The sequence below is a fragment of the Globicephala melas genome, chromosome 13 (genome assembly GCF_963455315.2).
Source record: "Globicephala melas chromosome 13, mGloMel1.2, whole genome shotgun sequence".
Lineage (NCBI taxonomy): Eukaryota > Metazoa > Chordata > Mammalia > Artiodactyla > Delphinidae > Globicephala > Globicephala melas.
The window spans coordinates 55,038,486-55,326,843 of record NC_083326.1 but is presented as its reverse complement, the minus strand read 5'-3'; the positions used below and the strand labels follow the sequence as shown (position 1 = coordinate 55,326,843).

Below are 288,358 nucleotides of genomic sequence, written 5' to 3'. Positions count from 1 at the left end.
AAATTTAAAATTTCATTACTAATTTTTTGTGTTAGAGCACTGTGCTCAGAGAATGTGCTCTATATAATTTTTGCTCTTAAATTTTATATTTTCTTTGTTGTCTAATAATACATTCTGTTGACAATGGAAAAAATCATATTATCTATGTGAAAGGTATAACATTCGATACGCAGCTATTAAGATAACGTTGTTACTTTTATTATTCTAGCCTCCATAATCTAGCTTATTTGCTGCCTGTGTGATTTGTGAAAGGCTGAGAACAGTGTATTAAAATATCCTATGTTACCACTATTATATCTATTAATTTCATTTTTGGTTTTTATAGTTGGACATAATCTTATTCACAGCTTATAGGAAAATGAAGCATAACCTTTATTAATATAAGTGACAGTGGTTTCCTTTCAGGAGTAGAAATATGTTCAGAACTGGAGCAAAGGCAAAATTAAACTTTTAATTTTATAACATTCTGTATTATCTCTGCTTCCCAACCCTGTCCATGGATTATTTCTATTTTTTAAAGATAAAGAAATAAGCAAAGGCTTCCCTGGTGGTGCAGCGGTTAAGAATCCACCTGCCAATGCAGGGGACATGGCTTCAAGCCCTGGTCTGGGAAGATGCCACAGAGCAGCTAAGCCCGTGCACCCCAACTACTGAAGCCCATGCACCTAGAGCCCGTGCTCCACAACAACTGAAGCCACCACGATAAGAAGCCCGCGCACCACAACAAAGAGTAGCCCCCGCTCACCGCAACTAGAGAAAGCCCGCGCGCAGCAATGAAGACCCAATGCAGCCAACCAAAAAAATAAATAAATAAATAAGCAAAATATAAAGTAAAATAGCCATTTGTATCTCGATCTCTACTTCGTATGGTATTAGTATTATTATCCTTTCTTTATATATTTTGTTGTTGTTGTTGTTTAGTATTGCCTGATAAATATTTGGCTGGTATTTTCTTTTACTATTTATATCAGAAACTTTTTAGGATCATTCAATATTAGAAAATTAATTACTATAATGTTGTAGTGAAATTAATTAAACAAAGAGGCCATTAGACAGAGGGAGCTCTAATGCCGCAGAGCCCTGTGTAAGCAAACCAAAACACAGGCTTATAAATTCCTGTAGGTTACAGAATTGAAACCTAAGGGCAACCCATCACAAAGAGCCAGCTGGGCTTTAAGCTGCAGCCTATCAATAATTTCTTTTCTTTGCTCCCACACTTTCTCTATATGTCTTTCCCCCAGTTCCTGTCGGTGGAGCACTCCTAACCATTTCTTGTTTGGAGCGGTTTGATTTGAATTGATTTTTGCTCAAATAAACTCTTAAAATGTTTAATATGCCTCAGTTTATCATTTAACAATATTAGTAAGTCTGGTAAGTCTTTTAAAAGCAGTGTATGCTGGAAGGCATTGAATAAAATTCAACGTACCTAGCGTCAGAAAACTAGGGGAAAAAAGCCACTAGCAATTATTTTACCTTTACTCTTTTCTGCAGCTTCTTCTTCAGGGTGTCTCTAGAAATCGCATCAAGTTGGAGTCGGATATCGTGTCTGATTCAGTCTGAGGATCTTTGTCTTTTCAGAGGAAGTTTGACCTATTTATATTCTTTGTTGTAACAGATACAGTGACCTTTCTAGAGTTATTTTGTTTCATAACTTATTCTTAAATTCTACTAGTGATAACCTTTAGGCTATTTGAACAAATCTGCATTTCTCTAAATGATAAAACCAAAAGCTCTCCTCAATGCCCTGCGCCCATTCAAGCAAGGTAAGAGGCACAGCAGACTAATGACTTTCTTAGACTAAGTGTTCCTCGGTCTCGGTCTTTGCTACTATGCCAAATCCAGATGATTGTTAAATATTTTTACATTACATATCTTTCCTTCAATATCTCCATGCACAGAGGCGCAAAAGTCATTCTTAAAACATTAGCAAATAGAATCCAACAATGAACAAAAAGGATAATATATCATCACCACGATATGCAAGAATGGTCTAGCACTCAAAAGGCGAATCAACGTAATTCACCACATTAACAACAACCCAGAGAGGAGAAATATCATATGAATGTTTCAAAAGATGCAAAAAGAATGGCAAATGTCTGATCTTTATTATAGTCCCACTGACACCTGAAGCTCTGGTTTTTGTTTTAGTCTATTTTCTCTCTCTTCAGTTTGGCCATTTCTTGTGTTCTATCTTCAAGTTCACTGTCATCCTCATCCTGCTATTGAGCCCATCTGTGAGTTTTAAATTTTTGGTTATTGTATATTTCAGTGCTTCCAGCTAAAATAACAATACAGGAATGAAAAGACTGCAACTAGCAAGGACAAAAGGACCGGGAGAGGAGCCATCGACAGACAACAGAGATCCACAAATATTTATGTAAGCGACAGGGTAGGAGATCCCTGGAGAAGGAGAACCAGGCATGGCTTTCTTGACAGAAGAGAAGCCATTCTGGGCCTAAGCCATTTTGAGATCTAAGCCCAGCCACAAGGCTTGCCCTTGAACAGGTCTCAGTAATTAATGATCCTAAGGGAAGTAAGGAAACGCAGGAACAGAGAAAAAGCAGTCAAGAAACAACAGTTCAGCAATAAAGCAGAATCCTAGTTCCTCCTCAAGAGATATACAAGGGCTTCCCTGGTGGCGCAGTGGTTGAGAGGCCGCCTGCCGATTCAGGGGACACGGGTTCGTGCCCCGGTCCGGGAAGATCCCACATGCCGCGGAGCGGCTGTGCCCGTGAGCCATGGCCGCTGAGCCTGCGTGTCTGGAGCCTGTGCTCCGCAACGGGAGAGGCCACAACAGTGAGAGGCCCGCACAGCAAAAAAAAGAAAAAAAAAAAGAGATATACATAACAATTTGACACATATCTTTGAGTTGTTCTGCAGGATCTAGGGCCTCTCCCGGGTGGAGGATGGAAATGATGGTGTTGACCCTCCCGATTTCCATCAAATAAAGCTTGGACTCTCTTGACCTTGGTCCCAATTCTATGCTGAATTCTCCTCTGCTCAGGCCCCTTCACAAACATGCACGGAACCGCCCAAGCCCCTTCATGAATATGCATGTACTCTTAGCTTAAAAACCTCTCCAGCGTTGCTGGTCAGGGAGACACTGCTTTGGGGAATGTCCCGGGTGTTCTCCTTACTCAATGCAGGTCATGAATCCTTCCTTCTCCGGCTCTTTGGCTTGTGTCTTTGGCTTGACACCCACCAGGAAGCGAACCCTGTGTTCGGGTAACACTTACAACACGGGAAGCTCATGATGGAGTTTCACCGCCTTAGCTGAGAAGGGTTTGCTCCTAATCATGCCCGTGAGGGGTGAGATGATTCTCTCTGTAGAAACTGAGAGGGTCGTGGCTCCCAGGCATCAAGTAGGGTCTGTAGAAGGTGGGTATCTTCAAGCAGAGCCTGAGAAATGTGCTTGGAGGCAGACCGTTTGTTTGGGGAAGTGATCCCAGTAGCGGGAGGTACTGAAAAGAGTGAACTAGGGGGACAATTGCATTTTCAAACCATTCAGTGCTCTGGGGAGCTGGACTTCAGTCCTGCTGGGAAGTCTGGGAGCAGCCATGTACGTATAACTCAGCCCAGAACTGTCCACTGCAAGGCTAGAAGGATATTCATCAAGGAGCTCCCCCCACCCACTGCTCCGTGTGCTACCTCTGTCCGTCCAGGCAGCTCGTGTGTCTTAAGGGCCGTGCAGCCTCCTCCCACCGTCCCCTCACTCACTGATTGTTACAGGTATTTGAGGCACGTAGGAGCAACAAAAGTCATGATATACTCATAACCCTTCAGATTGCTCCCAGCCTTAAATTCCATGAGGCCAACTTCATCTTCCCATTCGACCTCCAACCACATGAAATGACGACCCCAGGTGGAATGTTTGCTCTTTACTGGTAAACAATTTCCTTAGAAAACCTAAAGTGTGGCACTTAGATGATTCCTTTTCCGTTGCCTTTTGCCAAAAGGATGATCTTCAGGCAGGAAGAATCTAACTGTATTAATTATCTACTTCATGTGGTCCAAAATAACTAGTGATTAAAGTACTAGGAAATGTTATGAGTCTGAATACAGACTCCTACAAGACTAGGTAATAACAAGCAAAGACATGAATAAATGAAAGGATGGTAAGGACCCTTTAGTGCAGTTTTGTTAATGCAATTTTCCCCAACTTTTTATTTTGAAAACTTTCAAGTCTACAGAAAAGTTAAAAGAATAGCCCAAAGAACTTCCATGTACCCATTCCCTTGATTCACACATCCCTAACATTGGGCACTTTTACTTTCTATCTTCCTCTCTCTGAATCATTTGCAAGTAACTTGCAGACATCATTACACTATATTCCTAACTACTTAGTCACTAACTCCTAAGCAAAAGGACCTTTTTTACATAACCACAATACCATGATCATATTCAGGAAATTTAACATTGGTATATTATCTAATATTCACTTATTATCAAAATATTAAAAATAAGAGCTATAGGGAGAGGGAAAAAAAAAGTTTCCTCTACCCATCTTAGGTTCTCCAGCTTGGCGGGACTGGCCTGTTATTAGACTGGCCAAAGGCAGATCAACAAGAGAAAAACAAACAGAGGTTTATTAACATGTGCACCAGACATGTACACATGGCAGCCACGAGTAATCCAAAGGCATGTTTAGAACTTGGGTTTGTATATCACCTTAGGCTAAACAAAGGAAAAGGGGCTTTGAGACTTTCGGCAGGGGAGGCAAGTTACGAGAAGGTGACCAAGAAAAGTATGGTAAATGTGGATTGTATAGTAAGGTTTATTATGCAGATTCAAGTAGGTGCCTTCTCTTTGGTTAACAACTGGAAGAGACTTCTTCCTGGTACTGGGAGAGCAAGACATCTTCACAAATGGAATTTCCATTTCTTTACGAAAGGAAAACTCACGCTCTATTTTTAGAGCTTTTCCTGCATCTTCCATTAGCTCAAAATAATCCATACGCCAAAATAGGTATCTTTTGGGGTGGCGTATTCTGGTACCCTTTACAGCCAATAATCAAATTTCCCCAAATGTCCCAAAATGCTGTTCATAGGTGTTTTTCTTGTTTTCTTTTTCTTTTTTTGGCCACACCTCCAGTATGCACGATCTTAGTTCCCGATCAGGGATCACACCCACGCCCCCCTGAAGTGGAAGCCCAGAGTCTTAACCACTAGACCACCAGGGAAGTCTTTTTTTTTTTTTTCAATCCAGGAGCCAATCTAGAATTGTGTATTGCATTTGTGTGTGTGTGTGTGTGTGTGTGTATTGCATTTAATTGTTATGTAGCTTTAGTCTCCTTTGATCTCAGTTTAGTCCCCGCCCCCCACTTTTAAGATACATGTAAGGAGTCCAGGCCTGTTGTTTTAAATGTATCAGAATAAAATTCATATTACTCACTTAGGTCTGAGCGTCCCTGTGTCCTTCTCAGTGCATTGTATCAGCAGGTGTGTAATGTAGTTGGTCTGAACATCAGGATGTCATGTTTGACCACCTGGCTAAGGTGGGTGTCAGAGGGCTCCACTTCCTCTTTGTAATTAATTAATAAACAATCTGGGGGTGGTCATACTTGGATATAGTGTAAATCTTGTTTCCCAGCAGTTTTCACCTGTGGTTTTAGCATCCATTGTTCATACCTGTTTGAATCAGTCATTAAATTGTTGAAGTAATGACGATTTTTAAATCAATCACTCCTTTTATTTCGGAGCTGGGATTCATCTGTAAATAAAAGCCTATCCCACTACCACTTTTTGTTGGAGGATCCTGGACTCCTAGATTCTGTTTCAATTCAATTTGCTTTAATCCGTGGCCATCCTGATGTTTTAGATGTTCAAACTATCCCACCTTGGCCAGTAGAAGCCTCTTTTAGGAGATGCTTATGCTTTTTGATTCGTTCCCCCTAAAACCAAGTTCCCCTGCCGAGTTTATGATTCACCTCTCTATCCAAAACTGTGGAGCCCTCCCAGGTACAAAAGCCCCTCCTCATTTCCTGTTTGTGGAAAAAAGCTTTAGTCTCTTAGGCCTTCCTCAATTCCAAAGATCAGACTCAACCTGTTACTAATTAGGGAAGTGAGGGAATGCAGAAACAAAGGAAAAGCATGCACAACAATCAAACACACATCTTTAAGGTGTGTTTAAAGAACTAAGACCCCCCCACCCACCCACCCAGGTGGAGGTTGGTGACTACAAGTTGAACTCAAGCACATAGACCCCAGACTGGTTGGAAGCAGAAGGTTGATGACTGAGATGCCTGACACATCACCCAGTTACCTCACCACCAACCAATCAGAAGCCCTTGCAGCCCTCACCCTAAATGTTGCCTTTAAAAACCTTTCCCTGAAAACCATCAGGAAGTTCGGGTCCATTGAGCATGAGCTGCCCGTACTCCTTGCTTGGTGTCCTGCAAACAAATGCTGCACTTTCCTTCAACACAACCCAGTGTCAATAAGTTGGCTTTGCAGGGCAGTGGGCAAGCCTGCCCAAGTTTGGTTTGGTAACACCCAAGCTTTTTTTTTTTTTTAACACTTTCTTACTTTCTGAAAGAGTAAGATGAAGATGATTCAGGCCCACCCTGTGCTTTCCCTGCCCCAAACCTGAAATTGGCCAGCGACCCCTGGTTCCTTTTACTGGGAAGAGTATTTAATTACTGTGTTTTCATATACAGCATTTTTATGTTTTTTTTTTTTTAAGTACCCCTGGATAGTTTGGAGAATTCTGATAATTTATCCCATGATTTACTTTTCCCATCCAATATCAATTACTTTATTGTTGCTAGTTATAGAAACAATTTCTGACAACTGGTATTTTAAAAGAGTATCATCATCCATGTTAAATTAATAAAATAGGGAGGCCAGGGGCTCAAGGTGGCTTTCATGCCTCAGAAGTCCAATAAGCAAACCAAAACCTAAGCTTGAAATACCTCAGGGTTAAGAAATCGAAACCTAAGGACAGCCAATCACAAACAGCCAACAAAGCTTTCCCAAAGAAGGCAACCGAAAGCTGTAGCCAACCAGTAACTTCCCCGCTTTGCTTCCCATCCTCTCTGTAAAAGTCTTGCCCCCCAGCTCCTGTCCATGGAGCGCTCCTAACACTTCCGGTTTGGGGCTGCCTGATTCACTGGATTTTTGCTCAAATAGCCTCTTCAAAATCTTAATATGCTTTTAGCAGCCATCTGTTGTCTTTAAAGTAGTCTGTATAACATAAAATACTGGTCCACAGGTTTTAAATAGATGATCAAAAGTGATGAGGTACAGAGGAAGTGTTAAAAAATAATTTGTATTCCGAATGAATCATCTTAGTTTATGATCTTAAAGTTTTCTTCTAAATCAACATTATATGATTTTTCAGTGAATAGCAGTGGCCGCTACTGGGATTGCTTACGTAACTGTTTACTTAATTGAATGATTCATTGACTGACACAGGAGAAAATTATTTCTGTTACAGTATGATGTCCCTCTAACATAGTGACTGAGCTGCACGCAATGCATGAGAAACCCTGAAGTGCTGAGTCATGATAGCAATTGTACAAACTCTTGTAATTATTTTATTCTGACTACTTAAACATTTAATCATAAATTTCAGAAAATGGCCCATGTACCCACTTTACATTTGTCTTTTTTAGGGGGTTGGGGAGGTATTGATTTCTTAATGCTGGAGAAATTAGGAAAAAATAAACCATTTGCAAGAGAAGATTCTACTTTAACGACACCACTGCTGGATACACAGGGAATCTTTTCACTACGAAAACTTTTTAAGCTTTTTAGAAAATTTGTTTCTGCTAGAGATGCTTATGAACCTATAATCCTGCTCTTTTATGGTCCACTTAAGCTTGGAAAGGTACGCTTTTGTTCTATTGTGGTAAAATAAACATGAAATTTACTATTTTAACCATATTTAGGTGTATAATTCAGTGGCATTAAGTGCATTCACATTGTTATGCAATGGAGAAGATCTGGCTGTAAACTGTGGCCTGTGCCTGTTCAGGTCTGTTTTGGATTGTGTCAATCACAAGGGGCAGACTGTTCAAATATTATGTTATTACAGTCTACATAGAGCAGAGACAAGAGTCGAGGTTCACAGCATCCCATCTTTTAGTGAGAACAAAACTATACATACGTACATATATATACACACACATATATATATGGAAATCTTAAATAGAAATAACTTTTTATTATAAAAACCCACATAAAAAATAAAGGCTTTTTGACAATGTCATGAAGAACCTAGGGGTAAGACAGGAATAAAGACACAGACCTACTAGAGAATGGACTTGAGGATATGGGGAGGGGGAAGGGTAAGCTGTGACAAAGTGAGGGAGTGGCATGGACATATATACACTACCAAATGTAAAATAGATAGCTAGTGGGAAGCAGCCGCATAGCACAGGGAGATCAGCTCAGTGGTTTGTGACCACCTAGAGGGGTGGGATAGGGAGGGTGGGAGGGAGGGATACACAAGAGGGAAGAGATATGGGAACATATGTATATGCATAACTGATTCACTTTGTTATAAAGCAGAAACTAACACACCATTGCAAAGCAATTATACTCCAATAAAGATGTTAAAAAAAAAAAAGGCTTTTTGAAACTAATATAATGGACATAATATATAATGGAAATAATATATTGGAATATATATTATACTAATATAATATAATAGAAACTAATATAATATAAATGGACAAATGATATAGACTATCTACAAAATATAATAATAATAACAGTAATATGAATAACAAAAGAGCAAAAACTTATCGTGCTTGATTATGTGTCAAGCACTGTTTCGGCAAAGAAGCACTTTATTTGTATTACTTAATCGTCAAAACAATCCTACGCGGTAGACACAGTATATCCAAGCAGCTGTGCAGTGTTAAGAACATTGCTTCCGGAACTAGAGTTTAGAACCTGGGCTTAAATCCTGATCTGTCATTTACTTGCTGTGTGGCCTTGGGAGAATAACTTAACGTTTCTGTGCCTTAGTTTCCCTATTAGAAAAATGGGGACTATGCCAATAATAGTACCTTATAGGATTGTTGTGAAGATTAAATAAATCACTATGTATAAAGCACTTGGAAACATGAACCAGATTTGTATGACCTGAAAACTCTTAACCACTCCACTATGTGCTGCTACTCATTCACTCCACAATTATTTACTGAGGACTTACTGCAGTGCTAGGCACCATGCTAGGTGCTACAGATGCAGAAGTGCTTAAGAAAGCCCATGGGCTTCCCTGGTGGCGCAGTGGTTGAGAGTCCACCTGCCGATGCAGGAGAGACGGGTTCGTGCCCCGGTCCGGGAGGATCCCGCATGCTGCGGAGCGGCTGGGCCCGTGAGTCATGGCCGCTGAGCCTGCGCGTCCGGAGCCTGTGCTCCGCAACGGGAGAGGCCACAGCAGTGAGAGGCCCGCATACCGCAATAAAAAAAAAGGTTCACAGATGAGGAAACCTACATGACTGATAAATGTATGAAAAGATGTTCAGCCTCAAGGTAACCAGAGAAACACACATTTAAAAACCGAAGATTCTATTTTACGCTGGTGGAATTGGCACAAATCTTGGTTCTGATGATACCAACTATTGGTGAGGAAGTGGAGCCACTAGAACTCTCACAGATTCTTGTTGGGAGTGTAAGACCAGAGTTTGGCAGAGGTGGGCAACGGTTGAGGGTGGGCAAAGCCTACGGCAGGCACAGTGATTCTTAGCTTAGTTTGGGCTGGCTCCCCTCAGCATAAGAGAGGAATGGTAGCAGGAACCGGTTTTGTGCTTCTGTTTTAAAATCAAATGGTGGGGACTCCCCTGGTTGTCCAGTGGTCAGGACTCTGTGCTTCCACTGCAGGGGACATGGGTTCAATCCCTGGTTGGGGAACTAAGATCCTGCATGCCTGCTGGCGTGGCCTAAATAAATAAATAAACCATTAAAAAATAAAATAAAATAAAATGGTAGGGAATGGTAACGAGAACAGAAAAAAAGACCTCTTTCTTCCACTGTCTATTTATAAATGTAGGCATGAACTCTCCTTGGCCCTGCTTGAGTCACATGCCTTCTCCAGGTATGTTACCAGCGGGATGGGGTTACTATTATCAGCTCAGTCAGGGTCCCTTTGACCAGAGAGAGAGAGGCATCATCTCTGACAGACTCAGGGAGAGGCAGACTCCCAGAGGGAAAGGGGGTTTTGGGAAAATCCAAATCACAGATGTCCACTGCAGGATACAACTGAGCATGCTGATTCGTGATCTTTTTTCCTTTACCCCCAATTATTAGTATTACACAAAATTTCTCAGGGTTGGGGGGGAATTTATCTTTAATTTTTTTTTATTGAGCTCATCGGGAAGGAAAAACTTTTCTTCTACGCTTTTAGGTTCAGTAAGCAGGGACTTGTGAGTTAAACCAACAAAAGGCAGATTAACAGGAGAAAAGGCAAACAATTTAATATTCACATGCACAGAAAAGCAGTGAAACTCAAGGAAGTGATTAGACTCAGAACTTATACACCCTTTTAAGAAGGGAAAGAGGGTTTGGGCTTCAAGGGGTGATAAATCATGGACAAGTAACTAGCAACGATATGGGGGAAATAATGGAAGATAAAGGTTATTTTCAGTAAGGTATGTTTATGCAGACTCATCTCAGTGCCAACTTCTCATCTACGGTGATAAGAGCCCCTCTTCTCTTTCTGGTGAAGCGGAGGAAGACACCTTCACAAAGGGAAATTTATGCCCTGCTTCTAGGTAGATAAGGGAAGGGCAAGAACTCTTCCTGCATCTGTTGATTCTCAACGTCTTTGATTCTCAAAGTCTTTAGCTAAAAAATCATCCTTATGCCAAAGTGGCATATTTTGATCCTCTTCAAAGTATAATTGACCGTAAAATTCACCATTTTCAGTATTTAGTTCTGTGAGTTTTGACAAAGGCATACCACCACCACAATTAAGATATAGAAAGTTGCGGCAGCCCTCCCCCCTCCAAATTCTACACTCCCTGTTGTAAGCAACCCCTGGCCCCCTCTCTCAGAATTCTGAACACAGAATTTCAGTTTGAGAGAATCAAACCCCTAAAGTAAACAGATCCTGTTTCCTAAATCATCATAAATAATCCTAGAAATAGTCACTAACATTTAAATTGGAAGCATGAATATAGTGCAGGTACTAGAAACGAACATAAAAACCTAATTGATCTAAGTCTAAACCAACTTCAGTTTAGTGGTGTGATGCGGTCTTGTGAAATCAGTACATCCTGCCTCATGGTCCCCCTTTATAATCACCTTTACTGGTGGGTGGTGTACCCTGACTGTAGTACCTCCCCCTCCTGGGGTCACCTCAGGGGCACTCAGTAAAGAGAGGCGGTTCCTTCAAAGACAGAGATGCAGGGCAGAAGGAAGTTACGGCTCCCAAGACAGTATCCAGGGAAACATTTAATGTAAGTAAACTCTTGTGAACTTAAACAGGGCCCTTCAGATCTCTGGGTCCAATTTTCTCCTCGGTAAAAGAATGATCAGAAGTCTATACTCACTTTAAGGAGTATTTATCTAACAAGCATAAATCTTCAAATCCAACAGCCTTTGTGAACTCAGCTCAGAGAAAACTCCATGCCTAGGTGTTTTATTCCAAAAAATGCCGCACCACTCCCTCATTAAAGAAGTTACAGTTAGAAGAATAAATATTCTGTTAATCATTTGGGGACCTCCGGATGTAATAAGGTGGTGCTCTAAAAAGGGACATTTTATGATAAATGTCTGGTGTACAATACAGCCCTGTGCTTGGGAGCGAGTCATCACTACGCGCCCACAGCAGGCAGGCTGAAACACAGGGGCGTAACCTCTGATCCCGAGAGGGTGCATCCTAGGCTCAAGGCCACCCCTCACATAGCACCTCTGCTTCACGATGCACCGTCTGAGATGCGGAACAGGCAGCACAGGGAGAGTCTTTCCAGGTGCAAATCGAGGGCTCGGGCAGCAACAGGAAAGCCCCGTAAAAGAGGAGTTCAGTTGCTGTGTCCCCAAGGAGGCTTTGAGGGATAAAGAAAATACCTGGATATGGACAGCTAGGCAGGCTCTTTGCTCTGGGCACACTGAGCCCTGGACAGCATGCCGTTGGCAGTGACTCTGCTATGTGGATTAAAACCCAGTTCAAAGTAGTTTGTCCAAAGACAGCTTCCTGGAATTTGGATGTCGAAGATGTCTCCAACTTCAGACAAATCTGGGCATCAGGACCCTGACGATGTCATCAGAGTGCCTTTTTTTCTTTTCCCCAAATGCCAACATCCTCAGATTCACTCTCTCCCAGTTTGGTGACCAGAACAGCATAGGAACCCAGTTCCAAGTAGCCTAAGTACCTTCAGCCAAATGAGCTGTCAACACAGAGGGTAGAAGGTGGTTGCCAAAACCAATAATAATCATTATTTATAATTACTGAAAAAAATTTTCAATAATAATATAATACATTGAGTTCTTACCACTGTTACTGAACCAGGTTCATCTTGCCCAACGCTCAGCAGCCAGAACGCTGAGATGTCGAGGTTTGCAGCAGAGACGATTTATTCCCGAAGCAGCCAAACGAGGAGTTGGAAGAACAAATCCCAGATCTGCCTCCCTGAAGGCGAGGGGCTGGGGTATTTATGAGAGAAAGAATAAAGCAGCAGGGCAGTCTCAGGCATGGGGAGCACGGGGAAACGTGACGGGTAAAACGTAAGGTAATTGTCGTTCTGCGCATGAGTAAGGCGTATACAGGCGGCTGGACGTTCAAAAGGTCACCGTGCAGACACGCGCGCAAGCCCAGTTGGAGGGTCGGTGGTCCTATCCAGTCTTAACCGGCTCAACGTGAACTAGACGCAGCTGACTCCAAGTTCCTGGAAAACAACTCCGGCAAACATTGTTTAGGCTACATGCCGCTTGGGCGGGAGTGGGGGGGGACCTTGAATAATGAAGACAGGTGAAGTGGATTTAGGCCAGGGTTTCACCAGTACCAGGTGCCGTCCTTTACAAAGATTCTCTCATTTAGTTCCCACAGCCCAACAGGTAGGTATCATTCCCATTTCACAGATGACAAACCTGTTCCACCCTACGTTCGGCATCTCTAAGCCTGTCAGATGCAATGGCTTTCTCACTTGTGTGGGGTTCTCAGCGCTCACTCTCCAGCCCCATTTCTATCCATCATGTATCTATTTTATAATATATCCTGGTCGTCAGCCCTTGATTCAGAGGGCACCGAGCAGCAGGCTCCTCCCAGGGGAGTTGCTCTTACACCAAACTTATGAGTTGCCGTAGGAAGTTTTGTTTCAGAGGCTGACTTTTTAACAACCTTGTCTTCAAGCTCTGTGCATAGAAAGAGGCTAGTGCTACAGATGAGTAACTCTGAGCCTGCTCCACGGAAGAGAGGGAGAGGGACGTGTCAATGAAAATGATAAATAAACTATCTATAATAGGACTAGAAAACAGTTTTATTTGAGCCAAACTAAGGGCTAGCCCGGAAGCTGTCTTCCCAGATAATGCTGAGAAGCAGCTCCAGAGAAGCAGGGTTTTCAGCAGTTTTATATCTTGCCAGAAGAAGGAACATTAAACAATTCAGGGTTACATTTCTTCAGTGTTTCAAAAAAAAAAAGAACAGACCGGCACATACACAGCCAGTCAGCATGGCCTTGGCACCTGAGAATGGAGTCTTATCATCAAAGGGATACCAGCATTTGTGTCCCAGGAAGAAGGGCATTTAATCTTTATTTTTAACATTGACATTCTTGACTTCTGATCAATGTGCCCTTTTCTTAAATAATTAAAGCAGATGTACAATGCACATATGATAGGACACAGGCTATTTTAGTTAGCATAAAATTCAAGTTAACTCATGCATAAGCCAGAATGACTTCCCTGTATCTCAATATGTGAAAATTTCTTTTATCAGACATCTCAGCAAGTGGCTGTCCTGCAGTCGGCTTAATAAAAGTGAGCCACTTAGGAGGGAAGGACCTCATTCTGTAGAAGAAATCAGGAAAGTGAGGTCCCTGAGGGTAGCAATTTGATCTGCTTATTCACTGCCATGTCCCAGCAGTGAACAGTGCCTGCACCTGGGAGAGATCAATCTATAAAACCAGCAAAGCAAGTTGCATTTGACTTGACTCTGGACCCGTGAGGACTGTTCCAGGTAGGATCAGCGTTTGCAAAGGCACAACAGTATTAAGACCCTCAGGTGTCTGATATAGTTCCCCTGCCCTTAGCCCCCTACACAAACATGGGGGAAAACCCTGCTTAAAATGCTATCTCCGGTGGGTAGAATGGACTACAGAACTGAGTTCTTCAGAAAGTTAGTAAAAATGCTCATTAGAGTAATTGTTCTGATTTAGTCCTTCATGATGTGCATCAAGTATTTCCTGCTCTCCACCTATCAGATGCACAGTAGGACTGCACTTCTTCACTCCCACTAAAGTTTAGGTGTGGCTACATAACCTACTTTGACTCCCCCAAATGTAAAAGGACATAATAGAAAATTTAAGAATCCCCACCCTGGATGTAAATAGGTGCAGCCACTATGAAAAACAGTAAGGAGGTTCCTTAAAAAACTAAAATTAGAGTTACCATATGATCCAGCAAACCCACTCCTGGGCATATCTGGAGAAAACCGTAATTCAAAAAGATACGTGCACCCCAATGTTCATAGCTGCGCTATTTACAATAGCCAAGGCATGGAAGCAACTTAAGTGTCCATCAACAGATGAATGGATAAACATGTGGTATGTGTGTGTATATGTATATCTATATAATGGAATATTACTCATATACAATGGAATATTACTCATCCATGAAAAAGAATGAAATAATACCATTTGCAGCAACATGGGTGGACCTAGAGATTATCATACTGAGTGAAGTAAGCCAGACAAAGACAAATACCATATGACATCACTTATATGTGGGATCTAAAAACAATGATACAAATGAACTCAACTTTTTTTTTTTTTTTGGCTGCACCAGGTCTTAGTTGTGGCACACGGGATCTTCGTTGCCGCATGCAGGATATTTAGTTGTGGCATACGGGCTCTTTAGTTGCAGCATGAGAGATCTAGTTCCTTGACCGGGGATCGAACCCGGGCTCCCTGCATTGGGAGCACGGAATCTTAACCACTGGACCACCAGGGAAGTCCCTCAACTTCTGTTAAAGAACAGAAACAGACTCACAGGCATGGAAAACAAACTTAGGGTTATCAAAGGGGAAAGGTGAGGGAAGAATAAATTAGGAGTTTGGGATTAACAGATGCACACTACTATGTATAAAATAGGTAAACAGCAAGGATCTACTGTATAGCACAGGGAACTATATTGAATATCTTGTAATAACCTATAATGGAAAAGAATCTGAAAAAGAATATATATGTATTATATATATATTTATATATATATATAAAACTGAATCACCTTGCTGTACACCTGAAACTAACACAACATTGTAAATCAACTATCCTTCAATTAAAAAAAAAATCTTAAAAAAAAAGAATCCCCACTCTGCTCAGTGGATGTGTAGCATAAGCAAGAAATTAGCCTTTGTGTTACACGCCACCATACATCTTCACACCCCATTGTTTCAGTTAATCCTCACAGAGGCCATATGACGGAGGTACTATTCCAATTTTCCCAACTGGGAAATCAAGGCTTGTTCATAGTTAACAGGCCTGTGGAGCTGTGTTCTCCACCACGATGGTGACCAGCCCCACGAGCACTTGAACAGTGGCAGGTCCAAACTGAGATGTGCTACAGGTGTAAAATACACGTCAGATTCAAAACCAATAAGAAAAAAAAGAATGTAAAATATATCAGTAATAGTTGATACTGATTATATGATGAATGATATTTTAGACATATCGGGTAAGATAAAATATATTATTAAAATTTATTTTACCTGTTTATTTTTACTTTTAAAAATAGAGCTATTAAAAATTTTAAATTACATAGGCAGCCTGTGTTAGTAACTTGCACTATATTTCTAGTGTGTTTCCATACAAATTAAAAATGATTTTGCTCTAGTTCTAAGAAAAATGTCATTGGTAATTTGATAGGGATTATACTTCTATTGGATCACAGATTACAGATGGAGGAAGCAGAGATGGGCTCGGCTGATTCTAAATTCAGTGCTCTTTCTAGGCTACATTCCTTCAGCTTCCAAGCTGTTTTATTTGGTGAAGGTGGTTTGAGTGACTGCTCATCTACATTTATTTATTCATGGATTCAAACAACAAATACTTATTGAACAGTTACTGTATGCAAAGCATGTGGGAGAATGGTATGATTCTGCTCTGCCCAGAACTCACAGTCCTGCTGAGGATAAAAGTCTTGTGCTTGAAAAACTGATAAATGGCCAAGTTGGAAGGTAAATGAGATGCTAAGATGAATGCTGTTCAGGAAGGGAAATATAAACTGGGTTGGAGCAATAAAAAAAAAAAAGCTTTAAAATGCAATTTTGCTCCTTGAACTTTCCTTAATAATCACAACCTGTGTAGACTAAGCAAGTCTGTACATTAACCCATTTCTATTCTTCTACTCGTTGATACTTTAAAAAAGAACTCAATCTGTGCACTTTGGATGCAAATACTTCCCACTAAGGGGGAAAAAATACCACTAAGGAATTCTTCATTTTGTCTCAGTTAGGCTGATTGAAATAACAAAACTGATGCCCTATCTCACAAGTGAAAATAACTGAACCATTCAAATTTTTTAATCTTAAATGATGAATTACTGCAGGGAATAGTAAATCTAAAATGTGAGTCAATGAACCATGGTCACATTCTCATTTCTTAACGATTCAATGCTCATGTCAAACCCTTTGGTTTTCATATTGTCTTTTAATTCAGTCTTGTATATAGTCAGCCATTTTCTTTATCTTTTATAGGCAAGTACCTACCCTCTGCCAGTGATCTTCACAGTGTGACCTATAGTCAATATTGTCAATTGTCGATATTGGAGATAATTTGCTCCAGCCCACATCTATGGAATCAGCATTTCCAGGCGTGTGACCTGAGAATCTGCATTTTTACAGGTGATTCTACTGTACACTGACATTGGAGACACACTGAAACTAGTCTAGGGTATAAACAACTTGATATCTTGCATTCTCCCTGACAAGATCAAAGTACAGGAGGGATGAGGGCTAAGAAATATTTTGAAAGGGCTCCAACAGTCAAGGGGAGTGGACAGGATTATTCATGGCCCTCTGGTGCCAAGAAATGTGGAACTTCTAAAGCTAAGGGCTAATGCATCTTGCATTAGTGACTTTACATGCAGGAAACTCCTCCACCCACCATGCTCAGGGGCACAAGGAGTCTTAGCATCTCTCTCTCTCTCTTTTTTTTAAGCCTTTATTGAATTTGTTACCATATTGCTTCTGTCTTATGTTTTGGTTTTTTTGGGCTGCAGGGCATGTGGGATCTTAGTTCCCCGACCAGGGATCAAACCTGTACCCCCTGCATTGGAAGGCGCAGTCTTAACCACTGGACCACCAGGGAAGTTCCTTGGCATCTCTTAAGTAAAATAAAGTTGTTGTGTTTTTTTCACATTACCCAGGGACTTCTGATTTCCTACTTTGTTATTGGAAAGTAAGCAAAATGACGCTACTCATTTCCTTCTTCAAGGCAGATGAACGTACCTGGTAATTTTTCTTAATTGCAGACATAAAATAGTAGTTTGAGGGGAGATGCTGAGCAAATGGTTGGGGGAAAAAGGCTCCAGTGAAAGACCATTCCTTCTTTGCAAGAACAAGTAGCCTGTAAGGGTGTTGATACTGCAATTCCTTGCAGTACAATCCAGTGTCCTTGTAGGATTCACACCCCTCTAACATTCCAGATGTAGTTTGGGTTCTCTTTCATCTGGGGCATTGGTTGGGTCTGGATACTTTTATCTTTAAACTTTTTTTAAAAAATTAATTTTAAACTCTCAAGATGTCGCAAAAATAGTGCAGTGAATTCCTGGGTACCTTTCACCCAGCTTCCCCCAAAGTAACATCTTAACATAGTGTATTATCAAAATCAGACAATTGAAATTCATACAATTGTTAACTATACCACAGACTTGGCCATTTTTGTGTGTTTTTGTGTGTTATTTAGGCAAGACTTGGCCATTTTTGTGTGTTTTTGTGTGTTATTTAGGCAAGATGGCCTAGGAGGCACCTCAGGACACATCTGACGGCACACTCTGGGCATGTACCCAGCACACACCACGAAACGCTAGCTTGGCTTCCAACTCCACGAACGTTCATAGGAGTAGCTTAGTGCCCTGTGAGAGGAAGCAATGTTTTCTTTTTCATAAGGACTAGGTCTGGCATCTCTGCATGGCAGTGATTTAGGTTCACGTTTTCTGAGGGGCTGCAAACAAGATCAAAGAACCAGCTGTTTATCGGTAGCTAGTTTTCTTACGCTGCGTTTAGCCTCATGCACTTAATAAATTCCTTACATTTCTATGGTGTTTTAAATTTACAAAACCTTTACACACACCTGGCCATATTTATTCCTTGCAATCAATCCAGGACTTTAGGGTCCATCATTTATATTTTATAGGTGAGGAAACTGAGTGCAGAGAGGTTAAAAGACTTGGACTCAGGCCTCTATCTGGTCACCATCTCAGAATAATAACTCTTATTTTTCAGGATGTGACGCTTCTGTCCCCATGCTCTCCTTTACTGAGACCAGTGCTCCCACTTTCCCAGCTGTCTGGTGCTCTTTCCAGAAAAGCAGGCCTCTTTCTCTGGAGGGCTAAGTCAGTTCACCACTCTGTCTTTCTGCTTTCTGCCTTCCAAAGTTTTGTTGCATCTTCCCTCCTGTTCTCTTTGTTCTGCTGGTTCAGGGCTTTCGTTTGTCCCTTGGCCATAATTTTGGTGGTGTTTCCGGAAGGAGAAGCAGTGAATGTGTGTATTCTGTCTTTAAACAGAAATCTCCCCATGTTTTCCTGCCTAACTGGAATATTTTCAAATTAAATTATATAATTTTCTTTCATGTTAATATTTCTAGATTTTTTTTTCCTCCTCACTTTATTCTCCCCAAACCATAATCATTTTTGTTTTGTTTTGTTTAGAGCAGAGAAAATAATTTAATTTTGGAAAGGGGAGAAGGAAATGGACAGAAACCCAACTTTAAGTGATATTTCATTTAATTCCCACAAAAACCCAGCAAGACAGGCACAAGCATCCTATCACATGGGAGAGGAAGGTCAGAGAGGTTATGCACCTGGCTCATCAGATCCTGGGGTAACTCTAAGCCCTGACTCTGACTCCCCTTGCTCTTTCTGTCACCCTGTGCCGAGAAAAGATAACTATTAGAAGCACAATGTCTTTGGTATCTGAGACAATATCCTTCTTCGGGCCACTTTTTAGATCCTTCCTTTCATCCACAGCTATGGCAGAACACATTCCCTTCTTCCCTCAACCGGAGGCCACTCCCACCTCAGGTATTTTACCGCCCTCACCACCCGCCACCCCCTAATACCAACCAGCTGTAGACCAGTCTCAGTCAAGACCATTTATGGTGGAAACACCTTTCAGTTTTGTTCCCCAACTGAGAAATGCGAGTGTTGATGTGTAGTCATTTCTAGTGATCAATACAGGTGAAAGTCTGCCCTGACTGGTCAGCCCACAAGGGAGCCTTTCATTCTGATTATCAACCTCAATGTGAGCTGGGTCAGTGAGTCCTGGAGCTGGGCTGTCCTCACGCGACGGTTGGGAGTGGAGTATGACAAAGGCTGGGCCTGAGAGACGCAGCCCAACAAACTGAGGTCTGAATAGGGAAGAATTGCTGCTAAAGGCAAAAGGGTCAATCCCCGCAGAGGGGTCACTTATACAGTGTGTACACTGTCGGCTCATTGGGAGTAGGCCTGGACGGCCAGATAAAATACAGGGCACAGTTAAATTTGAATTTCAGATAAACAACCAATCATTCTTTAATATGAGTATGTCCCATACAATATATGGGTCACACTTGTACTAAAAAGGGTTTTTGTTGTATAGGTATACCCCATGTGATATGTGAGATATACTTATACAAGATTTTTTTGTTGTCTGTCTGAAATTCAAATGTAATTGGATATCATGTATTTTTATTCGCTAAACCTAGGAAACTTTGGTAGGGGCAGATGTGAGCAGCCTCCAGAACTACTTATTACTACAAACTATATATACATACATATTTTTCTTGCGGTACGCGGGCCTCTCACTGCTGTGGCCTCTCCCGTTGCGGAGCACAGGCTCCGGACGCGCAGGCTCAGCAGCCATGGCTCACGGGCCCAGCAGCTCCGCGGCACGTGGGATCCTCCCGGACCGGGGCACGAACCCGTGTCCCCTGCCTCGGCAGGCGGACTCTCAACCACTGCGCCACCAGGGAAGCCCCTACTACAAACTGTCTTGAAGGCCTTCTTGAAACAAAATCTTACAAGGAGGCCAAATATACGAAAAAGCAATGAATCTCCTCAAGTTGAAGGAGGGAAAAAAGGGTGTCTCTCCTTTTAGCCTGCTCCCCATTCCCCCCTTCCTTGCAGTGAGCCCGAGACGCCACAGCCAAATGGGAAAGTTTACTGGAGAACATGCACAACTTCTTCCATTTGAGGGGAGAGGCACTGCAGGTAGCAGAGGAGCCCTCAGCCTCAGTGCCAGGTAGCAGGACTCCATCCCCCGGGGAGCTGGGGCTCAGGTGGGCTCGGTCCTGGTGGGGACCAATGTGTACAGTTTTGCAGACTGCCTCTGATATCTAGGGGATCTGATAGATGAACCATTGGAAGGGGTCTAGGTAAGACCAGCGTGGAAGCATGTTCATTGTGCAAGATGCATGGGGGGAAGGAAGTACATACCTTCCTAAACTGGCATCATTTAATGATGAACATCATGGTATGACCTAGTACATGACATTCATTACTTTGAATACTTACATTTTTAAAAGTATTGTTTGTAATATATGACAAAGACTCCGGATTAGTTCAAGGCTTAAAGGCGTAGGGGAAAAATAGAACTATATATGAAATTCCTGAGTATATTTATAATGATACAAATTACTGTATCATATCAATGGATCTTATAGTGCGCAGGGGAATCATTGCAGCTCTGGATAGTACATCTCGAGTTAAACTGGTATCTACTTAATGAGATTTTTGCAGTATAAAGGATATTTGTGACAGTGAATAAAAGTTTGCACTGACAGAACCAGGAAAGACAAAAAAGAAAAATGATCAATGTAAATGAAAAAAAGTGCAGTGTGTATGATAAAACAGCACAAATGATAACACTTTTGTCTTCTCTCTCAAGCAGAACGATCTTCAAACCAAGAAGACGCAAAGGGAGAGGACGCAAAGGGAGCATCTAGCTGCTTACAATGAGGGCAGGACTGTTGGTTTAGATAAATGACACCCCGGGGCCCTGAAAGAACTTGCAGATGTGATCGCAGGACTGGCTGAATGGGAGGGGTCAGGGGAACGGAGAGACGGCAAAGACTGGAGATGGTCAAATGAGTTCCAGATTTTCCAGCACAACAGGAAAGGTGACTTAGGGGTCCGCACACTGGTTAAGTTTAATGCAGAGCCTCAGCAGAGCCCCAGAATGGATGATTAAAGGGGCTTTGTGCGTGTTTATTGAAGAAAGTGGTGAAGGCAAGGCCCTCTCCTGCATTCCCTGAAACCTGAGCTCACCCCTAACAACCTTGTTTCCATTCTGTAGCACTTGACTAGAGGAATAAGAAGAAATCATAGAAGTACTATTTTAGCAGAACATTTGCCAGAAGTCTCTCATGACACCCTTGTGGACCACAGAGAAATGTGGACTGTGATTCCAGGGTGCTCCATATTCCAGCATTCATCATATGAAACCTCAGTGAAAGGGCACAAGGGAAGGAAAATGACCGTAACAGAAATACTTAATGAACCTTTTAAAACGAATCACTTTTTAAAGTAAGATAGTCGCACTCAGATATTCCTCTCCACTTGTGGAAGTGTGCTAGGCCTCCCATAACAAAACACCACGGACTGGGTGGCTAAACAACAGAAATGTATTTTCTCACAGCTTTGGAGCCTGGGAGTACAAGGTCAAGGTGTCAACAGAGCTGGTTTCTTCTGAGGCTCTTTCCTTGCCTGGAGGGTGGCTGTCTTCTCCCTGTGTCTTCACATGATCTTTTCTCCGTGTATCTGTGTCCTAATTTTCTCTTCTTATAAGGACACCAGTCATATTGGATTAGACCCCACCCTAATGACCTCTTTTTAACTTCCCAGAAGGGTCTTTTTAAAGCCTCTATCTCCAGATTGATATATACACACTACCGTATATAAAATAGATAACTAATAATAACCTGCTGTATAGCACAGGGAACTCTACTAAATGCTCTGTAATGGCCTACATGGGAAAAAAATCTTAAAAAAAAAAAAGTGGATATATGTATATGTATAACTGATTCACTTTGCTGTACATCTGAAACTAACACAACATTGTAAATCAACTATACTCCAATAAGAATTTTTTTAAAAGCAAGTAAATATTAAAAAAAAAAAAATGCCCCTAGCTCCAAAGATAGTCATAATCTGAGGTACAAGTGTTTAGGACTTCAACATATGAAGTCTGGGGTACAAAATTCAGCTCACGAAATCACTTTATACCAGCATCTGTCTCAGCCCAAGGCATCAATTTCTTTGTCTGTTGATGGCTGGCTGATTTTCTTGTACAATATAAGAATAAAAATACGTACTACGGTATTGAATGCTTACTATGTGCCAGACACTGTTTTATGTGCTTTATCTATATGAACTCAATACTCATTAAAACTCTATAAGGCAAATATTATTATGAATCCATTTTACAGATGAGGAAATTGAGGCTCCAGGTCAAGTGAGTGAAAGAGCAGGATTTCAACCAGGATGAGCTGGATCCAGAACCCGTGTTAATAGCTATCTTATTTGCAGGAATTCAAGTCAATTGCAAACTGAAATTATAAATCTTGCAAAGAAGTAGGATTTCACAGAATTGCTTGAATGAAACCCAAAATAAAAAACAGGAGGATCTGGAAGAGTCAGACTAGTTGAGGAAGAAAAAAACTCATGTAGACATCAAAGGACCACAGAAGTGAATTATTTTAATATAAAAGGGAAAGTAGGAACCTTCGGAAAATTATTAAAGCCTTCTAATATTTTTTCAGAAATAAGTCTTTATGATTTTCATCTGAATGTCAAAAGTAAAACGAAGGCTGTCACATCTTGCTATCATACAGTTTTGTCAGAAAATCCACCCCCTCCTAAAAAATAACAGAATTGATCCGTTCTTTTTTCATTCTCAGAATTAATGCATGATTGCAGTCATAACTGAAAATTTGTTAACTGTGAAGTAAAATAAATTCATTTGCAAAATTTTTGGTTTTATTTTTTAAGATCAATTCCAAGAAAACATTATTTTCAAGATTTAATGTTTTTTTGTTTTTTTTCTGTTTTAGATGATTTTGCTTTAAGTGGTTGTTTTCAGCATTAATTATGCTCAGCTAATGACCCTCTACACTATTTCAGCTGATTTAACAACAGGACCCAAAGAGTATTCATTGATTACATCAACCTGGAAATCGGGAATTTCCTGATGGTCCAGTGGCTAGCACTCTGTTCTTCTACTGCATGGGGCATGGGTTCCATCCCTGGTGGGAGAACTAAGATCCCGCAAGCCGCGCGACCAAAAAGAACCCCCAAAACAACAACAACAACAATAAAAACGGGAGATAAATTTCTGGTGATGTACCTTGGGGTTCTTGTTTTATATTTGAATGTTAAATTTGGTGAAGAGCTATCAGACATGCTTATTTCATAAACTGGTGTCAAAAATCTGGGAGGGATAGCTTATATGATGAATAACAGAGCAAGGTTCACAAAGACTGCAGGGGCTAGAACATGACTTAAAACCATAAGAAGAATTTTAACTAGAAAAATTGCATTTAGGTTAAGAAGTACCTATTTCATGAATACAGGAGAGAAGAGAACTGGCCAGATTGCAGAAGCAAAAGCGTGATTTAGATGTTTGATAACATTCCTAGATTAAGCTAAGTAACCTTAGTCTCTCATGTTCTAGCTAGACTCATCTGGGGTCTATTTAAAAACAAAAAACTAGTGTAAACTTGAGGGTGAACAGGATGTCAAAATATTTAAAAAGCAATGTCTTATAGGAAATGGTAAAGAAACTAAGAATGTTATCTCCTTAAACAGTGATACAAAGAGAATATATAGGAGCCATTTTCAGATATTTGGAATGTGAAGGAGGTAGCTTGTTGTGGATTGTTCCCAGGAACCCAAGGGTAAAAGTAATAATGAGGTTTATTTTGGTTAAACATATTAGAAGAGCCCTGTAACAATCAGAGGAGTTCAGTAAGTGCTCACGAAATAGTGATCTTTTTCTCCCTGGAAGTGTTTAAGCAGCTGATTCTAACACTACCTGTCAGACAAGTTCTTGGAGGAGTTTCTGCATTAGACAGGAAACTAGTTTATTCTAATCTAAGAAACTAAGATGAACTTAGCTACTATATTTTAAAAATTTGTATCTTTTAGAATGTGTTCAGTTGCAAATTAAATACTGAACTATCAACAACTTTAATTAAAGGTATTCAGTTATTCCACATAACGTGAACCTGGAAGTAGGAAGTTGCAGGCTTGGTTCAACAGCTAAGTGATGCCTTTGAGGACCCAGGCTCTTTCCATGATTTGTTCCATCATCATGTTGGCTTTTCTCCCCAGGTTAGAGAAAACCTCATGGGCTCAAGATGCCTGCTGAAGTGCCAGGTATCATGGCCTCCCGTTATCAGGGTCAAAGGCAGAATGCACAGCAAAGCCCGAGGGGTGAGGGAGTCTTGTTTATGATTCTGTTTTTTTCACTCCAGAAAAAAATCTTATGAAGAAGAGACTCTACCCCTGGCAGAATTCTTCTCAGATCTCATTGGCCAGAGCTGGATTCCATGGACATTCCAAGCTGCAGTGGAGGCTAGAAAGCTATCTCAGCAGTTTCAGCCTTTCTTGGGAGTCATGCTTTGTCAGGAAGAAAGAGAAGGAGAGCAATGGCTGTTAAGTTGGCAAGTAGTCACAGTACTCAAGTTCTACTCTCATAGAAGTAGCATCTTGACTTTTTAATTCGTACATTTCAGAGGTAAATTTTTCACAGTAAAAAGTAGGAAAACTTTATCTCTAAAATTTGACTCACATTTTATTGTGAAAAATTTCAAAACTAGAGAAAAGGAGAAAGACTTGCACAATGAACACCCATATACCCACCACCTGGAGCTCTACTGTTGACATTTTACTATATTTGCTTTGTCACATATTTATCCATCCATCAGTCCATCTTATGTTTTGACTAATTTCAAAGTAAGTTGCAAGCATCAGTAACTTCATCTCTAAACACTTCAGCATGTATATCATTAAGTAGAGTTCAAAATATTTTTATGTTTTTTTGTTAAACCCTCAATGAATACCCTCAAATCAGGAATAAGACAAGGATGCTGCCTTTGCCATTTCTACTTAACATAATATTTGAAGTCCTAGACAGAGCAATTAGATAAGAAATAGAAATAAAAGTCATTCCAATTGGAAATGAAGTACAGTTATCTCTGTTCACAGATGATATGACCTTATATGTAGAAATCCCTAAAGATTCCACAAAAATATTGTTAGAACTGATAAATAAATTCAGTAAAGTTGCAGGATATGAAATCAACACACAAAAATCTGTTGCATTTCTATACGCTAATAATAGACAAGCTAAAAAAGAAATTAAGGAAACAATTCCATTTATCATAACATCAAAAACAATAAAATACTCAGGAATAAACTCAACCAAAGAGGCAAAAGACTTAGAAAACTAAAAACTACAAATTATTGCTGAAACAAATTCAAGAAAAAAACAGAAAAATGGAAAAACACCTTGTGTTCATGGATTGGAAGATTAATATTGTTAAGATGATAATAGTACCCAAAGCAATTTATAGATTCAATGCCATTCCTATCAAAATCAATAATATTTTTTGAAAAAACTAGAAAAGTTCATCCTAAAATTGATACGGAGTTGCAAGGGATCCTGAATAAACAAAACAATCTTGAAAAGAAGATCAAAGTTAGAGGAATCCCACTTTCTGATTTCAAAACTTACTGCAAAGTACAATAATCAGGACAGTGTGGTAATGGCATATAGATCAATGGAATAAAATAGAGAGCCCAGACAGAAACCCTCAAATATATGGTCAAATGATTTTCAACAAGGGTGCCAAAACCATTCAGTGGAGAAAGGATAGTTTCTCAACAAATGGTTCTGGGCACACTGATATCCACATGCAAAAGAATGAAGTTGGACCCTTATCTGACACCATATACAAAAAAAAAAAAAAAAGTCAAATGGATCAAAGATCTAAATTTAAGAGCTAAAAGTATAACATTCTGAGGAAAAAAATAGGATTAAATCTTCATGAAACTGGATTTGACAATGATTTCTTGGATATGACACCAAAAGTTCAAGCAACAAAAGAAAAAACATAAATTGGACTTCATCAAAATTAAAAACTCTGTGTATCAAAGGACACTATCAAGAAAGTAAAAAGGCAACCCATAGAATAAGATAAAGTACTTGCAAATCATATTTCTGATAAAAGATTTATATCTAGATTACATACAGGATACCTAAACTCAACAACAACAAAAAACTGAGCAAAGAACATGAAGAGAGCTCCAAAAAAGACATATAAATGGCCAGTAAGCACATGAAAAGATGCTCAACATCACTAATCATTAGGGAAATGCAAATAAAACCCATAAGATACGACTTCACGCCTATTAGAATGGCTATTATAAAAACAAACAGGGGCTTCCCTGGTGGCGCAGTGGTTGAGAGGCTGCCTGCCGATGCAGGGGACACAGGTTCGTGCCCCAGTCCGGGAAGATCCCACATGCCGCGGAGCGGCTGGGCCCGTGAGCCATGCCCGCTGAGCCTACGCGTCCGGAGCCTGTGCTCCGCAACGGGAGAGGCCACAACAGCGAGAGGTCCGCGTACCGCAAAAAAAAAAAAAAAAAAAACCAACAAAAAAACCCAGGGCAAACAGAAAATAACAAGTGTTAGCAATGTGGAGAAATTGGAACCCTTGTGCATTGCTGGTGGGAATGTAAAATGGTAGTTGCTGTAAGAAAAAGGTTCCTCAAAAAATTAAACAGAATTACCGTATGATCCAGTAATTCTCCTTCTAGATATATACCCAAAAGGTTGAAAGCAGGAACTTGAACAGCTATTTGTACACCAATGTTCACAGCAGCACTGAATAAATACATATACAAAATGTGGTATTTACATACAATGAAATATTATTCAGCCTTAAAAAGAAATGAATTTCTGACACATGCCACAACATGGATGAACCTTGAAAACATTATGTTATGTGAAATAAGCCATACTCGAAAGGACAAATATTGTATGATTCCACGTACATGAGGGACATAGAACAGTCAAGTCCATAAAGCATAGTGGATTAGGGGTTACCAGGGACTAGGGGGAGAGGGTGATGGGGAGTTATTATTAATTGGTATAGAGTTTCAATTTGGAATGATGAAAAAGTTCTGGAGATGGGGAGTAGTGCTGGTTGCACAAAAACATGCGTGTACTTAATGCCACTGAACCAGATGCTTAAACATGATTAAAATAGTAAATTTTATATTATGTGTTTTTTACCACAATTAACAGATTTCAATGAGGTGAACAAATCTTAAGTGCACCACTGAATGTTTGGCAAATACATGAACCTGAATTACGGAATACAGATTCAGAATATATGTCATCTCCTGCTCCTTCCCAGTCAGTTCTTGCCTCTAACCACCACAGAAAGCTGTTTCTAATTTTTTTCCACCAAACATTAGTTTTGCCTGTTCTAGAATTTCATATAAAAGCAACCATACAGCATGAACTCTTGTGCAAGGCTTCTTTCTCTGTGCATGATTTCTTTGAGTTGCATCCATATCGTATCAGTAATTCATTGCTTTTTACTGCTTAGTAGAAATGCATTGAATGAATATACTAGAGTTTAGCGAGTTCCATCATGATGGACACTGGGCTGTTTCCAGTTTGGGGCTATTATGAATAAAGCTGCTGTAAACATTCTTGTACAAGGCTTTCTGTGCACATATGTTTTCAACTCTTTTGGGCAAGTACCTAGGAGTGGAATTTCTGGGTCATAGGGTAGATGTAGGCTGTTTATAAAGAAACTGCCAGACCTTTTCCCGAAAGTGACTGAGGTAAGTGTATTTTTTAAATTTTATCAATGTTTTCTTCAGCTGTGTAAGGTGAGGTCTCTTAATGGTCACCACCAGCCAGCCAGCACCTGTTGCAGCCTGGTAAGTTTTAGCTCTTTTGCCAGGGAAAGAAGCCACTGGTCCCACAGAAAGTGAAGCTTGGATGCAGCCCCTCAGAGGAGGGTTTCTGGTCACAAAGGTCATTGTCCAGGTGACTCAGGGGTCCTCCAGGCTCATTTCATGCACCTCTGCCCCCTGTCCTCATCTTCCTTCTCTTTTGGTCTGAATTGCCTTTAGGGCACTTTCCCATTCAAAGACATATTCTAAAGGATCGAGGGAACCCTTTTCATTCTGAATGAGAGAGCAGATGCAGCTCTGGGCATCATGATGTTCCAAGGGATGACACAGGAAAAGGACATTTTAATTTTTAACTTCAAATCTTAAAGAAAGTGAAATGTAGTCTAAAACTCTAGTCTATGTAACTGACATTGTCTCACCCACTGGAGCACAGGGCAGTAGGTCATTTCAAGGGATGGAGATAACAGTGAATCTGTTTCTTTCTTTTTTTTTTTTTTTTGCGATACGCGGGCCTCTCACTGTTGTGGCCTCTCCTGTTGCGGAGCACAGGCTCCGGACGCGCAGGCTCAGCGGCCATGGCTCACGGGCCCAGCCGCTCCGCGGCATGTGGGATCTTCCCAGGCCGGGGCACGAACCCGTGTCCCTTGCATCGGCAGACGGACTCTCAAACACTGCGCCACCAGGGAAGCCCCTGTTTCTTTTTCAATGAGGCTGTTAACCAGCTGTGAGACCACTCCCTTATCGAAGTTATTCAGTGAGTCAAAAGGGTCTTTGTGAGTGTAGACGCTTAGAACATCTCTGGAGGAGGGACCACAGTAAGATAAAACCCTGGGGAGGGCATTGCCACAGAGGATTTTCCCAGGCTTCTGCTACTTGCTGTGACTGATTTTGTTGTTGGCTAAAACAACCTTACAGAAGTGCGTCAGTTAAGATTAGGCCCAGAAAGAGCTCAAAATATCAATAGCTGAAATAAGGCAGAAGTTTATTTCTCTCTTACACAGGAGTCCACAGGCCTGCAGCCCAGGGCTATGACAGCTCCATGACGGCATTCCAAGGCTCATAACAACAGATGAAGGAAGGCCAAGAATGTCCTTCTCCCCACCCCAGAGCTCCAGAGGAAACCTGAGCTTACCCTCACTTTTTAAAGATTTTTTTTTTTTATCTCAAGCCAGATGTTCAACACGGGTAGAGTTAACAAAGAATACATGCTTTTGCCCCATAAGGAGACTTCTTAGCGGTACTGGATATTGTATCTCACTGGCCTGAACTTGATTACATGGCCACGCAGGGGAGTCTGAGAAATAAACCTCCCAAATTGGCATTCTATATTAAACTAAAAGGGGAAAGTGAACGTGGGGAGGTAATTCTCGATCTCTGCCACAGCAGCACTGGGGCAGACACATTAGCCTTCATGCGTGCACTGTCCAATATGGCAGCCACCAACCACAGAGGGCTTTGGGGCATTGAACGGTGGCAAGTCCAAATCGGGATGTGCTGTAAGTGTGAAATATACACGGGATTTCAAAAACTTCATAAGAAAAAAAGGCTGTAAAAGGGAATTCCCTGGTGATCCAGTGGTTAGACTCTGTGCTTCCACTGCAGAGGGCACGGGTTCAATCCCGGGTGGGGGAACTAAGATCCCGCAAGCCCCTTGCAGCCAAAAAATAACAAATAAAATAAAAGGGTGAACTAAAACAAAAAACAAAAAAAGAATGTAAAATACCTCTGTTTTCATATTTATTACATATTGAAATGATGCCATTTTGAATATACTGGGTTAAATTATGTTATTAAAACTAATTTCACCTGTTTCGTTTTACTTTTTTTTTAAATGCAGCTACTAGAAAATTTTAAATTATACACGTGCCTCACATTATATTTCTATTCCATAGTGCGGCTCTAGAAAATCAGGTAAGGGTCTTCTGACAGGCTCCAGGCTTGGGAAGTGAGGTGTGAAGTTTAGCCAGGGCAGAAGGAGAGAAAGAGAAACAGAAAGTTCAGAAGGGAAAGCAGGGGAGGAAAGAGGGAGAGAAGGAGGGAGGGAGAGGCAAAGGGGGAAAGGGCTGATTTTCCCCAGGGTGAGCCAAGGAAGAATCTGGAGACACCCCGCGTGATACAGAAGTGTTGAAAAGTGGCTGCATGAAGTGAACCAAAAGGACACCATTTTTCTGATGTTTCTGGCCTGAGAGGCAAAGGGCTGAGCTCTGGGCACTGCACAGAGGAAATCCGGGACCCAGGCTCTGGCACTCGAGGACCTTTTGGAGTGGTCTCAGTAACTCTTGTGTACCCTTTAACTAGAGGCAGTGGCCCTAGGAGACTCTGGCAGCAGGCAGAGCAGGGAGCCTCTGCAGTAGCCTGGCCCCTTGTCACAGACGCCTGAGTGCCTCTGCTGGAAGATACCGGTGCCCGCACTGGGAGGGCCCCTCAGCACACTGGGTGAGGGCTAGGACTGCCGCAGTGGTCTCGGGACCCGGGGATGGTCAGACAGAAACCTGGCTCCACAGGAAGACCTGGCGACAGATGAAGGAAGGCAAAGAATGCGCTTCTCCGCCCGGAGTGCCCGGGGAAAGAGCTGAGCTTACTCTCTTTAACGATATTTTTATCCCAAGCCAGATGTTAAGCACGGTAGAGTTGGAATAGAATATAGGAGAGTTGCCAATTATTTGCTGAATTCAAGCTGGGTAGAGAGCTACCCTAGATCTGCTTTGGGAACTAATTTATCTTGGTTAGTTATCCATATTGATTCATAAGGAAAATAGAGAAAGAAGTTCTTCCCCGGCGTTTTGAGCCCTGCTATATAGCTAGAGTGATCCCAAAGTCTCTCTGCTCCTTTATAATAGTTTCCACCATCCATAGGTCTTATTGTCATGAGGACAAGTGGAATACAGCATATTGTTAAGTATGTCAGGTTACTGGAAGAAAGGGATGCTTTAAGACCCAAACTTTTTTATAATACATAATCATCATCATAATATTTTTATTATTATTAATGCCACTGTAATCCAGTTTCTCTAACTTGAAGTCTTTCATTTGCCATTTAGTAACTTTTAAAAGTCCTATTAAGGGAGTTCCCTGGTGGTCTAGTGGTTAGAATTCTGTGTGTTCACCACTGTAGCCCAGGTTCAATCCCTGGTCAGGGAACTGAGCAGGGCACAGCCAAAATAAATAAATAAATAAAGTAAAAGTGCTATTAAAAATATAATTTTCAGATGAAAACTCTAATTGGAAAAGATACATGCACCCTAATGTTCACAGCAGCACCATTTACAACAGCCAAGACATGGAAGCAACCTAAGTGTCCAGGGGCAGCAGAATGGATAAAGAAGATGTGTTACATTATACAGTGGAATATTATTCATCCATAAAAAAGAATGAAATTTTGCCATCTGCAGCAACATGGATGGACTTAGAGATTATCATACTAAGTGAAGTAAGTCAGACAGAGAAAGACAAATACCATATGATATCACTTATATGTGGAATCTTAAAAAATGATACAAATGAAATTATTTACAAAACAGAAACAGACTCACAGACGTAGAAAACAAACTTATGGCTACCAAAGGGAAAAGGGGTGGGAGGGATACATTAGGAGTTTGGGATTAGCAGATACAAACTGCTATATATAATATAGATAAACAACAAGGTCCTACTGTATAGCACAGGGAACTATAGCCAATATTTTGTAATAACCTATAATGGAAGAGAATCTGAAAAAGATATATATATCTGAATCACTTTGCTGTATACCTGAAACTAACACAATGTTGTAAACCAACTATACCTCAATAAATATATACTTTTCTAAGATTTGGAATTTTGAAACAAAAGTTTTTAAGTTTAGATTCTCTAGAAGTTCGAATATGCAACTCAGCTGTATTTGGCTATGCCTGGCCATTTAAAAAAAATATTTATTTATTTGATTGCACTGGGTCTTAGTTGCGCCACACGGGATCTTCATTACTGTGTACAGGGATCTTAGTTGTGGCATGAGGGATCTAGTTCCCTGACCAGGGATTGAACCCAGGGCCCTCTGCATTGGGAGCGCAGAGTCTTAACCACTGGACTGCCAGGGAAGTCCCTGCCTGGCCACATTTAAATAGGCCTTATGGGGCTTCCCTGGTGGTGCAGTGGTTAAGAATCTGCCTGCCAATGCAGGGGACATGGGTTCGAGCCCTGGTCCGGGAAGATCCCACATGCCGCGGAGCAACAAAGCCCGTGTGCCACAACTACTGAGCCTGCGCTCTAGAGCCCGCCAGCCACAACTACTGAGCCCACGTGCCACAACTACTGAAGCCCGTGTGCCTAGAGCCCTGCTCCACAACAAGAGAAGCTACCGCAATGAGAAGCCCACGCACCACAACGAAGAGTAGCCCCCGCTCGTCCCAACTAGAGAAAGCCTGCGCGCAGCAATGAAGACTCATAGTTGAAAATAAACAGGAGTTATAGGATTTCTACCAATTTCAGTCATCTACTAATGGACCTTCTTGATATTTAGAGTTAAATAATCAAGATATAAAATATAAATGTGGGTAAGAGAATTATCGCTTGTCCAATGACAGTCATCGGTTGGAGATCTAAGTACTTTTTCGATGGAAGCTTGGGGCCCACTGTGATTACTGATAGTGATCAAGTAAGCACAGCAATTGTGTGCAGATCTTTTCACACCTGGGAAATGGCCCCCAAAGGAGTAATTTCAGAATCCTCCAAACCTGCTTAGACAGTTAGGGGTGGAAAGTTTATGATTATCGTTTCTTACTCCTTTCGCACTTAGAATGTGACTGCTTGTTTGAGGACTCAAAAGGGTTAATTTTCTTTTAAAAGGAGGCTGGGGTGCAAGGATCTGGAGGCGACTGCCTTTTAACAACTGCTCCTCAGGCAAGTTGAGCTAGTGCAGGAGAATGAATGCCACTATTATTTAACATGGATTTTTTTTTTAAAGCCTAAGGTTCAGTCCTTTTCATTTTATATGGTGGTTATTCAGTAGTAAAGCTGGAGCTATTCTGTCCCTTAGCTGAAACTAGCTAAGTAGCCATGTTAATTCCCTTTTCTGAGTTACGAAATTCCTGCACGTAACAAAAGCCCATTGAGGAACTGTCACATCAAAGAGTTCTAGAACAGGAAGCGACCTCGAAGATCTTCATTCCAGCTTTGCTCCAGCTTTGCGTGTCAAACGTGAAGAATCTGACGTTGGGAAAAACACCTGCCGCTGGGAACTAACCAGAGGCAGAGCGAGACTGACTCGCATTTCTCTCAGCTCTCTTCAGTGACAGACGTGTGTAATTTTTATTTTTAACAAAAACAGCAGGCACTTATATTATGGATATAATGGCTAAAATATCTGGTTATTTTAATTAAATAAACGTGCACTTTTAAATATTAAGCTATAGTTTGTTGCCGACCTGCAAGTCGCACAAACATACGCAAATCCTCCCATCTCTACTTCTTTTCTTCAAGTCTCCTCCACGAAGTGAGCGCCTGCCACCAAGTGAAAGAAATTCAGCTCTTCCAGGATCTGAGTTTAGAAGGGAAGGACAGAAGCCGTGGGAATCAGGGGAGCTGACCGGAAGGTAGGGCCCCTAGAACCCCTGTTCTCTTCATTCCCAGACCTGCCGTTTTTTGCACAACTTTTGTTTTTTCCCCCCCTACTGCGAAAGAACACTAATAAAGTCCACTCTACGCCCCTGTATCCTGATTTGATTTCTATCAGATATGTTTAAATTCCCTACACCATTTCAACTACAATTTTCCTCTTCAGTGAAAGAAGTTTAGCTCTGCTGGGGTATACCGAGGCAGGAAGGCTAACGCCTTGAGGAGAAATTACACCATGCACGCTTCTTTTAGTGCTGGGAGTAGAGTTACCAGAAAAAACAGAGAACGCCCAGTGAAATGTAAATGGATAAACAATAAGGGTGTACTTGTAAAAAAAACATTATTCATTGTTTATCCTACATGCAAATGTCCCTGGACGTCCTGTGTTGCTATTGGCTGACCCCGGCAGCCCCCATTGGGCGGTACCCAGCTGAGCTCCTCTCCCTGGAGCCCGGCTCAGCTTCCGGCAGCAGAGTTATTGCCAGGCTTGGTTTAGGAGTTGGTTTGAAGTTATTTGGATTCGATGACCTTCTCTCTTTTTCCTTTGTGCAGGAATTCACTTACCAAGACAACTAGAGGAAGTGGTAATCAGATACTGCTTTCTAGAAACTCTGTTTAATAAGCTAAGCAGTGGCAATCTCTTTTTCTCCACCTCCCTTCCGCCTTGGGGATGAGATCATTGGGATAAATCATTCTACCTCCTTATTTTAAAATTCTGTTTTCACGCCTTTTAGTGGAATATCATTCTTTAGCGTGGTATTTAGTCAAAAGTCCCATTATTTAGTTATATTAAGCACTTACTTTCTGTTTTCCTTATGGGACTTGGGAGCAGGAGGTAAAGGGCAGTCTCTCTCTCTCATGTAGCAGCTGGGATTCGGTACATTTCTGTAGAGAGACGTGGGGCCCTTCCAGCTGTCTCCCTGGTATTCCCAGCTGGGCACCCAGTGAGGCTGGGTAGTAACAAGCCGGTGGGTCCAGCATCTGACTGCTCTGCCACCTGCTACATGTGTGTCCAAATGCAGTGAGTGACTTAACCTCTCCGTGACTCATGTTCACATCTATAAAATGAGGTTGATGTTGTTACTATGAGGATCACACAGTCAATACAGGCCAAGCCCTCAGAACAGCGCTCCGTAAATATCTGTTAAACAAATCAGTAGATCAGCCTTCCATCCTGGGTAGTTTCCTCTTGTCTTGTGAAGCATTCTGTTACGTGGTTGTAATTGTTCCACCTAACCTACAAGATTTCTAAAGGGATGACTTAATAACCCTCAAGGAGTGCAGGTTTTAGAGAAAGTGGTCATTCTGTATGGGAAAATATAAGTTGTTATCATCAGGGAAGAATGCTTTAAAAAATCTGGGAATTTCTCTAAGTCACAAGAAGGATGGAGGGGAGATGGAAGTACCCTTTGTGTTCCTTGGTAACACAGGGAAACAGGCAACTCCAAAGTATGGAGACCCCAAGCTATTCTGGGCGAGTGGTCCAGGGCGGCTACTCCCAGGCAGGAGTATCCTTCTTCTCCTGCAGAGCTGATTACACCTTCCTTTCTTGCCTCCATGATATTATCACCAAATTGGCAAAGAGAGGATTTGACAACAAGTAAATCTGAAAAGGCAACGACCACAGCACTAATATAAAAGACTGGCGTGTTGTTAAGTGCCAGTAAGTGTGGACAGATGGGAGCAGCAACTTCTCTATCAGGATAAGTGCAACGCAGATAACGGCAAAAAGTAGCAAGAACACAGAAGCACTAAACTAAGAAAGGAGCTTCACACTAATCCTTGGTGTGAAAGCCTGCTTGGAACAACATGAGGCATCACTCTCAGGCCCTTAGAAGGGTGGTCGAGTCTGAGCATGAATAGATTTTAAAAGCTCTAGGGGTGGGAGTTTCCTGGTGGCCTAGTGGTTATGATGCCAGGCTTTCGTTGCTGTGGTCTGGGTTGAATCCCTGGTCGGGGAACTGAGATCCCACATGCCGCACAACCAAAAACAAGCTCTAGAGGTTAAGAGTAGCTTAGTTGGTATATTCTACACCCCACACTTACTTTACTTAATCCTAGCAAAAACCCTACTGCGTAGGTAGTATCTGTTTCTTAACTATAGGAAACTGAGGTCCAAGGACACTGATAGCTGGCTCAAGGTCACAGCCAGCGAGGGTGGGTCCTCTCTGTGAGCCCAGGTCTGTGCCCAGAAAGACCAGATTCTTTCTGTTATACTAAGTTGTTTCCATCTCCTAAGGCTTCTAGATGCTCAAAGAGAGTTCGAAGATCTCTGCCCTACCTTGGGGTTCTCCCTTAAAAATTTGTTTTTTAAATTGCATAAAATACGTATAAAATTTTTACCATTTTAATCATTTTTTAGCTATATCTCTCTGCATTATTTTTTTTGCATTATTTTTTTAAATTGAAGTATAGTTGATTTACAATGTTGTGTTAGTTTCAGGTGTATAGCAAAGTGATTCAGTTATACAGATCATTTTAACCATATTTAAGGACAATTCAGTGGCATTAAGTATTGGGGTGGCCAAAAAGCTCGTTCGGGTTTTCCCTTACACGCATACAGAAAACCTCGAACGAACTTTTCGGCCAACCCAGTACATTCACAGTGCTCTGCAACCATCATCATTATTCATTTCAGAACGTTTAAAAATCATCCCAAGCAGAAGAGTCTTTCTCCTTAATAGGAATTTTATGGCCACAAATAATGAACCATGTGGTCTGGTGAGAGAGTGTTTTTGTTTTCCTTTATTTTGCTGTTTTGTTTATAAAAATCCAATGAAGAAACAAAATGAAACAAAAACAAATCACACTTTAGTGATCTTTAGAATTATAGGGTTAGATATAATTTAGAATTATTACTCAATAAAAAAGTAAGATAAATTAGATTTGTGCTTTACACAGTTCTCAAACTAATTTCACCCCAAACCTGGCAGCTATCTGTTGGCATTTCTTCAGGCTGTTTGACCTGAGTGTGGCAGGATGTCTCCCAGGCAGAATACAGCCTCACGGCCCCTCTCAGTTCCACTCAAAACTTCCCTCCCCTGGGAGCCTCCACTAACCAAGAGAAATGCGAATTATCGCAGGCAACACACACCAAAGGAGTCCCGTCCCAAGAGATTCCTTGTGAGATGGCAACATGAGATTCATGGGTTCCCCACTCTGTAACCCAGTTTTGGTCCAGACAGGGGCTGAAGGAAGAAGATTGGGGTGCTGTGTACATGAGGCTCAGGGCCAGAGGGTAAACAGACGTCTCACTTCACTTTGGCAAAACGGGCCCCCGTCGTGGGTGCAGAGGAAACATTAGGCACTCAGGACTGATGGTGAAGAAAGCCACTTACTGCTTGGGCCCCATCTAGACAATTCTCCCCACATCAAGAAGACTATACAAACGTCCATCCTGTTATACTTTGGGGCAAAGCTCAGAGGTGGCTGAGAGAGACCTCAGAGAGAGGCCAAGGGCTGCAGGGCAGGAAACAGAGAGCCGGTTCCCAGGCAGTAGGAAGGAAGGCAGGCTTCCGACAAAAGCTTCACCAGAGTAGTTTATGAACCACTTAAAACCTACACTTTGAGCAGCTGTGAACAGAGATGGACAATTAGGGACATAAGGAAACAATTTTTCAACGGTCGACAGTAGGACATTGTGACATAATAGAAAAAAAATATATTGGTCTATGCCCCCAGTCCCTGGCACAGAGCTCCTAAAACCCTGATAATTTCCTACATGATAAGAGCACTAGAACATCTTTTGTCCTAATGTTTGGTCTTTGACTGGGTTCCTGACACACAGCTCCTAAATCCCTTGGAATTTCCTGGGTGATAGAAGCATCGTGTGTTCTAATGAGGCAACTCTTTGTTTTTTTAATTGCAGTATAGTTGATTTACAATATTGTGCCAATATGAAGGCAACTCTTGACGGGCTCCTGTATACTGTCAAGATGGGGGCTGGTCACCAGAAAGACCAAGTCAAGATTAGAAGCTTGGAACTTTCAGCCCCACCTCCCATCCTCCTGGAAGGGGAAAGGGGCAGGAGATTGAGTTCATGATAGGTCATGCCTGTGTGATGAAGCCTCCATAAAAATCCCCAAAGTATGGGGTTGGGAGAGTTTCCAGGTCAGTGAATGCATCTTACATGCCTGGAGGGTGACACACATCCAAGGGGATAGAAGCTCCTGGGCTCAGAACCCTTCCAGAGCTCGCCCTGTATACCTCTCCATCTGGCTGTTCATTTGTATCTTTCGAAATGTCCTTTATCATAGATCAGCAGTAGTAAGTAAACTGTTTTCCTGGGTTCTGTGAGCTACTGTAGCAAGTTACTGAGCCGGAGGAGAGGGTCATGGGAACCTCTGATTTGTAGCCAAGCTGGACAGAAGTTGTGGGGACCTGGAGACCTACTCCTTGCAATTAGCACCTGAGATGGGGGCAGTCTTGTGGGACTGAGCCCTTAACCTGTGGGACCTGGACTAACTCCACTGAGATTCAGAAGTTAAGTGAGGGCGTTGCTGGTGGCGCAGTGGTTAAGAATCCACCTGCCAATTCAGGGGACACGGGTTCGAGCCCTGGTCTGTGAAGATCCCACATGCTGCGGAGCAATTAAGCCCGTGCGCCTCAACTACTGAGCCTGCACTCTAGAGCCCGCGAGCCACAACTACTGAAGCCCAAGTGCCTAGAGTTGGTGCTCCGAAACAAAAAGAAGCCACTGCGATGAGAAGCCCCCGTTCGCCGCAACTAGAGAAAGCCCGCGTGCAGCAACGAAGACCCAATGCAGCCAGAAATAAAATAAATAAATTAAAAATAAAAAAAAGAAGTGAAGTGAACGGTAGGATACCCAGCTGGTGCCAAGAAAATCAGTCGGTGTGGGAAAAAACCCACGCATCTGGAGTCAGATGTATTGTGTGTGAGAGGAGAGGAAAACACAGTGCATTTTTCGTAGACAGACACAAAGAAGTAGCTGAACAGAACCTTGAGACAGAAGAAAAATTAAAAGGACAGAGGATACTTTGTTCTACTCTGTCATATAACAAAGAAGACTCTCCTGGATTAACTTTAGTGAACAGAAATTGGAAGTCGGCACAAGAACTCACTCTGGGGAATTCCCTGGCGGTCCAGCGGTTAGAGGAGTCCGTGCTCTCACTGCAGAGGGCCCGGTTTCAATCCCTGGTTGGGGAACTAAGATCCCACAAGCTGTATGGCACGGCCAAAAACGAAACAAAACAAAAAACCAAAAAACTAACTCTGTGTTCTTTACGGTGTCTTGCGTGTTTATATTAACTCTCCGGTAGGCTGTGGGTCGCGCTCACTCCTGGTGAACTCCTTCTGTTGCTTTATCAAGTGTTGATGTAAAGTCCATGCAGATATTCGATCTACGTAAGTCTTTGGATCAAATGGCTCCCTCTAACTACAAGAGCCAAGGGAACGGTTTCCAGAGTGGGAGGTGTAAGCAGCTCGGCTTACATTCTGCTGAATCAGCAGATTTCTGTCTTTCCACGTGGACCATAGGAAGTGCGTGGTTGGAAGGATGGGTAGGCTTAGGAGCAGGTCTCCAGCACGTTGGGACAAATTCGAGAGCATGCCAGGCATCGTAAAGGTTGGGAACCCTCGAGAAAAAGACCAACATGTTCAAGTGTTACTGTGAAACCGTACAAAGAGAGCTGACCCACTGGCAGGAAGGCTGGAGCTTAAAGCCTCATTCTTCCATTTACTGATTAGGGGACCTTGGGTGCAGTAAGCCTTCAGACCCACATGGTAATGCCGCCCCTCCTAACTTCCTCAAGAAACAAGTGAGCCTGCGCACGTTTGGAACCCGTAAAGCCCTATCGCACCGCCATGCAGTCTTAAATAGCATATGTGAAACCGTGCAACTCGGACTGGGACTTGAACCCCAGGAGATCACACACCTGGTCTCAGGACTTAATGAAGCTCAGGTCCTTGATATCTCATTGCAGAAAGAATTCAGCGAGAGACAAAGTGATAGGTAAGGAGTGGATTTATTTAGAGAGAAACACACTCCACCGATGGAGTGTGGGTCATCTTGGAAGGAAGAGGCCCCAAAATACGACATGGTTAGTTTTTATGGGCTGGATAATTTCATAGGCTAATGAGTGGGAAGATTCTTCCAATTATTTGGGGGAAGGGGCGGGGATTTCCAGGAACTGGGCCACTGCCCACTTTTTGACCTTTTATGGTTAGCCTCAGAACTGTCATGGCGCTGGTGGGTATGTCATTTAGCTAATGGACTACAGTGAGCGTATAATGAGGCTCAAGGTCTACTGGAAGTCAACTCTTCCGCCATCTTGGACCTAGTTGGTTTTAACCAGTTTTTGTCACGTGCCATGGCTATGTCATTCTTTTAAAGGTTGTGCCCTGTCCCCTTCCTTCCTGTTTCACATGCACACGGGGCTATATTGTTTAGGGCTAGCTTGCCCCGGGGGTTGGATTTATTATAGACCCCAAGGGCAAGGACTCGTGATCCGAGACATGAGACTTATGTGTGTTATGTACGAATAAGCTGAAAGCGATCCCATAATTGTTCCCCCCACCAAAGACAAGCGCTCTGAGAGAATTTTGTAAAGCAAACTTTAAGCCTGTCATCTCTATAAAACTCTTATTTGGGTAAACAGAGAGGTTTACAAAGGATTTCACAATAAAGTCAGCGCCAGTATCCAGAAAGATCTTTGTTGCCTGTGTAAACTGCTCTAAGTAATAGGCTGCCCTCACAGCATCACAGAACTGGCTGCCCTCTGGGCAGTCTAGGGTCCTTTCTTTGCAGAATATGACATTGTCAGGGCATCCAGAAGTGAACAGTTTCTGAGCTTCCGACTCACACTAATTGAAGTCACAAGAGAGAGGTGTCTATAATAGAATACCAATTAAGATCAAATGATTAATTAAAACAGGATATCAATTAACTGATAGAAATATCAGTGGGGCAGATACTCCTGTCTGCTGATTGGCACATTCATTCCCTAAAGGCAAATCCCTGAAGAAACCTCGTTAAAATGCTCAGCTTCCCGGCTGAACTCAGGTCAGGATGAAGGAGGGTAGGAAGAGACTTGTGTCATTGAGCTCTGCCAGCCTGGGGCTTCCACCTTCAGCTGGGGGTGACCCCATCACACCTACCACTGGGGGCCCACTCCCTGCCCCCTGCCCTCCCCCCCTCCCTGGGAGGTTGCTAAATGAGTACAGTAGGTCAGCGCCAGAATGTTTTTCAAAAGGAAACAGAAGATTAAAATGCCAGAACACATTTATCTAGCAAGATTTGTTTCACAAAACTTTTGTTTTAGATACTAGCTAGCTAGCTGGCTAGATAGTAGATAGATAGAGATAGAATGTGATTACTGGTTCCTATGTGAAAATAATATGTTTCTTGCAGTGATTACTTTCTAAAACAAATGTATAAATGTCGCTTCTGTCACAACGCTGATAACTTTTATTTAATAAACATTGATTGAGTGCTTACTCTGTACCAACAACTCTTCTCGTAGGGATTACAGTGAGAGGAAGGAATCTGGGAGAGATTAACACAGGTAATAAGCAAAGAACAATACCCTTTTTCTGGTCCCAGTACATCTGATGACACAGTCACACTTCACACAGATATAGCTTTAGATGGGCTCATCTGGTCCCACTGCCCTGGGATGATGCCAAGCCTTGGAGCTGGCCTGTTGCTGACATGTGGTCTCTTAGATGTATCCTTTGCCCTGACGCCTGCTTTCAGCCACTGCCTGTCCAGTTTTCCCCTACTGTCTCTTTCAGCTCCTCATGGTGTATGTTACCCAAACACATTCTTCAAATAGCCCTGGGGGATTTTTATTCTCTAGTGAAGTATCTAAAGGCAGCTAGGCAAAATATCACATAAGTGTACAGTCCAAGGGCCTGAATGAAGGAGACTACTGAATATGATAGCTGGGAGAGATCCTGGAAGTTATCGTTTTGAACTCCCTTCTTTTTAGGTGAAGAAACTGAGATCTAAGAAAGCTGTGACTTGTTCAAGGTCAAAGTCATTCAGTAACAGATCTGGCACTAAAAATCTGGGTCTTCAGATGGTCTGTCCAGTACTCTGTCACTCTGCCACGCAGCCTGTCTGTTATGGACAGAATGCTTGTCCCCCTTCCCCACCAAGTTCATACTTGGAGGCCCTAATGCCTAATGTGATGGCATTTGGAGGTGGGGCCTTTGGGAGATTATTAGAGTTAGATGATGTCATGAAGGTGGGGCCCTCATGATGGGATTAGTGGCCTTATAAGAAGAAAAACTGATCTTTCTTTCTCCATATGCATGCACTGAAGAAAGGCCATGTGAGGATGCAGCAAGAAGGCGGTTGCCTGCAAGCCTGGAAGAAAGCTCTCACCAGGAACTGAATAAGCCAGCACTTTAACCCTGACTTCCAGCCTCCAAAACTATGAGAAATTAAACTTCTGTTGTTTAAATACACCCGTCTATGGTATTTTGTTATGGCAGCCTGAGCAGACTAAGACACTGCCCAAAATAAAATCTGACTGAAGAGAATGCTTCTTTTCTGGTTGTTACACACCATCATTTTGTTATTACATGGTTCCAGGAGATAACAGACGTGGGGAAATTAATGAAGACATTTTCATGATGAAACACTGAAGGAGTTCTATTATTCGTTTGGAGAACACTTTTTAAAAAAAATAAAGTTATTTATTTATTTTTTATTTTTTGGTTGCATTGGGTCGTTGTTGTTGCGCGTGGCTTTCTCTAATTGCGAAGAGCGGAGGCTACTCTTCGTTGCGGTGCGTGGGCTCCTCATTGTGGTGTCTTCTCTTGTTGCGGAGCTTGGGCTCTAGGCGTGTGGGTTTCAGTAGCTGTGGCTCATGGGCTCTAGAGCACAGGCTCAGTAGTTGTGGCGCACGGGCTTAGTTGCTCTGCAGCATGTGGGATCTTCCTGGACCAGGGATCAAACCTGTGTCCCCTGCATTGGCAGGTGGATTCTTAACCACTATGCCACCAGGGAAGCCCCATTTGGAGAACATTTTTAAAGCATCGTTTCATGCATAGTCTTAATCAAGTCTCCAATCTAATCCAATCTCCTTCTTTCTTTCTTTCCTTATTTCATTCATTCATTCAACCAACAATGAGCCCTATTCTGAACCAGGCAGCATTCTAAGTGCTGGTGATATATCAGTGATTATTAGACACTAAGCCCCTGCCCTCATGGAGCTTCATTACAACAGGGGTGGGGGTATGGGTGATAGGCACCAAGATGCCCCCCTCAGATCCCCTACCCCCCAAATTCTGTCTCAGGGTCTGCCTCCAGGAAACCCAACTTGTCACAAGGACTATTTTATATAAGACTGTCAGTGAAGCGTTTTCGAAAACTAAGGTGATGTTTGAGTATCTGAGTAAAGACCTGGAGAATGTCAGGGAGAAAGTTCCAGAGATTCAGGGCAGAGGGAATGAAACAGAGCAGGACCCTGCAGCGCCCTCCCCACCCTGTTTCTTGTTTGTAGGAAAAGGCTTTAGTCTCCTAGGCCTTCCCTGAGTTTCAAAGAGCAGATTCAAGCAGTTACTAATTAGGGAAGTTAGGGAATGCAGAAACAAAGGAAAAGCAGTCAAGAAACAATGGTTCAATGATAAAACGGAGTCGTAGTTCTGCCTCAAGGGATAACTATCTGATACATATCTTTGAGTTGTTCTGCAGGAACTAAGGCCCCCACCCATGTAGAGGATGGTGACTACGTGCTGACATCCCGGACTGGTCATAACCAGAAGGCTGATGGTTGAGATTCCTGCAGCACTACCCTGTTACCTCACTACTAACCAATCAGAAGAAGGTCATGCACCCTGCAGCCCTTATCCCAAATGTTGTCTTTAAAAACTCTTCCCTGAAAACCATCAGGCAGTTTGGGTCTTTTGAGCACACGCCACCTGTTCTCCTTGCTTGGCCCTGCAGTAACCCTTTCTCTGCTCTAAACTCTGACGTTTAGGTTTGTTTGGCCTCACTGTGGGTCAGGCACATGGACTTGGGTTCAAAAACACGAAGGCAAAGGCCCTGAGGCAGGGGTGTGTCTAGCAGGTTTCAGGAACAGCAAAGGGGCCAAAAGAGTAAATGGAGCAAATGGAAGAGAAGGGAGGCAGGAAATTAGATGAGGGAATTATACTGTCCTGTTGTGTAGGCATATTTCACAAACAAGGAGCTGGGTTGATTACTGTGGAGAAAAGACTCTGGTTAGAAGTTGTGAGGTAAGAGATCTACAAAGGGAAAGGACACAGATCAAATGAATAAGAAAAAAACCAAATCTAAACACATTGCCCCACATTTTGTTGAAGGAATCTCCCAGTCCAGGGCATTTAATAAAGGGTATTTCTATGGAAACAGAAAGAAAAACAAAAGATTAATGGTGGGAGCAGAGGCTATAATCCCAGTGTTTGAGTCCAAGGTGTGGCCAGTCAAGATTTCTAAACATTGTGAAACCATGTAACTCACATTGGGACTTGAACCCACGGTCTTTTTTTTTTTTTTTTTTTGCGGTTTGCGGGCCTCTCACTGTTGTGGCCTCTCCCATTGCGGACCACAGGCTTCGGACGCGCAGGCTCAGCGGCCATGGCTCACGGGCCCAGCTGCTCCGCGGCATGTGGGATCTTCCTGGACCGGGGCACGAACCTGTGTCCCCTGCATCGGCAGGCGGACTCTCAACCACTGCACCACCAGGGAAGCCCGAACCCACGGTCTTTTAACTGAGATCACACCTGGTCTCAGGACTTAATGAAGCTCAGATTCTTGATGTCTCATTGCAGAAAGAATTCAGTGAGAGACAAAGTGACAGTAAGAAGTGGATTTATTTAGAGAGAAACACACTCCACAGACAGAGTGTGGGCCAGCTCAGAAGGCAAGAGTGGCCCCAGGGTATGGGGTGGTCAGTTTTTATAGGGGTGGGTAATTTCATAGGCTAATGAGTGAGAGGAATATTCCAGCTGTTTTGGGGAAGGGGTGGGGATTTCCAGGAATTGGGCCACCACCCACTTCTTGACCTTTTATGGTCAGCCTTGGAACTGTCATGGTAACTGTAGATGTGTCGTATAGCATGTGCTAATGTATTACAGTGAGCATATAATGAGGCTCAAGGTCTACTGGAAGTCGAATCTTCCGCCATCTTGGACTTAGTTGGTTCTAACCAGTTGATGTCATTCTTTTAAAGGTTGTGCCCTGCCCCTTTCCTGCTGTTTCAGTTGGACTCAGAACACCTTTAGATGGTGGGGTCAGGATGGCAGTGACAACCTGGCAGATTTCTTCGTTTGCAGTTTGGATGTTTTTTTGGTGATGGCATGGACATCAGTCATAATCACTTCCCAGAGCAGAAGTTGGAAGACACAGCCCAGACTGTTGTGATGATGATTTCTTGAGGTTTATATCAAGTCATCAAGCTTCAGCACACAGGGTTTCAGAAAGAGGGCAACTTCAAGGCAACCTAGTGCACCCATAAGGACCTGGGTGGTCGAGGTTTAGTTTCTGGTGACACCAAGTCAGAAGGGTGGGAGAAAATTGGAAATTTAACTTGGTGTGTTGTAGCCTGATATGGAAGGAAACTCAAAGAACTGAGAATTTGGTAAGGAATGACAAAACGTGCACAATGGCAGGATTCAGTCCAGTTCACAGGTAGGTAATTAAGCCTCAAAGGCAATGAACAGGACTAGAATTTGATCAGTCACAAGGATGGGTTCCAGATTTTCAATGACAAATGAAATTTATCTCTGTATTCACCCCGCTACACACTTTTGGTCAAAGATAATCAAAGTAAGATTATTTTTGTTTGCAAAATAAGTCATCTCATTAAATTTGGTCTTATTATTTACATAAGTGCAGCAAGAATGGTAATTGACCACATAGGCCCGTGAAAGGGAATGCTGCCTGCCATTCCAGTGAACAATGACCGCCGTCCACCATCAAGGCATCAGCCACCGCAGCCATCCCTCCCCTGTCCCCCACCATGGTGTGCCCTGAGGGGAATTCAGGATGGAGAAAAACAGGATACTGGCCCTAGATAGTTAAGATGCACATCAAAGGAGTAATTTCAGTAAGCCCATACTCTTGAATCTTCTCATAGGTAGAAAAGCACTAAAATCATTAACTTGAGATATCTGCTTTTTGTGATTAGCAGTCATCTTTTGATGTTCAACTACATGGTTTCTTTGTTTTTGTCTCTCAGCAAAAGCTCCTATATATCCTGGCTCCTCCCTCACCTCTTTGGAACAGATCCTTAGAGCTATCTGAGAGGCTGTCTCCCGGGCTGTTGTCCTTGTTCAGTAAGGTCCCCAAGGAAAACATAACTCACAACTTTTGGGTTGTGTGTTCTTCTTCAGTTGACAGGCCTTTTAAAGTTTGCTTTGCTGGAACTTTTCATGAGGAATCTCAGATTGGGCTTTTAAGTGCCTCTCAATGGCAGGAAGCTAAGAACTTGCCACAACACTTCACCTGCAGTACCTATAGATCTGGGTGAATTCTTTTTTTTTCAAGTTTCCCAGAGTATCCTAAGGTTCCTGCACCAGCCAGGAAGTGACCTTCCTCACTCACCTGGAAGCCTGGGAACTCCATAAACCAGGCTGGTGTTTCCAAGAGAGATTTGTAAGCACTGACTCCATAAACTCATCTTAGTTCCTTAAAAATGTCTTTCATGTCTGATTCTACGTACATCATTCTTAAATATGACATTCCAGTCAAAGCCTCGACTATATAACTGATGTTTCCAATTATGTCCTGTTATAGGGAGAAAGATTCTTATTACACTCGTGTAAGTAATTATATTTCTATGAAAATAAGAATACTCAATTACAGTTTCTGAATTCTGGAGGGAATCAGGCAGAGAGAAAGATAAATGTTACATTTCTGTTTACAAAAGTATAATCTGGGCTTCCCTGGTGGCGCAGTGGTTGAGAGTCTGCCTGCCGATGCAGAGGACACGGGTTCGTGCCCCGGTCCGGGAGGATCCCACATGCCGCGGAGCGGCTGGGCCTGTGAGCCATGGCCGCTGAGCCTGCGCGTCCGGAGCCTCTGCTCCGCAACGGGAGAGGCCACAACTGTGAGAGGCCCGCGTACCGCAAAAAACAAAAGTATAATCTGTTAAATTGTCATGCGTTATAGATAACTTAAGAGAAAGGAGTTCCTTGAATCCAGGGTACACAACATTAAACAAACAGCAGTGTTACAAACAAAAGCCATGATTCTCCTTCATCAGTTCATTTAGTTCCAGGTAATTATTTCTTGTTCTGCTTGACCTTGGTTGGTGGTTTTATGAACTCATCAGCTTCTCCACTACAGTTCTGGCAATCTTTACTCAGTTCCAGGGTATTATCTCAAAGTTATTTAAGCAATGTTATCAGGAGCCTGTACCCCAGAGCATCTTATGTACTCCTCTTCATAGATCTCCAAGACAGGCCCTGTCGGGGAGCAGAATTTGCCACCCCAAAATATGTCTCTTTGGCCTATTAAGCTGGTTATTTTCTCAGAAACAGCAGGTGTGGGGAAAACTCTGAAAACCAAGTAGGAGTTACCCTTTTGCAAGAAACATTGACATTTGTAAGGGAAATCTCCCTTTGTAAGGGTGTCTCCCTCATTGTACCAAGAAGAGGAAGATGACCAAATCTCTAGAAACTTACCAATGGAAAAGGCAAAGACCTAAATCTGCATCACCACCTTACCCTTGTTTATGGTGCTTTTCCCGGTAGCCTCCCTTAACTGACGCTCCATCCTCAACATCCTCTTCTGTCTTTAGCTGAGGATGGTACTTAAGGGGAGGGTTTCAGCCATTTGGCTGAGTCACTCAGTTTTTCTGGGTCTCTCCCATGTACAAATGTTATTAAACTTTTGTTTGATTTTCTCCCGTTAATCTATCTCACATCAATTTAAGTCTCGGCCAGCCAGAAGAACCTAGAAGCATAGATGAAAATTTCCTCTGTTGTTGAAGAAAAGCGCCTTGGCTGATAGCTGATTGGAAGAGCTTTCAGGAAGCATGAGAGTAAAACAATGATTGTTTGCAAATGACAAAAAACTTAAAATGGCCATGGGTAAAGATCTGATGAGACTTCACTATAAAAATAATGCATTTTCACAAGGAAATTTCGTTGTGTTTGTGACATACATCATTAAAAAAAATAACCGGAATTATGGCTTATAACATTATACTGTGGTGGTTGTCTGCTACCAGTGAAGGCAGTAACAGGACGCGTCATGGACACTGACAAATTTCTAGGAATTTCATACAATTCCTGAAATATTTATATTAATAACATTTACCCATACAAATATAACCTAGGGAAGGTTAAGCATCTCTCCATATTTGACAAAGCTTTTCATACAATTCAACATATCAAATAAACCTAATTATTTTTAACATTTCTCTTTTTACAAGGTGAAAGAGCAAACCCTTTGGAATTTTCCAGGGGAGCCTCTGGGAAATCTCAAAGTCAGTTTAAGAACAAGATTTCATTTAGGATTTGATTTTTCAAAAGGCAAAAATATTTAAGGTTGTCTGAAATGTCAAAAGGTTTGAACACTTGATTAAATATGTTCAGAGATCACTGTGAAACAATACTTAGTTATGTATTTAACCAAATTGACAATCAAAAGCTTCAAAAGTCAGTGTAGGAGGTAAGGCAACTACAAGACAAACAGCTGTTTTGAAAGTGAAAAGACTTCCTTTTCTCAAATAATCAAGGGCATGATAAAGACAACAGAGGAAATTATTCTAAGACACAGAATCTTTGTTTCCTAGGCAGATTACTTAAAAGGTTAAAACAAAAAACTCTTATAATCTCCTATTAAGAGCAGACCAGTAGTCCATAAAAACATGGTCATTTTAACAGAAAGAGAAAATTAAACTCTAGTTTTACATTTAGGTATATTAACACTAAAACTCATTGTTTTTGCAGTGCACGGGCCTCTCACTGCTGTGGCCTCTCCCGTTGCGGAGCACAGGCTCCAGACGCGCAGGCTCAGCGGCCCAGCCACTCCGCTGCATGTGGGATCTTCCCGGACCGGGGCATGAACCCGTGTCCCCTGCATTGGCAGGCGGACTCTTAACCACTGCACCACCAGGGAAGCCCTAAAACTCATTTTTGAAAACCTTGTATGTAAACCCATCCATCCTTAGACAGCTTTGACCATGCAACATAAAATTCCTTTTCCACAAACACTACAACTTTTCGTATCTATTCAAGTTTTGCCCTACTCGTTCTCCGTCTGGCACAGCCAGTCATTTTAAGACAAAATCGCTCTCCTTTTTTTTTCTTAACAAAAACACATCCTGTACTCCTTGCATACTTTTCATACGAAATTGTTTCCCTTCACTCTTATTATTTCTAGTAGTTTCATTTACATATATTGATTACAATTAAGTTTTGTCATTAGTAACTTTTACAGAAAACTAAGTAGAAAATTCTGAACTTAATTCAGAAAGCCAACATTCTGTAGCAGAATAGCAAAGTTTAGGAATATACCATCTCACAATTTTTATATGCTTCCTCATAATACAATTCTTCACTGTGGCAAAAAGAAAATGTTTATTAATAGACCCGAATACCGTTTGTCTCTGCAAAAATAAGAAGCCAAAAGTATACAAACTTTAACTTATGTTTAATAATGAATATTTCAGGAATTTCTTGCATAGAAACGGTCTAGATTTTTAATGAATATCTATTGCTTAACTTAGTCTAACTCTAAGGTTGCAAGTCACCAGAAAGATTTTGGAAATTATTTTAAGGCAGACATATTACAAAACATAATTATTGCTGAAAAGTCCATTTATAAACTGTTATCCCAATTATACGCATTTAATATCTGTGTTCTTAACCATCATGCTTGGAGTATTTACAAAAATTTCGTAAGACCTTAAACAAAGTCAGCCATCATCTCAAGTTATTTTCCTGTTAACTAATCTTACTACACATGCATGCTAGGCAAGTATTCAGAAGAAAAAGAAAATCACAAAAGCAAAAAACCCCAAAAATGTAAATACGTTTTTTTTTCATTTTTATTGCACCTTTACTTGTACTTTATTCTTTAAGTTGAATTTATGTTTTTTTATAATTTTCAAATTCTAGCAGATATAGTATAAATTTACTTGTCAAGAAAACCCAAGTAGAATAAAATGAACGATTAATGCTGATAACTCAGAAAACATACCTTTTTTTTTTTTTTTTTGCGGTAAGCGGGTCTCTCACTGCTGTGGCCTCTCCCGTTGCGGAGCACGGGCTCCAGACGCGCAGGCTCAGCGGGCATGGCTCACGGGCCCAGCCGCTCCGCGGCATGCGGGATCCTCCCGGACCGGGGCACGAACCCGTGTCCTCTGCATCGGCAGGCGGACTCTCAACTACTGCGCCACCAGGGAAGCCCAACATACCTATTTTTAATAAACCAACGATACCAAAACAGTCTTATTTACCAGAGATTCACCGAAATTATTTGAACTTGAAAAACATATGGGTTAGTTCCAACACTTCTGGGACCATTAGGAATATTTGAACTTATATAACTGCTTATTACCTCCCTATAAGTTAATTAGAATTAAGCTCCTTTAAGGGATTTTACAAATGAATTTGGCAATGCCATCCACAGATAGGCAAATATCACCTAGACATAAATATACACATAAACATACAGGCAGATGCAAATAGAGATCTTATGTCTTTTATTCTAAAATTTTACCATGAGTCAGGCATAAACACAGTAACACAAAGTTCATTTGTTTTTACATAAAGTTTACATCTTATCTTTGCTTCACTTTATATTTTATCCAAATTGTGTTTCTGGCTAATGGGACAAGTTGAGGTTATCTGTTCAATATGAGGGTTAAAACTTCCCACCAATACTTATGGGAGAGACTTTTAAGATTTTCTTTTGCCCTGACATATAATCTTATGGAGGCTGTGGACTAAGTTTTATTTTAGGCAAGGGACTAAGGAGCTATCTGGATAAAGTCTCCAGTCTGTTTCCAATCAGCCTTTATACCTTCAGGTGGTTCCTTCTGGGGATCCCCGAGTCCATCAAGAGCCCCTAATGGGGGCAGGGGGCCTAAAGCTCGAGTGACCATCGGGAGACGAGAGGCTGGAGAGGAAGGGAAAGGTCTGGCAGTGATGGGCAGGGGAATGGAGGAGGTAGGAGTCTGAAGGGGGACATAGCAAAGGAGCTTGAAGGGAACCTTGAAAGTGGTGAAAAGATGGAGGAGGAACGGAGATAATAGGAACGGAGAGGTCTTAGAGGAGCCAATTTGGGGAGGTGTAAGTTTCCCAAAGGGGCCATCGAAGTTCCAAACTATCCTTTGCAAAATCATACCAATAAGAAGCCAATAAGTTAGGGCCGTACTGGTGAAGCATGTGGTCAGCAGAAGGGGTGAGGGTTTCAGTCGACTGAGAAGTGACAGTGACAGGCAAGTAGTGAGAACAGAAGGGTCTCCAAAAAAGTTAGGAAGAACTTCCAGTCCAAGAAGTACATTCCAAACAAATAAGCCTGGGAGCCTAACTCAACTTCAAAGAGTATACTTATTCCAATAAGCTTTTTTTAATGGCTTAAGTGTGGGTGCAAGAGGCACCCCCAAAGAGGGTGCAGAAGATGCAGCCTCCATATCCAAAGAGAGCCAAGGAGAAAGAAATCAAAGACCCCCACTGCTTCAGGCAGTAAGAGTGCTCTCTAGGTATTCATGTCTCCAATCTCCTATAAAAGGGACACACCTCTGATCACAGACCTACTCATCCATGGTACTGGGCAGGTGATACCAAGACGGGAATCTTAGCACTACACAGGCAGTGGGAAAAGAGACGACAAGGGTCTTTACAGGCTGTGATCCTTTAGGATTCAGACTTAGACAAACCTCCTGAGAGCAGGCAACAACTGGTAGAGAGTGTTGCTTGTGTATCTCAAGTCTCAGCCCCTAAACTGATGACTGGTTGCCTCTAAGGACAGACCCAACAATCTGCACACACACCCTTCCCCCCGCCCCCGGCAGGTAGATGCTCTCTGGATCCAAGCCAGGCTCTCAGGATGTAAAGTTAAGTCAGAAGGAGAACCCCACCCAGTTCACTGGTGATCCACATCACAGTTTGTCTAAGTGGACACCAGTCTGGTAAAAACTATAAATTCACTTTTCTGTGAGGCCAGCTCAAACAACAGGCTTCTAGGACCTATGCTTGTGTTCCACCCTCTGATTCTTCTCCTTATGAGAAACAAAAACACAAAAGACAGAGATAGGTGGACAGGACACAATGGCTATTTATAACAAAAGTCACAATACCCAAAGATCTAGTTCTAATCAAAAAGTTTTCTCCTGTAGAAAACTCTAATTCAAAAAGATACATGCACCCCAATGTTCACAGCAACACTATTTACAATAGCCAAGATATGGAAGCAACTTAAATGTCCACCTACAGATGAATGGATAAAGATGTGGTACACTGGCACAAACACAGAAATATAGATCAATGGAACAGGATAGAAAGCCCAGAGATAAAGCCATGCACATACGGTCACCTTATCTTTGATAAATGAGGTGGGAATATACAGTGGAGAAAAGACAGCCTCTTCAATAAGTGGTGCTGGGAAAACTGGACAGCTACATGTAAAAGAATGAAATTAGAACACTTCCTAACACCACACACAAAAATAAACTCAAAATGGATTAAAGACCTAAATGTAAGGCCAGACACTATAAAACTCTTAGAGGAAAACACAGGAAGAACCCTCTTTGACATAAATCACAGCAAGATCCTTTTTGACCCACCTCCTAGAGAAATGGAAATAAAAACAAAAATAAACAAATGGGACCTAATGAAACTTAAAAGCTTTTGCACAGCAAAGGAAACCATAAACAAGACAAAAAGACAACCCTCAGAATGGGAGAAACTATTTGCAAACGAATCGACAAAGGATTAATCTCCAAAATATATAAATAGCTCATGCAGCTCAATATTAAAAAAACAAACAACCCAATCAAAAAATGGGCAGAAGACCTAAATAGACATTTCTCCAAAGAAGATATACAGATGGCCAAGAAGCACATGAAAAGCTGATCAACATCACTAATCATTAGAGAAATGCAAATCAAAACTACCATAAGGTATCACCTCACACCAGTTAGAACAGGCATCATCAGAAAATCTACAAACAACAAATGCTGGAGAGGGTGTGGAGAAAAGGGAACCCTCTTGCACTGTTGGTGGGAATGTAAACTAATACAGCAACTATGGAGAACAGTATGGAGGTTCCTTAAAAAACTAAAAAGACAATTACCATATGATCCAGCAATCCCACTACTGGGCATATACCCAGAGAAAACCACAATTCAAAAAGACACATGTGGGCTTCCCTGGTGGTGCTGTGGTTGAGAATCTGCCTGCCAATGCAGGGGACATGGGTTCGAGCCCTGGTGTGGGAAGATCTCACATGCCACGGAGCAACTAGGCCCGTGAGCCACAACTACTGAGCCTGTGCGTCTGGAGCCTGTGCTCCGCTACAAGAGAGGCCACAATAGTGAGAGGCCCGTGCACCATGATGAAGAGTGGCCCCCGCTTGCCGCAACTAGAGAAAGCCCTCGCACAGAAATGAAGACCCAATACAGCCAAAAATAAATAAATAAATAAATTAATTAATTAAAAAAAAAAAAGACACATTCACCCCAATGTTCATTGCAGCACTATTTACAATAGCCAGGTCATGGAAGCAACCTAAATGCCCATTGACAGACGAATGGATAAAGAAGATGTGGTACATATATACAATGGAATATTACTCAGCCATAAAATGGAACGAAATTGGGTCATTTGTTGAGACGTGGATGGATCTAGACACTGTCATACAGAGTGAAATAAGTCAGAAAGAGAAAAGCAAATATCATATATTAACACATATATGTGGAACCTAGAAAAATGGTACGGATGAACCGGTTTGCAGGGCAAAAATTGAGACACAGATGTAGAGAACAAATGTATGGAGACTAAAGGGGGAAAGCTGTGGGGGGGTGAGGGTGGTGGTGTGATGAATTGGGCGACTGGGATTGACATGTACACACTGATGTGTATAAAACTGATGACTAATAAGAACCTGCTGTATAAAAAAATAAATAAAATAAAATTCAAAAAAGAAATTATATAGTGGGACTTCCCTGATGGCTTAGTGGTTAAGAATCCACCTGCCAATTCAGGGGACACGGGCTCGATCCCTGGTCCGGGAAGATCCCACATGCTGCAGAGCAACTGAGCCCGTGCACCACAGCTACTGAGCCTGCGCTCTAGAGCCTGCGAGCCACAACTATTGAGCCTGAGAGTTGCAACTACTGAAGCCCGTGTGCCTAGTGCCCACGCTCCACAACAAGAGAAGCGACTGCAATGATAAGCCCGCACTCCGTGACTAAGAGTAGCCCCCGCTCGCTGCAACTAGAGAAAGCCCACACGCAGCAATGAAGACCCAATGCAGCCAAAAATTAAACAAAATAAATAAATTAAAAAAAGAGAATTATATAGTGTTCAATAAGGTTTTATTTATTTTTTTAACTTTTTTATTATGGAAAATTTCAAACATACACAAAAGTGGAAGGAGTAGTGTAATAAATCCCTACAAATCCATCAGTTAGCTTCAAGAAGTATCAACACATGGCCAGTCTCATCTCATCTGTCATTCTCTTGTCCCATCTCCATTTTTTTTTTAAACAGTAAGTCCTTGTTGTTTATTTTAAATATAGCAATGTGTATATGTCAATCCCAAACTTCCTAACTATCCCTCCCCCCACAGGTAAGAAAGGTTTTATTTTTTAAGTCAGACAATTATTTAATGAAATCAGATATATATTAAATTTATAGGTGCAGTATAAAAAGTCCTAAAATATTTGATTATGCTTATAAATAGGACCATTTTAATTAATGATCTCTTTAAAATAATTGCCAAATTTGTTAGATTTATAAGAATATGATGTGTAAGCTAAACTTAAAAGCATAAGGAACCATTAAAGTGTACTTTAAGATACTGAATATTAATATTAAAATTTAATCTTTTCCTGCATACAAAACTACCACTGAGGACAACCCAAAACTCACATTTCACATAGGTTGTTGTGAAAATCAAAAGCAATAACCACCATGAAAGAATTCTGAAAATTCAAACATGCACTGCAAACAAAAAGAGTGATGGAGACAGCAGTTGGCTCTCCAACACCCATTCTATTCCTCCATTTGACCATGGCTATGCCACCCCCTTGGAAATGATCAATGAGCAAAAAGCCTGTTGTCGTCACTACATGTGATGCCAGGGATTTCTGTGGCCATCTGGTGAGAGGACCCAACCCCCGGATTAAGCCCACCCAATGTGGAGGGAAGAGCAGAGAAAGAGAAGGAAGCAGAAGCACCACCTGCAGATCAGGCCCAGTGTAAACCTATCGCAGATTTCTTTTTATGAAAAAAAAACCACATTTCTTCATTGTTTAAATGGATCTGGATGGTAGTTTTCTATTATTTGCAGCCGGAAGCATCTCATGGACATAGGGGTTATTAAAATCTGTAGGGCAGTGCTTCCAACATTTCAACAATTAAGAATCAGAGCTGATTGGATTCCACTTACTAGCCTTGGGACCTTGCTTGACCTTGCTTGACCCCTGAGCTTCACTCTTCTACAGGGTTGTTGCAAATAGGAAGTAAAACAGGTTAGATTTTATTGTCGATTTCTTTAACTATAAGATGAGGATATTATTGGTATCTAGCTAATCATCAGGGAAATGCAAATCAGAACCACAGTGCCCCATCACCTCACACCTGTTAGAGTGGCTATTTATCAAAAAGAAAAACAACAGACAGTGTTGACGAGGATATGGAGAAATTGGAACACTTGCACGCAGGTGGTGAGACTACAAAATGGTCCAAAAGCTGTGGAAAACAGTATGAAAGTTCCTCAGAAAAATACCAACTAGGACTACTATAGGATCCAGCAATTCCACTTCCTGGTATATATCCCAAAAAAACCGAAGTCAGAATTAGCATTCCCATGTTCACTGCAGCACTAATCACAATAGCTAAGATGTGGAAAAAACCTAAATGTCCATCAACAGATGAATGGATAAAGAAGATGTGGTTTATATACACAATGGAACATTATTCAGTCTTAAAAAAATAAAGAAGAAAAAAATCCTGTCATTTGAGACAACATGGATAAACCTGGGGGCCATTATACTAAGTAAAATAAATCAGACACAGAAAAACAAATACTGCATGATCTCACTCATATGCAGAATCTTAAAAAATAAAGCTCAAAGAAGCAGAGAGTAGAATGGTGGTTGTCAGGGGCTGGGGAGAGGGCGAAATGGGGAGATGTTGGTCAAAGGGTACAAAGTTTCAGTCAAGCAGTATAAACACATTCTGGAGATCTAACATACAGCATCATGACCACAGTTAATAATACTGTATTGAATACTTGAAATTTACTAACAGAATAGATCTCATCACACACACACACACACACACACGAGGTAACTATAGGAGATGATGTATTAGCTAGATCATTTCACCATGTTTACATATATCAGAGCATCACATTGTACACTGTAAATATATACAATTTTTATCTGTCAATTATACCTCAGTAAAGCTGGGGAAAAAACAAGATCTTAGAACAGTGGCTGGTACATAGCCATTCTCTTACTGTTATTTCCAGAATACCAAAATGGACTGCAAAGACCCTAAGACGGTATGTTCCAGCAGTTGGGCTTAAAGGTGCCTTTTTAAAGCCTTCGCCATTCCCTCCCCCACCCCCTCTCACTTATCTCCACGGACAGATCTGCTGTGGGGAATCTGGAGAATATATGGATCTTTGCAATACCAGCAATCTTGGAACTATTCCCCCAAGGGATTCTGCAGGTTTAAACGAGAGAAGATGGAGTTCTCTAAGTAGCTTGTATTTGTCCTTCATTACTCCTGGCAACACTTATTGACTGAACCCTACATTTACAAACTCACCGTCCAGCAGAAGCAGAGACGCGTCCAGGGAAGAGTTCGTTAACTAACTCCAGGTGCATTGATGGAATTCGGCTGAGTGCATAACGGGGCACCGAGGACAAAGGGTTTTTCTTCCTGGGGAAGTAGGGAAGTGACTCAGAGGTGAGGTGATGCCGGGACCGCTGTGGAATGTGGTGCAGGAGCTTCAGAGGTGGATGTGAAGTCGGGGAGTGGCAGCGGACGGGTTGGGGCAGAGGAGGCGGGGTTGGAGCAGAGGAGGCGGGATTGAAGTCTTTCAACGCTGGCTGCACATGAGAGTCACCTGGGGAAGTGCTAACACTAGCTGGTGCTTGGAGTTAAAGTAGACTCCATGAGGGTGGGTCCAGTCATTAGGTTTACTTTGTTTTTTCACGTGATTCTCACTTGTAGCCAGGCTTAAGGAACAACGGTCTAAGCCAGGATTTTAAATAGGAGTGGGCATGATGTGAGGCTGGGGAGGATTTAAGGGGAGACAGGTTTGGGGTGGTAAGACTGGCAGAAGTCCCATCACAGACAATGGTAAAGCATGTGCAGGGAGCTTCCTTCCTGATTTAAAAAAAGGAAGCACCACTGGTCAAGCTGACGCTGCTTTCCTGGAGATGGGAAGGTCAGCAACTCCAGGAGACACTTCATTTATCGAAGGAGTAAATAATCCAGAAGCCGAGTCTTTATAAATTAGATTAGAATCTTTAGTAGTTTTTCCATTCTTCCAAATTCCCAATCAAAAGTCTGGCCACAGGCTTCCCTGGTGGCGCAGTGGTTGGGAGTCCGCCTGCCGATGCAGGGGACACGGGTTCGTGCCCCGGTCCGGGAGGATCCCACATGCCGCGGAGCGGCTGAGCCCGTGAGCCATGGCCGCTGAGCCTGCGCGTCCGGAGTCTGTGCTCCGCAACGGGAGAGGCCGCGTCAGTCAGAGGCCCGCGTACCGCAAAAAAAAAAAAAAAAAGTCTGGCCAGCTTTTCTGTGATAGTGATCACTGAACAGTATACAGAATTTTGTTTATTCTACTTTCTCAACAACCCCTAACCCTGGATGAAGCTCTAGCTACTCCTGATTTCAGCAGTTCAGATTTCAAAGGTCTCTGAGTAAGTAATATTCTCCTATTGTTAACATTCCCCAAATCTTCCTCAGGAGAAATCAGCACTTCTGGCACCTTGATTTTGGACTTCCAGCCTCCAGACTTGTGAGAAAATAAATTCGTGTCGTTTAAGCTGAGGCAGGAGATAGACGGGCCCCAAGTTGAGGAGATGGAGTTCGTCCCCTGTGGACAGAAACTCCATAACAGCAGGATAATTGGGGAGACCGGGCCCTGCCCAGATAAAAGATAACACACCACATATTTCTTGTTCTCAAAGTCAAGGAGACCTTCCCGACTATAAAGCTCCTTGGAGGCCAAAAGCAGAGTGATGTCAATCTACCCATAGGCCTCTTTGCTGGAATCCATCTTGGCTAAGAGATGCGCGTGCACACATGGGAGGTTCTTGAGATCTACCAAATACGGACTCAGAACCAAGCAAATCAAAATGATGATTGGTCAAAGGAAACACGGAAGAAATGCCCCATATAAGTGATTTAAACTACCACGGGGGCACAGCTCTCTCTCTGAGTCCGCCCATGTGTCTACCCACGCGTACTCTTTTTCCTCCTAATAAACACTTTACTTGTTTCATGACTTCCCGTCTTTGTGGGAATTCTTTTTTCTGCAAAGCCGTGGGGTCAGGACCTTGTCACTGACCACTGGTGTAGTGGCTAGGATTCAGCGCTCTCACCGCCGCAACCCGACCTCAATCACTGGCGGGGAACCAAAACCCTGCTTCAAGCCGCTGCAGGCTGAGGCCACCCGAGATCAAAGCCACAGAAAAACAAAAAAACAAAAAAATTCCCCAAATCTCCTAGGTCTAGTGTGTAATGTGTGAAAGGAGTTGGGCTTTCCAAGTGCTTGGCAGACCTCCTGTCTAATTAATATTTTAGTACTTTCAGTAGCCCTTCAAAATTGGCAGTTCTCTCTCTAAAGATTCATTCAAGTGCATGTGATAATTCGAAATTAAAATGCTGCCAGACTTGGCGTTTGTAACTTCGATAGTACAATACCAACAAATGGATTTTGTCAGCCACGAATGGATAAACACAGCTGTTTTCTTTGCTCATGAGAAGGATAGGAAACAAAAATTATAGGGTAGCCTATGGGCATATGATTTGAATTATTATACAGACTCTACTTAAAATCTAAATAAATCAATTATACTTTATTGAGTTAAATAAAATACATTACACTCTGTGGTATAAAGATCAAAGGTTTTAAAGTAGGTGGTCCTAATAACTTCCTGGAATAGTCAATATTGTTCTATAAAAGAAGTACCCAAAGCTATTTATTTTAAGTCTTTTATTGGGTAAAGAGAAAAACCCACAGAGCTCTGTAATTCACAAACTCTTAAGGCATTCTCTATTTTGTTTTGTATTTACTACTACTCAATTCATACAAAAAGAAGAGTATCTTCAAAATTTAGTCTGTAAACCTAGTGGGAAAATCTCTCCTGATTAAGTAGCAGATAGATAAATTTGTGCACAGTAATTAGAAATAGTCCCTGGAAGCAGTAAGTCCAAAAGAGGAGTGAAATGTATACTAAACACACATTCTTTTCAGTTCTGTCTTCATATACTGCACTATTTTCTAATTTCATCTTAGTAGGAAATCAACTTATTCAGTAAGATATTAGCAACTAATACCTATTCATTTTTTAAAAAACATCTTTATTGGAGTATAATTGCTTTACAATGGTGTGTTAGTTTCTGCTTTATAACAAAGTGAGTCAGCTATACATATACATACATCCCCATATCTCCTCCATCTTGCGTCTCTCTCCCACCCTCCCTATCCCACCCCTCTAGGTGGTCACAAAGAATGGAGCTGATCTCCCTGTGCTATGCGGCTGCTTCCCACTAGCTATCTATTTTACATTTGAATACCTATTCATTTTTATGTTTATGTTTCCTAATTTTTTTGTTTTGTTTTGTTTTTTTGGCCACACTGCATGGCATGCAGGATCTTAGTTCCCTAACCAGGGATTGAACCTGTGTCCCCTGCAGTTGAAGTGCAGAGTCTTAACCACTGGACCACCAGGGAAGTCCCTTTAATGTGTTTATTTGACTTTTATCTGTATAAGATGAGGGTGGTCTTTCATTTATTCTTTTGTTCATTTATGTATTCTTCCATTTATCCATTGAAGGTTTTCTTGCTTTCCAGGACTATGAGACAGATGATCAAGTTATATTCCTGTCTTGGATCACATCACAATTTATCAGGGAAGACAGACATGTAAATAAATAATGATAGGGAAGTATGGTAAGGACTATCGAAAAGATAGGTTCAAAGAACTACTAAATTACTGGGAAAGAGTTGGCATTTAAAAACCAGTGTCCCTGGGTTCTTCTAGAGGAGGTGATGTTAGGACTAGTCTTTGAAGGAGTAGGTCCTACTTCTTGGGCAGGTCCTATACTCTTATGGCGATATGCTGAAATGTCTTCCAAATCTCTATCCTCAGACCGGATCTCTTCCCTGGGCTTCAGGCTTGTCACTATAAATAAATGCCTACTGGATGCCTACATCTAGATGTTCCACAGGCATCTCAAAGTCCAGAACTAAACTTATTTCTCCGACACAAACCTACTTTTTCTCCACACTGTCTGTCTCGGTCAGGGTATCGTTATTCATCCAGCTCCAAACTGTTGGGTTATCTTTGTGTTCTGGTTATCTATTGCTGTGTAACAAACCTCCCCAAAACTTAGTGGCATAACAATTTGTTACTATCTTCTGCAGTTCTGTGGGTTAACTGGGTTCAGGCGGGTACTACTTGTGGGTTGTGTTAGGTGAAGTCAGATATTGACTGGGACTGCAGTCATCTGGTGGCTCTATTGGACTAGACACCCAAGATACCTCCTGCGTGTGGCTGCAGGTGGTGTGGCTATTAGCCGTGAGTGCAGCTGGGTGGCTTGGACTTCTCCAGTATGAGAGCTGGGTTCTCATTCCAAGAGACCCAGGCAAGCCTTCCTCTGACCTAGCCTTGGAAGTCAGGTAGTGTCATTCCTATCTCATTCCATCAGTTTTAACGGACCATCCCAGAATTCATGTGGGACGACACTACCGGGGGTGTGATTCGTTAGGCGCCGTCTTTAGAGACTGGTTACCACATCTTGGCTTTTCCTCCGCCTCCATTTACTTTCAGTCTTCTCTAATTGTTGTTCTCCATCCCAATTATTAATGTCCTAGTCTGCTGCTTCTTTTTTTTTTTTCGGTACGCGGGCCTCTCACTGCTGTGGCCCCTCCCGTTGCGGAGCACAGGCTCCGGACGCGCAGGCTCAGCGGCCATGGCTCACGGGGCCCAGCCGCTCTGCCGCATGCGGGATCCTCCCGGACCGGGGCACGAACTCGTGTCCCCTGCATCGGCAGGCAGACTCTCAACCACTGCACCACCAGGGAAGCCCCTAGTCCTGCTTCTTGTCATCTCATACTTAGAGTATTGCAGTAGCAACCTTCCACCTCAACTCCTCTCCCTAATTTCTATCTTTGCTCCTCTTCTATTCATACAAGTTATCCTTCCCAAAGAAGACGAGCAATCTTTTTTTTTTTTTTTTTGTGGTACGCGAGCCTCTTACTGTTGTGGCCTCTCCCGTTGCGGAGCACAGGCTCCGGACGCGCAGGCCCAGTGGCCATGGCTCACTGGCCCAGCCGCTCCACGGCATGTGGGATCTTCCCGGACCGAGGCAAGAACCCGTGTCCCCTGCATCGGCAGGCACACTCCCAACCACTGCGCCACCAGGGAAGCCTACGAGCAATCTTTTTTAAAAAGAAACTTTACATTGGACTTCCCTGGTGGCACAGTGGTTAAGAATCCATCTGCCAATGCAGGGGATACGGGTTTGATCCCTGGTCCAGGAAGATCCCACATGCCGTGGAGCAACTAAGCTCGTGCGCCACAACTACTGAGCCTGCGCTCTAGAGCCTGCGAGCCACAACTACTGAGCCCACGTGCCACAACTACCGAAGCCTGCACACCTAGAGCCCATGCTGCGCAACAAAGAGAAGCCGCCTCAATGAGAAGCCCGCGCACCACAACAAATAGTAGCCTCCGCTCACAGCAGCTAGAGAAAGCCCGCACGCAGCAGCGAAGATCTAACGCGGCCCAAAGTAAATAAATTTTAAAAAAAACAAAGCAACTTTACACTGAAAAAGTGCAATATGTATATAGAAAAGTGCATAAAATATAAATGTACAGCTTAAGACATTAGTGTAAAGCACACTTTATATAATTACAAGAAATAAAATACATAAAATACTGCAAACACCCCCAGAAACCCCCTCATATCTCTTGTCCTCCCACCAGAAGTAACTACTTTCTTGACTTTTATGGAAACCATTTCCTTGCTTTGTTTTATACTCTATTATACATTATTATACTATATTATTTAGGGATAAATACCATCTAAGTATTTATCCCTAAATAATATAGTTTACATTTGCCTGCTTTAAAATTTTATATATATGGAATCACACCATGTATAGTCTTTTGTGTCTGGCTTGTCCACCCTAAATTAGATAATTCTAATCGATTCATTCATCTCATGCCTGTATCTGTAGTTATTCATTCATTGCTGTATAGTATTCCATGGTATGAATATGCCACATTTTATTTCTTTAACAATTCAACTGTTGATAGAAATTGGGTAACCTGAGTCCCTCTGCTTTATTCTTATTTTTCAAAATCGTTTCAGCAATTCTAGTTCCTTCGCCTTTCCATATAGATTTTAGGCCAATCTTGTCTATATGTACAAAAATCATACTGAGATTTTGATAAGGATTGTGTTACACCTGTATATCAATTTGAGAAGAACTAGGGCGTGTACTATGGTGAGTGTTCCAATCCATGAACACAGTATGTGTTCTAGAGTGTTTGACTGAACCAGAATGGTTGTTTTCTAAAAGTGTTCTGTCTTCTGAGGCGACTCCTTACCTGGTCCTTTGACTGGAAAGAACAGGCTTTTGTTGTTGTTGCTGTTTTTGTCTGTGTCTGTTCGTACTTCTGCCTTGGTAGCTTCTTCAGCTCCAAGTCTTGGCTATGTGACGGAAAAAGCAAACCAGGGAACTCACCACCTGTTGTTCCTTGTGTCTCGAGGTCCCTAAGTGGTCCACCTTCTCCTCTCCACTTCTGAATTTTCTTATATGTTTCATATATAATGTCCAGGGTTTTGGATTCTACTTATTGAGAGAATAAGTAAAAGTACCTCTGCTCCATATTCCCCAAAGTGATTATTTCTCTCCCATATGTTAGCATGTATTCCAAGTGTTCTCTAAATATATCGATAGTAATATGAATTCCATTTTACAGATCTAATAATACTGGTAGGCGTCTGTTGATGCAAATAATCAGTAAACAATAGGAAAAGAAAAGAGCTTTATTCGCGCCAGACTGAGGACTATAGTGTGGGAAACACAGATTAAGAAGCACTTGAATCGTGTTCCTCCAGACTGCAAAATGAGAGAGGATATGTAGGCAAAACCCACAAAGTTACATAAGCTGTTTGTCAAGCATTAGGATTGGAGCTGGCAAGAAGTTAAGGGCACTCGTTAAGCAAGGATTAGTTGGGATCCAAAATGGTTGCATAGTTACAAGGGGAGACCTTGAGACCATAAGTTTGCAGCTGGCAGCAGCTAGCAGATATTGTTTTGAAAACGGCTGGTGGTGTCCTTGAGTTTGATACAGTTCAGAAAATTCAAGTTCCCAGTGATGCAGGAATGTGTCTGAAACTACACCCACGATGGCTACTTAGCTCCATTTTGGATGCCTGAACCATAGTTACTCCATTTTGATTTTTAAAAGCATTCTTTTCTTTAATGGTTAAAGCAGATGTACAATGTGTGCTTGACAGGCCATAACACAGGCTGTTCTAGTGAACAGAAAGTTCAAGCCAAGTCTGGTATAAGCCAGAATGACTTCCCCATACCTCAATCTGTGAAAATTTCTTCCATCATGTCCTAAGAGAACCTTCTAAATCGACACCTGTGACCTTGTATAACTGGAGAAAAAAGTTAGGCTGGACCAACACAAATTTGAAAATAATCCTACTCTCCCACCCTTGACCCCTGGCTGACCTTGCACTCTTCAGTTGCACCCTCGCCATTTCCCTTTCCTTCCTTCCTTCTCTGTCTCTTCTCTTTTCCTTTATCTCTTCTTTCCCAGGTTTCACTGTGGTTGTTTTAGAAACCATGCCTGTGGCATATATACTCTCAGATACTTTTTAGACGGCTTAAATGACACACAGCATTTATCGGTGAACTCTGGAGTTTTGTTCATGGCAGATAGATGCTTATTTTTGTAGCTCAAAGGAAAGTTGTAAAAACTTCTAGAGATTATTAGAATTTTCTTACGGGAGTAGTGCAAGTTAGTTGTGTGTGATAACTTTCAAAGCACTGAAGGTTGTCAAGTCTGAAACTGTATTTCAGTTGTACCCCAATGTAATGCCTTTGAATTCATCCCTGATCATTGCTGAGTGTCATTTTTCCTTTCTGTAAACAGACATATTCCTACCAACTGTGTTCACGGAAGTCTGGGAAGCTAGATGCAAAATAACATAGGTGATAGTCAACACATGTTTTTGCCTGAAGCAATATCAAGATAAAGTATGGCACTCTGCCCTTTTTGAAGGAGTAGCAAGTGGCTGTTAGGATGAACTCTACTAGATCAGAGAGAAAATCTACAATGAGATTTGAACCTGAGAAATCTGTTAAACAGATCAGTGCATGATCTGTTTTTCCTTTTAACCTGGGTTTTCTGGGAGCTGCCCTGTCACTCACTGTTCAAGTCTCAGGACACAATGTAGCGAGTGAAGTATCCGTTGTGTCTTCAACTGTATCAGTTAAATCGCAGAAGATGGCCGCATTAGGGCAAATTTTCTGAAATTAAATGAGGGCCTGAAACCCAATGCAAATGGAAGGTGGGTCTTGATGGTCCTTAGCAGCATAAGTAAATCTGGTTAATTGTTAAACTTCCAAAGTTATCATAGAATTAAATCAACAGGCTGATAAATGCAAAACATCAAACAAAGATGAAAGGAACCTCTCTGTTGAGCTAAATACAAGGAAATACATAAAGATCGATAATCTTACATCATTTAATTCTGACCTTCAAATCTACCTCTCACCATATTTTTATGTACAACTGACAAAAAATGTGAAAGATTGGTAATGCCCAGTGTTGGTAAGGGTAGGAGGAAATAGGCACTTGAACACAGCCTTGGTTGAAAGATAAATTGGTAAACCTTTAGGAAGAGTAATTTCAGAGTCTACCAAAATTTCAAATGCACTTATCATTTGATCTGGTAATTCTACTACTGGATATTTACCTAAGGTATATATTATATTTGCAAAAGTCTGCTTCTTTATATGCATAGAGAGATGTTCATTACAGCATTAATTGCAATGACATATTCTGGCAATAACCCAGAAACCTATTAGTAGGAAACTGATTAAATAAATTATGATGAACAATGAAATAACGGTGCAGCTGTTAAAAAGAATGAGGTAAGTTTGTATGTTTCATGTGAAAGATCTCCAAGATATGTTATTAAGCAGAAAAAAAGGGCAAAATATAAACAGTAGTCAGTAGGCCATTTGTGTACACATTTTAAAGTCTATATACATATACATTGACCCTTGCATAAAAATTTCTTGGAGGATAGGTAATTATACTAAGGATATTTGGTCAATATAGGGTAGGGGACTAGAAGTTGGTGGAGAGGGAGATTTCATTTTATATCTTTCTGTGCTGTTTGAAGTTTTTGTTTTTTTACCATGTACATCTTTATATTTTTTACTCACCTTTTCCTTAGTTAACTGTCCAATACAGCAAATCAGAGTGTTTATAAAATTCAAAATTGTATAGTCTCTTAATTTTAGAGTTGTGACCCCTTTTCGTAAGTAAGAAAATGGAGGGCCAGAAATCGAGAGTCCAGGCGACTTAGGCAAAGTGGCTGAGCAAGCTGGTGACCCGGCCAGGAGAAGTCTAGTTCCCAGGACCCCGGTCAAGTGACTGACCATTGCACTTTGCTACTTTGATGTTGTCTCTGGGGAATTGCTCCAAAAGCACCTGAAAATTCAATCAATTTAGGTCTCTGTTAAATAACCACTTCCTGAAAAACATCATACTTCACATATGTTGAATAATGGCCTCATAGCTATTAAAAGTTTTTACTGGGCTTCCCTGGTGGCGCAGTGGTTGAGAGTCTGCCTGCTGATGCAAGGGACGCGGGTTCGTGCCCCGGTCCGGGAGGATCCCGCATGCCGTGGAGCAGCTGGAACCCGTGAGCCATGACCGCTGAGCCTGCGCGTCCGGAGCCTGTGCTCTGCGACGGGAGAAGCCACAACAGTGAGGGGTCCGCGTACCGCAAAAAAAAAAAAAAAAAAAAAAAATCCTCTTATTATCTTCCTTCCTCACTGTGTTTTCTTAAAAATTATTGTGTGAAAGACCTTTCATTTAATACCTCTCTTCTAAACGGGGAATTTTTCTCAGCTTCTCTTTTTATAGTTTATTAGTGCTTGAACTTTTGGCATGCTCTAGAGATCAGAGAAAACTACACGGAAGGAGGAAAAGCATTACAGAGGGCCATTTTTTTTTTTTTTTTTTTTAAGTCTTAAGGTCTATGTTCCCTACCTGCTGTATTTCTCACTGCTTTTACTTGGAATCAATGCCTACCTTTACGTAGTCACCAAAATGGATGTATAGCCTATAACATCTAAGAATACACATATTGAAACATTATTTTTTCTTATTTAACACTAAAGAATAAATGCAGTAAGATTGCAGAGTTGAGTATAAAGACTTTAGGGAGAAAAGCAGACCTTGAAATGGATTTTTTTTTAAAGTTTGGGGGCAATTACTGTGGAGTCCCAAAGCACCAACTTAAAGGATGTTGAAAATGAACCGTCTTCCAAAGGGAGTGCCTGGTATGGTGTGCTAGTGGATTGGGGGTAGGGAAGTTCCAAATCGGGTACAGCCGGGTCCAGAATTCTGATGTTGTTTCCAGCTGGCCATTGGCTGACCTCGTGTGATTCCACCTACCTAGAGCAGATCTCTTCTCGCGGTGTGGGGATGTGAGCATGGAGAAAATTCCAACTTGCTAAAGGAAGCTAAGGGGGCTGGAGATGGCAATGGAGACAGCTGTGCCTCTTGCAGACAGTGACCCTATCCCCAGCCTCTTAGGGTCAGAGAGCTGGGACTTGAATAAAAAAGCTTAAGAAGCACTTGGATACAAACTGCCTGCAGTGTTGTAGTGAATGATAAAGATCGAATTCACCATTGATCTGGTGTAAAACTATAACATCAAAAGACCAAATGGTTGAAGCAAAAATGACACTTGATATTTATTTAAAATCTATAATTTCCCCGCTGCACTACACCCTTTAAACTACTCTTTACAAATATTTTTTGACACTGCTTAAAAACAAATACAAACATTCCAGAGTGGTCAAAGAAAATCAGAATGCTCACAATTAGAGATGAAACCTCAGGTTGACACAAAATGATGTTTTGCTCTAGAAATGAGAATTAGGAGTGATAGGCAAATGCTGAAAAGCCATGTCTTTTTTTTTTTAATTTTTTATACAGCAGGTTCTTATTAGTTATCCATTTTATACATATTAGTGTATATATGTCAATCCCAAAGGCCACGTCTTTTCATAGTGAGCCCGCAAGGTGCAGGAGCTGGCTTGCAGCAGGGAGCAGAGTTGCCCTCCTGCTTCTGCTCTCACAGAGGTACGAAGTCTCCCCAGATCAAGGTTGACCATTGCAAGGCTCGAACTAATCACAACTCTGCTTGCTATTCAATCTCCTGTAAATTGAGATTCCTGAGTTTGAGACAAAACAAAGACTTCAACTCCTCTCTCATGACCGGGGTGGGCATTCAAATGAAAACCAGAATGACCAATACATTCCCTGAGAATTTACATTTTCTGGATAAAGGGTGAAAAAAGAAAAGGAAAAGCTCTGCCTACCTCTACACATCCAAAATATGGATATAAAGTGACAGCCCTACCCAACCACCCCAAAAAAAAGCAAAGCTACTGAACAATGTTAGTGAAAAATCAAATTGCTGTGGTCACCAACCACGTTTTGGTACATCTGTGTGACCAACCCAAAGCGTAGTAGAGGTAAGAGAAGCAGAGAGACAAAACAGGAAGGTGCAATTTTGTGCATCTCCTCAGGACTGTGGGCAAGAAAGTGAGTAAGCAATATTTGACCGCTGTTTGGGCGCTGAGGCCAGTATTATAATTTGGGGGGCAGAATGTGTGTCCCACTAAAAAGAGGAGGGCAGGGCTTCCCTGGCAGTCCAGTGGTTAAGACCCTGTGCTTCCAGTGCACGGGGCGCAGATTCTATCCCTAGTCAGGGAACTAAGATCCCACATTCAGCCGGGAGCGGACAAAAAAAAAGCAGGGGTGGGCGGGGGAGCAAAGGAAGGACATTTTCATGCTAAAGTGGAGTCTAATTTTGAAATAAATATCTCTACTTCTATGTAGTGCTTACCTGTGTTTAAGCAAGGGTTATTATTAGTTAGGGCTCAATAAATGTTAGTTATAATTATTATATTTACTAGTATTAGCACTCTAATCCAACCTTTGAAATGAGCCAGATTATCATTACAGGCCAGTCTGATTTTTTTTTTAGGAGATGGCTGTCTAGGGAGGAAAATACAAAAGATGAGTACAATGCGATAAAATCCGTCGGAAAAATAGTTTCTGAAGCGTCCCTGAAGGGCTATTTTAAAGTGTCATAAATGTCTTTATTTATTGAGTAAAAATACTTACGGATCACCATAACTGACAGAGCTAGGAGCTGAGAAACAGCCCACAGCACAAGAGAAGAGGATGTTATTACGTTTGGTAAAACTTTAATTTTATAAATGATCCAGTAATTAGTTTCCTAAGAAAAATTTAATTGTGTATCTTCAGACAAGTAACAGTCATGAGATGTCAGCCTGGATGACCAGAGCTTCCAGGAGGGGGACATGGGGGCCATAAAGAGATGGTTTTTCCTTATTCTGATAAATTTATCCAAAAGATTTGCAATGAAATATTTTGTCTCTATCTAGGGATATTTGAAGGAGACTTTAGAATAAGATGAAAAACTTGTGAAGATAGGTCCCAGAATCTCCCCGCAAATTAAATGAAGTAAACAAAGAGAAGAAAGACACAGAAAGCTGTATTTGAAGCCCCTCCTTCCCTACTGCAGGTTTTCCTAACCCACGTGTTTCACTTATCTTTTTGTTCCTCCATCGGTAGGGGTGAGGCATGGGTGCCAGGGAGAGGTTATCAGCAGATGGAGCAGAGATGAAGAGGGGGAAATAAATGTCTACATTTTTCCTGGGTCAGAAGCAAGAGCTTCATGGATCTACTCTGAACTGGAGAGCAGCTAGAATCCAAGAGTATTTACTACCAGTGAAGTGTAATGAATTTTGGTGCAGGAGTTTTAACCCAAGGACAGCAAAAAGAGCCACCACCAGGGCCACCAGCATGAGAGCCTGAGGCCCCAGGTGAAGCTCCTCCGCTTCTCCCACCACTGCCCCCCCCCAAATATTAAGTACTTTGAGATGATAAAAATCTCAAGAGTGGGACAAGAGTGATTATTCAATAAATGATGTTAATTCAACCAGCTAAGTAATTAGGGGAAAAAAATAAGTTTCAATTTCTGCCTTATTCCAAACTAAATTCAAGACACAATTTTATGTAGAATATAAAGCAATAAAAATGCTAGAATAAAACGTGTGTGAGAGCTTCCCTGGTGGCGCAGTGGTTGAGAGTCCGCCTGCTGATGCAGGGGACATCGGTTCGTGCCCCGGTCCGGGAGGATCCCACATGCCACGGAGCGGCTGGGCCCGTGAGCCATGGCCGCTGAGCCTGCGCGTCTGGAGCCTGTGCTCCGCGGCGGGAGATGCCACAGCAGTGAGAGGCCCGCGTACCGCAAACAAAACACAAAAAAACAAAAAAAAAGGTGTGTGAAAATTGTAAATATATAATTTTGAAGTAGGGATTCTTTCTGAGCAGAGCACAACAGCACAAGCCAAAAACATAGAAGACATGCATTTAATTTGATAAAAATGTAAGGTTTCTATCTGGCTAAAAATCACATACAGTTTTTTTTTAAAAAAGGAACAAAATTAAGGAAATATTTGCCACACTTTACTGAAAATGGCTAATGTCATCAACAGATATAAAAATCATTACTTTTTAAAAGCTTGACAAATGTCGGTTTGTGGAAAGTGTGAGTAACCACACTACCAACTCCTAAAAACGTTTTCTGTTTCGTTTTGTTTTGTTTTGCTTTATGGATATATAGTTGACATATAATAAACTGCATATATTTAAACAATTTGATCAGTTTTCTAAAAATTTTTTATTGGGGTATAATTTACAATGTTGTATTAGTTTCAGGCGTACAGCAAAGTGAATCAGTTATACATATACATATATCCACTCTTTTTTAGATTCTTTTCCCATATAGGCCATTACAGAGTATTGAGTAGAGTTCCCTGTGCTACACAGTAGGTCCATATTAGTTATCCATTTTATATATAGTACTGTGTACGTGTTAATCCCAATCTTCCAATTTATCCCTCCCCTGCTTTCTCCCCAGTAACTATGAATTTATTTTTTACATCTGTAACTCCATTTCTGTTTTGTAGATAAGTTCATTTGTAGCCTGATCAGTTTTGACACAGTCTAAACTCATGAAACCGTGACCACATGAAAATAGTGAAGATACCTGTCACCTCCAAAGTTTCTTGTGTCTCTGTAACTTCTCCCTCCCTTATTCTTCCTCCCCATTCCCAGTCCCCAGGCAACCAGCGATTTGCTTTTTCTTCCTATAGATTAGTTTGCATTTTTATAGTTTTATATAAATTGAATTAAACAGTAGATACACTTTGTTGTCTGGCTTCTTTAACTCTGCATAAATATTTTGAGATTCATCTATGTTGTTATTTGTATCCATAGTTCATTCTTTTTTTTATTGTTGATTTGTGTTCCACTGTACAAATGCTATACACATTGTTTAGCCATTCACCTGTTGCTAGTCACTGGGTGGTGTTTCCAGTTTGGAGCTGTTACAAATGGTGCTGTGAATGTCAGTTTACAAGTCTGGTGTGGACACAGGATTTATTTCTCTTGGATAAGTACCTCGGGGTGGTATATCCTGATACGGAAGGATATCCAAGGTATATGACTCATTAAAAAATAAATATAGCATGAATACTTTGGTCTCACTCATGTACATTTAAAAAATACACATGATTTTATATATGTTTCAACACCAACTTCATAGTTTGGCTGAATTCCAAAAGGAGGGCTGTTAAAAATCAGTATTCAGTTAAAACTAAGACTGGAACAGATTATACCATCATAGAATGAACTTCATTCCAGACTTACTTTTATAACTTCAAATACTGTTAAAACGGTACTAGTCACGTCTTTAAAGATTGCCATCGTGGTACATGAACAGTGGTTCCACAGCATGGTCAGCTGGTGAGCAGCTCCTGTGGTCATTGTATTGCACATTTCCAGCAGGTAAATAGCTCTTTCAACCGGCATCTTTAATGACATCTTTCCTTCCCTCCCCTCCTTCGTTCCTCCCTCCCTCCCTTCCTTCCTTCCTTCCTTTTTTCATCACAGTAGAATACAATTCAGGAAGTCATTTTTCAGTAACGTGCTTTCTAGAAGGAACTTTGTGCCTAAGATTCATAGATTGGTCAACTTTCCAGAATCTTTTTACTTCAGTTATTGAAAATGGTTGGCAATGAATAGGAGTTATTTCAACAAGCTTCTGTTGAAGTTTTTGAGTTCGATAGACTTAAAGCTGTAAAGGATTGTCTTCTTAAAGTAGTCTCATAGAATCTTTTTAAAATGGTGGTAAAACACACATAACATAAAGTTTACTAGCTTAGCCATTTGTGTAAGGATACAGTTCAGTGGCCTTAAGTACATTCACATTGTTGTGCAACCATCACCACTATCCATCTCCAGAATTTTATCATCTTGTAAAACCGAAACTCTGTAACTGATTAAACAATAACATCCCGATCCTCTTTCCTCACGGCCCCTGGCAACCACGGTTCTACTTCCATCTCTGTGAATATCTCTACTCTAGGGACTTCATCATATAAATGAAATAATACAGTATTTGTCTTTTTGTGGCTGGCTTATTTCACTGAGCGTAATGGTCTCAGGGTTCATCCGTGGAGTCTGCCCTGTTGAATTAGAAGAGTGAGAACAAAATTTGAGGTCCCTCCTTTTTCTTATACTTGTATACACTCTTTCTTATGTCTAAATATATACTTCTATACATTCTTTCTTATGTCTAAATATAGATGGCTATTGTTCCATGTGATTTTGGAGTTTTTCTTCTTTGGAAAGTCTGAACTGATAACAAAGCTAACATTCTGCATTTGATTCATTTTTAGAAGATGTGAGGAATTCCCAAATGAATTTATTTTTTCTTGAAATGATCATGGCCCAACTGGAATTAAATAACAAATAATTAAAATTCTTAAGGGTTATTTTGTTCATTCACTTCAAACAAGTCTACAGTTACTAGAATTTTGATACTCTAATCTCCATTGCTGTCCTTGTATTGATACTTAATTTTTAAATAAACATTTGTGAACTCAAAAAGGACTTTTTAATCTTTCCTAAAGTTATCGAACTCTGTCTTAGTATTTGCACTGATGATCTATTGTCTCATTTACTTAACTATTTGAAAATTCTAAATGATGGCTTTTGTTCACAAACTTAACAGCTTTTACATTGGTTATTTCAACATTTTTCCTTTGCAATGGTAAATTCAAACTTATACTTTAACTGAAAGAATTTCAACATAAAACACTTGGGGTGACAGTTCTTTCTAAATTACATCTAGAATGCTCCTATGTTTAAAAGTGATTGTTCAGATGACAACAATCAATGCCTTGCCTTGTGTGGATGGACGGTCTTATGCTGATTAGTTAGCTATGGTGATAGCCTAATCATAGATGGACAACATTTTCCATAACAGGCCAGACAGGAAGTATTTTAGGCTTTGCAGGCCAGTTTCTATTGCAACTACTCAACTCTGCCACGTAGTTTAAAAGCAGCTATCGACAATTACCTCAACAAATGGGTGTGATAGGTTGCAATAAAACTTCATTTACAAAAACAGAAAAGAAGCCGGACTTGGCTTGAAGGTGGTAGATTGCAGACCCCCTGATGTAGATGCTAATTGATCACGCACAAGACTAAGCGTGCCAGGACTGACAGTAAGTTGGCATTTGACTCTTCAGTCTTCCACAGGCCAAAGATGAAGCCAAATAGCAGAATTTGTCAGAACACTGAGACCAAACTGAACTACAGAGCTTCCAGAATATAAACCCGAATGTGCATTACAAAACGTTTGGGAAGATAAACAAATAATTGTCGGTCTTAATTTCCTCTGGGAGTGGAAAGGAGGCAGGGGTAGGGAAACTTTTCCTTCTGCTTTTACATCCTTATTTACTCTGTGAATCTTTTATCACGTGCATTTTATTACTTTAAATTTAAAAGACATTTTCCTCACTCAATGGTTTGGGATATATAGAATCAGAGTTTGAATCGAACAAATACTTGCTGTTGTGACACTTCCTTTTTAAGTAGAAGATTAAAATTAGCCGACTTTCTGAAATTCTCCTGTGATGATCGTAGGTGGCAACTCATATCAGGATAATATGACTTAGTCTTTTTTCTGGCACACGGCAGTCGTTGCAAGACCAACCTACGATGCCGGTCTATGTGCCTAAAAGGCTAGAAGATGTATAAACAAGGAACATATTGGACTAAATAATATCAAAAGTCATGACATGTTTAATTTGATCCATTGATTCTGTTTTTAGTCTTCTCTTCTCACAGTGATCACATTCTTGACAACAGATTTTTTCCAAAAATGACATTATAATTCATGATAATATTGTGGTATGAGGCAGAATATTTATCAACAAACCTTGGAAAAATATTAGTGACTGAAGTGTCTTGAGTACTTATAATGACGCTATGCTAAGTGCTTACCATGGATTATAATAATCAATGCTCACAACATCCTTACAAAGTGGGTGCTAATATTATCCCCATTTTACAGATGATAAAAATGAGGCTTAAAGAGGTTTACATTTTTGTGGAAAATGGTACAGTAGTGATTTCTGAGATTCGAACCTAAGGAGTCTGATTTGAGTCCTTCCTCTTACTCTTGATATATGACCCAATGGGAGAGGATAGAGTGAATCATTCAGAAAACATTTCAACTTGGCCGTGGAATGTACTCTATGACTTCCCAGTGGGTAAGGAGGTGGGAAGATGACACCAGAGTCACCCCCTACATGTTATTGCCTTAGAATATTGACAAAAGTTGGCATTCCATTTCTGCCCAAATGTCATCTGGGCTCAAGGGGAAAACAGTTAGTACTTTTCAGAGCATCTGTAAAACTTGTTCCGGCTTTAAAATTCACTGGTGTTACGGGACCCGCTAACTGAAGAGTAATTGTATTGAAAAAAATCAACATCCTCAATTCAATTCCTCCTGTAACCTCAGTGTTCTAATGCAGCAGAAACACTACACGTTTTCTGAAAATGCCTGGGAATGCCAATAAACACAGGATTAGAAGCAGGCTGAACTGGTGTGAGGGCCAGATGTGACAAAGGAAAAGAAACACGCAAGATCAGAAGGAAGTGACAAGTGGCCAGGCCAAGGAAAGAGGAAAAGGAATCTTACTGGCAGAGGATGAAGCAGGATGTGTGGTTGGCATGTGTAGCTGAAAGAGGAACTAATGTGAACATTCTAACAAGGAGGGTCCCTCAAATCCTTGCAAGTCCATGTTTGCCTCCGGATGACTCAGCCCATATAAGGATAATATTCACAACCAAGCCAGGTTGCCGCCAGCTAGAGCTGTGTGAGACAGCCAAGCCCATGAGACAGGAAGGTCAAGCCCATGACAGCCCAGCAAACTCTCGCCGTTGTGCTAGAAGGTTCCTCTGTCTTTACTTTTTTTCTCTTTTTGGTGAGGTCTGGCTGAAAACAGAGTAGTGAAACTTGTAAATAATTTACAAGATTTATTTCCATTTTTCTTGTCTGAAGTCCAATTCCTTCAGAACCTGGCAACTCTATGGTCATCTAATTAATCTGAAAATCCAGCATAATTGATATGGGAATGGTGCCATGTATTGGAGTGTAAACACCACACTTTTCAGAGTTTAAATTCGTCGGAGCTCTTAACCACTGGGCTTTAATGTCTCAGCCATTAAATTAAACATCATGTAATCAGACGACCACGTGCCCACCGAGAATGAAAGCACTAGGTGATATTTTATCCTAGGGCTACCTAGCAGTTGGTCAATGAGTACTTCAGAGCATTCACTGGCAAGAAAGATGGCAAATATATATATATATATATATATATATATATATATATATATATATGCACACACACACACACACACACACACACACATACAGCAATGTGTGGCATCCGATATAGTTCAGTGGTTTCTAGACCCACTCTACATCAGAGTCTCCAGAGGGTGCCTGCCAAGCATATTCCAAGGCTCTTTCTCCAGAGATTCTGATTTGATGTGTCAGAACAGGAAACCGTTTTTAGCAAGCCCCCATGTGCTTCTGGGATTTTGGACTGGCTTTTGAGAATGGCTGTGTGCAACGGATCTTCACAACCTCTGCCCCACTCTTATCACCCAGCCTCACCCAGCCTCATTCCCCTATCCAAGGGCCCTTACTTCTACCCAAGTCAGTCTTGCAGCTGCTTCTCTTCTTGTCTTCCGCCTAATCTAGGCTGTCTTCCATGTCATGTTGGTATGTCCTCCAACTTTACAACCACTGGATATATTCCCTCCTTTCCCTAAAAAGTATTTTTACTGAGTGCCATTGGAATACATTGGGCATAAACTTGAAACGGGAGAGAACACAGAAAAGGGTTGGGAGGGTGAGAAAAATACTACTGGAAAACTTTCAGATTGCTTAAGTATACATTTTTGAAGGAGCATTAAAAGTTACACAACAGGTTGCTTTACACACAATGGACTTCCCCTTCATCCAGATGGCCTGACCACCAGTTGAGAGGGGACAGAGAAACATGGTTATGACATCATGGGGATGCAATCATCAAAATCCAGACTGTAGAGAGCTCCAGAGTTTGCTAGTCTGAGTGTGGTTCATGGACCAGCAGCATCCACTTCACCTGGGGGCTTGCTGAAAATGCAGAATCTTGGGCCCCACACCAAATTTTCTTTTTTTTAAAATAAATTTATTTATTTGTTTGTTTTTATTTTTGGCTGCATTGGGTCGTCGTTGCTGTGCAGACTTTCTCTAGTTGTGGCGAGTGGGGGCTACTCTTCATTGTGGTGCACGGGCTTCTCATTGCGGTGGCTTCTCTCGTTGCGGAGCACGGCCTGTAGGTGCACAGGCTTCAGTAGTTGTGGCACGCTGGCTCAGCAGTTGTGGCTCGCGGGCTCTAGAGTGCAGGTTCAGTAGTTGTGGTGCACATTGCTCTGCAGCATGTGGGATCTTCCCAGGCCAGGGCTCGAACCTGTGTCCCTTGCATTGGCAGGCGGATTCTTAACCACTGAACCACAAAGGAAGCCCCCAAATTTTCTTTCTAAAGCAGAATCTACTTTTAAAATTAGATGCCCTAGGCGGAGGGTGGGATGAATTGGGAGATTGGGATTGACATATACACACTATTGGTACTATGCATAAAATAGATAACAAATGAGAACCTACTGTGTAGCACAGGGAACTCTACTCAGTGCTCTATGGTGACCTAAATGGGAAGGAAATCCAAAAAAGAGGGGATATATGTATATGTATAACTGATTCACTATGCTGTACAGCAGAAACTAACACAATAGTGTAAAGCAACTATACTCCAATAAAAATTAATTTAAGAATTTTAAAAATTAAAAATGCATTTATATAAGCAAAAGAAAAAAAATCCCCTAGTGATTTGTGTGTACTTTAAAGTTTGAGAATACAACTCTACTGGAAAAGACACTCAGTACCTTTTATAAATAAATTGCAAGAAAAGAGAGAGAGAGATAAGGAGACCTACAGATGAAAAGAGATTAAGAGGTCTGTTGACAAGATGCAATGTGGGGACTTGTTTGGATTTGAACAAACCAGATATAAAAAAATTTTTTGAGGTGATAGGGGAAATTTGAACACGACTATTAGTATGCAATGATATTAGGGAATCAATTTTTAAAAATAAATTAATGGGGCTTCCCTGGTGGCGCAGTGGTTGGGAGTCCGCCTGCCGATGCAGGGGACACGGGTTCGTGCCCCGGTGCGGGAGGATCCCACGTGCTGCGGAGCGGCTGGGCCCGTGAGCCACGGCCGCTGAGCCTGCGCGTCCGGAGCCTGTGCTCCGCGGCGCGGGAGGCCACAACAGTGGGAGGCGTGGTACCGCAGAAAGAAAGAAAGAAAAAAAAAAAAAAATTAATGGTATTGTAGTTATTAGCAAGAAAGAAGAGGCTTATCTTTTAGAGATATCTACTTTAATATTTATGGATGAAATCCTATCACAACAGGGATTTGCTTCAAAGTAATCCCACAGTGGAGGTTACGGATGAAACAAGATTGGCCATGAGTTGATTACTGTTGTAGCTAGGTGATGCCCACATGGGAGGTTACTATATTATTTTCTCTTTGCAGTGCAATCCTGAGTACCTGAGCACCTGAATTTAGGTTAAATTTCACAGTGTAAGGGCACATTCCTTCACAAGACACCCCCTCACTTCAGACACCAGCCATAAGGTCCAGGGTCCCCAGGTCACCCATGCTCCTGACCACTGGCTGCAAATTCACGGGTCTCCACTAACCCCTCAGATTCAATAATTTGCTAGAATGACTCAGAGCTCAGGAAAGCACTATACTTATGATTACAGTTTTATGATAAAAGATACAACTCAAGACCAGCCAAATGAGGAGACACACAGGGCAATGTCAGGAGGGTCTTGAATGCAAAGCTTCCATGTCCTTAGGAAGTATCACCCTGCTGGCTCATTGATACAGGATTACCAACCAGGAAAGTCAGCAGAGCTTCCATGTGCAAAGCTTTGATTGGGGTTTCATTTTGTAGGCATGATGGATTGAATCACTGGCCATGTGGTTGAACTCAGTCTTCAGCCCTCCTCACCCTCCCTGGAGGTCAACTGTTGGGTTGATATCGTGTGGCTCAAAATCCTAACCCTCTAATCATAAGGCTGATCTTTCTGACGTGGACAGCCCCTGTCCTGAGTCATGTCATTAGCATAAACTCAAGCATGGTCTCCGGAGATTATATTATAGGAGTTTGGCCTTACACATTTGTTGGGACTCGTTAAACAATCTCTGTAAGTCTTCTCACTGATACTGGAGCCTGGAGTCTAGATGGTGGGGAGTTACGAAGGGAAAATGGATGTAAATTGAGGAAGATCAAGAACGTGCTGCAACCCAGGACACACTGAAACCCATGATGATTGCCATTGCCCTTCCTCATGGAACTGAACACAGGCACCTGGTTCAGGGGAAGTAGAGCCGGTGCCGCTGCTGCTTCATGCTGATGAGGTGAGTCAGCACATTGGCAGCAACGTGTGTGAGCAACAGAACGGCTGCCCTTTCCTGTCTGCCTTCCAAATCTCACAAGAATCTCCCTTGGGACCCACCATAACCCAAAATATACATGAAAGGAAATTCTAGGGAAAGTAGTTCAGCATAGCCAAATCGATACGTTACAAGGCCACCACACCTTAAAAAAAGTAAATATTTGTAAATCAACCAGTGCCTGGAAATAATTGTTTAATGGCCAAGCTACTTCACAAAGAAAACTAAGACATAATGGTAAACCCAGTCCACCGCTGGAAACACACGTGTCTTGTCCACTATTATTCCTTCTCCCCTCTAGTCTAAGAGGATGAGATCTCCCACCTGATCTGGACTCCATCCTTTTATACTCTCCCAAGGATCATGCTTTGTCAATTAACTTCTCATGTCTCTGGTTGAAACACCTTATGTTCTGACTTGGTGACTTCAGTTTATTAAAAAAAATTTTTCTTACGATTATCTAAATCCCTCTAGTAAATACTCTTTCTTTCTTTTTTCACAACAGCCAAGTTTCGAGAATGAAAAGTCTACTGGTGCTATTTTCACTTCTATAACATGATTTTATCACGTTATTTGAGAATATTCAATTGTGCTGTAAATAACAAGGGAAACAAACAAGTAGAATAACAGATGAAACTCATAAAACATATTGAGGAATGATAGCAAATGTGCTAAGTTAGAAATCTGTTAAATATAAATATAAACAGAGCATATGTTTGATAAACATAGATGAAAAGGATGGAACAAACCAGAGCACTACTTGTAGATAGGAAGGGATAGAAGGACCACTTAAACCTAAAACATTAATAAAGCACGGATCATGTATCATCCTTATGCCACATGTAACCTCTGCCCAAGAAACACAGATAAATCCATAGCTTTTCAGCAACTTATTGGTGAGTTTCAGTTGTGTCCAAGCTATTTGTCCCTCCATCTCTTGGAAGGAGTAAGCATGTGCTGGCTCCAGATACTTTCAGTCTGTTGAGTCCCCTTGCTCACCCTCAACTCTGGACCTCGTGACCATACTGGCAGCAGGGAATGAAGATGAGAGAGACAGACAGGGACAGACAGAGAGAGAGCTGTGGCTCATGCACCCAACTTGCACCCTCTCCTCATGGTGATAGCATCCTTCATCTCTTTCCCTTTGTTTCTTGCTGTGCGTTTTAAATTTATTCAGTAAACCTTGTGATTCAAGCATCTTAATTTTTTTTTTTTTGGCCACGCCACACTGCTCGTGGGATCTTAGTTCCCCCAGCCAGGGATTGAACCCGGGCCCAAAGTAGTGAAAGTGCCAAGTCTTAACCACTGGACCACCAGGGAATTCCCTCAAGCATCTTAATTTTTTTTGTTTTTAATAAATTTATTTATTTATTTTTGGCTGCATTGGGTCTTCATTGCTGCACGCGGGCTTTCTCTGGTTGTGGCGAGAGGGAGCTACTCTTCGTTGTGGTGCACGGGCTTCTTATTAAGGTGGCTTCTCTTTGTCGCAGAGCACAGGCTGTAGGTGCGGGGGCTTCAGTAGTTGTGGCACGCGGGCTCAGTAGTTGTGGCGCATGGGCTTACTTGCTCGGCGGCGTGTGTGATCTTCCCAGACCAGGGCTCAAACCCGTGTCCTCTGCATTGGCAGGCCGATTCTTAACCACTGCGCCACCAGGGAAGTCCCAAGCGTCTTCATTTTATCTGAGCCTATTTCATGAACTCTTGGACAGCCTTTCTGGTAGTGGGATTGAAGGCAGGGTGACCAATCTGTTCTGCTTGCCCAAGGACTTTCTCAGTCTTAGCACTAAAAGTCCAGCATCCTGGGAATCCACTCAGTCCTGGGCAAACAGGGACGGTTGGTCACCTGATTGGAGGTAAACTTTGCATCAAATTGACTTCCCACTGCAACAACCTTCTCTTCTCTCCCTCAGGTCCTCAGCGGAGGTGATCTGGTAATCTACTTTCTAACACCACGCTACCAAAAACATTCTCACTAAGATCACTGGTTACTTTCCTTTTGTCAAATCAGATGGACACCTATTTTATTTCATTGAAGCAATGGACATTTTCATTGTTTCTTCTTTCTTGAGACTCTTTTCTCTTAGCTTCCATCACATCTCTTGCATTACCTAGATGCTTTCCAGAGTGAATGTGGCTCAGATGGCCATCAAGCATCTAAAATCCAAAAAGCTCAAAACTCAACTCATTATCTTCTTCCCAAAAGTCTTTCTTCCTGAACTTTCTACCTTTCACTGCTGAAAGTGACCCAAGTCAGGAGGTAAGTGACCCTAGACCCCTCCCCACACCCATAGATGTGTTCCGTATTGGTTCCTTTAGGGCTTCTGGAACACTCACCAGCTGCAAGGGTCCCACTAAATCAGGTTCCCATGGTATCTATCTGCTTGCACTTTCTCCCTACACTCTCCATCCCAGCTGGCTTTATTCCTTACCTGCCTCTTCTTAGTTAACTTTGAGCTACTTACTTACTTAGACATTGATCTGACACGTGCTTGGATACTGTCTGGTCATTTCTTCTAAGCTCCTTTCGGGTAGACCTGCAATGACATCCTAATCCCATTGTGTCAGGGAAGGAAGGTCACAGAGTTGCCCCTGCTGTTGGTTTCACCTTTGTTCTTCTCTTTTCCTGTAACTGCCACCCCCCTTCACCACCTCATCGCCCCCGTGGCTGAAACGTCACAGAAGCCACTTAACTGGTCTCCCACCTCTAACATTTCCCACCCCAATACCTTCCCTCTACCGCTTTCAATTATCTTTGAAAACGCATATCTTGTTAAGTCTTGTCATTCTCCCACTTTGATCCTTTCAAAAATGCCTTAGCCAGACATGTAAAGCCCCTCCTCTTCCCTTTATACTCCCTATCCTGTCTCAGAGTTTACGTTTCTGCCATGCCGGCAATTTGCGGTTCCTGATGAGCTGTGGTCATTTCTCATTTTACGTTACTATCTCATCGTGAAATGCCCTACACCCCTCACAGCAGCCACTCTCCTGTCACCAACCGGCAATAACACACTCAGTCCCCGTCTCCCATGGGGCCCACAGGCAGACTCCGGCACGCCCGTCCAGTCCCAACTTGGTCACCTATGTGATCGGTACCACCCCTAGTCTGGTTTGGATGCCCTTGTAAATGCTCCTATGTTACCTTGGCCTTAGGTTACATTAACACTCATCAGACTATCGCAATCATATATTAAAAAAAAAAAAAAAAGTCTATCTTTCCCACTAGATTGTGAACTTCTTGAGGTCTTGCATCTCCAGAGCAAGTTTTCAGCCTATGGTAGTTTTCCATACATTTTTGTTTGTTTGTTTGTGTTTGGTTTTGGCCGTTCTATAACTTTCTTGGCCAATCGACATTTAGTTCTCGTCTACATCAACGAGCTGTAGATTTTTGAAAAGTGGTGACAGGTACGTAGGTAACCAACGTTTAGAGCTTGTTTGGTGAAACTTCATCGTCATCATACTTTCTGGACAACGGCCCATGGATACGGTATGGAACATTCCCTATTCCTTTGGCCCAGATGGCTTTGTTGAGCCTGGCGTCAATGTGTACATCTGGAGTCCCCGTCTCCTTCATTGCAAATTTCCGGATTTCTCTGAGTGCCCGAGAGGCACGCTCCTTGAAACCCATTCCATGGAAGCACCTGTGAATGTTGATGGTGTATTCTCTGGTCACCACCTCATTGATGGTGAAGCGGCCCTTCTTCTCACCACCCTTCTTTGTGGGAGCCATCCTGCCCTGCCTGGGTTGGAAAGGAATCCATACATGTTTATTAAATGAATAAGTAAGCAAGCAACCTGAATAGGTAACTTATATGAGAGATATGCCATCTGCGTTCTGTCCTCTCACTGGTCTATTTGTTCTGCGCCGGCTGCAAAGAGAGAGAAGGAATCATGCTGGAGATCCTGGGAGGAATTGGAGAGAGCCCTAGAACCGTGTCCCAGGAAACAGATGTGTGCCCGTCTAGTGGTGGCAGCAAGGAGTGAACCAAGATGACACAACCAAAGGGTCCTGTGCATCTGGAGGTCTCACCTGCCCTGGATGTCTGAGCAGGGGGCAGAAAGAGGGTCTCCACAAACTGCTGCTGCAGTATCTTCTTCCAAGTCACTCATTTTCTCAATCCCCACTATTCCAGCCTTAGTTCAGTTACTTCCAAGAACATGGGCCTCCCAGCAACAGGGGAAGGAACGTGTAATCCAAGCCCAAATGACACAAACACCAAAATCCCCACCGTCTTTTCCATAGCACGGTTATCTGGATTCAAGAGCCATTTGCCTACGTGGTAACACATCGTTGGCACTTAAACATCTCTGCAGTAAAACCATAGTAAATATTCAAGCCACATTAATCTCCCTTCAAACTGAGGTGACAGCTAGGACTTTATTCCTCATGCAAAGGGAGAAATTGCTTTAGGAGACTACTTTTAGGTGTGCCCAGTCTCGTAGAATATATTCTTTTGTTATGATGATTATCCAATGTTTTAATTTTTAATGGGAAATACAAGCACAAGTTCCAAATTTTAAGAAGAAATTGTTTACAGCGAAATTAGGTCTCCCTCTTACCCCTGGCCCATGGCTTCCAAATTCCCACCTCTACAGCAACCAACTTCCTGTATGTCTCGCCAGAGACGTTTGATGCATTTATGTTGGCATGAATACACCTGTGCACATGTAGAACACACGCATGTACTGAATTGATTTCTCAATAGGGTATGGACTCTATCTGGACTCTGTTTTAAACTGAGGCCACAGATTTCCTTATCCTCTTGTCATTCCTGGCGTCTGTGACATAATGAAGCACAAAGGTTGGGGACATGCACTTGGCCTCACCTGCACCATCCCGGCTGCCGCTTCTCCGCAGTCAGCAGACGGCTGTGGTGAGCATCTCTTCCACTAGTCAGGAGGTAACCCATTTTGCTGCCTACTTCCAATTTAGCCCCAATGCAAAGAAAGTAGGGCAATGTCTTCGTATTTTCTAAATCAAACACATCTTTTCAAATAAGAGAGAAATATGCCACAGAAGAGTTTCAAAATTGAGGTCTGTTTTGAAATCTTCAAGCAAAGCAGCAAAATGATGAAGTTGACAGACATCTGGAACACAGGTGGTAAAAACGAAGAAAATCACAACAAAAACCATATGCCTCAAAAGACGGATCTACACCAAAGAGAAAAGATGAGCAGGAATACTAACATTTCAACCCCCATGATTGTGGAGGGCATAGAAATGCTCAGTTTTCGTCTCTTTAAAGCAACCTTGCCTGTTCCCTCTTTGTAATAATTGGATTGCATCCATTTACCTTCCATTTCACTTTATTCACTCAGTTCTCAGCCAGCCCCATCAGCCTGAAGGGCCAGCCTGGATGTGCACATCTTTCCATCATGACCATCGTGGGCTGGCAATGGGTTTGCCTTCCTCCCTTCCCTGAGGAGTACATGAGGATTTGCTCTGGATCAGCCCGTCAACTGCTGTTCACGGATTGCCGGCGCTGCATGGCCAGACTTTTAGATAGAGGCAGGTTCCTGCTCTAGTTGGGTTGACGTTATATAAAGAGGTCGGGGCTGTAGATTCTTTAACAGGGAAAGAAATGGCCAGGCTCACATACAAGGTAGGGGAAAAAAAAGTTGCACGAATGTGATACAGTTCAGGAAGGAGATTGTTGCAAACACTTAGAGCTGGAACTAAGACCTGAAATGAGGGGGACCTCTCTGGTGGTCCAGTGGGTAAGACTCCACTCTTCCACTGCAGGGGGCATGGGTTCGATCCCTGGTCAGGGAACTAAGATCCCTCATGCTTCTCGGGGCGGCCAATAAATAAATAAAAATGAAAATGTAAAATAAAAAAAAAAGACATGAAATGAGGGTAGAGCAAGACTGGGACACAAATCTTTCTTGCTTGGGAAGTTTCTCAGAGTCACTGATTAAAATTTGCCATCATGATTGTTTTTTGAGATTGCTGTTATTCCCATGAATGTGGGCATCGTTCTGTGTTTACAGATGCCTGTCTTTGCATTTACCTTCAAGGTTTGGGCATCAAAGGTGTAAAAATACTGTGTGGGGAAAAGGGAGTGGAAGGGAGCTGAATTCAAGGGCAATTTTAAAGCAAAGGGAAAAGCTCTGGGGTTGGGTAGAGCAGCCAATCCTGCTGCCTGATAAACTGGGTGAGGCAGTGGCTGTGGAAGCTAGAAAGAGCCTGGAGTGGGAGGCTGTGATGCCCCCACTGGCTGCGACACCTCAAGGGAGACTTTAGAGACGAGGGGGCTTCCTCTTCGAATCCGAGAAGTGGGAGTTTTTCTCTCAAGGCACCTTTCAGCAAGTGGACCCTCCTCTCAACTGTTTATAATCTGGTAGGGACCTGACATGGATAAAACACTGGATTTCTTTCACTGTCCCTAAAATAAGCAGGAAATCTTGAATATTTTCAATAAAACTTTAAATAGAGGCTTTTCTTTTTCATGTGTTTGCTTGAGTTCTTAGCTATGTGAGTGGTTGACAGGAAGGCAAACAATGGTAGCTCTGAGATGCGAGCGTCATTGTCAGAGGAGGCGTTTTTCAGAAAACCCTCTTTGACCTCCTCAGTGAGCTGTTAGGACATCAGCTGCAGTGGCTCCAGCATAGATAGAGAGCACAGTTGTGTTGGGATTCTGGCCAAAGGAGAAACCTAACCTTTACTACTCGCATCCAAAGGGCTGGGCAGTATAACACTTATGGCGAGTAACAGAATCAGAATCTCTGTATCACCCGTAACACTCGGACGTAATATCCACTTCCATAAATAAGAACTGAATAAACAGATCACACATAAAAAGGGAACTTGAGTAAAGTACAATGAGCGCAACCTCCTAAATGAGCCATTGTCAATTTACACCCTGATTATTACAAAATGTGAATAAAGTATTCAGATTTATTTTTGCTGTGCTGGTTAGCAACGTCCGGGAGTAAATATGCATCGTCATCATGTTCATTCAGAACGAGCATCTGAAAGGAAGTACTGTGCACTGGGAACAAAACCAACTGCAGAAGTGAGGCTGGTAAGAGATGAGGTTGGCTTCCTGCAAGGTGCGTTGAAACAATTTTTTATATATAAACACACCCATTCGTTCACACCCCAAACACACTTCTAGTATCCTTCTGCCAAAACACTTCGGATCTGCTTCGTTTTGATTCTGATGGTATTTCCAAGACATATATTGAGGCAGGGAAGAGCTGCACTGAGAAACTGTCTCATGGTCACTTGTGTTGAGGCTGATCTTTTTTTTTTTTGAAATAATGTTTTCTTTTTTTTTAGCATATATATATATATTTAAATTAATTAATTACTTTTGTTTTTGGCCGTGTTGGGTCTTCGTTGCTGCACGCGGGCTTTCTCTAGTTGCAGCGAACGGGGGCTGCTCTTCATTGTGGTGCACGATCCTCTCATTGCAGTGTCTTCTCTTGTTGCGGAGCACAGGTTCTAGGAGCGCAGGCTTCAGTAGTTGTGGCACGGGGCTCAGTAGTTGTGGCTCATGGGCTCTAGAGCACAGGCTCAGTAGTTGTGGTGCACAGGCTTAGTTGCTCCACGGCATGTGGGATCTTCCTGGACCAGGGCTCAAACCTGTGTCCCCTGCATTTGCAGGCGGATTCTTAACCACTGCGCCACCAGGGAAGTCCCAAGGCTGATCTTAATAAGCTTAGATTGTGTGATTTAATAGTCTATTATGTAAATAGAACTACTACTAGACATAGTCCTCGACATTCTTGAGGTAGTAATAGTATTCACATAGAAAGCATGATTTTACAAGGTATTTCCATCCACAGCCACTGGCTCTGTGCCTTACTCTTCTCATCTCAAAAACAGTAGTTATAATAATAATAAGGGCTTACTTAAGATGACCCAGTAAGTGGAGGATTCCGGTCTTACTAGTGCGAAGCCTGCGCTCTTACTTGAAAAAAGAAGTCATTACTTCAGTGTGAAAATAACCAGAGCTTCACTGAGATCCTGGCACTTTCAAAACACTCAATAAATATTTGTAAGTGAACGAATGATTGAATGAATGAATAAATGAATGCTGCGTTGTAAAAAGGAGTCCTAGAGATCGCTCCCTGCATTTTGGGGTTCACAAAATAGTATGAATTTCATTGTAACAGACTTTATCATCAATTCTTTCCTTTTAAGAAACAATTTTGACAAAGTTACAGCATTATTGGACTAATGCTGATTATTCATGCTTTGTCACTCTCAAGTTCACTACGGAATAGGTTACTACAGTACTAAGAATAATAGTGCCATCTAGTGACCCTTCTAGTTATTGTCTCTAAGAGTGCATATGACAACATCGCCTGCTCTAAAAACGATTGACCCGAGATTAAGTACAGAGTGATGTATGCAATTTGTAATATTCCCCATTTTTCTGTCCAAGAAAATTTTCCCCAAAATTTCAGTATGTGATAAACTTTCTCATCCTCGTTCATATTTCCCAGATGACAGAGCCTATTCACACCAGATTTTTCAGTAGTTTATATATGTATATTCCAAATAATGTTTTTTATCTTTTAAGACCCTTCATTTTTTTTTTAGACCTTTCAATTTTGAGATGCAACATTGATGCAATTATTTTTAAGGGTAAACTATTGAATATATACATCGATTGTAAGACATTTTGTTTTCAAAAACACTAAAATGTTAAAAAAATTACAATCAAGAAAATTCTTATGCAAGTATTTATTCATATATATGCTGAATTTAAAACTTCATTTTTATGCAATTATTTTATCAGGAAAGATGATTCATTAAATGTATAACTAAACATAATTTCAATTTTATAAATATTAATGGCTTTCATATATATGATATATAGTATATATACATTTATAAATGAGAAAAAGATGTTGATCAGGCTACAGGTATTATCTAATTAGGAAATTATAGGTTTAATGAGAAGTACCCTCACTCAAAAAGCTTAAAAGCTAGTCATGGCTCAGACACTGTGTACTTTATATATAAAGTTGAGCAAGTGGGATAACGTCTATAACTCAGTATTCTCACCTGTAAAATGGGATAATAATGCCTACCTCATCCACCTCCTAGAGTTTCGAGGATCAAATGCAATAATGAATGCTTTTAAAATTCCTGTACAATGGTAAGAAACCAGTGGTGTTACTTTCAATAATTATTTTTCTGAGAGGGCAGGTTCAGGAGCTCGACTGACTGGACTCAAATTATGGTCCCATTGGTTCCTACCTGTGTAACCTGGGGAAGTTACTTCTCTGCGCCTCAATGCTTTATCTGTAGAACAAGGATAATTAAAACAAAACAAAACAAAAACCTACCTCAAAGGCCAGTAGTGTACATGCTTAGTACAGAGCAACCATTCAGCATAGTTTTAAATACCTGAGTACAAACACACATTCCAATTGTGTTGGCCAAGGCATCAATTGTCAATTTTAGAGATCATTACTAAGTTGTTCTCAAAAAAGGAAAGATACTAAAATAGAGTTTTCATCATCATCAGTAATATTTATTGAACCAGAGAGGAAAAAGGTCCTAGCTGAGTGCCTTATAGTGCATGCTGGATTCCACTACTCTCTTTATAGATACTATGCATGAAACAGAATGGGTTACGTCAGGTCAACATAAGGCATTCAAGAGACAGTTTTTCTTGTTTTTAATCTTGAAAACTTTTTCAACCTCCCAATGTTCTCAAATCTGCCTTTAAGCAGAGCAAAAGAATAAATGCAGTTAAAATGATGCCAGAGAGCTGGTGACAAGAAAAGGCTGGAACAGAGTAAATAGGTCAGGCAGCAGAGCCACCTGTGCGACCATCTGGAGACCAAGCCACCCTCTTGACTTGCCTGGACCATAGTGATAGCCTCCTAACTGGAAGTCTTCTTGCTGCTACTCTTGCCCTCCATTCTATACTCAGCAGCAAGGTTGAGTTTTTAAAACATAATTCACATTTCTTCCCTGCCCAAAGCCCTGATTTTGCACGTAGACCAAGCAGCAAACACCATCCTTATGTCCTTCCCTTGAGCTCTCCCAGTGCTTCCGCCAGCACCTGCCTTGGAAGGACCGTCCCCTGTGAGTGGAACATCCTCCCTGACCTCCACACGGGGATCCTCTTCTCGTGATTCAGATCTCACCTCAGAGGCCCTCTCTGCACTTGCTCAAGTTCTGTGCCCCACGATACTTAGAGGTGCCTTCCTGATCTCCCACTAAGGAGCTGAGCCCCAGGAGGGTGGCGTCCTTGTTTGTCCTGCCCCCCCCAGTTATCCCCAATAGAGAACAGTGCCTGGCACATAACAGGTGACTGATAAGTATTTGTTAATGACAGTCAAGATGATCCCAGTACGCTTCCCCTTCTCCTTCTACACACGGTGACTCTGGTTTTGACACTGCATGTGACTTTACACTTGGAAGTAGAAAAGGGAGCCAGATGTGGATTCTTATTCTTGTGGGACCTCGGACAGGTGCTTTGGCTGTTCTAAACTTCAGCTCTCATATGAAAAGCAGGGATATTACTTGCCCTACTTACCTCATGGGTGGTGAGGACTAGGTCATAAGTGCGAAAGCTCTTATGAACTGCAAAGCACTTCTCTCGTACTAGACCACGAGAGTGGAACTGCTCTTTTTAAAGATGATGAAAAACCTAGAAAAATTAATTGATAGCAAGGATTTGCCTACCACAGCAAGCTCGGAAGCACAAATGTTAAACGACGTGTAAATGCATCGATTTTAAGGAGATAGAATATCAATACATTTAAGAGGGAATAGGTGTTGAACAACGTTGGGAAACTTTGTTTTTAAATGGATTTTTTTCTTTTTTTAGGTTTTTCTCTCCTACTTCTCATATTGCTTGGCCTTGAGGATGTTAAGCGAGCTCATAGCAGCCTTGTCTGTATGGTTTTCAGACCTTCCATCCAGTCTACACTCTACACTATGTGAACCACCTTCCAACTGAAGGCGGTTGGAAGATTATATTGCTTATAATCTTTGGTCCTCTATTTTTCACCTGGATAGAATTTTCTGAAATTCTGTTCCAACAATCAATGTCCCCAAGTTATTTTAAATTTCAATAATGACTACAAAACTATGTTAGAATGTAATGGAAATATCTTGACCTTTTAGGCATTTGGGGCTTTTCAGAGACAGCACAGTGGTCCCAGAATCCTCACTCTGGAGTGGGGTGCCCTGGCCTGGAGTCCCAGCTCTGACAGAGACTCAGATCAATCACTTGACTCCCTGGTGCTCAGTTCTTCCCCTTGAAATACAGGGCTAATAAAATTCTATCCCACAAGGGTGCTGGGAAGAGTCAATGAAAATCGTCTACATGCAATGCTTTACACACTGTAAATGTTCAATAATAACTATTCTTTTCTTCAGAATTTTGCCTCATGTTCCTAGACTCAAATCAGTAAAACATTCAGCGTTTTCTCAGATACATTCTATATTTATCATTCAATAATTTAAACATCTGACTTACCAGAAGCATGAAAGAAACTAAGGTACAACCAGTTTTTACTGTATAATGATGTTATTTAACTTATACTGAAGAACACTGTCCCATACATGTGAACAATCAGTTTTACTATGGAATCTGAATTATACGAACTTGAAAATCTAAAAAAGGACTACCCCCAACTACCAGTTATTTAACTTTCCATTATATTACATCTGAGTCAGCATAATCTTTATTTCAAAATAGCATTTTTATTATATAAAAATGTAAAAATCCAGCAAAACCAGAAATACCGGATATATTTTCCTGGGCTTTCACATTTGTTGATTTTTATTCGCAATGCTTTTTCTCAATACAATTTACAACCTCATCCCCATTTGCAGTCTGATTATACAAGTGCTAAGTGGCAGAAAGGTCTAGAATAAATACACCAAAAAAGAGGCAAAGCTGTGAAACTAAGTTGCATGCAACAGGTCTATGAGGGGGGAAGTGTCTGGGAAATAAAACAGAGTAAGACAAAGTAATTGGAAAGTCTTAGCTCAAGTTCTTTTCAATCATCTTTGTCTTTTGCTCCATGTTTAAGGATGCGCGTGAACTCAATGTAATTGAAATTCCCCTTTTTGTCAATAGGTGCTTCTCTATACAGCTCATCCACTTCCTCATCTGTAAACCGATCTCCCATCGTGGTCAGCAGCTCTCGAAGGTAATCCTCCTGAATGGTGCCTGGAAGGCAGCAGAAAAAGGGGAGTTGCAAACACTTCCCGGCACTTTAATGATTTGGTTCTCAACTACGTCAATCTTACAAGATATTTCAGAACATACATATTTACCTGAACAATATAAAGCAATATATAACCATATCCTTATCTTTTCCTATTATTTTTAGAGTTCTTTATTAATATTAGATTAAATCATTTACAAAGTCAGTTAGTAGATCATACGCTTACAAAATTAATTTGAAGCGAGTATTTTCCAGAGGAGAAAAAAAAAACCTTGTATTTCAGGGATATTAAAAAAAAAAAAGGCAGATACCCAGAACAAAAGGGCAGCGTTGCCAAGACCAAACGTGCACGAAGGACGGTGCAGTTTTAATAGGTAGCAAGGGGGAAGGAGGATGCGAGGTGTATGTGAGGAGGCGATGCGCGTGGCTGAGCAGAGGGTTAACGCAGAAGCAAAGGGGAAAACGAGAGAAATCAGAAAACGGAACAGCAGGGCTTTCTTCACACATTTTTAAATAATAAGGGAAAAAACCCGAAGATTTTAATTGTCCAAGTTAGTTAACTATACTTTCTGGTGAAACTTAAAGTTTCTTGAAGCAGTATATTGTCTAAGAAACACTATTTAAAAGAAAATTCTCCCTTTGGCTGCCAGGAAGCTCAGAACCAGATTCAAAGATTAACACCACAAACCGTGTAGCTTTATGGCCTACCCTGTGTTCTAGCCATTCTTGGTCGACTGTCCTATCGTAAATGATAGTTTCCCTCTACTCATTTTTAAAAATTTATATTTTGCTAATCTTTCTCATTCCCTAAAAAGTGTTTCACATAGTCTGGAATGAGGGTGGGCATAAACAAAGAGTGCTCACCAGTTGCTTCTTCATCAAAGCAAGCAAAAGCGTTTCTGATGACATCTTCTGGGTCTGTGCCATTCAGCTTCTCCCCAAACATGGTAAGGAACATGGTGAAGTTTATGGGCCCTGGAGCCTCATTCATCATGGCTTCGAGGTACGCATCGGTTGGATTCTTCCCTAGAAAATCGCACATTTTAACATTTAAGGACGAAGAACTCATTTCAATAAATAATTATTCTGTTATTGTTATGTTCCCCAACATATTTTTAAAAGTTACATCACCATCACACGAAACTAATATTTCAATTAACTTACATTAAGAACATTTAAAAAAGACAATTTTTAACAACATAAAAAAATCTTTGCTACATCATAAATAAAATGCATTCTGGGCTTAGGTTGAATACTGTCCATTCACTGATACTTCCTGCAACTTTTCCTTCACTATTTTTCATTAAAAATAAAACACACACATGAAACTATGAACCAGGTAATGCCACATTACTACATCTTGAATGCTGATAACATTAAAGATCCATCAGGGCATTTCAATACTGGTTGTTTAAAAAATCTAAATATTCATATTTCTAACTGCAGTAAGTTGCCTATAATTGGTATGCTTCAAACAATTTATTTATAAGTTGGTCATTTAAGCTGAAACTATTAGGTTGGTTTAGAACTGGGAGCTCATTTTATTTATTATTTAAAATTAATTAATTAATCAATCTGTTTATTATTTATTTATGGCTGCATTGGGTCTTCGTTGCTGCGCGTGGGCTTTCTCTAGTTGCGGCGAGAGGGGGCTACTCTTCGTTGTGGTGCGCGGGCTTCTCATTGCGGTGGCTTCTCTTGTTGTGGAGCACAGGCTCTAGGCACGCGGGCTCTAGAGTGCAGGTTCAGTAGTTGTGGTACGTGGGCTTAGTTGCTCCGTGGCATGTGGGATCTTCTTGGACAAGGGCTCAAATCCGTGTCCCCTGCACTGGCAGGCGGATTCTCAACCACTGCACCACCAGGAAGTCCCTGGGAGCTCATTTTAAACAATGTTATGTTCTATTTGGTTGTCAGACATATCCCCAGATGCTGTTTACTCGTATTGCTGAAATATAGTCTTGTTTAGTATTGTTCATGATGGGAAACCTTAATCTCAGTTCCAACCAAGGACACTTCTCCCTCTTCTGGTACGGTGGTGAGGGAACTCCCCTGACCCTCCCCTCGAAGTTGGGAGAAATTCCCCTGGAGTGGCCACATATGGTGGGAGTAACAAAGAGCTTCTCTTTGTCCTGGCATGTGTGAGGTCCACATGGTGCAGAAAAGCAGCACTGAACGAAGGGTCTGGAATAGTGGGTTTGAATCCCAGTTCTGCCACTGACTGTGTGCCCTGGGACAAGGTGGAAACTGTCTAGGGTTTAATGGTCTAGTTAAACTTGGTATCTGAAAGGTCCCTTCCAACATTAAGTTTGTATGATTCTCCAGGAAAAGAGTATCCATGTCAGCATCTCACTATTATACCCAACTAAGTGCTAATGACAGTCAAGTCTAGAATTATGGTTCATATGTAAGTTTTACTCCCAGGAATCTGGGTGAAATTTAAGTGCCAAGTTGGCATCTGTCTTCCTGCATTACAACCTTCACTCATTATACCTATTCAACATATCGATACAAAATTAGCCCAAAATTAATCTCAAGATTCTTCGAGTAAGTGAAAGTAGCTAAAAAGGACTACTTTTCTACCTCCAGATTTAACCCGACTCTCTTGCAGCAATTTTTGGGGGTAAAAAGTGTAACCCAAAGGTGTCAAGAGAACATGGGTACGAAAAAGACACAGGGATTTAAAATGAATTGGCTTAGGCTAAGCACCTATGGACCCATTCAAGGCATCTAATATAATTTGTTGATTTAAAAGGTAAATATGTATCTCTAAAGGCATGGCATTCCCCAAAATGGAAGTTCCCCAAAGTCTCTTACTCTACCATCACTCATTCATCCAACAAAAATTAACTGAGCATCTACTAGGACCAGGGGATAGGCTTGAGTGTTTGATCTTTGTAATACAACTCAGGCCCTCAATTCTCCTCGGTGGCCTTCTTCAGTAGTGACCTGCTCCCCAAAGGACACTTAGTACTTAGCTATTCAGAGTGTGGAAAACACTGGGACCCACCCCACCTGCAAGTCAACAAGTCAGATCAGTATCTTGACTCAACTCTCACTGTGAATAAAGGCCATGTTGCAAGACTCAACTCTCACTCTGAATAAAGGCAATGTTGCAAAATGTTAACAGCTCGTGAATCTGAGTAAAGGATGGATGCGTGTTCATTACACCGTTCTTTCAACTTTTTATAGGCTTAAAAAATTTCAAAATAACACACTAGGAGAAAAAAATAACAGAGACGAACAAAATCATGTGGTTACTAAAAAGAAAAAAGTAACAAAATTCTCTCTCTTTGTCCTCTGGCCCTTGAACTGCCCTTTCTGGCTCATGGTCAGACACAGAAACGTTAGAGTGCAGAGCCGACCTGTGGGCCATCCCTGACTTGTGCCCCCTTCCCTGCCCGTCATTCTGGCCTATCAAGAACCCCCTGACTTGATACTCCTTTCTTCCAACTGTAAAATCAGTGCCAATTCAGGCAGGACATGGAGGACTTTCCCCTCTTTCCTTAAGATCAAAATAACAAAATCATATAAGGAACAGTAAATTAACACCGACATAGCCAGAATGACAAAGGGCAGTTTATGTTTGCTTTAAATCCTGTATCTTTAAATGAAATATTGCCATTTGCAGCAACATGGATGGGTCTAGAGATTATCATACTAAGTGAAGTAAGTCAGGCAGGCAAAGACAAATGTTACATATCACTTGTATGTGGAATCTAAAAAAAAAATTATTAATCAACTTATTTACAAAGCAGAAACAGACTCACAGACATAGAAAACAAACTTATGGTTACCAAAGGGGAAAGATGTGGGGGGAGGGATAAATTAGGGGTTTGGGATTAACAGATACACACCACTATACAAAAAATAGATAAACAACAGGATTTACTGCATAGCACAAGTATCTATACTTAATATCTTGTAATAAATCTACAGTGGAAAAGAATCTGAAGCTGTACACCTGAAACTAACACAATATTGTAAATCAACTATAGCTAAATAAATGTGTAAAAATAAATCGATAAATCTTCTATCTTTACATTTATTTTCTTTAATTATAAAAAATATATATAAATTGTGGAAGCTCCCTTCCCTGTGTTCCCTTTTTTTAGGAGCACTGCCCTTCCTCCCTGAGATGGTCGTTATCACTTATGACCGTCACCTCTGTCATATAACCTGTCCTCAACTTTTATTACTTAATACATTATATTATTGTCCACACTTTTTGTTTAAGATTCTGGTATCTTGCCATCTAGTCATCCCCTGGCTTTTCACCTTGTAGACCTATCATATTTAGCTAACAGGAACGGAAGCCTGCCTAGCCACAGTGGCAGCCAGGCCCCCACCCCCGAAGGCATATCCTCTTATGACGGGCCAAGCCTCAGTATGGTGTCTCCCACCCAGCATCTCTCAAGAGGCCTTTGAGACCAGGAGATTAATATCTGTACATCACACAAAAAATAATTCATAAAACGCTAATTATTTTGGGGAAGCAGGAATATTAAGAACATAAAAGTCTACCTAGAGAAGCAAGCATATCATGCAAGTCTTCCTTGTCGATGAAACCATCTCTGTTCTGATCGATCATGTTGAAGGCCTCCTTGAACTCCTGAATCTGTGACTGGTCAAACATGGCGAACACGTTGGAGGTTGCGCGCTGGGGGCGCTTCTTGGTCTTGGTCTTTGCCTTTTTGCTAGACATGGTGGCGGTTTAATCCTAGAGTTAAAAAGGAACATAAAGCAAAACAGAATGCATAAAAACATAAAGCAAAAAAAAAGAATTCACAACACCTAAAGTTAGTGAGAAAAAATATTTCAATGTATTGTAGAATTATTACTTTATTTGGGTGGGAATATACATATAAACTTTATTTCCAATGTCACAATTAAACAGCTAGGACAAAAGCAGTTTTGAAGAAACAGAATAGAAATTATTGATGTGGCTTCATCCCAAACTTCACGAACCTCATTTTTATTAAATGTGAATGAGTTTTAAAGCACATAGCAATAGATCACATTTACCGAGTGCTACTACGTGCCAAGCACTGTTATGAGGGCAGGGGGCTCCCCTAAAGAGAAAGGCTACAAAGCGGACATCTTACTTTCACAAGGATTGTCCCATTTAACCCTCACAACAATCCTCTGCAGTAGGTACACCTTTTAACTTCATTTTACCACCAATATTGCATAACCTCTCTGAGCCTTGGTTTCTTCCAAAAAATGGTCTGAAAACCAGGGAACCTCACTCGACCCTCAGTTTTACAGCGAAACACAGTATCTACTCCAATGCAAGTGAGAATTAAATGAGATAACATATGCAAAGAGACTAGTATAGTTACTGTAAGGTACATGCTCAAAAGGCTCTCATTTAAAAAAAAACATCAATGGGACTTCCCTGGTGGTCCAGTGGATGAGACTCTGCACTCCCAATGCAGAGGGCCCAGGTTCGATCCCTGGTCAGGGAACTAGATCCCACATGCATGCTGCAACTAAGAAATCCGCATGCTGCAACTAAAGATCCCGCGTACCACAACTAAATATCCCACATGCCACAACTAAGACCCAGTGCAGCCAAAATAAATAAATATATTTTTAAAAAAAATCATCAAAATGTATCTTTAGTCTTGTATCTCTTCTAGCTACATCCTCATTTCCCCTTTCCCTTGACAAAACTTTTAGAATAGTACTCTACTACTCAACTCTCTCCATTTTCTCATTTTCCCAATCACTCCTCAATTCTCCGTAATACACCTTTAGTGGTGGCCCGATACTCTACTGAAAGCCACCAATGTTTTAAATGTCAAAAAGAATGGACACTTCTCATTCCTTTTTTTTTGGGCCACCACGTGGCTTGCAGGATCTTAGTTTCCCAACCGGGGACTGAACCCGGGCCCTGGCTGTGAAAGCTCCGAGTCCTAACCACTGACCGCCAGGGAATTCCCTTCTCATTCCATTATTTGCAGTTTTAAATGATGTAAATAAATACAACACAAAAATACTCCTGGCTTTGGAATCAGAAAAATCTTGAGTCTGAATCTCAGCTTCACCATTTCTTGAAAACCCATGGACATCAGAATAATTGTTTGCTCCACTGTCGTTCGTATTCAATGTTCACTACTGCCCTATGAGGTAGGTAATACCTAGGTTTAAAAAAAAAAAAAATCAACGGCCCTTGTAAGAGAGGTGTGGCCTCTGTCCTCAGCTCCTGGGAGGTAATCTCTAAGCTCTTAGAATGTTCTGCCTGGTATATCTGGGGTCTTGGGTCACACCAGAGAGTCTAACAATGTGATTTATCATGGGGGCTCTGGGTGAGGTGTTAATCAGCTTGGCCTCTAGAGGAACTGGAGACTGAAGTCAGCCTAGGAGTGGGGACAGTATCTAGGGGACAGAGCCGCAGTAAAAACTATGGCTATGAGGGGTCAAGCAAGCTCTCTGGCAGGCCATACTCCATGCTCACCGCCACGCCTTGCTGCCAGGAGAGGTCAACACTGCGCATGGAGAGGACCACTGGAAGCTAAGCATTTGGAATTCTCCTGGACTCCATACCACGAGTCTCTTCCCTTGGTTGACTTTAATCTGAATCCTTTTACTGCAGTAAACCATAACCATAGGTGTAACAGCTATCAGTGAGTTCTGTAAGTTCTAGCGAATTACTGAACCTGAGGGTCGTCTTGGGGAACGAAACTTGGAATTGGTGTCAGAAATGAGGGTGGCCTTAGGGACCGTTCTCTAACTCTGCAGCCTCGCAGTGTGAAAGCAGGTGACTGGTGAGGGCAGTGGCTGGGCAAGGGAATTCTGGACCTGGGTCTCCGGGACTTCCGGTCTTGGACTTTTAACCTACATTGTTTTAGTTTGTTTGCAGTTTTTTTTTGTTTTTTGCGGTACACAGGCCTCTCACTGTTGTGGCCTCTCCCATTGCGGAGCACAGGCTCCGGACGCGCAGGCTCAGCCGGCCCAGCAGCTCCGCGGCATGTGGGATCTTCCCAGACGCAGGCACGAACCCGTGTCCCCTGCATCGGCAGGTGGACTCTCAACCACTGCACCACCAGGGAAGCCCTGTTTGCAGTTTTGAAGCACGTCAGCCTTAGAGTCCTTACTTTAACATTTCAACTCCTTCCCCTCCGGGCATACATGGCCTGAGTAAATGTTAATTTCTTCTCCTTCCTGTAACTAGCTAGTCATGTGACCTTAGTTACATTGAAGGTTCAATCGGAGACAGAATGTGGTCCACTAGCAAGGCACTTGACTCTGCTTTACTTCTTCCTCACATTCCAAAACTGCTGGATTAAAATTCTTTCTCATGCTAAAAATTCTATGATTCTATTTCTTCAAGATTCAAAAGATATAAAAGACAGTAGATCTGAAGCCAAGAATTAATTCTCTCCCTCAGTATCAGCAAACTATGTCTGCAATAGTCATTTAGAAAAACCTCCCAAAGAGAAAATCTTTATTTTTAAAAAATAATCAGTTGTTTCATGCAAACGCTACAGCTAACCCAAAAGTATATTATATTTAAACATTTTTGAAACTTAGTTGGAGTTCTCCAAGAAGCTGATGCCAAGAAGAGACTGCACATGCAAGGATCTTTATTATGGAAAATGCCTGGGAGCGAGAATGAGGAGGTAACCCAGTAAGGCTAGAAAAGCCGTTATACCGTGAGCAAGTCTGAGCCGCCACTCAAAACCTGTTACAGAGCAGGTATGGCTCAATGAAATGACACCATGATCTCTTTAAAAAGAAAAACAGTTTACGTTTTCTCTGTACTTCATTTAAAACCAGTGCACGTTTATATTTGTATATAAATATACAAAGTACACACAGAAAATATCAACTGATAATAAAACCTCAGCTGAAAAGTGAGGCAAGGTTGTTGCAAAACAGTCACTCTAAAGAGAACTCTGGCGCCCAAAGAATCTACCACCCTCTCTGTCCTTATCTTCTGAGATACGTATCTTGGCTTTCTCCACTTTCTCACTTCCCACTCATCACAATCTGGCTTTCTCTTCTCTATTTGCAAGTGCTTTCCAATTGTCAAATCTGGTCTAAGTCTCCTTGGACCATTCTGCTATATTTGACACCGTTTTATCCCTCTTCTCTTCAGGCCTCAACAACTCTTGGCCTTGATGAACTGTAACAGTAGAAATGAACTGTCCCAATGGAACGAGATCCCAAGGTTCCCAGCCTTTAAGACTTTACACTCTAACAAGGGAGACTCCTGAAGATCACATTTAGTTTCAGTAAAATGCTGTATTTGACTCGGTGACACCAACCTCCTCTCAGTTCTATTTCTATGCCTGGTCCTCCTCCATTTTCTTGTTAGGCTCTTATCTTCTCCACTCACTTTAATATTCACATTTCCGAGTATTCTCACAGTCCATGGCTTATTAAATTCTTTTCACTCTGTGTTCCTTGGATGATCTCATCGGCTCTCACTGTTCTGACAACACCTATGACTCCCACGTCTGTATCCTCAGGGCTGACCCTTCCCTTGAGCTGTGGAGTCAAACAGCCAATTGTGCTTGTGAAAGGCACCCATTTTCATATCCCAGACATTCAGAATCAACATGTTAGAAACAAAATTCATTATCTTCCCCTCCTAAACTTTCTCAACTTTGTTTCCTGTCAGTTAATGGCACCATCGTTTACGCCCTCACCAAGCCAGAAACATGCAAGTCATCCCTGACTCATCCCTCTCACTGATGAACCAAGCCTGCCTCTTAAATATTCATCAGACTTGCTCATCTTCCTCATTCTTCTGCCACCACCCTATGCTGGGCCCTCATCACCTCTTTGTGTAGAATATTTCATTGGCCAACTAACCAACCTCCTTGCTTTTTGGTCCCCTCTAGACTATCCTTTATCTTCCAGCCAGAGGTGTGTAAAACATGAATACGACCATATCATTCCCTTTTGAGAAATTGTCGGCTCTCCACTGTCTACAGGCCAAAGTACAAGTTCCTGAGCATGACACACACACCTTTCCCTGCTCTAGGATGACCTTTCAGCCTCATCGCTGCCATTCTCTGCTTTGTACTTTTCCTTCAGCAACACCAAACTATTGGTACTAGTATGTGCCCAAGGCACCATGCAGTTTAACTCATGTATTTGTTCTCACTATTTTTCTAGCCCCCAAATGCCTTAGGACCAGAGAGAATTAAAAGTCTACTCAACTTATGGCTACTACCATTTGCTGAGTGACTCCTATGCTAGGTACTCGGGTGCACTAAATTCAACATGCCTGCTTTACACATGGAGGAACTGAATATCAAAATATGTTATTAAACAACTTGCCCAAGGTCACCTGGTGGCAGAGCTAGAATGCAACGCCATTTGTTAAAGGTGATTTTACCTATATATTTTTTTACCTCATACAATTCTGCTAGTTATTTTTTTTACCACAAAAAGTTTCTTAAACTTTCAGTACTTACCAATATAGTCCAACACTGATTTCTGAGCAGCTACTTTCCTCTAAATTTAATTCCTAGTGAAACTCTGTTTTCAAATAAATTCAAACTATGCTGGGGAAACCAATGTATAGACTAGAAGTGCACAGTGGAATGGGAAGAAAATAAGATATGAATGGCCTTCCCTGCAACCGTGCAATTGGGTTTATCACATGGCAGTATTTCCTATCAGTCATGGCTTTGGTTTGGGTAAAGGCTTGAAATCTTTACGTACGACTGTGAAATTACTACTTGACCTATAAATATTAAAGGAAAAAAACCCACCAAACCCCATCCTTAGTTACAAAAAATATCCATTTAGAACATAGCATATAAGGTAACAAATAAGCCTTAACAGGAATAAACAAAAGTCTTACTTCCTCTTCAAAATTTTTATTTCATTATTTTTGTATATTTCTGATACAGAGTGAACTAAAGGTTATATGTAGTATTTTTAGAGGTTAAAGAAGGGCAGGGATATAGGAATACCGGTATTATAGGTAGTTGTGGTGTCAACACATTTAGGTCATAATCTAAATTTTTGCAAAATCACCTGCTATACTGATGTGCAAATCAAAACATGGGCACTATAACCATTAATAAGCAGAAACTGCTTGTGAACTTCATCCAGGCTATATGGCTTTATTGGAAGCCTGGAAAAGATGCTCATGGAGCATATTCTATTAGCTACCTATGAAACATCTAAGTCAGCGAGGTGCTGCTACCACATGGCGGGTAAATATGGCTCTCACAACAGCTAACCTCTGGTTTCAATCTTGGCTACATTAGAATCATCTTGGAAGTTTTTTTTTTTTTAAGTCTTTGTTACAATATTGCTTCTGTTTTTTTATGTTTTTTGGACAGGAGGCACGTGGGATCTTAGCTCCCTGACCAGGGGTTGAACCCACACCCCCTGCATTGGAAGGCGAAGTCTTAACCACTGGACTGCCAGGGAAAGTCCCATCTTGGAAGTTTTTAAAAAGTGATGTCCAGGTCCTGGTCTAGTACAACTGAAACTGAATGTCTACAGGTGAAGTCTATGAATCTGTATTTTTAAAATGCAGCAGGTGATTCCAATATATAGTGAGGGCTGAGAACCACTGAGTTAAACACTTAGAAGGCACTGACCGTGGTTCTGAGTTCTTGGCTGATGCCTTGTAATAACAGATTAATAACAGAAAAACAAACACACCGTTTATTAACACGTATACCTCATGTATACATGGGGAGATACCCAGGGAAAATCCAACTCTCAGAGGTGGCTTAGAACTCTGGCTTAAATATCATCTTCAGCTGAAGCCAAAAGAAGAAAGGCATGTGTGGAGGGGAGAGGCTAGGTATGGAAGGTTAAAAGCACAGCATAAACAAGGGTAAGGCTTCTCTTGTAGATTTAAGTCACGGCCTTCTCCATTAAGAGTCTAAAGTTGTCTCCAGAGAGTAACCTTTGTCCTGCCTGGTAGAGAGGGAAAGAAGAACACCTCTGTAAATGTGTGTCCTGCTTTTAGGCACATTGGGGGAGGGCAAAGAGCCTTTCTTGTGTCTGCTTTCTTCTCAATTGCCTTCAGCTCAAAATAATCTTCATGCCAAAGTGGCATATCTTGGGGTGGCATATTCTGCCACCCTTCATAACTAACAGGATATTGTGAAAATGATGGAGTGCGACTTTGTCATAATATTGTAGATGTTGCTGGTTCTACCATGCTCTTTCAGATCACTCAATCTGGGGAAAGCCAGCACCAGGTCTACAGGGTACTATACACAACTCCACGGAGAGGTCCATGTGGCAGGGAACTGAGGCCTCCTGCCAACAGCCAGCACCAACTTGCCAGCCAGGTGAGTCAGCCATCTTGGAGGTTGATCCTCTTTCAAATGACTGCAAACCCAGCTGACATCTGGACTGCAACTCCAGGAGATCCTGAGCCAGACCAGAGCTGCCCAGCTAAGTTGCCCTGCAATTCCTGACCCTCAGAAGCTCTTTATTGTTTTCTTAAGGTGCTAAGTTTGGGGGTAATCTGTTATATAGCTATAGAAAACTAATAAAGCCGTTGTGTTTCCTTGGCATCTTTAATATTCAATAGGGCAATGCCTTTATTTCAGAATTATAGCCGAAGAATTTTTAAAACCTCAAAGGGGCCACAGCCAAGTTTGCACTGGGTAGGGAAATTTTCTATTCCTGGTTAGCAAATTTTAATTCCTTTTATTCGATTTCTCTCCAAGTTCTGTGGGTTCCTCTTTTAAGTGCAACAGAGTCACCCCTTCTTCAACATTCCCATCACCCCCTGGATATGACTCCGCAAAATATGGCTTTTCTCTATGGTTTACCCATGGTTCAGCATAAACTCCACTGGACTCTCCCCAAGAAATCCATAACAAAAAGTACCTGGAACAAAGAGTGCTAATAAGAGTGCTAAATATGTGCTAGGCACTGGTCTAAGCATTTCATATGTATTAATATATGTAATTCTCACAACAACTTATTACATAGGCACTGTTATTATCCCCATTTCTCAAATGAAAAATTAGGGCAAAGAGAAAAAATCATCTGTCTGCAGCCACAGCTAGAAAAACGCAGAGCTTAGACGCAGGATCATACTCAGGAAGTCTAGCCCAGAGCTTGCACCACTAGCTCCAAACATCCTGCGTGTAGGCGGCAGAATTTCTCCACCATGAAAATGTGGAGAGCTGGTTGGGGGTAAGAAGCAAAGTCACCACATCTAAAGTGCGGAACGGGGAAGAAAGACCCCAAAGCTGCCGGCAATGAAAATCATCCCTAGATATATGCTGTCTTCGAATCTTGGGAGAGGGACAACTGGCTCCATTTAGGGGATCCCAGTCCTTTTATCTTTCCTAAGCCCAGCAACCCTCACCTGGGACCTGTCCTTCAGAAGCTGCAGTTCCTCTTGTCCACACTGAGTCTCATTAAAGCATAAATGCGTATCGAGTAGGTCATCACAGAAGCTGTTTTATTCAACAGAGCCAGAACAAACAAGAAGCCGTGCACTTAACCATGAGGAACGTCCACCTAATGCTCAGAGAAAATGGGTGGCAGCAGGTGAACCCCTCAAGTGACCTTGGGCAAATTATCTCACCTCGCTGGGTTTCAATTATAAATCGAAAGATAACCTATAAGTTTCTTTTGAATTCTAAAATGGTACAATTCTTTTCTTACCAAAGGACCACTGCAAATCCGTCCGAAACCAAGGCTGCCAAACTAATCCTTTAAACACCCCTTTCTTCATCTCACTCCCTTAGTGAAGAATCCAAAATGACTCCCGAATGTCTCTTACATAATCTTTCATTTCTCATCAAGTTTGCAAGACATCCGTGAAACGGCCCCACTGATCTACCTATTTCCAACTATTATTCATTACAGTTCTGTTCCGTTCGGGCTGGTCTCCTTTTCACACGACACAATTCACACCTTTTGAGCTTTTGGTCTTGTTACCTCCTACCACAGATACAGCCAGAAATACTAACGTTCTCCCCACCAGGGCTAAGTCCAAGGCCTTCAATGAGGTCACGATTCTCTTTTTCAGAAAACCTTTCCTGATTTTTGCTATTTGTCCTCTTCTTCAGTCAGCACGAATGAAGTAAATCTTTACAAGATGCAAGGTGCTGCGAAGAGTCACAACTCCTTTGGAAATCGTTACATTTAGCCGATATCAACTCGGCGCTCCGGGCAAGAACCACGCACCAGCGGACCCCTGTACCCCCAAAGCATCCAGCCCTGTGGGCTAAGCAGACACCCAAACCCACCGACCGGGCCGGCGGGGAGCGGGGCTGCGGCCGCCGAGGCGCCAGGTGTGTGAAGCCGTCGGGTGACGCAGCGCAGGGGACAGGCCGACTCAGCCAGCAGGGCAGTTCCCCAGCCCGGTTCCATCTGCCCCAGCCTCCCGTACCCTCGACGTCCAGGGCCGGGCTGGCCGCGGCCGGACCTCCTCGCCAACCTTCCCTGCCCCACCGACAGGTCCCGCAGTCCCCGCCCCCCGGCCGGCCGGCCGGCCCACTGGCCGGGGTCTGGCGGCGGCGAGAGGTCGGAGGGGCGGGGCACCGGGGCGGCCCCAGGTGTGTCGCGCGCGGGGGGCGAACGCCACTCACCGCGGCCGGACACCAGCACCAGAAGCCGGACTGCCTGCTCGAGACGAACGAGGCGAAGAACGCGGAACTGCAGCTGGGATGCAGCGTTAGAGCGGCGACACCCGCACTTCCTGCCTCGGGAGGCGGACCGGAAGTCGCACCGGAAGTCGAGGCGGGATCCAACCCCGGGTGGAGGGATGCGCTGCGGTTCTCGCTCCGCTCGAGGCCGAGTCCACCTTGTCCACCTGGGCGCGAGGCTGGGGCCGACGACCACGGCTTGGGTTTTCGTGGTGTTTCTCGGGCCGTGCGGTCTGAGGCAGGCGCAGCGCGGCCGGGGCGCCGCGGCCCGCTCACCTCCCCGCTTTCCTCCCCCGCCGCTCGCGGCATGTCCCGCGGCCCTTCCGCATTCCCGGGCCGGCTCGGGGCCGGCATGGAATTTGACCCGGCTGGGCGGGCGCGAGCCCTCGAGGTTTGGGGGTCTGCGGGCGCCGCCCACCCAGGGCTGCCCGAGTTAGCAGGTAAAAGTAGACCTCACCTGGTTACACTTGAACTTCAGATAAAACGAGCAATTTTTTAGGTTCCGTCCCGCGCCACACTGGGGAAGGTAAGAGGGCTGCGGCCGAGCGGTCTCCGCCTGCTTTACAGACTGCACGCCCAGACCGAGTTCTATCATTTACCTCTGCCCCTCCTGTTTTACCTCTCAGATTATCAGGTGTATGCCCTTACCAGGCCACGGCTGGTGACGTTTTCCCCTTTCAACTACAGGGAAGCTTTATTCAGGTTATTTGTTTTCCTTTGGTTCGTCAAAGACAATGCAGATTTACACACACACAAACGCGCACACACTATATAATGCTCTTGGTCAAAACGAAACCACGAAGCTACATAATTCAATTTTTGTTCTAGATATTGTTTGTGCCTATAACCTTCAAGTTCCCTCACCTTGGAATATTACAGATAGACACTACTATTTCCGGATAATGGAAGGTAGTCAACTTAATAGCAAACCTTCGTTGAGCACTTGTGATTGCCTGAACGTGTGCGGGATGCAGGGAGATGAACGAATAATCCAGTCTTATATTCTAGAAAAGTTTGATGAGAAATTAGGTATCTTTGATCAGGAATTCCTATATGGTAGGAACCATGTGTTCAACACGCTATAGCAGTAGTTCTTAAACAGTAGCACCAATAAGAAAAACCTGGGGGCTACGTAAAAGATTCTGGAGCCCAGCCCCAGGTATTCAGATTCAGTAGGTCGAGGGTGGGGCAAGAATCTGCATTCCTAATAAGCCCCAGGTGATGCTTATACCGTGGTCCGGAGTTAGCACTGCCCCAAGGTCCTTAACTGAATGCATTTTCTCAATGGAGTTTGAAACCAATTGCTGAGAAATCATATCTGGTTCTAAAATATTTACTCTTTTCCTTAGCTGTAGTCTGCCCTTTGGTCCAATAATTTAAATATTTTTCCACTCCTGAGAACATTTTGGCTTCTGAGATCTTTGTCAGAGAGCTCTTTCAAGTATGGTCTATTACTATACCATAAGCCCTCACCCTGGCCACCTTAATTAAGATCATAGCTGAGCCACTCTGTACTTTGACTTTGATCTCCATATTTGTTTCTAGAACTGCTTTCCAACACAGTGGTCACTAACCACATGTGACTATTTAAATGTAAATTAAAAACTCAGTTATATTAGACACATTTTAAGTGCTCAATAGTCACATGTGACCTAGTGTCCTTATTGGACAGCACAGAGAGTGCATTTCCATCATCACAGAAAATTCTACTGGATAGCACGGTTATAGAAAAATAATCTTAGGGTATAGTGTTCTCTCTAGATTCAAAAGAAAAACTTAATATTTATTAATGAAAAGCTGAATATCTAAATACCAGATAATTGTTTATTGTGGTCATTAAAAAGAATGGTTTAAAAAAAGGTAATATACTTAAAACTCAAAACAAAAATGGTGGGTATGCCAAAACATGACAATTTAACATACATTAAACTAAAAAACAAGGTGTATATTCACTACAACTACAAGATGTATGTAGATAAATGTGAAAGAGAAGTTATGATGCCTATTATTTGAGCAGGCACATATAAACCTAGGATAAAAAGATACAGGGACTTGGGAAAACTGGCTGTTTCTTCAATATGGGATTAGCTTCAGCAATGCCTTTCAGGACAGCAAAGATAAAAACCAGGGTTGCAGGGCAATCAAGAAATTGTACACTTAAGGAGGATCTAGAAAGACACAAACTATGCTGGCATATTGGACCTACTCAGGAAATCTAAAATAAACTGAGGACCTACTTGGTACCACACATTTTTATGTATATTCTCATTAAATGCTCATAACAACCCTTTAATTAAATTCTAGTTTGAGACAATTTACTATCAAACCACTATGGACCTTTCTCCTAACCTCGGCTTTTAATCTCCAACTATGATTAAACTCCTATCACCTACCCTTTCCTGTTTTCAGAGGGAGCAGTATCCATTTTTGTTTTTCTAAGAATAATCTTACAACATGTGATCTAGGTTCTATCTCTTCCTAGCTCCTGCACATCATTCCTTTGGTTTCACTCATTTGCTTACACTCGTTTGCCTTCTTCCTCTGTCTACAGACAGGCTTGAATCTCTAAAATGCTCTTTGGTCCTGCCTTCCCTTCAAGCCTCTCCTCACTGCCCAACAGCCCCTGCTGGTAAACAGAATAACCACTATTTGAATACCTACTGTGTGCCAGACCCATTTAGCTTTAGTGTTTCTATTTTCACAACAAACGTGGAGGGTATTGTCCCTGTTAAACAGGTGAGGAAACTGACACTTAGGGCTGGGCCACCTGCCCAAGGACACAAAGCTCATCAAATAACAGGCATTATTCACCCAACCACGGCTGGCTCTAAAACCTATACTGCTCCTAATCACAAAAATGCTGCTTTATATATTAATAGATTATGTTCCTATTATGAGCCAGAGCATTACTTCAATTTTACAAATGAATAGAGGTCGAGCGAGGTTAAATAACTTTCTTAAGGTTATAAAGCCATGATGTAGCACGAATGAGATTAAAATGCAGCTGGCCTGACCCCCAAACCCAGGCATTGTCCGTGTCTCCTGCTACACTATGGATTCTGCACTCAAAACTACCTTAACAGCTCTGGCAGAAGTGACCGACTTGCCAAATCCAGTGGCCTCATTTAAATTTTCCTGTGTTCGATTTTTCTGTGGTTTAACACTACTAACTTCCTCACTCTTGAAATTATTCACTTGGTTTCCATAACACTGTTGTGGCCCTATCTACTAAGCTCTTTTACCATCTTCTATCTGATCCTTCTTACAACTTGCCTGCACTTCTCAAAGTCTAGTACATCTCTTGCTGTCCTTTCCCCCCTCATACTTTGTAAAAAAAAAAATAGTTGCCTTTCTTTTCCAGAATTTGCTTTTACTTGTCTCATATAGTCTGGCCTGCTCCCTTTTTTCCCAGTAGCACTCATAAATTCCCACTCTCGTGCAGTCATAGAGGCTCCTTGATCAAATAAAATTTGGGCCCTGGAGTCCAAATGACAATGTAATCATAAGCAGGTGGGTAAGGAGGCTGCCCCCATTAGGCTGGTTTTGAAATGGTTTGTTTCAAGTCTGGCTTTCATCGTGGAGACCAGTTTTTCTATCAAATGCACTGTTGGAGTAGATGCTTTAGCTTTTTACTGTCAATCAGCTTTACTTAAGCAAAGCCTACTTACTACATAGAGAATGTTATTACTAAATGAGGAGACATTTCATTCAGAAGAGACTATCCACTGTTTCTAATGGCGGCTGGTTCTTTGAGCAGTTATCTGAAATGGAAGTGGAGATACTGCAAGAGATAATTTTAGTAGATGAGGCTACCTTTTTTTCAGTACAGAAACAATGTTATTTGTTCTTGACTGGAAATTTGTTAACAAAGCAGAAGTTATTTTTTTTTTCAGTTGAAATGTAAATTTAGTTCAACAATTTCAGCATCATGGCTATACCCTGGAAAAAGTACTTTGCTTAAACCACTGAACAAAATTCAGGAACACATTAAAGGCAGAGTTAAGGCAGGTGCTAAGATTCTAATCTTGAAAGGGCCAAGAGCAGCCTTGTTACTAGTCCTACTCCTATTTTAAGCTGGTCTCCTGAGGTTAAAGAATCTAGCTCACCTATCCTGTGAGTGTAAAGGTCTGCTGCCCTGAAGGCATTCAGTAATTGCATATTCAACGAGGTAATAGTTTTGTCCGAGGACAGTCTTGTTAATAGTAGTATAAAACATAAAGTTATAGTAATTATCAATTATTCATCTTCACAGGTTAATTGTCAACCCTCTTCACCCAACTTTTCCCCCCACTGTTTCAAGATCTTTCTTAAACTTATGAATCCTTGAGAGTCAGATTTTTGAAGCCCAAAGTGAATGAAACTGTCTACCATTTCCTGATTAACTCTTAAAACAGTCCTGCATTCCTGCAAATAGCAGAAGTTATTTTTAGGATTGAAATAATGACCTCACTTTCCCAGGCATGTAGCTTCAGCTGTTCTGACCACGGGCAGGTCAGGAATGTCAAACATTCACAAATGAACTCATGTGAATCTCTGCATAAATAAACACAGTACTTCAATGAGGACTGTGTGATAAAAAGAAACTATATACAAAAAAACCCAAAACAAACCAACAAAAACCATATTGTGTTTCCAACACTTTGAAATACAATACAAAAAAATCCGCCTTTTTGGTAGAAGCATTCCATAGAAACTTTGGGGCTAAAATTGTTTTAAAAATTAGGACAAATTAAAATTACACTCAGTGGCCTGGTCTAACTTTAAATGACAAGAAGTTATGTACAAAAGATTAGAACAGATATGGGGTGATGTTGGCAGGTATGTTAAACTTTAGGATTTAAAGCTACCAAAGCTATCATACACATGTAAATTTTACAGGAAATTATTTTTAAAATTGGAAGGCAAAGTGCAGGAAACTCAATAAAGGCAGTGAAAATTGGATTTCTTTAAAAAGGGGGAAGGATGAATAGTAGAGGAGTAGGATTGTTAGGAAAACTGGCAGGAGTAAGGGGGAGGTCTAACAACCATATTATTTTCTAGGATTTGCCTCACTACCATTCTTTATTTTTGGCTGCACCGCACGCGCGTCTTGTGGGATCTTAGTTCCCTGACCAGGGATTGAACCCGGACCCTTGGCAATGAAAGTGCAGGCGGAGTCCTAACTACTGGACCGCCAGGGAATTCCCACTACCTTTCTTTAGAAGTTGCAACCAAGGGCTTCCCTAGTGGCGCAGTGGTTAAGAATCCACCTGCCAATGCAGGAGATATGGGTTCAAGCCCTGGTCGGGGAAGATCCCACATGCTGCGGGGCAACTAAGCCTGTGCGCCACAACTACTGAGCCTGTGCTCTAGAGCCTTCGAGCCATAGCTACTGAAGCCCGCGTGCCTAGAGCCCATGCTCTGCAACAAGAGAAGCCACTACAATGAGAAACCCACGCACAGCAACGAAGACCCAACGCAGCCAAAAATAAATAAATAAATAAAAAATTACAACCAAGACCAACAAAGCCAATTTGGGTAAATAAAGAAATTTTAAACAAGTAAGTTTCTATTATAAAGTTTAATTACGGTTCAGAAAAAATTGAGTGAATAACTTTCTCTGAAAAAATATATCGACTCTTGTAGACTGCAGTTATTGGGGGAGGGGAAGGTAGGGGTAAGTTAAACTACCCTATTTTCTATTCTGAAAATGACAAAAAGTCCCATTTCCAGTCTGATTATAGAGATGCACGTGCCCCAAATGGTTGAGAATAAATACAACAAGAAAGGCAAAAGCTGTAAAGCTAAGGGCATGCAATAGGCTCTAAGAGAAAGTCTCAGAAATACCCAAAGTAGCAACAAGGAAAGTTTGGCTGGAATTTGAAGTTCTTTTCAGTCATCTTTGTCTTTTGCTCCATGTTTAAGGATGCGTGTGAACTCAATGTAATTGAAATTCCCCTTTTTGTCAATAGGTGCTTCTCTGTACAGCTCGTCCACTTCCTCATCTGTAAACCGATCTCCCATCGTGGTCAGCAGCTCTCGCAGGTAATCCTCCTGAATGGTGCCTAAAGAGAAAAGAACCAGGGATCAGAAGACACACTACTCTGAGGAGTAAGTGCGAGGGGCATCTACACTTGACTAAGCATGGGCTATATGTTAAGAACTAGAAGCACGCAAATGTATGAAATATGAGGTCCTGACATGCTGAAGTCAGCCTCAGCAGACAGCTGCCTAGAAAATGCCCTGTTGCTTAGTGACATTAACCTGCTCTGCTCTACTGACCTCACCCGACATCCATCTCCTGATCTCAATAACAGTGGCTAAGCCTATGCCTAACCACAAGCCATAAAGTATGAGTAAGGAATCTAAGCCTCATGGTTCCTTAAAGTAGCATGGTCACACTTATTCTACGAGTAAATATACTAAAATCATCATAAACATCAATAAAGTGCTTCAGTGGAAAGAATACTGAAGTCTTGAGGTCCAGTTTTAACAAGCTATGTTACTTCAGGCATTTCACTTTACCTCCTTCTTTTTCTTTATATGTAAAATGAGATTAAAAAAAATTTTCTAAACAAATCTAATTTTAGATTCAGTAACAAATATGTTCAGGCCCAGGATGTGCAAAAACACTGAGTAGATATTTGAGCATTAACTACGTTGCAGACACTGGGATAGGCATTGGGGCTACAGTGGTGAGCTGAGAGGAAGGCTTTCTACTCTGGACTTGTGAAAGCAGGGTTCTCATAAAGCCTGACTGCACATAAGAATCATCCAGGGAGCTCAAAACAAAACAACCCCAGAGGCCACCCTTGACTTATTATCTGTTACTGATATTTTAAAAAGGCTCCCCAAGTAAATCCCACGAGCTATCATGACTGAGACCCACTAATGCAGTAATCCAAAGGTAATACATGACCATTCAAGCACAGAAATTTTGAAATTCATAAAGTAAAAAAAGAAAAATCTGACAACTTCCTTGTATGTGAAATTAAGCTAAAACATTGATAATATATTTCCTATGAGTTTAAAGTGTAAGGTCAGTTCACAAAAGAAACTCTAGATTTATGGATTGTTTTTGCTAATTCAATCCTAGATTAAAAAAAAAAAGTTCTCCAAATCTTAGACTTTTAGCTTGTAGAAATAAATCCTCATCTCCAGCCAAGTCATTCAACTATCATGTAAAATCATCATTGACTATGTGCAAGGGACTGTGGTAGGAGCTGGGAGGGGTTACAAGGATGGGAATGGAATGCTGGAAGACACAGCTATTATCCTGGGATCAGGGAGACTGTGATGATTAGAAATAAGCACACGGGCTTCCCTGGTGGCGCAGTGGTTGAGTCCGCCTGCTGATGCAGGGGACACGGGTTCGTGCCCCGGTCCAGGAAGATCCCACATGCCGCGGAGCGGCTGGGCCCGAGCCTGTGCTCCGCAACGGGAGAGGCCACAACAGTGAGAGGCCCGCGTACCGCAAAAAAAAAAAAAAAAAAAAAAAGAAATAAGCACACAACTAAAGTAGGAGCTCAGGTGGAGTATGTGCCAGTAGAGACATACATAAAATACTTCGGAGGGGGAAAGGGAGAACTTTTACATTTTCCCAGAGGTCAGGAGAAAATAGTATGAAAACACAGGTAAGGCTCTATAAAGAAAGTGACCATTGAGATGACTTTAAAGAATAAATAAGACACTTTACTCTTTTATGGTTTTATTCCCTTCCACTAAAATAGTAATACCCATTGACTGTAAAAAATTCAATCAATACACAAATGTTTTTAGCAGGAAAAAGGTCTCTTCTGCCTGCCCCTTCCCTACCCCTTCCAGAAATAACTGTTCAGAGTCTTGATTTCAAGGGGAAGGAGGAAGGAGGTGGTATAAGGAGGAAAGGCAGAGGCAGAAATGGTGGAGGTAAGTCAGGGCAACAACGCATGGAGGAGTCTGGAAGGAGGTTAGGAAGAGTTGAGGGTGGTCTACTTGAACAGGCCAAATGAGCAGTCTTGAAAGCCAGAGTGGGGAGACTATGCTTCCATGCCCAAATTATGCTTGGACTGTGTAACCAGAGGGTGTGCCTTCCTTCTCAAAAACTTGCTATGTGAGTTACCCCCTTATCGGGCATGTATTTAGTTAACCTTTTGGGTGTCTTCGAGAGTTCACTCTATGCAGGCAGTAAGCTACTATCTCATTTCCTCATTTAATCCTCACAACAACCCTGAGGTAGGTAATATTACTGTCCATCTTACAAATAAGAAAACAGAGGCTTAGAGAAGTTCAGTAACTCGCCTGAAATCACACAGCTATTATGCAGAATAGGATTATGAAACCGGGGCACCTGATTCCAGAGGGAGAGGTTAGATACCAGATCTAAACACTCTCAGAGCTGAGAGGTACCTGATAAACAAACATAGGATTGTACTGGTATCACCGCCTACAGCAATTTAAACTTTTTCCAAGATTGCTCCAGTAAAAGATATTGGCTTGACACACATTTATTGAGTATCTGACCCTTGTGGAAGTATTCTAGTAAAGGAGGAACATAAGTTTCCTAAAGAAGTTTCAAATATACCTATTAAATTGTAAATTAAATATTTAAGGGCAGAGGCAGTGAAGTGAGTGACTAACAAGCCATAGGCAAAACCTGTCCCCCCAAATCCCCCAAACCTCAGGTATGGTATAAACCTGAGGGTATTATATGTCATCATATTTCAAGTTATTATATATTTTAGTTGCCATAACCAAAAATTAAATCACTTGGTAATTAAAGGTTACCTCAGACTTACCAGTTGCTTCTTCATCAAAGCAAGCAAAAGCGTTTCTGATGACATCTTCTGGATCGGTGCCATTTAGCTTTTCACCAAACATCGTGAGAAACATGGTAAAATTTATGGGACCTGGAGCCTCATTCATCATGGCGTCCAGATACTCATCAGTTGGATTTTTCCCTAAACAAAAAAGAGGGTCATAATTTTAAGAGGGTGATAATTACACCACAAAGCGCATCAACAATTCATCATGGTAAACATTTTGACAAGAAAGACGGTCATTTAAACAGTTTGCTATTTGCATTCAAGATAGCAAAACTATTTGGAAAAAAGTCTTCTCAATGAATAGGATCCGTATTAAGTGTGGAGACTGTGTGCTGTTCCACTGGATGTCAGGAGGAATAACACTGCTCTCACAATCAAGATCAGTGTTTGCAGTGCATGCACGTACACGGCTGGCCCCCAGCCTAACCCTGAAACTTGGCCAGAAATCTGCAGGTGTTCCGGGGACCATGCTTTGGGAAACAATGCTCCAGACTTCGAATCTTAGTGAACTGTAACATCATTAGATTGGCTTCACAAAGCATCATTAGATTGGCTTAAGAAATAAATATAAAAGGTGTTATAGAAATTCTATTTGATTTATTAATGTTAAAACTGATCATTACCCAGGGAGGCAAGCATATCATGCAAGTCTTCCTTGTCGATGAAACCATCTCTGTTCTGATCGATCATGTTGAAGGCCTCCTTGAACTCCTGAATCTGTGACTGGTCAAACATGGCGAACACGTTGGAGGTTGCGCGCTGGGGGCGCTTCTTGGTGGTCTTGGTCTTTGCTCTTTTGCTCGACATCGTGGCGGTTAAATCCTAACAAATAAGGGAAATACAAGAAATAACAAAAAGTAAGCTGAACCAACCTTCCTGATACGTTTGAGCCACTTAGAGATGTGTCTAAAGACTATTCCACAGGATAGTATCACTTGGCAAAAATCTCTCTCAACTAATCGATACCATTATGCAGAGAATCAATCTACAAAGAGAAAAACCAGACTCATGCTCTGAGTTCACTCATCCTTAGTAGTTGTGACGAAACTACGACCAACATTAATTCAAAGCTCAGCATTATCAACAAGATTTCCTGTCCCCAGTACTACTGGACAGCTGATTAAGGACCAATAACCCAATCTACTAGCTTAATAACAATACAGAAAACAAGAAACAAAACATGTTGGGTTCTGTACATCAGTGCTATGGAGTACTGAGGGACATTAACTCATCGTCAACAGGTCTATCCTTCTGCAGCCCTAGCTGAAACCAGCCTCCCATTCTAAGGTGGACAGAAAGAAGGAAGGAGGATTAACTGATGGGACAGGTCTTCATCTCCTAATCTTACTGCCAAATACCATTCTTCCACTCGCAACTAACATTTCTTATCGCACCCTCACTCCTGGAATCAAAGTACTTCAGGAAAGATATCTGTTAAAAGGCTAACTGAAAGAGTATAGAAAACGCCAAAGGTAATTCATCAATAATTAAGTTTTGTAAATATTTCCACTCTATCCTAACCAATTTGTTGCACAGAGCTAAGCTAAATCACTTGAGGTGACTAAGTCCTCGAAACAAAAACCAGAGCACAATAAAAAATTTTAAAGCACTTTAGTTTTTAAAAAGTTTTAGAAAGCATTTTAAGAGGTACAGAAACTACCTTTGCTCTCTAATCTAAATTTATCCCTGTAAAATTTAAGTTAAAAATAATGTTTAATAATACCTAAGATGAAGAGATAATTTTCCTTTCACACAATCTTTAATACTATAAAAGTCTGTTTGAAGTTAAAAATCCCACAGTCATCAGATAATAAAATTTTACCATACCATCTTTCAGAGCTGAGGTGGCAATGGCAGTCTGCAAAACCTCTAACACACAAGACTGAGACACTGTATTCAGTTATATTCTTTGAAGCAGGTCTAAAATAGGCACTACTGATTTCACTCTCTGACCAGGACAACAATTTTAAAGCTTACGTTCTGAAAACAACATTTAACTATGATGTAGCAAAACACTATGCCCTTACTCTAAAAATAAGTCTGTGGATTGCAAAGAATGAAGTACTACCTAGATGTCAGTACTGCCAAGTGACTTTAGAACACAACGCTCCACATGAGTTTAAAAACTTATTACTTACATTCTTTCCTTGATTACACCACATCAGCCAGGCTAAATTCAATTATGGAAATAATTAGAAAAGCTCTGACTCTGCCTCAGATTTTCTTTTTTTGAAGCTAAATCTGTTCTCAGATTTTAGAAGGAAATTCCACAAAGGAGAGTCACAAATTCCAGTCCATTAAATATAGCACTCCTAGGATACACTGGAATGTGTTGCTGGTAAGATATACTCTACGTGACATAGCAGTTATGATATATACTCTTCCCTAGTTTCCAAGTTTCCTTTAATCACCCTTTTATGAATGCATATTTTCACTCTGTAACACCTCTGGACGCAGTAAATCCCACTATTATCTAAACTATATGGAACTGTAATGTCCCCCTCTATTCTAAATGCAGTTTTAAAAACTACAAGGAGTTATAACATATATGTATTATTCTTCCATCTCTTAAATGGATTCCAGGACTTGGGTTAGCGGGTGAGACCCAATGAGTGGCATATATTTACCAGTCCACGTCTCTTTAATATTTTAGGTATGCCATGTCTTTGCAAAACAAAGCACATCTTTAAAAACAGTCTGTTTTGTTTGACTACATAATATTCCCCTAATGACGCGCAAATGTCAGTTATTTTAAGAACAAAGAAACTGATGAAAATTATAGGTCAAATGGTTGATACAACTGATTTTTTTAATCTACAAAACCTCATAGGGCTTCCCTGGTGGCGCAGCGGTTAAGAATCCGCCTGCCAATGCAGGGGACATGGGTTTGAGCCCTGGTCTGAGAAGATACCACATGCCATGGAGCAACTAAGCCCGTGCGCCACAACTACTGATCCTGCACTCTAGAGCCCACGAGCCACAACTACTGAAGCCTGTGCACCTAGAGCCTGTGCTGTGCAACGAGAAGCCACCGCAACGAGAAGCCCGCACACCACAACGAAGAGTAGCCCCCGCTGGCCACAACTAGAGAAAGCCCGCGCACAGCAATGAAGACCTAACACAGCCAAAAATAAATAAAAAAATTATAAAATACAAAACAAAAAAAACTCATAATACTCAATTTGGTGCGGGTCCTCTATATACCTTTTTAAAACTTAGTTTGGATTATAAAGTAACACACACCCACTTCTTGAATTTTGATGTATTTCCTATTTAGCCTTTTTACAGTTGCTTTTTTTAAAATAAATAAATTTATTATTTTTGCCAGTGTTGGGTCTTTGTTGCTGCACACGGGCTTTCTCTAGTTGCGGTGAGTGGGGGCTACTCTTCATTGGGTTGAGTGGCTTCTCATCGCGGTGGCTTCTCTTTGTAGTGAAGCACAGGCTCTAGGTGCGTGGGCTTCAGTAGTTGTGGCATGAGGGCTCAGTAGTTGTGGCCCGTGGGCTCTAGAGTGCAGGCTCAGTAGTTCTGGTGCACGGGCTTAGCTGCTCCACGGCCATGTGAGATCTTCCTGGACCAGGGCTCGAACCCGTGTCTCCTACACTGGGCAGGCGGATTCTTAACCACTGTGCCACCAGGGAAGTCCCCTATTTAGCCTTTTTAAAATCATGCATTCTTTCAATTTGTAAATGCATTCTAACATAGTTTTTAAACATTATAAAGGTTTTTTGGGGGTCAGAACTGACAGTGGTCTCACAGAATTTTTCTTTATCTCATTCGATACTTAACCATCAACCTTTAATATGATCAGCAGAATTACATTCATGTGCATTAAATGTCATGAGAGCTGATTATTATTTAAGAATTAAGAAATGTAAGGTAGGTGTGCTATCTTCAAGGAGCTTAAATTATAGTTGGGGAGGCAACTTTAAAGAAATGAGATGATTGGTTCAACTTATGAAATGAGTCACATAGTTTTCATTCCAGGAGTATGGCTCTCAAGTTAAAACAATGCGTAACAAAAATGAAAAATAACTCAAAGGTGGTACATGATTATCAAATATTGTGAGTTCAGAAAAGATCTTTGTTTCTGAAAGATTTGGGCGGGGGGAGAAGACTGAAAAATCCTAAAAGCTACAAGACATCCTTAGAATTAAGAGACTTAAATGTTAGTCTTAGTTCTAACAAATTAGGGTAGTTAATTCTACCAAAAACTGGTAGTATACCGTTGGGCAAGTTACTCTTTACTTTTTCAAGGAGGTTGGATTCTGATCTGTGAGTTTATCTCCCACCAGAAACCCAGATCCTTATAGTGACAGGGAGTTCAGCTCTGCAGTCAGTTATTTCAAAATAAGGAAAGGGTGTTTTTTATTTTCCCCTACCAAACTGAAAGTATATGTGGAATAAACACTGGCGGAGAGGCAGCCAAATGAGGAACAGTGCTATGATCCGAAGGAGAAGATCATTGATGACAGATACTGTCATTGTCCTCCTTGCTATGATTCTAGTATGCTGTCCACTTTTACCCTCCCCAAACGAGTCAACCTATAACCCTCTGCATGTAACAAGCCTTCAGCAAACACACAACTCTCATAAACTAAGGCAAAATAAAACTGAAAATATTTTATTCATCAATGTAACTATTCTTTATTTAGGGTGGGAAGATTGCCATGAAGGCACCTGAGATTTCCGAGTTATGTCCTCACTCATCCTAAGTTATAGTCTAGAGTCTTTTTTTTTTTTTTTTTTTTTTTTTTGCGGGACGCGGGCCTCTCACTGTTGTGGCCTCTCCCGTTGCAGAGCACAGGCTCCGGATGCGCAGGCTCAGTGGCCATGGCTCACGGGCCCAGCTGCTCCATGGCATGTGGGATCTTCCCGGACCGGGGCACGAACCTGCGTCCCCTGCATTGGCAGGCGGACTCTCAACCACTGCGCCACCAGGGAAGCCCCTAGAGTCTATTTTTGAAGGATTTAAGATCTTTGGTGTGAAGGGCTATATGTTGTATGGAACTTGAAAACCCACAGACTCGCAGAGCCAACTTCTATTAAATATATAGAAGAGATTCAGTCAAGGAGATTCAGTTTACAGACCTGAAGGAGTATAATCTTGTCTTAATCAGGGAAAGAGAGTGTTGGTGGTAATGAATTTCTAGATTTATCCTTTTAGCTTGATCAAATAGGCAGAGAATCATTCAGGGTTATGACAAAAGGAGGGATACAAACTATGTAAGGAAGATGTTAGACTAGATTAAGTGATGGGGGAAATGGAAAATAAAGATCCTCAAAGAGGCTTTCCCCACACATCAAGGGCAACCAGAAGATTTTTCAGAATTTCTAGATACTTTGGTTTCATTTATAAAATGGGATTAATCCATACCAATATTACATTAGATTACTCTAGTTAGAATCCTAGAGTCCAGCGTTTGTAGTGGTAATAAATGGAAACTAATCCTAAGACTTTTTCTACAGAACTAAGACTCAAATTGATAGTATTCTGGAAATATGATTATATTCTTTAAGGAAAAACTCCCATTTTAGAAAACACTTCTTAATGTGAGAACACGTAGTATCTGCTTACCAAATCTACCGTCTCATTTAATCAATGCACTTCTTTTTTCAAAGCTAAGTATATGTAATTTTGGGGGGCTAACCACGGCTTTTTAAAAGTACATTTTCAAGCTGGTGCTTCCGTTCCAACTAAAACAAGTTTTCAATTCCTATGCAAACTTCCGGTAGAAGGTAGGATTAGTTCCCTTAGACTGCCACACCCAAAAAGTTCTCAGCACTTGACAAAGGCAATTCTTTGTCGTGGTTCACTTGCCAGTATAGCGTCACTTTTTTAAATAAAAAGCTTTTTCTGGTTAAGTTTTATCAAAAGGCTTCCAGAACATGAAACAAATAGTAGTAATCTTAGGAAATATTCACTTTCTTCACCTTTAGATATAAAACTTTTTGCACTTAAGTTAAAATCTCAACCTAACGCTTATTTTTGTTTCTAAGTTCTGTAAAGAACTGATACACTCTTTGATAAACCTATTCAACTACTTTAAAAGGAAAACACTTTGGGAAATTGACTTAACCCCGAGTTTCCACCCAAGAGTAACACGGTATTGTATTTTGGAGTTTTTCTGGAGCCGCAAACTAAACCCCGAACTCCTCTTTGTCCAAATATCACTTAAAAATAAAACTCTAATTACAAAAGTGGACACTGAGCTGAGGAAGTTGCTAATTTGAGGTGGTTATTCCCACTAAACGTAGCCACACAGCTGCAACAACAGATGCAGCGCGGGGGGGGGGGGTGAGGGGGGCGCACTGGGCACAGTTTTTCCGCAAACTCTCTTGAATCGGGCAAGTTTACGTTATAAACTAAACTTAGTCCCAGAGTCAGCTCCGCTGGGCTCGGGTTTCGCAGGCCTGCTGTCGCTCAAGCTCGCGGCGCCAGCAGAGTAAGCCACACTTCCCGAGCTCCTACTTTGGGCAAAGGAGCGAAGTCGGCGTCTGGGCCGCTTCCGGCCGCGGCCTTCGATGCTGGAGCTGGCACTGGGGCTCAAAACCCGGGAACCGGCTGGTACACCTGCCCAGGTGCGCTCCCGGCGCCGGGGGAGCGCCACTGCCCCCCCCAAGACGTCCCGAGGGAATGCGCCCCGAAATGGGCCTCACGCGCCCGACCGCGAGCACCACTCACCCTGCTCAGCCGCGAAAACTCGAACGCTTCAGGGAACCCCTCGCTGCCCTGACTGCCGCTACAAACTCCCTTCCACTCCCAGAGACGCTGCAAACAACTCTTCCGGCCTCCGCTTAGCGGACCGGAAGGAAGCGAGTCACCATTCTCTGCTAACAGTGTGAGCCTGGTTTAATGGAAGTGCGACGGAGCGGGGGAGTTGCCGGTGTGCTCAAAGGGCGCAGTTTTGACCAAGTGCATGGGAAGGACGTGTAAAGCGGGCAACTTAGAACGTAGAAGAAGGTGTAATGGTTCGCCGGGTCTGATGACTGAGTTTTCCTTTTTTTTAATACCTCTTCTTACAATGTAAGCTTTTCTTCCCCCCTTTCCTCTTAGCAAATGGTTGACTCTGTCCTGAGGGTTTGCCCCTCCGCACATTCCAGGGCCCGGCCAGGGGCGGGGCCCAACAGCCCAAGTCCTTGTAGGGAAATCGCGGAGAGGGCTTCGCGGCCCACGTGACTGGCCTTCGCCCCGCCTCAGAAAGCCCCGCCCCTGCCGCCGAGCAGTTGTGCGCCTGCGCGTGTGGCTCACCTCAGGGTGACTCAGGAGGTTTAGAGGTCGGCCTGCAGGTCCCCGAGCGGCCCGCGTGTACCGAGAGGAGGCCTTTGGACAAAAGATTTGATCTCTGTGTACCGTGTTATTTTATGAAGAGTCCCGCCCCTCCCCACAGAAGCAAACATTGTTTAGTCCCGAGGGCCCTCAGACAAGAAGCCACTATTTATTCGTCCCAGAAGGATTTCCTCAGGCCACGGGCGGCCGAAGACCTCCTCCCTATTCAAAAACGTTCGCGGTTTTGTTTCCCACCAGAGCCCCTCAGACCCCATGAAGAAGATAGCCTGACTGCGTCCGGCTCGAAAGGAAGATGCGTGACCAGCAGCGAGAGCTTCCTAACTTCGCCCCCGCCTCTGACTGTGGTTCGGGCGTGCGCCTGGTGGAAAGGGGGCCAGAAAGTGGGGCCTGTTGTGCTCTGCTCTCCTTGCCCCGGGCCACTTCAGCCAGTGCGTCTTGTTAAAGGAAAGCCCTCCCCCATTGTCTTCCTGCGTCCAGACTCCTGCCCCTTGGAGGAAGGGGTGGGCTGGGGCCGATGCCACTCCAGGGTCATCCTGGCCCCGGGGTCACGTGCCTGGTCTGGCTCACGTGGCCGGAACAGTTCTGAGGTTTGGGGTCGCCCTCGAAAGCGCCCTCACTCGAGTCACCCTGCTGCTGACAAGGAAGGGAAAAGCTGCAGGATAATATACTCGAGATACGAATAAGCTACACCTTCAAGGACCTCAGGAGCATTTCGTCTCTTAACCAATAATATATTGGAGCACTTGGAAGGTAAAGGCTGCAGGATAATATACTCGAAATACGAATAAGCTACACGTTTAAGGACCTCAGGAGCATTTCGTCTCTTAACCAATAATATATTCCCAAGTTCACTTGGAGGTAAAGTCACTGAAAAATAAACAACTGCCCTAATTCTACAGCGTGAGTGAAACGAAGATGATTAGTTTACCAAACAGCCTTGGTAGTGAGAATCACTTGGGGTACTAGTTAAAAATACACAATATTGGGGGCCTCATCTCCAGCCCGCTGAATCAGAATCTTGCAGGGCGGGTCCTGGGAAGCCATCAGTTTAACAGGGGTCCTAAGTGAGTCTTATCACCAAAGGTGGGGACACAGAGCGAGGACAGTTTAGGGTCTAAGACTAGGCGGTGAGGGCACAAACTCCAGGTGGCTGAGTCGGGGGACTGCAGATGGTTCTTGGAGCCTGGCTTGGACCCAGGGCGAGCCGCCTGCAGTGCTCACACCTCCACCTGCCACCAGGGGGCGCTAGAGCCCCCACTGCTGTCATCCCATAAGGTGAAATGGACGGTATAGTTTTCCCCTCAGGGCGGCAGGGAGCAGCAACAGTCTTTTGCTTCTATAGTATCAGATAATTGCTTTGTCTGTCTGCTTTCCTTCCATTCAGTCAACAGGTATTAAACAGCAACTGCATTGCCAGGCACTGTGGTGAGTGCTGTGGTTTATTTGGTTTTTAAAATAGAGCATAGTTTCTACCTCTGGGATAACGGGGAGGGAGTAAAGGCACAGGGAGTTATCAGGGAACAAACGTGGAACAGAAAATTACAGCATAATTTGGTAAGGTTTATAGAAGGAGCACAGAGGAGGAAATCAGCCTGTCTGGGGACTTGTGGAAAGTGTCCCTCGGAGGACTACTGAAGAGCTGATTCTAGAAGTCAGTGGGGAAAGAGAGGAGAGGGAGATTCCAGGCAAAGGGAGCAGCCTGCCTGATTGTCTGGAGGTGATCAGAGGGCCTGGCTGACTGAGCACAGGGATTTGTGTGGTCCATGTTCATTCATTAATTTATTCATTCCCCAATTAACTGTGGGTATACAAAGGTTAGCAGTGTGGAAAAATAATATCTTGATAAAATGTTATTCAAATTTCCATCTAACATTTTGATATTAAATTTTAATGATTGGACCCACCACCAAAGACCTCTCACTCTAATATCTCTTCCCTTGTGGACCCTTCGGGAGATCTTTGCCCTCAGGTGACAATCTCCTTTACACCTTGTCATTAAAAGTTTAGAGACCTGGGATGGGTTTCACATCTTTCCTTTAGCCTACTGAGTAACCCTGAGGGCAAGTCATTCAACTGATCTGAGAGTCAATTTTCTGATTTGTAAAACAGAGGATAACATCTGTCCTTATTTTGTAGAGTTTTCTGATTAAATGAGTTTATATGAAAGTTTTCACTGAGTACAGTGGCTTTCAAATTTTTGACAACTCACAGAAATTTATATCACTAAGCAATACTTGACTGCCTGTAATACTTTCTAAGATTTCTATTCTTGTCAACGTTATGCCATTTAATTTTTTTAAATGCTCAAGACCTACTACATGTGAATTTATGATCCACTAATGTGGAGGTTCACAACCAGGGGTGACTTTCCCCCAAGGGAACACTTGGCAATGTCTGGAGACAGTTTTGATTTTCATAACCAGGGAGCTGCTACTGGCATCTAGTGTGTAGAGGCCGGGGATGCTGCTAAACACCCCACAATGCACAGGACAGCCCCCTACAACAGAGCATTATTCTGCCAAAAATGTCAGTAGTGCCAAGGCTGGGAAAAACCATGTTTCAGGAACTCAGACTATATAGTATGCAATTATTTGGGGGTGCTGTAATTACACTGAAAGGGCACTATTGCTCCTGCCTCAAGGTAAGGCTCTTTTCCACGCCCCCCCCACCCCGAGATCAGCTCTAAAGAAAGAAAAAAGCACAGAGAGAAAGAAAAGGAACACACAGTTACTATATACCTCTTATGTACTAGGTATTAGTACATAAGCATTTTTATCATTTAATTAGTACATAAGCTTTTTTTTTTTTTTTTTTTTGCGGTACGTGGGCCTCTCACTGTTGTGGCCTCTCCTGTTGCGGAGCACAGGCTCCGGATGCGCAGGCTCAGCGGCCATGGCTCACGGGCCCAGCCGCTCTGCCGCATGTGGGATCCTCCCGGACCGGGGCATGAACTCGCGTCCCCTGCATCGGCAGGCGGACTCTCAACCACTGCGCCACCAGGGAAGCTCCATAAGCATTTTTATTAGTACATAAGCATTTAATTAGTACATAAACATTTTTATCATTTAATTCTTACAATGACCCCGTGAGGTAAGTATTATCACCTGTTTCACAGATTAGGAAACCGAGGCTTAAATACTTTAGTGACTTGCACATGTTACCAAAAGACAATAAAAGAACCAGGGTTATAACTCATGTCTCTGCTTGTCCAGGGGTAAGATAGAAGGGCAGAGGCCAGTGTTTCTTGTTCACGAATCCCTAACTCCTAATAAAGGGCCTAATTATCCATGGGTGCCAATAAATATTCAGTAACTGGTTACTTGTTCAAGTGCACATAGCTAGTAAGTGTCCTGACCCAAAGCCCACATTTAATTTTACTATGCTGCGCTCTCTTCTTTGGTCCAAGGAGGGGAACTCCATACCCAAACAACAAAGAAGCATAGCTGAATTGACCCTTGGTGTTTACTACCTAAGTCAATAATTTTGTAATGATCACTTGCAATTTTTATTGCATGTAAGAAATTTTTGAATGTTAAGAGACATGGCTTACGTTCTGGTTTTACCTACATAAGTGGAATTCTAATTCTCTGTACATGAAATAGAATGTAACAATTAGCATTAATTCAGTAAAACAGTAGGAGGAGCTTCTTTCTTTTAAATGAAGTAAAGGTGTTTGAGTTAATCTGTATTTACTTTAAAGTTAATAGCTTAAAAGCGCCAAAACTACAAGTAGTATATTAAAAGGGTATAGAAAATTCTACATAAAGAATTGCATTTAAAAAAAAAATCACAATTATTTCTAAATTCGGGAATGATATTAAAAAAATAATGTGAAGTTGAATTAAGAATATTTGAGGAAAGTTGTTACTTCCATACTAGTAAATCTGAAAAAATAAGATAGATAAATGCTTAGGAAAATTAAAATACTAAACAAGATACAAGAAGAGAGAATATGAATAAACCAAACCAAAATAAGAAATAAGAATTACCTAGAAAATAAGTTACTGGGCTCTGGTAATTAACTGAAGAAATGCTGCTCCAACTACTAAAAGACAAAGATTCCTAATATAATATTATGGTTCATAATTTGAAATACATAGCCTAACATAGTTGATTCTAATAATATTTTGTTAATGAATGAGTATAGTGACCAAATTACATTTTCTGAATTAATCTTATGAGGGAAAAATTTTTTAAAAAATACCCCCAAATTAAACTAATACCTAAAACAAAAATTATGATTTAGGCTTGCTACAATTAACTCTTTAGTTTCTTCATCTGGAAAAGAGCATAATAATGGTATTCATGTTATTCAACCATTGTATGGATTAGGTGAGATAGTCCATGTACATTTCTTAGTGAGAAATCGACTTTGGTTGGTTAAGGCACTGAGATTTGGAGTTTGTCGAGCAGTTAACCTAACCTAGCTAATTAATGTACCCATGTTTTGTCTACCTGGCTGGAGGAAACAAGCTGAATGGGCACACTTTAAATAATGACAACAGACGTCAAGTGGGCCCTTGATGCTACCTAGGTACTCGTGACATTTCTCTATTTCTTTCATGCTCCTAATCTCTTCGATGTCAGTTTTATAACTTCTGTCTTCTCTCACCTTCAACACCTTCCCCCATCCTTGCTCTCAGTCCATGACCTTGCTTCTGAGTCACTGAGGAAAAAAATGACTCCCGCAAGCTCCCACACCACCCACATTTACCCACCAACCAACATCTGTCCCCATTTGTTGTCTTCTCACTCCTCTTTTGTTAAATTGAGAGGAACCCTCCTTGCTCCTATGGAAAACCAGTTCCTCCCTTTGCTCACTCATGTCACTCCAACAATTCTGCCCTCCCCAGCGTCATCAGGTTCTCTCTCTCTTTATTGGGTTATTCCCATCAACAAGTAAGCTGTAATGTATCGCATGTATGGCAGGCTCCCCACATCCTAATTCCAGAACCTGTGACTATGTTAGGTTACATAACAGAGGAATTAAGAATGAAATTAAGGTTGCTAATGAGCTGACCTTAAAATAGGGAGTTTATGCTATGTTATCACAATGGGCACAGTGTAATCACAAGGGTTTAAAAGTAGAAGAAGGAGGCAGAATATGACAATCAGAGGGAGATGTGACCATGGAAGAATGTTCAGAGTGATGTAACATTGCTGGCTTTAAAGATGGAGGAAGGGGGCCAGGAGCCAAGGAATGTGGATGAACTCCAGAAGCTAGAAAAGACGAGGAAACAGATTCTCCCCTAGAGTCTTTAAAAAGGAACATAGTCTTGCTGACAGCCTGATTTTAGCCTAGTGAGACCCAAGTTGGGCTTCTAATCTACACAACTGTAGGAAAATTAAGTTGTATTGTTTTAAACCACTAGGTTTGTGGTAATTTGTTATAGCAGCAATAGAAAACTGCTATAGTATAAACAAACACCAAAAAAAACCCTCTTTCTGATGCCCTTTCCTCCTCCAGCTATTGTCCTGTTTCTTTGTTCCCCTTTATAAAAGTCCTCAGAAGAGTCACCTATACTCACTGGCTCTAGTTCTCTGTTAAACTCACTATAATAAGGCTTATTTTCCCAGCCACTCCACCAACAAGCGCTTATCAAGGTCACCAATGACCTCCATGTCATCATGGCCAATTGCCCGAGTGATCACTCCCTCACCTTTGAAATACTTTCTTCTTTGCTTCCAGGATGCCTCACTCTCCTGGTTTTCCTCCTTCCTTACGGCTACTCTTCAATGTCTTTTGCCAATACCTCCTAATTTCCCTAATTCCTCAGTGTAGCCCAGAACTCAGTGCTTGGCTTTCTTTTCTTTTCTGTCGACACTGCTTCCCTAGCTGATCTTATCTACTTTCATGGCTTTAAATACTACTTAGACACTGATCACTCCCAAGTGTGTATCTCTGGCCAAAACCTCTGCCCTGCACTCCAGACTCACGTATCTAAATGTTCACTTGACATTTCCAAGAGGAGGTCTGCCAGGCATCTAAACCTTCAGACTCCAAAACCTGCGCTTCCTGTTGTCTTCTCCAGCTTGGTTAATGGCATTTCAATCCTTTAAGTTGCTCAGGTCAAAAACCTTTGACTCATCTATGCCACCGCTTTTTCTTTCATGACCTTCATCCAGTCTTTCAGTCAAAGTATCTCCAGGGTCTAGAACAGTTATTAGCACATACCTATTGGTTAAGTCCTTCAAAATATATTGGAATATGACTTAGTCTCACCAACTTTACTACCATTTTAGTGCAAGGTAACCTCTCTCAAGCCTGGATTTTTGCAATAGCCTTCTAACTTGTCTCCTTACTTCCACGTCCCCCTATGTGGTACTTCCACACTGCCAAAGAGTAATCCTTTAAAATGTAAACCAGAACATATTCCCTATTAAGTTCCATGAAGACAGGGTTTTTAGGCTTCTTTGTTTACTGAAGTATCCCCAAGACCTAGAACAGTGATTATTATTAGCACATTACAGGCACTCAGTAAGTAAAAATACATATTGACTGAATGAAGAGCTGGAAAGTAGAATATAAGGGGAAAATGGTAGAACTATGAGGCTAAAGGAGTAAGCAGAGACTGTAACCCAAATGGCCTCTAAGTCATTTTCTGAAGGTCAGTAGGATACCACTGATCTGTCTTAAGTATGGGGTTAATATGAGCAGAATTGTGTTATTTTAAAATTGCTCTGATAGTTCAGAGGAATAGCCTGGGAGAAGGAAGAATCGGGATTTCTGACAGATGACACTGACAATCACTGAAATGAGGAACATGGGGGAGAAGTAGTTTGGAGTGTGGGGTATGGTGACGGTAGGAAATGCCAGTTACAGTTTTGGACGTTTTGAGGTAGTGGATTAGAAGACAGCACAGAGGCATTCACTAAAACAGCACAAAGAGACAAGAAGATAAAAGTATAAAAGAGCTGTCAAGAGTCAGGGAGGATATATTTTGACAATCCATTGTATATTTAATGGGAAATCCAGAACAAGATAAAAATGGGAATGATGGGAAACAGTATTAAAAGAGACAACGACTAAGAGTTTCCCAGTATTGAAAGAGAGTCAAAAAATCTTTATTCGCGTTGAAAGTGCACTGAATGTGAAGCAGGAAAAATAGAAATAAATCTATGCCAAGTCACATCACAGTGAAACTTCAGAACATCAAGGGTAAAGGAAAATAGTAAAAACTTCCAGAGAGAAAAGACAAATGGCCTACCATGGAACAATAATTAAACCGGCAGTATGCTTTCCTCCAGCAACGTTACCTGCTGAAGGTGTATTCAAAGTGCTGTGAGAAGAATCACTCACTCCCTACACAATGTGTGTGGAATGGATGAGCAAAATCCTGACACCTCTCTCCAAAGAATTCTGGATGCTGGTCTCTCTAGAAACTCTCAGGTCTAGAGACTGATCTTGCCTCTTATAATTCCTGAGGAGGAACATTAACTAAGGGTCACAAAATTGATTTCACAGTCTTGGAACATGTCCTGAATAGATATTCTGACAACTAATATTCTCAGCCTCTGGGATGTCTGCCAAAATTCTGAGATATCATGAACCTCACGTTTAACGTCCTATTGCGCTCAAAAATATTAGATCATTTTTGATTGTTCTCTGCTTTTTCATGTCTGTTTGACTTGCTTTCCAACTCACTTGTAAACATATCCTATATTAGTTTTACACTAGCTAAGTAGAAGTTTTTCAGTGTATACTTTTAACAAACTAATGAATTGTTATTGTTATTATATTTACAGAGCTAGGCATTCGGCTACGTGTTTTATTAACTCTCAGTCATTGTCCTGCAGGGTAGTTACCGTCATTTCCATTTTACAGATGAGGAACTTGAAGCTTAGAGAGGTTAATAACCTGCCCAAGGTCATATGCTGGGGAATAGAAAAGGCAGGAGTATTTATTGTTGACACATGCTAATCATTGATAAGAATGACTGTGTTAATAATTTGGAGTGCGAATAGTTACCCCAAATGTTGACTTATTTTTTTTGTTCTTCCCAGGAAAAGAGACTCTAAGGTCTTGTGCAGACTTCCTAATTCCACTGAAGTTAGTGCCTTGGGAAAATAACTGATTTGCCAGCCATCTGTAAGTGTATTGTAACTTTTGATTCTGAGTTCTTCTTTCTCCTGGAGAAATAATGGTAAATGAAAGTAATTTCTATGGGCAGATTCCATTTCATATAACATGTCAACATTTAACACAGAACACCTCCTTTTGCATTGTCCCTCAAGTGCTGATTCAGTAAAGCATTAAAGCACTGGTCTGGCAGCACTACCCAGGAATCCCTGACAGGTCGACGAGCCAGAGGTCAAGTTTGAAGGGGCTTTCCCAAAGTCAGTATTCTTTGGTGTCTTACTGTGTGCTACGCAATTCATTATTTACTGCTGGACAAAGAAAGAACTATGATAAGAAGGTAGACATACTTCCCAAGAGCACCTTCTTCTGTTTGTATTCCCAGTACCTTGCACAGTGCCAGACATGTCATGTGTGTGCAGTAAACCTACGTTAAAACTGTAAACCTATTTAAGAACTCTGGGGCAAAGGTATAGAAAAAAATAAGGGAGATTTAGGAAGTGGTTAAATGATGAATGTAGTCCTGTGTTGAAACTCAACCAGATGAATGTTATCAAACTTCTGTATGGCCTGCTAGGTCCAGAATGAAAAATCTCCTGGGACATAGGTAGTTGAGGTGACCAGATTAGCCACAGACAGGTTAGCTCTTGTTTGGATATATAAGCCAATGAAAATTATTGTCCAAGGCAGGGGATAACAATGAATAAAGTCTTTTATGTTACTATATTAATTCTTGTAGTAATTCTCTCTATTTAGATCCTTTTTAAACATCTTTATTGGAGTATAATTGCTTTACAATGGTGTGTTAGTTTCTGCTGTATTACAAAGTGAATCAGCTATACGTAAACATATATCCCCACATCTCCTCCCTCTTGCGTCTCCCTCCCACCCTCCCTATCCCACTCCTCTAGGTGGTCACAAAGCACCGAGCTGATCTCCCTGTCCTATGCGGCTGCTTCCCACTAGCTATCTATTTTACATTTGGTAGTGTATATATGTTCATGCCACTCTCTCACTTTGTCCCAGCTTACCCTTCCCCCTCCCTGTGTCCCCAAGTCCATTCTCTTCATCTGCGTCTTTATTCCTGTCCTGCCCCTAGGTTCTTCAGAACCATTTTTTTTGGATTCAGTAACTTGAGGGATTGACTCTTGTTTCTCTCTCATGGGCCGAATGATTGTTCTCTGAGTGACCTGCTGCTTCTTTAAGAGCATCTACTGTGTTTTCTCTCTACCAACTGCCTTTCGCTGCTAATTTTAGTTTCCGGTCCCTCATAATTTCAGCTTGCCATGGCTTCTCTGACCCCAGATATAACCCTGGCATCTTTTGGTTCAGGCTTTTTTGACTTTTGGTCCTTCTAGTAAGTGTATTGACACTCAGTATTTCCAAAATCAAATTTGTAAGCTAGGAATGTGATTGGCTTGACTCACCTTTTTGGCCCAGGCTATGTATCATAGGTTGCTGCCAGGATATACATCAGTAACCTTTGGGTTTGAAATGACCCGTCACCTGTGGTCATAGAGTAGGAATCACACGGTGCAGAATATCAGCAGATGCTGTGAGCAGAGCAGGCATTAAGTGCTTTCCTGTCCAGGAAAGAGAATGGAGCACTAAAGCCAGATGGAACTGGGTTCAAATCCCAACTCTACTATTTGCTGGCTATGTGACCTTGGGTAACTTGTCTAATGTTATTCTCTGAAACTTAGTTTTCTCATTTATAACTTGGGGATGATAACTGCTTTGTAGGGTTTTTGTAAGAAATAAATAAAATACTATGTGTAAAGCATGATATAGTATCTAGTACACAGGAGGTTTAATGGTAGCTATTTTATCTTATTTAAAATTTTTATTTATTATTATATTAACAGATTAATAATGATCTCAAGAAAAATAATCAATCTCCATGTCAAAGGTCAAAAGAAGCTCATACAAGAGGAAAACCAAATAGCTTATGTTGAAGGAAATGTCTGGCCTCACCATGAATTTTAAAAATGCATTTAAAATAGCTATGAGATATATTTCACATCTGTTAAACTTGCTGAAATAAAATTGTACGTTCCAATGTTGATGGAGCAATGAAGAAAGGGTGCATTCATATTTGGTAGGTGGCATTATAGATTAGCCTAATGTTCCAAATAGCACTCTCACGAAACATTTCCTTCAATTTGTAGTTCCTTTCTGGGGAAATACTTCCCAAGGAGGTAATTGAAAGGAAAACTTTATTTGTATAAAATATTTATAGCTCCCTTTTTAATTCAGAGGATTTCATCATTTTAGAACCAAAATAGACCTAGGAGATTATTTTTCCTCTAGGGCTGCATATTAGAATCATTTAGGAGCTTTTAGAAACACTCATTCTCCCATGCCCAGAGATTCAGAGTTAATTGTCCTGGAATATGGCCTGAGCCTGAGGATGGTTTAAAAACTCCTCAGGTGATTCTGATGTGTAGCCAGGATGGAGAACCACTCTTCCAATCCCACTCCATTAGGAGAACTATGACAGAACAGAACCAGAGGGGTTAAAAGGCTGCCTCTGAAGGGAACACACACATAGATGTGGTAAAAGAGCTGAGGTGAAAATGAAGATGCTCCTAATTCTTGGTTCTAACTTCTAGTCTTAGTGAATAACTGGAAATATCCATGTGGCCAACACCTAGAGACTAGGTAACAAATTATGGTGAAATAGTACAATGCATTCATCAATTGTTAGACAAAGTAGAACATAGTGTGTACACACTGATGAGAACCAAGTGTGATAATGTTGTGTCCATTGCTGCCCTCATTGAGAGAGTCCCAACCAGGACTGTTGAGTTCCCCCGTGGGAGGGGCACAGGTCTCCCATCATGCTCTTCTCCCCCCACCAGGTGGCCAAGTATTGCATCTCTGTTGAGGGGAATGGGGTTATCAGTGTCCAGGACTGCTGAATGGTGGACTGTCTGTGCTGAACAGTGACGAATCAGAAGAATCCATTTTTTAAAATTATGGTGAAATATGCCTAGCATAAAATTTATCACCTTAACCATTTTCAAGTGCACAGTTCAGTGGCATTAAGTACATTCACATTGTTGTGCAGCCATCACCACCATCCATCTCCAGAACTTTTTCATCATGCTCAACTGAAACTTTCTAGCCATTAAACAATAACTCCCCATTTCCTCCACTCCGCCATCCAAGTCTCTGGCAACTACTGTTCTCCCTTGAATTTGACCCCAGTACCTTATATAGGTGGAATCATACAACAGCATTTGTCCATTGTGACTGGCTTCCTTCACTTAGTGTCTCCGAAGTTGAGTTCATTTTTGAAGAAAATTATTCCCTGTCTTTCTCTCTACTCCCTTGCTCTTTTCATCAAAGGTCCACTTCCTTCCAGGTTGAGGATCACCCCAGCCCTTCTTTTGATCTTTGCTTTCCTGTTCTAGTAACTACCCTGCCTTTTCCCTCTCCTTTTTTCTAGGCTGTCTTATCTAGGGAGCAGGATAGGAAAAGCTAGCTCTGTAAGCTTGTATCTGAAACTACTAGTCTGAAACTGTGATTTGTTGTGTTTTTGCATCTTTGTTTCTGCTTCAGTGTAGACTAGGAGAGGAAAGGGGGCTCTTATGGTATGAAAGAGAGAATAAGGGAACACAGAACATAATTAATTAATACGTGGAGACATGTGCCTGCATCAGATATGAAAATGGTGTCTGCAATATTAAAAGAGGTGAGGAAGCTATAGAATTTTGTCAGAATTGGTTTGTTTTAATTATAAGGGAATATTATGTACTGGTTAACATGTGAACTCTGGATATGGGTTATCTGAATTTGAATCCTTGCTTTAACACATTTTAGCTGTTTGTCCTGGAACAAGTTACTGAACTTCTCTATACTCAGTTTTTCTCATTAATGAAAAAGGTATTATAATAATAGTATCTACTTTATAAATTGTTGTCAGGAATAAAGAAGTTAATACATATAAAGCATTTTTAATACCACCTGGCAAATAGTAAGTACTATATAAGTGTTAGATAGCAATACTTTTTGGTCAGTGTTTTGATACTTCTGTTATCTATTACACCAACTTTGGTTAACTATATAAGGAAAAATAGATTTAAAAATTCAAGGTGACATTATTCATACTAGCCCCAGACTGGACACAATGCAAAGTTGCTTCGTTGATGAACAGATAAGCAACACATGGTGTGTCTTTTAGTGAAGTACTTCTCAGCAGTAAAAGAAGCCATCTGCTGAATCATGCAACAACATGGATGAATCTCAGAAACATCTTGCGAGGTTAAAAAAAAAACACACACAAGTCTACATATTCTATGATTCCATTTGTATGAAATTTCCAGAAAAGGCTAAACTGTAGGGACAGAAATCAGGTCAGTGGTTGCCTGGGTTGTGGAAGTGACCAAGGGCTGACTGCAAACTGGCATGAGGGAAGTTTTCCAGTGATGGAAGTGTTTTAAAACTGGATTTTGGTGGTGGTTGCACAACTGTATAAATTTACTAAAATTCACTGATCTTTACTCTCAAAATGGATGAATTTTATGGTATGTACAATAAATTTTTCTTCTATAAAACTGTTAAAAAGAAAATAAATTGAAACTGGAGATTCACGTCTGTTACTCTTTAGTCTGGTTCTCACTTTAAAAAAAAAAGAAAAAAGTTATTGTTTTTGTAAAAATAACCTGTGTTGATTGTTGGGAGACAATTCTCCATGGGTCTGTCATGTTTCTGCACAGCTTGCAAGCAAGCCTCTGGCTTCCCTTTGTTCCAGGCTATCTTTTCAGGGATGTTTGAAGATAGAGAAAGTATCTCCCTCCAGGGCAAAGGCAGGCACACCCCCTCTCCAGTATAATAAAGAGAACGGCTGCCTCTGGAGCAAAGAGCAGGCATGCTTACTGCTCCTTATAAAATATTCAGGTTCCCTAAGCTCAAAGTTCCACTCTCATAATGCAATCCAGTGTGTGTGCTGGTGTCACCTGGGCCTCTTCCTGTTGCCCTGGGGGAACGGGGCGGGTGGGGTTGTCACACTGGTGAAGAATATGCTGATGATTTGGCTTCTGCTATTGCTGTGAGTAGCAGAGTCCTTTGACTCTGACCCAGGAGTCCCATGTCTTGTCAGCATCAATGAAGCTGTAGGTTAACTTGTTAGCTTGTAAGCAGGGTAAAAAAGCTTAGTCTTCATAATTTTTTTGTGTGTATGATAAAATCTACATAACAAAATTTACCATGTTAACCATTTTTAAGTGCACAGTTCAGTGGCATTCAACACATTTACATTGCTGTGCAACCCTCAGCACTATGCATCTCCACAACTTTTACATCATCCCTTATGGAAACTCTACCCATTAAACACTTAGCTCCTTATTCCCATTTCCCCAAGCCCGTGGTAACCACTACTCTACTTTGTCTCTATAAATGTAACTACCCTAGGTACCTCGTGTAAGTGGAATCATACAATATTTGTCCTTTTGTGTCTGACTTATTTCGTTTAGCATGATGTCTTCAACACTCATCCATGTTGTAATCATGAATCAGGATCTCATTCCTTTTTAAGGCTGAATAATATCCATTATATGCCTTCACAGTTCTTGACACTAAATATTTAAAAAATACAAACAGAGGAAGAGGGTTTGGATAAATAAGGTGAAGATTCTTGTGATGGGGGAGGGAATTAAGAAGAGGAGAGGGGGCGTCCCTGGTGGCGCAGTGGCTGAGAGTCCGCCTGCCGATGCAGGGGACTCGGGTTCGTGCCCTGGTCCGGGAAGATCCCACATGCCGCAGAGCGGCTGGGCCTGTGAGCCATGGCCGCTGACCATGCGCGTCTGGAGCCTGTGCTCAGCAACGGGAGAGGCCACAACAGTGAGAGGCCCGCGTACCGCAAAAAAAAAAAAAAAAAAAGAAGAGGAGAGGGAGATAGAGCAACTGGTAAAGAACAGAAATTAATTCCATTTCTGCAGCCACAAGTGCACCATGCTACAGAAAGCCAAGGCCACTGTGGAATTATGCATCTCCTTCCTGGTGGCCTGGAGTCTAGTCTGGGGGACAGGGTGGTAGGTAGGGATCTGAGCAGGGGGTGGGGACTTATCCCACCAGCTCCGCGGCCAGTGCTGCACATCACAGGATTGTCCTTTTTCAGAATCGGCTGTCAGCCCCAGCAATTCTCTCCTATCCCTAGCCCGGATGGGAGCACACGTGGGCCCCTCACAACCTGTAGGTCCTGATGCAAGGCATTGACTGCATTGGCTTAATTTGGCCATTGCCCGGGTACAGGCAAAATTAGAACTAGATCTAATTTTAGATCTAGATCTAGTTCATCTAGTTTAAATCGAGTTCATTTAATAACTAGGTGAGATTTGGCTTCTGATAAGAGTCCTAGTCCCGGGCTTCCCTGGTGGTGCAGTGGATAAGAATCTGCCTTCCAATGCAGGGGACACAGGTTTGATACCTGGTCTGGGAAGATCCCACATGCCGTGGAGCAACTAAGCCCGTGTGCCACAACTACTGAGCCTGCATGCCACAACTACTGAAGCCCACACCACCATGAAGACCCAACACAGCCAAAAATAAAAACAGACAAATAAATTAATTTTAAAAAAAAGAATAACTGTGGTACAATGATAGGTGAAATGATGAACACAGCACATAAGAAAGAATGTGACTGGTTGTTTTATATGTACAAAGCAAAACCAAAAGAATCCTTCTCCTTTAAAAGATAGGAATTAAAGGAGCAAATCTAATATATCACTCATTGCTCACCTATTATGCAAAGCACATGCTAGGTACAGGGAAGCAAAATGACTGACACGGGCCCTGTGGTCAAGAATTTCTAAATTCTAAGAATTTTCTCCAATACAAATGCTTTCAACAGAAGGCAAAGCTCAGCCAGATTATTCAGTGAGCTCTTTTAAGTTGTAAATTAATTGTATCCTTCCTATCTCAGAGTTGCCTAATTAAAAAATATATAAGTATATATATATTGGCACTTGGCATCTAGTCCTGTTGTTCATTGAGTGACTTTGAAAAGTCATTTCCCCTCTCTGAAGCTCCATTTTCTCATCTATAAAATAGAGAGTTCAACCAGATAATCTCTAAGGTGTTTTCTAGCCTGAATAACTGTGCTATGAATCCAAAAAGCAGCTGTTTTTTCTTGCCTGGTTTGTAAGCTGATTAGCAACATCCTATGTGGAGCAATTTTGAGGGGAATAAAATAAATCCTCCTTACTCCAAGAATTCTGCTTCTACCTGCTAGCTCATGTCTGAAATGCTCTCTCCTGAGAGTGTCGTTTTATGAATTTAAATCCCTATTATACTAGAAATTATCCAGAAAGATGTTTCAGCATGTAATCAGTTAAGTCCTTGCGTGACGGGCCAGAGTCTCAGATTTGTTATGAGTAGAGTGGTGGGAAAGGAGGCAGAGGGGAGAGGTGATCATTGAAAAGGGCTAGAGGAGGGGGCTAGGACTCTTTTTTTTTTTTTAATTTATTTTTGGTTGCGTTGGGTCTTCATTGCTGCGCGTGGGCTTTCTCTAGTTGTGGAGAACGGGGGCTACTCTTTGTTGCAGTGCGCAGGCTTCTCATTGTGGTGGCTTCTCTTGTTGCAGAGCACAGGCTCTAGGCGCACGGGCTTCAGTAGTTGTGGCACACGGGCTCAGTAGCTGTGGCTTGCGGGCTTAGTTGCTCTGCGGCATGTGGGATCTTCCCAGACCAGGGCTTGAACCCGTGTCGCCTGCATTGGCAGGTGGATTCTTAAACACTGTGCCACCAGGGAAGCCCTGTACCACAGTTATTCTTAAGTAATCTTTGTCTACCCAACTACACAGTGGCTACTTTGAGGACGTGAGTGAGTCACCACTGGACCCTAGGGCGTAACACAGGGCCTGACACATTAGTGGGTTTTCAATAAATGCTTTATGAATTAAACTGACTAAATACGGGTCTTTCTTTTTCTGTATTATTGATACATGGGTTTTATTTGTTAACTAAACTCCCCAGCAACTTAAACTTTCTTGATTTGAGTTGGAATTTAGTTTTTGTTTGCTTTGGTTTACCTTATTTCTAAAGAATATATCTTTGTTTATTCCCTCATGTATAGAAAAATGATTTGCTACTGTTTCCACTTCCGTAAAACAAAAAATTGTTAGGTGGCTAAATATAATTTATACATTTATTTTGGCTTTTAGCATACACTACAGTTAGTTAAGCTCATCATTTCACACATAAAGATATTAATACCCTTACAGTTAGTATGAAGAGAAGATGTATCTACTTTAAAATTGCTTTCTTAAAAAACTAATTGTAATTCTTGGGCTTCCCTGGTGGCGCAGTGGTTGAGAATCTGCCTGCCAATGCAGGGGGACACGGGTTTGAGCCCTGGTCTGGGAAGATCCCACATGCTGCGGAGCAAAGAAGCCCGTGCGCCACAACTACTGAGATTGCGCGTCTGGAGCCTGTGCTCCGCAGCAAGAGAGGCCGCGATAGTGAGAGGCCCGCACACCGCGATGAAGAGTGGCCCCTGCTTGCTGCAACTAGAGAAAGCCCTCGCACAGAAACGAAGACCCAACACAGCCAAAAATATATAAATAAATGAAAAAAAGTAATTGTAATTCTGGAAGCAAATATTTTTTAAATTTCCAGACTTATATAGTTATACACTTTTTAAAAAGTATTTTGCATTAGGTGGTTTTCTGGGAAATTTGAAATTAACAGTAGATTAGCATTCCATTAAGTTTTCAGAATAATTACACATGTGTAAGGGCATCATGATTAAGTCAGATTAATTGATTATACATCTATAAGGCAATTTGATTAAATCACAATTATTGATTTGTCAAAGCCCAACTAATTTTTTCATCTTTAGTTTTATTATGCAGTACAACACAGTAGGTAGTTTATTATCTGGATATTTATATTTTGGATAAATATGTTGTTAGAAAAGGCTGAATCCAGATGATGCTACAGCAGAAAGATCACTTAGGAGACTTGCTTGGGTCTAGCTTCTACTTCTTTTGCCGAATCTTACTGTACAGTTGTTTGAAATAGACTGTTTGGCTTTCACTGGGATCCTGAGCATCAATGAATAAATGATATTTTAGTTTTTCCACAAATGTGTGTGGACTTCTCTCATTTTGCGTTCTTAACAGGGATCAAAGTTCAGTAAATATTTTAATGTGTTGATATTTGTAGCCAGTAAATCTTGACCTAATAGTTGTCTGTTACATGGGAAATATAACTAAGACTCTTTTTTGGTAAGAGTTCTTACTTCTAGTGGACATTATTGGCATATGGCACACTCTATCTATCTATCTGACTATCTATGTATGTATGTATCTATCTGCACACACACACACACACACACACACAGAGTTAAATGGTTATAAGGCAGTACAGTATGATATAAAGGAGGCTGGGCTCTGTGTAGAACAGATCCAGGTTTGAATTTTCTGTCACATTCTAGTTGTGTGACTTTAAGAATATTAATCTCTCTAAATCTTAAATTAATTTCATAATCCATGAAATGTTTTTATGTGTGTATCATGGTCATTATTAATACTTGGCATATAGCAAATGCTTATTAACTATTAGCTCATATTATGATGATTTATATCTCTTATTTTTGCTTATTTTTCCTCTTTCTATTTCAAGGAGATTTGAAGCAACTTACCATGCTCTCTAGAGAAATGACTCACTGGGAACCATTCCAATGGCTGATGGATAAAACTCGGAAGAACCACTGCCATTCTGTATTGGATGTTTAGAGAACAAATGGGTACTTGGGAACGTAAAGCTTGGAAAATTCTCCTATGGATTCCTGACAGCAAAAATGTACGTATGCACACTGACTAGAGGTGCATTTAGATAAACAAATGCTGGGTTGAATTTGATCAGTACTAAGTGGAATACATTCTTTTACATACATTGATTGGGTAGCTCAAAAGCTGACCCTAAGTGATGAGTGGGGACCTGTAATGCACTTGAAAGACCATTTGAAAATATCTAGTTTTTTATAGACAAAGTATCATTGGAGGGAGGATAAGGCAATCCATGACAAAAAGTGCATGGGCTTTGGAATCCAAATATCTCTGAATGAATTGCATTTATGTCATTTCCTAGCTGTGTGCTCTTTGGTAAATGACTTCACCTCTCGAAGCCTCAGTTTCCTCAGCGATAGAAGGCAATATGAGAATTAAATGAGATAATGTGTACAAAGTGCCTATCAGAGTGTCTGGCACTTGATAGATTCTCAACAGTCTTAACTGTAGTTATCATCAAGAAAGGAATTATAAAGTAGGCTACGATATTGGGTCTGTTCAATATTTTGGTAGATACAAGTGGATCTGTATTTAGTCGATGTAATATCACATCAGGACATAACCTTCTCCTTACATATAATCTAAACAATGAGCTTTTAAGTTATTACTATCGGTAACAATAGTTGACATTTACTGAGTCTTCATTTGTGGCAATCACTAAGTTAAGTGCTTTCTCTGCATTATCACATTGATCTCCATAGCAGTCCCCTAATTTGGATATTATTGTCCCCATTTTATAGAGAAAGAAAATGAAACTTAAGGAGAAATACTCTGCTTAGAGTTACCTGGCTATTAAATGCCATCGGTGGCCTAGAATCAAGGTCTGGTCTGAGTCCAAAGTGCAGGCTCTTGCCACCAGGTTACACCACCTCTGAATTTGTGACATATTCTAAAAACAAAGAAAGAGAATCTCTTGTTAGATAGACTGACCCTACTCTGACTTTAGGAAAGATAAAACCTGTTGCTTCGTAAAGGCTTTAGTTAATGAATAGGGAATCAAAGATTCAAACTTGAAGCTATAACCTACTTTGTAAATTTTCCTGAAATGAGAGAAATGGTGATCATCAAGCCAAAATTTCCACCATGTGTGACCCATTTCTTACTTGCTTGTCTCTAGTTAGCCTCATGTTCTTTTTTCACCTTGTGTCTTTTAAATGTATTGTACATGGGTTATGAACAGCGCATCCAGAATCATATCTTGGCATTAAAATTCCATGAAGTCCATTTTGGGAATCAGATTACTGCACCTATTTTTAGCTCTCAACACAAACCACTCTTTCCATTATGCTTTTAAATATCCTGTGATAAAATTATATTGAAAATAGCTCTTATAGCCAAATAAAAATCCTACATTTGGTTTAATCAGGCCAGAGCCATTGGCTGGCATTAATGTAATTAATTACTGAGGCAGCTACCTGCCAGGGCCTCCTTCTTCCTCTTGGTTTAGGACTACCCTCCCCATTTGGTGCTATATTTATCTGCCCTCTTGGCCATAAAAGGCTGGCTGTGTGGCTCTGACATTCTACAGCCTGACCACATGCATTATTTTTGAACTGGCCCCCAGGGTCCTGTCTTTAGCCCTGCCTCTTAACATTTTCTTGGATTCAACCTGCGTGGGTTTTTCATTCTCTCATCCAGCTCCACAGTCACGTCGGAACATTTCCACCACCATCACTCCTTTGGAAACTGGTAAGTGTGACCTTGAGGCAGAAGAATGCACTTGATATTTTATGTGCTCAACAGCACTGCAGTGTGTGTGGTTTCTTTCTATCTTCTGAGCTCAGCAGTTTTCTCAGAGAGATGTCAGAATAGCAGAGAAATAGGAAAGTGGAGCTCCGGGGAAGGAAAACGAGCGGCAGGGTGCCAGTTTGTGCTGGCACAGCTCTTCTCTCAGATCAGTGGATTCTTTTAAAATTAAGCTACTGTTTCTGGAACTATAAAAAGATAATAGCTGTCTCAGATAGAACTGTAAGCGTGAGTCAAGTACTCTTTCCAAGTTACAGTTCAGTGGTTTGGTTGAAACCTGGAATGGGTGAGGTAACAGGAAATCATGTGTTTTCTATCCTCCATACGCCTACAATACTCCCTGATTACATATTAGATCAAAAGGAGTAAACTAGCTCTGAAGTCACTAGTCTCTAATTCAGTGATTTTGCTCTGACAGTGCCACGTGGATGAATGTAAGGGTACATTGGGTATTTCTAATCGGAAAATGGTTAAGCAATATTTCAGAGGCAACAAAGAGCCCCACATCATGATCCTAAAGTTAATATTTTCTGTGAAGAATTTTTATCAGCTTTCAGCCTCTAATGCCTGTACAAAGTATCATGTCACAGTTACAACTATGGAGTTACTGTCTCTTCCTAAATTCCCAAATTATTTTCAGGAAAAAACACAGGTCTTAAAGGAATGGAAGACAACCAAACCATCTTTCCTCCCAATACACTCTAGCTGTCATGTGTTGGGGATAATCCTCACTTACTTGATGAGGAGAAGGTAGTTGTACCTTTGTTCCAGAGGTCAGAGCTATGACAACCAGCTGAGTTGACATAAGGCCAAAGCCTGTTTACTTGTAATATATTATCTCTGTGCTTGGAATATTAAGTATTATTAAAAATAAACGTATTTGGGGAAAATAGAAATAAAGCGAATGGAAAATAGAATTGAGGCAAGACATTTAAAGATTTTATTTTGTGAAAATAACAGCATTTCAAGTTATTTGGGTTCTGAATTTAGCTTATAACATAATACACAGGAAGGTCATTCACTATTTATTTGGACATCATTCAAATAACATGTGCTGTGTTGCAGTGTAGTATGTATCAGTACAGAAGCTTATCAAACATCTTTATAAATGCCTGATCATATACTTCTATATTTATATATTCAACCCTTTTGTTTTATAAAAATGTGTCTAATAATAATTCATTACACCTGATCATCATCCTGTATATTTTAGAACAGAAAATAGCAATCTATTTAAGGGTTGAAGCAAAGTTGCTTGCTGGTAGCTATTTTCTTCCTCTTGAGAAATGGCATGTAGACTGATATCTTCCATGAGTCCTAACATAAATATTTCTGGAATGAAGTTTGCTGGATTTTCTTCTCTAGGGAATACATGCTGACTCTTTAGTTTAAATAAAAAGATTTAAAAAAATGGTTCTGAAGAACCTAGGGGCAGGACAGGAATAAAGATGCAGACATAGAGAATGGACTTGAGGACATGGGGAGGGGGAAGGGTAAGCTGGGACAAAGTGAGAGAGTGGCATAGACATATATACACTACCAAATGTAAAATAGATAGCTAGTGGGAAGCAGCCGCATAGGACAGGGAGATCAGCTCAGTGCTTTGTGACCACCTAGAGGGGTGGGATAGGGAGGGTGGGAGGGAGACACAAGAGGGAGGGGATATGGGGGTATATGTATATGTATAAGCTGATTCACTTTGTGATACAGCAGCAACAAGTACACCATTGTAAAGCAATTATACTCCAATAAAGATGTTAAAAAAAAGTAGATTTTAAAAAAAAAATTTTTAAGAGGTGAAAATTCTTATTAGGTGTTGAAATAAAAACACAAAAAATTGAAAACTTCTCCACACTAGTCATTTAAAATCCATTGAAATATTATTCTCTACCTGTCCTTAAAATCACTCCTATCTTCTAAGGCAAGCATTTCTCAAACTTCAGTGTACATCGGAAACACTTTGAGAAATTGTGTAGAATTCAGTCTCCTGCTCCCGCTCTCACCAAAGATCCTCATTTATCAAGTCTGAGGTTTGGCCTGGAAATCTGCAGGACTAATGACAAGAAAACATAAAGTAATAATAAAAGGGAAACAGCTTTTCAGTTCATCTTAGAAACTGTTTTTATATTTATCTCATTGTTTTTAATGGAACTGAATTGAAGAGCAAGCTTGTCTTGTACTTTAAAAGGCTTTCTAAAAAGTAGATTTATTTTTTGAATTTATTTATTTATTTATTTTTGGCTGCATTGCGTCTTCGTTGCTGTGCGCGAGCTTTCTCTAGTTGCATCAAGCAGAGGCTACTCTTTGTTGTGGTGCACGGACTTCTCATTGCTGTGGCTTCTCTTGCTGCAGAGCACTGGTTCTAGGCACACAGGCTTCAGTAGTTATGGCACGTGGGCTCAGTAGTTGCGTCTCAGGGGCTCTAGAGCGCAGGCTCAGTAGTTGTGGCACACGGGCTTAGTTGCTGTGTGGCATGTGGGATCTTCCTGGACCAGGGATAGACCCCGTGTCCCCTGCATTGGCAGGCGGATTCTTAACCACTGTGCCACCAGGGAAGTCCTAAAAAGTAGATTTAAACTTGACAGAAAATGTGGCAAGTTTAGAAGGATTCAGTCCTCATTTAGAATTTTTTAAAAAGATTTGAAAAATTTATTACAACTAATTTCACTTGTAAAAAATTTAGGACATGCACAAAAGCATTAAAAATGGAAGAGGGGGGCTTCCCTGGTGGCACAGGGAAGCCTGCGCACCTAAAGCCAGTTCTCTTGCTGCAGAGCCAGTGCTCTGCAGCAAGAGAAGCTGCCTCGATGAGAAGCCTGCGCACCGCACCGAAGATCCAATGCAGCCAAAAATAAATAAATTAATTAATTAAAAAAAAATGTAAGAGAGGGCTTCCATAAAACCACTACTTCATCCAGGGTTGTCAATATGGCTGATACGCTTCTGTCAGTGGACAGATTTTTCAAGAAAGATAATGCAGTCTGAAGTTTCCCCTCTCTATGCTAAGCAAACCTATTTTTGACTTTCAGTAGGACTGTTAGGTCATGTTCACAATGCAAACTGCTACACTGATGATTGACTTTCTTGCTGCCTTATGTAGGAAGACTAGAAGTCTTCATATTCTTAATGGAATTTTTCTGCCTTGACACTATACCTTTTTGAAGTATTTGTGAAATTCGAGAGAGCTTGTTATATGACAATATAAGCATCCTCCAGGGTTCAGTCCTAGGACTTTCATTCTCATCTATTTTCTTTTCAGCATTGAATAGCATCTAAATGCTGGTGAGTCCCAAATGTAGGTCTCCATCCTGAACCTTTACCCTGTATTCCAGAGTCAAATATCCAACTTAATCTCTTAATTAAGTTTAAGATTAATCACTTAATCTCTCCACTTGGGTGTCTAGCAGGTATCTCAAATGTAGAATGTCTCAAACCAGTCTCCTGTTCTTCCATTCTGAACTGCTCTTTTCTTACACTCCTGGCTCGTCTCAGTTAATAGCAGTTTTAGTCTTCCAATTACTCAAGCAAAATCCTTGGAGCCATCTCTCATTCCTCTCTTTCTTTCACACCCTAATCCAGAACTTTCAACAAATGCTATTGCTTCTGCCTGCAAAGCATGCAGAGTCTGATCACTTCTCACACTTCCACTGCTACCACTATAATCTCTAGCCTGGACTATTGCAGTGGCCTTTATATTAATTTGCTAGGGCTGCCATAACGAAGTACCATAGACTGGGTGGCTTAAACAACAGAAACTTATCTTCTCATGATTCTGGAGATTAGAAATCTGAGATCAAGGTGTCAGCTGGGCTGGTTTTTCTGAGGCCTCTCTCCTGGCTTGTAGATGGTCATCTTCTTGTGTCTTCACACAGTCTTCCCTCTGTATATGTACATATCTGTGTCCTAATTTCCTCTCCTTATAGGGATGCCAATCATGTCATATTGGATTAGAATCTATCCTAATGACCTCAGTTTAACCTCACTTCTTCTGTAAAGATCTTATCTCCAAATACAGTCACATTCTGAAGTACTGAAGGTTAGGACATCTATATATGAATTTGGGGGGGGGGATACAACTCAGCCCATAACAGCCTTCTAATTGGTCTCCTGGCTTTCACTCTTGTCTCTCAACAGTCTATTCTCAAACTCAGCAAGAGTGATTCTCAGCTCAGAACATTCCAGTGACTCCTTAGCCCTTTCAGAATAGAATTCAAAGTCCTTACAGTCACCTGTAGGACACTACACTATTTGCCCTCCCCACCCTCCACCTCTCTGACATCATCTTCTATACCTCTCCCTGCACCTCCCTCACTCCATGCAGCCTCACTGGCCTATTTGCCATTCCTGGAGTACAACAGGCAGGCTCACACCCCAGTGCCTTTGCAATGGTCTTCCAACCAGAATACTTCCCCCCAGATATTCTCATGCTCAGATGTCACTTTCATGCTCAGTCATCATCATCATCCCTAATGATGCTGTTTAAATTGCATCCCATCCCACTTTCCTGTTTTATTTTTCTCTATAGCATTTAGCAGGTTCTAATATACTTTACACTTTATTTTCTCTATTTGTCTGTCTCTTGCAATAGATCATAAGGTTGTATATAGGGTTATCAGAGCAGGGATTTTGTTTGTTTTGTTCATCTCTGTATTTCCTGTGCTGGAATAGTACCAGGCTCAAAATAGGTTCTCAGTTATTATTTGTTGAATGAAAACCACGTTGGCTGGACGCAGACTCTCCATCATTACATATTCTCTCAGATGAAGCCCCTGTCAGAATGAAATGCCAAAAAATTAGAAATATATGCTATGAAAGGTCTAAGGAAAAAGCACAATAGGGAAACTTTGTAAAGATCTCCTAGGTATTTAAAAAAAGGAGAAGACGGTACAATGATAGGAGGCGGTACATCTGGGCTATGAAGCAAGGAATTTATTGAGTAACCAGCTAAACTAACCTTCACATCAGTTTCCACTTACTCTTTGGAACGGATAAAAGAGTATTAATTTTTACATGTTGGTTTAGATGACTTGTTCTGTTGGGTTTGTTCCTTAATAGTTCACCCCCAAACTCTTGCTTTCTTGTAGATTGCCTGGTTCCCTGGGGGCACATGATGTCTCTGCCTTTTTATCAGAAACTTCACGAGCACTATGATCGCAGCTACCACAACAAAAACCTTCATACCACCATGAGCCAGTACCAGCAGGAGAAGAAAAGCTCGGCCATCTACACCCACGGCTCCACTGCCTACAGCAGCCGCTCCTCCACTGCCCACCGCCAGAAGTCCGAGGCCTTCAGCCAGGCGTCCGCCGCGTCCTACCAGCAGCAGGCTTCCCGGGCCTCCGAGTTTGCCCTCTCATCTGCAGTCAGTCAGAAGGCTGCCTCAGCCTACGACTATGGCTACTCCCATGGGTATGTCCAAAGCAGCCTTACGAATTTAGGGCAAAGCCACGTTCTCTGAATAACTTCCCCATGTCACATTTTCTTATCTTCTTACTGGCAGCCCTACCTTTAAACCAGGTATGGAGCAAGGCCATGTTTTGGGAGGCCTGGGACTTATGTCTACGATTTCCCTTTACCTTCCTTCTCTGAGTTTCACAAAAAGCTGCACAGCCACCCTGGGATGTCTTGCTTGAATTGCCATCTGCGATATTGCTAGAAGCAGAGATGTTTTGCCACAAGTCGTGTTCAATATTCAGCAGCAGCAGAGCCAGGAAACCTCATTTCAATACTCACAGCAGGTTTCCTCGTCCTGAGAACATTTCAACTTAGATGAGAATAGAAATTTTTTTTTTTAAAGAAATGCTCATGCAGAGTCTTAACTTCCAATTTTATTTATTTATTTTTAATTATTTTATTTTATTTATTTATTTTTGGCTGTGTTGGGTCTTCATTGCTGCGCACAGGCTTTCTCTAGCTGCAGCAAGCAGGGGCTACTCTTCGCTGTGGTGCACAGGCTTCTCATTGTGGTGGCTTCTCTTGTTTCAGAGCACGGGCTCTAAGTGTGCAGGCTTCAGTAGCTGTGGCTCACGGGCTTAGTTGCTCCGTGGCATGTGGGATCCTCCCTGACCAGGGATCAAACCCCTGTCCCCTGCATTGGCAGGTGGATTCTTAACCACTGTGCCACCAGGGAAGTCATAGATGAGAATAGAATTTGAAATTCACAGACCACAGGATCCCAAACTACAGCAGAGATGTGTTCTAGTCTTTCAATATATGAAAGCCAAGGTTAAAATTCCGAGTTATTATTCAAGCAGCAAATATTTTCTTTAGCCAGGGCATTTTATAAAAACATGGTCCTATCTCAGTCAGCCTAAGAATACCAGGAGCAAACTGGTACTCTGACAAAATTAGATTTAACCCATTGCCATGAGGGAGACCACACACCAGAGGAAAAGAGAGTTTCAGTAGGATTCTAGGAAGCATGGAGCTTAGATGTAGGTCTGGTCTGAAAAATGAATCCAGTGTCCTGCTGCTTTGGAAACAGTCAAGTTGAGATAAATGAGGACTGTTGTATCTAGAAAGCTTTTATGTGGAGCTCAGCACCTGGGCTGGGAACTGAAGCTGCTTCTCTGTCAACAGCAACTCCTCCACACAAGAAGGCAATACCTCATTCTTCCTGATAAAATTTCAAACAGCAAGCCTACTGATAATGTTGGATATTAGAGAAGAAAGTTTCTCGGTGAGCCTGTAGTCACTCAAAGAGGGAGTTATCACAACCCTCTACTGCAGCAGTGTCCCCGGGAGACACATTTCCTGTGAACCTTGAGCTTGGTTTCTCTGTGTTTGTTGTTCCAGCCTGATAAATGCTGGGCAGATAATTTCTCAGTCCAAGCCAATTTTTATTTTCTCCATATCCAGAGCAAAATGTGTCATGGGGATTAAAACACACTTGCAAGATTCATGTGATTTTATTAAACATCTATCTATAGTCCACAGAAAGAATTGCTGAACTTCAAAACATAAAAATTCCTGGGCTATGTGGTCAGTAATCACCTGCTGGCTCAAACCTCCTCCATCTGGCGTAGGTTGCATTATTTGTTCTAAACAGATATAATTTTGTCTTACAAAATTTAAGTCCACAAAATATCTGTTAGGGCAACTGGAGAAGGTGTTTATTTCTGGGAATTAAAAAAGTTACTGAGGAAATAATATGGTGGCTTGTATGTAAGGACAGTTTCTGAAGGCAGAAACGCCTGAATCCCTGTGGGTTTAAGCAGTACCTGATCCACGGCTGTGATTCCTGGGCACTGACATTGACCTCCTGGGAGCTTCTGCATGTTCAGTACCAGAGTCTCTGGAGTTTACCTGGAATGTGTGATGGCAACGTTCTGAAATTCCATTTAAAATGGAACAGGATTGTTTTGCAATCTCACTTTCATGGGTCATGTGTGCCAGGGGATATTCATAAAGACCTCAGATTAGCTGCACATATGGAAATATTGTCAGATTAGCTGCACATATGGAAATATTGTCAGATTAGCTGCACATATGGAAATATTGTCAGTGAGGAGGTGAACTCACTTCTTTTAGCTCTTGTTTCAAATACCTGCCTTCCAAAGGAAATAAGAACGAGCACCATGCTATGTGACAGTATCATTGCGTTCTCCTGAAGAATGTCCCATACATATGTTTAAGAACCTCATTTAGGAAACAGCTGTCCTGTAATAGAGAGGATTATGTTTTAAATATCCATTTTCCTGGTCTGTCTGTGCCAAGTCTATAGAAAATGTAGAAAATGGGTATTTTTATTACCATACAGTTGTTAAGGTAACTCCTTGTGTACTTATTTCATTCCCCCAATGCTGTAGAGGCTACAGAGTTTTATGAATCTGTAATTCAAAGAGTTTTACTTCTTAAACTCTATTGCTAAATTTTGTTAAAATTATTTTAATTTTATACAAATTCTTTTTTTAACCACAGAAGCAATATTCATATTTATTTACAATCTGATAAATTATATCTAACATTAGTAATTGAAAATTTGAGAATCTTTATATTTTATCCAGAAAACATTTGCTCTATATTATCTTTGGAAGACAGCCATTTTAACTATAAAGAGCCTCAGATAATAAACTTTCTGTAGGCAGTAGAACTGTAATTATTTATCTATACTCGACCTCACATCTTCCTTCTTGCTCTATAAGTATTTATGTAGGTAATTAGGTATTTATTAATGGCTTGCTATGTTTGAACAACTCCACTTAGTAGAAATGTAGACCTAGAAACAAGAAAGGGAAGAGGATGTCAATATTTTCTCCTTTGTGTAATGCAATGTAAAAGAAAAGAAAGCTAACCTAATCCCAGGGGTATTTTAGTTTTTCTTATTTTAGACCCAGAGCTAACAGGAGCAAATGATATTCTTTGAACATTTCAAAATCTTCATAATTCCTTCAGGTTGTATTTTAACTTTTTCAAAGTGGATCAACTTTTCCCTGCTAAATGAAGTCTCTCTTTGGTTGTGAAGAGTGTTGTTAATTAAAACTCATGTGGGGTTGGAAATGCAATTCTGTGGAGTGTATATGAACACTAGGCTTGATCTGTTTTTAGCCTCTGCTTTGTAGTTAGATGTCCAGTAGTAAAGTGGAAACTATGGAGACTTATACGTGCTCAGGACTTGGCTGACCTCAGTTAAGACTTAAGAACAATGGCTTGTTCAGAGTCAGTGTGGTTTTTAGCTCAGATTGGTTTACCAATTGCATTCTGAGCCAAGGGTTATAAAATAAATTCTGGAAGGCTTATTCTAAATGCTTTTGTTCTTAGTCACAGTGAGAAAAAAAAACTAAATTAAAGAAAGTAATTCAGGAAAACAAAATGATACAAGACTATTGTTTTATGTTAGTAATTCACAAATACTATTAGAGATGAAAGGAGAAATGGTACTCATGACCACTTCGCAACCATTAGGCAAGGGTTTTTAACCTCTGTCCATGAGTAGGTTTCAACAGAGTTTTGGATGATCTCAAATTATATGCAAAATTAGGCACAGATGAAATTTTTTTTTTTTTTTTTTTTTTTGCTGAGAAAGACCCTAGCTTTTATCAGATTCTCAGAGAACTCTGTGGTTCAACAAAGGTCACAACCACTGCACTGAAAAGTCTGCATATAAATATCAGACAGCCCAGTGTGTGACCTGAGGATCCCTTTCTAAGGAATTAGGATGAAATAAGGAAGATGTTTACAGGGAATGTGGTATATGGAAATCAGGGTGCCATCCTTTCTTTTGAGTAAGATGGGAGTAAAAAAGAAATATTTTGTTATACTTGATAAGTAGAAATGAATAACTTCCAGAAACCAGAGAACAACACAGCACAGTTCTTGGGTGATGGGCCCCTCAACCCTCTGTGGTAATGGTAGGCATCAGATTGTCTGATTCTAAACAGATTAAAATCCAGCCCATATGATACCGTTCAGCATAGCATTCTCTATACCACTTTACAGTAACTCTGAGAAGTAGAAATTATTATCCTCATTTTTAAAATGAGAGAATTGGAGGGACTTCCCTGGTGGTGCAGTGGTTAAGAATCTCTGCCTGCCAATGCAGGGGACACGGGTTCGAGCCCTAGTCTGGGAAGATCCCACATGCTGCGGAACAACTAAGCCCGTGTGCCACAACTACTGAGCCTGTGCTCTAGAGCCCATGAGCCACAACCACTGAGCCCGCGAGCCACAACTACTGAAGCCCGCATGCCTAGAGCCTGTGCTCCTCATCAAGAGAAGCCACCACAATGACAAGCCCGTGTACTGCAACGAAGAGTAGCCCCTGCTTGCCGCAACTAGAGAAAGCTTGCGCGCAGCAACAAAGACCCAACGCAGCCAAATAAATAAACAAATTTTAAAAATAGCACAAAAAATGTACAAAGAATAAGAAAATATTTTTTTTTAAAAATGAGAGAATTGGAGACCAAAGAGATTAAATGACTTTTCTCCCTTACACTAACAAATAGTGGAAGAGTGACTTGAGCGCCCCAACCTACCCCAAGTCCCCCACCCTTTCTACAAGTTCGCAGTAACTCCCCTTGACTACATGGCTACCATATTTTTCTTGAAGCACCAATGTGTAGTTTTGCATTATGCTTCCTTTTCTTTCCCCTGCTTCTCCTGGAGAAACCAAGATTTAGAGCAGGGAACAATAGGTAGAAACAATAGCTAGAAAATCCCAGGGGCATTATGAATGCCAAACCTGGAACCTTACACACTCTTTAACTGTCACTTAGAATCAGACCTGAGACTCACAAGGGCTCTGGAAGACACCAGTTTGGGGATAAGAAAACTGAAACATGAGTGACTTGCCCTGGGCACCGTGCCTAACCTTAAATTGTGCCCCTTACCTACACTCATGTCACATTGTCACATTGATTGACCCTTGGTTGTTACCCAGATCATAACCTCTTTTGAAACTTCTAGACTTTGCAAAGAATGTACTAATGTTCAAACCAGTTGTAATTCTCACAGAAGATACCAATGCTAAAAACAGAGACCACAAAACACAAACCCCTGTCTTTTATTGATGGATCTGATTACAGCAGGGACTGAGGGGGACCTGAAGACTTGCTCCCTTTCCCACCCCAGTGTGGTTTCAAATGATGCTACCAAAGAAGTCTGCTGCCTTGTGGACATTTGTGTGTCTTGACCTCAGCTATGGGTATCAGATTAGTGTCCATTTTCTATATCTCCATTTCTAGATGTTCTAACGTAATGGCAAGTGGATAGTCTTTGGGGTCAAACAAGCCTTTACTTACATGCAATTACACTTGCGACTTTGGATATGCCTGTAAACTCTCAGTTTCTTCATCTGTAAAATGAGGAAAATGACTGTTGTTCATGTTGGCAGCCCTAAAAGAGATAATCATGTAAGGTGTGTAGTATAATAGCAGGCACATAGGGACCGTTTAGTGAGGTTTAGGTATTGTTCATTCATTCAGTAAATATTTACTGAGTGCCTCCTGTGTGCTAAGCACTGCTCTAGGTTCTTGGGATAAATTACTGAATAAATCTGACAAAGATTCCTGCCCTCTTGGAGCATGGAGAGATAGGTCATAAACAATAAACATAAAAAGGACAATGAATTTAAATCATGCTAAAAGGTAATAAATGTTATGGAAGCAATAAAAAATAGAATAGGGTAAGAAGGATTAAGATATATCCTCTTCTCTAAAGAAAGATTTAACTATTATATATAAGGAAAAGGCACCATAAGTTTCTGGGTAGCAAATAGAACATTCTGGGATTTGTCTTCCAGAATTTAAGTACTAAGAAAATGATGAGTCATATTACTTCCTATATGACAGGAGAAGATCAGGGGAAACATCTAATGAAAGCAGAAACCAGTTATTCTTTTTTATTCTGCCCAGAAATGGACAGGTTTATTGCCAGTTCCTTCTTTAAAAGGCAACTACTGAGTTGTGTTCTGAATCCCCAAAATAAACGCTGCGTCTAAAGAGAGAAGCCTTCACCACGCATCAATCTCCGACTCTCATTGCTGTAAACCTGCAACTTGTTTGCGGAGAGAGGACTGGGAGTATCATTCCTGGTGATACCAGTTTCCTACAACTGGCAATTTGTAGATCCATAGAATTGGGGAATGGCAGGAAGAGACCACGAGCTCATCTAATTCAAGCCCCTCCTTCCACAGATAACATACACTGAGGCCCAGAAAGACGTGATTCGTTCTCTGCTTCATTTGCTTTGTTTCTACACTGAAAATACTATTCATCAGGCTCTTTTGCAGGTCAAATTAAAGTTTAGATGATACAAGATACCCCCAGAATGGCATTAATCTTCCATAGGCAGGTGAATCAGGCTGTGAGAAGGAAGACATGTCCCCTCATAGAGTGGGAATAGAATAAGTAGCCAGAGGTGGAGGAAGGGCCATGCAGTTACCTCCCATCGCTCAGAGGTAACATGTTAACTCTGTCCACTGCTGGCCGAGCAGTGAGTGTAACTGAGCTTCCCCGCAGAGCTCTCCGAGCTGTGGGAGCCCAAGGAGGCCTTGCTGCAGGCTTGACCTTTTCCACAGCAGCCTTTCTAGATGAAACAGGAGATAGCAGGAGCACCTCAAATGAGGAAGGTAACCGTCATGCAAAGTCTAGTCAACCCTAGCGACCATCCTCAGAGTGGGGTGGAATATGGGTTTCTGGGCTGCCTTATAAATAAGTTAATAAGGCTAACTTTTACTAACCCTGGACAATTTTCAGTCCACAGACCTAGACTCTATAAGGCATCTCCTGATATTATGGTCAAGTGTCCTGCATAATATATCTAGGAAATATAGAGTGGACTCTTTCACTTCTGCTTAAAAATGGGCCATACTCACTCAGTCGGGTTAAATTAATTTCTAAAATAGCCAGGAATGGATAGAAACTGAAGGGTGTATGTGATAACCATAAAGATTTGTCTCTCAGTGTTTAACCCACTAGCTTTTTCCAGAGCATGACTATTCTAACATTCATGTTGAGAAGTGGTTCAGACTCCCCTGGTATTTGTTTTTAGATCATGTCTATCTATACATTAGCTGTGGCAAATTACTAAAAAGGAGAGTAAAATGTTACTTGTCAGCGGAAATTTAAATAATGGAAACAATAAGGCAATAAATAGAAGAAAAATTGTGGTTATATTACTATTTAAGTAACTAAAATTTTTTAAAAACTAAAAATGAGATATTTTGGCTTCCCTGGTGGTACAGTGGTTAAGAATCCGCCTGCCAATGCAGGGGACACAGGTTCAAGCCCTGGTCTAGGAAGATCCCACATGCCACAGAGCAACTAAGCCCATGCGCCACAACTCCTGAGCCTGTGCTCTAGAGCCCGCAAGCCACAACTACTGAAGCCTGCGTGCCTAGAGTCCATGCTCTGCAACAAGAGAAGCCACCACAATGAGAAGCCTGCACACTGTAATGAAGAGAAGCCCCCGTTCTCCGTAACTAGAGAAAGCCCGCATGCAGCAACGAAGACCCAAAAAAGCCAAAAATAAATACATTAAATAAATAAATTAAAAATAAAAAAGATATTTTTATGCTGAGAGACTGAAATAGAGAGGAAAACAGGATAACTATAAGGTAAATAATGCAAAGACAGAAAGAAAGGCCAAGGGACTGTTATTTATTATGATACTGCATGTCAGTAAATTTCAAGGATGATGTTGATCAAACTAAATTCGTGCTTGTATCTTATAAGAGACCTTTTCTGGAAAGTATACTAGTGAAAAAAGGACTCAAAGCCTCCTGCTTATCCACTAACTTTGATGTTCTCCTGAAAGTTCCTTAAGTGTTTAGATTGGGAAACAGGAGAATCAAAAGGTCAGTAGAAAGTGTTGAGGCTGACACGATACCCATACCAAAGGAGGAGCGTAGGACGAAGCTGCTGTATATCAAAAGTAGACCCAAAACAACCTTTCACAAAACCCAGGGAAAATACAGTCTTTCAAGTTTTGCAACAGGGAAAAATGCAGCTGATAGAAAGACAGAAATGAGAAAAGAGACTGCAAACTCCAAGTGCTTGTTTCTGACCCTCCAGGGGGTTCTGAAGATGAAAGAGATGGACCCTCAGATCCCAGAAGCCCTGAGGAGGAGGGGCTGACCAAATGACCAAAGACAGCCAAGAAGGACAGTTTTCTAGAAGCTGACCCATAGTTCAGTAAAACCACCACCCTTTCCTCCCTTCTGGGAAACAGCTGAGCATTTTGTTTATACGCAGCAATGCTAGGTTGTAAATATATATGAAGAGGCGGTTTTAAAGGAAAATTGTTAGAATAATAAAAATGAGTTCAGCTCCTTTGTGGCGACTCAGTAAAGTCTAATGACAACACATAGATAAGTCAGCAATGAAAATGGAACTTCTGTTTTCAAGCTTTTGCACATATCTCTGTGTCATCCTGGGATGACCTACCCATCTTTTAATGTCCAGCTCTTCCACAAAGGATTCCCTGATAACCCCAGACAGAAATTGCCTCCAAGCCTGTGAATTCAGCTTTTGTTTGCTCTAATCTTTCTGTTTATCTGCCTGCCTTCCTTCTGTCCTTCCATCCTTTCTTCCATGATTGACATAATTCAACACATCAGGCCTGGTAGCATTTACTCCCCTACTAGATGGTAAAGCTCTCAGAAAACAAGAGTCTTTTTTTATTTTAATTAATTAATTTTATTTTATTATTTACTTTTGGCTGCGTTGGGTCTTCGTCGCTGCGCGTGGGCTTTCTCTAGTTGCGGGAGAGCGGGGGCTATGCTTCGCTGTGGCGTGCAGTGTTCTCATTGTGGTGGCTTCTCTTGTTGTGGAGCATGGGCTGTAGGCGTGCGGGCTTCAGTAGTTGTGGCTCACAGGCTCTAGAGCACAGGCTCAGTAGTTGTGGCGCACAGGCTTAGTTGCTCTGTGACATGTGGGATCTTCCCAGACCAGGGCTCGAACCCGTGTCCCCTGCATTGGCAAGCAGATTCTTAACCATTGCACCACCAGAGAAGTCCTAACAGGAGTCATTAATTTATCTAATTTATCTTCATATCCCCCTCCCACCCCAGCTTCAAGCACGCTATTGTGCACACAGTGGATACTAAATAAGTTTTCTGTTGAATAAATGAAATTATGACAGAAAGTTAAGGCTTCCTGTTTGAAGTGAACCTTCTCTTGCACATTCTAAAATATCAGCTGGGTTGTGTGCTAAGTTTATGTTTAACATTACAAGAAACTACTCTTTTCCAAAGCAGCTATACCGTTTTACATTCACATACTAAGGTACAAGGATTCCAGTTTATCCACATTAGTTATTTTCTGTCTTATTTTTTTATAGCCATTCTTTTGGGTGTGTAGTGGGGTCTCATTGTGGTTTTAACTTGTGCTTACTTAATGGCTAACGATGTTGACCATCTTTTTTTTTTTTTTTTTTTTGGTGGTACGCGGGCCCCTCACTGCTGTGGCCTCTCCCGTTGTGGAGCACAGGCTCCGGACGCGCAGGCTCAGTGGCCATGGCTCACGGGCCCAGCCGCTCCGTGGCATGTGGGATCTTCCCGGACCGGGGCACAAACCTGCGTCCCCTGCATCGGCAGGCGGACTCTCAACCACTGCGCCACCAGGGAAGCCCATTGACCATCTTTTTAATGTGCATGGTAGCCATTTGTGTATCTTCTTTGGTGAAATGCCTGCTCAAATCTTTTGCCCATTTTTAAATTGGATTTTTTTTCTGCTTATTATTGAATCATTAGAGTTATTTAAATATTTTATATACAATTCCTTTATTAATGTTTGCAAATATTTTCTCTCATTCTGTGACTTGTCTTTTCATTCTTTTAACAGTGTCCTTCAAAGACCAGAACTTTTACATTTGATGAAATTCAGTTCATCACTTTTTTTCCTTTTTTAATCATGCTTTTCATGTTATATCTAAGAACTCTAACTCAATATCATAAAGAATTTCTTTTATCTTCTGAGTTTTGTAATTTTACTTTACATTTAGAAATAATCCATTTTGAATTAATTTATTTTATTTTTTTAAAATATTTTTACATCTTTATTGGAGTATAATTGCTTTGCAATGGTGTGTTAGTTTCTGCTTTATAACAAAGTGAATCAGTTATACATATACATATGTTCCTATATCTCTTCCCTCTTGCGTCTCCCTCCCTCCCACCCTCCCTATCCCACCCCTCTAGGTGGTCACAAAGCACCGAGCTGATCTCCCTGTGCTATGCGGCTGCTTGAAGTAATTTTTTGTATGTGATGTTGAGTAAAGTTCTAAATCCATCCCTTCACTTATGGATATACAATTGTCCCAGCACCATTTGTTGAAAAGACTATCCTTTCACCCTTAAATTCCTTAGCACCTTTATCAAAAATTAACTGACCATAAGTAAAAAGGTTTATATATGGACTCTCAATTCTGTTGCATGGATCTGTATGCCTGTCCTTATGCCAGCACCACACTTTCTTAATTATTATTGCTTTATAAAGAGTTTTGAAATTGGTAGATGTAAGTTCTCAAACTTAGTTCCTCTTCTACAAAAAAATAAAATAAAAAATCTTGCCTATGTAATTCCTTCATATTCCCATATAAATTTTAAGATCACCTTGTTAATTTCTACAAAGAGAAAAGTCTGCTGGCAACATGATAAGAATTATGTTGAAACTGTAAATCAATTTTGAAAAATGTGTGTTTTAACAATGTTGACTCTTTCAATCCATGAACATGGGATATTTATTTATTTAGATTTTGTTTCACTTATCATAATGTTTTGTAATTTTCAATGTAGAAGTGTTATACTTCTATGTTAAAGTTATTCCTAAATATTTTATTCTTTTTGATAGTATTGTGAATGGAGTTATCTTAATTTTATTTTTGTATTGTTCATTGCTAGTCAACAGAAGTATAATTGATTTTTGTGTTTTGATTCTGTATCCTGTTACCTTGCTGAACTCATTTATTAGTAGTAGCATTTGTGTGTGTGTGCGTGTGTGTGTGTGTATTCCTTAGCATTTTTTACATATAGGATTATATCATCCATAACTAAAGGTAGACTTGCTATCCAATTTTTTCAATTTTATTTTTAATAATTGCCTTGGCTATTCTTCAGTATAATGTGAACTTCAGTACAATGTTGAAGAGAATTGGCAAGAGCAAATATCACACCCTTGTTCCCTTACTGTCTTAGGAAGAAAGGATTTAATTTTTTACTATTAGATATGATACTAGCTCTAGATTTTTCATAGATGGTCTTTATCAGACTGAGGAACTTCCCTTCTATTCCTCTTTTGTTGAGAGTTTTTAACATGAAGGAATGCTGAATTTTGTCAAATACTTCTTTTGCATCTATTGAGGTGATCATTTTTTTTGTTTTTTATTCTGTTAATATGGTACATTACACTGATTGATTTTCAAATGTTAAATGGACCTTGCATTCCTGGAATAAATACCACTTGGCTATATGTTGCTGGATTCAGTTTACTAATATTTTGTGAAGGATTTTTGTACCTGTGTTCTTGAAGGCTATTGGTCTGTGGTTTTTTTTGTTGTTTGTTTATTATAATGTTTTTGTTTGGCTTTGATATCAGGTAATACTGGCCTTATAGAATAAGTTGGAAAGTGTTCCCTTCCCTTCTGTTTTTGAAAATACATGTAAATGATTTGTTTGTTTCTTCTTTATATATTCCATGGAATTCATCTGTGAAACCATATGGGCCTGGGCTTTTCATTGTGCAAAGATTTTAAATTACTAATTCAGTTTCTTTACTTGTTATTGATCTGTTCTGATTTTTCATTTCTTCTTGAGTTAGTTTTTGTAGTTTGAATCTTTATGGGAATTTTTCCATTTCATTTAAGTTGTCTAAATTTTTGGCATAAGTGCATTTATCATACTTCCTTGTGAGCCTTTTAATTTATGTGGGGTTGGTAGTGGTCTCCTCTTTTATTCTTGTTCTTGATAATTTGTGTCTTCTCTCTTTCTTCATAATTTGTGTCTAAACCTTTCTAGTGAAAGGTTTGTCAATTTTCTTGATCTTTTCAATGAACCAACTTTTGTTTCACTGATTTTATCTATTGTTGTTCTGTTTTCTATTTTATTGATTTCCTCCCTAATCTTATTATATCTACCTTCTACTTGCTTCATATTTAATTTTTTTCTAACTTACAATGAAAGCTTAAGTTATTAATTTGAGACTTTTCTTCTTTTCTAATATAGACACTTAAAGCTATAAACTTACCTCTAATAACTGCTTTAGCTTTATCCTATAAATTTTGATATGTTGTGTTTTTTTTTCATGTAGTTCAAAATACTTTCTAATTTCCCTTGTGATTTCTTTTCCCTTGTGAGTAATTTAGAAGTATGTTGTTAGTTTCCTGATATATGAGGATTTTCTAAATTTCTTACTGTTGTAGATTTTTACTTAATTTTTCTGTTATCAGAGAATATATTTTGTATGGTTTAAATTCATTTAAATGGATTGAGATTGTTTTGTGAGTTAGCATATAAATTCTCCTGGAGAATGTTTAAAAGAATATGTACTTTGTTGTCATTGGGTAAAGTATCCTAGAAAGGTCAGTTGTATCAAGTTGATTGAGAGTGTTATTCAAGTCTCCTATGTCCTTGCTGATTTTTGTCTAGTCGTTCTATCAGTTATTGAAAGTGGAGTATTGAAATCTCCAGCTATTTTCTTTTCTTTTTTTTAAATTAATTAATTAATTAATTTATTTTTGGCTGTGTTGGGTCTTCGTTTCTGTGCGAGGGCTTTCTCTAGTTGTGGTGAGTGGGGGCCACTCTTCATCGCGGTGCACAGGCCTCTCACTGTCGCGGCCTCTCTTGTTGCGGAGCACAGGATCCAGATGCGCAGGCTCAGTAATTGTGGCTCAGGGGCCTTGTTGCTCCACAGCATGTGGGATCCTCCCAGACCAGGGCTTGAACCCGTGTCCCCTGCATTGGCAGGCAGACTCTCAACCACTGTGCCACAAGGGAAGCCCAGCTATTATCAATTTTCTACTTTTTCTTTCAATTCTGTCATTTTTTGCTTCATATATTTTAGGGCTCTGTTGGTAGATGCATGTACATTTATAATTGTTATATGTTTTTGAGGAATTGACCTTCCTATCATTATGAAATATCCCTCTTTGTCTCTAGTAATATTTCCTAGTTAAAAGTATATTTTGTTTGATATTAATATAGCCACTCCAGCTCCTTATGGTTATTATTTGCATGGTATATCTTTTTCATCCTTTTACTTTAACAATATGTGTCTTTGAATTTAGAATGTGGCTCTTGTAGCAGCATATAGTTGGATTTTAAAAAATCCATTCTGACAATCTCTGCTGTTCCTTGGAGTTTTTAATCCATTCACATTTAATAAAATTACTGCTATGGTTGGACTTATGTTTACCAGTTTTTAAATTTTTTTCTGCATATCTCATATCTCTTTTGTTCATTTGTTTCTCCTTTACTGCCTTGTTTTGTGTTAAATAGATATTTTTAGTGTACCGTTTAATTCCTTTCTTTCTTGACTCTATTTTTTATTATTTTCTTAAGGGATTGCTTTAGAAATTATAATATACAATATTAACTAATCGCAATCTACTTCAGATTTATATTAACTTCATACCAGTAAAATTTAGAAACTTTGCTCCAATATAGTTCCATTTCCTCCCTTATCCTTTGTACTATTAACATATGCCTTACAACTATATATGTTATAAACCCAACAGTGCAGTGTGATAAGTATTGTTTTATGTAATCTTATGTCTTCAAAGAATTTAAGAAAATAGAAATATATGTATGCTTATATATTTATCCAGTTATTTACTTCCTGGTGCTCTTTATTTTTTGGTGTGGATTCAAATTACTGTCTGGTGTCATTTCCTTTAAACCTGAGGGATTTGCTTTAGCATTTCTTATAAGACAGGTCTGCTAGCAATGGATTCTCTCGCTCTTTGTCTGGCAATGTCTTTGCTTTCAGTTTTGAGTAATAGTTTTGCTGAATATAGAATTCTTGATTTATTTTTTCCCCTAGTACTTAAATATGTCATACGAATGCCTGTGGGTTGTATCGTTTCTGATGTGAAGTGAATCATTAATACATTGTTCTCTTGTATGTGATGAATCATTTTACTCTTGGTGCTTTGAAGTTTTCTCTCTGACTTTGGCTTTCAACAGTTTGACTATATATGATATATCTACATGTGTATCTCTTTGTGAGTATCATACTTGGGTTTGTTGAGTATCTTGGATCCATAGATTAATATTTTCATCAAGTTTGGGGAATTTTAGTCCATTATTTCTTCAAATATATTTTCCTACCTTTTCTCTCTCTCTCCTCTTTCCAGTACTACCATGACTCATATACTGGTATGTTTGATGTTGTCTAACAGATCTCTGAGGCTTTAAGATTTTTTCTTCTTCTTTTTCTATTTTTTTTTATTAGATTATTTCTATCTTCAGATTCACTGATTTTTTAAATTCTTCTATATAAAATCTGTTGAGTCCCTTTAATAAATTTTTCATTTAAGTTATTGTACTTTTAAACTCCAAAATATTCATTTGCTTCTATTTTATAATTCTTATCTCTGCTGACATTCTCTCTTTTTGGGTCATTATTATAATATTTTCCTTTAATTCTTTAAACATGGTTTCCTTTATTGGCCTTTGAACTTATTTCTTATTACTGCTTTGAAGTCTTTGTTTGCTAAATCGAACATCAGGGTGCACCTGGAGACAATTTTTATTTACTGATTTTTTCTGCTGGTGTGTGTCACACTTTCCTATTTCTTGTCATGTTTCATAATTTTTGTTGTAATTGAAAATGGGACATGTTGGGGGCTTCCCTGGTGGCACAGTGGTTAAGAATCTGCCTGCCAATGCAGGGGACACAGGTTCAATCCCTGGCCCAGGAAGATCCCACATGCCACGGAACAACTAAGCCTGTGTGCCACAACTACTGAGCCTGCGCTCTAGAGCCCACGAGCCACAACTACTGAAGCCCACGTGCCTAGAGCCTGGGCTCCGCAACAAGAAAAGCCTCCGCAATGAGAAGCCCATGTACTGCAACAAAGAGTAGCCCCCGCTCGCTGCAACTAGAGAAAACCCACACACAGCAACAAAGACCCAGCACAGCCAAAAAAAAAAAAAGAAAAGAAAATGGGACCTGTTAGATAATATAGTGTAGTAATTCTGGATTCTGAATTTTTCCCTAAATGTGTTGTTGCTCTGTTTTGTTTTTGTTTAATTACTTGCCTAAACACATTTATAGAATCTGTTTGCCTAGCACTGTGTTACTGCTGATGTCTCTGTTTTAGTTTTTTTAAAAAATTGTCATTCTCATTTTTAAGCCTGAATTCATAGGGATCACCTTGTATTTGCATAGATTAATAGCCAATAAATGAATGGTCAGACACTGTGCTCAAACATCTCAAGACAGTAAAGGTTCCATCTTCTGGCAATAGATCTGTGTGTGTGTTGGGGAGCACATTTGAAATTCAGGTAATTTTAAAGTATGTATGCCCTGGATTTGCTTACCTCTAGACTCTCTTGTTTCTCCTCTGCACATGTACACAGGTTTACAGTTAACCAATGATGTGTGGATAACCTGGGCCCTCTCCAGTTTTTTTCTATTCAGGCACATGGAGAGCTTATGAAGGCCCCCATGGTGGTCGTTTTTTTTTTTGGCTGCATTGGTCTTCGTTGTTGTGCGCTGGCTTTCTCTGGTTGCCGCGAGCGGGGGCTACTCTTTGTTGTGGTGCGTGGGCTTCTCATTGCGGTGGCTTGTCTTTGCTGTGGAGCACAGGCTCTAGGCGCGTGGGCTTCAGTAGTTGTAGCACACAGGTTCAGTGGTTGTGGCATGTGGGCTCTAGAGCACAGGCTCAGTAGTTGTGGCACATGGGCTTAGTAGCTCCGCGGCATGTGGGATTCCTGGAAAAGGGCTTGAACCCATGTCCCCTGCATTGGCAGGTGGATTCTTAACCACTGCACCACCAGGGAAGTCCCTCCATGGTGGTCTTATTTTTCAAATCTTCCTGTTAAATTTCAGGCTGACCTGCCAGTCTTCTGCTTGCTCCAACCGTGATTGCATCCTGAGATTGATTGAGCTGCTGGTCTTCCCTTGTTTGTTTGCCACTTAGGTGGCTCATGTTACAATGTTGCTGGTTGTGGAGGTTTATCATGCTCTGCTCCAAATCAAGTCAACCCCTCTGGCAGTGAACATTATGATTTTCTCACCTTTTCCCACCTTGGTCGAACTACCTTATGGATTGAGCTGGGAGCTAGGGGGTGGTGAAAGACTAGGCAAGAATGTCACACAGACTCCCACTTATTCATACCTGAAGTTCAGTATCTTTTTATGAATAACCACTTGTCAGTGTAGTGTATGCCTTTGGTTGATTTTCAGAGCCCTGAATGGGTTGGTTTTGGCAATTGTATCCAATTTTATCATGGCTTTTTGGGGAGAGAAACTGCTGAACTGCTCACTCCACCATACTAGAAGTCTCACCTCTGCATTGGTCATTTTTATTAGCTCCTCAGCTGATTCTGATGGCAAGTCAGGGTTGAGAATCACTGAGATAGCATATGATTACAGGAGGATGAATCTTGATTTCACTTCATTCAGTAAGTTTATTGAACACTATCAGGCAATGCACACAGTACTGAGTATACAAAGGTAACTTAGGCCATCCCCCTCCTTGAATAGTCATAGGCAATGGGAAAGATAGAGAGGGAAACCAATAATACAATATAACCGTAGGCATATAGGGATGGGTGTCTACAACCGATCATATCATCTCATTTTTTCTGAAACATGCTGATAGGTTGTCATAATTTTTTTAGAAAATAGTATATCCATTAAGTAGATCCATACTTAACATAAGTGTGAATAAAGTTACTCATCCTGGGGAACTAGGACAACATAACTTTAAAGAACTAGCATTTTACTTCATGTAAAGTTTAATGAGTTTTTTAATGCTTTATTTTTAATTGAACTGTGATGTGAATAAATCAATTGATGTGAATAAATTCAGGAATAGCAAATCAACATCAGAGTCAGTATGGGAAGTGTGACATGGTGTTGTGGTTTCCAAAGTGGCGAATCCACGAAGGCAAGCCATGGAAGTGTAGGAAGAAATATGAGCACTTCTGTATTTTTTAAAAAGTCAAATTTGGCCCATAAAATTTTTCTGTTGATTGAATATTTCATAAAGTGAGAATATTTATACAGCAGTATATGTGTAGAATTTATAAATAAACAGGTGGCATGCCCCCAATATTTTTGGATTGAGAGGACCCAGTCACAAAAGTTAGAGACTACTGCTGTAGTGGAAAGAGCACTAACCTAGGTGGATGCTAGTCCTAGCTCACCTACCAACTTGCTGTATGAACCTGGGCAAGTTACAAAGATATTCCAGGTCTTCCACATCTATAAACTGAGTGTGGTATAAATATCCCTGAGATCTCTTCCAGTTCTGTGATTCTATAATTAGTTTTGTTCTTGCTATTCCTGTTAAGAATAATTATGAAGTTGTAAGAGTGGAAGGTTATGTTGTTTTTGTTGTTGTTGTTTTTCAGTATTTGAACTGGATGGAGGTGCAAGTCTATTTCTGAGTCCCTGGAACATTTCCAGAAAGAGCTTTCTGTACCTGAGCTACATCCCTTCTCTGTGGTGCTGCTGGTCATAGGTGTGATGATGTCATACACACCATGATATTTCTTTAAATTCTGCTAACTTTAGACATATTAAGACGACATACCACAATTAGTAGCAGAGTACAGATAGATGTACTTAGACACAGTTACAGACACATGGGTGCACCCATGCACACGCAAATCAATCCTTACCTATAGCTTAGTTTCCCTGCCTTCATAAATTGAAGTTCAGAAAGATTCAAGACATAAAGAACATTAAATTTAGGGTTTTTAAAATTTTTTTATTTATTTTTGGGTGCGTTGGGTCTTCGTTGCCGTACATGGGCTTTCTCTAGTTGCTGCGAGTGGGGGCTACTCTTCGTTGCAATGCACGGGCTTCTCAATGCGGTGGCTTCTCTTGTTGCGGAGCCACTGAGTGCATGGGCTTCAGCAGTTGCAGCACGTGGGCTCAATAGTTATGGCGCACCGGCTCTAGAGCACAGGCTCAGTAGTTGTGGCGCATGGGTTTAGTTGCTCTGTGGCATGTGGGATCTTCCTGGACCAGGGGTTGAGGCCGTGTCCCCTGCATTGACAGGAGGATTCTTAACCATTCTTAACCACTGCACCACCACGGAAGTCCTGTTAAATATAGTTTTAATAGTTAAAAGACCCAAATTGATCCATACATATCAAGTTAAGTGTCTACTCAGAAACTGACTTATAAGACAGAGTATTATTTTCAAAATTTAGATACAACTAAAAGCCCAAGAGGTTAGCAAGCCCTTATTTAGCTCTTTGATGTAACTTCAAAGAAATTTAAATTTAAAAAAAGAAATTAAAATTTTACATATTCTATTGAACTCCTCTAAAAACATTATTTGACTTTAAAATTCAATAGAGTAAGATGTTAGACTTCAGTGTTCCTGGGTCATAACAAAATAGACATGGCTTTCCTTCAAATAATTAGTTACACTGATTATTGCATAGTCAGTTCCTTAAAACTTTGTTTCTCTGATTTAGTTTTGTTTGTTAACTTCGATAAATGACTTAGCATTACCAAATAGTCTGTTGGCACAGTATTTTAACATCTAATCCTTCACACACTCTTTTTTTGTTAGGATTCAAAAGCTTGAAGAAACTTTAGAGAGCATAACAAGTGTTTGATATTTTCTAAATACTTTGGATTTTCTAAATAATACTATATAATATATGATTTTCTAAATAATACTATATAATATATAAATCATAATGCTTTTTTTGAAGCCTTTTGTTCCAAATGAAATATTATTTGAAAACTGATGATAGTACCATAAATCTTTACCATGAAGTTTAACTATTAAAAATCATCTGCTGTGACTTACTTGTGAGAATGGAATAATCACATTCTGACACATTCTATGTAATAAGTGAATCATTTTAAAGGTTTATCTTAAAGGGAAAATGACAGAAAAAAAGGAACGACAGTACAAGAAAAAGAATGACAAGTCACAGCTGTTTTGATATAAATAAACATTGAAAATATGAGCTCATGAGAATATGACTGCAGATAGTAGAATGAAAGTAAAAAGTAAAAAGAGCAAAAACAGAAAAACAGGAGAAAAATTAGAAAATGCAAATGTTCTATAAATAGAAAAAAATGAAACAGACTCCATAATTAATTTTATTTTGTATAGTAATGGAATTAAAGGAGTGAAGGAAAATACCACTTTAAACTTAGACCTGTATTAGCACAGCCTGTACTTTGTAACCTGCTAGGGGTATAGAATGCAATCATTTTGCTGCTGCCTGGAACAGCCAGCCAGGAACAAATTTCACTAAGCCTTCCAATTGGTAACCAATCCACAAGTTTGATTTCAAGGTTCTAACCTTTGGCATTAATGCTGATCATAGAATAAGAGCTAGATATTCACCCTCGGGGAGGGGGTAGTTAGTGGGAGAGGAAAAGGTTTGCCATTTCTGTGCTACAACTCCACTCCAGGAATTAAAGACAGTAGCCCACCCTATACTCTCAGGCTACGTTTGCACCCCCTGTACTTCCTAGAAGCCCTGCAGGTCTGTGTTACTTGCTTAGCAGGGGATAAGATTATTTGCATTATTATGTATCCATTTTGTACTCTGTGTATGTGCTGTCTTCTTTTGATTTAGGTAATCTCTTTGCTTTTGCTAATGCTTTTTAAAGACTGGAAACGATCAAGGTTTGGACACTTTGGAAGGTTTTGCTGTTTTAACTGGGCAGCTGGCTTTTTCCATGCCACACCACTCACATGCTTCACTTTCTCTTCAAATTTTCTCTACACCAGGGACCTTTTTAATATTAACTTTTAATTTTAGAATCAGTTCAAGTCTGTAGAAAAATGACAAGGATAGTACAGAGAGTTCCTGTACGGCTTCCTATTGTGACTATCTTTCATTACAATGTGGACGAGAGGCTTTTAGCCTGAGCCCATGGATTGTTCAGAGTCCATGAACTTCTGAAATTTATGCCAAATTCTATACATTTGAAAGAAAATACACTTCATTTCATTCAAGAACTATATAGATTAAGGTTGTCCTTTTAATTTCATCAATTCTTTTCTCTAGGTGCAATCTCTGCTGTCATGTTTTCCACTCTGCTAACACATTTTTTGGTTTATTAGAACAATAACTACCTCCAAGTGTACACTCGCACCAGTGTGCATGGGTGGGTGGATTTTTGTGTGCAACAGCACTAGGAAAGTGTTCTTTATCAAACCTGTAATTTTCCGAGTCACTCGACGCTGTGTGTTCACACAAAGTATATTAACTCTATTGTTTGATGAACCCAGTGTCCTTTCAGACGGAGTCTGTCTGTACTACATAAAGGCCTCAAGTTGAACCTAGAGGCCCTGCATCAGAATTGCCTGGGCTCCCAATACAGAAAATCTGCTTTTGTATCAATCCCCTGAAAGCATTTGGATACACAATGTATCCAAACCGTTTATGTAGACCACCTAAATTTCCAACATTAACTTAACAGCAAAGGGTATTTGGAACTATTACCGAAGCACTGCCACTTTCCCTCGAAATTTTAAGGGGGAAAAAGCCATGAAATTTGACATAAATACACTACCATGTGTAAAATAGATAGCTAGTGGGAACCTGCTGTATAGCACAGGGAGCTCAGCTCGGTGCTCTGTGACGGGCTACTTGGGTGGGATGGTGGGATGGCGGGGGGAGGTCCAAGAGGGAGGGGATGTGTGTATGCATATGGCTGATTCACTTCACTGTGCGGCAGAAACTAACACAGCATTGTAAAGCAGTTATACTGCAATTTTTAAAAATTGCTATAGACTTATTTTTCTCTTGTGTCTAGATAGAGTGCATTATGTGAGGTCATTCTCACGCTAGCTCTAAAGATAAAAGATGATTATAACATTAGCCGTCTAGGTTTCTGTAAAACGTCCTCAAACTTAAAACTTCCTTTTATAAGCCTTTTTTTAAATTATAGACTAACATTAGGGTGTTTTTTTTCAGACTTACAGATTCCAGTCTGATGTTAGAAGATTATTCATCCAAGTTGAGCCCCCAAACAAAGAGAGCCAAGAAAAGTCTTCTCTCTGGAGAGAAGAAAGAAAATCTGCCAAGTGACTACATGGTGCCCATTTTCTCAGGACGGTATGTACGGATTTTCTCCCTGGATCTGATTATTAGAAAGTGGAGAGTAAATGTTGTCAGGTAGTAATAACAATAGCAGCTGTCATTTATTGAGCACTTACTATGTACTGGTTGAGAAAGGTCTGTGGAACCTCAGAACCATGCACGGAGGGAGATGTGTTCATTGTAAAACTGTTTGCCATCACATAGGATGGCTATATGACAAAAGAGGATGATCAGCAACTTATTTCTAATTATGTAACTAGTTGAAATTAGAAGCTGAGTATTGGATGCTAGTTTTTCGACTCTATATATAGTCACTATGTTTAGAGTAGAAAGAAAGGTTAAAACTATAAAATATTGGGTGAACTAAAAGAAAAAAATCAGATGATATGTTTAGGTAGATTGGTTGCCAGTGTGGTTTTAATTATTATTCATTATGAAGAAAAAAAAGTCTTAGATAACGTAGACTAAGTAAAAGAATTGCACCATAATAATGCCTGGCTTATGTTTGTTAAATGTAAAATAGATTACTATTTATTTTGAGGTAAAGTTCAAACAAAATAATCACTAAATCACCAGTCTGTGTAATGCCAAATTTGTTTATAATATAAACATTTTTTTGAATGATAATATATACAAAGGAATCTTGAAAGGAGACTTGTCCAAGACACCAACTTAAAGTTTAACAGGAACTTTCTGAGTCTTCCCTGTTTATTTTCCTTTGAATGGAGAATTATTCACAGAGCTAAGATGGTTCAGAATGAGGTCATCTTCTCCAGGCAAGTGCTCTCAGGAAAATCACTAGGCAATAATGCGGGTGTAATTTTGGGTAACCAACTTCTGTTTCCCTCCATTTTTTCTTTCCACTGCTTTCTGATGGTTCCTTTCTGAATTGTTTCGGAGGCTAATGTCATAATTGCTCTGAACCTACTTAGGAAGGTAAGGGGGTAAACAATATTCTATTTTTAGCTTTTCATTTTATACCTTTGACTTTTTTTTTTTTTTTGCGGTACGCGGGCCTCTCACTGTTGTGGCCTCTCCCGTTGCGGAGCACAGGCTCCGGACGCGCAGGCTCAGCGGCATGGCTCACGGGCCCAGCCGCTCCGCGGCATGTGGGATCTTTCCGGACTGGGGCACGAACCCGCGTCCCCTGCATCAGCAGGCGGACTCTCAACCACTGCGCCACCAGGGAAGCCCTGCAAAGGTTTTTAATTTATTTTAAATTTGCAGTAGTGTGTTTTGTTTTTGTTTTTTTTTTGCGGTACACGGGCCTCTCACTGCTGTGGCCTCTCCCGCTGCGGAGCACAGGCTCCGGACGCGCAGCCTCAGCGGCCATGGCTCACGGGCCCAGCCGCTCCGTGGCATGTGGGATCCTCCCGGACCGGGGCACGAACCCGCGTCCCCTGCATCGGCAGGCGGACCCTCAACCACTGCGCCACCAGGGAAGCCCAGTAGTGTGTTTTTGATGTTAGTATCATATTCTTGCTCTTGTACCCAAATTATAGCAGGGTTACCACTGACATGCACTTATATTTACTTAAAGGCAAATGTGCCTGCTGTCCTGGGTCAAAAATATATTTTTAAGTGTACTTGAGTTTTCCTGTGAAATAATTACAGTTTTTTTCCCCAAGGTTTACCTTATTTGCAAATGGAAAAGGCAGGGAAACCATGACTCCATTCTGCCCTCTAGAGCTATGTTAGCACATCCACTGTTAAAGGGTATGTGAACTTCACTTAGAGTTGTCTCAACTTGGGGCCGGACTATCATTGAATATAATCAATTACTATACATATTGAATCATATTACAAACCTCATTTCAAATCTCTATATTGTATATTAGCCTCTATAGAGAATTCCAAGTAGATTCTCATGACGTTTGTTTTGTATTCACTTATTAATTCATTCACTTCCTATCTCATTCAAAAAGAAAAGTTAGAGGTAATTATGTCAGGATACTAAGCTAAAAATGTTCCATCTTCCTTGTTCTCCCCCTAAATTATAGCAGATAACTTCCTTGGTAGAGACTACTTTTTAATATTTGGAGAGAGAGAGAGAAGGGAAAAGAAATTAAAATTTACTCACTAAGTTGAGTAAAACGCAAGGTAGACTAATGTGTCTGCCAGATGTTTTAGTAATATTCCATGAGAAATTCCAAACTTGTGCAAATGTTGCGTCCTACTCGTCAGCAAACTATATAGATTCAGGTGCCAGGGACTTGTAAACACAATGGCAGTGTTTGCTTGAAGTTTGAAGTAATTTTTCTTATAAGAAAAACAAATGTACAATTCTGCCTTAAGAGGTCTCAGGAGACTCAATTTCAAGAGAATCTTCAATATAATCAACATACTCCTCACTGAAACATGTAATAGGATTGACAACAAAGGTATTGAAGGAGTTTTAAAATAATCCAAATATTTTAAACATTACTAAATCACAGCACAAATTCTATCATAAACTACTATATTAGGCACAGCACTTTGGGATGTAACCACTCACTTGCCATCATCATCATCAATTATGAGTAAAAACAAGTCACTTTTGTCAGCATCGACACTTCAGCTGTGAGTTTGATCATTTCTTTACAACAGGGCTGTGTGTAAGCACAAAGTAAGCCTGTCATATTAAATATGTAGATACACACACACAACCTTTATTATCATGGAAAGGAAACCCACTAGGCTTAAGGATCTCACGTAAATGTACAACTTATTTCTGCGTGCAGCACCTCTGGGCAATGCATTACATCATCTGAGTCACAGAATCCAGATCAAGCACATAGGCGAAAATCAGAATCACAGCCACACAACTGTCTGTCATTTCACAATATCGTCTTTTCTGGAAGGAAGTCGTAACTTAATCTTTTTTTATAGACTAAATCGTATTTCAACACACTAAGGAAACCAAAGAAATGACGTTGGGCAAGTTATCTAACTTCTCCGTGTCTTGTTGCCGTATTGCTAAAGTAGAGAGGGTACAGTCTACTTCAAAGGGTTGTTGTGGGGAAAAACGAGACAATGTATGTAAAAAGCACTTGTCAAGGCACCACAGCCGGAATAGGTAGTATTATTGTGGTTATCATTGTTGGTTAAGGTGAAGATCACTGCCATGTGTGAAGAGTTAGCTCCTATTTACCAGGTCTTTCTACGTCAGGTTTTCTTTGGGCACAGTGTACAGCAGCTGAGGTCGGGCACCTTGAACTTGGTAAACTTGGGCTATCTCATCACTGCCATCCGCGATATCCATATTTCGCTGTTATTATATTTTAGCCAAGTGCATGTCAGTGGAATTACAGACACGGAAGAAGAAAGAATTAAAGAAGCTGCTGCTTACATAGCCCAGAGGAATCTCCTTGCTAGAGAGGAAGGAGTCACGGCAGCCAAGCAGTCCCCAGTATCCGAACAGTCCACGTCCATGCTTCGCCAGGAGGAAGGTTTTGAGAAGTCGAGGAAAGTTGCAATTCGAGAAAAGGCAGAACACCTGTCACTGAAAAAAACGGTAAAAAAAAGATAACTTACAAAAGTAGGAATGCTACCACTATATATAAAGTAGATAACTAATAAGGACCTACTGTGTAGCACAGGGAACTCTGCTCAGTACTCTGTAGTGGCCTATATGGGAATAGAATCTAAAAAAGAGTGGGTATATGTATATGTATAACTGATTCACTTTGCTGCACAGCAGAAACTAACACAACATCGTAAATCAACTATACTCCAATAAATATTAATTTTAAAAAGTAGAAATGCATGTAACATTGTATATATGTGTGTTAATATAGATTAATTAGCTTCAAATGAAGAAATATGTGGTCTTGCGGAGAAACAAAAGAAGGAAAAAGACATCAAAATGTATAGGTCAAAGAAAGACACACTTAATATTTAAATTCTGTGAAATTTTAGTTTCTATAGAAATTAAAGTTCTTGAAGAACCTTAAGAAATCCACCTTAGAGAAGTAAAATATGTTGCTCAGGCTTACAATGTTAAAAATTAAGTGATGTGTCTGTTTTCAAAAGGGGTGAGGGGAATTCGTTTGAAATGAATGCAAAAGTAAGGCTGCAAATGAAAAAAATGATCATTTTGATTTCTACATTACATTTTTGTAGCACATGTTACTTTGATTTCATAATATGTTGATTTTTTTTTCAGTTAGAAGAAACTGAGGCATATCATAAAAAGTTGAATGAAGATAGTCTTCTCCATGCTCCTGAATTTGTCATTAAACCTCGTTCCCACACTGTTTGGGAGAAAGAAAATGTAAAATTACACTGCTCTGTAGCCGGCTGGCCAGAACCTCGTCTCACATGGTATGCTATCATTATGAAAATTTCTCATAGAATCGATTACTCAAAGTTAATTTTACCTCTTATGAAAACATGTGACATTGTGAATATGCAAGAGTCAGTGAAAGCATCTACAAATTTGAATAGATTTTTTAAATAGTGAAGAAAAAATACATGTATGGAAGGAAAGAAGAGTCTTGCATCCATTACGATTTATTATGATACTTTATAATCCTATTATACAAATGGATCTTTATCTTATATAAAGTGTTAAAATTTAGTCAGCATATTTATTTGGTATCATTTTGTGATGAGAAGCGATACTGCCTTTTTAAAAGTAATTAAGACCCAGAGGGCTCCATCTCTACTCCTCACATGAGCTGAGGTCTTAATGTGTTTTCTAAAGCCAAAAAATAGAGGGAGCTGTTACGACTATGGGGCCTGAAGAAATTTTTGTTCCATAACGAATAAGCTCCCCTTTTTTCCGTCCATTATATATCCTATTGCAATTGTCAATGACTTTGTGATCCCTAAACTCAGAACTCTCCCATCATACGGCATGAATGTCTGCCACAGAGAGCAGAAGTCTGAAGAGGATTGTGAGCCAGTTTTAAAAGGCGTTTTCCGTCTTCTTCTCCGACAGGGGTATTTTGCATGCAGTTCCCTTATCCTCGGGAGTGGTGGTAAATATGCCCTATGTCACAGTATAAACACTTCATAGAATAGCACTGTCACCCAAAGAGCGCCTGTCTCTTCCTCTCTTTTCTGTTATTTCTAATGTTCTTTGGACACCTGGCTAGCATAATGGAGGTGGCTGACAAGATAAACTGCTAGCTAAGGTTATTCTTAAGGAGCAGGTGGTGAGTTGTGTTTTTTAAAAATTCACCTGTGATATCAATCTGCCTGTGGTAATATTGGATTTACTTACAGTTTTTCTTGTATGTAAACTCTTTCTAGGGTTCTTGAGTTTGAAAACCAGAGAATGAAACCAAAGCCAGCTCTATGTTACCAAGGCAAATAATTTATAGTAAACAAAGATGAGAAATGTAGGAACATATTTAGATGAAAATGAAGTTTAAAAAATCAATTTCCAAGCTTTAAAAGTATAAGAGTATACTATAGTAAGTTAGGAATCAGTCCATCTTTGCCCACCTTTCTCTCTACCTATAGAGTTGCACAAATTGGCCTATCAAAGGGACATTTCCTCTTAAAAAACTGATTATTTCCCACCTCAGAAAAAATCCAAACTTTCCTATAGAAATACGTAAAGAATAACAAATTTTTAGCTCCAAGAAATATTACTTGAGATTCACTTTGCTATAAAGCAGAAACTAACACACCATTGTAAAGCAATTATACTCCAGTAAAGATGTTTAAAAAAAAAAATTACTTGATGAGTAAAAAAAATTCTCATCTTTCATGAATTAAAATGTACTACCAATAAACGAATCATTGGAGTCCTTAAGTAGATATATTTATTACACAGTGTCCTATCTCTGTTTTCCTGATTTTTAAACATCAGAGTTAAAGATGATTTTCAAAAGAATACAAAGTAATCTGTAGGAGGTAAATATTAATTTCTTAAGCATTTATTTATTCCGTTAAATACTCAGCAACTAGAATACAAACATGCCATGTACCACTGATGGTGTTACTAAGCCAGAGTAATAGGATTCTACAAAGACAGAGCTCTAATTCTGTTAGAGATTAAACTCCTTACATAGTGCTTTGTGGGCTGAAAAAGGAGTGATTTAAAAACAAACAAAAATAAGCAAATGAGTAAATATGTTGATGTTAAAAAAATAAAAACAAACAAAAAATATTAAAACGCCACAGAAAAAATATGAGATGACTAAATTGTCAACCCGTAAAACTCCAGTCAAACTGGAAAATAGAAATACTGTCAGTTTTTGGTTTTTTTTTTTGGCTGCGTTGGGTCTTCGTTGCTGCATGCGGGCTTTCTCTAGTTGTGGCGAGCAGGGGCTACTTTTCATTGCAGTGCGCGGCCTTCTCATTGCGGTGGCTTCTCTTGTTGCAGAGCTCGGGTTCTAGGCACGTGGGCTTCAGTAGTTGTGGCACACGGGATCAGTAGTTGTGGCTCGCGGGCTGTAGAGCGCAGGCTCAGTAGTTGTGGCGCACGGGCTTAGTTGCTCCGTGGCATGTGGGATCTTCCCGGACCAGGGCTCGAACCCGTGTCCCCTTCTTTAGCAGGTGGATTCTCAACCACTGTGCCACCAGGGAAGCCCATACTGTCAGTTTTTTGTTATCTTCACTAATGGGGCTGAGAAGAAGTATGATTGATCCCTCAAATCTTTCACCTTTAGCTTTGAAGTATTTATTTCCTTAACGTATGAATTGTATGGCCTAGGGGTTCATTTGAATCAAAAACAAAGGCACAGAGGCAAGATTTGTCTCAGGAACCATTGGGAGGCTGTTTGGGAGGCTGTCCGTTGACTGGAACAAACCTTCTCTAGTTCTCGTGACCCCTTTTGTGCTTGGAGAAGTCAAATCCATTCTGTATCAAGAATTCTCCCAGTAGGGACGGATCAGACCATTTCACAGAAAGTCCTGTTGCCTTGCAAGTCAAGTGAGAAGTAAATATGAAAACAAAAGAACCAGTGGACCACTAAGAAAATAGTTCACCTTATTTAGCAAGCAAGATTTGCCCCTGGATAAAGCTGAAATTTGGACAATCAGCTAGCAGATAACTGAAAATTGGCTGTGGCAATAAATAAGGTCAGATCCAGGTTTTGTGGGGCATAAGAGTTATACCATTTGAGGAGCACTTTTACAAAAAAGAATATAAAGTTAAGTCATATGCATTAGGCACAGAGCCTTATGGGGACGCATGCTGATGAGAGACCCTGAAACTTGAGCTTCACTGGTTTCAAGGTGAATCCATCTCTGAGAGTAAACTTCCATGTAGGATTGATTATAGCTTGCTGGGTACGTTGCCTTTTTAAAAATAATCATGAAATGAAGCTCTAATTTACTTTGCAAGCTGCTGGTCCAGAGTGTGCGATCTTCAGTGAGCATCCTTCCCCTCAATGAGCAGGGAATCCACGACCTAGCAAGAACCACGGTTGGTGGTGACTAATTTGCTGGCATTTATGCCTCTTTGGTACCCAGCTGCAGCTTACTGGGCCTGACACTGAGTATAAGTATGAAAGAAACAATTGAGAATGACCTTACTGAATAGAAGAAGGGAAAGTACAGAAATAAGTGTGTGATGTTGCTGCGGGCAGTTGTGATGCCTCCGCTTGAAGCCTTTAGCTCTCAAAGGCATGTGTGCCTGGGACCTGGCTCCCTCAGACACCTTTCCAAAGAGGGTTCAGTTCCAAGTTTCCACTGGGCAGCCTCAGGTCATGGAAGCCCCTGAGGTCTAACAAATGATATCAACACACAGCAGCTGCTCTTTGGCCAACCCCGCGTACTGACTAAATCCGTCTGGATGGAATCTAGAGGGTAGCCAGGGAGCGCTCACTGACAGGCGCGCCCATCATTCATCAGGGCCCGGTGTGGGGGCGCTGAGCTCACTTTCCGAGCAGAAGGAAGGCTGTGGGCTTTGCGTCCGGTAGAAAAGTTAGCTGTAGATGACGCTGCTGCACCACCACAGTGAAGCAGGCCATCCTGAAGGAGGGCTTGTCAACAGAGAAGGAGAAATATATATGTGGTGAAAAACCAAAGCTGTTTTACTTAATAGGCTATATTTATATAATAACTTGTTTAATAGGCTATATATTGGTTTAAAAGGGGAGGAAAAACGTTTATGTTTGTATCCATATTACTTGCATAAGGAAGCTCTGGAAGGCTATGTAAGAATCTAAGGAGAACAGTTAGCTGTGGGGAGGAGCTGGGCAGAAAGCAGACAGGTTTGAGGAAGGAGAATGTTTCCTGGGCACCCTGATATTTTCTGGTCCTTGAACCATATGCCTGTATTGCCCAGTCAAATTGTAAAAACTGTGTGAAATGAGGGAGAAAAGTTCTCTTTAAGAGAAGGAGAGAATTGCATTAATTTTACACTTCCTTTTTTTTAAAAAAGAGCCAGATTTAATTGCATTTCGAGCCCAAAGTCTAAATCAGTTTTTTCAATGGAAGCCTGGATTGTAATCTGCAGGGAGACTCACACAAACTCCCTGGAGCAATGTGTTAGTGTTAGTGAGGATTAGTATTAATCTGATGCTCACTCAATACCCAAGTTTTCAGATGTGTATGTGGTTACTGGGCTAGATCCTCACGCAAGACACTTAAAAATACATACTTGAAATTCTTCACATTATCCCTGAAGTCATTGTCAAATAGACAAACATATTTGTCATTAAGCATGATAAGAGTTCAAAACCTGGGAATAAAATAGTACTATCTTAGGAAGAGTCCAGGGATTTGGAAACGCCTTAATCTATTTTTGCAAATTATGTGAATTCACAAATTCCATGATAGAATCATGTATTGAATTTGTTTACAAGATTAGAGTTATTCACAATGTATTTAAATTTAGCAATTACTATCATATTATCTTAGGAAAACAGCCTGCATTTAAAATAGTTAAAAATTATTTATAATTACTTCCCAGGTATAAGGGTTTGGGATTTTATTTTAGATTTTTCTTATTTATTTAAGTCCAAATTCTATGCTAATGGAATAGCTCTCTCTCAGCTAATTGGCTTTTAAAGTAACAGCTATTTATTCAAAACAGTAGGGTTGCATTCTAAGTAGCAACCACACTTGTAGGGGTATTCAACATGAAAAGATCATTTTGGCAGGCATTATTTGCTGATAGAGAAAAGTTAGAGTGAAGCCCTTTTGTTTGACCATGCTTTACACTGCCAAAGAGCTTTCACTGTAATCCCTTCTTATCAAAGTCAGCCCAATATCCAAACAGACATTTGTTTGGAGGAATTAAGTGTGTATTTTACACACATACATAAAGAGTATTATTCTAGAAATACTTGTAACAGAAGCTCATTAACTAGTTCATAGACTCTACATGAAAATGATAAGGAAAATGGTGTACAGCTAAATGTTCACAGGAATTTCAGAAACCCTCTGACAAATAACCCCAGGGTGTAGCTAACTCTCCAAAATTAGCTGGTGACTGACCAGTTTGGAATTTCATTTTCCAGAAGTAACAAACTGCGAAGCATATACAGAGCAGGCCTCAAATCCTACTTTTCTCCCCTGACTTGATGGTGAAGACAGCCAATCGCAAATGACTCTGAACCTGAGCGCCTAGCTAGGTGAACTCCTTGGAGAATAGAATTGAATCACTTCCTCATTTAATCCATGTCTGCAGCTTTAAAACAGATGCTCCTTACACTGACATTGGAGTTCCAGTGGAGAGAATGGAAGCTTCTCAAAGTGTGTGTGTGTGTGTTTGTGTGTGTGTGTGTGTGTGTGAGAGAGAGAGAGACAGAGACAGAGACAGAGACAGAGACAGAGAAGCCATGGCTGTTTAGCTGGGGGTCGGGGGATGGGGGGAAGGCATTGAGGTGTTAAGTCGGATTGGACAGAAGGACAAGGAAAGTGAAGAATGCCTGGGAGCTGCAAATGCTGTTTTAATTCAAACTTTATAGAAATATGAACAACGTTTTTGGTCAGAAGCCAAATAGAGTGTCACTCAGTTGTTTGGTCAAGTAGCACCTGCCACACAGAATTGGGTGTCATATTTCTCTTCTTATGTTAGAAGGAAATACTGAAAACACCACAGCAAAGGAGAAAACTGAGCAAGAGGGAGCTTGTGAGTCAAGTGTGAAATGACCTAAACCAATTCAGTCAGGAGAACATGCTGATTAACATGTTCTACCCTGTCATTCATCAAAACAAGGAATGTTCCAGATTAGGAGTGGCCACAGATTTCTTTTTACACGCCATCTCTGATCAAACAGTCCTGTCTGCCTGGAGCCCTGTGGGGAGAGAGCTAACTGAGGCTGCTTCTGAGCTGTCAGAAACAGCTAGGGATGGCTCCCAAGGGTGGGGCAGAAGGCTGTGCCCCTACACCTGCTACGCAGCTGCGATTCCTAAGCCAGTCCACCCTGCCGTTTCACATCCTAAGGAACCAGGACACAAAGAGCCTCAACACACCTTCTTCACATGCACTTATTTTAAATTATCCATATCATGAAGGATGGATTTATCAGAACTCCGTTCCTTCGGCCCCAAATCAGGAAGCACAGTTAAATCTATGGTGTTACCCAATAACTCTGTTCAATCCAATTTAGCAAACACTGAGTGCCTAATATTTGCCTGTGATGCCTACTTCCTTGAGAGTGGCAATAGAAGTAAGTAGGGATCAGACACAATCCCCAGCTTCAAGGCACGCACACCTTAGTAGAAGTGACACTTGTCCAACCATAATTTGATAAATGTTATATATTTCCATTTGAACCAAGTAACACCAATGCGGACAGGCAGGAATGATATCGTACGGGATTTCAAGGGAGAGATTATTGAAGAAGTGACATTTGATCAGAGCCTTGAAGGACGAGTTGGGATTTTGCTAGGTGGAGAAGGAGAATGGTACATTTTTTAAAGTATAAAAAATGATGCATTTTAGGGACATAGGATGCACGTGTGTGTGTGTGTGTGTGTGAGAGAGAGTGTGTGTGTGTGTGTGTATGAGTGTACGAGTGTACAAGCTGGGAAGAGGTAGGGACTGGCTGAAGATTATTTCCTTTCTTTCTCTCCCTTTCCACAACTTTCCCTGCTCCAAAACCTCCTTATAACCATGTCCAGAAATCTGAAGAAATAAAATGCAGCTAAATAGAGAACAGCTGGAAAGTGGAAGCATCCCATGTTGTCAGGAGCCAGACTGCCTGGGTGCAAATCCCAGATCTGCTGTTCTAGCCGTGAGAGCCGGAGCAAGACACTTAACCTCTCCATGCCTGGGTTTCTTCATCTGGAAAATGCTACTACTTTACTATGTTAAAAGTAGTACCATCTCGTGCGGTTGTTGTGAGCATTGAATTTAAAGCACTTGCCTGGCTCACAGTAAACACTCTGTGTCCGTTATGGTTATTAGCGTTATTTGCGATGTCTGCACAAGTGAAGTGGGGTGTCCTAAAGGGAATCAAATGAAGTCCAGCTCCTCTTTGGGACAGAAAATGGCTTAAGCAGAAAAGCCTGGTCCAGCACCATAGCCACTGGCTACTGAGAACCTGAGGACGTGGTGAAGAAGGTGCCCCTTGCAGACTCAGGAGACAGTGTCTCAGGAGGGGCCCCTCCGTGGAGCGCCAGCCTCTCAAGGCTGAGAGGCTTCACCAAGGATGGCCAGTCAGAGAAAGGGAATCTTTCAGCTCCTATTTGTCAGTAGTTTTCTTTCATGATTGATATTTTAAGTTCTTCCAAGAGGAGAGCTATGCTTGCTCACAAAAGAGTAAAACAAATATAATGAGCTTTCAATGCAATGACAAGGTTTTGAACAACATGCAAGAATGTTAGTGGGAAGAATGTTTTGCTTTCATCCTACACAGAGAGCCAACAAAAAAAACCACTCAAAGCCTTCCTCTCTGTTGTGTCAACAATAGGCAAGTTTTTGTTTTCTTTTTTTTCAGATCTTCTATTGAAGTATCATATGCACATTAAAAAGTGTGTATCACATATAAATGTAGAACTCTGATGAATTTTTGTAGACTGCATACACGCAGGTAACCAGCACCTAAATCAAGAAACCAAACAATTTCAGCACCCAGGATGTCTCCTTAATCCCCCCTGCCCCGCTCCGGGGGGATCACTCTCCTGACTTCTAGCAGCATTAATTAGTCTTTTCTGGTTTTGTACTTTACATAAAAGCAATCATTATACTCTTTTGTGTCTGGCTCTTTTTACTCGACATTACACATGCAAGATTCAACCACATTGCTGTGAATGGCCAACTTCTTGAACGTAATTTTTGTAATGGAGGAGAGGAAAGCACATTCGTCAAGAAGTTTTAGGCGAGAAGCAGCCTGGGAGCCGGCCTGCAACCTGTTGGGGAGGCTCTTGTAGCCGCAGCCGCCAGAGCCTCCGCGGCCACAGACACCTCCGGAGGGATCCAGTTGGGGAGGAAGCGGAGGTGTCGCCGGCCCCGGCCTGTGCCTGGACACTCAAGGGGGACTACAGGTTATGGGTGCTACATGTGTGCTTTCAGAGCAGCAATGTGAGGAAGCTTGAAGTGGGATGGCAGGATGGCCTCATCCTTTTGACAGTAACTCCAGTGATCCAGAGAACTGGGATTGGAAATTGAATAGTAGACATCGTAAACGTTATAAACATTCAAGTACTCCCCCACGTGTTGCCAAAGGAGTTGTTGCCCACACCAAAATGAGTCTACATGGTGACTTGATCTCTCTCAACGAGAGATCAAGAGGTAGACGAAGGTCAAGTGACAGATCCCAAGATTCATCTCACGAAAGTACAGAATCTCAGCTCATTCCTCGTATTAAAAATGTTACTTCAACACGACAGCACCATGTTGAACGTGAAAAAGATCACAGTTCCTCTCGTCCAAGCAGTCCTCATCCTCAAAAAGCATCTCCAAATGGTTCCAGGAGCAGTGCTGGGAACAGCAGCAGAAACAGTGGTCAGTCAAGTTCAGATGGTAGCTGTAAGACATCTGGGGAAATGGTGTTTGTGTGTGAAAATGAAAAAGAAGGAGGTCGGAATGTAAGAACGTCAGAACGAGTGACACTAATAGTGGATAACGCTAAATTTGTTGTAGACCCATCCATTTTTACTGCTCAGCCATACGCAGTGCTAGGCAGGATGTTTGGGGCTGGCAGAGAACATAACTCTACATGTCCCAGCGAGAAGGGAGAGTATGAGGTGGCAGAGGGGATTGGCTCTACTGTGTTTCGAGCTATTCTGGATTACTATAAAACAGGAATAATCCATTGTCCCGATGGCATATCTATTCCTGAACTGAGAGAACCATGCGACTCTCTTTGTATCTCTTTTGAATATAGTACTATTAAATGTAGAGATCTCAGTGCCCTAATGCATGAGTTATCAAATGATGGTGCCCGTAGACAGTTCGAATTTTACCTGAAAGAAATGACTCTGCCTCTCATGGTAGCTAGTGCCCAGAGTGGGGACCATGAATGCCACATAGTGGTGCTTACAGGTGATGATGTGGTTGATTGGGATGAAGAGTATCCACCACAGATGGGAGAATAATATTCACAAATTATTTATAGCACAAAATTATATAGATTTTTCAAGTACATTGAAAACAGAGTTGTGGCCAAATCAGTTTTGATGGAGAGGGGTCTTAAGAAGATTAGATTGGGAATAAAAGGTTGTCCAACCTACAAAGAAAAAAGTAAAAGAAAAGGCCTGGGGGCTGCCCGGAAGTGATTTACAACTATGTCCAAAGACCCTTTATTCGAATGTCTTGGGAGAAGGAAGAAGGAAAGAGCCGGTGTGTAGACTTTCAGTGTGTAAAAAGTAAATCTATCACCAACCTTGCAGCAGCTGCAGCTGACATTCCCCAGGACCAGCTGGTAGTCATGCACCCAACTCCTCAAGTGGATGAGCTCGATATTTTCCCTATCCATCCCCCTTCTAGCAACAATGACCTCGATCCTGACGCACAGAATCTGATGCTGTGATGGTGATGTTCCTTGAAACCATAGCGTGCTACTCTTCACGATGACGCTGCACTCTCCTCATCCTGCACTGCAAGGCCACTCTCTTCATTGTGAGATGCACAGAACAGTGTTTAGGATATTGCAGTGTAAACTTTTTTAAAGACCATGGTTTTTAAAATGGTTGGATGGCTGAATGGTTTTTTTGTTTGTTTGGTTGGTTGGTTGGTTTTTTTGCGGTACGCGGGCCCCTCACTGTTGTGGCCTCTCCCGTCGCGGAGCGCAGGCTCCGGACGTGCAGGCTCAGCGGCCATGGCTCACGGGCCCAGCCGCTCCACAGCACGTGGGATCTTCCCGGACCGGGGCACGAACCCGCGTCCCCTGCATCGGCAGGCGGACTCAACCACTGCGCCACCAGGGAAGCCCTGAATGTTTTTTTAAATGACTACAATTCTAGCATCTTGAGGTTCCAGTTATATAAATGTATTGGTTTACCAGTAGGTTTGTGAAATTGGTTCTTTGTATGGGGGAACAGTCCTTTTTCACACATCTAGATCTTTTCAGAAGTGGTGGAAATTGGCAGCTGGGGTACTTTCAGTCTAGATTGATATTCATCACACCCCAGATAAAATGTAGAATATTATGTAGTTGCACTTTATATATGGTGGTTGAGTGGAACTGTTCAAGCCATTTTAATAATTGTGATGCACAATATAATCTAAATAAGTGCTTCTATCAAAGTATTCTTTCAGTAAAATGTGTATAGTTTGCTGTCCATGATGAGCAAAAAATGAGTATCATTGGGCTTATTTGAATGATTAGGATGAGATTCAATGGCCATATCTTATCAGTTATCTCCAGTGCCGTTTTCATCCTTTTCAAGTGAGTCACATGCGGAGAGTGTGAACTTCAGGTGGTTTATTATCCAGTCTGCCTTACCCTTAATCTGTTCACAGATATTTATTCACTAATGATTTTTTTCGAGTTATGGGATAGGAAAATGAAGTGTTTGCTCTTCATTTACTAAATGATTGTAAACTCATTTTTCATCAAAATAAAATTCCATTGTTTTAATGTTAAGAAAAAGAGGTTTTATAGTATTTATAATGTGTTTTATTTGCATTTATTGAACAGACCCCACTACCGACCTCAGTGCTTTGTTTACAGGTGTTCCTTCAAGAACAACAGTTATGTGTGTGTTGCTTTTAATCATGAATCTATTTACACCTCAACTTACTTCACCTTGTTTCCATTGTCTCATAGGTATAAAAACCAGGTGCCAATAGACGTCCATGCAAACCCTGGAAAGTATATTATCGAAAGCCGATATGGAATGCACACTCTGGAGATAAACGCGTAAGAGACATCAGGGTCTGTGTGTGTTGCCCAGCAGTTGCTTAGGGTGGCAATTTGCGCTCCAGTTAACGACTGTTCCCTTTTCCTCCCAATGCAGCGCGATCAGGATGGGGGACAGTCCCATACGTTGCTTCTTGGTGCACACCGAAGAGCGATAAGCATGACACTCTTACCAAGCCCACGTTACCTCCCAAAGTGATCTTACTTGAATTTAGTCAAAGACGATGAGGAAAAATTCATTTGTATCTATTTATCCTTTTATATACTGGAGAGTTTTTCTTAGACATTAGTAAGAAAATAAGTTACATAAATAGGCATTTATATTCAGTTATACTTTCAGAGTTCCAAATCTATGCCATCACTATATACTTTTGCCTTTAATCAGTAAAGGCCAATGAAGTTTGGGGTGGGTGACATTGAAAGTAAGCTGTACTTAGAGAAATTGTTCTTTCCTTCAGCTCACCAGGAACTGTGGGAAACTATGTGCCCACCCTGTCAGCCTGTAGATGGACGCAGAGCCTGACATTGGGATGTTTATAAAGCAAAATCAAAAGCAAAATTTGAAAGCAGAATCCACATCAAAATTTCCAAGTTTTCAAAGGTTTATCGTGTCTCCTAATGTGGTTTTGAAATCCAAGCCTAGTTATGTGGATGGAAAAGTTAAACAAGCTGCCAGCATTTTTGGTTCAAATAAAACCATGACATGCTGAGATGTCAAAGTAAAAATAAATTACGTCATTCTGATCTCAAGAGATTCATAGCCTTCTCAGGTCAGAGCAGTTGACACAGGTGATGCTGGGCTTCAAGCAGAAAGAACCCTGGGACTCTGGGGCTTTTGCCAAGCATTGACCCCTTCCTAAAGTTACATCCATTCTGCCAGTCGGGGATTCTGCTGAGGCGGCAGTGAGCTATGTGGTTGCTTTATAATTAAATAGCTATGGGAAAGGCAACTGTATTGACCCTCCTGGGGTTCTATTGATGTCTGTAGATTTCAACAAGAATTAAGATATTGCAAATGAAACTAAACCCAGAGGAACAATGAAGAGCACGAACACTGGCAGTGAGAAGACACAGAACAGCCTTCTTTGAAATCTTAGCCTGTTCATCTCTGTGTGAGGTCCTTCTCTCTCTACTCCATTAACAGCATCCCAATCTCTGCATTATAACTTAGAGGAACTTCCAAATGGCACTTCTTGCGTTGTTCTGTGGGCCTGAACCTTAGCAGGATTGAAAGTTAAATAACTTATTTGTACTTTGAGGCTAGAGCACATTAGACTAACCGGGATCCGTTTTGTGGCTCAGGGAGTCTGTGGGCGTCTATAAGGAGAGGCTATTTCTTTGCCTTTTCATCACCCTGTAGCCCCCCAGACTGAAACCCACCTTGAGGGAGGCCCCAAGGTGTTCAGGGTCTTAGCTGCTCCAAAGGTACATGGCTGGACGTTTTCTGCTCCTGATACAACCTTAGAACAATTTTTCATCACACTGTTCACACTGTAATTTATATGCTTGACACTTTGTTGACTTTTTTTGGGGGGGGACATTTTAAGTGAACCCAGGCTAGGGTCACGGTGGACTATAGCTGTTGGTAGATAGATCTGTTGGCCTATATAACACACCACAGGGTGCTGGGTCAGAGAGAGTAGCTTTATCAGGAGTGCCAAAGAGCTATGCGTCAGTCAGTGCTTTGCCCTGTGGCTTGTTAGCAAAGAGATCCTTGATGAAACAGCTAGCAATTACATCGGCCTTCCGTATCTGAGGAGGCGGAACCCGCAGATACTGAGGGCCGACTATTTCACACCATTTTACTTAAGGGACTTGAGCATCCACGGATTTTAATATCCATGGGGGTCCTGGAACCAATCCCTCGCGGACGCTGAGTGACGACTGTACCAGGAGTGTCACTGCACTGGGCACTCATTTCCATCCGTTCTTTCAGGTGTGATTTTGAAGACACCGCTCAGTACCGGGCCTCGGCGATGAATGTTAAAGGAGAGCTTTCAGCATATGCTTCGGTTGTGGTAAAGAGTAGGTTTGCTGAACTTGTTTTATTCAAAGTGTATTTAAAAAAAATTTATTCTCACTGCTAAAAAATAAAGTCAAGGAACAGTTGGCATGCTTTTCTGCTTTCTCTTCTAGGATATAAGGGAGAGTTTGATGAGACTCGCTTCCATGCGGGGGCCTCCACCTTGCCCCTCAGCTGTAAGTTTACAAGTATATTTGCTGTGTCATCTCTGTACAATACTGCATAATAAGCTGTTCCATAATGCTGAAATAAATACATAGTCTATATTATAATATATGCTAGTATGTGTGTAATACTACCTGTGATTGGTTTTATTTTTTCAGATTCTTTGGTTACTATATTCTCTTTCTGCATATAATTGCTTTGTTCTGGTTTTATAAATGCCCAGATGTGACAGGCTAAAAATGGTTTTAAGTCTTAAAAGCATTTAAAATGCTTTTAAGTCTTTCTGTGTTTAAATTGAGAAAGATCATTACACAAATCTGTGCAGAGTGATTTAACCACACACACACACAGACACACAGACACACACAGACACACAGACACACACAGACACACAGACACACAGTCTGGACTATATCAGAGCAGTTTTACTCATTTTTAAATATCTAGTTCAGTATCAACTCCTTGAGATACTGATACTCCCCAGGCCCCACCCACTCAGGGTTCGGTGCCCCCAGTGAAGCTGTGGCACCTTCGTAAGAGCATCTATCTCACTGGACACTGTTAACTGTTCTCTCCCACTGACCCATGAGACACTTGAAGGCAAGGCTGGACCTTTTATCTTTAAACCCCAGCACCTGATGTAGAGTAGTATTTGATGATGAATGAATAAATACATTAATTTATGAAATGCAATTTAATGAGGTCTAAATGTGGTTTAATAAATTATTAACAATATTCTGATCCATAGTAATTTGTAAATTTATGAACTTCAATCATTTCATCTATATCAGAATTTCTTTTCATGGGTGGCAATAAAAGTAAAATCCTTATTGTTGTTCAAGTAATTGGATGCTTACACTGTTCGGACTGAAGACAGTAGTCGAGCCCGAACTTCTTATTTTCCAAACATTAAAAAATAAGTGGTATTTTTAAAAATGGTTGATGAAAATACTTTCCCATGGTTCAATTTTTCACCTAACTAATTAGTTTGATGTCTATAGATGACCTACTCCATCGACTTCATGGAATGGCTCCTAATTTTAATATTCTAAATTGTAATCATTGGTATCAATCCCCTGGGTAAGAGGGGAATGATGGGTGAGAGTGAAGAAGGAACACATCCCAAATCATGTCCTTCTCTATCATTTGATTTATATTGAGATAGAATAACTGGGAAATTTGAAACTATGACTTATCCCCAATGTCCCCAAGATTGGCCTATTGGTCGTTCTACAATCCTCCACACGTATCCTGTTCGGTCCCACTTCTATATCATCATCCATGTTTTTTCCATTCCCCTCTTCTCCATCAAGCCAAAGTCTGAAAGCCCAGCTCAATCTAACCTCTCTGACTTCTTAATCTTTCAGAGCCTCCTCTGGCTTCTGAACTGAGTGCAGTTGTTCCCAACACAGAGAACGGAGGGCTCTTATTCATTAATTCAACTAGTATTTATTGAACATCTACCGTGTGCCAGGTACCAGTTTAGGTGGTTGGAATATGCTGGTAAATATCATGGATAAAGCTCCCTGCCCTTGGTTCTGCTCTAGTAGTTAATATGTATTGATCAGTTGTGCCAGACTCCGTACTAGGACTTTTTTTTTTGAGCTGGGAGACAGCACCGCCAGCTTTACTGGTGATTTGCAGTTTTGTTTTGTTTTTTTTGGTTGCTCCGTGTGGCATGTGGGACCTTAGTTCCCTGACCAGGGATCGAACCCATGCCCCTGCAGTGGAAACTCAGAGTCTTAACCACTGAACCTCCGGGGAAGTCCCCTAGGACATTTTTTATATGCATTGATTCATTTACTGCTCTCCAAAGCTTATGAACTGGGTGCCTTTTTATCTGTGCTATGCAGATGAGGAAACAATTTAGAGAGATTAAGTCATGGGTCAAGACCACGCATAATGGTAGAATAGCGACTTGTAACCTGGTCTTTCTAATACCAACCATATTCTAAACCAGGGATTGGCAAACATTTTCTGTAAAGGACTAGATTGTAAATAGTTTAGGCTGTGTGGGTCTGTGTCACAACTATTCCACTCTATCACTGTAACACAAAAGCAGCCATCGGCAATAGATAGATGAATGAGCATGGCTGTATCCAGATAAAACCTTATTTATGAACACTGAAATTTGAATTTCCTATGACTTCTCCCATGTCACAAAATATTATCCTTCTTTTGATTTTTTTCAGCCATTAAAAAATTTAAAAACCATTCTTCATGGTACAAAACAGGAGGCAATCCAGAGTTGGCTCACAGATATGCCAACCCCTGACCTAAACCAGGCCCTCCCTATAACCCTTATCTCTACTCCCTGAGGCAGATTTGGAACCAGCCCAACTTCCCAATAAACAAGATCTGTTCAAGTTGTTTTGCGTTTTGATCTCAGTGGGACATCATCATATAAAAATGGGGCAGATGGGACACACGCTTCAAAGAGAAGTCATTTCCCTGTTGGTGAGTGGTTGCCTGGGGACACACAAAGTCAAGTCAACCCCATGTATTGGTTGAGAGCACAGGCTCTGGAAACAGCCTGCCAGTGTAAATCCTGGGTCTGCAGGGTGCATATGGGCAGTTATTTAGCCTCCTTGTGCTGCTGTTTTCTCATCGATAACATGGGAATAATAATGGTACTTACCTGATAGGGTTATTATGAGGCTTAATTGAGTTGATAGATATTAAACACTTGGAACAATACTTGGCACAAGGTGAACTCAATAAATGTTAGCTTGCATTTTCAAATTAATTCGCAGAGGTCTTAGGAAGAGAATTGAAATAGGAGAAAAAAGGCCTAAGTTTTAGAGTTGGGCAGTTATACATTTGAATTTCAGTTTCACACATGATGCCTTTGAAACCTTTGCGTTAGCTATATATATTCGTGAACTTCTATATCCCCACCTGAAAGAGAGGAAAAACTAGTAACTATGCCATGGAGTTTTTGCAAGGATTAGATGACATGTCAAATGTGAAGTTCCTGGCATGCAGGAAGCCATCAAAAAATAGTCATTATTTTCCCAGGCCCTTTCCTTTGAGAAAAGAGAAAATAAAACCTAGGAGAGTTTATGGTGCAGGTATTGACTCAATCTATAAATAAGATATTTCTAAGAATGGTATTTTAAACTTTGTTTTCTCCCATTGATATTTCTTGTATTTTTTTAACCCAGATCATCCAAGAAGCTGAAGCCACTTACTAAAAAAGTCTATTTTTATGAGAAATCGATATGGCTGTTTGTTCCAAGAGTACAAGCAGTAAAGTTTAAATGAACTCAGAATCTAACATTTTAATGTGCATATATTGCAGCTATATTTAAGTCGAAGCTAAATGTGGTGTTCATTTACATTTTATGTAAGGCGTTAAACCTGACCTTTTAAATTCTATTAATTATAATAGTAAAAATAAGCATTTAGCTTATCTGACCAATGAAGCAAGAATTTCCATACACAGAACTTCCATTTCAATATAATGATATATGTGAATATGCTACATACCTCTTTTATAAGACTTAATTTTTGCCCAGATAAGTCACTTGATAGGTTTGTTGTGATTGCTTTCTGCCTGTGCTTATTAAAATGCTTGTGTCTCTTTGATGACAAAAAGTAAATTACTGATGTTTGTTTTTGTTGTGCCCAGTTGCTGTGACCCCTTACGGTTATGCGTCCAAGTTTGAGATCCACTTTGATGACAAGTTTGATGTGTCTTTCGGGAGAGAAGGCGAGACGTTGAGTCTAGGCTGCCGTGTAGTTATCACTCCTGAAATTAAACATTTCCAGCCGGAGATCCAGTGGTACCGAAATGGTGAGCCTTACTAATGAATTCTCACTAGGTTCTTATTTGCAGAAGGTCACAGCCCAGGCTTGGCCCCAGAGCATGAATGTCCATAAGACTGCAGTTCTCTTTATCAGAGCTGGCAGAATCTGAACGTTAGAGGACATAACCTTTTGGATGTTACAAAAGCTTTTACACATGTATCAGAGTAGCAGAACTTTCGCAATATATTTGTGGAGATTATAATTTCTTATCACCAAGTAATATAGGGAAAGGATTACAAAAAATTGTATTCTCATTTTGCAAGGTGGATGTATATTCATTTTGTAAGTTAATTTTATTTGGTAAAACAAAGCGGAGTCCAGTGAAGTCCAATGGGACTATGGAGCAGGCCCATTGGTCCCCAGGCACGGTGGGTGGTGGTCAGCATGCTCACCATGCAGTTGGCCTGAACTTCAGTGCATGTGTGGGCACCGGGCAGTCTGGGCCATCCCAAGACCATGGCTGAGACCAGGACCTGGGCCCAGAGTGAAACCAGTCACGGCAGCAGCAGCAGCAGCAACATTGCTGGACGGCGTGGCCCAGGAGAGGAGGGGTCCCACGTGGGGCAGTGTGGGCACCCACCGTGGGAGCCGAGATTGCCCGTCCGCCCCCAGAATGCATATTTGTGGCATCTGCACAGATATGAGCTTCCTCGCCTGAGCACTGTGACAGGAACTGCCAGCAATCACGCAGTAAACTTTGTAAGATATTATAAAATAAAAGCATGTACATAGACATTGCAGTAAGGCACATAAGGCAGTTAGTATTCTTCAGAGTTTAGACTCTCTGGTTATGAAAACTGCCAAAACATTGCAAAGCAAACATTCACAGGCTTGGAAATAAAAATTAAGTTTAAAGATTGTCACATTCAATGAAAAAACACTATTTTCATACAAAACTTTGGATGAAGCAGTTATTAACAAGAAAGATAATTTTGAAATTAAATTTTCCTCATAATCAAAGATACAGTGAGAGAATGCATAAACAGGCATTTGAATTATATACAAATCATGAAGTCATTTTCAGTTTCTTGTATGACCACAAGTTACAGGACATGTAAGAGAAAACATTAGGATGCAATTATGTAAATTTACATTTAAAATTAAATTCAGACTTACATGAAACTATTTGTATAAAGAGTTAAATCTTTTTAGAAAAAATTGTTCTTCAAGAATTGTCAGCTCTGATTCACTTTGTTATAAAGCAGAAACTAACACACCATTGTAAAGCAATTATACTCCAATAAAGATGTTTAAAAAAAAAAGAATCGTCAGCTCTAGAGTACTAAAATTTATATTTTGAAATAGTTTATCATAAGATTAACCCAATGTTAACTTTATAGCACCATAACCATATAATACTATAACGTATAAAGCTGTATATTACTATGACTATGTAATACTCCTAACAGCTGCATTAATAGTTGCATCAGCAGAAAGATCCTTCTTAAAATAAAAAAAATCAAAACTAATTTATGATCTTGCATTTGCAAAGAGTAACTGATGTTGCTTTCAGTTATATCAATTTAAAATAAAGTTACTAAAAATAACTGAATTTGCAGAAAAGTAAGTAAAAAATATCGTATTATCAATCAACGTATCACATTAATAAAGTATTATTTTTGTATGTAAAATTATGGCATGAAAATATTAGTTTTTGCAATTTGTGTTACCCTATTATGTTTTATAAGTAATAAACTATTTTTAGAGGACAAAGCCTTATATTTTAGTACCTTGACTGTGTTTTTTTCCTCTGCTTTTTGAGCAAGGGGTCTTGTAATTTCATTTTGCACAGGGCCCTGCAGATTATGTATCTGGCCCTGGTCCCCTCACTTCTGCTCTAACATTTTAACCAATATAAACATGGCAGAATGACTCAAAGCCCTACAGACGTCCTCTAATATTCAGATAGCTTTCAATATAGAAGAAGAGGAATAAAGAGAGAGAGAGAGAGAGAGAGAATTGGGGGGAGGGAAGAGTGGAGGGGAAGGAGGAAGAAGAGAGTAATAGAGAAAGAAATCAGTTAATTTGCTTACTTTTGTTCCCCAGGGGCTCCTGTTTCTCCATCAAAATGGGTGCAAACACACTGGAGTGGAGATCGGGCAACACTAACATTTTCTCATCTCAACAAGGAAGATGAAGGTCTCTACACAATCCATGTACGAATGGGAGAATATTATGAGCAATACAGCGCTTACGTCTTTGTTCGAGGTAAGACCTAGCAAAAAGCAGAACATCTGAGAATATTTAAAACACCGAGGCCATGTCAATCTATCCAAACATATTTTTGGTAAAGATGAAAGAGCCAATGTAAAAATTTAACCCTGAAGGCACCAGTTGGAATGGAAGGTGACCAGTTTCCAGACTATGTTACTGTCACTAGTGTCAGTACTTTCCTCATCTTCAATGAGCCTCTAGAGCAGTGTTCTGTAGGTGTCTGAGTAGAGAGGCTAGGTCCTAGTGATGCAAAAAGCCGTCTCAGTTTGAAGAAGCTACAATAAAAGAGTGATGGGGACTCACTCTTGAATATCTATTTTGGAGAGCAAATTTATTACTTCATTCTAGGCCTTTTCTTTATAGCTTTAGTTTTAATGAACTAGGAAACAAGATGCTACAACTGAATCCTTAAGACAAACTATAACTGTTGGTTTTAGGAGTCTTTCTTTTTTCAGCGATGTCTCTAACAGGTCGGACATGTACAAGTGGGAATGTTATTTCTACATGAGATATTAGCACATCTGGAAGACGATGAACACTTCCAGGCCACAAAGGCAGTGCTCTGTGTTCTTTTACGTGGTGGTCAGTCAGGTGTGGCCACACAAGGAGACAGAGGAGGGGCTCAGGAAAAGAGTGTATTATACTCATAGGTGCTAGAGAACCACCCAGGGCCACATGGGGAAGCAAAGTCACTACTGGTTGGTCAGGAGGCAGAAGAGGCAGAGGGAGAGCTTAGACCGCAGTCTGTATTGGAGTTCCTGTGGAAAAGGCATGGCAGGGCGGGGTAAACAGTTCAGGATTGGCTGGTGTGAACAACTTCAGCAGACCCTAAGCTACAGGGGTCGTGCTTAGTTGTCTGGTCCCTGGTGCTGAGATGATTAAGGCAGAGGAATATTTCCTCCTGGGGTACACGGGCCAGATGGAGGAGGTGAGCTCTGGATGGGTTAAAATTGGCTAGCCCCCAGAGATGGGGGCAGAAAATCTCTCCCCACCCAGAAAGGCTTTTAAGATGTCAAAACGTCGCAATATACAGAAAATAAACATAAACAATACAAGTAGACTTGCTAATTTTTTATCTCTTGTGCATTAAATAGAACCATAAACTCCTAGGTGTTTTGATGAGGGTGGAAATTTAGAGGTCATGTAGGTGTCCTTAACTGGGGTCCACAGACTCCCAAGGGGTCTGTGATTATAACTGTACTTCAGTATAGTTTCTTTGGTAAGCTCGTGTATTTTATTTTATTTTATGCATTTAAAAACATTGTTCTGAGAAGGGCCCTCTAGGTTTTCTTTACCACTTTGCCAAAGGAGTCTAAGGCACACAAAAATGTTAGGATTCCCCTTAATTTTTTTTTATAAATTTATTTATTTACTTATTTATTTTTTATTTTTGGCTGCATTGGGTCTTCGTTGCTGCGCGCGGGCTTTCTCTAGTTTCAGTGAGTGGGGGCTACTCTTCATTGCAGTGCACGGGCTTCTCATTGCAGTCGATTCTCTTGTTGCAGAGCATGGGCTCTAGGCACGTGGGCTTCAGTAGTTGTGCCGCACAGCCTCAGTAGTTGTGGCGCACAGGCTTATTTGCTCTGCAGCATGTGGGATCTTCCCGGACCAGGGCTCAAACCCATGTCCCCTGCATTGGCAGGCAGGTTCTTAACCACTGCGCCACCAGGGAAATTCCTCCCCTTAATTTTAAGATGCAAAAACTAAAGCTCAGGAAAGCAACATGATTTACCAAAAGCCTCACAGTTAGAAGCAGAAGTGGGACTAGGATACAGGCCTTCTGATGGCTAACCCAGGATTTTAATTAGGGAATAGTTTAAGCTGCTGAAATGAAATTTTTTTAAAAAGTTTATTTCTGTCTTATGTCCATCAATCCAGAGGTAGGAAGGTGGTCCAGGTGGTTCTGCTCAACTCAGTTATTCAGAGTCCTGGCTCCCATCTATGTTGTTGCTCCACTGCCCCCGTGGTGCTGTCCTGTGTTCCCGTTCCAGCCTGTGGGAAGGGCAGAGATGCAGGGACGCACACATCACTTCTGCATGGTGAACACTCTACCACACATCCACAGGGAGGGAAGCTGGGCAACATGTTACCTGCAGAAGCTCAGGGGTTCTGGTACTAAAAGGAAACAGGAGAAATGGATACTGGGGAGAGACAGCAGTCTATATACCACACCAGTACTGAACAATAACAAATGATCATTGAATTCTGCCACGGATTCGCAACTGATAAAGATGCACGGATATCTATGCCAGCTGATAAATGGGGCAGACTTCCTCCTGCACAAAAGCATTTGGGAAAAGTTGGATCTTGTGAGGGGAAAAGAGGGGTAGCCCTCTGGGTCAGTTGCAGTAAAAATGGACACCCTGGAAGTTATCAGCAAGTATGTTTGTTTAAACAAAGCACCCAGATAGACCTGGCCAGATGATAACTGAAAGCAAACAGAGTCTGCCTCTGCTCTCAGTCTGACCTGAACCAAAGAGTATCTCTGGTGACTCAAGAAACACTTAAGTTATGCCTTGAGGATTCCCTTTGTGGACTTTTTCTGGGAACTCTGACACAGTCCAGGGTTTCCTCAGCAACATTTCTCAGTGCCCACATCCAGAGTCGTGGCTCTCTGCAGGTTGAGGCCAGACTTCAGATGACCAACCACAGACAGGGGGAAGGGATTGAAATTTATCATTAAGCCAGTTTTCATATCCACAAATAAGGGAAGATTCTAAAATGTATCAGATATTGATGTGAGAGGATTGAAAAGATTCATGGGGAAGACAAAATTGCAAAGACAAATTTCAGAAATCGAGTTGTGAATTTAACTTTTAGAAAAAGATTTCCCCTGTAAGTTTATTTTAAATGATATATTTTAGATTCTTTTAAAAAAATCTTTATTGAGATATAATTACACACCATAAGAGTCAACCATGCTAAGTGGACAGTGCTTTTCAGAATATTCAGAGCTGTGCACCCACCATCTACAATCCAGCTTAGTACATCCCCTTCACCCCAAAGAGACTTCTTGTGCCCCTTCCCCACTCCCATCCCCAGTCTAGCCCCCAGACAGCCACTAATCTACTCCCTGCCTCTATAAACTGTCTTTTCTGAACATTTCTGGATATGATATGTGATCTTCTACTTTTGTCTTTTTTCATTGAGCCTATGTTTTGAGGTTTTTATGTTGGTACTTTGTTCCTTTTTATTGCTGACTAATATTGCACTGTATGGATATGCCTCATTTTGTGTGTCCATTCACCAGCTGATGGACAGTTGGATTGTTTCCACTCTCTGACTGTTATGAATAATGCTGCTATGAACATTTGTGTTCCTATTCATGGACCTAGGTTTTCACTTCTCTTGGGTAGATAGCTACAAGTGGAACTGCTGGGTCGTTTAATTTTTGAGAAACCGCCAAAGTGTTTTAAGTGACATTTTATGGTGCTTTTTATTTTAAACTTTGAGCTGCATGAGGCCATTTCAATGCATTTTTTAGAGCTCTGGTATTTTGCTGCTTAGAAAATAGCTTCTGAACCAGAATGATCAGTGTAGAAAGCACCATATGTCTGCAGAAACACATTCCAGAGCTGTACATATTTGGCCAGTTTTTTATTACATACATAATATGTGTTCTTTCTGAAAAACTAGATAATATAAATAAGAAAAAAAGAAAAGCCATCGTAAGTCTAACATCCAGAGATACCTGAAGTTATCATTTTATCACATATTCTTCTAGACTTTTATATATTCTTTCCTCCCCTTCCTACACACATGGCAGGGAGGAAAGAAAGATGATACAGTGATAAAGGATGGAATATAAATGTCATGAAAAAAGAATTACAAATGAAAAATAAATTATGAAAAAGTTTTCACTAGTAATCAAAGCAATCAAATTAATCTATCACACTGAAAAGATTTACAAGGTTTTAAAATCCACTGGGATGAAGGAATGGAGGGGCCAGCACTCCCACACATTGCTGGTGAGTGTAAATCGGTTTAGCTTTGCTCAGGGTGTTTTGCCACTATGTATCAACAGTGCGATTGATATCAACGATATCAACGATATCAATAGATATCAACGATTCTAGTTCTAGGAATTTAAGTGGACAAAGCTGAAAAAAATGTTTGTTTGGGAGAAAATATGGAAGGAATCTAGATATCCACCAATGGGAACTGAAAATAAAGTATAATAAATATTCCATATAAACACACAAATACTGCACAGTAATGAAAACTAATGATGTATACTTACTAATATGAAAATATATTAAAAAAACCCAGTTTACATGAAACTATATAGTCCAATCCCACTTTTATTTAAAAAACAATCACTTTTTTTAAAAATTGGAGTATAGTTGATTTACATTGTTGTGAAAAACAATTACTTTTGAGTTTATAAATATAGGGAAAAAATCTAGAAAAATCTAGGCAAATTCGTTAGTATTAGTAATCTCTGAGTTACGGAATTAAGAGGGATTCTAACATGTATTTTTTATTACATATATGTTACAAGAAGACACTACTTTTATAATAAAGATAAACAATAAAATTACTTACATTTTGATAAAAGTTATTAAATAGCCTGTGTCAGACGTCAGAATATAAAGAGGAGCAGGCTAATCTTTGGCCTAATTAATCAGAGATACAAAAAGTTTGACTATTTGGAGGGTTGGGAGAAGGGCAGAGGCTAAGAAGAGGATTGACGTTGCCCAAGTGGGTACTGTGGGCCAGACGCTCTGTAGCAGCTGCTGGGAGCCAAGAGCACAAGTGTGAAGCAATACAGCATGGTATTTGGATTTGGCTTCCAGCAGCTGCTATACAGAACCGTGTTTTGAAAGATTGTCAAGTCCACATGGCAAATGGCATATTCCAAGCAATTTTATAGAAATGCTGAGAAATGGCTCCCTAAATGTCTGCTGTCTGCCAGGCTCTGTTACATACAATGGATTTATCTACCAACACCAACGTTGCTGGTTGTTACATTATGGGCTTTTTGCTAAAAAGGGACATGGCTAGAGGTTGCCAGCTGTCCCCCTCGCAGCTGAGCAGCTATTAGGTCTGTTAACTTCAGCATCTCCACCTCCATCCTAGCTCTGCTCCACCTTCACCATCAGCAAATCTTCTCCCCACCATCCAGTGCTCTGAAAGCCTAAAAGGAAAAAAGTTTCTCCCCACCAAAATGCCCATTTGCCATTGTGTGGCATGCAGGAATTCTGCATTGTTTTAGGCATGATGATTTGGTTACACTCTCCTATAGCACTTATGCAGGAGATATTATCCTGCAGGTTCATGGGTTCATGCCGGTTCATGGGGCAAGAAACAGAATGTTCAAAACCAAACTGATTTAAGATCTTCACAGACAATGCACAGCCCTGTTAGCAAATGTTTCAGTAACTTATAAGAGTTACAAAAGAGTAGATCATAGGAAAAAAAAGTGTTTATTATTCAGTCAACAAGAGTGTTTTCGCTGGGTGAGTGGCTCCTACATGTCTCAGCCTCCTCTCCTACTAATTCCGGTTGTTAAAGGGTTGACCAGATGTCAAGTGGAATTGGCAAATGTGGTTCCCCTCCCCTTGGGACTGTGACTCTTATCTTAATCATTTTCACTTAAAAGGCTACTATGGGGTTATTTTCATTCCCCTTCCTTTCCTCCTAAAAACACCCCTGTGTTACTAATTTATCTGTGCATACACTGCTGAGGGGACCCACTGTCAGAGGATCCCATTTCATGAACAGTCACTGAACTCTGTTTCTTGTATAGTCTTGGACTTTACTAAACTCAGATAAACTAAGCTCAGATGTGGCTATTTCATCAGAGTTACTTTCGCAAGGATCTTCAGCTTGGGAACAAACATTTAATTAAAATGAATGTTTTTGTTTCTCTTCCAAAATGGTGGTCCCAGCATAGGGATGGGCAAAGCTTCTTGGTTCTTCTTCTCTTGTGGATGTATCTAGAAGGTAATAGAAGGGGCTGTTTGTTCCCCTTTGGAGCCATTCATAGTTTCCGAGTAACACTGCACAATAGTTATCTTAAGAACAGACTTCCTGACATAACTTACATCAGACTTTTCTGATAGCAGTCCTCAACATGTCCTTATTTATTTTCTTTTAGAACATTTTGGGCAGGCAAGGGCCATGAGGCAGAGGTCATGGGTCCTTTTCAGAGCCCTTCCTAGTGTAATGTTCCTTGTACTGATGGTGAAAAGCACACATTGTTATTTTGGTAAGCAAATTACAAATTGAAGATTGCTCGACTGGGGCCAAAGATATAGCCACTGCGGTGGTATGGTAAGAAATGTCTGCACTAAGACCTTGGCCTTTGGGGCTGACAGAGCACATCCGAGAGGGTTAACAGGATCCTTCTGTATCCCCACAGATGCTGATGCAGAGATTGAAGGAGCCCCAGCCTCTCCCTTGGATGTGGTGTCCTTGGATGCCAACAAAGATTATATCATCATCTCTTGGAAACAGCCGGCTGTGGATGGAGGGAGTCCTATTCTGGGATATTTTATTGATAAGTTAGTAGTTAGTCTAACTTCAGTTAGAGTGATTTGGCCATAGAGACACATGCTTGATTTCTCCCACCATTTCTAGGTGAAGTGTTTTCTTTACTGGTCTCCTCTCCCTCTTTTCTCTGTGTCTCTGTCTCTGTCTGGTGTGTATGTATATATATATATATATATATGTATATACACATACCTACCTGTTTACCTAAATTCCAAAGATAATCCTTGAATTGTACTACCAACCCAAGTCACTAATTTGGCAAGAATATTATGAATTTGTTCACCTAATAGAGGCCACTTTAGAAATGAAATAGCTGGTATTCAATATGCTTAATGTCCATATTATTAGTATGTCAGTAATTTAAGAATATTAAGTAATTTAAAGAATAGTACTCTAAGAATACTAAGAAAATCTCATTTATATCACAGGATTCAAGTTTGACAAAGAAATAACAAATATCCATAGTATTAAACTGTTTTATTTACAAATCGTTGCTGTTTACATTCTCCAAAACTTAGAGGCTTTATATTTATAGTAAATGGGTCTTACATATGAATTATCCAGTGAGCTTGGCCAATTTAGAAACAAATTTAGATTATTGACCTAAATACATTATTGTCTGACTTAGTTTCTTTTCAGATAGTTGCTCCAATTCTCTTCCATTTTTGAGTAATAAACCCTGACTGTAAAAACCACTAGGGGCAGATAATCTATGCCGCTGTAGTATGACAGGTTTGTACCAAGGTGGATTAAACTTAATATTTATAGCAATAAGTAAGTATATGCCTACTGGGCTCAGTACCAACCAGAGAAATATTTATAATAGATTATACTTTATTTAACTGTACACTAAATGTTTCCAAGTTATTTCATCATTGAATAATGATGAACTGTGAAGTTTTAGATATATTCTTTAAAAAAATATATGCATCTGTATTTTAATTAAAAACATAACTATCTACCTTTGTAAAAGTATCCCTCTATGTAAATGCACCATTTTTTACAAATCTAGTAAGATTCTTTTTTTTTTTGAATTTTATTTTATTTATTTTTTATACAGCAGCTTCTTATTAGTTCTCTATTTTGTACATATTAGTGTATATATGTCAATCCCAATCTCCCAATTCATCCCAACACCACCACCCACCCTGCCATTTTCCCCCTTTGGTGTCCATATGTTTGTTCTCTGCGTCTGTGTCTCTATTTATGCCCTGCAAACTGATTCATCTGTACCATTTTTCTAGGTTCCACATATATGCGTTAATATACGGTATTTGTTTTTCCCTTTCTGACTTACTTCACTCTGTATGACAGTCTCTAGATCCATCCACGTCTCTACAAATTTCGTTCCTTTTTATGGCTGAGTAATATTCCAATGTATATATGTACCACATCTTCTTTATTCATTCGTCTGTCGATGGGCATTTAGGTTGCTTCCATGACCTGGCTATTGTAAATAGGGTTACAGTGAACATTGGGGTGCATGTGTCTTTTTGAATTATGGTATTCTCTGGGTATACGCCCAGTAGTGGGATTGCTGGGTCATAGGATAATGATATTTTTCGTTTTTTAAGGAACCTCCATACTGTTCTCCATAGTGGCTGTATCAATTTACATTCCCACCAACAGCACAAAAGGGTTCCCTTTTCTCCACACCCTCTCCAGCATTTGTTATTTGTAGATTTTCTGATGATGCCCATTCTAACTGGTGTGAGGTGATACCTCATTGTAGTTTTGATATGCATTTCTCTAATAATTAGTGATGTTGAGCAGCTTTTCTTGTGATTCTTGGCCATCTGTATGTCTACTTTGGAGAAATGTCTGTCTAGGTCTTCTGCCCGTTTTTTGATTGGGTTGTTTGTTTTTTTAATATTGAGCTGCATGAGCTGTTTATAGATTTTGGAGATTAACCCTTTGTCCGTTGATTCGTTTGCAAATATTTTCTCCCATTCTGAGGGTTGTCTTTTCGTCTTGTTTGTAGTTTCTTTTGCTTTGCAGAAGCTTTTAAGTTTCATTAGGTCCCATTTGTTTATTTTTGTTTTTATTTCCATTACTCTAGGAGATGGATCAAAAAGATCTTACTGTGATTTATGTCAAAGAGTGTTCTTCCTATGTTTTCCTCTAAGAGTTTTATAGTGTCCGGTCTTACATTTAGGTCTCTAATACATTTTGAGTTTATTTTTGTGTATGGTGTTAGGGAGTGTTCTAATTTCATTCTTATACATGTAGCTGTCCAGTTTTCCCAGCACCACTTACTGAAGAGACTGTCTTTTCTCCATTGTGTATCCTTGCCTCCTTTGTCATAGATTAGTTGACCATAGGTGCATGGGTTTATCTCTGGGCTTTCTATCCTGTTCCATTGATCTATATTTCTGTTTTTGTGCCAGTACCATATTATCTTGATTACTGTAGCTTTGTGGTATAGTCTGAAGTCAGGGAGTCTGATTCCTCCAGCTCTGTTTTTTTCTGTTTTGTCCATTACTCTCTCTCCCTTAGGTGTGAGGTGGGCACAGACAGCTGGTCTCAGTGCAATGACACACCTGTGAAGTTTGCTCGTTTCCCAGTCACTGGATTGATAGAAGGTCGTTCTTACATATTCCGAGTTCGTGCTGTGAACAAAACTGGAATAGGTCTCCCCTCTCGTGTTTCCGAGCCTGTGGCTGCTCTGGATCCAGCTGAGAAAGCTAGACTTAAAAGTAAGCATTTTTCATTTTTCAGGATCATCTTGAATTTTTTTTATATGCCTGAAGTAGATCCTATTCCAAGGTTATTTCTCCACCCTCCACTAGAGGGAGAAGAGAATAAGAAATCCTTTACTGATCAGAAAAATCCAGGGGAAAAAAAGACAAAAACAAAAAAGTATTTGTTTTTTGACTCATCTGTTCACTAAGGGCTTTATTTTATGTTATTTTTATTTGATTCAGAAGAGTTTGCCTTATTTGACTGAGTTACAGGCATTGTGTTTGAAATGAAATATGAAAACCAAAAGGCTGGTGAGCTTTTTTTTTCTTTCATTTTATTAGCACAGTTCAAATATACTTTTCTTTCTGGTTCATTTTCTTAAAATTGTAAGGTAGTTTTCTTAATCTTGAATTTATCCCTTAGAGCATTAATACTCAACACTGTGAATTTCTTTATGTCAAAGGAAAAACACATTTACGACACATCGTGTCTGATCTGTACTCGGGTTTCTGTGTTAGAGTCAAAAATAATCTTTTCATATATTTAGCCTCCAAGTCTCAATGTCAAAATTGTGGTACATGGGGCTTCCCTGGTGGCGCAGTGGTTGAGAATCTGCCTGCTAATGCAGGGGACACGGGTTCGAGCCCTGGTCTGGGAAGATCCCACATGCCGCGGAGCAACTAGGCCCGTGAGCCACAACTACTGAGCCTGCGCGTCTGGAGCCTGTGCTCTGCAACAAGAGAGGCCGCGATAGTGAGAGGCCCGCGCACCACGATGAAGAGTGGCCCCCGCTTGCCACAACTAGAGAAAGCCCTCACACAGAAACGAAGACCCAACACAGTAAAAATAAATAAAATAAATTAATAAACTCCTACTCCCAACATCTTCTTTAAAAAAAAAAATTGTGGTATATGAATTATGCTCTGCATTTGTTTCATAGGAACCAATACAGCATCCTTAATAATAGGGACCTTAAAGTGGCATTAAAAGAATGGTTGGAATTTCACATTTCAGTCTATACCAGATTTCTCAACCTTGGCCCTATTGACATTTTAGGCCAGGTAATTCTATGTTGTAGGGGGCTGTCCTGTGCATTGTAAGATGTTTAGCAGCATCCCTGGCCTCTACTCGCTAGATGCCTATGGTCCCCCCACCCCCTCCTCCCCCCTCCCCCCAACCGCCATCATGACAATCAAAATTGTCTCGAGACATTATCACATGTCCCTGGGGGGCAAAATCACCCTAGTTGAGGACTACTGGTCTATGCCATTTATAACATTTTCAGTGTTATTCTTGACCTTAAGTACATGTAGTGGCATCATAAAAATCTAAGTAAAATAATGTCACCTTCCCTCTGGAGACTTTTCTAATCAGGCTCCCTGATTACTCTCCAATCACTTTTCACCCACTGTCCAACTTCTCTCCCTCTTTCCTAATTCCATCTCATACTTTCATTTACTCCTCTTTAATAAATGTCAATGAAAGTAAGATTTGTTGGGATTGAAAATGAATTATCTTGCTTATCACCTTTCTGTTTTTGCACACAGTCTGGTGAAAAGTCCCTCACTTGAAGCAGGAGTTGAATCATTCTCTCTTTCTGATGTCTTTCTGATATCACAGAAATGAATTTCCCCTTTAACTTTATACTGCCTGTCTCACTCATTTTCCATACTCGGGATCTAAACTGCTTTCCTTTGTAAATAACACTTTCAAAATTAATGGAAAGAAATCTCTTTCGTTGAGCTTTACTGCAGGATCAGCGCCCCTCTCCCCTTTCATCTTCATTATGACATAAATAACAGCCCGGCTTACAATTGTTCCTGAAAATTTTCTCCCAATTAAATGCTATCTCTCAAGGAGGGTGAGAGAGCCTATGTGTTTCAGGAGATACATGGGGAACAGTGTATGAACACAGGCTGTTTACCTCGCCTGTGTCAGTACAGTTCCGGAAACGTGGAATCTAGCAGATTGTGAGTTGTTTGAGAACAGAGACTATGCCCCCTCTCCCCAAAATACCATGTGCGTGCTTGATAAGACTCACTAAGAAGGTACATAAGTAAACTAGTATCAACCCCATTGGGGACTAATCTGGCCAGTTTACCAATTTCTCAGTGCAGCTGAACTGCATTTGTGAATGTTTCTGATTTTTGTATTTATCTCTGTCAGGTCGCCCTTCAGCACCCTGGACTGGACAGATCATTGTCACTGAGGAGGAACCGACAGGTAAAAACCACGTTTTCCCCAGATAGTATTGCCAGTGCTCTGCTATGCAGTTTGGCTTTTGTTATGAGGCTACACTGTACATTATTTAAGTGTTTTGGAAAGAACATTCTGAAATATTTGGAGATCATGAAGTAACTTATGTTGTCAGAGAATCGCTTTTTTTTTAAAAGCTTAATTGAGGTATAATGACATACACTAAACTGCATGTCTGTAAAATGAGCAATGTGATAAATTTTACATGTGCAAACACCTGTGAAACCATCACCGTGATCAAAGTAATGAACATATACATCACCCCTAAATTTCCTCATACCCCTCTGTAATACCTCCCTCCTGCCCCTTCCTCATCTCCAGGCCATCACTGACATGCTTTCTGTCACTATCGTTTGTGTTGTCCACAATTTTAGATCAATGGAATCATACTCATTTTTGTCTGGTTTCTTTCACTCAGCATAATTATTCTGAGATTTATCCATATTGATGCATGTATCAGTTTATTCCAACTTATTTATACCTTCACCATTGAAACCTTCTATGAACCTCCTTGTTAAGTGTTTTTGTGGACATACACTTTCATTTCTCTTGGATAAATACCCAGGGTTTGAATGGATAGGTCATCTGATAGATGTTTGTGTAATTTTTAAAGAAATTGCCAACTGTTTTCCAAAATGGTTGTACATTTTACATTCCCATCTGCAGTAGTCCAGAGTTTCAGCTGCTCCACACTGTAACCAGTTCGTGGTATGGTCAGTCTTTTTAATTTTAGCCTTTCTAATTGGTGCATAGTGGTGTTTTGTACCATGGTGGTATTTCATAGTAGGTGTATAGTGGTCTTAATTTGCACTTCCCTAATACTGTTGAGCACATTTTCATGTGCTTATTTGCCATTTTTGCATCATATTTGACATCTTTGTCAAATCCAAGTTCATTCAGATATTCTCCTTTTTTTTTTCTAGACATGTTATAGCATTAGCTCTTATATTTCAATCTATGATCCATTTCAAATTAATTATTTCTATATTGTGTGGATTAAGGGTCTAAGTTATTATTATTATTTTGCATATGGCTCTCCAGTTATTTCAGCAATATCTGTTGAAAAGATTATTTTCTTCCCATTGAATTGCCTTGGCACCATTGTCCAAATCAATTGATTGTATATTTGTGGATCTATTTCTGGAATATTTATTGGTCAATTTTATTTTCTCTACACCAGTACCACACTGTCTTTATTACTGTAGCTTTTATAAGCTTCATGTTTTTTTTAAAGCTTCACAGTTTTGCAATCAGGTAGTATAAGTCCTCTAATCTTTTTTTTTTCCCCACAGTTGTTTTGGCTGTTCTAAGTCTTTGCATTTCCATGTAGAATTTAAAATCAGCTTATCAATTTCTAAAAAAAAAAAAAACCCTGCTGGGATTTCATTTGAGTCTTTTATTCTTCGTGATTTTCTATCTACTCATTCTATCCATTATTTTATTTAATTATTTTATTTTATTTATTTATTTTTGGCTGCGTCGGGTCTTCGTTGCTACGCAGGCTTTCTCTAGTTGTGGCCAGCGGAGGCTACTCTTCGTTGTGGTGCGTGGGTTCCTCATTGCGGTGACTTCTCTTGTTGCAGAGCATGGTCTCTAGGCAGGCGGGCTTCAATAGTTGTGGCTCGCAGGCTCAGTAGTTGTGGTGCACGGGCTTAGTTGCTCCGCGGCATGTGGGATCTTCCCGGACCAGGGCTTGAACCTGTGTACCCTGCTTTGGCAGGCAGATTCTTAACCACTGTACCACCAGGGAAGCCCCTCTATCAATTATTGTTAAAATAGTGGTGACATCTCCAACTAAATGGTGGATTTAAATGCTTCTTGTAGTTTTATCAGGTTTGGTTTCATGTGTTTTGAAGCTCTGTTATTAGATGCATAAACATTTTTATTGTTATATCCTCTTATGCACTGACCACTTTAATATTAGGAAGTGACTCCTTTTATTCACGGTAATACATTTTTGCTTGGAAATCTGTTTTGTCTAATATGAATATAATGACCCCAGCTTTCTTTTGATTAGTGTTAGCATGACATATGATTTCCTTCCTTTTACTTTTAACCTATGTGTTTTTGTATTTAAATCATGTTTCTTGTAGGCAGCATATAGTTGGGCCTTGCCTTTTTATGCAATCTGGTAATCTTTACCTTTTAATTGGGGTGTTTGAGCTATTTACATTTCATGTGATTATTGATATGGCTGCATTTAAATCTACCATCTTGCTAGTTGTTTTCTATCCGTTCCATCTATTTGTTTGCTTTCTTTTCCCTCTTTCTACATTCTTTTGGATTAAATATCTTTTGTTATTCCATTTTATCTATGTTATCTTATTAGCTATAATTATTTTTTTCTTTTATAGTAGTTTGGAATTTATAATATACATCATATGACAATGTACCTTCAAGTAATATTATCCTACTTCACATGTAGTATAAGAACTTACAGCAGTATCATTCCATTTACCCCTCCTAGCCATGGTGGTGTTGTTATGTATTTTATTTGTTTATATATTATAAACTCTATGATACGATGTTATTATTTTGGTTCAAACAGTCACAAACCTTTCAAAGAAATTTTAAAAGTATGAAGAAAGTTTTCAGTATTCACTCACATTTTTACCATTTCTGTTGCTCTTTATTTCTTTGTGTAGATGTGGATTTCCATCTGATGTGATTTTCTTTCCACCTAAGGCATTTCCTTTTTTTTTTTTTTTAGGCATTTCCTTTAATATTTCTTGTAGTGCAATCCTGCTGGTTATGAATTATTTTATTATTTATATGTTTGCGAGAGTCTGTATTTCGTCTTCATTTTTGGACTGTATCCACCAGCTATAGAATTCTAGGTTGACAGTCTTTCTTTAGAGGTTGGTCCATTGTAATATAGGTCTGCACTGTAAGAATGACTGCTATCATTTTTTTTCCTGTCATTCTTATTTGTGTTTTTCTGTATGTAATGTATTTTTTTCCCATGTCTGCTTTTAAGATATTCCCTTTATCACTGGCTTTAGAAATTTGATTATGATGTGCATTTGTGTAGTTTCCTTCATATCTTGTGCTTGGCGTTTCCAAGTTCCTTGAATCTGTGCATTTATGGTTTTCATCAGATTTGGAAAATTTTTTTCACATTATTTCTTTAAATATTTTTTTCTATACTCCCCCTCTCTTCTCGTCTTCAGGAACTCCAATTACATGCCTCTTGAAACCAAATCTCAGTGATGCTGTGCTCATTTTTCCTATCAGTCTTTTTTTCTTTCCGTGTTTCATTTCTTTCTGTGTTACTTTCTACTGCTATGTCATTAATTTTATTATTCTTCTCCTCTTTAGCCTCTAACCTATTGTGAATTCCAGGCAATGTATTCTTTATAAAAGACTTTGTAGTTTTCATCTTAGAAATTAATTTGTATTATTTTTATATTTTCCATGTCTTTAATTATCATCTTTAATCTTTAGCCTCTTGAACATATGGAATACATTTATAATAACCGTCTTTATGTCCTTGTTTACTAGTTCTATCATTTGTGACATTTCTGGTTTTGTATCATTGATTGATATTTCTCCTCATCATGGGTTGTATTTTCTTGCTTCTTTGCATACTTGGTGATTTTTTTTTTTTTTTTGGCTGTGCCTCATGGCTGTTGGGATCTTAGTTCCCTGACCAGGGATTGAACCCAGGCCCTCAGCAGTGAGAACACTAACCAATGGACCACCAGGGAATTCCCTGGTCATTTTTTTTTTTAACATCTTTATTGGAGTATAATTGCTTTACAATTGTGTGTTAGTTTCTGCTTTATAACAAAGTGAATCAGTTATACATATACATATGTTCCCATATCTCTTCCCTCTTGCGTCTCCCTCCCTCCCACCCTCCCTATCCCTCCCCTCTAGGTGGTCACAAAGCACCGAGCTGATCTCTCTGTGCTATGCGGCTGCTTCCCACTAGCTAGCTATTTTACGTTTGGTAGTGTATATATGTCCATGCCACTCTCTCACTTTGTCACAGCTTTCCCTTCCCCCTCCCCATATCCTCAAGTCCATTCTCTAGTAGGTCTGTGTCTTTATTCCTGTCTTACCCCTAGGTTCTTCATGACATTTTTTTTCTTAAATTCCATATATATGTGTTAGCATATGGTATTTGTCTTTCTCTTTCTGACTTACTTCACTCTGTATGACAGACTCTAGGTCCATCCACCTCATTACAAATAGCTCAATTTCGTTTCTTTTTATGGCTGAGTAATATTCCATTGTATATATGTGCCACATCTTCTTTATCCATTCATCTGATGATGGACACTTAGGTTGTTTCCATCTCCTGGCTATTGTAAATAGAGCTGCAATGAACATTTTGGTACATGACTCTTTTTGAATTATGGTTTTCTCAGGGTATATGCCCAGTAGTGGGATTGCTGGGTCATATGGTAGTTCTATTTTTAGTTTTTTAAGGAACCTCCATACCGTTCTCCATAGTGGCTGTACCAATTCACATTTCCACTGGCAGTGCAAGAGTGTTCCCTTTTCTCCACACCCTCTCCAGCATTTATTGTTTCTAGATTTTTTTTTTTTTTTTTTTGCCATGGCTCACAGGCCCAGCCGCTCCGCGGCATGTGGAATCTTCCCGGACCGGGGCACGAACCTGTGTCCCCTGCATCAGCAGGCAGACTCTCAACCACTGCGCCACCAGGGAAGGCCCGTGTTTCTAGATTTTTTGATGATGGCCATTCTGACTGGTATGAGATGATATCTCATTGTAGTTTTGATTTGCATTTCTCTAATGATTAATGATGTTGAGCATTCTTTCATATGTTTGTTGGCAGTCTGTATATCTTCTTTGGAGAAATGTCTATTTAGGTCTTCTGCCCATTTTTGGATTGGGTTGTTTGTTTTTTTGTTATTGAGCTGCATGAGCTGCTTGTAAACTTTGTAGAGTAATCCTTTGTCAGTTGCTTCATTTGCAAATATTTTCTCCCATTCTGAGGGTTGTCTTTTCGTCTTGTTTATGGTTTCCTTTGCTGTGCAAAAGCTTTGAAGTTTCTTTAGGTCCCACTTGTTTATTTTTGTTTTTATTTCCATTTCTCTAGGAGGTGGGTCAAAAAGGATCTTTTTGTGGTTTATGTCATAGAGTGTTCTGCCTATGTTTTCCTCTAAGAGTTTGATAGTTTCTGGCCTTACATTTAGGTCTTTAATCCATTTTGAGCTTATTTTTGTGTATGGTGTTAGGGAGTGATCTAACTCATACTTTTACATGTACCTGTCCAGGTTTCCCAGCACCACTTATTGAAGCGGCTGTCCTTCCTCCATTGTACATTCCTGCCTCCTTTATCAAAGATAAGGTGACCATATGTGCGTGGGTTTATCTCTGGGCTTTCTATCCTGTTCCATTGATCTTTCTGTTTTTGTGCCAGTACCATACTGTCTTGATTACTGTAGCTTTGTAGTATAGTCTGAGGTCAGGGAGCCTGATTCCTCCAGCTCCGCTTTTTGTTCTCAAGATTGCTTTGGCTATCCAGGGTCTTTTGTGTTTCCATACAAATTGTGAAATTTTTTGTTCTAGTTCTGTGAAAAATGCCAGTGGTAGTTTGATAGGGATTGCATTGAATCTGTAGATTGCTTTGGGTAGTAGAGTCATTTTCACAATGTTAGTTCTCCCAATCCAAGAAAATGGTATATCTCTCCATCTATTTGTGTCATCTTTAATTTCTTTCATCAGTGTCTTATAATTTTCTGCATACAGGTCTTTTGTCTCCTTAGGTAGGTTTATTCCTAGATACTTTATTCTTTTTGTTGCAGTGGTAAATGGGAGTGTTTTCTTGATTTCACTTTCAGATTTTTCATCATTAGTGTATAGGAATGCCAGAGATTTCTGTGCATGAATTTTGTATCCTGCTACTTTACCAAATTCATTGATTAGCTCTAGTAGTTTTCTGGTGGCATCTTTAGGATTCTCTATGTATACTATCACATCATCTGCAAACAGTGACAGCTTTACTTCTTTTCCGATTTGGATTCCTTTTATTTCCTTTTCTTCTCTGATTGCTACGGCTAAAACTTCCAAAACTATGTTGAATAAGAGTGGTGAGAGTGGGCAACCTTGTCTTGTTCCTGATCTTAGTGGAAATGCTTTCAGTTTTTCACCATTGAGGACGATGTTGGCTGTGGGTTTGTCATATGTGGCCTTTATTACATTGAGGAAAATTCCCTCTATGCCTACTTTCTGGAGTATTTTTATCATAAATGGGTGTTGAATTTTGTCAAAAGCTTTTTCTGCATCTATTGAGATGACCATATGGTTTTCTCCTTCAGTTTGTTAATATGGTGCATCACATTGATTGATTTGCATATATTGAAGAATCCTTGCATTCCTGGAATAAACCCCACTTGATCATGGTGTATGATCCTTTTAATGTGCTGTTGGATTCTGTTTGCTAGTATTTTGTTGAGGATTTTTGCATCTATGTTCATCAGTGATACTGGCCTGTAGTTTTCTTTCTTTGTGACATCCTTGTCTGGTTTTGGTATCAGGGTGATGGTGGCCTCGTATAATGAGTTTGGGAGTGTTCCTCCCTCTGTTATATTTTGGAAGAGTTTGAGAAGAATAGGTGTTAGCTCTTCTCTAAATGTTGGATAGAATTCGCCTGTGAAGCCATCTGTTCTTGGGCTTTTGTTTGTTGGAAGATTTTTAATCACATTTTCAATTTCAGTGCTTGTGATTGTTCTGTTCATATTTTCTATTTCTTCCTGATTCAGTCTTGGCAGGTTGTGCATTTCTAAGAATTTGTCCATTTCTTCCAGGTTGTCCATTTTATTGGCATAGAGTTGCTTGTAGTAATCTCTCATGATATTTTGTATTTCTGCAGTGTCAGTTGTTACTTCTCCTTTTTCATTTCTAATGCTATTGATTTGAGTCTTCTCCCTTTTTTTCTTGATGAGTCTAGCTAATGGTTTATAATTTTGTTTATCTTCTCAAAGAAACAGCTTTTAGTTTTATTGATCTTTGCTATCGTTTCCTTCATTTCTTTTTCATTTATTTCTGATCTGATCTTGATTTCTTTCCTTCTGCTAACTTTGGGGTTTTTTTGTTCTTCCTTCTCTAATTGCTTTAGGTGCAAGTTTAGGTTGTTTATTCGAGATGTTTCCTGTTTCTTAAGGTAGGATTGTATTGCTATAAAATTCCCTCTTAGAACTGCTTTTGCTGCATCCCATAGGTTTTGGGTCGTCGTGTCTTCATTGTCATTTGTTTCTAGGTATTTTTTGATCTCCTCTTTGATTTCTTCAGTGATCACTTCGTTATTAAGTAGTGTATTGTTTAGCCTCCATGTGTTTGTATTTTTTTACAGATCTGTAATTGATATCTAGTCTCATAGCGTTGTGGTCGGAAAAGATACTTGATACAATTTCAATTTTCTTAAATTTACCAAGGCTTGATTTGTGACCCAAGATATGATCTATCCTGGAGAATGTTCCATGAGCACTGGAGAAGAATGTGTATTCTGTTGTTTTTGGATGGAATGTCCTATAAATATCAATTAAGTCCATCTTGTTTAATGTATCATTTAAAGCTTGTGTTTCCTTATTTTCATTTTGGATGATCTGTCCATTGGTGAAAGTGGGGTGTTAAAGTCCCCTACTATGAATGTGTTACTGTTGATTTCCCCTTTTATGGCTGTTAGTATTTGCCTTATGTATTGAGGTGCTCCTATATTGGGTGCATAAATAATTACAATTGTTATATCTTCTTGGATCAATCCCTTGATCATTATGTAGTGTCCTTCTTTGTCTCTTCTAATAGTCTTTATTTTAAAGTCTATTTTGTCTGATATGAGAATTGCTACTCCAGCTTTCTTTTGGTTTCCATTTGCATGGAATATCTTTTTCCATCCCCTCACTTTCAGTCTGTATGTGTCTCTAGGTCTGAAGTGGGTCTCTTGTAGACAGCATATATATGGGTCTTGTTTTTGTATCCATTCAGTCAGTCTGTGTCTTTTGGTGGGAGCATTTAATCCATTTACATTTAAGGTAATTATTGATATGTATGTTCCTATTACCATTTTCTTAACTGTTTTGGGTTTGTTATTGTAGGTCTTTTCCTTTTCTTGTGTTTCTTGCCTAGAGAAGATCCTTTAGCATTTGTTGTAAAGCTGGTTTGGTGGTGCTGAACTCTTTCAGCTTTTGCTTGTCTGTAAAGGTTTTAATTTCTCCATCAAATCTGAATGAGATCCTTGCTGGTAGAGTAATCTTGGTTGTAGGTTTTTCTCCTTCATCACTTTAAATATGTCCTGCCAGTCCCTTCTGGCTTGCAGAGTTTCTGCTGAAAGATCAGCTGTTAACCTTATGGGGATTCCCTTGTGTGTTATTTGTTGTTTTTCCCTTGCTGCTTTTAATATGTTTTCTTTGTATTTAATTTTTGACAATATGTGTCTTGGAGTGTTTCTCCTTGGAGATTAATATGTGTCTTGATTAATATGTGTCTTGGAGTGTTGATTAATATGTGTCTTGGAGTGTTTCTCCTTGGATTTATCCTGTATGGGACTCTCTGTGCTTCCTAGACTTGATTATTTTCTTTCCCCTATTAGGGAAGTTTTCAACTATAATCTCTTCAAATATTTTCTCAGTCCCTTTCTTTTCCTCTTCTTCTTCTGGAACCCCTATAATTCGAATGTTCGTGTGTTTAATGTTGTCCCAGAGGTCTCTGAGACTGTGTTCAGTTCTTTTCATTCTTTCTTCTTTATTCTGCTCTGCAGTAGTTATTTCTGCTATTTTATCTTCTAGGTCACTTATCCATTCTTCTGCCTCAGTTATTCTGCTATTGATCCCTTCTAGAGTATTTTTAATTTCATTTATTGTGTTGTTCATCGTTGCTTGTTTCATCTTTAGTTCTTCTAGGTTCTTGTTAAATGTTTCTTGCATTTTCTCTATTCTATTTCCAAGTTTTTGGATCATCTTTACTATCATTATTCTGAATTCTTTTTCATGTAGACTGCCTATTTCGTCTTCATTTGTTACGTCTGGTGGGTTTTTATCTTGCTCCTTCATCTGCTGTGTGTTTTTCTGTCTTCTCATTTTGCTTATCTTACTGTGTTTGGGGTCTCCTTTTTGCAGGCTGCAGGTTCATAGTTCCCGTTGTTTTTGGTGTCTCTCCCCAGTGGCCTAAAGTTGGTTCAGTGGGTTGTGTAGGCTTCCTGGTGGAGGGGACTAGTGCCTGTGTTCTGGTGGATGAGGCTGGATCTTGTCTTTCTGGTGGGCAGGTCCACGTCTGGTGGTGTGTTTTGGGATGTCTGTGGACTTATTATGATTTTAGGCAGCCTCTCTGCTAATGTGTGGGGTTGTGTTCCTGTCTTGCTAGTTGTTTGGCATAGGGTGTCCAGCACTGTAGCTTGCTGGTCGTTGAGTGAAGCTGGGTGCTGGTGTTGAGATGGAGATCTCTGGGAGATTTTCGCCATTTGATATTACGTGGAGCTGGGAGGTGTCTTGTGGACCAGTGTCCTGAAGTTGGCTCTCCCACCTCAGAGGCACAGCACTGACTCCTGTCTGCAGCACCAAGAGCCTTACATCCACACGGCTCAGAATAAAAGGGAGAAAAAGTAGAAAGAAAGAAAGAAAGAAGATAAAATAAAATGAAATAAAGTTATTAAAATAAAAAAATAATTATTAAGAAAAAAATTTTTTTTAAGTAAAAAACCCCCCCAAAAAAAACAACAAAAAAAAAGGACGGATAGAACCCTAGGACAAATGGTGAAAGCAAAGCTATATAGACAAAATCTCACACAGAATCATACACATACACACTCACAAAACGAGGAAAAGTGGAAAAAATCCTAAATCTTGCTCTCAAAGTCCACCTCCTCAATTTGGGATGATTCCTTGTCTATTCAGGTAGTCCACAGATGCAGGTACATCAAGTTGATTGTGGAGATTTAATCCGCTGCTCCTGAGGCTGCTGGGAGAGATTTCCCTTTCTCTTCTTTGTTCTCACAGCTCCCGGGGTTCAGCTTTGGATTTGACCCCACCTCTGCTTGTAGGTCGGCGGAGGGCGTCTGTTCTTCGCTCAGACAGGACGGGGTTAAAGGAGCCGCTGATTCTGGGGCTCTGGCTCACTCAGGCCGGGGGGAGGGAGGGGCACGGAGTGCGCGGCGAGCCTGCGGCGGCAGAGGCTGGCATGACGTTGCACCAGCCTGAGGCGCCGTGCGTTCTCCTGGGGAAGTTGTCCCTGGATCCCGGGACCCTGGCAGTAGTGGGCTGCACAGGCTCCCCGGAAGGGGGGTGTGGACAGTGACCTGTGCTCGCACACAGGCTTCTTGGAGGCGGCAGCAGCAGCCTTAGCGTCTCATGCCCGTCTCTGGGGTCCGCGCTTTTAGCCGCGGCTCGCGCCCATCTCTGGAGCTCCTTTAAGCAGCGCTCTTAATCCCTTCTCCTCACACACCAGGAAACAAAGAGGGAAGAAAAAGTCCCTTGCCTCTTCGGCAGGTCCAGACTTTTTCCCTGACTCCCTCCCGGCTAGCCGTGGTGCACTAACCCCTTCAGGCTGTGTTCACTCCGCCAGTCCTCTCCCTGCGCTCTGACCGAAGCCTGAGCTTCCGCTCCCAGTCCCGCCCACCCAGGTGCGTGAGCAGACAAGCCTCTCGGGCTGGTGAGTGCCGGTCGGCCCCGATCCTCTGCGCGGGAATCTCTCCGCTTTGCCCTCCACATCCCTGTTGCTGCGCTCTCCTCCACCGCTCCGAAGCTTCCCTTCTCCACCACCCACAGTCTCCGCCCACGAAGGGGCTTCTAGTGTGTGGAAACCTTTCCTCCTTCACGGCTCCCTCCCACCGGTGCAGGTCCCGTCCCTATTCTTTTGTTTCTGTTTATTCTTTTTCCTTTTGCCCTACCCAGGTACGTGGGGAGTTTCTTGCCTTTTGGGAGGTCTGAGGTCTTCTGCCAGCATTCAGTAGGTGTTCTGTAGGAGTTGTTCCACGTGTAGATGTACTTCTGGTGTATCTGTGGGGAGGAAGGTGATCTCCGCGTCTTACTCTTCCGCCATCTTCCCCTAGATCCTCCATTTTTTTTTTAATGACATGTCAGACATTTTGAATTTATGTTGTATGGTGCTGGATATTTTTTTATGTCTATAAATATTCTTGAGCTTTGTTCTGGGGAAACAATTTGATTCTTTCAAGGTTTGCTTTTGTTTGGTGGAATCAGAGCAGCCTTTAGTGTAGCCGTAATTTGGCTGAATTACAGAGGTAGTACTTTTCTGAGTACTCTACCAGATGCCCCGTGAGTTAGGAGATTTCCAGTCTGGCTGGTGGGAGGATGAACTCTCCCAGGTCCTTTGAGAGCGTTGAGAATTTTTCTCTCCAGTTCTTTTGTGTGGGTGTTCCCGGCCCCAGGTGCTTTCCTTGTATGCATGTGCTGATCAATACTAAAGTGAATACTCCAAAGGGACCCCCTCAAGTCTCTGAAGCCTTTCTCTCTGTGCAGCCTTTTCCTCCCCATGACTCTCTCTGTGCACACTTTGCCCTCCTTGGAATTACAGCTTCTTCTCCACTCAGGGAGACTGCCAGGCTCCACCTGGGTTTCTCTTCCTGAGCTGCTGCCTTGAAACTCCCTCCAGACAGTAAGCTGGGACAGTGGTAGGTCTCATCTAATTTTCCAGCTATGGGGTATCATTGTCCTATGATGACTGATGTCCAATGTCTATAAATGGTCATTTCATATATTTTGCTCATTATTTTACTTGTTTCACATGGAAGGGCCACTCCAATGTCAAGAACTGTGGAGGGTCTAAAACTTCACCCTACTTACGGGCCATCAAGTTTCATAGCTGTTTCATAGATGCTGACAAAAGGCATGAGACTCCCGGGTCAGAGAGAAAGGGCTCTGTTACCCACAGCTCAGCAGACAGCATGAGCTTCGTGTTTTCACTGGTCCCCCTGCTTCCCTGAGCCCCACAGGGCGATGTGGAGCCACACATGTGGACGCTGCCCATGCAGAGATCTGCGTCACAGCTGAGAAAGCTTGCCCTTAGGAAACCCCGGTCTTACAAGGGAGCTGCTCACCAACCTACTCAAAGTTTCTTGGAGAAAGACATTATCTTTACTATTCTGGTCAGAAACAACTCTCTGACCTAGAGGATATACTATTTCTATATTCCAAGGTTGTTTGCCACCCAAGCATACTTGAAAAGATATTCTGTCAAAAAGCTGATATAAGATACGCAGAAAGGCTTCCCTGGTGGCACAGTGGATAAGAATCCACCTGCCAGTGCAGGGGACACAGGTTTGAGCTGTGGTCTGGGAAGATCCCACATGCCGCAGAGCAACTAAGCCCGTGTGCCACAACTACTGAGCCTGTGCTCTAGAGCCTGCCAGCCACAACAAGAGAAGCCACCGCTATGAGAAGCCCACGCCCCACAATGAAGAGTAGCCCCCGCTCACCACAACTAGAGAAAGCCTGCATGCAGCAACAAAGACCCAACGCAGCCAAAAATAAAATAAATTTATTAAAAAAAAGTAAGATGTGCAGAAAACATAACTTGTGTCATTGCTACTGTTTTTCAGGACTGTAAGGAAATTAAAATTGTCAAGCAAAGAAAGTAAAATTGTGGCTTTGAATGAATGAATGAATGAATGAAAGTTTTAGGAAGAATTTTAGAGACAAGGTACTTCTTTTTACTGTGGAGCAGTAATTAGCTCTTCCTCCCTCTGTGACTCTTGAGTGCCCTGGGCTTCCCAAGTGTGTGCCCCTCACTATTCCCTGTTGTTTTTCAGAGGGTATTGTTCCCGGGCCCCCCACAGACCTCTCTGTCATTGAGGCCACACAGAGCTACGTGGTGCTGAGCTGGAAGCCCCCCCGTCAGCGTGGCCATGAGGGCATCCTCTACTTTGTAGAAAAGGTAAGACTCTGGGATCGACATTATACCTCTTAACACTTCTTCAAGATTTCTTTAAGGAAGTAGAGATTAAATTTCTACTGTGTCCTGAACTTTTTAAACTCTTATAAACTGTAAACAATTTCTATAGAAAAATGTGTATCACACAGAACTTTGCCTTAAAGTTCAGGGGGTTTATGGATCCCTGAGGGTCACCCATAGACTCCTACAAGGTCCACAGACCCCAACTCATAACCCTTCTAAGAAGAGAAATGTTCCTGAAACTGTAGATTGCCTCTGTGACACTGTTTTCTCGACACTTTTTCTGTCTCCCTTGCCCTAGAAATGCCTTTTCATCTCTCTGCACTTGTCCTTCTGCAGGAAGGGTAGATGGGCGAGAGGAATAGAAGTTACAATACTTTCAAATGGCTGCGAGAGTGAAGACAGAAAGTCCTCACATGCTCCCTCGAGCTTGGCTGGCACTACTCTAAGTGCCGGTGGGAGGGTGGGGTCAGGGGTTACAATCAAGAAAGATACTGGCTAGTTCTTTCCCTCAAATATCTTACAATTATATTGTAGTTATCTTGGAGAGGGCAGCATACAATGAAGGCCTAAAATGGGTGAAATGATGAGAATTACATGTGAATCTATCCTATACCCATATTGGAGAGGAGTTCTAATAAGTATTTATGCTGAGAAAATGGAGAAAAGCAAGACCTGGACAAGACATTATCTGGGGGAGCTACCCCAGCTGCAAGTGCACAGGGGAGCACCTGCCAGGCAAGGCACAGGGCCCGGGGTGGGCGGAGGAAGTCCGCGCCTAAAGGGATCATTGGTACTGGAAAAGGGCATTTAAAGAGAATGTGCTGAAACTGAGGTTCCAAATCCATTGTTAAGAAGGTTTTGATTAGGATATAATTGAAAAAAATTAAAATAAGTTTATCTTATCTTGTCTGTAAGAACATTTTTATTGGCAGTTATGCACCACTTTTTAGAACAATGAATGAAACAACTGTTTGTACTTTTTTGTTATATTTTATTTTTATAAAATTCTGTGATAGCATGTTAAGGTATCATTTACATTTTGCTTTCATAGAAAAATCATAGAAAAGGTCATTTTTTTTTTGCAAAAATGTTATGGAGCTCAATTAATTTTCCTAAAGTCCTCTCTTTTACCTTTAATGCTACTCTGATCATTCAATTTCAGAACACCTATTAGATCACCTTCCCTGACAATTATTACAAGAGAATAGATATCATAGGAATATAGGTGTAGGCAAACATCTGCAAATTAGGTAACAACGTAAAAGCAATATTCGACTATCTTTATGGCCTTTTAATTATTTCTAATTAGCAGCTCTTGAGAAAATTATACTGGAGCTAAAAACACTAGGGTCCGTGGTTTCCCTTTATTAATTATTATACTTTTCTTTGATGAGGACATTTAACTCACATCTTTAGGAGCTTTCCTCACTTGCTTCTTATCCCTAACAAATCGGTAACAATAAGTGGATCATCTCTTCAATGTGTAATATGGACATCTTCAAAGAAATTCTGATTTTACCAAAATAATACTAAAAATTTATATTTTTATTAATTTTTATATTTTCTAGATATTAGCTTCAAATAAAATATAACTTGAGTAGCATTCTTGATTTAAAAATTTTTCCCTCAATTTTTTTTAATAGAGGACAAGACAAAGAGTGATAAACATTCACTTCCTGTGGTGTTTAATATACCCTCCCCAGTGAATCCTTTTAAAATGCTCCACATGAAGACGGTTCTGAATAAGCTCTGTGACAGTAATTGCCATCTTTCTTAGAATAATGGCACAGTAAGAACCTACTACTGAGGCCTTTTCTTGCGATGAGTCAGCTTTTAGCTTCTGTTGAGCATCTCCTCTGGTCACATAAACACGAATTTCTCCACGAAAGTCTGTCACTTTTCCAGGCCTAAATACGTGAGCCAGGTTAAAATTTAAATGTTCTTCCAGCACTGCACCTGTTCGTATGGAACAGAAGGGACATTTATGAGTGCGGCGTGGGTAAAGAGGCCTGTACAGGCACCACAGACAGACAAAAGGGCCAGGACATTGAGGTAGTAGGGGAGCAGCACACATCCAGAGACCTGGGGCACATTTACAGAGGAACTTCCAAATGCTAGACCATTCTCCTGAGCCAAGTCTCAGATTATCTCTGATGAACCACTTCTATCTAATACGTTGACCTTTCTTAAGGGAGATGTTCCCATGCTCTCGCCCTGTGGCGAGTTTCCATCCCCAGGATGTTCACGCCTACAGCAGTGCTGCCTCTTTGGTTACCCCTGGGCTTGCATTTCTTCATGGAACTCTTTACCTGGGATTTGCACATAAAGGACGAACTTGCCTGTCATGGTGACAGGCTTGCAACCAGTTATGCCATGTCTGTGAGCTCTGAAATGGTTGATACTGAGAGGAATTAGATAAATCGGGTCTCAGCACTCCCAACCCTTCCATCCTACTATGTTCTTTTCAGCCCCCCAATTTTTCCCCAGATGTCTTATGTTTTCAGCTCTTTCTCTCATTCCCCTATCAGAAGTCTGGTCATGTCAGAGGCAAGGATTGTATTACTTGGTAGCTCTGTTTCTATCAAAGGAATAAAAATAGCTAATGTTTACAAGGACCAGATACTGTTCTAAGCTCTGCATGTGTTAACTCACTTAATTCTTACTGTAATTCTATGAGGGAAATACTTTCATTTACATTATGTCTATTTTGTAGATGAGGAAACTGAAGCATAGATGGGGTATATAATTTGCCCAAGATCACACAACTAGGAAGAGACAGAGCTAGGATTTGAACCCTAGCAGTCTGGCTCAGGTCCATAGATCCAGCTCTTATACATTGCTGCCTTTCAACCTTCCCAAGCCTAAGTCTCCTCTGGAAAACCTCAGTAATCACACAATATTACCTCCACAGTACCTACTTCAGAGCACAGTTGAGGGGATTAAAGAGTTACAATGGGGTAAAGTTCTTAGCACACTGAAATGCAGCTACTATTTTTATTATGAAAGTGTAAATGACTGATAAATGTTTATGTGTTCCCTAAGAGAGAAAATGTCAAAATGAGTCAAAGCCATAAACTAAAGGATAAAAAGTCTGGGAGAATTCTGTCCGTCAGTGGGGAGCAGATTGACTGTTTGGGGGAATTTATCCTCTCTACTCTCCCACACACAACTGACACATTATCATAAAAGGCACTGCAAGGGACTTCAGAGGTTAGCTTGTCAAATTTGCTTATTTTACAGATGATGACACTAATGTGACTTTCCCAGGATCACATATCTCGTTGTTACCAAAGCTAGGACCAGAATCGGTGCCTCTGAGTTCTTTTCACCATACCGTATTGCCTCTCATTTCAAGTCAATGAAGATTACGCTGAGTGATGTACCAATAAACTTATTGTCCCCCAAATTTATCATTCTTGACAACTGGTCAGTCTATCACAAGGTTTGGATTTCCAGAAAAGTCTCTTAAAACTGTTCAGAAGTTCTGGAGCAAAGTCACTTCTGCTACCTTGGGCAGAGCTGAAAGTTATAATAGTAGGGAAAAAGGATTACTGAAGACTGCTGATAGTTTTCTTACTGTATTCTGTACCTAAGCTCAAATACACACCACATCCTTCTTTCAGGGATTTCAAAGTCACTGTAGATCAATTTAATTTCAAGGATAAAATATCTTTAAATTGGTTTTCCCCATTATTTATTCTAAAATATGGGCAAAAAAATAACATTTTCTTTATCTTACACTAACTTTATGCATTCAGAATTCAGAAACATTTATTAATTCAGAAACAAAAATTGTTGATTATCTACTATGTGCTAGATAACAATTCCAGGCTCTGGGGTATAGCAGTGAACAAGACAGCTCCCTGAACTTGTTTCACTGGAATTTACTTTCCAATGAAGGAGACAACAAATAAATAATTTAATTTCAAGTGTTGATAAGTGTTTTGGTGAAAAATAAAGCAGAGTAAGTAAGGGATACAGAGAGATAGGAAAGGAGCAAATAAAGCTTTCAGATTGGTAATGGAAGGAGGGTGATCAAGTGGGCCTTTCTGAGGAGATGGTATATGAGCACAGACCTGCATGATGTTATAAGACATTAAATAAAACGCAATTAAAATAACACAGTTCATAACAACATAATGGAAATTTAAGTATAAGTATCTAACATAGCATATTAAATTTAATTACCTACCCTAAGAATTAGAAAAGTATCTGACCCCAAACTATCATCTAAATAAATTAAGGACTTTTGTAAGTAGACCAATGATCTTATTTAGTTAAAAAGGAAGGGAAGTATTAAAGCAGCATATTTGTTCAACAATACAGCCATATTTGATTTAGATAATCCTGTGTACTTCAGATGTTTCATACCCCATTTCCCCCAAATCTCTTTTGCAGTCCAGTTTGCATAACAGGTAGTAGTTTGTTGGCAGATAAACGAACTTCAAGATGCCTGGCTTAGAGTTCCAGTTTATTCTTTCTGTGCTTTCAATGGATTCCACTGTTCTGGCTACAGTGTGATGCAGGAACAGAAAACTGGCAGCAGGTGAACATGGAGCTCCCTGTGAAGTCTCCCCGCTTTGCTCTGTTTGACTTGACTGAGGGGAAATCCTACCGGTTCCGAGTCCGCTGCTCCAATTCAGCAGGAATTGGTGAGCCCTCCGAGGCAACGGAAGTGACCATGGTCGAGGACAAACTTGGTAAGTATAGAGTTTGCTTGAGCCACTGTAAACTTATTTAACTTCAATTCAAGAGAGGATTCCAAAGCAAGAATCTTATTGGAATATGTATATATTCAAAAGTAAAAATCATGACATCCTTTTTTCATATTATTAATGTAATTGATGACTGTACTTGACTGATATATTAAAAATTTTCATTATTATGAATTATTATGAAAAGTACACTTCTCCAGGAGTTTCAACAGTATTGCTAATGTATTTTTTTCTGGAAGGGGTTGGTATGTTCCTGGGTGTTTAGTTTCTCATTGTACTCCCAAACTAGCATATTTTTAAAAACTTTCTGCTTTAACAAATATATTATAAAAGAACTGTGTGTTTGACGTGACTACTAGTGTAAAATTTATATATGTGTGTGCATGTCTGTGCACATGTGATAAGAATGAATTTCTAAACCACATTGGGCTGGACCATCATTTCCCTCTTTTCTCAGACATCCCCAAGCCCCCGAGCAATATCATCCCAAGCAGAAATACAGACACATCAGTTGTCGTTATGTGGGAGGAATCCAAAGATGCTAAGGAGCTGGTCGGGTACTACATAGAGTCAAGTATTGTTGGCTCTGGCAAGTGGGAGCCCTGCAACAACAACCCCGTGAAGGGCACAAGGTAACCGGAATATGCAGGATGGGTGGGTGGGGGGAGTGGGGGTATGACACTGGAGCCACAGGGGCTGAGGAAAGGACCGCAGACATGGACCCAAAGAGCAGCACAAGCATCAAACACAGGGAGATTATTAAAAACATTATGCTCTGAATATCCAGATGAACTTAAAACTGAACATGTCTACAGCCATACATTTGAAAAAAGGATTACTAGTGATATTAAACACTTAGAAACACACAATGCCAGCTATGATAAGAGATCATTTCATAGCTCTTTTCTGATTCTTTCCCTGTATGCTGTTTGTCTTTTTTAACCCTCTGTTCGTGTTTTAATACCCAGTGTGATACTAGATTTCAAGGATCTAATAGGCTCTAGCGAACGTAAATTAACCAGACATTTTATTTTATTTTTATTTATTACTTTTTTTTGGCCATGCTACGTGGCATGTGGGATCTTAGTTCCCTGACCAGGGATCAAACCTGTGCCCCCTGCATTGGAAGCACAGAGTCTTAACCACTGGACCACCAGGCAAGTCCCTTATTATTATTTTTTAAATTCAAGTATAATTGACCTACAACACTACGTTAGTTACAGGTGCACAACGTAGTGATTCAATATTTCTATACATTACAAAATTATCTCCACGATAAGTCTACTTACCATCTGCCAGCATTGCAAAGCTATTACAATATTATTGGCTATACTCCCTGTGCTATAATTTCATCCCCATGACTCATTTATTTTGTAGCTGGAAGTTTGTAACCCTTAATCCCCTGCACCTATTTCACTCACCCCTGACCCTGCTCCCCTCTGTCAAACAACTGTTTGTTCTCTATATCTATGAGTCTGTTTCTGTTTTGTTAACGTTTGTTCATTTGTTTTGTTTTTTAGATTCCACATAGAAGTGAAATGAAATCATATGGTATTTGTCTTTCTCTTTTTGACTTATTTCACTTAGCATAATACCCTCTAGGTTCATCCATGTTGCAAATGACAAGCCTTCGTTCTTTTTATGGCTGAGTAATGGTCCATTGTATATATATGCCACATCTTCTTTATCCATTCATCTATCAGTGGAAACTTAGGTTGCTTCCATATCTTGGCTATTGTAAATAATGCTGCAGTGAATATAGGGACACATGTATCTTTTTGAATTAGTGTTTCTGTTTTCTTCAGAAAAATACCCAGAAGTGGAATTGCTGGATGGTATGGTAGTTCTATTTTTAATTTTTTGAAGAACCACCATACTCTTTTCCGTAGTGTTTGTACCAATTTACATCCCACCAGCAGTGCATGAGCGTTCCCTTTCCTCCACATCCTTGCCACCGCTTGTTGTTTCTTGTCTTTTTGAGAATATACGTTCTGACAGGTGTGAGGTGATAGCTCATTGTGGTTTTGATTTGCATTTCCCTGATGGCTAATGATGTTGAGCATATTTTCATGTGCTTTTTGGCCATCTGTATGTCTTCTTTGGGAAAATATCTATTCAGATCCTCTGCCCATCTTTTAATTGGGTTGTTTGGGGGATTTTTGATGTTAAGTTTTATGAGGTTTTTTTTTTTGTATTTGGGATATTCACCCCTTATCAGATATATCATTTGCTTATGTCTTCTTCCATTCAGTAAGTGGCTTTTTCATTTTGTTGATAGTTTCCTTTACTGTACAAAAGCTTTTTCATTTGCTGTAGTCCCATTTGTTTCTTTTTGCTTTTGTTTCCCTTGCCTGAGGAGACAGAGCCAAAAAAATATTATAAGACCAATGTCAGAGAGCATATTGCCTATGCTATCTTCTAGGACTTTCATGGCCTCAGATCTTGCATTTAAGTCTAATCCATTTTGAGTTTATATTTGTATATGGTGTGAGAAAGTAGTCCAGTTTGATTCTTGTTCATGTAGCTGTCCAGTGTCATAAATTATGCAGGCATTTTAAATGAGCAGAAAAAAGTATCAACATTTTACAAATTTTGAACATCAATATGGTTAAATCCAGTGCTGAGGAGATATAAACACCAAAATAAAGACATTCAGAATACTTTACTGTCTCCTTGTGTCTGTTTCTAATGTGAGGAGGGTTATTTTTTCTTGCTTTTGAATATTTTATCAATCAGCTTTGCAAGTTGATGATGGATTCTGGCCTGCATCCAAATTCTGAGTCTCCTTTGATTTAGGACCAACCTCAGAGGAGACTCACCCCATCCCAATTGTCAAGCAGGCTTGTTAGGCAGCTTCTGACTTGGCCACTTCTATGTCCAAGGACCCCCAGAGGATGAGTCGTTCCTTTTGCAGAACAGGAGAGAATGAAGACAAACCAGCTAACGGGAGAAGGCAATATGTTTTGCAAGAGATTCATTTAGCCTGTTTGTGTACTTCACGTTTACTCTGAGTTCCCCACATTTTCTGGGGACTATTTAGAAATTTTCATGGAGGGTAAGGCAGAGTCTGCCTTTCCATAAATAGAATGGAGCTGCTCAAGGGCCGGCACCATTTTTTATTCATCTTTGTATCCTCAATACCTGGCTCAGTGTCTGGAACACTGAAGTGCTTAATAAATGTTTACTGAACTGAGCTGGCCTACATTATGACTGCCCTTATCAAGTATTTCAACATGCTAATAGTGGTAGAGCCATTAGCAGACCAGTTATTCCCTCTGCTCACAGTCCTCAGGATGCATTAGAATGTTACAGTGATTCATGAAACAGTTTTTCTTTATAGCCATAATAGCTATTAAAGAGTGGAGTTGTTTTATGTGTCAAACTGCCCATGGATTCGCACCTCATTATTGGACCCTTAAATGCAAATGACAATTCTGGAGTCAATTTCTCAAGTAATTATACCTTCCATGGCATGTAGGGAGGCAGTGAGTAGGCCTCTATGACTAAGGCAGCCAGTGCCTTACAGCTATAAGTATATCCCTGAAATAGTCATTAATCGTGTTATTAATACCACCTATTATTTATTAAATGCCTCCTATAGCCAGGCCCCGTAATAGGTACTATATATACTTTTTGCTAAAGTTTTTAAATTTATTTTTAATTTTTTAACTAAAGTATAGTTGATTTACAATGTTTCAGGTATACAGCAAAGTGATTCTGTTTAATATATATTCTTTTCTGAATTCCTTTCTGTCATAGGTTATTACAAGATATTGAATATAGTTCCCTGTGCTATACAGTACAAATAGATAAACAAACGTTGTTTATCTATTTTATATATAGTAGTGTGTATCTGTTAATCCCAAATTCCTAATTTATCCCTCCCCGCCCTCCGGTGCTGTATATACTTTATGGTCAGTCTTCACACAAAAATTACCATGTAGGCGTTATTATCTCCATTTTACTGATAAGCACACGTAGGCTCAAAAGGGTAGGTGTTTGTGCAGGGGATAACCAAGACTCCTCATCGTTTGACAGAGTGAATTTAGAAAATTGCCTGAGGTGCCTTCTTGTTTAATGTACATATGTTACCTGCATCTCTCTACGTCTTTTTCTTCCTTTTAAAAAATGAATCATTCTCATAAAGCCAGATCATTCCATTAAGCTAACAATCAACTTCCCTAACCTTCCTCCTGGGAAAGTTTTTTTAAAACTTTCTTTCCTTTCAGGTTTACTTGTCATGGACTGACTACCGGTCAGAGTTATATTTTCCGGGTCAGAGCAGTTAACGCAGCTGGACTTAGTGAATATTCACAAGATTCAGAAGCAATCGAAGTAAAAGCTGCTATTGGTAAGTTCTTAGAAAAATGAATTTTTCTAAGTTACAACGAAAGGTACCATCCTCTTCAGAAATTGTGTAAAACTTCTAGTATTGCCCGATGATTCCGTCCTCAGATGATCATTGTCTCTGACTCCAGGTGACCTCTAACCTTCCATAGCTCTCATTTTACAGATCTTCATCACTTATCCAGATTCTGTGCATCTGTAGCCTTTTCCTCTTCACCAGTCCGAGTTTCCTCAGATATTTCCCTTTGTGTGAATCTCCGTTCTAACTTCGTGCTCATCCGGGAGTATGAAGTGCCACCCGATTCCATGAGGTGGTGCATCACCCGTAACACAGAGCATCTCACACCTAAAAGCCGTTTCATCTGCGGCACAGCCTGGCTTGTTCTCAGTAACAGCACATTAACCTGCTTTTTATAAACTGCTAAAATTTGTGCGAGACGTGTGTGGTTGCTTGATATGTTTCATCTCTGCTGGCAAAGTAACCAACAGAATAAAACTAGTAATAAAGTAATTATATGTATGTACAGTGATGTACCTTCCAATCTCAAGGTGGGAAAGGGACCCAGGTATTTCAGGGCAATTAAATTGAAATCTGTGATGTAGTAGCACATATTTAAAGAGAAAGATTATTTAATATCAGTTATCTTCAGTTAGCACCCCATATTACTTTTCAACATTCCTTAGAATATGTTTGTATTATAAGGACATAGTGAACATGCGTCTTTGAAGTTGGGAGGTACAGACCATTACTATATCAGTAAGGTACATAACTCTAATTGTTATATAATCAAGATCTTCAATGTTTGTCTCCTGTGCACTTTATGGTCCTTTTTTCCCCCATTCTGTTGAATAATGGAGCTCTCTCAAGAAATGTCTGAGAAGTGCTTGTTCTTATATTTACTTGGGTCCTGCAAATCAGAATGGTTTCTGTTCTGTCTGTGGTTTTTTGGTTCTCATTTCTTCTATTTTGAAAATATGGAAATGTTGAAATGCTTCCTTGGTGTAAGTTATGTGAAATGTATGCTTTACGTATTTCTTGCAAAGCCAAGTGATTTCCGTTAAACCGAGATTGCTTTTGTTCTGTTTGTGGTGCTAATGTTTTTCTCGTTTGTTCTATGAAGTAAGAGCACTCTGTACTGTGTCCTGGTTCAAAGTGTTTCTGTTGTTATCTGGCAATTGTAGGGGGAGGAGTGTCTCCAGCTGTGTGGCCTGAACTGAGTGATATACCAGGTGGACTAACAGACTCCAGGGGAGGCATGCATGACACCTCCCAGACAACTTTTAAGAAAGATGCTTTGCTTGGTAGCAAACTTAACAAACCTTCACTACCCAGTAGCTCTCACAACCTGGGCCAAACAGAAGTGAGTAAAGTAAGTGAAACAGTTCAGGAAGAGCTTTTCCCACCACTACAGAAAGCAGCTGTTAAGGGGAAAAGTAAGTCTGACCCTCTGAAAAAGAAGAAGGATCTAGGTGAGAGTTGAAACAGTAAAAGCATCCTGTCTGTTTCCATGAGTGTCCTCACCACTTGTTGTCCAGATCACCTTCTTCCATCTGTGTTCACTTTCATCAGTGTTCATTCTTAATTTTATGTTTTCAGTTATCCATTTGTAATACTTTTGTTTAATTAGTTGTGAAAGTAATTTTATAGGGGTTTGGCTTTGACACATAATTCATTGTGCTTAATGACAATAGAATATTTGAAGTAATTTGGCTATAGAGTCTCTTTGGTTTAACAGGCAGACACACCTTTGGCCTCATTTTGCTGAGAGAGTTAGATATGAGAGGGGAAGGATTTGATACTCATAGCCTATGGGAGGTCTTTCGAAATATCCGTGTTTGGTAATAAATGGATAGGAAAAATATGTCACAAAAAAGTAACATTTTATCAGGATCATAGTTATTAACTTCTGTTTTTCATCCTCAGGTTTTCAAATTACCTTCACATTTAATTCAAATAAACATAAGAAACAATATCTCTTTGAGTTGTCATGAAAAGTTTAACAGGGCATTATAATCACATATTCTACTATATATGATCCACATTCCCAGAACTGATTTACTTATGACTATTTATCAGTAAGGCTAATTACCTAATTAGAATTAGAATAGAAAGACTAATTATCAGTAATCAGAATTTTCTGATTAGGATATTTGGTATTTGTGGTTTATATATTCTAGGAGGCAATGTTTTTCTTATCAAATAAAAATGAAACGGTAAGCATATACTGGTAAATCATATCTTGCCTCTCCCCCATCCCCTATGTATATCCCATCCCTAACTTCTGTAACCTTCTCTACTTTTTTTTTTTTCTGCGCCACCAGGGAAGCCCTTCTCTACTTTTTTGACACCTTTATTTGCCTCTTCAACTCAAGATGAGATAGGGTATTCATTTGAGAGTTTATATTCAACATTGCTCTGAAACAGAGAGAGAGAGTAAGAAAGCTTTTCTTTAAAATGTAAAGAATGAAGGAGGTTGGTGTTGGGGTAAAGAGAGAAAAAAAGTATTTTATTTTTTAAAATCTTTATTGTTCTGAGAATCTTTTTGAATAAGAATGAGATAGTTCCTTTATCTCTGATAATCCAAATAAATATTCAGAAAATTCTTTTTAATGTTATTGCACATCTAGTGGATTTCTTTCCACCACCCCACCCTCTCTTTCTTTATCAAAAAAACATAATTTCAGTAGTTGAGTGAAAGTTTCATCAACAAATCCACATAAATGAAGAAAGACTTTTAAAACAACATCCAAATATTTTTCTGATTAAGCACTAATAAACACAGTGGCAGCTGTGTAGTATTTTGTGCCATATGAATGATAATCCAGCATCAGGTTTAAAATAATGCAGCAAAAAGTATTATACTAAGAGAAAAATCACATGGCTGATTGTTCCTGTTTTTTAAAAAAGATTTTTAACATGGCATTTAGCTGAGCTCCAGTATATGATTTTTTTCTGTGTGGAGACAGAACCTATATAGTTGTAAGGTCTCACAAGGGTACATGTACCTGAGTGGTGAAATGCTAACTGTTTGGAAATATATAGAAATTCTTAATAAGCAAATCAAGGCAGAAATTGATATACATATGTCATTTTCCTCAGGGAGCAAATGAAAACAAAACCACATAAAGAAACAAAAATATCTTACTTTTTCATGCTATTGCTTTAGGAATGAAGAGGTAGCATGTACCTCTGTCCTAAAATTTAGAGTTGAGATATACAAAGTAGGATGAAAAATAATCAATAAAGATACATAAAGTATTGAAAAAAAGAAACAAAAATATATATCTTGGGAAAAATATTTCTTCTTATGGGGAACAGATCATTTTTCAGGATATCGTTAGTTATATTTTCAGGATATTGTTAGAAATAGTAACATTTTGCTGTTAGTATCTCAAAACTTATTCCTCCTTGGGAGTGGAGGGGGCAGGTTCTTTTTATCTTTGGAATAATAATTGTGGTGCAGTTTTTACTGTGTGTCAGTTTTTTTCCTCACATACCAAATCGATGCTAAGTTACTTACTGGTGTCACGTTTTAGTTTTACACCACAGGACCTAGTGCCCTCATGCGTGTCACCAATGAGACAGTTTGATGCAGGTAGAATCATAGAAGCATTTCTGTCCACTCATGAGCTCTTCATATTGCAACAGCGGCACCATCTCCACCGTATGATATCACTTGTCTTGAAAGTTTTCGTGACTCAATGGTTCTTGGATGGAAGCAACCAGATAAGACTGGAGGGGCTGAAATTACGGGCTATTATGTGAACTATCGAGAAGTAATTGACGGGGTACCAGGAAGATGGAGAGAAGCCAACATCAAAGCTGTCAGTGATGAGGCATATAAGGTAAGTGTGTGGCCTTCAGTAGTGCGGGGTGTCATATGTCTGTTGACACACCACATGCACACAATGCACACACATGCACATACATGCACATGCCCAGCACCTTGTCAATGATTCCTGTCATTTCTCCAGTGTCCTTTGCCTGCAGTGACATGACTTTTGTGACAAATATACAAAGATGAATAGAAATATTTTGGCTAACCAGGCAGTATGTGTATTTTCTGATTTATACACATAAACATAATTTCTTCAAATATTTAGTATGGAATATATACTTTTTATGAAAACTTACGTTTTTTACAAAAATTAACTCACAAAGTATCTGTAACAATATGCGACTAGTTTTAAGAGTCCCGGAATCCAAATGACTGGATTTTTAACTTTCAATGTCCAAATCACAAAGAATAAAGGGACATGGACCCGATGGCCAGACTCAGCTTGCCCTCTGCGAAGTGGCCCCTGTCATAGTGCTCTGATAGCCACAAAGGGGCACTTCACGTGTCCACCCACGAGTTTCCCTGCTACACGTGGGCCTTCACTGCTCGGCCCACCTCAGAGCACCTGAGGGGTCTCACTATTACCATAGCTACTGGCTCCCCTCTTTGCAGCATCGTCAGCTAGACCCAAGTCACCACCCCTCCCTCACAGAACCCCAAGCTGTGAGAGCAAGAGCAGGGTGAGGCCCGGGGAATGGTGCTTTCCCCAACTGAATGTCACATTCTTTTTTTTTTTGCGGTACACGGGCCTCTCACTATTGGGGCCTCTCCCGTCACGGAGCACAGGCTCCGGACGCGCAGGCTCAGCGGCCATGGCTCATGGGCCCAGCCGCTCCGTGGCATGTGGGACCTTCCCGGACCGGGGCACGAACCCGTGTCCCCTGCATCGGCAGGCGGACTCTCAACCACTGCGCCACCAGGGAAGCCCACATTCTTTTAACTTAACATCTAATATTTATGAAATATCACACGCATACTGAGAATACATAAAACAAAATTTTATTTCATTTATTTTTGCGGTACACGGGCCTCTCACTGTTGTGGCCTCTCCCGTTGCGGAGCACAGGCTCCGGACACGCAGGCCCAGCAGCCACGGCTCACAGGCCCAACCGCTTCGCGGCATGTGGAATCTTCCCCAACCTGCATCGGCAGGCGGACTCTCAACCACTGCGCCACCAGGGAAGCCCCAAAATTTTATTTTATTTTATTTTTTATTTTTTTTTCCAAAATTTTATTTTTAAGATTCTTCCATGTTGGTACAAGTAGCTCTGACTTTATTGCTGTGTATTCCATTATATGACCATCTCACAGTAGACCTTCCCATTCAATTATTGATTGACATGGGGCATTGTAAGCCATATCAAACAATTTAGCTATGAACATTTTTGTACATGCCTGCTGGCACATACGTGCACTAGTTTCTCTAGGTTATTACCCACAAGTGAAATTGCTAGGCCAGAGAGTCTTGTTTATCTCCAACTTCACCTCATAATTCTCTGCTGTTTTTCTGAAGAGTTTGAGAATTCCCAATGCTGCACATCCTTCCAGCACTTGGTGTGTTCACACTTTTCCTGTTTCGACAATCTGGGTGTCGAATGAGTCTGAACATCTTTTCCTGTGTTTATGGTCCATTTTGAAATCTTTCATAGCATGCCTAACAAGGTTTTTGCCCATTTTTCTAATGGGTTTTCTTATTGCCTTGTGAAGTTCTTTAAATATTTTGAGCATAAATCCTTGTTGGCTATGTAAGTTGCCTATATCGTCTCATTGGCTAGACTTTTCCTCTCCTTATGGTGAACTACACCTGTTTTCTTGTCAAATTTATTGTAGTCAGATTTACCAACATTTGCTTTGTCATTAGCGATTTCTGTGCCTTTTTTTTTTTTTAAGAAATGCCTTCTAGTTCAGGAATCCTGAAAGCCATGGCCCCAGCTGGGACCATGCTATATAGATTATATTCTAAAGGCTTTACAGTTTGCCACTTACGTTTAAGTTATTAATTCACCTATAAATGTTGTGTATGATGTGAAATAAGGGTCAAATTATTTTTCCCTTTATGGATACCCAGCTTCATGATAAAATCAGGTGTAGACTGGATCATGGATACAGATTTGTCTTGGCTTAAATCATACAGTAGGTAAAGTTTGTTAACTCAGCTGGTTCCATCAGTACCTCCATTTATTAAGCATTTTTAATGTTCAAAGGATTATTTATCGTTCATGGATTTTTTTTGAATTTTGTTTTATTTATTTTTTCATACAGCAGGTTCTTATTAGTTGACCATTTTATACATATTAGTGTATACATGTCAATCCCAGTCTCCCAGTTCATCCCACCCCCACCCCCACTGCTTCCTCCCTTGGTGTCCATACGTTTGTTCTCTACATCTGTGTCTCAATTTCTGCCCTGCAAACCGCTTCATCTTTACCATTTTTCTAGGTTCCACATATATGCGTTAATATGCGATATTTGTTTTTCTCTTTCTGACTTACTTCACTCTGTATGACAGTCTCTAGATTCAGCCACGTCTCTACAAATGACCCAATGTCATTCCTTTTTATGGCTGAGCAATAGTCCATTGTGTATATGTACCACATCTTCCTTATCCATTCGTCTGTTGATGGGCATTTAGGTTGCTTCCATGATCTGGCTATTGTAAATAGTGCTGCAATGAACATTGGGGTGCATGTGTCTTTTTGAATTACGGTTTTCTCTGGGTATATGCCCAGTAGTGGGATTGCTGGGTCATGTGGTAATTCTATTTTTCGTTTTTTAAGGAACCTCCATACTGTTCTCCATAGTGGCTGTATCAATTTACATTCCCACCAACAGCGCAAGAGCGTTCCCTTTTCTCCACACCTTCTCCAGCATTTGTTGTGTGTAGATTTTCTGATGATGCCCATTCTAACTGGTGTGAGGTGATACCTCATTGTAGTTTTGATTTGCATTTCTCTAATAATTAGTGATGTTGAGCATCCTTTCATGTGCTTCTTGGCCATCTGTATGTCTTCTTTGGAGAAATGTCTATTTAGGTCTTCTGCCCACCTTTGGATTGGGTTGTTTGTTTTTTTAATATTGAGCCGCATGAGCTGTTTATAGATTTTGGAGATTAACCATTTGTCCGTTGATTCGTTTGCAAATATTTTCTCCCATTCTGAGGGTTGTCTTTTCGTCTTGTTTGTAGTTTCCTTTGCTTTGCAAAAGCTTTTAAGTTTCATTAGGTCCCATTTGTTTATTTTTGTTTTTATTTCCATTACTCTAGGAGATGGATCAAAAAAGATCTTACTGTGATTTATGTCAAAAAGTGTTCTTCCTGTGTTTTCCTCTAAGAGTTTTATGGTGTCTGGTCTTACATTTAGGTCTTTAATCCATTTTGAGTTTATTTTTGTATATGGTGTTAGGGAGTGTTCTAATTTCATTCTGTTACATGTAGCTGTCCAGTTTTCCCAGCACCACTTATTGAAGAGACTGTCTCTTCTCCACTGTATATCCTTACCTCCTTTGTCATAGATTAGATGACCATAGGTGCATGGGTTTATCTCCAGGCTTTTCATCCTGTTCCATTGATCTATGTTTCTGTTTTTGTGCCAGTACCATATTTTCTTGATTACTGTAGCTTTGTAGTATAGTCTGAAGTCAGGGAGTCTGATTCCTCCAGCTCTGTTTTTTTCCCTCAAGACTGCTTTGGCTATTCGGGGTCTTTTGTGTTTCCATACAAATTTTAAGATTTTTTGTTCTAGTTCCGTAAAAAATGCCATTGGTGATTTGATAGGGATTGCATTGAATCTGTAGATTGCTTTGGGTAGTATAGTCATTTTCACACTATTGATTCTTCCAATCCAAGAATATGGTGTATCTCTCCATCTGTTGGTATCATCTTTAATTTCTTTCAACAGTGTCATATAGTTTTCTGCATACAGGTCTTTTGTCTCCCTAGGTAGGTTTATTCCTAGGGATTTTATTCTTTTTGTTGCAGTGGTAAATGGGAGTGTATCCTTAATTTCTCTTTCAGATTTTTCATCATTAGGGTATAGGAATGCAAGACATTCCTGTGCATTAATTTTGTATCCTGCAACTTTACCAAATTCATTGATTAGCTCTAGTAGTTTTCTGGTGGCATCTTTAGGATTCTCTATGTATAGTATCATGTCATCTGCAAACAGTGACCGTTTTATTTCTTTTCCAATCTGTATTCCTTTTATTTCTTTTTCTTCTCTGATTGCCGTGGCTAGGACTTCCAAAACTGTGTTGAATAATAGTGGCGAGAGTGGACATCCTTGTCTTGTTCCTGATCTTAGAGGAAATGTTTTCAGTTTTGCACCACTGAGAATGATGTTTGCTGTGGGTTTGTCATATATGGCCTTTATTATGTTGAGGTAGGTTCCCTCTATGCCCACTTTCTGGAGAGTTTTTATCATAAATGGTTGTTGAATTTTGTCAAAACGTTTTTCTGCATCTATTGAGATGATCATATGGTTTTTATTCTTCAGTTTGTTAATATGGTGTATCACATTGATTGATTTGCATATGTTGAAGAATCCTTGCATCCCTGGGATAAATTCCACTTGATCATGGTGTATGATCCTTTTAATGTGTTGTTGGATTCTGTTTGCAAGTATTTTGTTGAGGGTTCTTGCATCTATATTCATCAGTGAATTTTCTGTAATTTTCTTTTTTTGTAGTATCTTTATCTGGTTTTGGTATCAGGGTGATGGTGGCCTCATAGAATGAGTTTGGGAGTGTTCCCTCCTCTGCAATTTTTTGGAAGAGTTTGAGAAGGATGGGTGTTAGCTCTTCTCTAAATGTTTGATAGAATTCACCTGTGAAGCCATCTGGTCCTGGACTTTTGTTTGTTGGAAAATCTTTTTTTTTTTTTTTTGCGGTTCGCGGGCCTCTCACTGTTGTGGCCTCTCCCGTTGTGGAGCACAGACTCCGGACACGCAGACCCAGCAGCCATGGCTCACAGGCCTATCCGCTGTGTGGCATGTGGGATCTTCCTGGACCGGGGCACGAACCCGTGTCCCCTGAATCGACAGGCGGACTCTCAACCACTGCACCACCAGCGAAGCCCTGTTGGAAGATTTTTAATCACAGTTTCAATTTCATTACTTGTGATTGGTCTGTTCATATTTTCTGTTTCTTCCTGGTTCAGTCTTGGAATGTTATACCTTTCTAAGAATTTGTCCATTTCTTCCAGGTTGTCTATTTTATTGGCATAGAGTTGCTTGTAGTAGTCTCTTAGGATGCTTTGTATTTCTGCGGTGTCTGTTGTAACTTCTCCTCTTTCATTTCTAATTTTATTGGTTTGAGTCCTCTCCCTCTTTTTCTTGATGCATCTGGCTAGTGGTTTATCAATTTTGTTTATCTTCTCAAAGAACCAGCTTTTAGTTTTATTGAGCTTTGCTCTTGTTTTCTTTGTTTCTATTTCATTTATTTCTGCTCTGATCTTTATGATTTCTTTCCTTCTCCTAACTTTTGGTTTTGTTTGTTCTTCTTTCTCTAGTTCCTTTAGGTGTAAGGTTAGATTGTTTATTTGAGATTTTTCTTGTTTCTTGAGGTAGGCTTGTATAGCTATAAACTTCCCTCTTAGAACTGCTTTTGCTGAATCTCATAGGTTTTGGATCATTGTGTTTTCATTATCATTTGTCTCTAGGTATTTTTTGATTTCCTCTTTGATTTCTTCAGTGATCTCTTGGTTATTTAGTTAAAGACTGTTTAGGCTCCATGTGTCCATGTTTTTTTTCCCTGTAATTGAATTCTAATCTCATAGCGCTGTGGTCAAAAAAGATGCTTGATATGATTTCAGTTTTCTTAAATTTACTGAGGCTTGATTTGTAACCCAAATGTGATCCATCCTGGAGAATGTTCTGTGCACACTTGAGAAGAAAGTATAATCTGCTGTTTTTGGATGGAATGTCCTATAAATGTCAATTAAATCTATCTGGTCTATTGTGTCATTTAAAGCTCGTGTTTCCTTATTAATTTTCATTTTGGATGATCTGTCCATTGGTGTAAGTGAGGTGTTAAAGTCCCCCACTATTACTGTATTAGTGTCAATTTCCTCTTTTTTTTTTTTTTTTTTGCGGTACGCAGGCCTCTCACTGATGCGGCCTCTCCCGTTGCAGAGCACAGGCTCCGGACGCGCAGGCTCAGAGGCCACGGCTCATGGGCCCAGCCGCTCTGCAGCATGTGGGATCTTCCTGGGCCGGGGCACGAACCTGCGTCCCTGCATTGGCAGGCAGATTCTTAACCACTGCGCCACCAGGGAAGCCCAGTTTCCTCTTTTGTAGCTGTTAGCAGTTGTCTTATGTATTGAGGTGCTCCTATGTTGGGTGCATATATATTTATAATTGTTATATCTTCTTCTTGAATTGATTCCTTGATCATTATGTAGTGTCCTTCCTTGTCTCTTGTAACATTCTTTATTTTAAAGTCTATTTTATCTGATATGAGCATTGCTACTCCAGCTTTCTTTTGATTTCCATTTTCATGGAATATCTTTTTCCATTCCCTCACTTTTAGTCTGAATGTGTCCCTAGGTCTGAAGTGGGTCTCTTGTAGACAGCATATGTATGGGTCTTGTTTTTGTTTCCATTCAGCAAGCCTGTGTCTTTTGGTTGGAGCATTTAATCCATTCACGTTTAAGGTAATTATCGATATGTATGTTCCTATTACAATTTTATTAATTGTTTTGGGTTTGTTTTTGCAGTTCCTTTTCTTCTCTTGTGTTTCCCACTTAGAGAAGTTCCTTTAGCATTTGTTGTAGAGCTGGTTTGGTGGTGCTGAATTCTCTTAGCTTTTGCTTGTCTGTAAAGCTTTTGATTTCTCCATCGAATCTGAATGAGATCCTTGCCGGGTAGAGTAATCTTGGTTGTAGGTTCGTCTCTTTCATCACTTTAAGTATATCATGTTACTCCTTTCTGACTTGTAGAGTTTCTGCTGAGAAATCAGCTGTTAACCTTATGGGAGTTCCCTTGTATGTTATTTGTTGTTTTTCCCTTGCTGCTTTCAATAATTTTTCTTTGTCTTTAATTTTTGCCAGTTTGATTACTATGTGTCTCGGCGTGTTTCTCCTTGGGTTTATCCTCTATGGGACTGTCTGCACTTCCTGGACTTGGTTGACTATTTCCTTTCCCATGTTATGGAAATTTTTGACTATAATCTCTTCAAATATTTTCTCGGGTCGTTTCTCTCTCTCTTCTCCTTCTGGGACCCCTATAATGCAAATGTTGTTTTGTTTAATGTTGTCCCAGAGGTCTCTTAGGCTGTCTTCATTTCTTTTCCTTCTTTTTTCTTTATTCTGTTCCACAGCAGTGAATTCCACCATTCTGTGTTCCAGGTCACTTATCCGTTCTTCTGCCTCAGTTATTCTGCTATTGATTCCTTCTAGTGTACTTTTCATTTCAGTTATTGTGTTGTTCATCTCTGTTTGTTTGTTCTTTAATTCTTCTAGGTCTTAAACATTGCTTGCATCTTCTTGAACTTTGCCTCCATTCTTTTTACAAGGTCCTGGATCATCTTCACTATCATTATTCTGAATTCTTTTTCTGGAAGGTTGCCTATCTCCATTTCATTTAGTTGTTTTTCTGTGGTTTTATCTTGTTCCTTCATCTGGTGCATAGACCTCTGCCTTTTTCATCTTGTTTATCTTTCTGTGAATGTGGTTTTTGTTCCACAGGCTGCAGGATTGTAGTTCTTCTTGCTTCTGCTGTCTGCCCTCTGGTGGATGAGGCTATCTTAGAGGCTTGTGCAAGTTTCCTGATGGCCAGGACTGGTGGTGGGTAGAGCTGGCTGTTGCTTTGGTGGGCAGAGCTCAGTAAAACTTTAATCCACTTCTCTGCTGTTGGATGGGGCTGGGTTCCCTCCCTGTTGGTTGTTTGGCCTGAGGCTCCCAACACTGGAGCCTACCCAGGCTCTTTGGTGGGGCCAATGGCGGACTCTGGGAGGGCTTACACCAAGGAGTACATCCCAGAACTTCTGCTGCCAGTGTCCTTGTCCTCACGGTGACACATAGCCACACTCCGCCTATGCAGGAGACCCTCCAACTCTAGCAGGTAGGTCTGGTTCAGTCTCCTATGGGCTCACTGCTCCTTCCCCTGGGTCCCGATGTGCACACTACTTTGTGTGTGCCCTCCAAGAGTGGAGTCTCTGTTTCCCCCAGTCTTGTCAAAGTCCTGCAGTCAAATCCTGCTAGCCTTCAAAGTCTGATTCTCTAGGAATTCCTCCTCCCGTTGCCGGACCCCCAGATTGGGAAGCCTGACGTGGGGCTCAGAACCTTCACTCCAGTGGGTGGACTTCTGTGGTATAAGTGTTCTCCAGTTTGTGAGTCACCCACCCAGCAGTTATGGGATTTGATTTTATTGTGATTGCGCCCCTCCTACCGTCTCACTGTGGCTTCTCCTTTGTCTTTGGATATGGGGTATGTTTTCGGTGAGTTCCAGTGTCTTCCTGTCGATGATTGTTCAGCAGTTAGTTGTCATTCTGGTGTTCTTGCAAGAGGGAGTGAGAGCACGTCCTTCTACTCATTGTCTCCTCTTTTAAAGCCTAGTTCATGGATTATTTTCACATTAATACATTCCATCATTTCTATTTTGCAAATGTTTTCACATTTATTATTTTACTACATATATTTACCCCACAACAACCCAGTTCATACTGAGGGATATAGAAAATATGAGATCACTCAGTAAAGAGCAGAAATATTACAAGAATTTGAGTATTTTGATTCCAAGATTAGAATTCATTTAATTTTCATCTGTACATGCATTCGTTTTCTGTTGCTGTGTAACAAACTACCACAAACTGTCCCTGTTTGTGGTATCACAGTTTCCTTGAGTCAGGAGTCTAGGCACGGCTTAGCTGGGTCTTCAGCTCAGGGTCTCACAAGGCTGCAACCAGGTTTCAGCTGGACTGTGTTCTCATCTGGAACTCGAGTTCCTCTTCTAAGCTCACTGTTGTTGGCAAAATTCAGTTCCTTGCAGCTGTAGGTCTGAGACCCTCAGCTCCTAGAGGCTGTCCTTCTCCAAATGTGAGTGGCTAAGCAGTTTGAAAAACAGTATTTGCTTCTTCAAGGCCATCATGACAGTGTTTCTCTTTAGGCAGGGCCCAAACCCCATTTTAAGAGTTTCTATCTGATTAAGTCAGTCCTTTGGAAAAACTCACTTTCCCTCCTGTGTGTTTCTCCTTTGCTCTTACACTACTTCACACTCACAACACTTCTCAGACACCAGCTGGGTGTCCTACAATTTAACTCAATTCTGACACTGTCTCCCTGAAGATAGACTCAGGTCTCACATGTAAAGGGTTCAGTCCCTCAAGAATAACCCTGCCCCCACTTCAGATGCCAGTTGAAAGTCCAGGATGTCACCTGTGCTTCTGACCAACAGACTACAAATCAATTTCCCACAACCTCCTCCTTGAGTTTGATTAATTCACTAGAGTGGCTCACAGAACTCAGAGAAACATTTTACTTACCAGATTATCAGTTTATTATAAAAGGTATAAATCAGGAACAGCCAGATAGAAGAGATTGATAGGTCAAGATATGGGGAATGGGCATGGAGCTTCCATCCTCTCTCCAGACCACCACTGTCCCAGCACCTCCATGTGTTCACCAACCTGGAAGCTGTCTGAACCCTGCTCTTTTGGGGTTTTATGGAGGCTTCATTACATGGACTCGCTTGATTAAATCATTGGCCATTGGTGATTGAACTCAATCTCCAGCCCATCTTCCCTCCCCGGAGGTCCAGAGGTCTGGGATGAGGCCAAAAGTTCCCACCCTCTAATCACATGATTTGTTCCCTTGGCAACCAGTCCCTATCCTTAGGTGCTTTCCAAAAGTCACCTCATTAACACAACAAAAGATACTTTATAACTCTCATCACTTAGGAAATTCCAAGTGTTTTAGGAGCTCTGTGCCAGGAATGGGGACAAAAACCAAATATATATGTCTTATTATAAATCACAACATCATAGTCAGGTGTGCCCAGGATAATCTATCTCCCTTTTGATTAACTCAAAATCAACTGATTAGGGATCTTAATTACATCTGAAATATCCCTCCTCCTTTGCCATATGATATAATACAATCACAGGACTCATATTCCAATACCCCTGCCATGTTCTGTTGGCTAGAAGCAAGTCTCAGGTTTCACCCCAATGCAAGGGGAGATTACAAAAGGGTGTGACTCATTGGGGGGTCACCCTAGAGTATGTCCAACACAGGAGGTAAATAAATAAAACGTTAAACCACTAGAAAAACAAACCTGAAATGTTCACTATCCATGATATTGTCCATGTTGCAGATTAGCAACTTGAAGGAGAACATGGTATATCAGTTCCAAGTGGCAGCCATGAACATCGCTGGCTTGGGAGCACCCTCGGCAGTAAGCGCAAGCTTCAAATGTGAAGAGTGGACCATTGCTGTTCCAGGTAAACCGGGAAGACCATGTCTCAGCACTGAGGCTCAGAGTTTCTTCCAATGGAACCTACAACCTGGAACTAAATTTAAGTGGTACATATATACAGCTTCTAAGGGAGACAAATTTTCTCAGCCCCTTGTGTTTACGTTAAATATTTCTACAGTACTATGAAACAATAGGTACCAATATAAAACTGAGTATAAATTTCTTATATTTCAAATAAATCCTAGAGTCCCCATAGCTCAGCCTCTGCATGGAGTAGGATGGACGGAAGCACACAGTTTGAATGCCACTTGATTATTTAAAAGGAATTCTAATCTTTGCTTGTCTTCTTCAAGGCCATTAAAGGGCATCCAATTCACATCCGCCAGCAAAATTTCTTAAAATGTCCTCTGGCACTCCCAAGTTGTGCATTCTCCCACTGCTCTGGAGCATTTCATTTATCAGCCTCCCTCCCCTGTCTCCTCAGCCCCAGCCTCTGTGGCCTCCTCCCTGTGGTCTCCTCCTCCCTTGCTCCCCGCTCTTCACTGTACATACAGGGGACCTAACATGCCTGCCTAGGGCTTCAGTCCTGGCCTCCTGCCTCTTATATCTCTCCACTTAGCCCTTGAGTCCTTTCTGTCTATGTCAGCTTTTTCTCAACTCTGCATCACAATAAAGATCCTGGAACCGGACTGGAAATGCTCTCCTTTGGAGGTTGTCATAGAGGGTGGTTGATGGGGCAGGGATGAAAGTGGGGAGAAGCCAGAAACAATTACCTATGCTTTTAACTCTTACACAGTTACAACAGTGAACAAATGTAAAGACTGAATACTAACAAATATACTAAGTCATTAAGAGTCAGACTAGCAACATAGTCAGTGGATGGGGTTTTTTTTGTTTGCTTTTTGTTTTTTAATTTTTGACCTCACCACACGGCATGGGGGGCCTTAATTCCCCGACCAGGGATTGAACCTGCGCCCCCTGCATTGGAAGGCGGAGTCTTAACCACTGGACTGCCAGGGAAGTCCCTAGTGGATGGTTTTATTGTGCTTCCAATGGCACTAACTTCAAACACCCAAATACTTTAGTGCCACAGAATGACTAAATTCTCCCACTTGGGTTGGGTATTCAGCTTGTATAACAACTGCTACAGCACTGGCTCCAACCACGTTAGAACACCAGGCCACACTGGGCACACTGGGTGGATCCAGCCATGCCCCCAGTGCCACCCACTTCCTCTATTTGAAACCTTAGTGCAGTTGGAGGACCATCTTTGTTGCCTTCACTTAGTGAGCGTCCATCTACATCACATCTCTATCAGGTGTGAATAAAAAGATTGCAAGAGAAACTCAAGAGAAGTTCAAGAGTTCACTCTCTTTCAGTTAATACAAGAGGCAAACACAGTGGCTTTCCTTTTGCCTTCTTGAAGCTGGCGATATTTCTTAAGTTCTTTCTGCCACCTACACAAAAGTGGGTCTGTTTTTAAATTACTGCAGTTCCTGAATAAAGTTAAAATGTGAATGACGACAGACCAAGAAATTCTGAGCAGACCTGTGGAAAATGGTTTGATAGACAGAGATATAGTTAGCAAAAGAGGTTGCAGGGTGAGTGCTCCCAACTCAGAGGAAAAGTGAACGGGGCAGTCCTCCATGCCCACGGCCTCTCTTTTCCCAGATTCACCCTTGACTCACTGAGAAGTGTTGGGAAAGCCATGAGTCAAGAAAGCTTTATGATAGGTGAGAGCATTTAGGACATTTTGTCGGATGAAGAAACAGACTCAGGTTAAATGATACCCAGGAGGTCACACAGGGAATAAGTGGCAGTTAGGGTTGGAAACTAGGTCTGCTCATTCCAAGACACGAGGGGGTAGGAAGCAGCAGCACAGTGGTCCTTCTCTGGAAGAAAGTGCCGGTGCTACCTGTTGGGATGCCTCTCTGGCTCCTAAGGATGACACAGGACAATGGTCATAAAAGCCCTTTGCAAAACAGAGCACTCCACACCAGGGTAAGGTACTGGTGTTATTTAAACCTATTTCCACAGAAGGCATCATCAGGAGACAAGGATGACTCATTGCCAGTGACCATTAAGCTGAGGAAAAGGGCCCAAAAAACACAGTGATCAATTGCAAAATGCCAAAGCATAGCATGATGGAGTCTGCGCTTGTAGTTGGCTCTCAGGCCACTGTGAGTCAGTTCAGCTGCTTTTGATTGGTTGGTTAGAAACCAGTTGTTATTTAAAAAAAAAAAAAAAAGAGGAAAGAGAAAAGAAAATAAAGGGACTTCCCTAGTGGTGCAGTGGTTAAGAATCCACCTGCCAATGCAGGAGACACAGGTTCAAGCCCTGGTCCGGGAAGATGCCATATGCCGCAGAGCAAGTAAGCCTGTGTGCCACAACTACTGAACCTGCGCTCTAGAGCCTGCGAGCCACAACTACTGCAGCCCGCGTGCCTAGAGCCTGTGCTCCATAACAAAGAGAAGCCACCACAATGAGAAGCCTGAACACCGCAACAAAGAGTAGCCCCCGCTCGCCGCAACTAGAGAAAGCCCACGCACAGCAACGAGGACCCAATGCAGCCAATAAATAAATTTAAATAAATAAATAAAGTGCAAATCTGACTATATCCTTTAAAAAAAAAAAGAAAGAAAATAACTATATCACCTTCATAGCAGCTGGTAGTCATGCAAAGATGCAGGCCATCAGTGAGTAGATGGGACTCGCCCAAGAGTTCAAAGAGCACACACAGGAAGTATTTGGCTTCCTTCCTGAACAGGTTGATCAAGTTCCTTGGTGTCTCTGAGCTTTCTGTTAATTGTTTTAGGGATGGGTGAGATAAAAGAATGTAAAATACCTGATAGGGTTTAGCATAGATTCAGGGCCCATGGGATTGATTGTATTTGTTTTGGTGAAAGTTCTTTGTAACCACAATTGTAGTTTGTTTTTACCCCTATATGGGATATATGCTTTACGAGAAAGATATCCCTCCGGTGAGGGAGGGATATATATTTTGCAATATATATATTTTTCTATATTCATAAGCCATCAAAGAGAGTTGCTTTCTTCGTCATAATTGAGATTGCAGGGTATTTTCAGATTGTCATCCAAAAATAATCTGAAACTGAATCTGCAACCAAATTAAACTGTTATGATAAAAGGTGAGGAACACAGGCCTGAGGACAGCCTGAGGGCAAGGCTTCATCCAGCTGCTGGAGGGCACCTTGAACTGGCCTTAACCACTTGCTGCCCGCAAAGGGTCTTAATAGGCTGATACAGAGCTGTTGAGGAAACTTGATATGAAATGAGCACGGAATACCTGTTTCCATGGGAGTAGTAGATTTTACAAAAGAAGAACACCAGCATTAGCTTCAGCTTTAAGACCTTAAATGTGGCTCTAGGTTTACACACATTGGAGTTTTCTTATCTCCATTATGATTGTTACGCATGTCTCTCTTTCCCTCTCAGGACCACCGCACAGTCTCAAGTACAGTGAAGTCAGAAAAACCTCCCTGGTTCTGCAGTGGAAGCCTCCAATGCACTCAGGACGGACTCCGGTCACTGGCTACTTTGTGGACATGAAGGAGGCCAGTGCCAAAGAGGACCAGTGGCGAGGACTCAATGAGGCGGCTCTGAAAAACACATACCTGAAGGTAAGAGGATGCTCACAGTTTGAGAAAATCTTTTTTTTTTTAAAAGAAAAACGGTTCTTCTAACGAAGTTAACTTTAAAGTCAGTGAGATAAAGCAGAGCATCTCAGCATTGGTCTGTGTCATGTGTTGGGATCCTGGTAGGATTCCATTTGGCAGTCGGTGAGGTTTGGGGGATGTTTCTGATACTTAAAACAATTTGCTTGTAATTTGACCCAAATCCCTTTGCCTGGCTTTAGGAAAGATCCCTCCTCCCTCTTCTGTCCCTCCTCGCCTCCACTTACCCACCTCACATTTTTGTTACTCACAGTCTTAAGATGTTACCATCTCCAAAAGGTGACTTTCTCATTCCTACCTCGAATTTTTTTGCCGGTGGTTTTTGATTTGAGGGTGTTATTTTCATAGAGTTCATGCCTGTACGCCTTTAACTGCTGATCCTTTTGAGTCGTGGTCGGCCTTACCTCCCCTGCCCCCTCACCCCTGTGCTCACGTGAGCTCTCAGGGACCAGAGGAATGAGTTGCCTCAACTCTTGACCTTGTTCTCACCCTTCTCCATGTCACTGCCTTCCAGGTTCCTCTAGAGTGTTCCAACTGAACCAGTTTCTAACTCTATCTGCCAGAGACTGTTCTGCTCTAGCCACTGACTCTCTCACTAGTACCAAATAGAAATCTCAAAAGAATGTTTCCCCCTATTATCAGCAGTGGCATCTGGAGACCCTGAATCTACAACAAGGCCTCAGAAACTGTGGGGAATATGACTCCAGTTCTTGTTACGTACAATGAAGTGTGACTGTATGACCACAGTCAAACAGGAAGCTTCACAGTGCATTCAGTGTGCAGTCTTATCTGTTGGCAGAATATGCCACCACCCAGGGCATGGGCCTTGGAGGATTTTCAGAGCATACCTGGTTTAAGAGATTTCTCTTGTCAACCTGCCACTAAAGTCCATACCATTTGTCAGCCACTCTCTGGGGTTAGGGCAGCCACTCTCTGGGGTCCCTATAAAAAGATGTAAATGTACCCTCCAGGAGAGATGACCCTTAAACCATTATATCCAACATGCCATTAACTCAGCTTCCCACGTGCCAGTAAGCTCTCCAGCCCCTTACAATACCATGAGGAGATAAGGAAGGTCACATTTCGTGGGGAAGAGAAAAGGTCAAGGAAGGTCTGGAGCCTAGGGTGCTGTTTGGCTGTCCAGAGAAGTCAGGAGGCCTCTAGATACAAAGACATCCCCAAAGGCCAATGTAAAACAAAGGTCGGACACATCCTAGATGATGGTGGTGTGTGCTTATGGCCAGCATGACTTCCAAATCCTCCATCTGCCATAGCACAGGATCCCAGGAGCCCGACTCACGGGAAACCAAGTGACAGTGAGAAGCCAAGCAAAGGGGACCAAGAGCCCAGGGAAAATGAGTAGGAAGAGAAAATAATGGAGTTTAAACACGTCAAAGAATGGTTACTGTCACTCAGTTTTTTAAAAAAGAAGAAGAAAGGCAAATTTAGGGGAAAGAGAGAGACTGAGGTTGAGTGCCCCTCACAAACCAGGAGACGAACTTTCTGTAAGGAAATGACCTTAGAGTTTGGCCACAATTTTTAAAGCAAAAATAGAATTACTGATTTTTCTGATTATAAAACAGATGCATGCTTATGATGACAAATTCAAGCAGTAAAGGCATAAAGAAGAAAAGTAGAGATGTCCTATAGTCCCCATACCCATTTTGATGTGGAGTCACTTTTCCAGATGTTTCATATTCAGAAAAGTTTCAGCCCTGAAATGGAGGAAAAACGTGCATGTTAAAAAGTTTAATCTGTCAAATTTAAGTGAGGAAAGGACATATAGCTCCAGGAACAGGAGATTTTAGCACCATGGCACTGGAACATAATGGCCTAACCGGTTTCTGCCAGAAGCACCCCCATTCACATTAGCACTGAGTGTCTAGGGGTTCCTAGAGAGTGAAAGATGCATTACTATCCACCAAAAGGTTTAACCAACAGAGCTCATGCTTCCTTCTTGATTGGTAATTACAATCTGCTGAGACAATGTGGTGAGAATAATTGGAAGGGGTGGGGGATATAGATTATGCATCTCTAGTGCTTTAAGCCAGCAGTCATTGCCCCTGTGGTGATGGAAGAGTGGAGGGGTGTGCCTGTCACCTCAGTGACTAGACACTAGGAAGTGGATTCACTTCCTGTGCCGTGTTGGCAGAAATCTGACTCACGGCCACATATTACCTAAGTGGCAGGTGCAGATGTGGCAGGTACCTGGCAACGGGTCTATTTTTATCACGACAAGGAAATGTTTCTGTTCCTTTCTGTAGATCCACAGTTGCCTGGCATTATTTCTAAGTATAGAATTTACATACATCAAACTCTTAATGCATTTAGCCTGTGCCTAAATTCATTTACGGATTAAAATTCATTTCAAAAATCCATTAGCTCCAGTGAAAGCTATCACTATATAAGTGGTGACATTCTGTTTCCATAAACACAATACAGTTAAATAATTAGATTAAAAACCCAACAGTTTAATACATAGCTCATCTAAATACATGGTCACAAACACTTTGCTTAGTTGAATAAGTATATTCTAGCTTTGTTTGATTTAAATCCCATTTTGGCTGTTAATCTCCATCACAACACTATGGGAAAAAATTGTGCCCTTTGTGTGTAATAAACTCCTTCTTAAAATACATATAGCTTTAAAAAAAATACATATAGCTTTTAAAAGTCACATGTTCTAAAACGGAAAAGATAATTTTTGTAAAATATTGACAGTATTTGTAATACTAATGAGACTGTGCTGAACCCAAAGAAAGTCAGAAAAAATTATGAAGTGGGACTGCTGTATAAAAACATATTATATATGTTTTTTACTTCTCTTATGCTCTTGTAACTCTAGCTTGGTGGCACACATATAATATAGGTCCTCAGCAAACATCTTCTTGATGATTGAAGATGTGAGGATTTGGAATTTGAATATATTTGACTATTCACAAATTACTAAAATTCACAATCATGTTAATTGCTGTCTGTTTATTTATTTATTAAGATTTTATCGTTTTAAAAAATTTATTTATTTATGCATTTATTTTTGGTTGCGTTGGGTCTTCATTGGTGCACGTGGGCTTTCTCTAGTTGCAGCGAGCGGGGGCTACTCTTCATTGCAGTGTGCAGGCTTCTCATTGTGGTGGCTTCTCTTGTTGCAGAGCACGGGCTCTAGGCGCATGGGCTTCAGTAGTTGTGGCATGCAGGCTCAGTAGTTGTGGCTTGTGGGCTCCAGAGTGCAGGCTCAGTAGTTGTGGAGCACGGGCTCAGTTGCTCCATGGCATGTGGGATCCTCCCGGACCAGGGCTCAAACCCGTGTCCCCTGCATTGGCAGGCGGATTCCCAACCACTGTGCCACCAGGGAAGTCCCTGCTTGTCTGTTTAGTGAGAAATAGCTGTATTATATTTATAGGGACAATTTTTGTTTGTTTTTGTTCTAGTGCTTTAACATGCTTTTAAACGGAAAGTGATCCATGATCTGTGATCCGTGCTTGTAATTCCCCTCTCTTGTCAGAAATTTTATCTGAAATTATTCATGGAACGTCTCAAAAGGATCAGGAAAAAAAAGGGCAGCATATAAGCTCTCCTGAGCACTTTGTAATTTGTCTTTTGACCAAAGAATAAGGTGGCTAACTCCTTTAAAGCATACCTGTATTAGTCTTCTGTTTCTGATGCTGGTGGCCATTAAATTATCTAAAAAATAAACAGCATCTGAGTTTCAAGGGATCTTGGAAATCTCTACTTACACATGGTCCAGAGAGGAGAAAGTCTTAGCTGAAGCCACACACAGTCTTTGACAGAATGACGTTCAAAACCCAAGTCCTGTGCCCTTTGTGCTGTATAATTGAATTGCCACCACAGAGGAAGGGCACTTCTGTTCAAATGACACAAAGCACCCATCACTTCTATACCTGCTTCTTCCAGGTGCAAGGCCTCAAAGAGGGTGTCAGCTATGTGTTCCGAGTCCGAGCCATAAACCAGGCAGGTGTCGGGAAGCCGTCTGACCTTGCTGGGCCTGTTGTGGCAGAAACCCGTCCAGGTAGGCTTTTACTTTTTCGTTAGTCTCATCTGTGTAAGATACCAAAGTAACATTCAACCTTACTTCTATGCTTTTCCTCATTTTCAAAATCATCACTGTATGGTAGCCGAATGATTGATAAGAAAGAGCGTAGGACTTGACAATCATTTACCCCATCACAGGACCTTAGGGCAGGGGTGAGCCACGTTTGTAGTGGTCCAGGGCTACTCTGGTTCATACTTAAAAACAGGGAAGTTCTTGATCAAATTATGCTTCCTGGACCAACTGTTTAAAGCATACATTCCTGGGACGTTATTCCTATTATACTATGGCCATTAATTCCCACAAGAATATTTTCCCATCACAGAGGAAGCTGGAACAGCCCAGGTAGCAAGCATGATCCTTAAACAAAAGTAGGGTTTATATAATTGTAGCTACTAAATTAAACCAGGGGACAGAAAACTTTTTCTGTGAAGGGCCAGATAGTAAATATTTTCAACTCTATGGTTATATGGTCCCTGTAACAATCCTCAACTCTGCTGTGGCACAAAAGCAGCCACAGACAATACATAAATTAGTGAGCATGACTATGTGCCAATAAAACTTTATTGTGCTTGATATATGCATTATGTAATATGATACATTACATGCATTATGAAATTTGAATTATAACTAGTTTTCAGGTCTTGAAATATTAATCTTCTTTTTATTTTTTTATTATTATTATTATTTTTTTTTGCGGTACACGGGCCTCTCACTGCTGTGGCCTCTCCCGCTGCGGAGCACAGGCTCCAGACGCACAGGCTCAGTGGCCATGGCTCACGGGCCCAGCCGCTCCGCGGCATGTGGGATCTTCCCGGACCGGGGCACGAACCCGTGTCCCCTGCATCGGCAGGCGGACTCTCAACCACTGCGCCACCAGGGAAGCCCTCTTCTTTTTATTTGTAAAAGAAATGTAAAAACCATTCTTAGCTTGCAGGCCGTACGAAAAGAGGCAATGGGCCAGATTTAGCCCACAAGCCATAGTTTGCTGACCCCTGGATTAAACTAACAGCGGTCCAAATTGAATGATCTGTAGAGTTGAGGCAGCCTCACTTCCCAGTTTCAAGATGCCATGATTTGACTAGGAAAGACAGCCTTTCCCTTTGTTATGTGAACAAAGTTTGTAGTGTTCACTGTGCAAGTAGTTTCAGATCATTATATAATACTTATTTTGTCATTTAATCTCCTTTTCAAAGTTATAAATTTCAGTTCATTAAAGTTACAGGAAAGAAATCACTGGAAATGAAAAAAGATAAAAAAAGTATTAACCAGTTATTTTAAGTTTATATTTATTCTAGTCCAAGCACTCTCACTTTAATCCATTCCTATTTTCAGACTGAAATAAAGAGCAGATATATAATGTAATATTTGTTTTTAGGATGAGAAAAGAATGTAAACATAGAAAACTCTGCTCTCACTTAATGATGCTTGAAAAGAATATCTAATGTATCCTTTGAGGAAGTACCTGCCCCTTTCATCCTATTACTTCATAAACTGCTTTCATCTACTCCTGTAACTACCCTCTAGCACCGGGTACGACAGAAGTGACCTTCTTGTACCAAAGTGTGGTAGGTGTGTCTGGACAGAGTGCCATACCTCATATAAGTACTCTTTGCAAAACTTCATGAGAAAATAGAAAAATGCTAGGAGCCCAAATGCCAGGTAAAAGGTGACACACGAAGACATGAGGACACACATTCCTGTAGAAATCAGACCCTTCAGGTGCCAACTGTGCAGATATCTAGGGTGCCAGTGGGCATGCAGAAGAGCCCAACTGTGAGGCTGCCCTTGTAAGAACATTTAGATTATTACACAAATAAACTATCTAGTCATTGATAGGTTAAAAGCACCCTTTAAGCAGTGGAACCCAAATCTGTTGACTAAAGAAAGCTTAAATTGATTTCCTGTTTTCTCATCAATAACCCTTGGAATGGCAGGTGGCCAGTCAGGATGTTAGTAAAGCCACCAGGGTGGAAACTTTACCATCAGAAAGGAGTCTGCTGGTGAGCTCCTGGGGGAGAGTTTTGTTTCACTCGTTTGGAACAAGGCACCCAAAGTCATTCTGTGGCCGTTCCATTCCCAGAATATAACTACAAGCAGCAGCTGCAGACTAAACAGCAGCAGATTAACCCACTCAGGAACCACTGGCTCAAGCCTAGGAAAAAATCCTGGGAGGCACAGAGTCAAGATGCTTGACTTGAAGCATCGCCATGAAGGAGCCCAAACCCAGGACACTGAGGCTGGTTCCATATGCAACAGACACATTCATTCCTGCACTATGTGTTTCCTGAACACCTGCTTCATGCCAGGTGCTGTGTGGGCACCACAAGTAGAGTAATGTGACGTTGTCACCACCCACTGGGCTTGTGAGCTGGTGGAAAAACAGTTTACAGCACGGCATGATGAGAGCTTAGAGGTTCACAAAATATTTCCCATAGATGAATAGGCTGTAAACAGGTGTTAAGGCTTCAAAAATCCCTGTAAAAACTTGTATGTAGCCTAAGGTTGTCTGTATTTATTAACTTTATTAAATACCAATATATTACTTTTAATCATGTTTTTATTTTATGCTAAAATGTTTGGGGCCGGGGTTGGGGGGGGATGGGATCTGTTATCAGTTTCAAGGTTTGGAACGTGAAACTAGGATTGCTATTTCAGAAGAACAACTCCTTTTGGAACACATTACTAAAATTTCAGATAGAGAATAAAGCTTATCATGTAACAGCAAACCTCAAATACACCTAACAAGATACCTCAAGTGCAATTTGAATTCCAGTTAAAAGTTAACCTAATCCACTGGGGTTGGTAGGGTGACTGGTCTCCCTTTGAAGTTGACGAAAATGCCAGCAGATGTAGCTCAGCCACTACTGCAAAGTCTGATCGTGCTGGTAATGAGGATCAAAATGGACTAAGTGTGCTGTGCCTTACCAAGAAATCTAGTAGCTAAACAAGCCTGTAAGAAGAATAAGCTGGAAAATATTTAGAGTAGATTTGTTGGTACATGAGAGGCACTTCTAGTCTTGATATTTGATATTTTTCAAACAGTATCTATGTTGATTGTATCAGGTCTGGGCTGTAGGTGGAGACAAAGTGAACCAGATCAGACGGGAGGCAAGAGAGAGACCTGCCAAGGTGTGGCAGGTGATCTGGAGGGCAACAAATAACTGGCAGAACAGGCTGCAGGTGTTCTTACCAGAGACCCAGCAGCAGGCAGGAGAACTGAGGTGAGGGGCAGGAGAACCCAGACCCAGGCAGAGTCCCGGGCAGGAACTGAGTTATTGGAAGTTAGGACTTCTCACCAAGAGCAAGGCAGGTTAGAAGAACGGAGCTCCAGAAGGAATAATGAGCTGGGATTGAGTTGACAACCTACTAACCAATCCCAGTTTCTGAAAATTTATAGGTTATAGAACCTGGTAGGGCTGAGAAGGTTCAGTGGCCTTGAGGTGGAGCTTTGAAGGATTCTGAAGCAGGAAGCCAGGCTGACTATTAAAGATTAGCTCAACTGGCTAATTTAGAAAACTTCACTTATATTTGCTCACTATCTGCTCTCTTTCACCCATTAGCAAAGTAGTTTTCAACCTTGACAGTACATTGCATTAGAATCATGCGAGGAACTTTTTGAAAATTCTGACTCCATTATAGACTACTCCAGACCAATTAAATCGGAGTCTCCAGGACTGAGCCTGGGCATAGGTTCATTTTTGTTTGTTTGTTTAACTCCTTGGGTAATTCAAGTATGAAATTCAAGGTTTGTGAACTGTGCATTAGATTGTGGGCTCCTTCAAAATTGGAACTTTATTTTCTCTATATATGTCAATAGCCTAGTACCTGGTTTATAGATGAAAAAAATAATGAATGGCTACCATGTTTTGGCGAGAGAGTGTGACTCTGTTTTGCAGCCACAACGTGTAAACCTAACCCTAGTATCTCATAATGAACACCCTGGTTATGAAGGGTGAGTTGGGAGAGGTCCAGTGGAGGCCCTGATGTAGCACCAGGACCGCTGGTGTGTCAGCCAGTGGTCCTGTCTTCCACATAGGGGACCTCAGCGTTACACGCAGCCGATTACATTTGTTCACTTCTGTCTGCTTCTGTTCTGTCCCACTCTCCAGTTTTTTTAAACACCACACACACACACAGACACACACACACTCACGCACACCATGGAGAAGGACAAAGAATAAAACTTATAAAACTGTCCTATTAATGCAGATATAAAAGACTAAATTATATGAGAAAATTCTCACATCAGATTATGAAATGTGTGAGAAGATGAATTCCCACTTTTAAATTTTATCTCTTTTTAAAATCATTATTTGCTGGAGTTTTATTATTATGGGCTGGAGTTAATTTCCCAAAAGTTCATTTTAGCCCTGGGCCGTACTTTAACCCATTCACTTACTGGGGGTAGTGGCAAGCCTGGAGGGACTATTAAAATGCCATTCCACGCAATCCAGTATTCCTCTATGTCCTCATTAAGGATTTGTTTAGGGTTGGGGCAGCTGACTAGAGACAACTCTTCTTAATTCCTTTTCAGACCAGAATTATCTCCTTCATTTTCTATAGCCAAATCTCCTCTGCTCTTAACTGAATTCTTCATATTCTTGAAAAGATTCAAAGGTTGTTTTTGAGAAAAATCTAAGTCCTGACAAACTTTGGTCCACTTTCCCAGCTCAACTCTGCGGGAAAGTGAGATGGCCTTTCATCTAGATGAGAATATCCATAGGGATTCCATTACTTTGACAGCAGAACATCAAACTTGCTGCCTGCCTGTTAAATATCGGAACCATTCTGCTCATGTTTTAGTCAAATTTAGTGAATGTGTCTCTTTAGACATTTATGAGTTCAACCATGGATTGACAGCAGCTCAGTGCTTGGCAAAAACTCAGGCCGTGGGACATTCTAAAAAGAAAATTTGAGGGTGTTGTGGCTGCACCTCTTTCACTCTGACGCTGCACCAGGTTAATCTCCACAGGTGTAGTTGTGGACTAGCCTGGGGCCTCTTAGAAATGCTGTCATTACATTGCTCTTGGTGTTCCTAGAGCACTTATAAAAAGAATCATCCATTTCAATGTCATGTATCTTTTGTAAAATCTCACTAGAATTTTTTGCCCATGATGTATCCAGGATCCGTTCATTTAAGGAACGCCACTATTAATTCCTCTTAGATTTTAATATGTGGAAAAAATGTCCTTTCCAGATTAACATAATTACCTTCTTTATTACACAGAGAGGAATCTATGAATCTATGTATTTTCCAAAAATGACTTCCTCTATATATAAACCCAGAATGCAGGAAGAGTCTACCTTTTTTCCAGGCAACTTCAATTCCATTTCCCATTATAGGTATTATTATAAAATACTTGGTCTACTAAGTCACTCTCCAAAAACACTTTTATTCAAAGAACTATGTTAACCAATTAATTAAAGCTGAACAGTAACAGAAGGCTTTGAATTTCAAAAGCCATGTTGAAAGAGTATGAGAGCATTAGCATTGTAATTCATGTGACAAATAGGGAACAAGATAACTTGTTGCCATAATCATTTTAAGACAATAACCTTGTTTTATATTTATACAGTTGAAACTGTGTTCTTTCTTTGTAATAGTATTTTGACTAAACATTATTTTCTAAAGAGAATTTTTGTGGAGTGTAAGAAATATGCCTAGAAAACTAGTATTTCAATTATTTTCAGTAAACTTTACTTTTCAAAATCTTGTGATTATGATCACTTTCAGAGTGATACTGTCAGCCAGTTGACAGCATCACTGTTTGTCAGGAAAGAGATCAAGTTTTAAATTCTGAGCATAAGTAGGAAACCCACTGCGACTAGAATGTTTTCTTTGTTGGTTTTTTTTTTAATTTTGTCTGTTTATCAAAATATTGGTGTTATGCTTAAGCTTTAATAAGACTAGTTCCAATAAAATAAACATTGCAATTCTAAACTGACATTTCTCATTTAAATCTGTTTTTTCAGTCCAGTGCCTGGCATGTGTAAATATGTATGGAAAATATGAAAGACAAAAGCCCTGCCCTTGTAGAATGTAACCCTGTTCTTGATAAAATAAACAACCAGTGCAACTTTTTGAAAACTGAAAATTAATCAAATACTCATCTTAATGAGTATTTGATTTTTAAAACAGAAGTATGGAAGAGAGTTTTAACTTTTTTTCCCTTTATTTAAATAAATCAACAAATAGCACCCATCATAGCCACAATTATGTGAGCATAAATTGAGGAAATGTTCATGCTTCTCTTTTATCCACTACAGATATTGTCTACCATGTTCTGATTTGATATGATTAATCAAGAAAAGCTGCACAGATGAGCACACTCAGATACTAGTTGACTTTACATCTAATCCCTACTTTTTATTTTGCCCCTCCAGGCAATTACTTAATTTCAAATCACAAATTTTGATCTAAGACTTTCAAAAAATACCATGTTGTTTTCTAAAAGTATAAATTATTACATTTTTTTACATTAGAACCCAGCTACAAAGTAATGATGTAAAACTCATAGGTTAAAGTGGAAACACACATATTGCCTGGGACTTAAAAATAACATCTTTTGTTTCATTTCATATGTCACAAAAGATCTCCAAGTACTTGACAAAAATTAATTGCCCAGAATAATTCAGTGAGGCAGCTCTATATCCTTCTCTTAATAGCTGAGGCAATTGAGACAACAACTAAGCAGGGTTTTTCTATTCTCTAAGTTGCATGGGTTTGGGACCAAATCTGGCCATTCAGAAACCTGAAAAAGGTATTGTTTTAAATACCCAGTAGTTCCATTTACCTGAGAATTTACTGCTAGAGCATCAATTATTTAAAATTTCATTCTAAGACTCTTTGATGAAAATTCTCGTAAAATAGATTACACATTTCAGTACCTACCTTTCATACTTCTTGGATGCAATATACTTAATTTCATTTACCTTTTTCTGAATGACTCAGAGCCATAAGTATCCACCTTATTTATTGCCCAGTGTTACAATATAGTGACGTCTTATGGGGTGAGGAGCTGTTTGTCCCTCTACTAAATAATGTCTTTGTGCCTGCTTTTTAGTTTTCTGCTTCCTCTCCTGCTGTCATTTTCCTGATGATAGTAGCTTCTTACTTTCCTCTCTTTTTTGGGTTCAATCTACTGAGAGAAACTGACCAACTAAGCTTGTTACAATCATCTCAAGCTAAGTAGAGATTCCAAGTGATGGTCTATGGAATTCACCAGTGAGTGTTCAAGAATACTAGTGCATGGACTTTGTCACATCAGCACTGGCTCTTAGAGACTTGTTTTCATTACTTCTTGGTCTTGGGCAAGATTCCAAATGAGTGAAGTGTTACGGTACAAAGGTTATCCATGTAATTGAGAGAAAAGCCAAGCTAATTATATTGTTCATATGCTTTCCGTTTTATGACTCCTTTGTAGAAACGTCAAATCTTTCACTTTAATAAAAATCAAGACTCTTAAGCTAAGCAATATTTTTTTCTGCTGTAAACTTAAGTCATACCTCCAACATAATAAACAGCAGGCATATGGATGATTCACTTCCTTTTTAAAGAGATTACAAATAAACCAATGAATGATTAATACGAACAATCTGTCATGCCTCCAAAATAGATATTATGTAAATAGCAAGAAAGGTTTAGTCAACTTCATTACTTCTCCTTTCCTCTTTATAACAATACAGATATTCAGAAAATTTTCCATTTATACTCTCTGTGATTCAGTTATGCTAACTGTGTATTATAACACCATCTAAACCTCAGCATTCTTAGGTGTCAGTCTTTTCTTAAGTAACTTGTTCGTTATTTGTTATACAGCAATGTTATACATTAATCCTAATGTAAGGATTAGTCATGTGTTACTGGGAATAGAAATAAAACATGGTCTGTGACTTCCAATAAAGTAATACATGGGGGACATTTCACTTAGGAAAAATTAAATCTTTAATTGATCTTTATTTCTGTTTATCTGTATAGCCAAATGTGAAAATAACCCTTTATTTTTTAAAAAGTAATTTTTTAAAAATCTCCTAGAATTAGTCTTCGCTAAGTTTTCTATGTGTTAAAAATCACTTTTTGGAGGTTTATAGTTGAAGCACACACTACTATCAATAAGGACACAAATTAGACCAACTGCCAGGCTTAGGAACCAACATCCTAATGTCACCAATCACTCTTTAGGCACTCGTTTTGTTTTGCCCTTCGCCTGGGAGGAGTCTTGCAATTGTTTTTCCCCTGACAAGTTTTATTGAATGATGCAATCTAGAAGAGAAAATCTTTCATCACTTGGGAAGTATCTACTGAAAGATTTTTGTTTATACTTTAAAAAAAATAAAACTATACCTTTCTGAAATTAAATATATTTTTCCTAATGTATGGAAACAAACTAAGTGTAGACTGGTAATTGAATTAATGGCAATTTGAGAAGAGCATTTTACCTTTTAAATTGGATTTAGGCAGAGATGTGAACATTTTATATGCTATACACACTCTGAATTGTTATATTGAATGCAGATGTAATTTATTATAACCCTCAAAAAAAATCCCTCAAAACATTATTGTTTTCTTTTAAAATCCAAAAACTAATCTTGAAACATTTGAATCTCTTGAAATTCATTTCCATAAAGTTCAATAACAGTCATTTCTAGGTTTCTATTGTTCTAATCTAGAATGGCATCTTTAGATTAATTTATGATTACCTGATCAGCAGAATTTGTTTCCATGGAGTTTTTTTTCATTCTTAAATGATTTACAAACTTTGAACATGTGAATATAGGCAGTTCTTACTACCTCTACTTTCTCCCCTCTAATTTCCCTTTGATTTCTTTATCTCTTATCTATCCTTTCTTGATGACTAGTTAGATATGGGTAATATTGAAGCAAAAGTCATGAATTAGGCCCTGATAAGGACCATTCAACTTTCCTTTCTCCCAAGGCTGCCTTGTCCTTCTTATTATGGTCAACATACTCCAGTAACTGTCCCAAGGGTCACGTCAACCAATTTTCTTCAGCCCTGAACAAACAGTACTGTCCATGGTGTTAGCACTACCTAAGAAACATGGTACATTCATTTAATTCTGTCACAACACAAAAGTTGAATTGTAGCAGGATTGTCAGTTGCAGCGAGCAGTTGGGGCTTTTTGCTTGCACAGGCTCAAGGCCCTGCTTTAAGGCTACAGTAAGGGATCCCAAGGTAAGGAATTCTTACGTGATTGACTTCTACCAGGAACTATCAGTGCCTTGTTTTTGATCTTCTAGGAACCAAAGAACTTGTTGTAAATGTGGATGATGATGGAGTCATTTCCTTGAACTTCGAATGTGATCAGATGGCTCCAAATTCTGAGTTCACCTGGTCCAAAGATTATGTCCCCACAGAGGAGTCTCCAAGATTAGAGGTTGAAAGCAAAGGCAACAAGTACGCACCGTTTCAATCCTAACTATGGGTCTCCTTTTCATGAAAGGAGGATGAAGTACGCTTTCCATTTCAAATAAGAGAATGAAATCCAAATATTTTATAACTGGAAATGTAAAAAGTGAAAACCAGTATAAACCTTAAAAAATAACAATCCTTATAAAATACTTTTCACATTAGTCCATTTAAAGTATTTTCTCATACGTGTCTCACTGTCAACTGAAAAAAAAAAGCGCAATGTGAGAGTTATGACCTAAGTTTTATTTGGGGCAAAATGAGGACAATAGCCCAGGAGACAGCATCTCAGACAGCTCTGAGGAACTGCTCCGAAAAGGTAAGGCGGAAAGTCAGGATAGAAGTGATTTTGGTGAAGGGGAAACGTGCAATCAAAGCACACATTTCGGCAGAAGCTTGCTGCTAGTCACAAGGAGCCGATGTCTCCATCAATGATTTTAGTGCTTTTCTAGATATGAGAAGATACAAGAAATTGGGCTCATAAAATCTTCTCCTGAAAAATACCTAACTATCTGAAGGCCTGTTCTGCCAGTTTTTCCAGAGCACAGAGCGCCTCATTCCTGATCTCCACCCTGAACTCCTTTCAGGGTGTGTTGAAGGTCAGCGACTGCCTTGGCTAATGACTTCATCCTTGTAGAAGCAGATGGCGAGCAGCAGTTTTTAGTTGGCATCGTTTATGATGATGTAAGAAAAGCTTTAACTGGCATAAAAGTGAACTTCAAAGATGATTCTCATTATTCTACAGAATTTTGAAATCTTAAGTAATCGTGAGGATGCTTATGGGGAGGGGTTAAGGAAGAACTTGCTGATTCAAGTTATGGTAAATTCAATGGATTGGGTATAATCTGTTCTGCTTTTTCACCGCCACTTGTGAGTGACACAATACTGTACTGGAAAGAACTCTGTATGGGAAGCACAGGAGAGATGAGCTCTAGTCCCAGCTCTACCTGGAGCCGGCTGTGTGACCTGGGGCAGCTTTTAATTACATGGACCTTGGATTCTTTTTCTGTAAAATAGAAGAGAGTGAAGGAGATTAATTTTATGATCTGTTACTTCCTTTCAGCCTCAAGATTTCTTTTTATTTCACCTTACTTATCAAGCTTCATATCTTTATAGTGCCAACCAGATTGGATTATATTTAGTAAAGCAAAATATTCCTAAGTATTATTTCTATTACAAAAGCCCAATGTAGCTCAAAAATAAAAGAAAGAAATAGTAATTTTGTTGGAAAACAGCAAGGAAATACTGAATATATTAATAATTAAAAGACGTTCTGCTGTAACTATGCTGTAAGGTCCTTGAAGTGAAACATAATTTTGGTCAAAGGAAAGACAATCAAACTATAAATTTTTTTCCTTGATTAACCTATAAATGTTTGGGTGATCTTAGACCCTGACCAGCAATGTGACTCACCAAAGTTAGAAAACAAAGAGAACTAGACCACTGACCCATTCATTCATTCATTCCACAAGTATTTATTAGGCCCATATTATGTGCTAGACAAGGTATGGAGGCCGGAGGACACAACAGTGAACAAAACAGATCTCGTCCCAAAAGGCATTCAGTGGAGGTATATAGTTAATGAACTAGGCAATACTGATGCCATGTGATAACCTCCAAAACAGGAAGTGCAGGGTTGACATAAGAGAGGCATTGGGAGGTTCTGCCCTGTGAAGAAGAAAAATTTCAGGCTGCCCAGCAAGGGTTGATCAGCTAAAAATATCTTTATTTGGGATGTACATCGATACGCATCATAGCTTGGGGATGGGAGATTTGTACCAGCTCCCCCTCCCGTTACCATCAGCCCATAGGAGGAGGTCAGGAAAGTCTTTCCAGAAGCAGCAAGAATGAGTGGGCTTTAGGTCAGCAAGGGGGACAGAACAAGTGCTCCACGTGAAGGGAGCGGACGTGCAAATGCCTAGAGACCGGCAGGGTGCAGGTCCTCAGACCCCACACGGCCTCTCTTCTTATAAAATTATTCTGTTCTGAAGGACGAAAATGACCTTCAAAGACCTCGGGATGGAAGACTTGGGCATCTACTCCTGCGATGTAACAGACACTGATGGAATAGCGTCAAGCTACTTGATAGATGAGGAAGGTAAGTGAAAAATCAGTTCATTCACGAGTCTGCTTTGATTTCTCAGTGATTCCCAAGGATCAAGTGACTTTTGTTTTAGTAGTTCAAGCTCTAATTGTTCTCTTTTTCTCCCTACAGAATTGAAACGTTTACTTGCTCTCAGCCAAGAACACAAGTTCCCAAGTAAGTGTCCACAATACATTCACAGAGTTTAGCCATCCCTCTACACACTTCTGACAGGATCAAGAGAAGAGGCTCTTGAGAACATATAATGGAGCATATATCGGTAGCTGCAGATGCACTTTCCGAAGGGCTGCCTTTATCTTTGTCATTGTTCTCCAGAGATACAAAGAACACTGACATAGAAGATACATCCCATGCTCTGTTACATAGAACACTATCGGGTTACATAGGTGTAACAGCTGACCAATTACATTCTTAACCTTTTGCCTACATATTTTGGAACTTTATACACACACACACACACACACACACACACACACACACACACATCTCCTGGATACATTAATTTGTATGTCTTTTAGGCGAACTGATCTCTTCCTAAGCAATTTAATGTTAACATTTAATAGAAGAACCATACCTCTAAATAAAGACAGTACCTAACATTTTAAACTCCTGGAAAATAAGGTAAAGATGCCTTGATCAGAAAAAGAATCCCTATGAACTATCTAAAAACCCTTCAATGAAGTACCTTCTACATAAAAGATTAAATTCCAGAGTTGACACCTAAGAGAAGAGAAAGAAGTCTGAAACGATACTCAGAAAGTTCCACTGGCCTGATAGGATCTCTTGCCCATTGGTACCCACTGGCCAAAGCAGTGAAGCATCCAGAAAGTTACACCTTAGAGTTTGAAAAAACAAAGAGTGATAGCATCACTCATTCTTTTAAATCAGGAATTTTTTTCATTCCTTAATCCCTAAAATATAGCTTCTTCACTAATACAGGAGTTTCAGGAACCCAGGGAACTATACCCTGACCCCAAACTATAGGCAAAACGTTGTGTGTTTGTAGATGTGCATTCTTCTAGGGCGAAGGTCTACAGCTTTCCTGAAATTCTCAGCAGAGCTGTGATTGAAAAATAAACACTGCTTAAAACTAGGTGTCTGACCTCTCTCACATTCCCAAGGAATGCATGTTTGATGGTGAGGCTGGGTGTTGGTGACTATTGGCCTCAGCTGGAATGTTCTCAAAACCAACTTTATTCAACAAAGCACAGTGGGGTGCCTGTGGAGTGTGAATGCAGAAAGCAGGCTTTCTGAATTCTAGGGGAGAACTGTTTCTCGTCTGTAAGCTTATTCACCATCAAACTGGAAAAGTTACACCAAGAATAGTATCTTAAAAGTTATTCTTTTTAAAATTGTATGGAAGGCAGAGGTTTGGCCTGGACTGTCCTTCTTCTGTACTCTGTGAACCTGAGCACCTCATCCCAATTTCCCCATTGCCTGGTTTCTTTTCCAGGAATGGCTGTTGTCATTGTTCACAGCACCCACGACATAGAGGGGCTGTGAGAGGGACAATCAACAGGGCGTTGGTTAATCCTGAACTCTTCAGGGAAAATATAAATGTTAATTGAAACAGAAGAGTGACCTAGAAAAACCCACTTGCAGAAGAGCTGTCTGCCAGTCACACTGATGTCCTCCCTTCATGTTCCCGGGGCCATGAAGAGGGGAGTGGAGGAGAGGGTCACCGTGCCGAGCACAGCTGGAGCCTGTGAATGCTCGCACTGTGTACAACGTGAAACAGAAACAGCAGCACCTGCTAATCTAATCTAGTCAGACAGTAAACATTGAGAAAGTGTCTAGGCAACAGCTGGTCCAAACACATTTACATTTAGCTTAAAGGATGGAGATGAGAGAAGTTGGGGTGTTACTATTGAATTGGAGGTGCCCAGCCTCCCTGAAGTTCAATGATCATATGGACTTGCCAGTAGTAATTGCCCGCTGTCACTGTCATGTATGCTGAGATATTTCATTCTGCATGAGCATAATCACTTTAGTTGTTGGTTCTAGGAGAAGGGGTAGCAGCAAACTCAGGTGCCCTACTATTAGAGATCAGGTGTGGCATTTGGGTCAGCACAGAGAGAACCCAAAAATGTGTTAAAAACTCTGATGTGCAGGTATGACTCTCCCAACCGGAGGTAGCTCCCGTGAACCCGTTGAAGCAATGTTTAAAGTATCACAGCTCCAGTACTTTTCTCTCCCCAACCACTGTTGGATCAGCCAGGTCACTGCATGAATAATTTCAGAGATCTGATGATAGGGTCAAAGCAGCATATCCAATTTCTCAATTTATACCCACTTCCTTTTAGTATGTGTTGACACATAAGCCATTTTCTTGAGATTTTGTAAGGTCTTAACTGGTCTCGTCTCTTACAGAGTATAATAAAGAGTGTGCTGTTCCTTCATCCCTTGGCACAGTAAATTCTCCTGTTTTCAAAAATATTTTGAAAACCACTAAACATATGCCTTAAACCTACAAATACCAGATATTTTGCTGGAGCAAATTAACTGCCAGAGAAAAGAGCCTAAGGAAATTTAGGGCTGAGCAGAAGGAAAAAATAAAAATATCTAAAGCTAAAAATAGAAAATAACCTAGTCTGTGTTGCCAGTAGTGATACTAAATTGCAGTGTAGAGAGGCAGTTTATTTGAATATATATGTCTGTGTGTGTGTGTGTATATATATATATCTAAAATTCAAGGTATATGGGGGGGATGGTGGGAGATATACTTCAGTATCAACAACATCCTGCAGGCCTCTCGCCTTTTGAGATGGACCACATTCTGTCTACGGAATGTGTATCTCTCTAAATAAATACACTTCTCACCTAAAAAAAAAACAGAAACAAAAACATCCTGCATAATATATCTTTTTATTTGTAGACATTGGTTATTATCCCACTTGTATATATTATACTCTATGAGTACAGACATACACAAGCACGTATACATAAATTATATCTATCTGGTATGTCCTCTTAGGTGTAAATATAACATACAATTGGTGGTTGTTATTTAAACAACTGAAGGAAGAGTCACCAAAATATTAATTTATTATATGCTGTTTATAGGGTGCTTAAACAGAATGTCATCAAACTCCACAATGACCTTAAAAGGGTCACTACTATGGTGATTTAATTTGAGAGATGAAGAAAGTGAGGCACAGAGAGGTTAAGTAACTAGACCAGATGTACACAGCTGGTACCTGGGCATAAGCCCAGGTGGTCTGACAGGACATGGGCTGTTTCTGTGTGTGCATCCTGGTGGCCAGTGCTCCCCAGACAATGGCCCCATTACTCAGAGAGGACCGTGAACATTAAGGGATCTGGAGGCTTCCAGGAGAGCGTGGGAGTGTGTCCCCTCCCCACTGCCGCCACACTGAGCTTCTTAGTAACTGCATCACTCATGTATTAGATTCCCTAGAGTGAGATTTCCAGATGTTTCTGGAAGAGATCCTACTCTCTATTCCCCTCAAGACTTAACTTGTAGCAAGCAGGAGCATCCTGTAGGGAGAAAACTTAGCCTCTGCTGTCACTGCCCTGGGGTCTGTTGCTGATCTGCTCTTACTGGAAAACCACTAGTGTTCTTCAGAGTGGATGGCCAGGACCATAAGAGCACAGAATAGAGGGAACAACCCTGGTCTCAGCTCTGCTACCCAGATATGTTACTAAGCTTTCCCGAGGCTGAGTTTTGTCATCAGTAAAATCAGGGGAGAAAGAGAACTCCTTTCTCGAGCAGCGGTCATTATTCACAGTGGCTCAGTGTATCCTGGTACCATATTCACTCCTGGTGGCCTTGTGAGGCAGATAATATGCATGTTAGCAGGTGAGGAGCACAAGGTTTTAGGGGTAGATAACTGTCCTTGATCAAGGTGTGGCCCTTCTCTGTTCACAGGGGACACCCTCAGTAGGTGATGTCTGAGCCTCCTTTCAGCTCTGCATGGAATGACTCTATAACTGAGTTTCACAATGAATATGGAATAGTGCAAAGGAAAGGCATCCCTTGAAGTTTGAAAAGGGTAGTTTTAGGATAAATACAAAAGACATTAATGTACATTTCATACAACTTTATACCAAGCTTATAATTAAAGCTTATAATTTAAAATGTAGCATGGCTAAAATTTTGAGATATATTTAAGAATAGTTGAGAGAAAGCAAAGGGTGATTTGCCCTAACAGAAGTGAAGGACTACAGAACTTTGAGAAACAACCATCTTGTTCCACAGAGGATGCCCAGGAGCCACCTCTGATACAGATCTGTTGGCTTGGAGGAGGCTTTGTAGAGAACATTTTCAAGTTACAAGAAATTTAGAAACAGGCTTCGAGAGATGTCAGCCAACTTTTAAAAAATTTCACTCATGTTCAAATGGCTTAAGCGATACAGGTGTAAATCAGAGATATCACACAGTTCCTTACTTTCTATGTGAAGCAAGCCACGCTGTATTTTAATATAGCTTCTTGATAATGACTTGCTTATTTGCATCTGAAAAATTTTGCTTGATCTACAAACTTAAATGAACAGGTATACCATTGGGATGGATAGGGTTTAAATGACAAGCTGGTTCATCTTATATATGTAGTCAAAATTAATTCTTTCTTAAGATTCTTTTTTTTTTTTTTTTTTTTTTTGCGGTACGTGGGCCTCTCACTGTTGTGGCCTCTCCCGTTGTGGAGCACAGGTTCCGGACGCGCAGGCTTAGCGGCCACGGCTCACGGGCCCAGCCGCTCCGCGGCATGTGGGATCTTCCCGGACCGGGGCACAAACCCGTGTCCCCTGCATCGGCAGGCGGACTCTCAACCACTGCGCCACCAGGGAAGCCCTTAAGATTCATTTTTAAAAACATTTTTAAAAACCTCCAAAGTGAGTTAAATTGTTGAAAAAAAATCAAATTGAACTCTTTTTCAAAATATTTTGAAGTAATTAAATCTTAGAATATTGGAGCAGGAAAATATCCTGGTCAATTAGGACATTCAGTTCAATTCCATCCATTTACTATGAGTCACATGAGGCCCAGAGATGCAAAGTGAACTGCCTCACATCACAGTTTGTTAGTAGCTGACCTTGAACTACTGGGGCCAGCTCAAGACTCTTTTCATCATACTTTGTTATTGTCCCTAAATAAAGCTAACCAAAGCCACAGTAGAGAGTCACAGAGGTTAGCTGAAGGACCCTGGGAGGTCAGTTCATCTTCCTCACTTTTATAGTTAAGACATCTATGACAGTCAGGATTAGAACACAGTTCTACTGTCCCTCAAAATCAAACTTTCCCTACAATGCTCTCACTGAAAGAAGCAAGGTGCTACATCATCACTTCCATTGTTTTTCCTTTGTTGGAAAAATCTGTATCAGTACAAATGGTTACCAATATAACTACTACTCTTATTTTTATTTTTCATAGCTGTCCCAGTTAAATCAGAGTTGGCAGTTGAAATTTTGGAGAAAGGCCAGGTCCGGTTTTGGATGCAGGCTGAGAAGCTGTCTGGCAACGCCAAAGTCAACTACATAGTTAACGACAAGGAAGTTTTTGAAGGGCCGGTAGGTTTTACACTTTTTAGATTTCTAAACATATCATTGTAGAATGTGCTGGGAAACCCCTATTAGAATGCAGATAAGTTGTTAAGAAAACCACTGGACGTGGGGTGAGGGGGTTTAAATCATTTCATATGTGAAAAGTGTGGAAGAAAATATAGATTGATTATATCATATTATCCAAAACTAGGATACTTTTGAGAATGAAAGAAGATGCTAGTAATAATTTTTCCAGGATAACAGTCATCAACCAAAACTGTCTCAGGCAAATCAGGAAGCTGGTCACCTATGAAAAAAACTGAAGGCAGAGGGGCCAGAACCCTTGCCTGAACACAGATACTCACATCAGAGACTCCAGTGGCGTCTTGGTTCTTCATATGGAAGAATTGTTCTAATGGCTCAGAAAAAAATGTAAAAAAAAATCTCATTGCTTTTCTGATTAAAAATACAATTCATCCTTATTGTAAAAAACTTTAAAGACTCAGAAGAGACAAACCACAAATTCTTACAACTTTTTGATATACATATTAATATATACTTTTGGTCTTTTTCTATACTTCTATGTGTGTATGTCAATTTGTGTATTATTTACATAGGTGATTATGTATATCATATTTACTATTTCTTTGCTTTTAATGTAAACATAGTTTCTATAGTTAGAGTTACATCTGCACTTTATCTGTCTTCCCCAGACATCAGTAGAGCCAGCATCAGGCTTGTGCCTGGTGGTACTGAAGAACTTGGGTTTAGGGGCCCTGTCTCATACCTGTCTTCTCATGGGTGTAAATGGGAGACTAAAAAGATGGGGGAGAGGTGTGTTTTGTGGCCATGATTAACAACCTGTTCCCCTTTCATCAAAATGTGTTTTTAAAAAATATTTGAGGATTCATTAGTTAGAGGGAGAATGAGTAACATGAATAGCAGAAGAATACGCAGTATATTACTTTTCAACTCATGTAGTAACTGTGTGAGAGCAGGAACAAGTCACACATGGGTCCACTGTGGCCCATCTCCCTGTTTTCAAAATGTTCTCATCCACAGCGGTGATCACCATCTGGCCAGTGGAGAGGAAGGAAGAGCCTTGATGGCATCGCTGCCACCACAGCCATTGAGGGAACACTCGTGCCCATGTGTGTAGAGGCACTCCCCTTCATGTGTTCACACATGCATGTGGCACATGCACACACACACACACATACACACACACACAGAACTTGAAGAGCAGTTTATTGTCATTGCAATTGGTTCTAATCATACTATTTCACTGGGTGGAAATTACCGTCTTAGGTCAGGTTCCCTAGGAGAGTCTGAAATAGAGTTTCTCCTTCAAGTGGTTTATGGGGGTTACTCTCAGGGGTAGGAGTGAGGGACACAAGCCAAGTTATGGGGCAAGCTAATCCAAAACGGGGTCTCTGTTGAAGACTGGCTCCCTTCAGGGGAAACTCCAGGGCATGAATTGCACCACAGAGTTGATCCCAGACCTGAGCCTTCATTCTGTGACATTTTATAGGAAAACTTCATTGTTCAGATCTGTTATGGAACTTGAGCTTGGAAGCCCAAGGACTAAGACTTATCTTTACATTGAAAAAAATGTTGCTTGAGGAAGATGATAAAATAAGCACAGTCTAGCAGGGCAATTTCTGTTCATTAAGAGCAAATGGGCTTCCAATGCTTTAGAAGCATTTTTATCCATGTATTAATTCAGCAGATGTTTATTAATTGGCTGCTGTATTCCATGCTTGTGCTACATGCCAGGGGTATAGCAATGATCAAGACAAACACTTCTCTCACGTCGCTTATAGTTGTTGCATTATTCTTTAATTGAAAATAATGTAATCTGGAAAGAAAAATGAGAATCTAAAAACAACTTTTTGATAACATTTTGTGATTTGGGGTAACAAAAGTTTATGTTTAAAAAACTAAACGTCAGACTTTTAGTAATCAGTTCTGGTCAACATCATATATTCCACATAATATTTTCCTTTTTCTGTGTACAAGATTTTGAAACTTTGCTCACTTAAAATAATGTTAACAAGAAACTATTAAATTATGATACTTTGGAGTTTGTGTGTTTATTTTATATGGCTTATTGTCATCCTATCTATCTCACTTATTTCTCTCTTTTACTTGTCACATTGAAGAAATATAAGATGCATATTGACCGAAACACTGGTATAATTGAGATGTTTATGGAAAAGCTACAGGATGAGGATGAGGGCACATATACTTTCCAGGTTCAAGATGGAAGAGCAACTGGCCATTCTACTCTTGTTCTCATTGGAGATGGTAAGTGTTCTGTGAAACATTATCTGGAAGATTTTGCTACTCCCTTCAATGCAAATACGCCATCGCCCGAAAGTGACCATGTGGGAGGAAGTAAAAATTATTTCTTGATTAGATTCCAATGTTCAAAGTGCAATTTGCAATTAATACTTTCCATAGTATTTCATTTCATAAAACTGAAAGTTGATTTAAAAGGACACCAAAGTTATCACTGGCCCACAGGCAATACCGCACTTAAATTATCTCATATATAAACAAGTATTTATTACTAAAATTCTCCAGTGAAGGATATTGCAATACAACCAAGACAGTATTATGTCTCAGAAACAAACTACGATACTATCTTATAATGTGTACCTACTTTAAATTACTTAAATGAAGAAGATAAACATGCAAGAGTAGAGGATGCCAAATCTAATGGAGGATTATCCGTTAGAATTAGGTTGTATGACAGCTGTCATAAGCCAGTGTGGAAATCACCAAGATTTAAAATGTGATATTTGATAAAGCAATGGAAAGACTGGCCAGGTCTCTACATTTGCAATCGCCAAAGCTGTTTCACTATTTCCTGACTTCATGACCTTGAACAAGTTTCTTAACCTTTCTAAGCCTTTTTCTTCATCTATGAATACTGAAAACAAATAGGGTGGTCATGGTGTATGAGTGTTATAACAATGAATATAAATCACTTAACGCAGTGACTGGCATGTACATGTATACCACTCAACTCAATTTCATATTTCCTCATTTTTCAATTTTCAGTTTATAAAAAGCTCCAGAAAGAAGCTGAATTCCAGCGTCAAGAATTTATCAGGAAACAAGGTAAACATAGGCAGTGAATAAAGAGAAAAGCTTCAATTTCTTGAACAAAATATTCCAAGATTATTTCCGTAACAAATTAAATGAATATTATTGCTTATGTTAATAATGCCCTGGTTAATAAAAATAATTGAAAAAATATTTATTATTAAATATGTATCCGTTTAAAATATTTAAAAACTAAATCTTGAATTTTTAAAATTTCCCTTTAGATGTAAATCACCTTAGAATTTAAGAATGAGCTTGGAATTTTGCATTCATGATTAATATTGCTGATTGCTGATATTATTAAAATTTTATAGGTCCACATTTCGCTGAGTATTTGAGCTGGGAAGTGACTGGTGAATGTAATGTACTATTGAAATGCAAGGTAAGAAATAGATAAATTTCTAATAATTTGATACAAGGGAAATAAAGATAAAATAGAATGTGAGAAGAAAAGGAAGATCAACTTTTTATCTCCTCTATTTGCACCAAAATGATAAGTGACGTGCCTTTACTGTTGAATGTTACTGTTGGTTGGTAAGAAATATTTAAAATAAAACAACATAAAAATATGGGAAGTCAAGATGATAGTTTTTATTCATTACTCATGCCCTATTTAATAAGGACAGAGTCTCCTTTTTTTTTTAATTAAGACCACTTTTTTTAGAGCAGTTTTATGTTCACAGCAAATTTGAAGGGATGGTGCAGAGATTTCCCATACACCCCTGTCCCTATATACACATAGCCTCGCTCATTATCAACATTCCCACCAAAGTGGTACATTTGTTACAACTGATGAACCTACATGGACACATCATTACCCAAAATCCATAGCTTACATTAGCGTGCACTCTTGGAGTTGTACATTCCATGAGTTTGGACAAGCGTGTAAAAACATGTACCCGTCCTTATAGTATCATACAGAGCATTTTCACTGCCCTGAAAAGCCTCTGTGCTCTGCTTGCTCGTCCCTCACTAACCACACCCACCAACTCTTTTTCAGTTATTAATCTCAGGAGAATCTCTCATCATCTTCGTTGCATTCTAAGTGGTAGATCTATTCCAGAATCATTCCAGCCACACTGTGTTTCTGTGGAAGTTTGGCAATTTTTTAAATCTAAATTGTGTGTCTTGCACAACAGTACCTTCGAGTCTTGGGCAGCTCTGCTGCTGCTTCTGAAACCCCTGTGCTCCCTTGAGGGGAGAGGTTTGGTAAAGAGTTTGCAGCTCACAACCAATTATCTTATTAGGCCTTTGAAACATTTAGGAAAAAAAAGTTGCACATAACATTCTAAATTATCATGTACCTGAGTGTATGGTGTGCAGCTCCGTGAGTCATCAAACGTTTTTGGATAAGAACTGCTGGGTGAGGTTGGAGTGTGAAGGCTGTGATGGTGGACAGTGGCCCCAAAGCAGATGCACAGATTTGGCGTTTCACACGTAGTTGTCATTATAAAAGCCAGAACGCAAATACTCCGGTCTTTGCTAAATCTGACAAATTCAAAGAAACAGCGGTCTACCAGAAATGTATAGGAAGAACCAGTGCTGGATTTTAGCCTCTTAGGAAATGGCAGAGCTTCTTGAAAAACACTTTCTCAGGCAGCAGCTAAAACCCGCAGCACCTCTCTCTCCTCCTGACTGTCCACAGCTGCGTGCCTCTACTTACTTTTTCCTCACACTGCCCTCCCCAGAAACCATCCCTTCCTCAGGGGCCCCCACGTCCGTGCATCCTTCTTTCTGTGCTTCCTATTGCACTAGGCTTCTGGGAAGTGAGTTCTGCAGCCCTATTCTGAAGGTTTTCCTCAAGAGAATCAGCCCCTTACCCAGATCCTGACCAACCACAGGAGCCTAGAAGTAGGTTCTGACTATTCATTCGTTATGTATTCATGACTTCGAATGGCCTTCTTCTTTCAGCTTCTCTGACACGATCCTTTTTCAAGGCCCAACTCAGTCATCTCCTCTGTAAAGCCTCCCCCTTCTCAGTCTGGGTAAAATGAACCTTCCTCTGTCCTCCCACAGTTCTTTGTTTCATTATTACAGCAATTTATGTACATTTAGCAATTTACATATTGCATTAGAGTTGATGGAGTATGTGCAGCCAAACATTCAGACTCTGAGACTACCATGGGCCCCACTTGGAGCTAGTCTACTCCAAAGAATATGGACAAGAACCCCAGCTTGCCTACAGGGCCATGCTGGGCACTCCTGTCCTGCAGGAGTCCACATCAGGAATCACTCCCTTCACCACCCACAGGTGACAGCTCAGGTGCAAGGAGACAAGCTCCACTTTGGGCAGGTGCAGGAAATGCCATGGCTTTAAAAAAAAAAATCCCTCGTGCCCCAAGGGGCCAATACCTCTTGTAACAACACCCCAAGCAGAGCTTCCAGGGTCCCCGCAGGGACCATGTCCGAATAACAAGAGTATATTCAGGGAAGCCCAAAGCCACGGAGTCCATTTCTAGTCCCGCCCAGTCCAGTGGTAGCTTTCCCATCTGCGGGGCATGTTTATCATAAGCAATGTTGCCTAGTAACACAGTTAAAACCCAGGAACCAGTTTACAGGATTATAAAGAAAGTTTGTGTGTTCTGGTTTCACTGCAGTTACAGTGTTAGTTCTTATGTTGATGTATTAGCTGAGATTTTTTTTTTCTTTTTTGAAACTTACATTTCCTTGTCTTTAATGAGATCAAACATTTTCTTCATCTGTTTGTTCTGTAATTATCTTTCCTTTTTGGGAAATCATACATACATTTGTCCAATTATGTAGTGGGGTCTTTGAGATTGTTTTCTTGATTTGTATGAAGTCTTTACTTTTTCATATAATTTTAATTACACAAGAAATACATGAATATACTCTTCTTCATAGAAAGTTCAAGCATTGTAGATAAAGCTTAAAATCCCTTTAATCGTATGAAGTCATTTTGCCCATTTGAAATTTATGATACGATGTGTGGATATTGGATCTAAATGAGTTTCTAAAAATTGCCAAGCAATTAATTTATTAAACCATACTTGATGGATGCTAACTGAACTCACTGTGTTAATCATTTCACAATATATGCATATATCAAATCATTATGTTGTATACCCTAAACTTATACAATATTATATCAATTATATCTCAATAAAACTGGAAAAATTTTTAATTAAATAATTTTAAACATATTTCCTTTCCACATTTATTTACAAAGCTTCATTTACCTTTTAAAAAATATTTAGCCATAGATTGGGGCTTAGTCATTCTGATACTTTGATAAAGTCATTTGTTTTTGTGACACAGACTATATTTTAATCTGATGGGATTTATCTTCCTTTGGTTTTCAAATTTTTATTTTTACTTAATTCTGTATGTTAGTATGTATGTTTCTATGTTTTCTTGTCCACCAGGTGATTTTAAAGACAAATTTTTTTCTGCTGGAAGTAAAGATGCTATTGATTTAGGTTTATTCTTTTGTATCCATTTTATTTTAAACTCTTTATCAGTTAAAATAGCTTTCAATTGATTCCTCTAGAAATCTATGCTTTTTCTTATATCCAGTGCTACATTGAGAATTATTTAGTTTCATAAGAGTAGCATTCCCTTATTTCGAGAAGTATAACTACAGTTTTTCTTCTAGGTGGCAAATATTAAGAAGGAGACTCATATTGTGTGGTATAAAGATGAAAGGGAGATATCAGTGGATGAAAAGCATGACTTTAAGGATGGTATATGTACCCTCCTTATAACAGAGGTAGGTGACTATAAGTATAAAATGTAATGTATTAGTTCTGTACCCTACATTCTTCTAAAATACAGAGACTAGATTATGTGTTCCTTAGCCCCGGGCACAGATCCCTGCCCTGATGTCACCCCAAAAGCAAGCTGTAAGGACACAAAGGCTTCTCTCACCTTGTGATATGCAAGGATTTGTCAGATATCCAAACAATGTTGGCTGGACACCACAATTCTTGCCTCTCTGAGCTAGTTTTTTTCATAGATGGGTGAGTGGCAGGACAGTTAAGTGGATCCTTCTTTGTTTGCTCTTAAGCCTCATGATAACTTGTTCCCTAAAGGTACAGAGACGATCATAGTATTCACTTAAGTATAGATTTTTATCTACTCTTTGTCTAAAAGAGCATGCCTTTCAAATACATGTGCTCATTAGTTTTTAATATGAAGGCAGAGTAAAAGATAAGGACTTCAAGCCTCAAATCAGTTGTCGCCTTAGAGGGTGAAAACTCAGGACTGCTGGCTGGTCAGGTTATGATGGATAGTTCACGTGCGAACTGTTCATTGCTCTCATGGCTGGATGCTTGTTCAGTGTGTTTTGACGGCAGTTCTATAAATCTCAGGGCCTGAAAGATGCAAACACCATATTCTGAGGCTACAATAAGTTGTAATGTGATATATCTATTCCCCCCTTAGTTTTCAAAGAAAGATGCTGGGATTTATGAAGTTATCCTGAAAGACGACAGAGGAAAAGATAAGAGCAGATTGAAGCTTGTGGATGAAGGTCAGTCCACCCACTGCTGGGGTCCATTCTGTGTGTTCTGTATACAGGTGACCAGAATTCTGAGTGAGGCTGAGCTGAATGATTGAAGTCATGTTGATCTTTTGCCCACAGATTTTGTTTTAATTGCCCTTCCAGCTGAGCGAACTACTGTTTTATTAAAAAATACTTCACTTTTAGTCTTCCTTGAAATCAGAAGTATAGTTTTGATCCTCAGAGGATTTATAGTCCACAATCCACGAGAGGTCTGTTTTCAATACAAATCATCATTTTTATTTCAACCCTATGAAAAATGTTCCAGGATCAAAAACTACCATGAAAGCATGTCTCAAAAGAGTCCACTCTCTAAAAGGTGGCAAGAAAGATTATATATGAAACTCGAAGCCTCTCAGTTAATAGCAGAGCAAGAAAGCAACTTCCATTTTCCAGAGACTACTGAGGACACTTATATCATGATAACGAAAACCTACATGGGATGCCCACATTTCCAGTTTTGTTCCTGAACAAGATCTTTAACAACGTTGCTAACGAACAGCAGAAGTATGCCTTTGATTTCCCTTCCTACTCCTTGTGGAGGCAGGACTAAATGTGTTTATTGGCTGAGAAATACCAGGGGACCTAGATGGTTATTCATCATGAATTGATGACACAGATAAGAACACTTCCTCTAATGTAAATGAAGCCTTCCTGGGACTTAGGAAGATGAGAATCCTAAAACCAAGAAGCTTCCTGGAAATCTCATTGCGGCTCTTTCTCTAGAATGTAAACATGGTGACAGTTACAAAGAATTCAAGGGAGCAAAAATATCAAAATAAGAGCAGGAATCTTTTGAAACTTGATAAAAATTAAGTTCTTTGTTACCAATTGGTCAATAAATTCACCTTGTGACTGGATGTTTTTGAGAGCAAGTGTGACTAACAGTTTGAGATTTGACTTGACATTGAGCATTTTTATGCTAAAACTTTGTTTGTGAATCTCTATCCACAGCCTTTAAAGAACTGATGGCTGAAGTATGTAAAACAATAGGTAAGTTCTCACAGGGCAGTGCTTCATTCTTCTCCAGGATGGGCTTACAGGTGTTTGAAATAATGTGTTTTCTTCTTGCAGCTTTGTCTGCAACAGACCTGAAGATCCAGAGCACAGTTGAGGGCATCCGGCTGTACTCTCTTGTTACTTACTACGTGGATGATCTGAAAGTTAACTGGTCCCACAAGTAAGTAAATAACAACGTAAATCCTGTGTAGAAATTCTTTCTCCACTCAGGGGAAGGACTGGGAAAAACAACAACCCTCTGTTCCTCTCAGGTAAGGTGTCTTCTTACTTCTCGGGTCTGATGTTGATGCGTGTAGGACAGAAGCACCAGCCCATCCCTTTAGCGTGAGGTTAGCACTCTCCCTCAGCACGTACATGGTGAGGCCAGCGATGGCTTAAAGCCTCTGTCTTTGTGATCTGGGACGTATCATAACTTGTAGACGCCTCAGTAACGTGACCTCTGCCTCCGTACAGTCATGCTTTGCCAGATTCTTATTCCATCTTTCTACACACTCCTAAGCCATGCTGTGCTCTGGAACAAAAGTGGGGCAGCATTGCACCAGATTTCCTGTTGTATGAATTAATGGCCAATGACCCAATAAGCCTGATCTAGAGCAGTGCCCGAGTTTATCATCGTTGTTGTTCGTAGCAGTTGGCAGAGTGGGTATTAGCACGTTTCCTTGGAAGGCTTTGGAGATCTCAAGATGACTTTGGGAATGTGTATTTGAACTGGATTGAGCCTGAAGATCTGTTCTAATCCCAGGCTTCCTTCGCGCAGTTACAGAGGGATTTCACTCAAGTTTTCCTTGGGGATTCCAAGAGCTAAAGTAGGTTTCTTAGTCAAACCAGGTCTCCCACTTACACCATCACCAGGGTCCTTGATCTCTGTGCTTCCTTGAAATTTCCTGAGCTGAAAGAGGACAGCAGTCTGCCAAAGAAACATGTCCCTTTAGTCCACTCTTGGGATGCAGCAGATGCCAGTTCCCGAAGTCCTTGTGAGCCTCACTGAGGAGAAGGTCGCCGTGGCACCCCTGGGAGGATCTTCCCTTCAGTGGACATTTACAATACGCTGGGCACTGCTCCAGGCCCTTTAGATGTGTGAATTCATTTAATATTCAAACTCTACGAAGTAGGTTCTTCTCACTTTAGCGACTAGGAAGCTCAGACTCAGGGAGGTGACTTGCCTGAGGTCACACAGCTATGTGACAGGTGGAGGGCTGAGCCCAGGCAGCCTGGCTCCAGAGCCCCTGCCCCATCACGGCAGTACCCCGGGTTCAAGTTGCATTAAAAGTCTAGACTGAACATTTAAGCAGAGCTGGGTCCCACAGAACAGTCATTTGTGTTTTCTCTAAAATGACTTCACTGTTTTAGAATAGTATTTTATTACATTTATTATCATTACTAATAATTCCCTGAGTTCTTTAAAAAAAAAATGAGAACAAGTGAAATTCCACTTTGAATGCTTGGAGTTTCATGCCTTTGTTCTATTTTTTTCAGAATACATTTTAGGAAAGTAATTATAAGTTAAAATAGATCAAATTCTAGGAAATTCCTCCGTGACATCTAGGACATTCTAATATATCCCTCTGAAGAATGAGACGATAAATTAATTGAATCATCAATCAAAAGGCTTTACATCATCTCTAAAAGAATACATGTTCAAAAAAATTAGAACGTTGGGTTTTGAGGAAACTGCTCCCAGAGTAACAAGACATAAACTTTGTTTGGTCTAGTCAGCTAAATGCGTGTTTTGTGTGCACACACGTGTGCCTGTTAAAGGCTCAGGAACCAAGGACTGGTTGTCTTCCCCGTCTTTATGTAAGTGTGTGGTGTGATGAGGAAAAAAACCTTGAAACGGGTTTGGATCTTCACTCTGCTCCTGTCTTCCCTTGGATCTTAGACAAGTCATCTAATTTTCTGAATCCCAGGTTTCTCTCATATAAAATAGGAGCAATAATACCTGTTCTAGCTCATAACACTGATGGACCCAATGAGAGAATGAATGGCATTTTGTGAACCGTGAAGTGCTTTACAAACCTAGCACCTATTAAGGTACTAGTATGCATATTAGCTAGAGATTAAAGAACTCAGACAGACTTACCATTAGCAAAGCTGAGAACTATCTGTCTTTCTAACTCTCTAAGACATATACTATATTGCTCAGGCTAACGTCTATGTGTACAGATGGGTTCCTTTACCCTACATTTTATGGCATTTTAATTTTAATATCTTTTAAAGAATCTAGTGTATAAGAAAAATGCTGAATGTTTATTTGGAGTCTGAAATTTTTTTGGTGGAGATTTTTTGGGTTTTATTTTTTTAAGTTCATTTTGTTTATTACAACCACAAACATAATACATGTTTTAGAAAATATATTTAATATCATATTACAACTTAGAGTTTATACTATGGTATCATCCATGGTTTTCCTAGCCATAGTACGAACATCTTGGGGTACTTCCTTCCGGTCTTTATGCATAATTGTTACCATAATAAAGTAGTTTTGTATGCTGCTTTTTTTCTTACTTCCTCACGTTTACAAACTCTTCATAGAGTTTATTTTAACATCATTGAGAGTACACTACCTCTGCCTTCCTCTTACTTCATCTGTAACAGTAGCATTTCTAGACTGTCAGATGAAAGGGTTCTATTTGCTTTTATTCTCTTGTAAAGAATACAATGCATGGGTATGCTCGTGACCTACTATAGAATATGGGGAAACTCACATCCAGGGTCAGAGAAAGTGCCTCATTCATTCTGACAGCAACTCTGCTTTTCATTTATTCTTGGCTGTACTACTGAGTGCACATTTACGTTTGTTTTAAATAGCTTTGTAACCATGTGTGTCAATAGATGTCAGCCACAGATGAACCTCTTTAGGTCTGTTTTTAACTAGCCTGTAAAATCCCATTTATAGCCACGGACCATCTGCATGAAATATGCAGTAATATAATATGGACTTTGGCCTTCTCACTTTAAAGATTCCCTTAGTCCTACAAATAAACCTGAGTGGAAACAAAGATAATTAATACCCCTGAGAAGTATTGGTGCTACAATCTGGGCCCCAGACTGCTGTTGGGAGTGAAATATGCAGACTGCCAGACCCCCACCCCAGGCCTTGGAATCCACGCTCTGTGATTCAGGGCCCATAATTTCTCTGAAGCAGAAGAACATATGCCGATCCCATGTTATTTCAAAGTCTGTACAACTTTATGGTAAGACCTTCAGTAAGAAGAGACAAAGTAAAGATAAGCTCTGGATGAAAGCCAATGATTACGATGTTTTCTTTTGATAAAAACAGCGGGACTGCTATTAAGTACACAGACAGAGTTAAGAGTGGGGTCACCGGGGAGCAAATCTGGCTGCAGATCAACGAGCCCACTCCGCATGACAAAGGGAGATACGTGATGGAGCTCTTTGATGGCAACACTGGACACCAGAAGACAGTGGATCTTTCTGGACAAGGTAAACGGATATTCTGCAGGTTGGAACCTACTGTGGAGATGAGGGCATTTTAAAAAGAATGAAGTGTGATAAGAGGGCATTACGCTTGACTATTGGAAGATGATGGGAGATTTTAATAAAGCAGTTTAAATTCAGCCACGGTGGTAGAAGCAAAAATTCAACGAGTGGAGAATCAGTAAAAAGTAAAGTGGAGACAGTGAACGTGGAGAGGAAGCGCTGCTCTTCCAAGATGCTTACAGAGAAGGGCAGGTTGATTTACAATCAATTGAGCAAGAACAAACTGAAAAAGGATCATTTTATGGTGACTGAAAAGCGAGCATGTTCATAGAGTCCAAGAAATCAGTTGATTTGGAAGGATTGGAGATGTGAATGATGGGGAATAACTGATGTCTCAGGGTTCTGAAGAACAGAAGCTTGGAGTTGCGGGGCAGAGGTGAATGCAATGGCTTTGGGAAGGAGCAGGGATACCTTTTCTTCAGAAACCAGAAAGGAGTAAATGTGAATAAGCAAAGATAAATATTGAGGGGAACAGAGGGAAGTTAGAAAAGTGGCCTCAGATCTCTCAGCCTTTTGGGAGAATGAGGGGCTCTGGAAAGAATAGGGACATGGAGAAGAAAGTAATGAGATGCAGAAGGCAGTTTTCCATCTAAGAACAGACAGGAAAGGTGATATGCAGCTATTAATTAGAATTTTAAAAGTTAAAAAGTGTACAATCACAAATAAAAAGTTAAAAACCCTGTGCCATTTCTCCCTCTTCTGGTACTTTGCTCATCTTACTCTTTGCTAAAGAAAGAAGGAGCTTGTATGAAGTTACCAAAGGAGACTGTGGGCTGCCTTTTCCTCTACGGCTTCGTATATTAAAATGCAATGACTCTTCATGTTTTCATCCTCAGAGTAGATTCACAACTTAGAGAGCAGCCTTTCAACCCTGCCCCGGGTTGTTTTGGGATGAATACCCCTCCCCTCACCCCCACCCACCCTTTATGACTGGAAAGGCTCCCTGAAGGATCTCTGTGGGGATGAGCACTTGGTCCCCCGGCCACCCTGTGCCCAAGTCACAGCCTGCAGAGACTGTGATGGGGAATTGCTTCTGCGATCCATCTGACACTTGGAGACACAATAGAAAAGGGAGACAAGACGTGGGCAGATACATTCAAAACTTATTTAAAATTTGCTTTTACTCTCTGCTCACCGAAGCTCATTTAACTACCCTGCTCTCAAATCCCCCTTAAGCAAAAAGGCCCTGGATTGTCTGACCAGTGTTGCCACTGGCACCAAACACACTGGCTCAGCCGTGCCCATCTCCTTCTAGTGTGGCATGAGCAGGAAAAGCAGCCCTAACTAGCCTGCCTTAGCCCAGCTGGTCTAGTGGCTTTAAGCCTGGCTTTACGCTTATTTTTCCCTTCTGTAAAGAAGAGAGCAAACTAGTATTATGGACATATTTTCTAGACATAAAATGTTGTGATTCCCAGACCACAGAGGAGCTTAAAGACCAGGTGAAAGAAATTTAAAAGTGAAGCTTTATGGCCTGAAGTCTTCCAAGTTCCTTACTCGCAGGCTCAGGAAAAAGATAATTATCTTAGAGCTCCATAGCTCTCATTTCCTTGTCTCCCTGTCTTATTTTTCGTCTGCTGCACAGTGTACAAGCATCGCTTCAGGCCCGCACTGGCCCACACTGTGATCGTAGTAATTCCTCGTGCCCTTTACCGCAAACGCACGGGCAGGACCACAGAACTGTCCGGCTAGGAGGCTGTGACGTGAGGGATGATTTAATGAGAGAAAAGCTTTTCTGACGCTCAGGATGCTTAATAGACAACCAATCATTTTTTGAAACAGACCTTTCTTTCCACTTCATCTTCGGCAGAGCAAATCTTTCCCTTTCTATTTGGAGGGTTGAAGGCTTCTCACTGAATTGAGAGCTTCTAAAATCCACTATTTCATGCTTTCTGCCTAGAAAGTGTTTGCTTCTCTTGTTAAGCCCATCAAGTTGTAGAGGGACTGCTCGGGCGCAGCCTCATTCAAAGCCAGCTGAATTTTGTCTGGACCGCTTACACTGCCCTACACTGGTCTATTAAAGGATGTGAGCTTTAATAGACCCCTGTGTGTGGCCAGTTCTGGGAGAGAAAATTCTAACTTCTCTTTTTTGTCTCTTCAAGCGTACGACGAAGCCTTTGAAGAATTCCAGAGATTAAAGTAAGTCCCTCTTTCCCAGCGATGCCACGGGCTCTCTTGTCTCTGATGCGCGCTGCTCCCCATTGGCTGTCAGAGGGTCTTTCATTCGGGCAAGCGCAGTCTGAGCAGCATTTCCTGCCGCTTTGTTGAGCAGCAAAAACATGAAATGCAGTCGAGGTTGGCTACTTTGAAGTCACACTAAAACAAAATCCTTCTTTGTTTGTGTGTTTGTTTGTTTCTCTCAACCACAGGCAAGCTGCCATCGTGGAGAAAAGTAAGTAAACCCCTTCGTGTTTATTCCTGCTGTGGTTTCAAAATACAACTTTTGTTTTTCTGTTATGACTGCAGATGTAGGAGAATGAAAGCATTTTTTTTTTCCTTTTCTTTCATTTCTCTTTCTATATTTTAAATCTTAGGTGTTCTGCATGTGTTTTCATTTAGTCTCTTCAGTAGAATGTCTGTGAAAAGAAGGTCTCAGGTTACACTGTGAGAATGGCACCCAGCCTTGACTTGAAACACCTCTGGGCTGCAAATCACACAGTAGGATTTTAATCGCTTGCAGCAGGTGCCAGGTGTCAGAAAAATGTATATATGTTAAAGAGAAGAAAAAATAGAATACTTTGTAGGTTTGGTATCAGGTGAATCGCTATAGCTGGTCCCCCAGCAAGTAGTCCCATTTTCCTGAGGGGCCAAATAAGGCTGAGTGACCCTGACCCAGCAGTCAAGCCTGTGTCCCTAAAACTGTGCTGACTCCTGACCTCTCTCAACCGTGCTTCACACAGAAATTTCTAGAACTCAGTCTACAGGATCCCAGGAGTCACAGACGAATCATCGTGATAACTCAGGTTCTTTCTCAGTGTGGGAGCAGAACCTGAAAACCGTTGAGGGTTAAAGTTGTAGGGTTGGCCCTGAGCTGGGTGGAAGGGAACCAGGAGGAAGAGTGAGAAGTGGAGTTGTCCACCTGTCAGTGGCTCCTGGTCACTCAGAAGGGAACTTTTCACCTTTGACCTGCAAGGCCTTCCTCCCTCCTTCCCCACCTTCCTCCCTCCCGCTCCTGCCCGGGGCTTGTGAGGCCGAGGCCAGCACCGGGCACAACGGGAGAGTGTCAGAGCCAGAGCCAGGCCTCGCCCGTTCTTGAACTCTCTTGTGGACAAGGAGCCTGACCCTCCCTCTGCTTCATATGCTCCTTCCAGAGGTCTCTGGACCACAGCAGCTCAGAGCCGGAAGAGACCTGAGAGCCCTTCTAGCTCCATGTTCTTAAACATTTGCATAGAACACTTAGTTCAAACAAAATCTTCCCAATATATAAAATAGGTAAGAGCTGAATTACCTTCAGTGGAGTCAGGATGAATCCCAGCGATGCCACGGAGCAGAGTTTAGAAGCTTCATGTCCATGGGTTTAACGCAAGCCCCCCGCCCCACCGATGAGGACACTGAGGTCCACACAGCGACGTGACTCACCTAATACCACACGGCAGGTGGTGCAGGGGGCCAGGTGATGGGCTGGGCCCACAAGTGGTGTTAGGGCAACGGAGTCGGCAGGAGAAGGCAGTTAAGACTCATTCAAAGATTTGGCCTGACTTACTGGAGAAGGGATTGTGTTGATAGAAATAAGGAGGTAGAGTCACACATTCATTGAAGTAGGCTGAAAATGAGAGGGTGGCGGCTACTGCGTTAGTGTTGACTGAGTGACAGAAAGGTGTCCGTCCCTGGGGCCGAGGCAGTCACACCCACAGCACAAGGCTTGAGGGGGAGGGGCAGTGTCAGCCCTGGATTTCAGCACCCTTCCCACCCCCTGTCCCCTAAGCCATAGACAGGAGCTCTGCAGAGCATCTCAAGAACTCCCGGGAGATGAGGAAGGGGAACTCTCTAGGGAAGGCCCCAAGGAAAGCCCACATCTTCTCCAGCCTCCAGATCTCCCTGGCACACAGCCTCTGGTTATGCAACCTTTTCGAATCAGAGAGAAGCCCATGAAAGAGGCCAAGATCTGCTCTGCCTCCAGGAGAGCCAGGGCTGAGAATAGCCGGGAAAGTTACAGAGCAGATCTCGATACAACAGAGTGACCTCAAGTTGATATTTCAGGTACAGATAGAGGCACCCGTGTGTGAAGAAGAAGAACATTCAGAATGACTGGATCATTTTCTTATTTTGCGTATTGAAAGCAGGCATAAAATAACTGCAAGGAGAGGGAAACTAAATGGGAAAATGAGTTCCTCTGGGAGGCTTTGTGCGTGTGTTTGCTGGCTTTCATCGTTTCAGTGATTAACCAGAAATGCCTGTGCTTGCAGATCGCGCCCGGGTAGTGGGAGGTCTCCCCGATGTGGTCACCATCCAGGAGGGCAAGGTAAGCATGGAGCACTCCCGTCCCCAATTCTTCCACGCTAGGAAGGGGTTCCAGTGCCCCAGACTTTGTTCCTTCTTTGAAGATGCATCCTACCATCTTCATCATATGCCACGGCTGCTTACGCCTGACTTCAGAATAGCCACATGCAAGGTTCAAAATGCAGTCAGTTTTCCACTCAGCTTAATGTTTCGTAGGTCAAGCATCAGGATGCACGTTTGTCTGATGTGGGTATATGTAGACCTCTTAGTCTCTTTCCAGAAGTGATTTCCCTTTAACATCAGGAGAAGCAGAAAATGTTCAGTCATAACTATGTGATGAACATAATTGAAGAAGCAACCTCTCACACCAGTAGAAAATGGGCTGACCTATGAGATTCCTCACCTTTGGAGGGAAACGTGCTGCTCTGTGAATTTCTACAGGCCCCTTCTCAGCTGAAAACTGATTTATTTCCATTTGGTTTTAAACTGGTATTTCTTGGATCCATAAGAATCTCTCTGAAGAGCAGTGAACGTAATTTCTAATCTGGATTCACTTTCTTCATCCCTGTGTTTCATTAAAACAAATTTAATATGCCAACCACAGGAGGAGGGGTGTTTGTAGTGGAACAACATCTTTTCCCACCTCCAAAGGGCAATGAAGACGTATGATGGGTGACTGGGACTATGATGATGAACAGGGCACATCTAAGGCTTTAATGAGAGGTCAGTTCATCCAGCTATGTTTCTTCGTGCCTGGAAAATAGGACCACAGTTGACTTTAAGCTCAACTGCTGCAGGGTTGCTTTTGTTTTGAAACTCTGTTTTCCATTTTCTTCACCTAATGAGGTTCAAAATATTCAACTCACTGGGTGGTAGTGAGAATTAAGAGAGAGAATGTATGTGAAAGCATCCCGTGATCTATAACTCAAATATATAGTACAGGTAAGAGTTTTCCTGGACACCTAAGGTGCATGGGAGTTTTGTTTAGTTTTGATAAAAGTTTTAATATGCACGAAATCACAGTTTCCCGGAACATACACGTGGTCTGCTTGGATAAATTCAATGTCGATAGTTTGACTCATATTTTTCTTGCTGAAATGTGTTTGCAGAATAATTCAGTGAGAAGTGCTAATTAATCATGGGAAGAAAACAAATTTCTTAATATCTACCCAATTCTAAATGATACACTTACAGAAGAGGTAACAAGTGATCATATAAGGTCCTTCTAGATAGAAGGCTGTCCTTTTCCCTGTATATGGTGAGCCCTAGCTCTTTTCCTTATAATTTCTGGACTTCGGTAAGAAAAAAAATGCAAGAATGGAATTTAAAATGTGAAGTAAATTTAACATCTTTGGTCATCAGGAAAATGCAAATTAAAACCACAGTGAAATATCATGACACACCTATCAGAATTGCTAAAATAAAAAGACAGTGACAACAACAAATGCTGGTGAAGATGCAGAGAGACTGCATCAGTCCTACATGGCTGGTGGAAATGTAGACCAAAATTATACAGCTACTTGGGAAAACAGTTTGGCAATCTCTTAAACAAATGAAATATACATTTACCATATGACCCAGCAATTGTACTCCTGGGCATTTATCTCAGAGAAATTAAAACTTATGTTCACATAAAAATCTGTACACAAATGTTCATAGCAGCTTTATTCATAATAGCCCCACACTGGAAACAGCCCAGATGACCCTTACAGGTATATACATACCATGGCACACTTTTCAGCAATAGAAAGGGACAAACTTGATACCTGCAATAACTTGGATGAATCTGCAAGGAATTATGCTCAGTGTAAAAGGCACTCTCAAAACGTTACATTACTGTATGATGCTATTTATATAATGCTTTGGAAATTATAAAGTTTTAGAAATGGAAAACAGATTAGTGGTTGCCAGGAGTTAGGAACAGCTTGGGAGGGAGAAGTGGGCGTGGTTATAAAGGGACAGCAGGAGGGATCCTTGTGGGGATGGAAAGGTTCTGTATCTTGACTGAGGTTGTGGATACATGAACCTAGACAGGTGATAGAATTGAATAGAACTAAACACACACAAATACAAGAAAAACTGGGGAAATCTGTTATGTCAATGTCAGTGTACTGGTTGTGGTATTATACTGTAGTTTTGTAAAATGTTACTATTGGGGGAAACTGGGTAAAGAATATACAAAATCTGTTATTTCTTATACTGTATATGAATCTATGATTATCTAAAAAATATTTCAACAAAAATATAAAGTAAAATTATAGGCCTAAACATTGATCTTTTAAAATAAGAGGGTTTCAGCACAGTTGGTAATATAATAAAATATTAGGAACTACAAATACATGCTGGCAGGGCACCTCTGCAACTGCAACAGCTCGAGTGGGTTTGGGGGGAGAAATAAAATGAGGAAGATGGGATATGAAAATGAGTCACATTATCTGAAGCAGCTGTTAGGATTCTGCTGCTGGGCCCAGTGACACAAATGAAATGCAAAAGCAAGCAGGTGGAGATCATGGCAATGAGGAGATTTCTCTACTGAGACAAAGAGTCCAAAACGCCACATTAGAGCAAAAAGGCATCTGTGTGTTTATGGGAACTGGAAGCAAATGCCTTTGTGGGGCTTTGATGATAAATGTTCCCAAAGCCAGAAAGCCAAGGCCCCAAAGAAACCTACTCAGGTGTGATTTCAGACTGTAACTCACACAGGTACACGCAGCCCGGCCCGGGAGGTTTAGGTTTATCCTCTGTCCGGTCAGGCCGACCCCCAGAAGGACGCTTCAAGTTGGATCGTTAATCTGATACATCTCCTCCCCTCTCATGAAACCTGTTTTCCAGGCGCTTAACCTCACCTGCATAGTGTGGGGAGACCCGACTCCGGAGGTCTCCTGGCTGAAGAACGAGAAGATCTTGGCCTCGGACGAGCACTGCAACCTCAGGTTCGAGGCCGGCAAGACCGCCTACTTCACCATCAGCGGGGTCAGAACGTCCGACTCGGGCAAGTATGGGCTGGTCGTGAAGAACAAGTACGGCTCGGAGACCAGCGACTTCACCGTCAGCGTGTTCATCCCGGAGGAGGAGGCGAGGACAGTCGCCGAGGAGCGCCCGAAGGGCAACAAGAAGGCCAAGTGACCGGAGGGCGAGTGGGCCGAGGGGGGCGAGCCACCCCGCACTGCCTCGGGCTACGTGTGTGCGAAGGGTTCGAGCTGAGCGCGAGGAACTCTCCGTGCTTCCTACTCCCTATTTTTGTGCTGGCTTTGGGGGTCGGGGGGGATTGTCAAATCTTTATTCATATAAGAAAGCACCAACTAACGACATTTTAATCGTTTTTCTTTACCTACAAATTGTGTTAAGAAAATAACATTGGTAGCGCAAATATTAGGAAACAGTTTTAAGGCAAAGAGCAGGGTAAAGTCAGAGGGCCGTTGAACGGGGGCGGGAGACACGTTCTGTGGAGCCGTCTGGACCCGCCAGCCTCTCAGCAGTCAGTTCTCCTGGTTCGCAGTGAGGCGGCAGCATCCAGTCAGACGAGACAAGCTATTAAGTCAGCCAGCCTGTGTCGTGTGTTGTAACAAGAGCCGTGTCGTTCTGTGGGCGGCCTGGCGATTTGGAAGCTCTGGGTCCTAATAAACAGTTCACACCCCTCCGCTCCCCCGTCAGTGCTTCTCTCCTTCTTACTGGTTTAGCTGCCCAGCTGGGTGGCCTCCGCTGGGTGACCTTTCTGGCCTCTTCTTGTAACACGTCTTCTGAATTTTAAATTCCTTTTGGTTGAAGCAGTGCCTTCACAACACAATCACATAAGGCATCCCAGGTCGGTTGACGCTCAGAGGTGTGAACTTGCTCCGTCACTGTGCATCTGGTAGCTCACCAGGCGATCTGTCAGGTCTCCTCCATTGTTAAGATACCCGGAGTCACCGAATGTAATGTGTCAACAGAGGATAATAAGACGGCGTGGGGCGTCTAGCACCAGAATTGGCGACTAAGGCCACAGCTGAGAATAAAAGGCACTACAGGATGGTCACTCTAAGTTCAGAGAACTGCCAGGTCTGGGGCCTGCCCCTTGCGGCAGCGTTTCTGCTTGAGGGAATTTGGGCCTTCCCCACCCCTACCCCTAACCCCCAACCACCACACACACACACACACACACACACACACACACACACACACAACACAGGAGGAAAAGAGTAACTGTGAAAGCCACCCCTGCCTTCGTCCTGTCAAGGGTCAGGGATGGGACGACAGAGTCCCTCACACAGTTTGGAGGGGCACGTACACATCCTCTCCTTTGCAAAGACCAGGACTGCAACTTGCCTCTCACCTGACTGTAGCCCCCACTATCGCCCTGACGCCAACCACCGGCAGGAGTGAGCTGCCGCCCTCCCACTGTCAGACACGGCAGGTGGATGTTTCCCGGGGTCCCCTGGACCCTGCAGAAAGTGCCGGCCTGAGCAGGCTGACCTTCTCCTCCCAGGACGAGTGGACCCAGAAGGAAAGTGGACCCAGAAGGAAAGTGTTTAATTATCTAAAACATTACAAGTACATAAAAATCAAATATGCACAGACTCCATAATGCAAAAATGCTCATTTTACCTAGATGTAGCCCCTAGAGCCTGAGACTGGAGTTCTAATACCCGTGCCAGAATGAGAGGCATGGATTCGGATCGTTCGTGATGGGGAACTGCACACCAAGACCTCAGCACAGCCCTGGGATGCATAAAAGGTGGTTTAGACAAAAAAAAACAAGGATAGTAAAAATATCACCAGCTGACATGGAGAAGCTCTACTGAAGCTCGCCATCTGCCTGGGAGTGGTTCTGGGGAGAAAAACAAAGTTAACGGGTTCCTCAAGCCCGTACTGCACACTCGTGGGGTCCACATTTACAGCAAGCACCACATGGTATAGGTATCCCAAGCCAAGGGTTCCCATAAAAATGGCCAGTGTCTGGGCCCCAGAGAAGCAAATGTAAAACGACACTACAAGAAACTTCTGTGTCTGCCCACAAAGGATCGCTGTTATGGAAATTATCCTCCCACCATAAACAACTAGAAAACCAGGCACAATATATGTGGAAAAAAACTCTTTGGGGCGTTGGCTAGTGAACATGCAGGGCTGTGATGCCCCAGAGAAAGGGAAACAGTAACGAAAGACCTGTGATTTCTCCAACTTGGTGCCTGGACAGTGTTCAGGCTGCAGTCTAGCCAGGGGGACCAAGAGAGAACCTGTCAGTCTCACTGAGTTGAGGAGTTAGAGACTGAAGTTCAAGGAGGCTGAAGTGGCTGGGATTCATAGGAAAGGGCAATGGAGGGAAGAGTTGCAGAGAGAGGAGCCACAACTACTGAGCCCACGTGCTGCAACTACTGAAGCCTGCGCTCCTAGAGCCCGCGCTCTGGGAAGAGTTGCCCAGAGAGGAGCACGGGCTGCAGCAGACAGGTCTCTGGCTGAGCGCTGCTCTGTGAGTGCGGGAGAACCCTGGGATGTGGGGGGACAAGGAGTCCTGGGAGCTCACACAGACTGGGAGCAGTTCTCCTCCCCACCAGCCGGAATGAAAATGTTCAATGTAATACATGGAATATTGGGTAGAGGCTTCAGAAGTTGCTCACCTTAGTAGTGGGGCTAAATTAACTCTAACTGAAAGCTGCCCTGGACACACCCTCACAAAGCTTGAAAGCAGGCCTCCAGAGGATCAAATATCTATGGTCACCTAATAGTGTGTCAGGACAAAGTGCAGCACACTTTAAATGAATGCATCATCCAGCAGTGTGAAATTCATAACAGCTGGCATCCAATCAAAATCAGCAGGTGTGCAAAGAAGCAAGAAAATATGATTGATAACCAGGAGAAAAGTACATTAAAGATAAGTTCTGTGGATGTAATGTACAGCATGTAAATATTATTACAATAGTTAATAATACTGTACTGCATATTTACAAGTTCCTAAGAGAGTAGATGGTAAAAGTTCTCATCACAAGAAAAAGAAATTTGTAACTATGTGAGGTGTTGTTAACTAAACTTATTGTGGTAATCATTTCACAATATATACATATGTCAAATCATCATGTTGTATACCTAAAACTAATACAATGTTATATGTCCATATATCTCAATAAAACTGGGAAAAATATACACAAGTTTTATGGAAGTATCAAGAATAATTCATTATTAATTTAATACAATTTGAGCAGATAATGAAAATTCAAAATAATTTTTAGTCATTTTTAACACAGTGCAATCCCAACAGCAAATGTAATCATAATTTCAATAAAAGATGCTTGAAATATGATGAGCTACGTGTATATAAGTTATTTGTTGGTAGCTTATAGGTATGTAACTTGAAATGGCATTGCTATAGTTTTATGATCATTAATCTAAGTTAGCAGAAGTCCACAATTTAATAAAATGATACATGAGGAAAAAAAGTATATTAATAAAAACAAAGCCAGAAATGACAGAGATGATTGAATTAGCAGACATGGACCTTAAAACATCTGTTACAACTATATTCTATATTTTCAAGAAGCCAGAGGAAATACTGAATATGTTAAGTAGAGACGTGGAAGAATACCAAGGCATATCATAATGAATTTGCTGAAAAACATTGGTAAAGAGAAAATCTTAAAAGCAGCCAGAGGGAAAAAGACAAATTATGTACAGAGGAACAAAAGTGAGACCAACACAAGACTTCTCATGAGAAGCTATAAAAGCCAGAGGACCATGGAGTGAGATCTTTAAAGTGCCAAGTAAAAAGCAAACCAAAAACTCTCAACCTAGCATTCTCTACCGACTGAAAATATTATTTAAAAATTAAGGCAAGGACTTCCCTGGTGGCGCAGTGGTTAAGAATCCGCCTACCAATGCAGGAGACACGGGTTCGAGCCCTGGTCCGGGAAGATCCCACGTGCCGCGGAGCAACGAAGCCCACGTGCCACAGTGACTGAGCCTGTGCTCTAGAGCCTGCAAGCCACAACTACTGAGCCCACGTGCTGCAACTACTGAAGCCCACGTGCCTAGAGCCCGTGCTCTACAACAAGAGAAGCCACCACAATGAGAAGCCTGCGCACCGCAACAAAGAGTAGCCCCCGCTGGACGCAACCAGAGAAAACCCGTGCGCAGCAACGAAGACCCAACACAGCCAAATATAAATAAATAAATTTATTTTTTAAAAAATTAAGGCAAAATACTTTACAGTATCTGTCAAACTAAAGTGGAGAGGTCCGCCACCAGCAGATCTGCACCGTAAGAAATGTTCAAGGAAGTTCTTCGGACAGAAGGCAAGTGGCATCAGATGGAAATTCAGATCAACAAAGAATGAAACGTAGCGGAAGTGGCAAATACGTGGGCAAATATGAAGTACATTTTTCTCATTTGTATTTTCTTCTTGCTCCTAATGCACCTCTGCCAGAGGCACCCTGGCCCGGCCTGGTACCCAGCACCTGTACTCCCTCCACCCGGACCCTGGCCAGCCCTAGGGTTCCCAGGCCTCAGCATCAGTACCATCAGAGGCGCTGCTTAGGGATAGATGCAGTCCCGCCAGGATAATGTGCCAACCCTTCATCCCTCTAGTCTCAGGAAGTCCAGCCTTACCCAGGGCTGGACCACTCAGGAGGTTCCTGCAGTGCCTGCATGAGAGCAGCGGCCGAGGAGATGAGGATGCACTGACCAGAGAGATGTTTCGGAGGTAAATGGGCAGGGCTGGGGTGGAATTGCTCAGGAGGACTCACCTACCTACCCTCTGCCTTGAGTAGCTGGATGGGTGGTGTGTCCTCTGAAAGGGGAGCAGCCCAGAGATAGAAGGAGCCATGTGAGGCGGCGGGGGGGGGGGGTTGCATTACGGCAAAATTGTGAGTTTCCTAAAAGCTCGGGTAGGGTAAGAAATTACTGCTTTTAGAAGATATTAGGTACAAAAAGCCTTGACTGAAAGAGAAGGAAGCAGTATGAGATGAATGACCAGAAAGCAGCAGAGGATGATGCTTAAATGATTACTGGGCTTGCATTCTCAGAACAAATAAAAGAGAAAGTGTGAGTTAAAGTACTGGGAACTATGAATCCTTATACTGTACGTTAAAACAAAACAAAAACTTTCCCATCTTTGTGGTGCATCAATATATCTACCTCAGGAAAGCAAATCTTGTACAATAGAGGAATTACACTCCTGTTGAATCATAGAATCAGGAATTTTCTTTACTGTTTTGGCAGTTACAGGAACTATGTAGCATTTGTGTTGCAAAGTATCATTGCATTGTTATTGCTCAAACAGTATGTTCTTGTTACTTCTAAGTATCCACCGCTATCAAGTGAAAAAAAAAAATTTATGGATTAATAGTACCACTGGCGCCGTCTCAAAGTGTTTATTATGTCCAACTCTGTGGCCCAGCTCTCTTACCCACAGCAAGATGTTTAGATAAAATACACAGATTTTATGGAAGATTACATGCTTGAAACACAATGACTATTATGTCATGTCTTCAGGTGTTTGCATTTTGACCTCTACCTCAGGGCTTTAGAGATGAAGTTATGTAAGAAAAGTCTTAGATGATTTAATACGCTTCTGAAGAATCAATTGATATATGTACATGAAAATCTCAAAAAATTTACATGAAAGTTTCCAAAATGACCTAGCTCATAGTTATTAAGATCTAAGTGATTTTTCACACTATTTCTTTACATAATTTATTGTAGTCTAGTGGCAATAGACTACTACTATTGTCTTATTATTAGAGATAATAAGACAATACTTGTGACAAAGCTCATTCACGTTCTGGGGGCACCCGGAGACAGTACACACGCCCTGCTGTCCCCACTTAAGGGCAAATTTCTACATTCTGGAAAAGGTATGGAGCAACACACAACCAAGCTGCACTTAAAACACTTTGGCAACAAAATACGCCCTGCTTTGAATAAATCATGAAAGTAGCTTTCCCCTCCCCTGGTCTCAAGTTTCTGTGGTTTCCCCCTTCCCTCTCCTCCCTATTTGAAGAAGGGCGGAGGGCATAACCTATAGGAGCAGGACTACAGCCTGAAGGGTGCAATGATATCACAGGAAAGCCTCCTATCCTGCCTGCCTTGACCTAGTTCTAAGCTGGGTGAGAAGGTGGCACCGCTGACACCTCATCCCTGGGACTGGTCAGAGGGAAGAGCTTCCTTTCAGAGACCAGGAGCCCTGTCCCAGAATCACAGTGTTTTCTTATGTAGATTCTATTTTGGTTGCTCCTGGGTTGATCTCGGTGATCGAAACACACCTGGCCCACAGCTGCCCACAGAAGCCTCCAGGCCAGCTGCAGCGCATAGACTAACGACCCCACTC

At 40.8% G+C, this 288,358-nt stretch overlaps 4 protein-coding genes, 1 long non-coding RNA gene, 1 other non-coding gene and 1 pseudogene across 7 annotated transcripts; 4 read left to right on the top strand and 3 right to left on the bottom strand.

Annotated features, from left to right (window-relative positions):
* Positions 1–33,781: 33,781 nt before the first annotated feature.
* Positions 33,782–42,276, top strand: LOC132598373 (uncharacterized). Its single transcript, XR_009566483.1, has 3 exons — positions 33,782–33,865; positions 41,369–41,410; positions 42,173–42,276. It is a non-coding gene; the product is annotated as an uncharacterized lncRNA (long non-coding RNA).
* Positions 42,277–81,963: 39,687 nt separating this feature from the next.
* On the bottom strand, positions 81,964–82,269 carry LOC132598358 (large ribosomal subunit protein eL31-like). Its single transcript, XM_060310733.1, has one exon. It carries the CDS (start codon positions 82,267–82,269, stop codon positions 81,964–81,966), a length of 306 nt encoding a protein of 101 aa, XP_060166716.1.
* Positions 82,270–88,005: 5,736 nt separating this feature from the next.
* On the bottom strand, positions 88,006–104,389 carry LOC115842071 (myosin regulatory light chain 12B). The gene is made up of 4 exons (XM_030836679.3): positions 104,231–104,389; positions 95,211–95,406; positions 91,554–91,715; positions 88,006–90,691 (listed from the first exon to the last, which is right to left on the bottom strand). Exons 2-4 carry the CDS (start codon positions 95,389–95,391, stop codon positions 90,519–90,521), a joined length of 516 nt encoding a protein of 171 aa, XP_030692539.2. The 5' UTR covers positions 95,392–95,406; positions 104,231–104,389; the 3' UTR covers positions 88,006–90,518.
* Positions 96,082–96,154, top strand: TRNAG-CCC (transfer RNA glycine (anticodon CCC)). The gene has a single exon. It is a non-coding gene; the product is annotated as a tRNA-Gly (tRNA).
* Positions 104,390–109,828: 5,439 nt separating the features above from the next.
* Positions 109,829–119,916, bottom strand: MYL12B (myosin light chain 12B). Its single transcript, XM_030836681.3, has 4 exons — positions 119,756–119,916; positions 113,694–113,892; positions 113,044–113,205; positions 109,829–110,331 (listed from the first exon to the last, which is right to left on the bottom strand). The coding sequence occupies exons 2-4, from the start codon at positions 113,875–113,877 to the stop codon at positions 110,159–110,161; spliced, it is 519 nt and encodes a 172-aa protein (XP_030692541.1). The 5' UTR covers positions 113,878–113,892; positions 119,756–119,916; the 3' UTR covers positions 109,829–110,158.
* A 19,840-nt stretch (positions 119,917–139,756) lies between these two features.
* Positions 139,757–282,704, top strand: MYOM1 (myomesin 1). 2 transcript variants are annotated; one of them, XM_030836682.2, is made up of 38 exons: positions 139,757–139,920; positions 145,062–145,386; positions 166,544–166,684; positions 169,934–170,162; positions 170,814–170,971; positions 181,771–181,863; positions 183,800–183,888; positions 184,000–184,062; positions 187,683–187,847; positions 189,908–190,069; positions 196,440–196,581; positions 199,067–199,266; positions 201,419–201,475; positions 214,243–214,367; positions 218,905–219,088; positions 219,561–219,735; positions 223,333–223,454; positions 224,633–224,920; positions 227,100–227,296; positions 237,594–237,720; positions 241,152–241,336; positions 245,306–245,420; positions 254,704–254,860; positions 256,864–256,970; positions 257,088–257,132; positions 262,366–262,502; positions 264,638–264,782; positions 265,542–265,601; positions 265,901–265,968; positions 269,200–269,313; positions 269,988–270,075; positions 271,060–271,098; positions 271,180–271,285; positions 274,406–274,569; positions 276,726–276,762; positions 276,993–277,015; positions 279,030–279,085; positions 281,896–282,704. In XM_030836682.2, exons 2-38 carry the CDS (start codon positions 145,085–145,087, stop codon positions 282,187–282,189), a joined length of 4,959 nt encoding a protein of 1,652 aa, XP_030692542.1. In that variant the 5' UTR covers positions 139,757–139,920; positions 145,062–145,084; the 3' UTR covers positions 282,190–282,704. The 2 variants fall into 2 exon arrangements, with proteins under 2 accessions (XP_030692542.1, XP_030692544.1); XM_030836684.2 differs by lacking the exon at positions 224,633–224,920 and having other exon boundaries at positions 139,758–139,920.
* On the top strand, positions 179,102–180,531 carry LOC115842075 (BTB/POZ domain-containing protein 10 pseudogene; annotated as a pseudogene).
* Positions 282,705–288,358: the final 5,654 nt, after the last annotated feature.

Bases quoted from the DNA above. Each gene is read 5' to 3' on its own strand.
- LOC132598358 (XM_060310733.1), bottom strand. From the start codon at position 82,269: ATGGCTCCCACAAAGAAGGGTGGTGAGAAGAAGGGCCGCTTCACCATC.
- LOC115842071 (XM_030836679.3), bottom strand. From the start codon at position 95,391: ATGTCTAGCAAAAAGGCAAAGACCAAGACCAAGAAGCGCCCCCAGCGC. The intron at 91,716-95,210 runs GTAGACTTTTAT...GCGATTTTCTAG, and splicing joins TGATATGCTTGCTTCTCTAG to GGAAGAATCCAACCGATGCG. The intron at 90,692-91,553 runs GTGAGCACTCTT...GCTGCCTTCCAG, and splicing joins CTTTGATGAAGAAGCAACTG to GCACCATTCAGGAGGATTAC.
- MYL12B (XM_030836681.3), bottom strand. From the start codon at position 113,877: ATGTCGAGCAAAAGAGCAAAGACCAAGACCACCAAGAAGCGCCCCCAG. The intron at 113,206-113,693 runs GTAATGATCAGT...TTTTTTGTTTAG, and splicing joins TGATATGCTTGCCTCCCTGG to GGAAAAATCCAACTGATGAG. The intron at 110,332-113,043 runs GTAAGTCTGAGG...TTTTCTCTTTAG, and splicing joins CTTTGATGAAGAAGCAACTG to GCACCATTCAGGAGGATTAC.
- MYOM1 (XM_030836682.2), top strand. From the start codon at position 145,085: ATGATGTCTCTGCCTTTTTATCAGAAACTTCACGAGCACTATGATCGC. The intron at 184,063-187,682 runs GTAAGTTTACAA...TGTTGTGCCCAG, and splicing joins CTCCACCTTGCCCCTCAGCT to TTGCTGTGACCCCTTACGGT. The intron at 190,070-196,439 runs GTAAGACCTAGC...GTATCCCCACAG, and splicing joins CGCTTACGTCTTTGTTCGAG to ATGCTGATGCAGAGATTGAA.